Source organism: Falco cherrug, chromosome 7 (genome assembly GCF_023634085.1).
Source record: "Falco cherrug isolate bFalChe1 chromosome 7, bFalChe1.pri, whole genome shotgun sequence".
NCBI classification, from domain to species: domain Eukaryota; kingdom Metazoa; phylum Chordata; class Aves; order Falconiformes; family Falconidae; genus Falco; species Falco cherrug.
The window spans coordinates 27,657,726-27,946,083 of NC_073703.1; the positions used below are offsets into that span (position 1 = coordinate 27,657,726).

Here is a 288,358-nt window from a genome sequence, read left to right on the forward strand (position 1 = left end):
CATAGGAAAGCTAGGAAGGAAGCACAGGAAATATCCTTTACTGCTGGTAGCAGCTGCTCTGTCCTGGGACGGATCATTCGGAGACATGAGGAGACACCTCTGGGACCTCTGTGCCTGTAACTGTTTTGCCACATTTAGCTATACCAGCATTAATGTAACTGAGGCAGTTAAGGTAATGCTATGAGCTGACATAATTGTAATGGCAAACCATCTGCTGCTGTGCCATTCTCCCAATGCCATTTAGTGGCAGCATGTGCCATGTCACCCAACGTGTCTGAGCTGTAGAGAGCTATTGAAGTCCCAGTGGCTTAGGCTGTAAGCCTGGTGGCTTAGCTCTTTCGTTTGGGTCCTTTCAATCATGACTTTTGGGTCATTGGTGTTGACAAAACAGAGGCTATCATCATTGCAAAGGTAAGTTCAAGCACCATAGCTGAAGATTTTTCTGCTGCTTTCACCATCCCTGTAGCTGTGAATTTGACTTCTGAGTGGTTGTGAGTCTGGGGTGGGTATGTGCAGTCTTGTGGAAACTGGCGTTGTTCCTGACTCTGTACTGGAAACTGAGCAAGATCTATTAAGGAGGTGAAAATAATGGTGGGGTTAATGTGGGGCCATAAGAGCAGTCATGTTTCCAGAGGAGCTGGGAGCTCTTGCTGTTCATGCAGTAGAGAAATGCAGGATTGGTGGTGAGTGGATGGGGCATCTTGCTGCAGGATCAGTGTGGTGAGGTGCAGCCCTAGGAAGGCAGCCAGCCAATGCGTTTATTCTGCTGTACTAAGATCACGCTTCCTGGTGGGTTTGATGAAAGAGGTGAGTTGAAATGAAGGCAAGAAGGGGATAGGTACCCTGATAGGGGAAGGAGAAGGATTACGATCAATGGGTTAGGAAAAGGGCAGAAAAGAGAGTGCCTTGGGTATTCATTTACTTTGTGGTCTTTTTCAATGAAGTTTGACTCTTTATCTCTCTTCCAGTGGGGCATCTGCCTCTCTGTGGGAATGCTACTTTTTTTTTTTGGCCTTTTCTTAGCCTTCCCTCACCCTTTCTGTTTCCCTCTCTTTTCCCTCTTGTCTCCTTTCATGTTCATGTATCCTCTTCCTGACTGCCTTTCCAAAGCCCTGTTTCACTCTGACCTCTTCGTCTAGTCCCACCTGCCAGAAGGACCATCAGAGGAGAAGGTAACCTTTGTTGCTTAAAGCTGCTGGTGGTTTTTCCAGGTAAGTCCCTCCTAAGGTTTCGTTAGCAGAATCAGTGAACCAGGGAGGTTGCCTCTCCCAGTGACTGCTTTAGTCTTCTGAAGAAGATGTTTCTGAATTCTTTCCTCCCTCACTGGAAACAAACTTTTCCTTTGTTTGAACGATCAATTTGCATCTGGTATGCGATGGACTGTTTTGGCTTGATGTGTTCAGCAGAGCTGGCTGAAGGCTTTTCAGCTATGCAGACAACGCAGCCAAAATCTGATATATAAATAAGGGCATGGGCCAGGTGTCTTCTGCAATTAGAAGGAGAAGTACTGGAGGAGAGATTCTGGTTTAGTGTCCCTGCTGTTGGGGGGCAGATGTGCCTGTGTGAGAGAGTCAAAGAGGTCTTCCCGTTTTCCACAGCAGGGTCTGTAGCTTCCAGCCTGGCTTTCTAAAGCTCTGGCAGTGGGAATAGAGGCACTGGAGCTCATGGTCCTTTTGCCTGTGTCTGGCTGCCTGCTGGTCTGACAGCTGCTTCCTTTGCCGGTAGCTGGAGTGGGTCCTGCTCTTCAGTTCCTCCATGTCTGTTGCCTGCTGGCTCAGGGTGGCCCAGAGATATGAATGCAAGAACACGGGTAAGCCCACAGGAGCCTTGTGTACCAGTAAACTATTTGTAGCTTGAGAATGTTGAATCTGAGTGGGTACAAAGGGAGTGCTTTTCCAGTTTAGTAAACCATTTGTAGTTTTAAAGTGCCATATTATGCAAGAACCTGTCATCACTCTGTGTCATAGGCGCTCCAGCAATGTTTTCCATGTGCAAGACTGATGCTCTCACACCCCCTTCCCACCTTGTTTCACAGAAAACTGCATTAATTCTCCTTTGCCTTCTCAGGCTGTCATTGCCTGACACTGGTTCAGGCCTTCATCCTTTCTGTCCTAGAGCAGAAAATAAGCAATATACAGCCAAACTTCAGCATGGAAGTTGAATAAGGTTTTCAGAAGACAGCGACCAGTTGACGGCCAGTAGGTCTAGCCACTTGATTTTAAAACTTCTTTCATAAAGCACACTCACTCAGAGCGGGGAGGGGGGGGTGGAAAGGAAAGGAAGGACCCTGGGTGATCGCTGATTCATTTGTGCGCTGCGACACGTGTTTCACTGGGACTCCTTCCCCGAGCTCCACTGTGCGCAGGGCTCCCTCCGCGCTGCCCTGCGGGGCTCGGGGAGGCTCCCGGCGGGCGGCGCCGCCTGCCGGCGGCGCGGGGCAGCACAGGCGGCCGCGCCGGCCGCGGCTCGGGCGCTCTGCGGGCGCGGCGGCCCGGGGGGCTGGCAGATGCTCGTTTTGTGTTTGCTGGAGGTTTGGGGCTCGGGCTCCGGGGGGCGGTGTTCGGGGTTACCGGTATTTTTCAATTAAAAAGTTCCCACCTGTTGCTGCGATTGAAATCTGCCGCTCAGCTGCTGAAAAATAATCACCTGCCCTGCTCTTTGCCTCTTAGGGATGAAGCTGCCCCATGTCAGCTGAGGCACACAAGTTTTCTCTTTCTAATCAAATGTATCTAAAAATTGAATTGAGAAGATGGAGTCTTCCTGCTTGCTGAAAGGATTAATAAGGCACTCGGCTTTGGCTGGGGCACTCAAGATCCAATGTGGTGAAGGAAAGAAACCAGCGGCTTCTGCAGTAAGACAAGGCATTGGATGAGCTGAGGGGAGGTACAAGAAGAGGCCGCGCTGAGCTCTCTGGAGCACGTTTTCTGATTTTGGTCCTTACAATCTACATTCTGTAGGGGGGACGAGGGAGGGGAGCAGGCTGTATTTCCAGGGCTGTGCTTGGCATGCTTTCAAGTCACGAAAGCTGTCAACGCTTCTGCTGTGTGTGGCCAGCAAAGCTGATTCTTTCTGCTGCAACTTCTTGGGTATTTTCCTATTTGTTGTGATGCTACTTTACCTTTGGTAAAGATATGGTTGTGTAGAAGGTGATGTTTGCTTTTTAAACGAGTCCTTTGTCACAAAGCAGAGTGTCCCTCGGAACCCCTCCATGTGCACCATACTGGGGAGACAGGGTAGCTATCTGATGAAGGCTAGAAGCCAGGTTTTGTTCCCTCTTTCCTTGCCCCACCCCCCGCACCCCTCCAATCCCCCGCAGTGTCCCCTAGGTCCCGTTTGCTGCCCAGGGTGCTCGCAGCCCTACAAGGAGGTTTCCCTGCCAACTGGAGTCAGTCCGCTAACATGAGGAGGAGGAAGAGGAGGACACTTGGTTAATCTCAGTTTGCGCCCTTGCAGCAGAGTGAAGATTGGGACCGTGGCAGCGATGAGCAGCGCGGGACTGCTGCCTTGGTTAAGGCACGGGAGATTTTTATTGCTCCTCACGCTGTTTGCGTGGGCTCGGTAACAAACCTTTCACGGGAGAGAGCACAGCAGTGCACAACGTCCGTCACCGCCCTTCCCTTGCAGCTCGTGGGGTCCCTCTGCTAAAGCCACAAGGAGACTAAAACACAGCCCCCCAGCTGCTGCCAGAAGGCTGGTTGTTTTTTTTTTTTTTTGTAACATCTGTGCCACGGGCCCGCTGAGGCAGGCTGGCCCTGCACCCCCCGAGCCCCCTTCCCCGGCCGAGGCAGCGGCCGCTGGGCGGGGGGAGGCGCCGGGCGCGGGGCCGCTGTCCAGGGTGCTGAACCACTCGCCCCGCCGCCTGCCCCGGCACCGCCGGGTCCCGGGTCCCGGCAGCACGGGAAGGTGACCGGGCTCTGTGTCGTCCCCCGGCTCTGCACAGCCGTCCGAGGGGCCTGGCTGCGTGTCCACGCACCGAGGGAAAAGACGGTTCTAAGCAAGCGGGAAGAGCTCGGGAAAAGTAACCCTCACTCCTGGCATTCCCTTGAAAAAGCACCCAGCCAAACATTAAGAAGGAGGCAGGTTTGTTTTGGTTTTGGTTTGTTTTGGGGTTTTTTTTGCCGCTCTTCCCACAGACTGTTCCTGCTCAAATGCATCCGGGCAGACATCACTGAAATAGTATTATAACTGCAGATCTAGAGTGCAAGCAGGACACTAATGTGTCTGGATAGGCTGTTTCACAGAGGGGATGACAGCTAGGGCTGAGCGCAAGAAGCACCTAGGCAAGCGAGTGAGGGTTAAACTGGCATGATTAGGGTGACAAGAAATTAAACAGGAGAGCATGGACTGCATACTGTCTCTCTTTATGACTTGCAAATTAGAATGGAAATTAAAAAGCTTGAACACAGAGATCCCCACGCCTCCCAGACACGGACAACTGAGCAAAAGATTGTCTGCAACTGTCTTTCATTAGGTGGTGTCAGGCTTTCCTTCCCCTGACCTTCACCAGTTGTTTACAGGAGGGCTTTCACTCTCCCCTTGGAAGGCCAGGTCACGAAGAGGCAAGGGACCGAGCCAGAGCAGACCTGACATCAGCTCCGAGCTGCCAAGCCTGGGCAGTGATAGGAGAACCCTTGCATCAAGTTGATTTACCCAGCCCTCCCCTACAAGGCAGGTCATGACCTGGGGCTTGCTTAAGCCTCTGCTTTGCTCCAGACTAGTGAGACCCACTCTGTGGCCTGAATTGACCCAAGTGCAGGTGGGGGATGGTCTTGGCATGGCAGGGAGCCCTGTTACTGTACTGGGAGTTAAAATCTGTCCTGTGGGCCGGGTTGGATCCCCCATGACCATAGAGGTGGCAAGGAGGCACCAGTGAAGTGAGCAGAGGGCAGAGCCACGGTGTTGCAGGAACAAGGCACCCAAGTGCAGAGCTGGAGGGAGAGCTGCCCGGAGGCAGGATGGAGTTGGCCAGCCTGGCTCACCTCGGGGACAGAGGAAATCTGCCCCGGGGGGTGAATCTGGCCACTCTTCTCCATGTGTCCTTTCCAGCCCTTCTGGTGCAGATGCATCCTGGCCACAGAGCCACCGTGGAGCCAGCCTCTTCCCTCTGGTAACCTGCAGACAGCAGCTGGCAACTGGGAGAGGGCAGGGGGCTTTTCTGGGTGCCCCCCCGGACCCCGGGGGTGTCCCTGGTGGCTGGTCCAGCCCTGCAGCTTGCCCCGACACCCTTGGGTCTGCAGGGTGGCCACATCCCCATCTGCATGTGAACACACTCGGGGGAGGGGTGGGGGGTGGGTTGGGGGGGACTGGGGGAGGCTGTGTTTGCTTTTCACGTCGGGTTTCACCGATACGATCGTTATTTTCTCCACAGTCTGCAAGGGCTGAAGTTTCCCTTGATGGTCCCAACTGCCCGCCCCGCAAATCAATTAAACCCAGCGCCGGCAACCGGGCCTGATCAAAATAAAGGAGAGGCCACACAGCAAACAAACAAACCAAGCCCAAACAAACAGGCGCCCCCGCGGCTCCCAGGGCCCCCCCGCAGCCCGGGGTGGGGAGCGCCCGGGAACGCCCCGAAACCTGCAGCTCCCCGCGGGGACACCAGCTCCCCTGCCCCCCGCCGCAGGGAGCCGGTCCGGACCCCCGCCCCCCGCGCCCCCCGGGCTTCCTGCTGCCGCTGCCCCACCGCCCCCCGGGGCGGGACGAGGGTCGGGGAAGCCGCCCCTGGGGGGTGTCCGCGGGGTCCCGCCGAGCCTCGCCCGCGGGGGTCTCCCGCCCAGGTCGCCCTGGGGGCCGGCTTTGAAAGGGGCCGTGCCCGCCCCCCCGGCCCGCTCCGCCAGCTATCTCTTTAAAGAACCACTAATTTATCGTGTTTTCCTAATTATGTTTTATTTAGCTATTCATGAGCTATTTGGTGTTCCAGTGTCTAGGGCTATTCCTGCTCTGCTTTCCTTTCTCTCCCTCCCCCTCTTCCCTCGCTTTGATGTCCTTTTGTTTATTATACAAACAAGATCAAAAGCTACTTTTACCACCTCCGCCCACTTCACCCAATATTTGTTACAGGAGAAAGTGTGCTTCGGGTCGAAACGCTGCCTTGTTAGAGAGAGATGCTGCCTAGCTGAAACCAGGGCGGGGGGGACAGAGGACGGACGGACGGGACAGGGAGGGGGGATGGGGGACAGGGAGGGGGGACACGACACCAAGTACATGAACTTTGAAGTGTGCCCTATTACCACGTTATTTAAAGGTCTGATCGTGTCAGGTATAATACTGAAGAAAAATGTTATGTCCGACAAAATGCTTATATTTTCCTGCGGTATTAATGAGAAGCTTGCCCTGGGCTATTTCCCCATCTCAGAGGGCAGCAGATGCGGAAAGTCCTTGGGGAGTAGATCTTTGAAATTTCATCAGCATTCATGGGTGACCTAGCCTTTTCAAGCACAATGATAGACATGATAAATCATCTTTACAACGAATTCTAATTATCCTTTATATGGCCGGGTTGCCTCTTGAAAAGCAGAAATCTAATACTTTTCCATATTGCTTCCAGATTTCCGTGAGGGCGTCGGAAAGTCTTGTGCTGTCCTTCTTCCCCACTGCGGACCACATTGCATGACATTAGCCCTAAACCCATGAGTGTGCAGGAGTCAAACTACTCTATTAAGTTACACGCTTGCCTGTATTGAACTAAATTTAATTCCTTTCCTCTCTTACCCAATGAAATTATGTGGTGCGGTGTAAGATAGGATTAGAAGTATATCATTATAGCAATTAATACTATAATGCCTCCATGATTAGTGTGCTACATTGAATTTCATGGATTTTTGCTCACTGTTGCCTAGATTTCCCTTGGGTCCTCTAGCCCAAACCATTGTATTCTTAGTAAATTAAATGTGAAATCACAGCAATATACTTAATAAATCCGCTATCACCTGTATGGTGTATTAATAAAGGAGTCCAGTGCAACCTGTACAGCACCACCTTGAAGCCTGGGTTGTGCACACTGGGAAGGCCTTTTCCCTCAAGGAGATGGCAGCTACTTGCTGTGTCCCTGTTCCCCTGCCCAACTTTCTCTCTGCTGGCAGAGCTGGCTCCGGAGAGCAGAGCTGTGGGAGCCCAGCACTGCTCACCCCAACGCAGGGCACAGCGGGGGTGGATTTAAGCTTTTGGCTCGTGGAGAGAACACCTTGCTCCATGGTTGCTAATGGAAGGGAATGCATTGCAATGCAGTCCTCCCCTAACCTGCCTGGAGACTTGGATGAAATCCTCTCCCCCTTGCCAGTTCCCCCCTACCCAGGGAGGTTCAAGCCTTCCCACACCTCTCCTCGGGGAGGAGGGGGGGTGTCTTTAAAGAGGAGCCTGTTTGAAGTGGCCCTGATGGAAATGGGGTTATTTCAGAGGTACAGTAATGGCTGTCTGGTTATCTGCAGCCAGGGCTCTGTGGCAGGGAGATAAGATATTTATTAAGAGACCCATTTTAATGCTTGGGGATCGCTTTCAGAGGGCCCAAGAAAAATGGACTTTATCTAGTCTATTATTATGTACAGTCACCCCGCTGATGTTTTACTTTAGTTTAGACACCGTGAATAAAAGCTAATAACTTTCCCTTCATCTTGTTTATCGGCAAGACACCTGAGGGCAGTGGGGTGGGGAGATATTTGCTTTAATAGGGGTGATTGAAGCGAGACTCTCCAGAATTAGGGGTGAGGCTGGAGTTGCACAGGGACCCTCGCTGCCTGACATTCAGGGCCTATTTTAGACCCAGCCCTTCCTAGGGTCCTTGCCAAGAGCTGGGGAAGAGGGGCAAACTGTGGTGGGGAAGGGAAATCTGGTGGGCTGGAGGTGGCCTGGGGACAGGGAAAAGCTAAGCTTTCCTTGGGGCCAGACCAGCACGGTGTGAGTGCTTAAACTTGGATTGGGCTGAAGATGTGGGGGATGGGGACAGATGCCTCAGGCCTTCCCCAAAGTGGGCAACAAGACTCCCTGGCCTGGCCATATCTGTCTCTGCCCTTGAATGCTTCCAAGCCTCTTTCTTCAGTGCATGGGAAATGACATTTGACGTTTTGCACTCTGGTGATGGGCACTGTTCTACCTCATGCTGAGCACCTGGGCTTTGGGGCTGTGTGGGGCACCCTTTACCTGGACAGTTGATGTCCATACCACCGTTTTGCTTGAATTGCTTTTCCTTGTGCCCACCCTTTCACACTCTTCTTCCCACCCCTTTGGTAGTGTGGCATCTTCCAAGCATGGGAATCTTCTGGGGCAGGGAAATGTCCCACCTGTGCAGGGGAGGGTGGTGGAAGACTTTGTATGTACAGTGGTGCACAGCGAGGTAGGGTGTTGAGGGGTGAGTGTGTGTGTGAGAGAGAGAGAGGATGAGTCTGTGCAAGGTGGCACAGGGGCTGGGTCCCTGCAGACTCCCTTCCCAGGTGGGTTCAGGGACCAGCTGACCATTGGCACATCTCTAGTTGAGATGTCTACATCAAGAAGGGATGCAATAAGGAGCCAAACAAATCCTTGAACTTTTGCTTTAAGCATCATACCCTTCCCATCCTCCTCTCCTTCCTCACAGCAACCCTCCTGTGCCTGCTTCTGACACCTGTATTCCACCTCCATCATATAGAGCCACCCATTAACGCATGTCCCTCATCTAACACAGAGGCTCATCATTAGCTGGAAGCCCAGAACAGAAGACTTCGTAAAATCAGAATAAAGATAAGCTGTTGTGTCCTTTTGCAGCCATAGAGACAAGACCCTTCCCTTCCCTTCCCTTCCCTTCCCTTCCCTTCCCTTCCCTTCCCTTCCCTTCCCTTCCCTTCCCTTCCCTTCCCTTCCCTTCCCTTCCCTTCCCTTCCCTTCCCTTCCCTTCCCTTCCCTTCCCTTCCCTTCCCTTCCCTTCCCTTCCCTTCCCTTCCCTTCCCTTCCCTCATCCCTCTTTTCCCACACCCCTCCCCGCTCCCATTCTCCCCCCGCCCCCGACATGCGCCCCCCGGCCGAGGCTAGGCTGCAGGCAGGACCCCAGCCCAGCCCTGCCCGGCGCGGTGCGGGCGGGGGGAGCGGGGCCGCCCCTGCGGTGCCCGCTATCCGGGGGGGGGGGGGGGGGTGCGGCCGGTTGCTGAACCGTCACTGCGGGCGCTGCGGGGCGGGATCGTGCTTTGCTGGGCGGGTGAATTGGTTGTTCCGCGGGACAGTGCGCGGGAAGGGAATAGTGCTCTGCCCAGAGCCCCCCCGGCTTTGCCGGGGAGCCCGATCCATCCCGCCCCGACGGGACGGGCCGCGCCTCGGCGGAGCCCCCCGATCCAAGAGCTGTGTCCCGGGCCAGGACACGCGTGGGGACACGCGTCCGTGGGGGCGGCGGTGTGGCGCGGAGCGGGGCGGCCGCGGAGGCGGCCTGCAGGGAGGGCTGCCCCCTCCCCGGGGCGCCCGTCGGGGACCTGTTCTCGGCCCCTCGATGGGGAGGAGCTCGCTCCCTCCCCGCCGTCCTCACCCACGGTGAACAGAATTCAGCAGGGGGAAAAAACCCGAGGGGGAAGCTTTTCAGGGGAGTGAAAGGCCGGACCCCTTCCGGAAAGTGCTTCACTTCTGCTCCTTCAGGCTTTCCCTTTCTTTTTTCCTCCCTTCCCTTTTTTTCTGTTTCCCTTTCTTTTTTTTTTTTTTTGTGTGTGTGTCTTTTTCCCCTCCTAAACCCACTTCACTGGCAGCTTTTCCCTCCTTGCATTCACCCCAGAGGAGGAGGAGAAGGAGGAGGGAAAAAAACCCACCAACCCAGCCGCTAAACCCACCCAGCAGTGGATGGGGGGAGGCAGGAGGCTCGCAGTGCGGGCTCCTGGCCAGCGGGCGGTGGGAGCCCCCTCGCTCGGCGAGCTGATGGCCGGCGGCGGGGGAGCTGGGCGCTGCCGGCCCCGCGCACCCAGCGCAGCGGCGGCCCCGGCTGCGGCGCCGGCGGGGCGCTGAGCGGGGCCCGCACCCGCACCCGCTCGCCAGGCGAAGTGCGCTGTGGGGGTACAGCGGGGGGAGAGCGGCGGAGAGCGGCAGAGACAGGCAGGGAGCTGGTGGCTCTGCCCGGCTGCTGGCTACCTCACCCCGGCAGCGCGCATCCTGCCAGATGACGGAGTAACTCACCCGCGTCTGGCTTTTTTTCCCCTTTTTTTTTTTTTATTTCCCCCCTTTCTTTTTTAACGGGTGGGAGGTGTTTGCTATTTTATCCTCTTTATTTTTTTTTTTTTTCCCTGTGCGCGCGCGTGTGTGTGTATACAAATACATCGCCTCCGCTTAGGGAGCCGGATATTTCCAAACCCAAACTATGGCTTTTCAAAAATCGCCCGATGCCTCCAACGCCACGAGGAAAAACCCCAGCCTCCTGGAGATCGGAGCCTTGTGCTTGGACTCGGAGATCATCTTCGGCTTCACCAGCCACCTCCTGCGGAGGAAAGCCAAGGTAAGGGGACCTTGCCCCGCTCCCGGGGTCTTGGGGGCCGGGGGAGGTGGTCGGGGGGTGTGTGTTGGTGCCCGGGTCCCACGGGAAGGGGGTGGCAAACTTGGCGGGGCCAACTCGGCGGCGCCGCGCCGGGCGGTTTCAGCACCACGAACAGTCCTGGAGGCCCCGCGGAGCGGCGCGGAGGGGCGCGGGGGGACCGCGCTGCCCGGCCCGCTGCCCTCCGCCCCCCCCTCCCCCCCCCTTGTGTGCCCCCGGCTTCAAACGGGGAGCGGGGTGCGGAGCCCCGGTGTTTCCAGGAGGGTTTTTTTTTACTTAATAAGAAGATAAGAAGAGGAGGTGGTTCAGCCCAGCAGCCCCAGCGCCGGGCGGGGAGCAGACCCTGCACCCCCCCGCCCCCCGCCCCGTCCAGCCTGGGAGCTGGAGCACGGTGGGGTTTCGCAGCCGTTATTCAGTACCAGGAAATTTCGGAGCAAATTCCTGGAGACCCGCAGAGCCCAGAGCAGGCGAGAGCGGGGAGCCGGGGCGCAGCGCCCGGGTGCGTGCCCCTGTGCCAGCCCCGCTTCCCCGCCCGCCCCCGAGAGGGGCACCAGGCCGCCCCCAGCCCCCAGCCCGCGCTGCCCCCCGGCTCCCCAACATCCCCACCCCAACTTTTCTGGGGCCCCCGGTGGGCGGCCCGAGCGGGCGGGTGGCAGCGGCCGCCGCGCACCCAGGGGCCCTGCCCGCGGTGCGGGGGCGCCCGTGGCCCCCGCGCTCGCCCGGGACACGCACCCATTTGAGGGGCGCCCCAGACACGTGCTCGGAAGAGCCAGGAAAGTTTAAGCGGCCCGGGGAAGGCGCCTCTTGGGGGTGCACCCCCCCTCCAATGTGTTTTTTCCAACTCTTTGTGCTCGGCTGCTCACATCCCCGCAGACCCCACCCAGGTTCAGTGCCACGAGCGTCCACCCGCGCGGTGGCGGGGAAAGAGTCAAGGAGCCGCGTTCGGCACCGCCGGGGGGAACCCACCGCCGCCGCCCCCCGGCGCGGACCCCTTCTCCCCCCGCGGGGTGCCGACTCCGGCTCCGTCTCCGTCCCGGGTGGGACCGGGGGTCCCGCCTGCAGCCCCGCACCGGCGCCGGCAGGTGGCGCTCTGGTCACAGGGACGGCGGCGGCGGCCGGGCTGCTCCCCGCGGGGCTCGGGCACGTCCCGCCCCGGCCCCTGCCCACTGCCGCCCGCTGCGGGGGCAACGGGGCCGGGCAGCCGGGGGGTGATGATGGGCAGTGGCGTATATTCCTCTCTCTCGGGGGGGGACACGATTGGGCTGGACCCCCAACCAACTAAAAAGAAAAGTGCTAAATATACGAGCCGGAGCGGCAGCCAAGTAGACAATTAGCCGTGAACGTTAATTTCTCCATCTGTCAGGTCAATTTTCACATGTAGGAAACATCCCATTGCGCCCGCCGGGGCTGGGGATTCGGCCCCGGGGGTGGGGTAGGGGGGGCTGTGCCCCGCGGCACCGCGCATCTGCCCGCGGAGGTGGAGGGGGGCATCGTACCCAGCCCCGCGCAGGACAGTGCCAGCCGCGGGGACGGGGCGGCGGTAGCGGGTCCCTGCCGAGCCCCCGGGCCCCGTTTGCAGCTGCTCCGCGCCCAGAGCGCCCGCTCCGCGCAAGCGGCAGCAGCTGCCGCCTGCGCGGCTTTCCCGCCCCCGCGCTGCGCAGCCCGCCCGGCACCCCCGGCCCGGCCCTTTCTTGGATCTTGGGAGTGTGAAGGAGGCAGCCGCGGGAGCCTCCGCGCTGTAGCCACGCCGCTTTGGGACTGTCCTGCGGGGTCACTACGAAATAGCATCTGTCACCCCCCCGCAACCCCAAACCTAAACCCAAACCCCAGCCCGCCCCGGCCGCGGCTCCCCCGCCCCGCTCACCCCACCCCCCCGCCCCCGCCCAGTCCCTCCTCCCCTGCCCTCCGAGCACTTTTCCAGCTTTTTTTGCCGACGTGCTCCCGTGCTCCGGGTCCTTCCCCGTGCCGCCGTGGGGAGCTCACTCCGCCTCCCTCTCCCAACCCAAACTTCACTCCCTCCTCAGCATGGGAGGCAGCATCACCTAGCGCGGCAGCCCGGGCGGCGGGGACCGGCGAGATCACTGCGGGCACCCCCGACCCCCGCCCCGCCATGGGCACCGCGGGCCGGCAGCGCCGCCGGGCTCCGCTGCGGCCGCACTAGCGGAGCGGGGCGCGGGGCAGGGGCGCGTCCCCCGCTGTCATGATCGCGGCCGCCGGCAGGAGGGGGCTGGGAGCGGAGCCCCGGGCGCCGGGGGTAAGTTGTCCCGCACTCCATCCCCCCACCCCCCCTTTTTTTTTTTTTTAACTAGTTGCCCCCGCGGGGGTGGGAGCGGTGTTGCCCGCTGAGCTCTGCTCTCTCCGCAGGTGGCGGAGGGGAGCGCGGCGCGGGAGCTCTCCCCGCGGAGGAGGCCGCCGCCCGCCGCCCAGGAGGAGCGCTGCGCCAGCCGCCCGCCGCCCGAGGGAGCGGGGGCCGCCGCGGGGGCCGAGCCGCGGCCGCTGGAGCGGGCGGCGGCCGGGGGCTGGTGCCGGAGCTGCCAGGCCCAGCTGGCCGAGCTGAGGAGGCAGGCGGCACGGCTAGCCGGCGGCTGCCCGCCCAACGCCCCGCCGGTAAGTGCGCCCGCACCGCGCCGGGCCCGCCAGGCGGGGAGGGGGCGCGGGGCCGGGGCGCGTCCCCGCGGTCTGGGACGGGGGCGTGACGGCGAACCGGCGCTTCCAGCCCGGAGGGTTCTGCCGAACTTCAAGGGTTTCCCCTCCCGGGCTTTATCAAAAAGCGAAACTGCGCGGCTGGACGCGCACCCTCCGCTGCAGCCACCGGCTGCCAGAAACGTTTAACGCAAAATAATCGCGAGTTTCCAGGAGGAGCGGGCGAGAGCGGCGCGGCTCCGTGCTGGACGGCCCCCGGCCGAGCCCCAGCCGCCCCCAGCGCCGGCCGAGCCCCCGCGCCGCCCCCCGGGGCCGCCCCCGGCCGTCCCGCTCCGGGGCTGCGGGCGCGGGGCTGCTGCGGGGCTTTGCCCTCGCCCTTCCTGCGGGAATCTGCCGGGGCAGCGGCTCTGCTTCTCCTCCCGAGGAGCCCGTGAAACGCCGCTGAAAGTCACCCGCTCGTGTTTGCGGCGCCGGAGGAGGCTGCGCCCCCCCGGGTGCTGGGCTGCGCCCCCCCGGTGCCTTCCTGGCCACGGTGGCCCTCGGGCAAGCCGGGGCCGTGCCATTTTCCTCCAGCTGGGACTTCACGGTGGCCCTTCATCTCTGGGAGTGAATGGAGGAAGAGCGTGGGGACGCCAGAGGTTTTCTTTAACACGTGTGCAGCTTTATTTGCATGTACTGTAGTTGTATGCACAGTTTTTCCTTCCCGTGTGTGTCTCCTTGTATCTTAGATGTCTTTATTCCTCTTGTCCCTTTTCTTTTAGTCAAAGCGCATGAAACAAAACTTTTGAAAGGTGGTATGGGTGGAAAAAAATACAGTCTTGATGCAGAGGCTTGCCTAGACACCTGAAGAGATCCCGAGGATTAGCTGACAGGACAAAATATAACAGAAGACCCTGAGATTGTGTTTCAGGGCACACAAAACGTGTGTTGGGTCTTTGATAACATTTGGAAGTAACATATTGTTTTCTAAACAATGCTTATCGGGATGTTTGCAAGAATGGGGGGGAGGGTCTGAAGAGGAAGCCAAACCCTACTGACCTTCATTTTCATTCAAAGAGTTCCTGTATGATCTACAGAATTCCCATTGAATCTAAATATAGTTTTGTTTGGAAGTGCATTGTGGAGCAGTGTCCGAATGTGTGGCAAGGTTTGCATTTTCAGGCCAGATCCAAAGGCCTTTGAAATCCACAGGAGTCTCTCTGTTGACTTGCTGGGTTTGGTGTGGGCTCTGATTTCTGCGGTGTAAAAGGTCACGTATCTGTATCTTATCTCATTGAATTCGGGGCTGCAGGACCTTTTGTTTCTGGATTGCTGCAAACGGTGGGAAGAAGTTTGGTTTCCCCTGGTGAGGCGCGTGCGATTGCTGGAGCGAGGAGCACATGAACCCCTGTTCCCACTGCTGGGGTGCGCCTCTGCCCCAAAGAATAGTGTCCGATCCGGGAGCGGATCACTGTCATGGGAAAAGCAAGCTGCCAGCGCAGGAGAGTCGGGGGCCTTGGCCAGGTGTTCAGGTGAGGAGACCTGTGAGCAAAGGCCTGTTTGTGTGGTCTCCTTCCTGCAAGTCCCTGGGGACATCCTTGATAAGCACTCGATGATGGGTAAATTAATCCCCCTTTTCTGCGGGGTTTCAAAGCATGCCTAGGAACGTAATAAAATAGTAGTCATCACAGTGTCAGAACCTCAACAGACCTGATTGCAGAGTAACAGGTACCTGGAGTTTACTTACTGAGTAGCATGTGGTAGTGTTAGATTTTAATTATTTTTTTTTTAAACATTTGCTAATGCTTAAGAGAACTCTAGCCTAATTGCAGGGTCAGACCCCCAGTAATCCTGGTGTAGTGAGCAGCTCCTCAGGAAGGAAGATGCAATGAACAGCCCTACTTACTGACTTCTGAGCGTGAAGTAGGTTAGCGGGAGATAACAGGCAGGGGTTCAGCTACTCAGCTGCTGTGAATTGGCCTTGCAGTGGGAATCTGATGCAATAAGCTGGCAGGTTGAGCACTGTGTAATGTTACGTTTGTGCCAGAAAGGCAGCTTGCTGCTTCCCCCCCTTCTTTCTTGTTTAATCATATAACAAGACATCTGGAAAAGCAGCTCCTCTCTGTAAGAGTTTCATGCCCATGCAACAAAAGTCCAAAGAGTTTCTTACAAGCTTTTCTAATGCACTGTCAAACTAAGCAAGTACTGGGTGAGTAAACACCAGAAGGCTACTGCTTGGAGCATGCTGCTCTCAAAGGATTTACCTCCTTTGCCATAATAATTAAGGGATCTTTCAGCGCAGATTCAGAAAGATTTCCACACCTGGTTGAAAACCCTTTGGAAAGGTGGGTGGGTGCCTCTGAGATGAAAGAAGGGCTAGTTTCCTGCTGTTGATATCTTTCCTGATGAAAGAGAGGAGGTGTGTTCTCATGCGTGGGACAGCTGACAGGGGATTGAATTCACATTAGAATAAAAAGCCAAGGTACTGTTTGGAGTCTGTGGGGATAACAAATCTAATTGCTTGAGAGGGCTATGATTCATACAGTTTATGTGTTGCTGTCCTTTCAATTAGACATATTTAAAATATATAATAAATTTAAAGTTTCGGTGCTCAGATGATGTGCATTGATTACAGAATACTGTTAGTTGTTTGTGTCTCTTTAAAGCCCTCCAAATCTCTGTGGACAGCTGATAAAAAGATACACCTCTTTGCTTATGTTAAAACTCTTTTAACAGTTCTCCCAAGTATTTACTGCACCCTACGCTGTCAATTCCCTTCTTTTTACTGCTGCTGCCTTTACAGCTTGCCACCACGGTGAGGCCTGTGTGTGAATCAAAATGCGATTTCCATCAAGCATGGATGGAAACGAGCAAAAGCTTAATCTGAAATTATTCCAGATTAGCATTTTGGTATTGCAGTATCAGCATCAGCGGCTGGGTCATGTACCGAACTAGTGCAGGAAGGAAAAAAAGAAAGGTGCCTTGGTTTATCCCTAATTAAAAGTTTTGTATGTGCCTTGCAGGCTGGGTCCCTGGGGAGCCGGTAATGAGATACAGGATCTCCAGCCACCGGGGTTCTGGCTGGAGTGGAGAGCAGGTTGTTGTGCCTGGAAGTTGTTGCTGTTGGCAGCTGTGGGGCAATCCACGGGAAATGAGTTGGTGGTCTGTGTCTCACTCCCAGCTGGCAAATAGCCTTGTCACAAAACCACCACAACAATTACTGCTAATTGGCATCACTGTTGGCAGTTTCACAGGAGAGGCTGAGGACTGAATGGGGATGTAGATCGAATTAGTAATAATAATACTTAGCACCTAAAATCTTCACAGTGCTTCACAAATGCTAATTAATTAATTTGTGTGATGCCCCTGTTTGATAAACCCAAACGTGCTGTCATTTAAAGAGGTGTATGTCTCCAAAAGGAAGGAAAGGGACAGGCAGGGACTGTCCAACGTGAGAGACATGCTCCTGCAGCTGCTTCGCCGCAAGTGAACTCTGCGCTCCCTCCAGTGCAGGCAGGCATTTTACGGCTACTGTAAAATGGTTTTAGCTAATCCCCTGTGAGCAGAGGAAGAAAGCTGTCTTGCTATGAGAAACGTGCACACTGGTACAGCTACATCCAAACTAGGGTTTTATACTGGTATAAATATTTTGGTTATAGAAAAGTGAGAATTGTACCCACTTACACTGGAATAAAAGGATCTTTTTTATCAGTACTGAATGGAGGCCAAGGCCAGAGGAAGTTCACTTTGGAAGTGGTTGGTTTTGAGGATTGTGTCTCTCCCAGCCCAGTGATTCAGACGCCCCATTTCTCTTGCCCCCATCTCCCTCATCCCTGCCCCCCCAATCTGAGCAGTTTGTATTGTACCTGCTGCAAGTGTGGGTGGCTGTCAGAGGCAGCGTTAAGTGGGGCAGGAACACGCGTATTGTACTGTAGCTTGAGTTCAGCCAAGTTCTGGCTGTCCGAGTGTTTAAGAGCTTCTTTTCATCCCCATTTCCACATATCCCCCTCCCCCCCTTGTTGCATTACTTGCACTGTGTTACATGAGGCACACCGCTGAACAGCTCCCAGGGAGCCTGAAGGACAAGGGAGCGCATGTGGGCTCTTTATTGCTGGTGGGGTGGATGATGCTTTTCCTCTGGTACCTAAAAAAACTGTATTCCCAGTTGAGTGGGTGAGCTGTGGTTGGGTGTAAAGAGGCACACTGGCAGCCCTGGTCTGCAAGGAGTCTTGGTGACCAGGACAGGTCTTGCCTTTGGTTGCTAATGAGCCATGAATCATTTGAGGGAACTAAGCAAGTCCTAGCCCGCTGTGTCCTTGGCAGGACTTTGTGTTACACCAGCTAGAGTTGGAGGAAGCCCAGCTTCTCCAGAAAAAAGGGGAGGATAGCAGTGGCTTTAGATACAGTTTGCGCTGACACGTCTCAGCTGTGCAACGCTGCTGGACTGACCTCCCACCACACCCGCTTCTGATCCAAGCGATGGTCTCTTGGTACACCCGTACATGCTGCTGATTGCATCACCTGAAGGGGAGGTGAAGAACAAAGTTTTGGGGAGGGCATGCTCTTTCCTGTGGGTTTGTACTGTGTGCTGAATACCCACCACGTGTTCCCATGAGGAGCAGAACTAAGGAAGATGGTTTGGTAGCATGGATGCTTTGATCACCTCCTTTGCTGTCTCCATCCCTCTGCATTAGTCCCAGCTGTTCCCGGTGTGTCCCTGGTGACTCAGTAAGAGGCAGCACCTCTGCAGCTGCACACTTACTCTTTGGCTGACAGTAAGCTGGTGCTTTAGGTATCTGGCTTCTGCTGAACAGGAACGGGTGGGTCCTAGCCAGCTTCTCTCACAGCCAGTCTGTGGAAGCTGCAGGAACTTGCTCTGAGCTTTCTACCTCAGCTTCAGATCATTTGGCAGGTTCAAAAGCTGATAAGGAGTGCTGGCAGCAAGGAGGATGGAAAGAAGGTCAGTGCAGGACTTCTTACTGCTTTGGAAATCCAGGCCAACAGGGCAAGCGTGGGATTGAGGACTGTGGTCTGGTTGCATGAGGGCCAACGGATGCTTTGTTAGTCCCACCTTGGCTACTCTGATGGCATGGTATCAGGAGGACTATCAGCAAGGCGAGCTTGCGTGATCCCTGGCTGCCAGTACCTGTCTCCACACTACTGGGTGTTCAGGAGCCTGGAAAAGGGCTGTGTGTCCCCAGCACTGGCCTGCAGTATCATGCTTCCTTGAAAGAGCTGGGGTTCAGAGAACATGGGGGGCTTCTTTCAGCATTTGGGATGCGTGTGGGATAGGTCTAAGCTTTTAGAAGCAAGCCCTGACTTTGTGGAATTTTTCTTCCCCTTCCCATGCCCATAGTTTTCTCCTCGTGTGTCAGCCTCTTCTACTGAGTGGCATGGTCACCTGGAATTTGAGAGTCCTGGTGATAAGGCTGCTGTGTCTTGGGTAAGTTTGGGATCCTCTGCTCCTGAGGGGCTGTTTTTCTTTTCATGGGAGGCCTTTCTGCAACTGGGTTGATGTGGATAAGGCAAATGGAGTGGGAAAACTGTCTTTTACAGATTGCTCTCTAGAGGAATCCAGTTTTCAGGGCTCTTCACAAGCCCTTAATGCGCCTGAAAATGTTTTATATTTCACATTTCAAAAACGCCTAAGTGGAAAAGTCATGTCTTAGTTAATAAATACAAAACTACGGGGCATTTTTTTGAGATGCACATTTAATATTTAATTTTGTGAGAGAGACTCTTGCAGAGACTTGGCTGTGGAGTGCTCCAGGCTATGAGCTCAGATGTGGATTTCAGGTACGTGTGCAGTCTAATAACGGGGTTAGTGACAACAACGTGTCAAATGTGTTGACATGAGCAGTTCCCTTGTTTCAGTCAGCGCGGTAGTCCCCATGCTATATGATACGCAGCAGAAACTAATTGTAATGAGTTTGCTTTAGAAATTTAGGATTTTCAAGCATGCCCTTTTAAAATACAGGTGAGTGGGATTATCTTGCAGTTCAGATGCCGGAGGCAAGAGACCTTCTAACTGGGGGATCTGAAGTGGGGGGAGCAGGGATTGCACAATTAGCTGAAGGTACTGCGGTCTCCTGGGTAGCTGAGGATAATTAGTATTGCTCTGGCTCTTTCTCCAGCTAATTCCTTCAGCACCCTGCCCTATTAGGGAAAAGGGAGGAAACACATAAACCATTTCAAAGTCCCAGGGGGTGGAAAAGAGCATCTGCTCCTAACATCTGAGGTTACTTTGAACCTGTTGAAATATGTAGTAGCTGCTTTATTGTTTTTGCCAAGAGTTTCCACCTACAGTGATCACAACCTCTGACTTCTTAACAGTGAGGTTGTAGGAGGCAGCAGTCATCCTCCTCTTCCCCAGCCCACAGTAGCAGATAGTGGCTGCTTCTGTGGACCCAGCACTGCAGGGTGTTGGAGCAGGGATGGCTGAAACCACCTTTTTTTTGTATTGAAAGAAAAAGAGATTTTTCTTTCCCAGGAGCAAGATCACCCACCATGTACACGGTTGCTGCATGGGTCTCCTGCTGCTGGGGTACTCCACTGTGACTGTACTCTGTGGGTCTGAATCCTTCCCACAGTGAGGACGCCAAAGCAGCGAACAGCCAGTTAGTCCCTGGGTTTTCAGCTGACAGATAAGCATTTTGTTGTGAAAAGTGAGCGGAGATTTTGCCTCACCCTGGCTAGAGGAGGAGGCTCTATCTGGAAATATGTGCTCATCTGATAGAAGATTTTTCTGTGACAGTGCTGTTGCCTTTCTCAAAATGGAATTACCTTCAGGAACTAGATCTATTTGGATGTTGTTCACACTGGGTATGGCAGGCAGCTGCCCATCTCGGAGTATTGTATGGCCTTTTCTTTCTTTTTTTTTTTTATTTTTTTTATTTTTTTTTTTTATTTACTGGAAATATATGGACTGTAATTTGCCTGGATTTGTTTCTCTCTTCTCTGACTTCAGACCCGCAGCACTGGAATAGATTTTGTATTTATGTCCAGTATATCCCCAAATGGAAAGTATCTTTAGGAAGGAGGAAGTCTTGTCTGTTTCTGGTTGTGTTTGTGATCAGGAACAGGCTGACTTCTTTTGCAAGTGTCTACTAATTTTGTATAATCCTTCAGATGAGTGCCTTATGGGGGGAAACTTGCGCCTTCCTTTCAGGAGAACCATGCCTCCTGCTGCCTTTATTAACAGGAGGAATTGCATCCCACTGCAGGAATGTAAGACGTGAATTAAATCCCTAGATCTGTCGCTGACTTTGTGAATTTGGGCAAACTGCATCATATCAGTGTGTTTAATTTCTCCTTTGTCCAGCAGAGACAAAATGCTTCCATCTTCTGTCCCTTTTTACTAAAAACTTCATTTTTTTACATTTTTTTGTGTGGTGGGGACCATCTCTATGACATCGAGCATCACTGTCTCTTCTTAGTAGACCTATCTGCTCCTGTATAATAACATGCATAATAAGGAAGAATATATAACACAGGGACACAGAAAACAGCTGACTCTGTGACCTGCAACTGAACTTTTAGGTTGGGTGTCGGGGAGGAGGTTCTGCCACTGGGGTCTCTGCAACAGCAAAGCAGCAAGCAAAGCCAAGGACTTAGATTAATGGTGAAGATAGTAACAGATAGTCCTAAAAATCTGCCAGTTCACCAGGAGGGGAGTGGCGAAGCTGTGGAAGGGGACTGAAAAGTGCTGTGGTGTATGTCCAGGTGAAGGGGAGCTTGATTAAGTAGCAGGTATCGGATCTGCTCGGGTAGCATGGACTAGTGCTGTGCCGATGCTATCTGAAAGGGGTTTATCTGCACCACGTCTCCCTGTGATAAAACTTGAAAGCTGCCTTGTGGAAATATGGTGTGGCCTTGTGAATCGGGAGCTCTTCAGTGGCTTCAGTCCCTCATACTGCTGTAGAAGTTTGTGCCAAGGTGTGTTACTTATTGGTTTTTCATGTTTTATTCTTAAATGGAAAAAAAGGAAAATTTTGTAGAGGAACCCAAGAGTAAAGCTTCAAACAGCTACTCCAAGCAAGAGGCGTGGTGGGTATGTGACACTTTGCAGGAGTAACGTATTCTTCTCTAGGGTAAGTTAAAGTGACTGTAAACTTTTGGTGTATAGTTCTTCGGACTGACTTCTTTGCCTTGAAGCTGTGTGAGGTTTTAAGGTGTAGCTGGAAGATGTTTTTGTATTAGAGAAAGAACATTTAATTGGTATGAATCTATCTCCCTGTTTTAGGCAGCATAATGCCACTGTTGCATGTTTGTTTTATCACCAGGAGTCTGACTGTTGTATGCATCACCCTAAGGTACAGTGAATCAGCGAAATCTCGGCACTTGCTCACAAAAAAAGGCTTACGTGCGTACAGTTACCCTTCTTTTGAGTCAGGCTTTAAAATCAGTCTTTGATCAGCTTTCCTGGAGTTTGGCAGGCGGCTCTGAGTTTCGGCTGGGGCCGGGCCAGCATTACCATACGTCAATACCTGTGCAGAATTGATTGGAATGCCAGACGGCTGTGGAAAAATGATCAATTTTCATTTAGCTTTTAGCAAATCTTCCCCTAACGTTGCTGAGGGATTTTACACTGCTCGGTGGATGGGGTGGGAAGCCTTCTGTCCAGAGCTGAAATGTGATACTTCTGGCTCGGCTGGGCATTGACCGGCTTTCAGATTTAGCTGTGAAAGGGAAGCGTTAGTCCTAGTTCTCACAGCATTCAAAAGATTACATGAAAATGTGTTTCCTGTTTCACCACAACATGCAATTTGTTACAGCATGGTTTGTGTCGCTGTCTGTGTGTATATATTGATCAGTGCTGGTTATACTGTAAACGGGCAGCGTTTTGTTTTGTGTTTTAAGCCGTTTGGGAAGTTAGATGTACTCAGTTAGTTCTGTACTCTTTCTGGTGCCTTGTGTTGTTCTACTGTGTTGTATGTTGTAGCATGTATTTACTCCTGGCATTGCCGCTGTTCTCGTGGATCGGAGTACAGTGGTTTCCTACACCTTGCATGTAGCTCTCCTGCAGTGGTTGCCTGCTGCTTTTTGCATCTCACGTGGCTCCTGGTAGTTCAGAAGTGGCAGCTATGCCCAGGGTCCATCATGTGGCCCTTGGCAGAGTGGTGCTGCTGAGTGTTTTGGAGGGGGTGAGCCTGCTGAGGTGGCTGAGATCAGTGGCACTAAGCTGGGCTGGTGGCACACATCGAATCCTCATCCCGAATTAGGGCAGCAGGAACTGTTGCCTTCCCCAGACCGCAGGGTGCCTCTGGGAACTCTCTGGGATGTGGCAGTCTTAACAGCTGTCAGAAATACGATGATGAGCAAGTGGCTTGTACAAATCTGTCCATCCCTGTTTCAGTTACTTTACTACTTTTTGAGTCATCTGTAGAGGATCTCCATACTGTTTGGTGTGGAGTGGTGGAAGCCTTCAGCTCTTCCCTTGGTAGCTGTTGGGTCCTCTTTGAGTGCCCCTGGACAAAACATGCCAGTGTTGTGACAGACCCTCTCTTTAATGCCAGTTTGTCTGCTATGGAGTGTAAAAGCAACTGCTTGTATCTACTGCCCAGCTGCAGCCAGGATGAGGTGACCAATGGCACAGTTCTCAGGAGGGTCAAATGGCCAGGAGGCAAACCTTATAAATGTGCCCTGTGCTTCAGTTGCATGCTTGGTAGATGTGGGTGTGGAAGTGGCTCCAGAAGCCAAGGTTGCTGCCAGGCCTGGATGACCAGTCACCAGCCCAGACTGGGAGCATCCCACATGGCCTATTTCATACAAGTAAGGGATTTTCAGCTGCAGTAAATAGCAAAAGTTGGACAGATCTGGCCTCTGTTCAGCAGGTGAAGCTTCTGCAGTAAATAGCAAAAGTTGGACGGATCTGGCCTCTGTTCAGCAGGTGAAGCTTGATGTCTAAATGATGGAAGGAAGGGTAGGGAGAGAGCTGCATGAGCCAGTCCCTGGCAGCTCCACTTGTGAGAACGAGTGCTCCAGCACCAGAGGGGAATGGAGCTGAATCTCGGGTAATCCCCCCGTGCTGCCCTGGTGCTGGGTGCGCATGAGCAGGAGGGGTGTTCCCGTCCCGCTGCCTGGCACTGGGCCCACTGGCCCCAAGGAAACGGTCATTAGTGAAGAGAAACAAATTTGCTTTACAAAATTTGGCCTTTGAAGGTTGGAGGTGAGGCACAAGTGACTTTGCCACCGTCATTTCTGGGCGATGCTGGTGCTGCTGCTCTGGCTGGTGAGCACAGGGTGGAAGGGAGGGTTTGCCTCCGAGATACCCCTTTGAGGAGAGGTGCCGTAGCCTTAATATGAACCACAGGTGCTGCCGATCTTTTGTGAGCTAAGCTGTCTTAAAAACTATGCCGTGGGTGAAACACGGGCCAGGATTTGGCCTGTAACTATTTTGCCTGTAGCTTGTAATTAAATATAAAGTTAAACCCAGAATATCCAGTTAAAATGTTCAGGTGTTAGTGTAGCTTGTGTAACTGTGAACACAGAAGTGAGATATTTTGCTGTCTCCCTCTGAAGATTTTGTTGCAAAGAAAGGCAAATACATTTGACATTCCTCCAACAAGCTCTCACAAGGGTAATTTTGTGTGGAAGATTGAGTGGCAGGGAAACACTGTAACATACTGTCCTTTTGTGGGTTTTGTAAAGAGGAGATACAGTTGAAGTAATTTATAATATGCACAGAGTCTCAGCAGTCTGCTGAGAGAACGTCTTCAGCAATTACCTGTAAGAATAAAGTAAAAATAATTTATTATTGATATTTGCATTCCACATATTAAGAAATATTTCTTCTGATATTGTTAATTTTTTATTTGTAGGCTCCAAAGGAGTGTAGAGTAAGACAAATGTGGTTGAGAAAGAAAAATATATGAGTTAATGTATTAAGTTTACATATTTTTCATTTGATGGATTTATGGTTTTTAATTACACGTTCATGTCTTGCATTGGGATCCCTGGGGGCCCTTTCTGAATTTCATACTTACACTCTTATAAATGTGAGATGCTTTAACCTGCCACCTTGTGCAGTCTTACTGCTGCTTGACTGACCTCTGGTGATGTTACTTTTTATTCAAGTTTAAAATCTGAGACCTCCACAAAGAGCTACATGATTAAAAAATACCCGTGTGATGGAGAGAGTTTCTCAGCCTGGCAGGTTGTACTTGTGAAACGCAGACCGTGAATGAGTTCCTCTGATGTTTGCATGGAAGGGTGGATGTTGTGGTCAGCATTTGCCCGTTGATCACGAGTAGCAATGCCCTGGCCTCAGCTCATGGCTGTACTGAGTCCCTGGGAGCTGTTTGGCAGTGGAAAGTAGTGATGGCTTTGGCAGCAGCCTTTTGGGGAGCGGTGGCAGGGTTTGGAGAAGAGTGTTTGCAGTCAGCCTGAACCTGGCTGTACGTGTCTCTGCTTCTGTCTCCAGTTACATATGGCGCTGGATTTTCATTTCATAACAGTTTGCGTCGTGGTTCTTTTATTGACAGTGGAATTGAAAACCTGTGTTAACAGGTGGAAAATGAAGCCTGTTGGCGCTGTGTAGTTTTGGTTGATTTACACTGGTGAAATGAAGAGGAAGCCAGGCTGCAGAACTGAGTCCATGTCTGTGTTCCAAATCTGTCTCTCTGTGTAGGTATCAATAGTTCTGTCTGCTTTTTTTTTCTAGCACATCCTCTTCATTCTTCTGTTCAGTGGAAACATAATTACCTGTGTGTGTGTGTAAACAGTGCCAGGATCTGTTTGGTATAACTAAGACATAGCTTATCCAGGAGGCAAACAACCCAGGCTGATAATATTCAGACTTTCCAAAATAAATTTGCCTTGGGACTGAAACTGAGCGCAAATATTCAGCCCTCACTTGAGCCCCTTTTCTCACATTTGTGCTGTATATCCTTTTATTATTCTGGTCATGGCTGCCCCTAAGCACAGACAGCTCAAGAGCAAAATAACTCCGATCTGTGCTGCAAGAATTTGGTTGGGGTTCAGCTTCTTATTGCCAAGCTGTTTGATGACATGAAAGATATGTTATATGCAGGGCTGGCTTTTCTGACCCACCCCCGGGTTCTTCACTGAGCGTTTCATTGCTGTGGGAGGGCTTGACTCTCGTTGGATTGGGTGCGACGAGGAGTGTGAAGCGGGTAGTTAAAGAGCTGCAATGCAGAATAGACACTTGACCCTGGGAAGTGAACACAAGGGACAACGCAAAGGCGTTGTTCTCTGACAGCAATGCATTGGAAGGTGTCTACTTTTCTGTGTTTTTCTCTTTGTAGTTTCCATTCAAATTCCTCTTGCTAGTCTGGGTTCAGTCTGATTTTTCTTTCTTCTTGCCACTGGAGCAACAACCTCATTTGCCAATGTTGGAAAGTAGTTCAGGGCATCCCCTCCTTTCTAAAGGCTGTACCTCTGCTTTCTGTGGAAGCAGTGGAAGGTCTGGTACAGAAGGTTGTCTTACTGAGCATAATGGTACAGAAGCGGTTCACCTGCTTCTAAAGGAGTAAGCTGAAAAATGTCTGTGATTATTCATGCAGTGGATCTACATTTTTTTTCTTGTTGAACAATCTGCTGCTTTTTGTGCTTCAACAGGATTCTTTAGGTCTGTGCAAGAGCAGAGTTAAGGTAATCCTGATCTTGCAGAGGAGTTAGTTAACCCAGGAGTCTTCTAGCTCAGCTGAGTACAATACAAGACTGACATCAGCAAGAGATTAGAATAAGCTTCGTTATCTTCAAAGACTGTTTATTTAATGGCTGGGGAATCGCTCTGTAGGTAGAGAGGTAGGAAATGCCCTCAGGCAGGCAGGAGCTGATAGCATCACACAGAGTGGTAGTGTTTCTCCTCAAGCATCCTTAGATTGCTTGTGTGCTTCTCCCAGCCTGCTGGCTGCCTCTGTGTATACCACCAGTAGGGAGGTCTTTAAGAGATTGCCAAGGTAATTTTGGATGCTAAGAAGTGAACCCAAACAAAATCCTTGTAGCTTTTGGGTTATTTCTTCCGTGTCCTACCAACTTTCGCCCTGTATAGGGTAATTGTATGGGCAGTCCATAGCTTCTGGCTTGTTTTTTATTTTTATTGTTTGCCTATTTTTTTTCCCTAAATTCCAGTTAATTTTCAGGGGAGATGTGCTTACAGGGTAGCTTCTTCTGAAAGCATACCCAGAGTTAGTGTGTCTGTCTGTGGTGTGGTGGGGAGGGAAGGGAGAAAGGGAAGGGTGTGCTGCTGTTCAGCGCTGGGCTCTCAGTGCCTGCCCTGTGGGGCGATGCGATGGGTATGGGGCACGTGTTGCTGTGCAGTGTTGGCTCTGCTGGGAAGCACAGTCTGTCAGGAGAATAAGTCTTTCTGATAAACGTCCCTATTCAACACCCAAACGGTGTAATAACTTGAAGAATCAACTTTGACAAATCCTAGGGCAGTATTGCTTCTATTTGTCTTACTTATGTACATCCATAAGTTTTCTTCAAAATATTGGTTGGATGTATTTTAAAAGTCTCAGAGCAGAGCAGTGTTATCTACCCTTGGATATTTCAGCTATCAGTCGTAATCACATGAAAGATGATATGTCGTTGGTTTGGGTTTCCAGAGGGTTCTTGTGCAGGACTTGGGTCTTTTCTGCAGAGTTCCTTTTGATAGCAGTGAGGTTACCTCTGATCTCCAGTAAAAAGGACAACTTGATTTGCAGATTGCTGGGTAGAAGCTGCTATAAACTTAATTTGGAACCCACTGGGATACATGTCCCACATGCAGGTGTTCAGCTTTTCCATCTTTCTTACAAAAACATTCCTGTAAAAGTGATCTTTAAAGCCAGTTTGTGCCTCATTGGCACAATTTTTTTTTTCAATACAAAGCGGAGATGCAGTGTTCCAGGCAGATATATTTTCGCTCCCAGCTGTTTTGAATGCTCATTTGATCTTAAGTCTTTGTTCAATCCAGTCCTGTGTCATTAATGACTCTGGAGTAAGTAGGTACGCAGAGCTGGAGGAAATCCTGCTTTATACGTTCCTATTCTAAGGGAGCCTCAGCAAGACTAACAATAATGCTGCTCGGTGAGGTAATGGGTAAACATAGTAAGAAATAAAAACGTGCTTAGTCCTTACTGAAGCAGAAAAATAGCTTATGAAGCATAATGTTGTCTTTGATACGTGTAGATAATCGGACCTGCTTCAGTCTGTGGATTAAGGCATTAACTGGGGCAGCCAAAACAGCTTCTCATAAAGAACCTGTCCCTCTGGTTGTAAAGGAGTTGTCAGCAAATGCTAATGAGAATTAAAAAGAAGTAGGAGGCCAGTCATAACCTGGTGAAGTCACTCGAAAGGCTTGCCTTGACTTCAGCGGGCAGTTAGTTCCCACCTGAGGTGGAGGGTTGCGTTGTGCAGCTTTGAGTTATCTCGAGTCTGATGTGGGTGCTGGTTCCAGTCAAGGGGGTGGGTGGTGCACAGCAAAGCTCCAGTGAAGCCTTGGGTTTGTACCTGTCCCCTTCACGGTCCTTTCTAAACATTGTGGGAAAGAGAAAATGGGGGCATCCCCCTGCTTTTCCTTACCTGTGCTGAATTAACAAAGTTAGTAGAAGAGAAGTATTTGTTTTCAAGAAGAACCAGCGTTCTTGTGGGTCAAACTTCTTCATCAAGTTCTTGAGGAAGTCGAGGCTAGATTTAAAGGTTTTCGTCTCGGTCAATAGATGGACAGCAGGCAGAAAACCAGGATGAAACATTGGTAGCAGTTTTAGGAACCTGTTGCCTGCTTTTTTGAGAAGAAAATGTGAAATTGTATAATTTTTTCCATCAGCCAGCTTCCCTAGCAGCACGTGTGAATACCGTGAAACATCTCAGCTCCAGCTTACTCACGCTGCCTGTGCTACAGGCTTCCCCAGGGACCTAGGGCAAGTCAGCTAGCATTAGGTTTTTAGATATACTTACCCCATTTAGCATATGCATTTTGCTCAGCATGCGATTACTGACTAGTGAGTTGCAAGCATATATACCAGAGCCCTCTTGCTGGTGTTCCTTATATATGCACCAGTTTTTATGTGCATTAGTTTGGTGTGTATGCTTCAACTATATGTTCTAATCTCTCTCTCCCTTCATGTTTTTGACCATTAAACAGCAGTGATTCCTTTTCTTTGAGTAAGTAGACAGTTGTACTTGTGACATATTTTAAGACCATATTTTAGAAATCATAGACTTAAGTGCTTGTGATTTGTCTTGTTGTACTTTGAGTCCTTAAATATCAGACACTCTGAATAGTTCCTAGGATTTTCCTCTTTTATTTGGGCAGTGTCAGCTGATGAGAAGGCAGCTGGTGTGCTGAAAGCATCATTCCCTTAAGAATTTGATGTGTGATGTGTTTAGCTTGGGAGAAAGCCTAGTGACAATTGCCCTTCTGTGTTGTTTTTTTGTTTTGTTTTTGTTTTGTTTTTTTTTTCTTTTCCCCCTAAAAGTTGCTTTCTTGACGTGTTGGTTTAATGGTGAAAGAATGCTGCAACGCGCTTCGTTGTGCAATGCCTTTCAGGTGGTGAGAGATGCCTGAGGAATGAGGGAGATCCCGGCTGGCACTTGGGTGACCTGAGCTGATGGCTCTGTCCATAGCCCTGATTCCTGCCTGCCTAAAGAGCATCCGATACAGGCAGCTGCCGGCTGTGTGACCCCTCCTGGCGCGTGGCCCCGTGCCCTCCTGCCCGTTTGTGGGTCTGCCTGCTGGCAGTGCTTTCTGCTCTCCTGCTGTGCTTTTGGAGACGACAGCTCCACCAGGAGTCCTAGGTGGAGGGAGCTGTTGGACCCCTGATAGCAGGAGGGAGCTGGGGTACCTGTGTGTCTTCTGTAGAGCAGCGGATGATTGTGGCTCCCTTATGGGAACGGCGCTGCTTGGTGGGATGTTTAGGATAGGGGAGCCAAGGGGTGGATGTGCATTGGGCATCACAAGCTTGTAACTGCCTGGTGGAAGGTGCAAATGGGAAGTTGCCTGGAGCATCTCCTTCTTCCAGACCCCAATAACTGTGTTATTGGCTCCAGGCTATAGGAGGGAGGGAAACTATCCATTAACAGCTGCTTTCCAGAAACACTTGAGATTGAAGTCTAATGAGTATGTATCACCTCTAGTGTATCTTGCTTGTTTCAGGTTATGTTGTGATGGCAGTCCTGATCATTATCTCGTATTAATTTTCTAGACCGTGGTGTATGTGGATACACCTACTGTGCTGAGAGATTTCACTGCAAGATTAGAGACATGTGTAGGAAATTAGTAATGAGAGAAAAACGCGTAATTAAAAATGATATCAGTTTGGAAGCTCATCCATCTTCAGCCAGCTTGCTGGAAGAGAAAGGAGTCTTACACAATGCTTAGTGGTGGGAAAAACGCTTTTGGCTTTCTAAATTTTAAACAGGAAGGAACTATTTAAATGACAGACTTACAATAGTAATCAGGGCATTTACTTGGGAATGTTGGATCACATCTTGTAGCTGCATAATGTCAAGGTAACTCAGACCATATGAAGTTAAGGCAGACCTCAATATATTTGTTTTCTTTTAATGATACCTTCAGACAAATGTTGGTGGTTTTTTTTACTTATTTGGACCCTTTATAAAGCAATTGGGTCCTTGTACTGAAAATGGCATTTGTATTTTGAGGTAGTCAGATTTACATATGCTGAATATTGGCTGTAACATTATGAGGTTGCACACTTCACAATTTATTTGCTTCCTGAGATATGTAATTTTATGTGAAATGTCTTAAATTCAGAGTCTGCCACAGAATTTTAGCTCTTCATCCCCAATGACCATTATAAAATTGCCATATGCCTAAAAAGTGCTCAGCACAACTGCGATTGTTTAGACTGTGAATTTCCTTTCATTTTATGATGGGATCCTTAGTTCAGAATAAAATTATTCTTCGGCAATAGGAGAAACACCATTTGGTTGTATATGGTTCATTATAAAATGCAGTAACTTTTAAGCATTTCAAACAGTACACATGCTTTGAGTTTTTGTGCCATTTTTCACGAACAGTTAACAGTACCTTATTGTCATTTTTTTCATGATATGTCCATCAACTCAATTATCTTCCTCTTTGGTCCAACTTACAGACACACAGAAAACCTAAGCAGGTGTCAGAGCAATAACCAGGTGTACATTGTAGTACTTTGCAAAGTTTTAATTGCTGCAGGGATGTTTTCTAGTTAATGGATCTGTTTATTAAATGCTTCTATCTGTTGTGTCTGTTCAGGAGTGTACCTTACACATGGTAGTTTCAGTCTGAGTCTGGCTATTTTATCTAGCAACAGCCTCAGAGTAACTTTGCAGAGGGATGTCCTTTTTCAGTTATGGCATCCATAGCATAGCTAGCAGAACTGCTGAATTGCTTGTTGTATAAAGTCCTGTGTCATTTGTGATTTTTGGTGAATTCATTACATGCTTTAGAGTTGCAAGTTTGAGACAGGGGGTCCTAGACCCAGCTGGACACATGGATGTGACCATTGTGTAAATTGTTGCCTCTGTAAGCACGCTGGGGTAAGGCTTGAATTGGCTGTGGAAAATGGTCAGAGGGCTGGAGCACTTTTCCAGTACAGGCTGGGAGGGTTGGGGTGGTTTGGCTTGGAAAGGAGAAGGCTCTGGGGCAATCTTACTGTGGCCCTTCGATACTTAAGGGAGTTTATGAGAAAGACAGAGAGAGACTTTTTACCGAGGTCTGTAGTGACAGGACAAGGGGTAATGGTTTTAAACAAAGAGGATAGATTTAGATTGGATACAAAGAAGACATTTTTTATTGTGAGGGTATTGAGGCACTGGCCCAGGCTGCCCAGAGAAGCTGTGGATGCTCCATCCCTGGAAGTGCTCAAGGCCAGGCTGGATGGGGTTTTGAGCAACCTGGTCAGTGGAAGGTGTCCCTGCCCATGGTAGGGGAGTGGAACCAGGTGATCTTTAAAGGTCCCTTCCAAACCACTCTATGATCTTTGGGTGGCTGCTGCTGGTGGTTGTTGTGTGTCCACCTGTGAGAGATGATGGCTGTTGTCATTTGGGAAGAGGGACAATGGGTGGGAAGGGTATGGCCCAAATGACTCACCAAAGACCAGCAGTTCTCAGTGGTGCTTGGAGCTGGGAGTTACTAGGTTGGTAGCCAAGGGACTACTTGTGTCTGGGAGCTAGAGGTTAGCAGCTGTGATGGAGAGCATGGGCAGCTCCCTGGTGCTCCCCGTTATGCTCACCCATGGAGAACCAGCCTTCCTAGAGAGGTGTGATGGGAGGCAGAGTCTCTCTTAGCAGCCACTTCAGAGTCTGTGCTGTTGTGCGTGGAACAGGGATATGTGGATGCTGTCTGAGGATGTCTCCAGTTGCCCCGTGCCTACTGCCCAGAAGCAACTGCATGGTGGGAAAAGGAGACCCTTGGTTCATGGCCTTGTGCAGTGCTGCAGATTTGTACCCAGATCATGCCATGGAGCCAGGACTGGGTCTTTTATGAGCAAATGCATTTAGGTATTGATGGTACAGTGAGAGAAAATGTCTTTTCCCAGGAATTAAATAATTGCTTCCTTGACGAAAGGACCCAAAATCTGGCTCTTGTGTTTCATACATTTTGTCATGTAGATGTAACTGTTTGCTTTGTTCCTGGCAGTAATATTAACTTATTAGTGTATGAAGCTGTTTCCAGGTCAGTGGAAAACTGCATATAAATCTTTATTACATGTACTTGATTGTCTTTAACTCTTTATAAGATATAATTATTGTCCAGTAATCATACTGTGGCGCTGTTTCTGTGATTATGCTGGTGGTTAGTGTGCAGTGCAATTCTGGTTTTATAGACTGGAGCTAAAGTTAGCTTGATTAAAATAAAGGACAAACACCATCCTTTGTTGTTGGCCAGTTAATTTTCTCACCTTTTTGCTGCCCAGTTTCATTGCCTCCTGCAGTTCTGGGGTGTGAGCGCATGCCACCAAGTGCCTTCTGATTAAAAAGCCGTGATTTTTAATGTGTGGTGCTTCAAGCTGAAGTGGAGCCACTTTCAGTAACGGTGTCTGCAGTGGGAGGGAAGAAGTGGATTGCAGCAAGGTCTTCAAGGACAGTGACTTGGCGAGGCACTAGTGCCTAGAAATGTTTTGATCCTATTGTAATGAATAGCTGCTAGTTCCTGTTGTTGTTTCTGTTTTGACTGAGTGCCCAGCTGGTGCGTGGTGGAGATAGGATGTTGGGGCAGGGAAAGGAAGTAACTGTCAAAAGTGCATCTCCCTTAGGAAAGCAAGAATGTGGAGGCACGGTAGAATTTTGGTTTAAATAGCACTTATTTTCCCTTGGTTTTCATAGTGCACTGACTGTGTGCAGTTTTCCACATGCTGGGTAATGGAAAGTTGGCCCCAGAGGAAGTAATTTTGTAAGTCAAGTTTGGGATTATAAAATCAGTCACTGTTGGGTCACTAATTGGTGTGGAAGATAGGAATTTCCTATACAGTATGGTAAATTCACTGGTTTTCTGGCAGTGTGTGCACAGTGAGCTGTTTAGCCAACGATATTCTTTCCTGGTTCTGTTGTTAACTCAGGAAAGGCATCAGGTCATTTATCGCTACACCCAAATCGCTGGTTTGTTTCTGAGTAGTAAGGGGAGGGCGGGGAGAGTCTGATGTCATGTAGAATCTACATGTGTTTTCTGAAGTTTGTTTTCATCTCTTTGTGGCATAATAGTGAAGCTTGGCAGCCACAGGGGAATCATGAAGATTGATTGCTCTTGGTGTTAAGCATCTCACATCTGAGTTTATATCAACACAAGCCTTCTTCCAGCAGCAGCATCTGGCTCATTGGCAAGATCTGTGGACAGTTGTTCTGATGGCTCTGGAGATGCCTCTGGCTGTCATGTGGCTGCTGCCTTGGCTGTGCCGCTTTGTTATTCTAGCTGGCCCCATTTTCATTTATTTCTTTTTTGGCTTACCTTTGATTCTGATGAATTGCTCCTGAGATTGTGGTCTTGAATAAATCTTGCCTAACTTCCTCACGCAGGGACTTCCATGAGATGCTGATGTTAAGTTATTTCAGTGACTATTTCCTGATTGGAGCCGGAGCAATAACATTGTAGTCTGTGCCTTCTGTGCGGGTTTTCCCTGCGAATTACAGCAGCGGCCTTGTGAAGTAAAACACTCATCTTTGAGTCTATCCTGCCTAATGGGTTTCTCTGAGACTAGAGCTGTAAGCGTAAATCAAATATTACCAGTACACAGTGTCCTGAGAGTCTTGGAATCAACCACTTGGATTTCTCAAGTTGACCATTGGGAGTGGAGTTTCTGGCTCAGATGATATAAACTGGCACAGGAGCAAAGAATAGCGTGTGTCATCTCTGGATTTACATCACAAGTGCTGTCCTGTTCTGTTTGATTTTATGTTTTTTATTCATATACCTTGTACTTTACAAACATGATTCTTTCAGAAGTACTATGGCTTCAGAAGACATGTGGGCTCAAAACCCCCTGAGTGTTTCTTAAAATACTAAAGCATCTATATTCATTGAATAAGCCTATCGGGGTCACTACTTCTTCTGGTTGAAATTAGCAGAGCTGTGATGTGCAGGAGGCCAGACAAGAGGGTTATCTTCACTGGCCTTTAACTGTAATGATCTGTAGAACTGCTTTGCCACTGTCCACAATGGGAGCTATTTGATGAGCTGTCAGACTTTATGAGGGTGTAACCAAGTCATGATTACCCAGAGTTTTCTGGGTTTAAATGTCTAATTACAGCTGTAAAAATAATAATAAGGCAACTTGGGTGGCGTGTATAGTTTTTTAGTGATTGACTGCAAATTTGACACATTTTCTACTGCCAAAAAAATTTGTTTTAAAATGAAAGGGGAAATTTGCACACTAAGATGTAACTTAACTCCCAGAAACTACAAACATGCACTTCTTGGGCATTTTATGAAATGGGGAGGCAGGTTAGTGAAAGCTCATTGCTGATTTGAAGTTAGGAATGGGGATGGGGGAAAGAGAGGGGAGACACTTAGAGAGGGAAATACCAACTTTGCATGTGGAGTGAATGTCGCTATGGATTTCTTTAGGGCCCAGGTCTCACTCTGGGGCTGTAATTTCTCTTCTTAAAATAACTCTTTCCTCCTCTGTACTTGGCTTTTTCCAGCAGGTGATGAGGCAGCTTCTTTTCCAAGGTCTCAATACACAAATTAAAATAAAAGCATCCTTTTATGTAGTACCTTCCATTGAATGGAAACATAAATGTATCCTGTGATGCTGGGCATTGTCTACGTTTGTGGAATTTCTATAGAAGCAATGTTAGATACAGTAAATGTTTAAAAACCCTGAAAGTGTGACTGGTAGGATGAGCTAGAGCCTTTCATCTCTTAGTTGCTGGTTTTAATAGGATCTGGCTTGAAGGGTTTTGGAAGTTGTTGCCAGGTATTTGATTACTTCTGTGTCTCAGGAGATAAGGTGCTTTTTTTTTTGTGTGTGTGTGAGGAGCCTGGAAGAGTTTACAGAGGTATTTTCACCAGCCATCTGTGGGCATGTCTACGTGTATGTGTGTTATAAGCAGATACAAGCTCGCTTTGCCCATGTGTTTAATATGTTTATATCCCGTGTTGTAGCAGAGTTTATAAACCCTATTAACATGGCTTTCAAGATGCTCTGAGCATGGGTGGAGTGGGGTTTTGTCTGCTTGAGGGCATAGCCACGTTGATTTATGTTTGTAGAAGAGAGACCTTAGGCAAAGGGAGTTTCTTCTCTTTGATTACACCAGCCCTGTGGATGGGGAGACGTTGCACGGCTTGCAGGTTTCACAGGATCGCTGCAGGGCTTCCCACTATAAGGATTACAGGTGGATATTAATCATAGGACTCTTGTCCTGCTCACAAGAGTGCGATTTGCTGGGCTGACAAAGGCAATTCTTGTTATTTAGGTTGTGTAGAAGATGTACAGTGCCTTTTGGTGCCCACTCAGGTATTTTAAGGGTTCAAGGCTGGATACATACTTTATTGTTGACAATGCAATATAGTCATTGAAAGGCTTGTTACAAGACTGTGTGATCAAAGGATAGCAGCCAGCTTGCGAAAAGTGGTGTTCTTAGGGGAAGCCAAAGTACTCTCATGCAAAGGAATTGATTGGTGTGACACAGGACTATTAGAAATAAGTTGTTTTGTAGGTAAGGATTGTCTAATACTGTTCAGTTAGTGGCTGTTAAAGACCAACAGGATCAAGAAAAGCAGCAACAAGAGTATCTTACTACTACTACTGCTAATCTTGTTCTTGCTGTGTTTCTACATAGTACAACACTGCTACTAGTTTGTGGTCCATGATGATGTGGTGCTAGGTGCTGAACTTTTCATCTAAAGAAACTGTTGAAATAGGAGCAGTCTGTAACTAAATTATAGCCGTAGAACACACTGGCACTTAGGGACATAGTTTAGTGGTGGACTTGGCAGTTCTAGGTTAACGGTTGGACTCAATGATCCTAAGATTTTTTCCAACCTAAATGATTCTATGATTTCAAGTTTTCAGGAGCTCTTTAATTAAATAGTCTTTATTGTTCTCTCTTCAGTGTGTATATTTAGGTTTTGATATCTCTGTCCATCTGTAATTTGTGTGGCTATCTGGGGGAAACCTTACCTTTTTTTTGTGATTATTTTTTACTCCTGAAAACCCTGATAGATCTGAAGACCTTGATAGAAATGTCTCAGGGTCAGAAGAGCAACAGGTTTACTGAGAAAATTTTCTTGTATATGCTGTGAAATATGTTGAGGGCAGAGTCTCTAGAAGTATCTGGACAGATAAGCCTGCCGATGGCTATGGATTAAGCTTTCTCATGCCATTCTGTTACAGATATTTCCAATGTACCATCAGCAGCCCTGAGATGTCTTCCATTTGTAATCTGGAGTGGCTAGTTTGCATTCCTTCACAGCTCTTCTTAATGGGCTTTGCAATGAGGTTTTTTGAACCTTTGCAAGGAGCTAGTTACTGTAATGCAGCTAGTACTCTCTGGTGGTGTTTTTTGGAGGGTGTGTGTGCTGCTTTTTTCAATTCTTGTTTGAGGGCTTAATTAATCTTGATTATTATGTTTATTTCCAGAATGCTGTGTACAGGTAGGAGTGGTTGGACTTCCACCATCTAATTTGGGCATCTCATTTGGATTTCTAAAATTATCCCCTGAACCCATAAGAAATGAAATGTAACAATTCTGTACTTTTTATGTGTAAGGGTAGATTGAAAGTGGGAGAGAGAGAGAGAGAAGTTAATGATAAAGAATGTTCTGGGTATCGTGGTGATGGGCTGTGACTAACTGGCAAAAGAAGAATTATTCAAGGTGATACAGAGGGTCACAACTAGTACAAGAGTCCTGGAATTAATAGAATGATGCAAGTTGGAAAACTTGCTGTGAGCAAGATAGTGTAGGTTACTGAATAGTCATCTAAGGAGAATAATATTGTGAAGTCTACGTTCATTGTGTGTGGCACTTGAACCCAAACACAAAGTCTGTCTACATATGCGCTACTCATCTTTCCAAAACTAGGATCATAAGAACATAGGGCTGGAAAAGTATCTTCAGATCTTTAAAAAGTAGTAAGCTTCCTCCACTGAAATGGCATCGCCTATCTCTGGACAAGCTCCCATGGATGTTTCTTACTTGCTCTTCAGAACCTGTCATGAAGGAATGAGTTTTCTCAACATCATTCTGTAGCATTTTCCAGTATTCATTCAGCTTTGACAATTTTTCTTAAGGTGTCTTTGCTGAGAAGTAGCATAATTTGCTTTCCTTTCCCAGGTGGATATGGAAAGTAATTGGTCACCAGTCTCTTTGTAATTACTTTTTGTATACTGGAGGACTTTGTTCAGTTTTCTTTCTGTAAACTAAATAAACCACACTGTTGAAATTCCTACAACATTCTTGTTTTGTAATCTGCTTTTTGTTCTATAGACGCTCCTCAAATGGTCTGTCTCCATCTGCTGTTTATATGGCTGAGATCATACTTCACTCTAAAGAGGTTCCATAGGAGGATCATTTGATTCTTTGGGCAGTGTCCCCCACCTGCAGACGTCCCTTACGACCTGTGTATTTATCTTTTCTTTCTAATGCAAGATGAGGCCAGCACAATGAGGTGAATTACTTCTGTGCTCCAGCATCTTAACTGAATCCAAGAGACAGCCACAGACCTTACTTCCATCCAAGCCCAGAGATACTGGAAGCACCAGGACCCCACTTTCCAACGGGTAGCTGACAGAAAATTTGTGAATATACTTGCTGAAGTTCATCTGCTGAAAAGTGGTATTCAAAAAAGCCACCCAATAATCTGTTTTAAAGGGCTGCTATGGGATGAACAGATTGGAGAGGGAGGTAGCATCACACGTGTGCCACCTAGTAAGCAAAGGAACTACAGCAGAGTTTGTAGGCAGTGTGTGGCCTGGTTGTGGTTGAGGAGTTAGAAATACGCTTCATCATGCCTTTTCTATTCACCCCTGCTTAGAGGGGATTTTTTTCCTTCCTATTTTTTTTTATTTTCTTGATTAAGTCCAAGCAAGGAGAAAAAGAAGAAACTCTAACCCTCTGTAGTACCATTTGAACTCAGATGTAAACCCAAAATTTTTCAGCCAAGCTGGTTTTTGGTGAAGCAGTTAAACTGAGGCATTATTAAGATGAGGAATAAGGGTAATCCACTTTGTTTCTGGAGACAAGCTGCCTGGTGCGCTAACTGTGCACTGTATGCAGCAATTTGCAGCTTGCAAGAGGAGTGCACAACGGGCAGCCCTTCAGTTGTGAAAGCTAAATCGTTTCTGTACCTCCTCAAGTATTCATTTAGCAAACAAATAATTGATAAAATGAGCAAGTGAAAGAGACACTAAGAGGGTGTGATCCAATGCCAAGCACTGGTTTTCACAGTTGATTTTAAATCTACATTATGCTAATGATGTTCATTTGGAAAATGTGTCCACTCCCTAACTTCTGCTGCTGAGTGTTCTTTTAATTGGCTTCAGATGGTTGGACTGAAACAGTTGTAGGGTTTGTATACAGATGTCCTGAGCACGCCAAGCACTTTATTTCCTATCCAGTTTTTCAAAGCCAGAGTCACTTTTGCTGCGGCTGGTGTCCAGACGTTCTTGAACTCTCTCATTAAAGGTCTGTCTGATACAAATGGGCACAGTTCTACTGGGACATACACAGTTATGATCACTTCAACATGCTGAAGGTCTCATGCTGGGCATGACTCCTAGTCCATCGGGCTGCCTGGGCTGGGTTGCTGGGCTCCTGCCAGAGTTTGTCTGTGAAGGAGTCCATCTCACAAGGCTACCATTGCAATTTGTCATTCTGAAAACATGGGCTGCTGCCTAAATAATTGTAGTAGTGGAAACAGCCTTTTGTTTCCCCTAAAATGGTATGAACATTTGATGTTTCTGAGGCGTTTTGACAAGGCAGCGTGTTTTCTGTGTAGTGATGCTGTGCTCTGATTTTTTGTCCCTGTGATGAAATGCAGAGCTACCTTATTATCTGAGCAGCCTGATTGAACTCATGTTGTATGTGGAGTAGGTAGCATTCAGTGTGATGAGGGTATTGGAGAGCACTGGTCTCCTGAGTAGTTGTTCTGACACTTTTCATAAGCACTCATAAGCTTTTAAGAGGAAAGAGTTGTGACTTTTTATGCAGCCTAATAGGTGGAGTTTCTATAGTCTGATTTCCCATGCTCATAGGCTAACCAAAATTTACTCTCTGGTTTCAAGGAAGAAGTAATTACAGATGGAAAGCTATTTATCTTTTAAATAAAAGTGTCTAATTTCTATCAAAAGTTTTTGTCTGAACTTCTAAAAGACAACTTTGTCTAAGTGGCTGTTTCTGAAAGTAATAGTCAAAGAAAGGCTTCTCAGACATTAAATTATTGTGTGATGATGTGTATGCAGCTATTTCCCCAAACACTTGCTGCTGTTCAAAATGATGATACTTTGATGAAGGTTTAAAAAAAAAAAAAAGAAAAAAAAGGCACAATGGGTGTTGGAGGACGGTGCTTTCATATGAATAAAATCAGTACTGAATTTGCATTGTGAAGTTACAGTAAGCCACAGACCCAAGAGGCAAAATTAAAGGATTACTTAAAACCAACAATAAACATGCAAATTAAAAGTCATAATTTTTAAATGAAGTCATACACTATTAAAAATAAGCACAAAATTACATACTAGTTTGGATGTGTAGTTTATAGAATACACCAAATGTTAAAATTGAATGAAATTAAGAAAAACATTTTCCAAATGCAAGTAAAATATCTGTTTAATTAGGTCGTAAAGAAGGGAGATTAAAAGTAATATTTTGCCATACAGTAATTACTGTTTTTCAGAAGTAGTCAGGTTCCTGTGTGTTGATCTAAATATAACTGTGATAGCAGATCTCTTTGGGGTCTTTTGTTTTGTTTGTGTCTTTAATTATATTAAATTGCAGCCACTACCTTTGTTTTGTTTTCTTTGCACTGAACGTGCTGCACGGCTGTTTGCGCCGATACCCTGCCAGCTCATGAACACCAATCTGGGAGATCAGCCTGTACCCTCTGGTTCTGCGAGGTTAAAAGCCAAGTCGTTGCAGGGGATATACAGCAAGATAACAGGAAAGGCGGCTGAAACCACTGGGAGGTGGGCTGAGGTGCTGATGGGAGCCCGAGATGTAAATAAACCAGATTGCTCTCATTTCCTCTTTCCACTGTATTATGCATTCCAATAGCACTATTCATCTTTATGACAGACACCTATTGCTTTAACTTTACTGCGGGCCACTGAAGTACATTAAAGTGGGCAGGAAATGGAAATAAATAGAGTTCGGTGGAGGCTGCAGAATAACTAAACATGCTGCTGTCATTTATAGTCTGGGGTCGTGCGTTTTTTAGCAGATTTATTGTAGCGCTTGACTTTTGTTAGAAGGATGGGCACTGTTTAAAAGAGATGGGGTATACTTATAAAATAAGTAAGAAAAAGTGTTCTGATATTTTTTTTTCTCAAACTCTTTGGGATGCCAAAGATGAAAAGAAATCGGGTTGAGTGTCAGCTGGGTAGTCAGTGGGATATGGCTGTGTGCACTACCTCAGGTTGTGGTTAGAAAGAGAATAATGGGATTGAAGATTTGAAGAAACCCAGCTAGGGGACAGCATGGGAGGAGGACCATGGTCCCTTGTCTTAGATTAACCTTCTGCCTAAAGCTACTGAGACATTCACATAGAGAGGCTGGGTGGGGTTTAGCCTTAAAAATGTATCTGTTTGTTTTCTAATGCATGCACATTTTGCTCACTTTGGAAATGTGGATTGCTGTCCTGCTTATTCAGAGGGCTGTTTTCAAGGACAGCAAAGTTACACTGCGAGTTCCAGATACCCTTAACCCTGAGGAGATGGGACTTCTGATGAATTCTCTCTTTGGGAAAGCTTTGTGTGTTTGTTTTTTCTTGATTGTTTATATTCTGATAAGATTAGGTCGGTAACTGAATGAATTCACAACATGGGTTACTTGAAGACTTACAGTTCAGATTTTCACTCCCTTGAGATAGTCAGCTACTCGGAAACTTCTCTCTTTAAAAAAAAAAAAAAAAAAAAGAATAGTTAACCATTAGCACTGTTTTTTCCCTCATTACTTTGAGCAGTCTCTGGTGTGGCTGAGTATAGTGTGTTCTTTTTCTTCTCTTTTTCTGACAATGACTTCTATGTAGTTGAAAGCAAGCATCAGCCTTCAAAGTATTTGCCAATATAGAAGATATTAGTGGGTATTTCACAATGTCATGTAAGATAAAAACTCATTTGTAAGCATCACGGCAGAAATCTGGAAAGACAATTAAGACAAAAAATCATTAGCATTGATTCTTTTGCACTGGGAAAGTACATTCCTTTCTCCCAAAGCATCCTTTAAAAATGTTGTTTACCTAGGTCTATATTCAAGTATATATTTCGGTGTGACATTCAGGGATGATTCTTCTTTCTTTTTAATTATCTTTGTATCAGGAATTTAATTGAATTCAGAATACTGCTCCAGATACACTCACGTTTCAGAAACTAGTGCCAGGCAGAACTGCAGGTAATTACTGAGGATGCTTGTTGGCAATTTGACTTTTCATCATTTGTTCGTCATCGTTTGTTCGCACACTGTGGATAGTTCCTTGCTGAAAGGATTAGGTTACAGATGGGTGGGTATTACTTTGGGGACTTAAGTGGGAATCCAGATGCTTTTCTTCATCCTCTCCTCTTGCTTAGTTTGGGACTTGGAAGTCAGTAGCTGCAGGTAAGATTTAATGCTTCTATCTTTGTTTCTCTTTTGCAATGGAAAAACTCTCTTATGACTCCCTGTTAAACAAAAGCTCTAACTGCAAGCTTGAAATACTTGGGAAATCACAGACTGAGCTAAAATTTCAAATGAATCTGATTTTTTAAGTGCAATATTGCTGAGAATCTGCTTTAGGTTTTCAAAGGAGTTCAGCTCCAGCAAGACAATCTGGTGTTGTATGCTTTGAAAACCTGGCTATGGTTTTGGTGCGTAAGCTGTAGCAAGGCTTTTCAGAGATGTTTGCCTTTGGCCACATCCCAGTTGCTTTGAGTGTGTCTGTAGTTTCAGGGGCAACGGTCTCAGGCCGTAGTATTTTACAGTTGTGAGATGTGGGTTTTGTTTGTGTGCCCCACACGCAGTACATTGGTGTTACCCAAATAGCTGATACTTGGCTTGGTCCTCGCTTGATTTCATGGGGAGGCAGCAGCAGCTGAGGTTTACATCAGAGGGGGAAGCAGGAATTCATGACTCTCTCTTTCATTCTGTAATATATTGTTGGATGTTTTCAAATCTGAGCTGCTTCTCCCTACTCCTGGTTTTAGAGATAAAGCCTGAAGGCAAACTCCAGGCTAAATGCAGCTGGTGTTGAACTTAATGGGTCTTTTGCTGTGTGTTCTAGTGGGAGCACAAAATCCTGGCTTTCCAACTTTGCCGTCCTGCTCGGTTTGGCTCAGGAGGACTTGCACGCCATGTCCGTGTGCTCTTCTGTCTGTGAGCAGTTTGCACGCGTGTGTTTCACCTCGCAGCAGCACTTGGCAAGCTTGCTTCTGTAAGAACCGCTTGCTGAAAAACAGTGGTAAATTCAGGCGTTTCAAAAAATTCTTCCTCATATAAGTACAAATAATTATCCAGTGCCTTGACCTCGCTGGGGAAGGCTGAGCTCTCTGGTGCAGTTGTCCCTAGTGGGACCATTTATTTTACCTTTCTAACAGTCTGTGATGTTTGAATACTTAAAATCTGTATGCAAAAGAAAATAAGCTGAGACTGAAATTAGGGTTTTGGTTTCTGTAGTGAGAGGGGAAGCTGTGACTGTTACAGCATCACAGTATTTTGTTTATCCTGCTTGCTCAGAAGGTAAGAACAGCATTTGGAAAGTAAGTGTGACAAAGACAGCATGGTTTGTTTATGCTGTGGGGGACTAAAGGAGTCATCTTTGTAGCACAGCAGACTAAAGTGGTTTTGGAGCATTGTTTGGAATAGAGGCTTGTATGTTGTATGTTTAATTTTTGTGCCAGTCCCCCTGGCGACTTGCACACCCCCTTCATCTGGCTTGCGTGCCAGTGGAGCTGTAACAAGGATGGCTTTAACTGCTTCCCCCACTGCTGTGTGTGTGCCTAACACATTTGGTCACTGAAGTTTTATTTCTTCCCTCTGTAAAACACGAGAGTGTAACTTCCACCCCAGCCTTGTTAGGGTGCGAGCTGCTGAAGCGGGGGCTCCCTGGGACCGGGCATTGTCACTGGGTAGTAAAACCTCTTTAATGGGGCTGGCTTAACTTGTAAGTTACGGTTAACATTTTTAACGGTGACTTGTTTCCTCTGCCCTTCACGCCCAACCATTAGCCAGGTGTTTTGGTTGCACAGAGTGGAAAAATAAAAGGAATCTAACTGTACAGCTGGGCCCTCAGTGAGGTGCTGGAGGAGGGTGGCCACAGATGCAAACTGGGGATTGCAGAGGCTGGATGAGTAGGTTAAAATGCTCCTTGTAAGTGCCTGGCAAAATACAAGCACTGGAAATGAGATGGCTTCCCCCCCCCCCCCCCCCCCCCCAAATATTTGAAAAGGTTTAAATTTGGCATACCATCTGCTTATATGGTTTGCTCTCTGTAATTTTCTAAATAAATAAAAAATTACTTTTTTTTCCCCCACTCCTTTAATATGGTATCCACTTGATTTCCTTGTAACTGCAAGAAGGGCCTGACTCTGATCTGCCTTACACTGTAAACTGTGTTTATGGAGCTAGAATTGGGGTCATTAATTTTCTTCACATCAAAAGAAGTCATCTCTCTTAAATGAGAAGCCTGTTTCACCTAGTAATTCACTTTAATTGCTTATTTGAAACTTTTGACATTTGATAGCAATTTAAACGCTGCCAGATGAGGCTCATGCAGTTGGGACCTGCAGGTGCTTCCTTGTGTGCCCAACTTGGATCAAAGGAATGAACCCAGTGATGTGCCTGGCCGCAGACGGGGCACCCGGAGCTGGAAGGTGCTGGTTTTTGGGGCTGTTTGAATCGATGCTGTGTGTCAGCCTGGGCAAGAACTCACTCAGAGGGCTCTCTCCCTTGGAAAAGTTTCTGCAGAGCTGGTGCTGTTTGTTTTTCTTGGGAGGCAGCCTGCGTGACCTTTGTTTTGCCTCAAGCTTAACAGTGCTTGCAGCGCTCAGGGTTTATGTTTAAGTCTAACCAATAGTATTTTCTGCTGAAGGGTTAGAAAAAAGTTTCTAAAATATTAATTACTACCCCCCCCCCCCTTCCCCGACTAATATCTGTTAATTTAGTGTTATCGTCTTCTGGGGGGTTTGGAGGGAAGGAATTTTCTTGCCTGTAAGGGTAAGCAAATGGTGCAACTTCAAAGGTGTTTTTACCGGATTCTAAACCTCAATAAAGAGAAGAAACAAAAATGGAACGGTGTCTTTCACTTGATTTTGTAAACGGGTTCACTTATGTGAATGCCATTTATTGTTTAGTCAGCAGCAGGGGTAGCTTAGCATGAGAAGTTGTGTTGCCTTTTTTTTTTAAGTCAGTAAACAATAATTTAGATTATTGTGGAAAGAGCAACTTTTGTTAATGGCCTTTGGCTGCAGAATGACGTGATGCTAGATATACTCACAGTGGTTTCTGTCAACACTGTCCTGTGTCTTGTGAGATAGATTAAAGACTGTTGCAATAGTCCAGCAGCTGGAAACGAGATAAATTCTGTGCTGCATGCTGCAGAAGTTAGGCAGCGCGTTAGGACTTTCTGAATTCAGAGCAAAGGGAAATAGCAGCATTGAAAGAGAATGAGCAAAGCCAAGTACCAGTGCCAAGACTTCTTAAAAGAGTTTTATTGATGTGTGTGGTAATTAAAACCAGAATTAGTTAGTTTTCTAATAGGACATTCATCTCTGAGAGAGCAATTGCATCTTGGCATGAAGTAATACATTTTTAAAAATGAGTACTGATCTTGGGATACCCCCGGCATATGCTGGATGGCTGACTTACTGGCTTTGTGTGCCCTCATTATTAACAAGCAAATTAAATATTTTCACTTAAAATAATTATACAAATAAACCTTTGGCTGCAGTGTGATTTCATTAAAACCTTAATTGTTTATAGAGAGCTCAGTGAGAGCGTGTGAAGTTGGGTCAGTTTTACTGCACGACATTAGTCTTGATAGCAGATTTACAACAGGGCTGGATTTAATCTCTTGACTAATCTTTACAGTAGCAGGTTTGGGATGGGAGGGCGTTTGAGTGTTTCAGGAGATAGGTAACTCTATCTCTGACCTGGAAACACGTAGCTGGGTTTTAAAACGTCTGAGCAGCCTTAAAATGAACTAGCAGGGGGGGCGGGGGAGGGGCAGGGAAATTACCTTGTGGAAACAATATAGGCGTTGCTTTTAAATCGGCTTCTTAGCCTGCACATTGTCACACCTTCGCACATGCCTGTAGGCTCAAATCTATTTCTCATCAAAGCAACTGTAGCGTAAGGGAATACTGTGACCATCTGGGTTGCAAAGATCAGAAGTAACGGTCCCTGCTAGCAGAGGAGCCAGCTGTGGGCAGCACCATGTAAACTGGTTTTTATGCCACTTGATTAATCATTTCTGGGGGTGACGACAACAAAATGTTTACCAGGTCACGCACTAATTTTTCTGGGTTTAAGGTGGTGGTATGCCTTTGAAACACGTTATGGTATTTGCAGGTTCAGCATCTCAACTAACATTGTTTCCGAGCATGGGAAACACAGGCATGTTAGATGTCTCCAAAGGAGAGTTAATTAGAATGAATAGTTATCAAGTACACCACAGCTCCACTGTTTAATTCTGATGATAATTTTCATGCTGGGTCTAGTACAAATGAATTCACTTATGGTTTCTTAGTCTGCTGTGACCTGCGAGTCTCAGGGTATTTATTTGAAGGGAAAAAAAGGCTGAGGAGAGTTAGCAGAATAGATTTAAAGTATTTCCATGAGTAGAGAGCAAATCACAAAGAACTTCTGTCTTTTCCTTTCTTGGTGGGTTTTTTTTTTTTTTTGCATTTTTTTAACTCTATGGTTTTTCTGCCTTTCTCCACTTCTTTAGGACCCACGATTATCAGCTTTAATTTTTGACAAGCTTCAAGTGCCTGACTATTTACAGAAAAACAGGAATGAAGGAGAGAGCAGATGCGAAACTTGTGCCACTCACTTGAATCAGCTGAAGCAGGAAGCCATTCAGATGATGCACACCCTCAATCAAACCAGCTACCCAGAAACGCCTGACCTCCCACCTGGTGCCGGGGCAGTGACCAGCGTGGTACCCAGGATGGTCACCGTCTCTTCCCAGAGAGACCTGCCACTCATTGCTGGGCAGGTGGCCAGGCAGCCTGGAAAGTCACCGAGTCTCTTTTCTGGGGCAGAGAGAAAGAAGGGACTTGGATGGTCCCAAGGCACGGGCAGCTTTCCGAACTCCAGCGTTCAAGTTACGGTGGCCCCCAGCGGTCTCAGCGGTGCCCTGAGCTCGGTCACCATCCAAGCTCAGCAGTACCTCGAGGGCATGTGGAGTATCTCCAGGGTGAACAGCTTCCTGCCTCAGGCTTGTCTAGTAAGTAGCGATAATTCATACGCTTGAGTTTTGTTTACATGTGTGTGGATATACAGACAGATAAAGATAAAATTTGAGATGTATACATATCTATCTCAGAGGGGATCAGCTAATGGTATTCTGAACCATGTTTCAAGACCTGAAGAGCTGAAGAAGAGCTTTGAACGATGTTCTGTCAGGTATCACAAGGAATTTGCTTTTTCTCAGATGGTGAGAGCCTTTCCTCAGATGTTTCCACACTTATTTTAGCTTTGTGTATTCAGGTGATGTTATTTGGCTGTCACATACCTGGTGACCCCTTTAGAAAAACATAAAAGGCCAAGTTTGTCACATGTGAAACTCTGGGAGCTTCATGGGATTATATCAAAGATGAACTTGACCCTTAAGTCTAGCGCTGAACTTCTAAGGCTGTGTTCAGTTGAGCAGATGCAGTGGATAGACTGTGATGGCGAGCATTAATCTGCAGGTTAGATGTGCTGCAAAACAGTTTGCTGAGAAGGAGGGTGTTCAAAAGGTTGCTTCAGAGCCACATGCCTGTAAATGTCATTGCACTTGGAGTTTTAGCATTGATGTTGATTTCCTGTATTCTGTGTGTACTTGAAGAACTCTTGTGGGAAATGAAAAAGCTTTATAGAGGTGCACACTACCTTTAAAAGCAAGTTCATTACAGATTTGTGGCTATCTGTGGAACTCTGCTAAGAAGGATATAGTGACTGGTTTTGACTAAGATTTATTCCTAAGCTGTTTTCACATGGTAGTGAGCAGGGAAGTGTAAGTGATGATGAAATCTGTACAGATAGAAGTCATGGTTTTCACTTAAAGACACTGTAGCAGATCTTGCATCTGGTATATTGGTGCTAGATGGGTTTAAATTTAACATTATGCCTTATGTGCTGTTGTATGTAAACACTACCTAATACTGCTTGGTAGCATCAGCTGGTTCAGCGCCAAGATCATCAGAAATAATTTAAGAGTGCTGCTGTGTAACGTTACTTTTACAGGGTGGCTGTTGTGTTTCCTTCCAGAAAAGGCTTGGACACTTGATTCCTCCCTCCCATACAGAAATTTGTGAAGGCCCATACATCTCACCTTTGAGGGGGCCCCATTTAAATCCAGTGAAACTCCACTGATGATTTTACATTGAGAAAAGAGGAAAAAACCTGTTCCATTTCAGCTCTTTGTGGTTTATGAGGAACTACTGCTATAAGTTCTTTCCTCTGAAATGCAGCTCCGTTGCGTTAGGGATCAATTTGGCCAATGTACCTTTTAATTATCTTTTAAACTCTGCATACTCTACAGAAATGTAGAAAAAAAATGGGAAAGCTATTGGGTTAAGAAGCCTTCACTCTCTGAAAGCAAAAATATTTCCATTTCTCTGTTCATTCCTTGCCTACCTTTATTCTTGTCCTAAATAATTCACTAACAGGCAGCTCCAGATTTCTTCCTGCTTAACCGTGCTGACTGATAGATGCGGTTTTCCCTAACCACTGCATTATTCTAAGATAAAACTGAGTTGCCTCATTTAACCCCTGTGAAGGAAAAATGTGTATAATGCAACAGAGTTTAAGTGTGATCTAGAAATGTGCAAAGAAAATCAGTAGCCTGGAAAACAGTGACCTTTAATGAAAGGACAAACAGTGTTAGACTGTGAGTGTTGGGGGCTGCTGGGATGTGATGCAGTCATTTGCAAGGACCGTTTAGATTTAAAAGCAGTTCTGGGAGAGAAGCTAGGCTTCAGTTGTGGGTTTGTTTTTTTGGTTTGTGGTGTGGTGTTTTGTTTTTTTTTTCTTCTTTTTCTTTTAATTCATTTAAGCCCAAATGTAGTTACTGAAGACTGTTGTGCATCTCTTCCTAAATTGTGCTTTCTGTGTCTGTCTGAGTCCTCCTACTGCCTTCTGTATCATTAAGAGCTTTATGTCTGATGAAGCTGTTTGGGTGGGTGAGGCAGAAATGCTTCCCCTACACGTTTCCCCCCAAGGAACCACAGGTGTCGAAGGAAATAGGATTGCCGGGATTTCAGGAATCAACTAGTATAGCCCTTGCCTAGGATAGCATCCACTGCAGGACATTCTTGTCCAATACTCATCTCACCTCATCTTTCAATTTTGAAAAGGCTGGGATTCCCTGACTACTATTGATTGTCGAGTGTGAATTTCCTTTCCTATTAGAAAAGCTTGCTTACTTTATTTATTTTAAAACCCTGTTAGAGAGATGATTTTGGCTATTCTTTCCTGAAGTTGGAGGCAGGGTTTAGGTTTAAGGTTAAGCCAGGAGAGAGCTGGGGATATACATACTTTTAGAGACGTCTGTCTTTAGTAACCTTTCCCGTCTTCTTGTGGGGCAAAGCTGGTCTGGCTAGAGGAATTCTGGAGCAAGAACTGCCACAGAAAGGACAGCACTGGATATACTATTTATTATGTGTACTGTCACCACATCTTGGAGTCTTCAGCCTCCACCTAGGCAAGATACTGCACAAATGCAGAAGAAAAAGATGGCCCCTTTCCTGGGGAGTTTACAATCTCGGTTGTGATCTGAGTTATTTTGTCCACTCTGTAAATACCCCTGCTTCACTGGGAATCCGTACTTCTGCCTTGTTTCCTTAGCAAAGGAGGGTTCTTGAAACAAGTGCTGAACTCCCTGGCAGGAAGCTGTTACCCCAGCACCTTACCCGAGCGGTTTAACCCGTGATGCATACGAAGTGAGTATGGTTAATTTTCTAAAGATGGACACAGATAAAGGCTGGGGTTCATCTTCACTATTTTTAGCTGCCAAAAAGACAGGTCTTTATTCTAAGCTAATTACTGCGGCTTCCTTTGTAGTTGTGGGAGAGCAGCAAGCACCTCTGAGAGGTGCTTTGTCCTTCTCGTCTTGGATGTCTGTCTTGGCTCGCCTTTGTCCGCTGAAGGTGCCTGTGGTTTTCTGCTGGTGCTGACAGAGCCCAAATGGGTGATGTGGAGCAAACGCTTGCATGGGCGGTCAGCGTGGAGTGCTGTGTGCCCAGTGCTTTGTGGGCATGAAAATACACCCCAGCATATGACTGCCAAACCTCAGGAGACCTTGTACCTACAAACGGTTCTCCAGGATCCATGTTTTTTTATTTATGGTTAGTTTTAATAGTGGCAGTAGTAGAATTGTCTGTGGAGGAAAAAAAAAATTATTACTTGAATTCTGCTCTTCTGGTCTCCCTCCTCAAACTTGCCTATATTACCTTGTAATGTCACTTATCGTTGTGAAAACGCTTCTGGGCTGAATGTCGGGGGTCAGAAGTGCAGGACGTCATAAATCTTTAATATATCTTTGGAGTTCAAGTGTGAAAATCCATTATATAGATTATAAATTTTTTTGAACAGGAATGTGTCTTCGAAGCATAGTGTGGGTGCTGCTCAAGCCAAAATAATAACCATGGGCTTCAGGAGCCATGAAGAGGAACAGTAATTAAGGATCTGGAGGAAGGCCCAGGGAGGGGAAGACTAGGATTGCAACCAAGGTGCAAAAGGTGAAGATGTAATCAGCTGCTTTACCCAAGTGGCCTGTTGTGAAAAATTACAAAAAATAATCACCAGCAGCAGCAGTGATAAGTAGTCTGACCAGACAGCAAGCATTGTGGAGGGGAGGGAGCTGGTATAACTCTGGGTAAGGCAGCTGGTTTGTAGGGGACAACTGACAACTTTAATTAATAAATAGTTTTATATTGATGTTTTTAATTTGTGACCTGAGAAGTGAATATAAGGTTACTACTCAAATGAAAAAACATGTTAGCAGTGCTCAGCATTGCTGCTCAGTTTAACACAGAAACAAAGGAGCGAGGAGAGTTTAGGCTTCGTAGATGTCTTGGAGTCTGGCTGAAAGGTAGTACATTTAAACCACTGAAAATACCTTGTACACTTGTTAAAAGTATCTGCATGTATTGTGGAAAAAGAGGTCTTACTGTATGCTTTCAATTGACTGTGTCATTAGTATGCAGTGTTACGTACTGCATAAAAGTGGTAAAGTAGCCATGCCATGTGCTATAAAGACATCACAGTGAAATAGAGCTTGTTTTGCAAATTGTTTTTTCTTTCATCTTATGCAAAATGAAATCCTTGCCACACTGTATTTATAATTTGAATATATACGATTGGTACTGGTTAGAAGGCAAAATATTGTGGCTCCTTGAATCTCTACCAGTTTCTAAGTTGCTTTAAAAATATATTTAAAAGTGTACCATTAGGAAATTGGAAAAGTTGGAACACTGGAAAATTGGAAGTGACTTAAGTGAAGCTCTTAAAACGTGTATATATATATAATTGTAAATTTATCAAAAGTGCAATGTATGTCCCTGAGAGTATTCACAAATTTAAAGTTATGTAGAAGTTTATGGCCTGGTTCAGGGAGGTTCAAAGAGGGAGGGTTCACCTGCAGTATGTGTAAATGAGTTCAAATACTCTAAAGTTAAAGGAGTTGTGTTTGTTTTATGTAAAAATTCTCTTGAGTTGTTTTAGTCACAATTCAAGCTTTCCTGTAGTTCCTAGGAATAAGTCTTCTGCTTGCCATAATGTAAACCAGACGGATTCATCTGAGGGTAGTTCAGCCTCTGCTGACTTTCCTTAAATCCTCTTTGTTTATAGCAAGGATGACATATTTTGCTTGGAAGATGCAATAAAAAGCTGACTGTGGAAAACAGAATGACAAGATTTACTTTGATAAATGTAATAACAAATGCATTTAAAAAAGAATTTTTAAAATCCTTCTTGATAGCTTTCTCAGTGACCTTTTATTAATAAAATGCGTGTAATAAAATAATTGAAGTATAGTGCTTTGACCATAAATCTTGTCTGTGGGACATCTGGATGACTTTGAGCTTTGGGATGTTTCTCAGATTCCAAGTTATAACATCTTGATTCTGCAGAACTCCATAGCAAACCCCAGACAGGTGGTGGGGCCAGGGCTGCATGGTGGCTTTTCTGTTTCTCTTTAGCTTTAGCGGTGTTGGTGTTACTGCTCTTGTAGAGGAAGTATGTAAAGGAAAGAGGGTGGCAAAAAACCCCCAAACCTTCAAAGTTAGCATTGGTCACTCTCCATAACCAGTCTGAACAGCTGAAGGAAATCTTTTGATCCAAGTTACTAAATGCCATCTCATACTAACCCACAGAAAGGATGTTTCCTGACACTGTTGCATCTGGGCTGGGCAGTGATGCCTTGCATTGCCTTAGCAAATGCAGGGGGAGAGCTGTGATGTGGGAGGATGACGCTGCTGCCAGTGCCATGTGTACGGAGTCAGCGAGACCCTGCCCCAGCAGCAAGGTAGCAGACCAGCTCAGAAAGTGTGAGCTGGGAATTCAGCCTTAGGCATGCAGATAAAAAGGTAGCCCTCCATTCTGTGTAGCTGTGAAGGTCTTTGCACTCTCTTTTTCTAGATTGCCGCCCGTGTAGGATGCTGAAGGTGAAAATAAGGTTACTTTTTAATGCATTCCCAGGTATCAGAGTGATTTAGGAAAAAATGTTAAGAGTTGACAGAAAGGGTATTGGCTACAAGACAGAAATTAAGCTTTTCTTAGGTGAGGGTATGGATTGCATCTCTATATGTTGTGCACTTAACACTTCTGCCATGGTATTGGTTTCACAGTTATGGGACAAGGTAACTATTTGCAGGACTCAGACCCTCTTGTGGCTCAAATTACCACCTGAAAACAGTTCTTTTGATCCTTCACCCCTCTAGGCTAAGCAGTTGTTACTACAGCTCTCACAGGGAAACAAGTCCATACTCGCCTTTGTTGACAATTGAAGTCAACAAGCAGTAACAAAGAATGTTGGCCCAGACTTCACCTGTACTCATCGGTGTTAGATTTAAGACAAGCAGACTTTAGAGATTATGTGCAAATGATAATCTGCTGGATTTACCTTTGGCACACAGGTCATTCTGTTATCCAGCAAGTGTATCATAAGCTACACTAAGATAAGAAATCCCCCTCCTTTTTTACCCCAAATATTTAAATTTTCTACTCTTGCCTTTGAACTAGTTTCTTAGGGCTGGCCTTTTCTGTTCACTTAGTTCCCTTCAGCTTCTTTTGCTTCTCACTGGTCCATTTATACTGTACATAGGCTCCATGCTGAGTTCTCCAGTGAACTGATTGTTAATCAATGCATCCCGCGCCACCCCAACATTAGAAGTCACCTTACAAGGAAGGTGTAAAGGTTCTTCTTACAAAGAAGACACCTTACAAGGTGGCTGGAGCTCAGAAGTGTCTGTCATCCAACATTTGGGAGAGACTCTATATCTGGTGTAGAAGTGCTTTTACGAGGCTACCATTGCTCTGCACTGGCTACATGGTTGTTAAGAGTGGGCTGCAGCTGAATAACACCCTTTGGTTTCAGAGGTTCATGTAGCAGGGAAACCAGGCAAATTCAGGCTGAGCTCAGACCTTAGTCACGTGCAGGCTGGTGGAAAGTCTTCTGCAGGGGTCTCTGTATACTATATCGCATGGAAGGAACTGAATTGTGCAGCTGGATGCAGGTGTGGATTGCCCAGTCGTCCTGCTTGTGTAAAATAGGATTGAACATTGTACATTTTTTGGAAAGCACTTTGAATTTAACATTTGCTCCATGGGCTGTATACTAGAATGATGGCATGTTAAGGTCATGGGCCTCCAGGTAGTCAAGCTGTGCACAGTGTGAGTATCGCTGAAAGCATCTCCTGTTGTTTTGTGACATGAGTGGCTGAGCATTGTGGCAAATATTGATGCTTTTGTTACTTGCAACTAGAATCGCTGAAATGCCCTGGGTGGTAGCTTCTGAAAGGAGGTTTAAAAATCGTCGATGGAAAATGTATCTACTTTTTTGTTTCAGCACTTGGGAGAGAATTTATGATGTATATATAGAGTTCATAGATGTCTCAAGCATTTCATATGTGTGTGTTTAATGGAATGGATTGCCACTTTACTGAACATAGCATCAAATCAGCTCTGTTAATTGAAAAAGATTTTTCACATTATTGCTAATGATGTGACACAGTTTTGTTAGAGATGGTGCATAAAATAGCGCTACTTGAAATGATGTTAATGTATGCATTTAAATTCCTTTTTTCCCATTTACGTGCATTATTGATTTTATTTCATTGTTGAGGAGATAATGGATTTATAATTAGAATACAGTCACCCTAATCAATGATGAGATTATTAGACTTATAAATAGAACTTTAAAACTACGATGAGGTAATTTCCCAATGTAACAAAGGATCAATAATTAGAGGTTTGCTTTGCATCTGAAAGTAGTACTTCTAAGATTCAAGTGTGAAACACTTCTAGGGAAGGGAGTCCATATAAATTATTATACAACTTAATGCCGTGGTTAGACATTTTCCAGAGCTGACCTATTATTATAATTTTGTTTCACGCCCAAATGCTTCTAAGTTAATTCCTCTGAGTTTGCATAGCTGCCACTATCTCAAAACTGGATGAGTTTTTTCTTTTCTGACAATTTAGGTGAAGGAAGTGTGTTAAAGGTGCCGCAGGCAGGAATCCATTGCTATGTTTTTGGTGTTTTTGGGCAAAGATAATGGATCTGCCATTCAGAACCACCCCCTTCTGCTTCTGAAGAGTGGCGCTGGTAAAGCTGGGCAAGGCAGTCAGCTGTTGTAGTGGGGGAGATGGCAGTGGAAGGATGAAGGGGAGAGCGGCCCTTGTGGTGCCTGGCTTGGGAGGAAGGTCTGGGTTTAGCTGGTTGATGCTGTGTAGACATCCCTTTTAGTCTCACCAACCTCTCCTGATGACTCTGAAGTACTCATGGGGACCTAGGGAATAGTGCAACCTCCTGTTAAGCTAAGAAAGACTCTAGTGAGAAGATTTTATGGCAATGATAAGAACTTTAGAAATATGCTACTGGGTCTCAACTGTAGTCCATCTAGTGCAGGGGTATCTCCAGCGGCAGAGCTGGAAATGGTGGTTTGGGAGAGCTGGGGAGCCTGACTACTTTCTGCGGTCTGCTCATGCTCCCCAGCATGCACAGCTGGGGACAGGGACACATCCCTGTCTGTTCCCTTTAGTATCTCTATATGGACCTGCTGTCCAGGAATTTATCTAATCCCTCTTTGACCCTGCTGACACTGTCTGCCTCCAGAGCCTTCTGTGTCAGCAGGTTCCACAAATTCACTACCCCAGTGCAAAGAACTACTCACTCTCTTTCAGCTTATCCACCACCTCCATGACTTTGTAAACCTCAGTCAGGCCCTCCTCAGCCTTCTCCTCTTCAAACAAGAGTCCCAGCCTCTTTCATCTCTGCTTCTGAGGCAGCTGCTCTATCTTCTTGACCATTTACTTGGTTGTCTCTGTCATTTCCCTTACTCCCCCACCCCTGTCTTAAGATGCAGGACTAGGGCTGCACCTGGCAGTCAGTCTGTGGATGCTCTCCTTGTTCTTTGTGCCCTGCCTTGTCATGTCCCGAACTTGGTAACTTTTTTGGCTGCTGCTACATCTTGATTTCAGAGGAACTGTCAATGACCTTTAGATCTTCCAAGCTGTAAATGTAAGTTTTGAGTTCAGCATTGTTTAGGTATCATCTAGGTTATTTTTCCCTAAATGTGTGGTCTGTGTCAAATCTCACCTGACACTTCTTTGCCCACGTGCATCTGGGAAGCTCTTGAGTTCCTCATTACTCTCATGGCGTTTGGCTACTTGAAAGAGCTTTGGGAAATCTGCAGGCTTGCAGATTTAACTCTAGTTGCGGTGAATCATGACTGACTGGGCATCTGGGTTGCACAGTTCCCATACGGGGACTAAACAGCAGGTCAGCAGGGAACAACCACAAGAAAAAGGTAGCAGCATCTGCACAGCTCTGCCCCTAATTTAGGACCTCAGTGTCCTTCAACAATGCTTACATAGAGCTGTCCCTGTGTTTGTGAACTTAATGCTGCTTCATGAGCTTGCCTGTAATTGAATCTTGTTCTCTAGATCTGGGTGTACTAAAGACCCAGTTTTCCCTTCAGATAATGAGGGCTTGTACCTCTTCAAGCAAGATGCTAGTCAATGGGTGCCTTGCATGTGGTAGCTGTCAGGCAAATTGATCCCAAGGGATGTTCTCTTTAGAGTAGTTACATCTAATATATAAGCAGTTCAAGCATGATTGAAATAGCAATTAGGTATGACAGTCTCTGTCCACCTTTGCCTTTATTTGCTGACATTATATGTCAATCATTATAACAATATAATGATTATCCTAAAATTACAAGGCCTGAAATTCTTGGGAATATGGTTATTCCATTTTGCTGAATAGAGATTAAAACAAGGCATTGTGAGATTTCAGCTGAGTTGTCTAAAGTCATTAGGGAATTTTGTTGTGGAGTCAGGAAGGTGACACAAGTTTTCCTGATTCAAAGCTCTGTATGTGTCCTGTGTTTCATTGCTGTTGGAGACAGATCTGGCCTGTGGAAGTCAGTCCTAATGGAAGAGCATTTGTCTTGTAGGAAACCCAATCCTAAGCTGACAGAAATTTGCATTATTATGAGCTTGTTAATGAAATCCTTTGCTTGCTCGTTATCAGCCTCTGACAAAAAGCAGGGATTCAACTGTGTATTTGCCCACTTGAATAAACACCCAGAGCAGTACACAGCTATATATTTGGGCTTTGGAGGCTGTAACTATTGTAATACATGTCAGTGGGGAGGGCTCTGGGCAACGCTTTCTGATGTTTGCCTGGAGGCACTGGAAGAAACAATTCCTCCTAGCCTGGCTGTTTTAAATCCACTGCATGTGAAAAGTCCCAATTTGAGAGTGTTTATGTGCAGCATGATCTATGTCCTTCTTGACAGCCCTTTTTCATGTCCTCTTGACTTCCCAGGTGGTGGGTTTGCATGTGCAGGTAAGAGGGTGAAGTCTCTGTGATGGTCAGATAGCCATGAAGGAACAATAAAAGAGCGTGCGTTGCTATCTCTTGATACCGATGCCCTGAGTGGCTGAAATGTGAAGTAAATGGTCCATCGCTAGCTGATGGCAGATTTATGCTACCAGAGCCCTGGCTGCAGAGACCTTCCAGCCTGAGAACATGGGCAGGCTGAAGATAGGAATGGGCATTTTGTAGATGAAGGAAGCCTACCCAAGACCTGTCTAGAACCTTAGTAAATTTCTCAGAGACCAAGGAGTGTGGTTTAGGAGAGATCTGGGTCAGATTGAGATCAAGAGCCTCTGGTCAGAGGGGAACAAGCTGCTGCATCTCCATCCTTGTACTGCCAAGGACATCAGAACTGGATGTGGCTGGATGCGTTTGCCCTGCAGATGAAGGATGAGGTCCTTTCTGTGCTTGAAGCACAGACTGCTAATAATTTTTGGTGGTGAAGATCCAAACCTTTAACCTGTGTTAGTAATTCAGATAGTAATCCAAAAAGCAAGGGCCCCAAGGTAGTCTTTGGATCTCCCATATTACTTTCCAATCTATGACAGCAGATGGGCTCTCCTATTTCTATTTAATTCTACAGGTCTGTCATTTTTCTCCTGCTGCTTCATCTTTAGAGATCAGTGGTAAGCCAGGCATTAGCAACTCTTGTAGCCCAAAACCTATTTTGGGGGAAGGGATATTATGCTCTGTATTTGATTTACATTGAACAAGAGATGCATGTAAAAGTCTGAAACTACAGGTTTCGGCATTCTTGTTACCACATCGCAGCTGCAGGTTATAAAATGACTACAGTAGTGTACTGTAGTTATAAAATGCCCTAGTTATTTTATAATGAGCCCTGGCAGAAACATTGTCAAATGGCTGTAAAAAGTTTATCCAGAACATGTTTCGCTTCAGCCTAGATACTGCGCTGTTAACTTTACGTAATGCTAGACAGTCCAGAGGAGACGTTTCACATAGGAGACGTATGTGGGACTTATCCACACCTATGGGAAAGAAGGGTTTACAGTACCAGCATTATCCAGATAGAGATTTACGTCACGTTTGTTCCAGTTAGTGGTAGTAAGTCATAAAAGTTTTAGCATGAATCATTTAGGGGGAAAAATTATTGTTTTATCATATATAAACAGTAGATTTAATGTATCGCAAGATCATTAGATCAAGCAGTTTTTACAATGTAATTGGCTGTAATGTACTAGCCTGAAAGGAGAAAATAGTAAGTTAAAGCAAATGCTCAAAATTCTGTGTGTCTGCCTGCTAGTCAGAAAGGGGTAAAAAAACTTAGGGGGGAGGGGGGAAAGCCCCATTACAGCCTCAGGCTTGATCTTGCTAGAGTTTCACCTGCAATTCTTTGTTGAAGGCCTATTGAATGCTTTCATTATGGGACCAATTTTTTGAAATAAAATAAATTGTATTGAGTCCTGTCTCTGATTATACAAGTGTGTCAGACCCATTGATGTTTGTGTAATTTTCTCTGTTCCCTCTTCTGTGAATCTGTTCTTGATACTTACATTTAGATACTGTATCTGATTACTTTCTTCTGCAGCTCTATCTAACCTTCTGATTTTCTTTTACCATGACAGTACTATCCTGGGATTGATCTGTTTTTCTCTAGACTTTTATATTCTTATGTTTTTCTTGCCTGTCACCAGTCATATATTTTGCATGTGTTAACAGAGACAAAGTGGCAGCACCTAGTTTGGCTTTTTTTGATCCCTGTACAAAGGTCGATGTCCAGAGAATAGAAATATTCAGGAAACTAGAAACATTATGGCTTAGTTTTCAGCTTTGCACTTCAGACTTGCAAAGAGCTTGTTAGGGATGTAATTGTCCTTCCGATGGTAATGGCCTGACAGAGTACTGTGTGCCTGGAAATTTGGTACACTGGAAGTCTATGGCCAGCTTCTCTACAGTGTAATTTTGGACTAGTCTGACTTGTTTAAACCTGGGCAGAAGTTTCCTGCCATCTGGTCATGGCAGGGAACCTCTGTGCTGGGAACTGAGGATGAGGCAGGGGGTGCCCCTACTCTGCCCGGCACACCTCCAGAACCTGAGGATGTCAGGTCACCTCTGTCTCTTCCTGCCCTCTCCCACAGCCTTTGGCCATCTTAACTGGGAACAACTCATGCTGCCATTGCTTGTTGTGGCCCTGCCAAACTTAGCTGCATGTGTGGATACTACCAGCCAAAATGCATGTCTAGCTCTGCTCCCATGTCCTCAGGACAGGTGCTGGGACCCAGTACTGAAACGTTCCTGTCCGTGATGCAGGCACCGATGTGAAGAATGGAGACGTAGGTCATTCCTGCAAGTGCAAAACACCTGGTGTGACATTTTCAAGTGTTGTCCTTGCTGTGCTCTTACTGGCCCCAGATTTCATGTGGCTTTGGAGACAGTAAAGGAAAGGGGTCTTATAAAGCAGTTTTGGAAATCCTTCCTTTGAGGATTAGCTGGTTTCAGAGGGTTAACGGCTTTTGTCTGGCAAACCTTTTCTAAGAGAATTGAAACAAACATTAATCTCTGGATGCAGAGGCCTATGACACTTTAAATATGCAGTGCAGTCAGTAACACTTTATAGTGACAAGGATGTGATTTCTGTGTTTGATCATGAGTGATTTATGAAAATTTAGTAAATGGTGAAGCACAGCTCCCTCTCAGCTGCAGACTGGAGTCTTCTCTCTGTGCAGACTTTGTGTGCTTAAAAAAGTTATACAAAGTTGGTCCCGTTCCTCTAGAGAATTATAATTTCTACATGCTGTCCCCAGAAGAGCATGGGTTGAGAGAGGGATGTGCACGAAGTAATTCCTGCATTTAGTTTAAAAACTAATCCCCTCTATCTTCTTACTCATACCCCTTCAGCAGCTGTAAGCAACACAAGCTGAAACCATGGTGTGACAAACCAGGGTGCCCAGGAGGGTCCCATTACTTGTCTTTTTCCTGCCTCAGGGCAAATGATTTGGACCTGACAAAATTCCTCATACCTGAGTCCTCCTCATCAGCTGAGAGATGTAACTGTCTCAGGGAGAGCTGAACACAGCTCTGCTGGAAAATCCTGTCACTTTGGGTCATGCAAGCAGCCCTTGAATCCTAAACTTGGAAGGATTTATTTTGTGCTTTTTCAGCTTCTCACCGTGCAGCAAACCTCTGTGTTTAAGAATACTAATTGGGTTATTGAAGGCTTAATAAAAAAGATATGGGTTGCCTTCTGCACTAGTCTTCTGATGATTGTATCTTGCATGCCTTACTTCATCTTTTCCCCCTTTACAAGAATCAATGCCTTCTCCTTGGCTTCCCCTCATCCGCCTTTCATGCATGCACAGAATTGAGAGTAAAACTTCCAGATATACTCAGAAATTAAAAGCTAAGTTTTCAAAAGTGTCTAATGTAGGAATGGGAATTTACAGACATCCAACTTGGATATGTTGGTTTGGAAAGTATATTAACCACCTGGTATCTGAAATACCAGGTTTGATTTGGATATTTCAGGTTAGATGCCTGGTATGTCCAACATCATCTGTCTCATAGAAATGTAGGCTTCTAAGTTCTCATAGGAATAAAAAAAGTGGTGAAAAACTAATGTATGTCATACATTGCTCATGTTTTTAAGTGTGAGTAGCTTTTACAGGAATTGATCTGTTAACAGTTTCCAGTCAGTTCTTACAAATCTCTTATGCTGCTGTAAAATCCACTGAAGATTCATGCTAACTCTACAGATTTCCTATTTAGCTTTCAGGTTTGCCACCATATACATTATGCGTTAGTTTAAGCATGATTGGTTAGAAAACCAAGAATGTTGCTGCTTCTACCTTCTTTCTTCAAAATTATGCTTAAATGTGATTTTCTTTATTTCAAAGTCCTGTTGTCTAGTGTAGCCTCTGTTGAAAGTGAATGGAAAAATATGCCTTGGGAATTAATTTGAACTCTCTAATTTTTAATCTGAGTCAACAGCACATGTGGCAAGGGGTTACGGTTGTTTTCCTGACAGAATGTAGGGGAGTATTCCAACATTAATGTTAGCCTGCCAGTAGTTGCTGGTTGGGTTTCCTTCTCTTGCTGGCCATCATGCCACCCACCATTGTGCATGGCAGCCCCTCGATGTGCCAATTTGTAAGCCCCACATACTGACTCCAGAGCTTCTGGTGTAGATTTCTTAGCCTGTAAACTACTAAATTCATAGTAAGCTCCACTTATTTTTAGTGCTTTATGTCAGTTTATGTAACTCAGAAGTTCGAATGTTACATTGGATTTTTCCCAGTCTGGATGTTTTTCCCTATGCCATATACTTTCTTTGGCTGGTATAGGTCAAGGCCACACATTTGTTGCTTCAATTCATTAATTATCAAGTACCTGCTTTATTGACCACCTCAAGGTCCTCATTGCTCTATCCCTGGCTTTTAAACAATGAACCACATGAGTGGATCTGATCCTTTTCTAAGCATCTTTGTTCCTGGCTGTCATTGTCAGTAGATTGTGGATGGGATAGACAGACTCCCTTTTTTAAGCATATGTTCCTGCCTTACCTTTTCTTTGTGTCAGTCTTGATGTCTAGCAGAGCTTGGTCTCTGCCTTTCTGCCTATATTGCTGAGAAATCCAATCTCACGGGACTTCTGTATTGCAAAGTGAGAGGTTTTGCAGAGGGTTATTCAAAGTTTCCAGTTTGGCTTCCAGCATGAGTAGCTTTGCTTGGATTAAGTTAATCTGCATGAATATACTTCTGTGTCTCAGCCTCAGATCTCTTAGGTGAGCTCTACAAAAGTACTTTTTTTTTTTTTGTGTAGCAGTCTATAGTAAAGCATTAGGCAGCCACTCCATAATACTGATAATAGTATTAATCTTTGAAGACCAGACCTTCAGAAGAAGTTGGCTTTGCTGGGAACTGGGAATTCAGCACGCAGCCTATGGGAATGAGTCCAGATGAAACTTCAGACAGCCTCTCATGCACCAGTTGAGCACTAGTCTGTTGGCAGGGTTTTCTTTTACTTGGTACCTAATAACTGGGTTGCCTCAGTTCTCATGAGAAAAACTTTGTTTGGGTTGTCAGTGTATGAGAAAATTGAGGGTGTGTATGTAGCTGAGAAGGCACTATTACCATGCCTGCATATCTGTAGTTGTAAAACATGATCTATGACAGCACAAAATTTGAAATTTGGTGGCATCCCAGGAAGTACTTAATTGTGTTTGTGCTTCATTACAAGGCTGTCTCCTTTTCTGGAATTTATTTTAGCTAATTATTTGGAAATGTCAAAGTAGTATTTCAAACGACAGAAACATCATATATTATCATACACAAAGCAATTAAATCTTCTGACAAATATTTATTGTGGTGTCATCTTTAATTAAATCTTCAGTACTCCTAGACACAGAGCAGGTTCTTCCAAAAAAGAGGCCTTCCTAGCACTGTCAGTGAGCGTTTGACTGATGGGGCTTAGTTGAACTCGGTACTGAAAGAGTTGGTGGCCTAAACATGAAGATATCGACAGGACACAATTTCACAATACGGATGTCTGATATTTTGGCAAAATCCCAGAGCAATCACCCCCCTTTAAAGTCTGTCTCAGATACTGCAGATGGATTATGCTGGAGAAGACGCATCTCTGGTTGCTCCTGTTTTTCCACTGGAAGGGTTTGCAGGAGAAAAAACAAGGCCGCGCACTTGTGCTGTGAAGATAATGCTGAAAAGCAGGGCTGTGTATATGTTTTTTAAAAATAATGTTTTATGTCTTTAGTTCTTGGGGTATTCATGTGGAAACATGTTACAAATGTGACTGTTTGGCTAGTTCCTCTTAAACAGATCAGTTTTGTAGATGATGTGCCACAGAGAAATAATTCCTGACAGTTACAACTGAACCAGATAAGCAGTTCTGCCAGCTCCCAAATAACACTGTGAAACAAAAAGGTTCTGCTTATTGTTTTTCATTTCTTTGTGCCTGTCAAACTATTTAACTGTGCGTTACCCATCACAAGGGGTCTCTGTGGGTTTCTGCACCTCTGCTGCAGCCCTGCTTTTTACCTTCTTGTTGCAGGACCTGCTACTGCTCGTCCAGCCCTTCAGCTGCTGCTGATCTTCCCCTTCCACCTTGCCAAGGTGCTCTTTGGAGATGCTGCATGAGATTTCTCCCTGTCATGGCCATTCAGCAAGTGTGTTAACCTGTACATGTGTTTTTCTTTTTTGTTTCCAGGCAGAAACGGCACCAGAGAGTGGCCGAGATGGTCCCAGTGTTCAGATCAGCTCAGGGCAGAACAGCTCCGACCCCGCAGGAGCAGGTGGCTCGGGAGCCTCCCAGAGCATGGTCGCTCCAGCTGGGGTCTCAGCAGGTACCTCAGCTGCGGCTTCGTTCTTCATAAGGTAGTATTTCACCTTTCTGGTTTCTGTTAACTGCTCGTGGGTCTTCAAAGATTGTGAAATTCTGTTGAGTCCTTGCCTTGGGTAGAAGGTGTATGTAGCGTGTGGTGCTTCTTGCTGAGAGGTGGAGTTGGTCACCTGGTTGTGACTGTGGTTTTCCACTGCCACTGGGGTGGAGAGATGCAATGTTTTTTTTTGTGATGGTGATGGCCCCATTTCTCTCTTTGGAGACCTGAGCAGGAACCTCTATTGACCAAAACCCAAGAAAATGTGTATTGGTCTTTCTCTAGTCCTTAACGTCCATTTCCACCTGTAGAAAGTCTGTTATTCTGTGGCTTTCCTTGAAGCAGAAGCTGAAGTAACAAGACTTTTTCACTCGGATCTAAATAAAAAAAAGCTAGGTATTATTCAGTACCATGTCTACTGTGTGCAAATAAAACTTTTCCATAGTTGGCAGCAGCAGCTGAAGCAGTTTAAGACATTCTTTTTTTAGCACTAGCCCAGAACAATATTGTTTTTTTCCATTCATGGGTCTTACAAAAAACCCGATATGTTAGTTTTGTTTGTGAGATGTTTGTTATAATTAGAATGTTGATTAAATGCAATATGCTGTCAAGCAGATGGCACTTAAAAAAACAAAATTCAGGGCATTGTACTTGCATTCCAAACTCCTTTTTTAATTCAGAACTGAACATGTTTTGAGACAATATTGAAAAATGTAAGCGTGTCTGTGAATGGCATAGAAGTCAAATGCACTGAGTGAGGATTCTTCTTGTGATGTAATAATGATGGCAATTGTATTGTTTTCTTTTCCTTGATCTTTAAAATGTGTTGCACCAATAGCATCCTGGCTTGTATCCGTAATAGCATGGCCAGCAGGACTAGGGCAGTGATTGTCCCCCTGTACTCAGCGCTGGTGAGGCCGCAGCTAAATAACTGTGTTCAGCTTTGGGCTCCTCACTACAGGAGGGATGTGGAGGTGCTGGAGTGTGATCAGAGGCAGGTAATGGAGCTGGGGAAGGGTCTGGAGCACAAATCTTACGAGGAGCCACTGAGGAGACTGGGGGTGTTTAGCCTGGAGAAGAGGAGACTCAGGGGGGACCTTACCGCTCTTTACAACTACCTTACAGGAGGTTGTAGTGAGGTGGGGGTCGGTCTCTTCTCCCAAGTAACAAGTGAGACAACAAGAGGAAACAGCCCTAAATTGTTCCAGAGGAGGTTTAGATTGGATACTGGGAAGAATTTCTTCACTAAAAAGCTTGTGAAGCACCGGCACAGGCTGCCCAAGGATGTGGTGGAGTCACCATCCCTGGAAGTGTTTAAAAAATGCGTAGATGTGGTGCTTAGGGACAGTGTTTAGTGGTGGCCTTGGCAGTGCTGGGTTAATGGCTGGCCTCGTTGATCTTAAAGGTCTTTTCTGACCTATACGATTCTATGATTAAATGAATGACGTTTACTATGAGTTACAATCTGACCTCAGAAAGGAGCTCAACTTCCCAAGCCCTGTTTTTTGAAGAGTGTAGTACAACAAATGTTAATCGTTACATGCCTGCATATTACAGTCTGTCTGTACACAAGAGGCTGGGAAATGGCTGCCCCAAGAGTGGTGTGTGTGAGTTAATGTTTGTCTCTGTGCTAAAGTGCCGCAGGTTTAAAGTCAACACAGAAATGGTTGCCTGCAGAGGATGATTTGTTTCATTTTAAGATAGGTGTCTAAAATCAGTGGGCGAGGAGAAGAAAGGAAAGGTAAGGGGAAAAGTTCAGACATCACTTTTCTTCTTTAGTTGCCTAAATAAGGACAGATGAATCCTCTCCAAAGTGCCTAGACTGGGCAGCAGCGCAGCTTTCATTACTGTATTTCACTTTGTGGGTGTGAACAGTGTGATTTAGCTTAATCTACTTTGGGTTTATTTCAACGTGAATCTGTATGTCATAAGCAAGTGTAAAGACTGTTGCTTTCACTGGGGAATCCAGAAAAAAAAAACCAAACCCTCCTTGGAACTGAGAGAAAGAAGTCAGTGCCTAATAATCTGAGATAAGACCCAACATCTTTTCTTCCAGTGATGTTTCTGTCACTGGTCAGCAAAACTCAGTTCTGGTTTTACTGTAAAGCGACAGATCCTTACTAATGATTGTTGTTGGCTTGATTCAAAGATTCTTGAAGTCAACAGCAAGGCTGAAAATGACATCATTGTATGTTGGATCAGGCCCTAATTGCTTCTCATGAATCTGTCTTTGCCTTGAGTGAATCAGAGTTTTATAGCTTTAGCAGCTATGTGCTAGCTAAAACATTTTAAAACCCATTAGTACTTTGCTTATTCCCAACCCATGTTTCCTCTGTTCAAAATTGATTCTCTTCAATTTTTTTAGCTGAAGAACAGGGTTAGTTGAATTTTTTTTGCACTGAGGACTTTTGTTTCGGTTTTTGTGGTTGTTGTAGAGAGAGTTAAGTGAGAAATAAAATTTTCCTGAATTAGTTTTGTAGCATTTTCATAATATTTCATCACACTCCTCATAAATGTATTTCGGCATTCCAGAGCCTGTCTAAGAATCTTGAGTTCCCTAAAAGCAGGCATTCAAGAAACAAGTTCAGTTATGACTGTGATTAAAAACACAAATTGAAACACAGAAAATCTCACAACGGCTGGGGGAGGCAGATCCATTATTGATCCCTGGCAGTCATAAATGTATTGAGTAGGTGCTGGGGTAGGTACCATTTTATAGTCCTGGCCAGACTGCTCCACCACCATTGGCATTTACCCCAGGAGAGGCTCCCTCTCCCACTGCTCCTCCTTCTTTTCCGACTCTTCCTGACATTGGGACCTTACAGATCAAAGTTTCCATGCTGATCCTTCCTCCCACCCTTGATCCGTGCAGCCCTCAGCAGAGGGGAGAGGAAGAGGGGGATTCTTTAAGGATGAGACACAGACAGATACTGGCAGAAACTGGGGTGGAAGCAGCTTACCCAGGGACAAGAAGCATTGGGATAGCAACAGTTTTGGCTGATCTTGTTCAGTACTGACGGGATATCAGGCTGCTTTGCTCCAGCCTTTCCGGTCCTGTCTCCTCTTTCCCTTTGCACCATCCAACCTCAAGGATGCTGAGGAAGGAGGTCATCCCTGCCCTGAATCCTTTGCAGCAGCATCCACTTCTCTGCCCTTTGTCTGTCTGTTCAGCTAATCCTCTCTCAGCAAGCACCTAGAGATGAAAGAGGAGGGATGGCACTAGTGTTACGCTATAGTCCCTATTCATTGTGTTTGCTGGTTCTTTCCCTACCGTGTTTCTCTTCTGAGCCACTGAAATTCTGAACTTCATAGCAGGCCCGGTGTGTTACTCACGTTATGCAGAGCCTGGCACATTTTGTTCCTTGTTCTTTACTGGAATAAATGCAATTAATATATTGATAATCACACAGATATTTTTTTTTCAAATCATTGCCTTCTGCTTGACCAAATGTACTGAGTACCTCCATGTTTTTACAAGACCCTTTTTGTAAAAGGAGCTGTGGCTGGGACTTTAGCTTGAGAAAAGGGTTGTTTTGTCATAGATGCATATTTTTGCTTAGCTATTATTATTTCTATGTTAACACTGAGTGTGTTGGAGTGCAGTGTTAGTTAGTCTGGAAGACAAAGCCTTCATAGGGTGTTTGTGGAAACTGCATCTGTGATTTCCTTAGCAGCAACACTAGTTATTTTTCACATGAATAAAGGATTCCAGTCTTGTTCTTCATGAAATAGTATTGACTGTTTGTACAGGTCCTAGCACAACTAGCTTTTGGGCTGTGGCATGGTTTCCTGGCAGCAAACAAATGTCTTTTTCACATTAAAACTGGAGTCTCTATTTGGTGAAATAACATTTGACTCTTGCTTGTGGGCAGTCTTGTGCCTGGGAAGGGAAGAGGTCTGTGCAGGTTTTTTTGTTTGTTTGGTTTTTTTACTCCAGTTTGTTCGTTGGTGAGAGTCATAGTTTTGTATTTGTAAGGTCACAAACACAAAAGACTGTATAGAGAGTTCATGTCCTCACCTGGAAGATAATAACTAAGAGCTGCAGCAAGACATTTACCTGGTGATAAGAAGCACCCATGGTTAAAATGAGTACCTTAAAGGTAGTCTTTGCAGTGAATGCATTGATTTTGTTAAGCACATGTGGAGCCCAAATCTACATACTCATCCAAAGCTGTTTCTCAATTGAATGTCGTATTTAATTTCTTTAAGCTTAATTATGTTCTGCTTTTTTTAAAAAAAGTATTTTATTCATTACCTAGAAATGTAGAGTGTCTAGCATGAAAGTGCTAAATATTAAAAATCAAAGGCAAATGTTAGAGACAGCAGACAGAAGCGTATTAAGAAATTAAATCAGTTTTAAGCTTTTTTCCTCACTCTGATCTGTCATAGAAGGAGGAAAGCTTTGATTAACATCTGACTGTGTCACACAAGCAAATTGCCAGACATTACTCAATGATCATGTTACTGAAGGACCAGAGGATTTAGTAGAAAATGCAGCTTCTCAGTAGGTCACTGACAGAGTAAGAAAGCCAGAGCAAAAAGTGCAGGTCATGGGCATGGACGGCTGTGAAGAGGCTCTTGGTTTACCCTTACAATGCAGGGGGAGAAGTTTAATCTTGCGTTCTTCAGATTTAAGAAGAATGCAGGTGGGCTTTGTCCCTTAGTGTGGCATGAGCCGTGCCTTGCTCGGCACTCCCACTTTACACCTATTTCCAGTTGTGGGTTTTTTTTTGTATAAAGAACCTGAACAAACTTTATATTACTAAGTGAAAATATGTGAGATAGTTGTAGGACCCTTCTGTGGGCTATGCTTGCAACTAAGTAAATATTGGCATATTGTGGTATAAAGCTGTAATAAGCTGTTGGGTTTTTTGTCACCCAGACACCTGGAGAAGAGAGGAAATCGTGTTTCCAAGAACAGGCAGGAGAAGGGCAGCGAGGAGGTGGAGGAGAATGGGCATGCACTTGGGAAGAGGTTAATGGGCTGTCTGCCAGAAAAGAAAATACCAGTCCCCTGGGAGGACAATCGAGGCCCCTGAGAAATCAAAGCCATCACCATTAACGTGCCATTTCTGCCTGTTGGTGACAGTGGTGGCAGCACCGCCTGTGCTGCTGGGTGGGGGTACGGTGTTTCCGTAAGAGAGCACTGGTGTCTGCCTTGGTGCACAGGGACAAGCTGAAAGGAAGGTTTGAGCAGTGACAGGGCAGCTAGGAGGAGTAAAAGCTGTTCAGAAGAAAATATGTATGAAAGCAAGCAACCCAGAGCAATGTTGAGCAGAAGACAAACTGTAGTAAGTCCATCTTATTAAATTTTAATTTTCTTTTACTTTGGGTTTTCACGTCTTTTCAAACGGGTTTGGTCACAGCACTTGCTGCTGTGGGACTGCTGCCTTTGAAGCAGGGAAAGAGCTGTATAGTTGTGGCTACTTTACCTTGCATCCCCCTGCTTTTGTTTATATGATTTAGTCTTCCAAGCACAGCACTCCCTATGCACTCACTAGTTTTCAGGTTTCTAAATTATTTGCGGTGTTGCTGGGCTTTGCCAGATTAAAACCATTTAAGTTAATGCATCTGTAGAATCACGGTGGTGAATCACACCCGTTATCTTTCCACTCTCATCATATCCCTGCATGTTTGGGAAAGCTGTGTCAATTTAGACATGATATAAAACATTACACGTGATATGCTTTTTACAAGCAGCTTTTCTTAACAAGAGATAACATACAGTCTCTGAGTAATGTAATTGGACATCTTAAGAGTTAAAATAAGCATAGATTCAGGATATTCCATCATATTTTAATGCCTGCGAGTTTTGGATTAAAGAATCTAATTATTCACTAATGAGCAGTAATGGTACATATAAACTAAGGGTCACTATCCTATTACAGGCACCTGATGGTTCACTGATAAGCGTTTGGTCATTAGATTGACCATAAAATATAGTCAATAATTGAGGTTACTCATAGAGCAGACACCTTATCAGCTTTAGGCATGGTGGGACAGCTTGTCAGTACTCTGTGTACTGATTGTGCTGTGACTGAGCATATGATTAGGGTATTGAAGCAGTCTGTATCTAATGAAACTGCAGGAAAGGCATAGTAATATTAGCACAACCACTAAATGACTAATGTGTTTTTGTTCCAAGCCTCAGACACTTCAATTAGTTCTAATAAACTCTGATCTAGTGTAGCGGTAGGCAGAGAATTCAGATATTTTGTGTACAAGCTTTCATTATGCTAGTCAAAATTTGTAACATTTTTGGGACAGATGAAATCTGTGTGGCTTTGAATGAAAAATGATGGCAATAATAAAGGCTGTCATTATAATTTTTTACTTCATTTTTTTCAGTTTTATTTTTGCATTTTTTAGATTTAGAATACTTTCCGAGACAATGCCTAGTGCCTGATTTAAAAGATGAAGCTGACAGCAGCAAATTAGATGTCTGCATATTCTGCTATAAGGTCCATTCATGCAGTTCATGTTGGCTTGTGCATATAGATCTAAACTTAGGATGTGTTCCTTAGCATTTTGTACCATATGGAACATTAGTCAAATAGTCTAGTTCTTGAAGGCTTTTGTAGAGATACTGATTTTACTGTGCTTCAAACTATTGCTGAGAAAATAACCTGAGAACCTATTCTTTTATGATTAATTTTTTTTCCATGAGGATGCCTTAACTTTCATAAATTATTTAATATGGGGAAGGATGCAAAATGCCTTTTGTCTTTTTGAACTGCTGTTCAGGCTTCTGTGATGCGACCTTGGAAAGTAACCATAGAAACATGTTAAAAGCATCAACTGAAAATCAGTAGTTTGGTTTGACAGTGATGCAAATTCTGTGAAAGAAGATTATGATGTATTAGGAACACTTGAGGCATATATTACTGCTAACCTGTTAAACCTGATTATTCCATGACTATCAGTACTTTCAGAATTTAATGCAGGGGAAAAAAGCACAAACCCCCTGAAACATACATTTTCTTAAAGTTGCCATGTTTAAGATGTTCCTAGCCAAATCACTTCAACCTGTCTGTCATTCTGTATCCTGTTAAAAGCAAGAATTATATTTCTGCTAAGCTCATAATGTAGTTCACCAGTTCTCTGTATTTAATAGCTGTAAACTTTTGCCCTGTACCCTGCTGGGTTGCACTGGTATCCTGGCTTTGTGCAGAGCTGGCAAATTTAAATCTCTTTGACACATAAAGTGGATAAATGGGTTATGAATAAGTAGTAGTTCATCAAAAGGTGAAGAAAATGTGTGACTCACTGGATCCTGAGTTAGACCTTTTTGTGCTGACCTGTGGTAGTTAAGCTAGTTTGTGAGCTTGAAACAGAAGTGCTTGCTATAGTTACAGGTAACCATAGTAAATTCTTGGTGAATGATAGGTCAAAGGCGAAGAAGTGGAGTCACTTCTTAGAGCTTCCTTATTAAGCATAACCCGTGCCCAAGAAATTCTGTGTTGAGGTGATGCAGGAGAAGTAAATTTGAATTAATTACGTAGGAAAGTGGGGTACCAGCTCTTCCCAACCACGACTGCCTTGCTGGCAGACATATCCAAAACTCATGCATGGTTTGTCCCCACTTTGCAGTGTCATAGCAGTATCACAGAAGCTGTGGGGCTCTTCAAGGACGTGGTGGCTCAGGGGCATTAATGCAACTCAGCAGCCACTCGGTGCATTAACCCTTCTTCACTAAGTGCCCCGCAATGCCCCACTTTCTCTTGCTACTATTTGGTCACTGTTGGAGACTGGTCAGGAAGGGTGGCTGAGCAGCTGGGAGGAGAGCTACATATATGCAGATGAAGTGGAGCATCCAGCTGTTTCAGGGAGAGCCAAATGTATAATTAGCCTTTTCCCTATAATGAATCCCTCCTCTGAATCTAGTGGGCTGGAGCAGCCTCGTGCCTGCAGTGCTCTCACCACTGCATGGTGCTGGAGAGGGGGATGCCTTCCCAGCCCCCTTTTCTTCTCTGCATGAAGCCAGGGAGAGTGAGAAAGCCCTCATGCAGATGTGCAAATGGAGACGGAGTGGGTGACACCAAAGGGCTTGCCTTGTCTTGCTGGTGCCATGCCACTGCTGCTGGAATGTGGTTGCTTAGCTGTCCCCGGAGAGCCAATGTGACCTGCGCATAGCACGGTGCTGTGCAGGGACAGGAGATGGGGCAGGGTGCGCAGCATTGTGCAGTATCTTGTATCAGCTGAGGGCAGCTTAAGCTTTCCTAGTTGCTGTGGCAGCATAATACTGCCTATAATTAAGGACAAACACAACAGTGTATGATTTAGGTATATCCCGTTTCGTGTTAGCCTGTAAGGAAGATAAATTAGAAGATAAGCCTGAATTTAGTAGGCTTTGTTCTTGGAAACAGAAAGGACTCTCAGGACAGCATGTTTAAGAGCAGAACATCATTAGTAGTATCATTGCTAATACTGCATCATACATTTACACAGTGCTTTATCAGCATACGGTAAGCCAGGCTCCCTGCTATGAAGAGCTCATCTGTGATGACTGTGAGACTGATGGGGCAAACAGAGATGACACAGAGAGCTGTAGCTCAGCAAAGGGAGAAGGTAAATAAATTGGAGAGGCTGAGAGGAGAGGGAAGGTAGAGTTTTGGACACCAAGCACTGCTGAAAGAATGAAAAAAGGACAATACATTTGTTATCAGGATATGGGTATTAATTAGACAAGGGAGACACTGGATGGTCAGCCAAGGTGGAGAGCCCTTGGTGAGGATTTGAGAGCTCCTCAAAGGGAATTGGCTGAGAGAGGGTGGTGGTGACCAAATGAAGCAGCACTGGGCATCTAGGAGTCATTGCCTTGGAAGATGAAACTCCCCTGTATAGAGAGGGTTAGGGATCATGGTATGAACCAAGGAGAGATTATGCAAGACATCAGTGTCAGGGAGATGATTGGAAGGAGAAGTCTTACCTGGATAGTACAGGTCACAGGGGGTTGCGTGGTAGCAGGTTGGGCTATGCTGCAGGTAGCAAAATGAGGAAAGGAGAGAGCCTGATGCCAAACAGATTGGCAGGAAGCATGGAGAGGAGGAGATGGTGAAAGAGGGGAAAAAACAGATCTAGTGATGTGAGGACCTTAGGGTGAGGTCAAGTTTTTAGGGAGGATGTTTTAGGTCTTTACTCCAGCTTTATAGCAAAAGCAGAATTGGAGCACAAAAGAACACTTGCAGTGTTTCCTGCTGACCAGATGCCTTTATTATGTGAAGCCACCTCTGGGGAGGGCTGATTTTTTATTTTTTTTTTTTTTTTTTTGTAAGCTCTGAGTGCCTTGATGGACAATAATAGAGGAGGTTCTGGAGCACCAGAGGCAGCCCCTGCAAGGAAACATGGTGACTTTTTGAGCTGCTTTAGGTGGTTTGGTGCAGACTGCTGTTGCAGTAGTTGGGTCTTGGATTAGCTCTGTATTTCAAGACATTCATGATGCCCAGGAGGAAAAGCAAAGCAGAATAATTTAAAACAGATGTGCTTACAGGTATGTTGGAGGGAAGACTCTGTGCCTTCAGAGCCACCCAAGTCTGAATTTATTTGTGGGGATAAATGGTGGTCAGTGGAAGGGATTTTAAACTAGGGAAAAGTCTGAAGTATTTATGAATAATCTTGACTGGACTTGTGCAGATCTTTCTTCTTACTTTGTTCTCTCTCCGATCTTCTGCTTTCCTGAACTTAATATTTTCTCCCTTAAGGACTTTTCATGAGACCCATTCTTTATTTTCTGTTTTCAATAAATATATGGAATCTCACTGTTTTCTAGCTACCAGAGTTTCTTTTTCCTTTTGGTTTCTTCCCTTCTTTCTGCCCTTCCTAGCCTGTGAAGAGGAGCACTTCTCCCACCTCCCCCCCTACCCCAGCCCTCCCAGTCTGCCTGCTTTTTTGGCTCCTGGACTCATGAACACCAGTGCTTACTCTGACTCCGTTATTTGGGGCTCCTCAGCTCGATGGCAGTGGCAGCTGCGCTGGTGGTTTTGCTGCAGTGGGAACGGAGCATTCCATAGGTAAAGTGATAATGGTGACTTTCCTGTGGGATGTAATTTGACAGTTTGCACCTGTTTTGCAACTTTATTAGTGACTTTCACGCTGTCCCAATAATGTACTTAACTATTTTAGTACTTTGTTAAGACAGACAGACTGACTTAGAAGGCAGAATAGTAAAATGAGACTGGTAGCTAATTGAATATTTAGTTCCCATGGCTGACTTGCAGTCACTTGAACACTCAGTTTACAGTGTGCAGGATGTGGTTTGCAGGGCAGATGGACTTTCAGTGAGCTAGACCGCTTTGCTTGCTTGTGCTTATGGCAAAATAAGACATCCCACATTCTCATTTGTAACAAAAATGAAATGTCAAGCTGAAATAATGCACCAGTACTAAAGCTGCAGTGCTTGATCAACTGCAGGATTACTCTGAAGGTACTTTTAAATTCTTTGTGAAATAGCAGTGAATTTTGGCTTTCTAAAATGTCCCTCATCCTTCCTGGTGAAGGATAGAAGATGTTTCTTTTGGCAGGACATTTCAAAGAGCTTAGCCAGTACCTCATTCAGCATCAGTTAGTGCTGCTTTGCTGGTCATCACAGAGTGATGTTCTTGGGGTTGCTTTCTGCTTTGTTGGCCTTTTTGTGTCCTCAGTGGTGGAGCTCACTTATTAAGAAGCAGTGCCCTGTGGAGCCTTTACTGGAAGGAAATGACTCAGGGGAAGTTAATAACCATAAAATTAACCTAATCTAAATGTTATTAGTGAAGTTTGTTGGAGTTCAGGGCAAGGTTCAGAATATTCTTTGATAATGTGTCTCAAGCATATCTTCAGGAATTGCTTATTTCTGCTGAAATTTGAAGTTACCTTCTTTGGGTCAGAAATACTCAAGTCTCTACCTGCTATGATGGAAGAACATGCATCTTGCCTTTTCCTGCTAAGTGCTATTTTAAATGGTGCTGCAATTTCAGCCTGTTATACCTCTGAGAAGTGTCATTTCCGAACCAAAGTCAGTTAAGTAAATCAGAGGAATGCTGGGCTTTAAGAAGCCCATGTGTCTCTCCTCTGTTTAAAAATACTTATTGTGTGGGATACAGCTTCTGTGCTTGGGTGATTCCCACTACATCATTTAATGCTGTCAGTGACCATTTAACTTGCTAACAGTAGGAATAAGTAAATGCCCCCCTGAGAAGTTATTTGCCTGGCAGTATAGATGTCAAGCCTTTGACTAAGCATCTGAAATAAAACCCAGCTGAAGCAGGAATGGATCCTCTGTGGATTTTCTAGATGTGCACTGAAATGTGGAACTGAAGGAGCTGGAGGTGATGAGAAAGGTACGTCTGTGGGGTTGGTGTCTTGAGGCAAATGAAGTTAACCTGAAAACCTAACCCACCCCAGAGCTTTTATGGTAAAGGAGGCTTTACCATATGTGCTATATGTGATCAGGAACATGAAAATACCTCATTTCCCCCTTGTTCAGTCCCCCTCTTTCCTGCCTGATATTTGCCTGAATTCTAGTGCTTCAGATGAACCCTTGTTAGCCATGTCCTTTATTTTATCTCTCATCCTTTCCACTCCCAAACGTGCCCATTTCTTCCCTGGAGCAGCCTAAATGAGCAGAATGCTTTTGTTTTCATAGCAGATTGTTTTTGATGAATAACACAGAGTGTGATATCCTTTGTAACAAAACCAATTTATTGCCTGGTAAATCATTTTGATGCTGGCTTCTTTATGTGTACCGGGAGCTGATATCAGAGGGCAAATTTTAAAGTGATCTATTTAAGTAATTAATTTAATAATGAAGGGCTAGTTAGCACCATTGTTTCTATTTCATTACTTTGTAGTTTTAAAAATGCCTTTATTACTTTTTTGTGATAGAATACAAACGAAGCTAGAATTCTATTTTGCTCAGCCTGACTGTTTAATGAGTTTATGTCTCGCTGGCAAGTAAGTCCAACTTTTTTGTCTAAGGAGTATGCTTAGATTCATGTGGTTGTGCCTGCCTTAGCTCAGTTAGCTCATGAAACAGAGCAGGAAAATATTTCTGGCGTTCAGGTAGCTGTATTTTCAATACGCAGCTATCTATACAGCGTGCAGCCCGGGAACCAACATATTTCTATATTAGGTGTTGACATTCTTGCTTACATAAAGATTAACCTACACAGGTTTTCGGCAGTTTGTCATATGGTACAATTGTAAACAGCGAGTATGGAAGTACAGCAATATGTTCATCTGCTCTTGCTTTGTTTAACATCATTAGTGAATGGAGCTGGAAATGGTATGTGGCAAGCTGCAGTGACTAGCTGTTATTCTGAGATATATATATATATATGTAAAAGTCAGTTCCTGAACACTGGTCCTGACTGCTGAAGCAATGTTCTTTGGCCAGAAAAGTGTCTGAAATCTGCAAGCTGAAGAGAATAAGGAGCTGATGTCACTCATAATAATTTTGTAGCAACAACCTCAGAAAACTGCTGGTATGGGAGAGCAGAAACAATGGTTGGAGTGTAACAGTCAGCGCTCTTGAAGATCTGCCCTTTGGTGTTTCTTAAATCTGGAGAAGAGCTGTGAAAATTCCTTCTGGGATTCCTGTATGGAAATTGCTTGAATCCTTGAAGATGCGCTGGTTGGTTGCTTCTGAGAGAAGGATCAGCTCTTGGGACTGTACAGCATGAGGAAGCTCTTCTGATGTCAGGGGTACCCTGCAGGTTGGTTTTGTCATCTTCCAGAGGTCTTTTTGAGTTTATCCCAGAGTGGCTTTGCCTGGTCTTTCTGCATGCTGCCTGAATTCAGGTGAGTCTTGATCATTGCTCACTGATGAACAAAGCCTTGATTCCGTACTTTATGAAGATCTAAATAGAGGTGGGGGAGAGCAACAAGGATTGTCAGAAACTTGACCTGTGAGGAAAAGTTGGAAGGATCGGGACTTTTTAATTTGTAAAAGAGAAGATTGGGGTTGTAGTGGTCTTCATACAGGTAACTCATGTCTGCTGAGGAGGTGAGGGGAAAATAAACAACATGAATTCCAGAAAGTCAGGTTTATGAGAGACATAAGATGTGAATTTTCTAATGGTAGGACTAGTTAAAAACTGGAATTGATTGCCTTGGGAGGCTGTGGACTTGCTTTCACTGGAGATTTCTAAGAACAAGTTAGACAAATATATGTTGGAATGTATTAGGTGGAGTCCATCCTACTATGGGAAAGTGTAGATAACCCCTTAAAATCCCTTCTGGATCTGTCTTCTTTGGTCAGCTGTGAGCATATGATGTTCTTAATATGTCAACACAGCTGATTTTTTTTATTTCTGCCTTGCTGATTTTAATAAGGGATAGTGAGAGAAAATTAAGAGGTCACTCAAGTGAGAGGCTGGAGTCCAGTCCTGAATTGCAGGATTATGCTGTGTAAGAGGCAAGGCATGAACATAATCTCGTATTGGAGATACTTTCTCTCGTAATGTTGGCTTGGTAATATCCCCACAATATTAGATGTGATTTGACATTTTGGAATGTTTCAGAATAATGGTTTTCTATTGAAACTTTATTACCATCACACATTATAAAAATTGTATTGTTTGAGGCTGTGCATTGTGATCCAGACGAACTAATAATTTATTGAGGAAGCTGAACCACTAAAATAAGGAACATTAATTGTTTGCTCTTCCTGGCAGTGCTTCTCAGCTGAATTGCTGGGACAGCTAAGCAAACAAAGGTTTGGTGCTGTAGCTGTGCGATGATACTAATGTGACAAAAGGGTTTATATCCTCATGAAGCTATATATGCATCACAGGAACCTAGTAAGCTTGTTCTAGGGGGAAGAACAGACTGTAACCGCAAAACTTAACATATGCTTTATAAGTGATTCCTTTGACAAAATTTATCTTGTAGAAATACGCATAATGCCTGTCCTTTCCAAACCTTCATGACAGATTTAGGCATTCCCAGTTTTTTCTTTAAAAATGTCTCTTTCTGAACCAGGTTTTATTTTCCAAATGGAATGCTGTTAGTGGAAAGAGATACCTTGTTTGTTTTTAAGTTTGCTTGGGATTTTTTTGTAGCAATTGCACTGTTTCATTGTGCTACCTCTCTAATTTTAGAACCATGAATCAAATAGTAATAGCAATAATAAAAGTAATAATGCCAACCAAGTTTATGCTGTGAGTTGCGGAAGGCTCTGGACAGAGTACCGGAGGGTGTATTGTAGGACATCCGTCTATTTGTTGTCTGTATTGACAAGTAATTAAGGAAACAATAACTGGAACTACAGATACAATGGCAGACTGACTTTCCCACTGCTTCCTTTGGAGCTGGGTTGCAGTGGGAAAGGCTTGGAATATTGGTTACGTGGCAGAGGAGTGATGCTTTGTTGGGCTGGGACCTGGGATAGTTTGGAAAAGTCTTGCTTTAGAGTAGAGTGATCGGCAGTGTAAACCTGTGTCCAGAAGTCTGCAAGCTTTGCAGAGGGTTCAGACTCAGGATAAAAATTGCTCCTGTGTTGTCTGTCAAGGTGAAACCAAAACTCTTGAGTAAGTGTCCTCTTGGGTAAACTCCAAAGTTCAGGATGTTTAAGGCTTGGGCTGTACACTTCTTTGGCCTTGACCCTTTCAGTGAAGCCGTTAAGCTTTCTCACAATATGAATAATGGCAATGATATCTGAAAGATAAGGCTGGCTAATAACACTGAAACTGTTAATATGTAATGAATCATAGTGAAATGAATGGGCAGAAGTTTTCTTTTATTATTTTTGTCATTGGAGCTTAATAATAGGAAGCAGGACTTCTCCCTGCTCTATTTCTGACTTGTGGTGGTTTGTCCGTAAACCCACTGTGTCAAATCCTCTGTATCTACCTCAGTTGCTCAATTTCTAGTATGTGTCCCAGTGTATATTTCACAGCAGTCTTTCTTCTGAAACTGAATAAATTCCACAAAATGTTAAGCAAAAATTTTATAATTTTGCATAGTTATGAAAGTTTCAAATGTACTTTTCTTTTTCATGAAGAAATTATGCCTGGAAAGGAACACTGTTCTTTAGGCATTTAAATTGTGCTGCTTACTTTCACAGCTATAAGGTGCAGAATGTGTGCAGCGAGTGTAAGCTAGAAGCAGCCTGCTGTACATCAGAGTATCTGAAATGTCATGTTAACTACATAGGCAGAATTTAAAATAAAAAAATTATATGGTTCTTTCAGTGGGCAGGGTTTGTAGCTACTGTTGTTGTGCAGTCTTACTCCCTAGATGCTGAGCATTATGTAATTGATCTGGCCATGGTTTTCCTCACTGGTCTCATCCATGCGTGGCAGAAAACCTAGTAATCTGTAAATTGTGTGTGGGAAAGAGCAGGTTAGAGACTGTCCCTTGTCATTTGATATTTGAGTGCTCCTGCATGTGCCATATATTAGTTTTATTTTCTACCACGACACCTAGCCATGAGAAAAGAACTCTCCAGAGCATCTTAAAAGACATCTTCTATTAAAGTTGGAAAGAGTTAAGCAAAATGCAGACAGTAGATCTCACAGCTGGAGGTAAAACCAATACACGCAAGTGTCTCTCATGTGTTTGAAGAAAAGGCATAAGAGAAGAGAGAGGCTTTAGAAGAGAGGCATAAGTACATGGAGCCTAGTTTCCCTTGCAAGAATGTTTTTTAGAAGGATGCCTTGTGGAGGTTGAATGGGGAAAGCAAAGGTAGGTAGAAAGCATACATCTGTGTCAAAGCTGTGACAAAATGCTTGGAAAATGCCCAGAAAAAGAAAAGACTGTAATACTTAATTTTTGCATAGTATTCCCTACAGGTCATCATTTTTCCCTGTAAGGAGAAAGAAGTTGATACTGGAGAAGGTCAGACAGCCCACTGTGGTGCTGAAGATAGAGGGCCTCCTGTGCAAGATTAAATTTGAGAAAAAGAAGCAAATCAGGAAATAGGCATGGCACCCAATTAGGCTCCTGCAGAAAGTGATCTGATTAATATAAGCCTGACTTCTGTCTTTCAGATGCTAGGCAAAAAGGGTCCAGCTTATGAGAGCTTTTCCTCCCCTGTCTTTGCGGGACAAATTCCCCCCTGAGAAAAGGAATTCTGCAGAAAAAAAGAACTGGAAACTTAGGTGTGAATTCCGTAATGGGTTATTAGATAAGGACTGCAGAAAATCCAGCACTCGAGTGTCTCAGAAATGTCTCCCTGTAAATACGTACTCTCCCAAGTTTTACTGAAGTAATGAGTTTTGTGAAGTTGGATTTTGTTGAATTGAGTTAGGCCCATGTCCCAGCCAGCTTGGCCTATATTTTGTCCCAGTGAGTACTGGGCTGGGATGCCACAAGGTACATTGTTGGTGCTGCAAGAAATGCGTAAGGACTGATGAACCCTTCTGTGGTGTTCTTTGCCTGGACCAGTACAGGAGCCCAAGCAAAGCATATGAAGGCTGCTGCCCAGCTGGCTTTTGTAGTAGTTAAAGAACTGACTGTGCTTTTTGTAGGAGCTGAGGATGACAACTACTTGAATTCATATTCAGAGTCTACAGTTTGAGAGTGCTGTTTTCCTTTGCCTAAATTGCCCTATTCTTTGCATTCGATCCTTAACTTTTCCCTTTCAGAAAAAAACCCCAAACAACAAACAAAACCCAACAAGCTGTTTGATGGTACAAGATGTCTGTGATGTTTCAGCTCCAGAAACACCCTAATTTTAATGTCAGACAAAGTAATTCTTGCATTCAAACACAGAGAGGTTGTAATTAAGCTTTGTGCACTGCTACCTGAGAAGAGATGCTTTTTAGGTGTGAACCACATACATCATTATTAGTGCTGTTGGCCTGTTGCCCATCAAAGCACTGATTATTTTCTACAACACCTACTCCAGTTCCTCTGCTTTTTCAGTTTCCTGTTATCTTGCATGGACATCAGCAGTCCCTTTGCCAAATTTCTTAGTAAAATCATGGCACTCCAGACACATAGGAAAAGGATTTATCAGCACAATAGCAGTTAATTGCTTTAGCTAGCATCCTTTGAGCAGTGGAGATGCAGAAAGTGTGTGAATACTGTTGGAAGTGAATAACTTTGAAGGTTGTTTGGCCTTGGTGGGAAAGTTAAGACAACTAGTAATGACTTTGCTATCTTAGATCTGCTTTTTGAAATAGTCCAAAGCTGTGTTACTGAGCTATTTTGTGAGATGCTCTACTTTAAAAAGGCTGAATTCTCTGTTTATTTGTTTGTATACTTTGCTTAGCTTGGCCTTTTTGGGTGCATTTACTCATTGAGTGTTAGTGCTTAATTAGACATTTGAATGTGCGATTCCTGAGTAAATTTGTCCTTTGTATCTCATTCTCTTTCACGTATGTTTCCCAGAGGAGCTCCTTCAGCCAGATCTGTTGAAGGAATAATTATTTCATCAGGATTTAATGTATATCTTGATTGCACTTTGAAGACATTCTCTTGAGGAGTTTTCATCATTTCAACAAGGGTTCATAGCATGTATGCAAGGAAATAAACATTATCTTTCGTATTAATCAACAAGATGATTAAATAATAACCACAATTGTTAATTGGTACTTAGAGACAGAGGGTAATGACTGTCTTGAGTTCCACAATGAGAGTACCAACAGGTAGAGACTCTCTTCTGCACAATAAAGCTGCGTATAGTTTAGGAGGCATTATGGTTTAATGTGCAGCTGCAATCATAGTGAAGTTGTGCAACTGTTTGCCTGGTGTCCTGTTTCAGGTATATGTTTTCATATTGAATGAGGTATTAGCAAGGGGATTTGAGATTTAGGCACTTAAATCAGTTCTCATTGCCACCAGACCCCTGAGGTTCTCTCTGAACCCAAACTTGCAGTGTTTTGTTTTGCTGTGGGATGCAGTTCCTGCTGGTTTCAGGATGCAGCAGGAGTCAAAAGCCGTTTCTTTCCTGAGAGGCAAAAGTCCAACTTGTCCCTCGCAAGACGGTGAGTGGCTTCTGGCTCCCTCTGAGTTTGGAACTGAAGCCTCATTTTTTCGTCACACAGGTCTTTGTCTTTTTGTAAATACTTCAGTGTTTGTCGAGGGAGAAGGAAGCATGCGGTAGGTCTGCATCTCTAGAAGTTGATAAAATAAAAAGGTCCAGGAGTTTAACACACAAGGTTGGGAATACAGAGCATAGGACTGGGAACTCTGGAGATCTGTATTGAGTGTCCTGCCCCTTTACTGACTAGCTGTCTAATCTGGACCCAAGTTTTACTCCTCAGAAGCAACCAGTTCTTTGGACTGTAACCTGTTTGAAGCCAATAGTGCTGCTGGAAGAAACTGTGCAGCCCTCCTGCTCTCAGCATTCAGGTTTGCTTCTCACCTTCCATAGATACAAGCAAAGAAAGAGTTCCCTGTTCTGACCGGCTTACTAAACTGACTCAGCCTGAGGCTACCTGATGACTAGATTTGTGGCAACTCATTAGGGGTCTAGATTTAACCTGAATTTGATATGACAGCAAAGCGCTGCCTTAGTTTCTCTATATGCATGTTGCTTATAGTACTTCACAGATGCTAGTGCCTGTCTGAGCTCACTGAAAAGTACTTGGAGACTCTGGGCTGAAAAGCACAGTGAAAATACAAAGTAGCCATTGCATAAAGAGACTTTTTGTTGTCACATATTTGTAAACTGATTTGTCCAAAGTGACAAGCCTTTATATTGCAAGCATGGACCAGAATATTGATTTGTCCCCAGAAGACCTGTTGGCATTGGCAGCATGGTCTCAGGTTGCCCGTAGATGCTGGTAGTGTAACACTGCGTTTTTGCTGGCTTAACAGTCATTCAAAGTACTGTTAAAAGATAGCATGTTGGATACTTTTATAATACATATCTCAGGGTGGGCTATCTACTGACAGTCTCAGGGTCAGATCCCACATTCAGGTGGCAAAGCTTTTCTTGGCTTTGAAAGAGCTGAGATTTCACCCTCATTGCAACCCCCAGCTGTCCAGTATGTGCTCTCTAACACATGTATTTGTTCTACGTAACTCTGCAGGGTGACTTTTTTCCTGTATGGGTTTTGATATAGAGACGAGTTTCTGTTTTTGTTTCTTGCTATACTTTTTGGTGTTGCTGATGGGGAACAGCAGAAAACCTGATTATGTTCCTATTCTTATTCACAAGGAAGAATGTTAAAATTTTAATTGTATGTTTTAATTTTTCCTTTTTCTTCATCTTTTATGTTTTGAAATTCTGCATTTCAAAAGAGGATCATTATCATGCAGAACATTAAAGCATGTCTTTTTAATAGCTTTCCCTTTTAATGTGAAAGAATGGAATTGAGGAGGAAAACCCAATCTGTCTTGAAGGAAACTCTCTGTTAGATAAGGATTTTCAGTGCAGCCACCAAGACAGGATCTTGAGCTCAGCTGACTTGAAGTGTTATCCTCTGCCTTGAGTAACTTGTAGAGTACAAAGAACCACTTTCATAATGTTATCACCAGCAAAGTCCATCTGGTCCTGCCAGTGACAAGATTATTTCAGGTTTTTCTTACATCACTGAGATTTTAGCATTTCAGGATTCAGCTGTCAAGCTGTTGGGGGGTAAGAGGGGAAGTTAGATGATAATTGAAACTCTGTTGGGGGAGAATTAACTGAATATTCTGCCAGTAATTTTTCTACCCATATTTCCTTCTATTACTCTCCTGATGGTCTGTCCTTATGAAATCAGATTAGAATGCAATGACTTGATTTGTTAAGCAGGCAGTGATGACAATGAGCATCTGTTTGTCTGGTCCAGGTTCCCATTAACACCTAGTAACATTGTCCTTTCTTGCTATTACTTTTATACAGAGCAGCACAGAAGCTTAACCTGTCTTCGAAGAGAAAGAAATACCATCCGCCCCTGCCACACACACACGACTTCTCTATTTATGCTACTAACTTTAGTGGCATCCTGCAGCTCTGTCCTCCCCCAGCACCACCATGCCTTCTGAGAGCTGTGTCCAAAATCAAGGACAACCCTGGCATTGGAAAGGTAACTTCAGATTTTGATTTTTTAAAATAGTTTTCTAGATGAATTTTAGCAGGGCTGGAAGTTGTCAGCCTAGAGCAGGGTTGAAAAGGCTCAAGAGAAGGGTCTTGGGATACAGAGAGTGCCACATCCAGTTAAATGTGCCTGAGAGCTGGTATCTCCTGTTGAATTTGGAAAGAGTTGGTGTGCTCAGAGCAGATTCGGTGCTAGAGTGTTGGCTTCCTTTAAACCAGTTAACAACAGTGGCAACAACATTGGAAAAGGTTGTTTTGTCCTCTGTTCTATTAAGGAGACAAAATTTCCTTTGATATCACTGGTCCAAAACCAGTGCGCATACAGACTTTGCCTCTGGCAGAAGTAGTCTCTGTATTGCCAGCAAGGCTCCATGTCATGGTTTAACCTCAGCCAGTGACTAAGTACCACACAGCCGCTTGCTCACTCCTTGCCATCCCACTGAAACCAGAACACTAAGCCACTGGTGCTGGTGCTGTCTGTCTGCTGAGCTTAAGGAGATACGTTGAGGGGGCTTTGTTTCCCTCTGCTTCACACGTCATTGCAAATCAGGAGTATGGAAATGAACTAGTAGGAGAGGAATAGATGTCTCTCCAACTTAGGAAATCCAGCACCTTTCCAATTGTAAAATTTGTGCTAATTTTATTTAAAGTTAATTAAAATACAGCCCAATTATTTAGAGCTTTATTCATATTTATAACATTATTTATAACTGTTTAATCACTCACACAGTGGAGTCTCAATACTTATTTACTTAGGTTACAAGAGATGAGCGTTTGAAGATAGAATTGAAGTATGTAATGTGCACAGGAGAGCTAAAATGTACACCTTGAGTAACCATACAAATCAGCATTAACATAAAGAGATTGTCAGCCTAAATACCTACAGCTGACACCATTGCTCACAGACAAATACTCTGTATTTCTTAAGTCAGTGAGTTTGTGCTAAATGGAAAGCAAAGGAGTAATTTGGCTTATTTTCAGCAGGTAGAAACTCACAGATGAAAATGTGGTTTCTTCTGTTTTTCCAGTATGTTAAAAAAGAGGTTGTAGTATTAAATGGGGGAATACAGCAAACCTGACACAGTAATTTAGAGATCCCCAGGTGGAGGAGGGTTTGCTAAAGAATACCCTTTCTATGCGTGTGTTTTAGCAGAGCCCATTTGTTGTGTCTGCCTCTCCTCCGTGAGGCTTAGCGCTTGGCCATGGCACCAGGAGTAACAGGGAGTGTGGCATTTCTGAGGTGCTTTGCCTTAGGAAGACCTTGAAAGCGTGCTTGTATCTCCTTGTACTTAAACCAGCTTAATCAAACTTGCTTTGTACCTCATTGCACTTGTGTGCTTGCAGCTATGTCTAATCAAGAGAATTCAGCCTTTTCCCTATGCTTTGAGGGTGGCCAGTGGAGCTCACAGCATGACTTGGGCCTCGTGGAAAGCTATGGTTTATCTGGTGTCTTCAAACAGATCAACAAAGTCTAATTAAAGATCAAGTGCATGATCCCAGGTGGCAGGAGATTATATGACTTGGGTCATGTGGTCTACCTACTTTCTTCATTAGTGAGCACAGTAGAGGGCTTTCAAGGGGAAGAGCTTGACCAGAATGCCAAGGGGCATGGCAGGACCCTGAGCATCTCTGCTGCTCAGCTGTGCGAGCTTCTCCTCCATCATGGGCTATGGATGTAGTGTGCTGGCAATGTGGGGTGGTATTTCTCTCCTGCCTGTCACACTACACCAAGAATTTCTAGACTTTATGGGTCAACATGCTGCTGCCGCCTCATATATCTCTGTTGTTCAGCTGTCAGTGGAAAACATTATTGCAGATGCTGTTTGTTTGGGCCCAGGGTTCCAGTGTCCTTCTCACCATGTGCTTGACCATAGCTAGGAAGAATCCTGTGCTGTGCTGGTGAGGATAAGAGCTCTCTGCTAATTAAGTCAGCGTTTTAGTTTTTAGACAAGACCTGGACCATCCAAATGGTGATCGTGTGTGCTAGTTACTAGTTTTAGTGCTGTTCAAAAAGAAAGTCACTAGGTATCTTCTCTGATCCACAGTTTAAAATATTCAATACCTATTAAACATCTCAATGCGTTCCCTTTTTGCAACTTTTTAAGTTACAGTGTTTGCGCCCCCCCCCCCCCAAACCTCCAGCAATATAGCTTTCTGTAAAACTTATGAGTCAGCACAAATGAGATGACATGTATCCTAATTCTTAGGACTTGTGGTCAGAGAAAAAGTGTCAGTCCTATATAGGTGTCCTTAGTTTCAGCTTCTCTGAGCAACAAAAGTAGCTTTTGGTAGCATGTAGCCCACTGTACAGTAACATTCTCCACTATAATTTCCTCTTCATCAGCTTCTGCTGATCAAGATTTAGTCAGCTAGTATCTCATTATGAAGATAATGGGAATAAAGTAATTACCTTTCTTCCTCACTGCTTTAAGTAGCATAGCAGTTGAGAGAACAATTGGCAAACACTGGCAGATGTGCTGTGGTCCTTTAACTTGTCCCTCCTATCAGATTTTTTACTTTACAGTCCTGGTTATCTTTTTCCTTGGCTCCTTCTTGCAGCCTGTGCAGTAAGAGGTACAAGGTACATGTAACGGACAGAATCAGTGATGGATTCTGGAGTCACTTTTTCCTACTGCAGCATCTGTAGCTGTGGCTGGTGCTACCCTTGGTCTGTGTGGCTGTTCCCAGGTCAGCAGTGTCCCTCACCCACCCTGTTGTTACTGTGTGGTTATAGCGGGTTAAGCAGCTGGTGGGGCAGCATTTTCCTTCCTCACCTCCTGGCTTGCTGCTGTTTTGTCTTTCATAGCTAGTTATGATGCGGAGGACTGGTTCCTTGCTGGGTTCTGCTGTACTGGAAAGAATGCAGCAGTGCTGATGGGGCTGCCCGGTTCCCACCCAACTTCACCTTACTACGCCGAGAAGGACCCACTGAGCACCAGCCCTTGCTCTCCTCAAGAGGAGGTGTTTTCTCTGAGCACAGGTGGCTTGACAAGTTTTAACTCCCATCTTGTCAAATGGTTTCTTTCAGAGCAGGACACGATTCCATAGAGAAATGTGCCTTTTATTGCTGTGAAGGCACTGAAGAGATAAAATTTAAAAAGAGTATAAGTTGTGTGGGAATGAAAAATAGAGTAACAAGCTGGAAACCCCTGAAGTGTCCGAGATACTTCAATGGGGGCGATGTGGCTCCCTTTATGAAAAGCTGAAGAGGTGACTGATATGTCAGCTGTGCAGAAATGCTATTTATCGAGTAAGGCCTGAATACTGCAACAACTAATTACCTGTAATGGCACGTCCTAGGTAGTCCTATTTCTTTTGTGAACCTGCTAAAAGCTTAGAGCGAAGTACATGCTGAAACATTTACAATGACCAATATGTGACTTCCTGTGTTTCCCCTGTGATAGTAATTCTTGACTTTTTTCCCTCCACTGATGCTTAAGGTTGTCTTTTAGCTGGTATTCAATACGTTGTAAGAGACGCAGGAACAGAATGTGGAAAATGCAATGTCACTTTGGGGCCAAAATGGAAAAAAGGCTCCAGAGGGTATCTAGTAGTATAGTGCTGAAAAGCTGATTATCAGACCAGGCAACCAGGCAAAGTAGTTGAAACAATAATAAAGATAGAAATTAGCAGGCAGGGTTTAATGCGGTATAGTAGGGATCAGCTGATGCAGCTTTTACAGGTGGAACATATATATTAGCATTCTGTGCAAGAGTCAGCAGGCATTTGAATAGGGTTGGTCTGGTTGATAGATTGTATTTGGATTTTGGAAAAGCTTTTAAGAAGTGTCCTGACCTAGGTTTTTTACAAAACCCCTAAGCAGTCATGTATTCTCTAGTGGTTTAATAACTGGTAGGAAATAAGAGAGCAGATTTCACACTGGAGCAAAGTTAGTGGTGTTATATGGATAATGGTTGGACCTGATGATCCTAAAGATCCTTCCCAGCCTACATGTTTCTATGATTCTGTGGAGATCCGTGCTCTTTGGTATCTTCCTAAATGGTTTGGGTGAGGTGGTAAGCTGCATATTCAGAGCAGCCAAAGGTAAAACTGACTGTGAAGATGTGGAAAAAGATGTCATGACACTGAAGTTACTGGGCGGATAAAGAGGCAGATGAACTTTCATACTGCTTAACACAAGGTAATGTACATAAGAAAAAGAGCTCTAACTGTGCATGCACAAACGATAAGCTGTAAGGAAATCGGGCATGACCGTAACCCATTTTACCAGTCATTGTGGAAGCTACAGCATTAGGTTTGTTATCATGAGCCTGAGCTTCTAATTATAAATGCTTTGTTGACTGTTCAGGAGGCAAGAGATTAAGTACCTTTAGTTTTAGGGGGTCTCTAACAGTATGTGATATAAACAATGCTTCTCTTCAGGCTCGTAGTGCTTATGTAAGTCACTAACTGATGTTTTTTTCTTTACTGTCCCTTCTTCCTTGAGGTAATATATTTAAGTTTAATAGAGGATGCTAACAACTCAAGAAATGTAAAGCCTCCCCCTCGTATTTATTTCTAAATAAATAAATAACCAATCTCTAAATAATAAAGTGAGGGAAGGGCTGGATCCTAAGACCCCAGCATGGAGAAGCAGCAGCAGCAGTGTCTGTTTTGCTGCTTGTGCAGACCTGGACCTCAGTAAGCCTAAACCTTTGGAAAAAACCCAAAAACCTCACCAAACAAATTAACATCTGTATGTACTTGGAATTTGACTTTCCTTATTTGAGATGCGTTTTCAAAGCTGCCCTACCGTGACTATTGGCTTAACCCACCAAAGAAACTCCCTTTGGCCAAAGCACCAATTCAGTGAAGAGCTTCCCCATGCATTGAGTCCTTTTCGTTGGTTTCATAGTTAAACACATGAATGAGTTACTCTGAACTGGGTGAAGGGACAGCTGAATCTGAGAACTGATTGAATTGAGCATAGGCAGCATCAGGACTGTCTTCAGTGTTTCTGTGGTGTCTAGAATTGGACAGGTCCTATCACTGGTTGTGGGACCTTGTCTTGAACTTGTGAGCTCGGTGGACGTTCAGGGAAGGGAAAAGGTTTGCTCTTCATAAGCTGGATGATTATAGCAAAGGCAGTAACTGTGCATTGTGAGAACTGCTGGAGGAGGCAGCAATGTGAAAAGATCATGGTGGCCAGTTCTTGCAGATGAACTCAGTTATTGATTATTTGAGCCCAAGATCTAAATTTTTCCGTGATCATCTCCATGCATATCATACAGTTCTGCCGTGGTGAAATTACTATATGGCTTTTATAGTTGAATACATTTGCTGTTAGAGACTTACTACAGCAGGAAGCCTGTATGTATCTTTTGCAATTTCTATTTATAATTCCACATTATTTTAAGTACTTTTTTGGAAGATGGGAAATAAATGTCTACTAATTTCTTTTACATTTCACAAAGACCAATTTTTCCCCTTACAGTAATTTCAGTAGGACTATGTGGACTTGTCCTATGACATAAGTCTTCGAATTAAACTTTTTGCTTAATTTTCTTGACTGAGAATGTAAACTGTTATACATTCTCACAGGTGCTTGCAGGATTTGTCAATATTAGAAATACCAAGCAGGGGAAAGTTTGGGGTTTTTTTTAAAAAGAAAGAATAAAAAATTAGAACTGTAGGTCCATCTGGGACCGGTGTTTCATGTAACCAACAATAATTGAAAGCTTATGCGCAAAGGAAAATCCCACTACCAATGCAAACTGGATACTGAAAGGAATTTTGCTCACTACTGATAAATGTTACGCAGAAAATTTCATACCTTTCTCTTGAATGTGCCAAAAACATCAAAGTCCAAATAATTTAGCTGAATTCTACTTAAAAGGAAATGATCCAGTATAGTATGATTCTTGTAACTGAATCATTTTTGTGGTCTCGCTGGGTGTTATTAAATTTAATGTCAGAATAGTAGGAAAGACGTCTGAAAGCCATTTAATATTGTCACTGGAAAGAAGTTAGATTATGCTCAATTTCTGACATTAATGTGCTACTTAAGATAATTTATCATATTGTGGTATTAAAAAAGACATCCTTTTTACAGTGGCTGCTGTGTAGCATTCTAATTTCCTATTTTTCTTTGGCATAGTAGGAAGCCTTTTTCATGCAAAATGTTTTTTTTTTTTTTCTGGGTTTCTATTCAGCTCATTCTTTATAATACGGCATCACTTAAAGTTGCAGTTGTAAGTGCTTGTCTCTTCCAAGGAACCTGTCAATTTTTTATGTTCGAATGACAGAATCCTCCTATGTGAGACAATTGAAGTGGAGCATTTAAAGAGAACCTGAATTGTCAGACATGTTTCTTGGACAGGTATATACATACTGGTCTCCATTTATGTGTTTTAGACATTTACTTTCATTTATGTTTTACCAAGCCATAGCTAAGGTACTACTAATATGATTTACTGATTGTCCAGGGTTTTAAGTGTGCTGTGTCCCCCATTCACTAGTTCTTACGATGGTTTGATGACGGATAACAAATAGGTACTTAATTTTGTCATGTTTATTGCTGCTTGTTTCCTAATGACTAGAGTGTTATTTCTGATATAAATCATGTATCACACGAAGTACTCTTCTATTGATGAATGTAGTCCTGTATCATTCAAGGTACATACATTCCTGCTGAGATGCCTTGAACTGCTCAAACAAAAATGTGGCAAAATTAGATAAAGTACATAAATTCTTCTACTTTGTTTTCACCTTGAAAAATGAAATAGTTTTCTTCATGTCTTCTGGGAGTAGAGAATCAATTCTTCTTTAATAGAGTACAATACAGAGTGATTTTTTTTTTTTAATTTTTTTTTTTTTAGGTTCTCCCAGGGGAGCTAGATGGTCTATGCTAGCATAGCAATTTTGCATATAAATTTGCCATCCATTGGTAGTGGCAGTATATGAAAGGCTTGTAAGAACTACCCACAGTAAACCAATTTAGCAAGGGTTATATATCTGTCAGTTACAATTAAATCCATGAAAAATATTGGCTCTGAACTAGGACTTTTGTAATTTGATTTACACTGTAGTTGGAAAACAAGTGATTTCATTGGAAAATGGTCTTTATTCAACTGAATGTAAATTCTTTGTAATTTCTTGCTGAGAAATCTTAATTCAGAATGGTGGATGTCTAAACATAGTTATTTAATTAACCTGCTGTAATACACCATTTTGTGAACATTGGACAAAATTAACGTCCTGGCTGCACGATGCCTGTCAAGGATGTGTGTTTCCAGGGAATATTTAGTGTCTGTTCAGATTTGATATAATGACATTTACTGCTAAAGACCAAATTGCTGGTTCATTTAGGGATTATGATACTGCTGTAACACAGAATATAACCAGCATTTTTAGAATGGATTCCAGCATAGTGCCAGCACTTTCCCAAAATACAGACAGATAAAGTCAGAGTTTATTTTAGTAAAAAAGGTTTGAGCACATGTATTTTAAAATTTTACATGCTTTTTAATTAATTTCTTCTATTTTTTTCCTTCTCATACTGTCTAATTTAAAACATGACAACTATATAAGCATCAAATGCTAACAAAGCATCACTATGAACACAAACATTCATTTATTTCAAAGGAGGTACCATATGTTACAGTTATGCCTGCGCTAACATATTTGGCTGGGTCAGGGTCTTAATTTCCTCAGCAGCCAGGGAGTCTAGTTGCTGCTTAGTGAATTAGCGGAGTCTTCTCTGTCTACATGTCTGCCTCAAATTAAACCCTATAGAGTATTTGGCACCCTTTGCTCCTCTGAAAGATGAATGACCGACTTTCTGAGGTGTGTATATATATATAGAGAGAGAGAGAGAATTTTTTTGTATTCATTGTCTAAAACATGTAGTAGAAGTTCGTGATAGTCTTAGGAACAGAATTCAAATCATCTGGTTCTTTAAGTGTGAGATGGTCCTTCCCCTTTCCCTGGTCTCAGAGTTGATAGCCCTTCCATCTCTTTTGATTATGGGGTAATAATCAATGTGAACCTAACTGTCTCAGTCTCATGGCTGTTTCTGTCTAAAATGGTGTAGGATTGTGTCATTCTCTCTGTTATCACTGGCTCTTTTCTCTACAAATTCAGCCTTGGATGTGATTTCTTCTGGGACAATGCATGCCTCAATGGTCTTGGAGGAGTTTTGTGTTTACTGGTGCATGGCTTTGCCATGGCTCCATTTGATTCAGCATAGCCAATATACATGGCTGTATAGACAAAACTGTAGCTGGCCTCTAGCCATCAGTCTCACATTCATGTCCTGCTGTCAGAGTTGCTTTGAAATTTGAGTTTCACGGCTTTTTGGTCTCTTGATTTTTCCAAGTCTGCTTTCTGGCACTAACATATGCTTGATATTCTCCACCATCATGATCAGTCCTCAAGCCAGCCCATTATTTTGGTTGCTGTGACTCCTCTGTCCTGTTCTTCTCAACTCCAACTGGTTCAGTATGTGGAGGGAGGCATGGAAATGATGAGTCCGCACAAAGGGGACACGTGGGGCTGGCACTACTGGAAATGGTCACAGCATGGGAACAGTGACTATCACATGGCACTGGGGCAGAAGGTCTCTCCTTGTGACCCTTAGGTGTGAAACAGTGCCTACAGTAGTGATGGAGGAGGAGGGCTGCCAAAAGAGGAATGGCTGGTACCAGCCAGGATGTACACTTCTCAGTTTCTGAGATATTTCAGTGTTTAGGTCAGAATTGTTAAATATGCATCTAAATTTGACTTTCATAAGGGTCAAAGACTTGAAGGTCTAGAATTTTAGCTCAGTACTCCAACAAATTACTGATATTTGAGTGTACTATATGGTTCTCTAGTGGTCTCATCAGATGTTTAGCCCCAGAGTCCTCCACATAGAAGATTTTTTTTTTCCTTTCCTTTTTTTCAGATATTTGCCCTTTGTGAGTTTGTCTCCCTTAAAATTCTTTATGCATGCATAAAACTGTGGTATGATCTTTGTTTTTATGCTTCAGCGTCCACCCACGTACACAGCTGAAGCAAATGAATTCTAGCTTGCAGATATTTACTTCTCTAGGCTTTCTTTTCTGTGATTTCCACTGTAGGCTGATAGACAAAGTTTTTTGAAAAATACATATATAAAAAAAAAATCCTTGATTGCTATGAATCTCTCTCCTAGCCTTGCTAGTGAAGGTTAAAATTACACTCATTGTTGTGCTGGGTGGGTGGGCCTCTGACCTTATGCCACCCATTTCTAGGGTTTTTCCAAATTATGTGCTTGTTTGTTTAGTTTGAAAATTCTTTATCTTTTAATGGCATATTCAGGATGTATTTGCCATCTTCTTTTCCTAAACACTTTTGTTTTCAGTAGGATTTCCTTCAGCAATTCTGCTGACCTCCTGGTTCCCACAGAAACATGAATTTGGAAAGCTCAGCAGTAGAATGTTAAACCCCAGTGTACAAAACCCACCAGATTAAAGTCAGTTAATTAATGAGATACTGCATGATTTAGGCTGTCTTCAGGCACTGTGAAATATGTTAATAATGTTCAAGTATTGTGATGTTTGTGTTTCTTTTACTTCTATTTGCAGAGCTTGAACTAAAGTATAAACCTATCCTCTTTTTCTATCAACAGCCTCATTAAAATGGAGCCTCTATCTAATATTCAATGTCCGTATGAATAGCTATGTACAAATCCTTGTATCCTTGATAATGATAAACTTCCACTGGTAACGCTTTTTCTTACTGCACATCTTTCTGTGACATTGAAGAAGAAATACACAAGAGGGGAAAAAAAGGAGTTACTAAAAATCCCCCATTCTAGCAGGAAGGGTCACCCCCATCACACGATGGATGTGACAACCTAGTTCTCCTTAAGTACATTTCCAGTTATTTTAGGCAGAAGAAAAACTATCTAGGGAATGACTCTGTGCAGAATTGCCCTGAGCCTGAGATGACTTTTCTGGAATTGCCATATTTGTATTGTCTTTCCTTTTTTTTGTAGTCTTTCTCTTTCTTCCCCTTTCCCCCTGCCCCCATTGCCAATCCTTTTAGTTCTGTTCCCACCCTGCCCCACCCCGACCTGTTCTTATTCTTTCAGACCTATCTTATTTTTTCATTTCTTCATTCATTCTCCTCAGCATTCCTTATCATGTGTTTCTTTGCTTTGTACAATTGTTACCAGTCAAGCTGGTACCACTGCAGTTGGAACTGGCCACCAGAAAGCTGGCTGTATTGTTGAATAACTGCCCACAGGAGGTGTGATCCTTAATGGGCCTGAAATTAACGCTATTGCACTTAATTCTATTAATTTTTTTCTATAAGTGAACACCTGGACAGCCTAGAGAGTTGGGCAGGGAGAAACCTACTGAAGTTCAACAAAGTGTAGGGTCCTGCACTTGGGGAGGAGCAACCCCAGGCACCAGTACAGGCTGGGGCTGAGCAGCTGGAAGGCAGCTCTGCGGAGAAGGACCTCAGTGTCCTGGTGGGCAGCAAGTTGCCCATGAACCAGCAGTGTGCCAGGGTGGCCAAGAAGGCCAATGGGATCCTGGAGGAGGAGTGTGGCCAGCAGTCTGAGGAAGGTGATCGTCCCCCTCCACTCTGCCCTGGTGAGGCCACCTGGAGTGCTGCGTGCAGTGCTGGGCTCCCCAGTTCAAGAGAAACAGGCTGCTACTGGAGGGGATCCAGTGGAGGCTACACAGATGATGAGGGGACTGGAGCATCTCCCTTGTGAGGAAAGGCTGGGGGAGCTGGGGCTGTTTAGCCTGGAGAAGACTGAGAGGGGACCTTATCAATGCATACAAGTATCTTAAGGGCGGGTGCCAAGAGGATGGGGCCGGGCTCTTTTCTCTGGTGCCAAGTCACAGGACAAGGGGCAACAGGCACAGACTGAAACCCAGGCAGTTCCACCTAAATATGCGGAGGAACTTCTTTACTTTGAGAGTGACAGAGCACTGGGACAGGCTGTGGGGTCTCCTTCTCTGGAGACATTCAGAACCTGCCTGGACGTGACCCTGTGCAACCCGCTGCAGGTGACCCTGGTTTAGCAGGGGGTTGGACTAGATGGTGTCCAGAGGTCCCTTCCCACCCCGACCATTCTGTGATTCTGTGAAAAGCATTAGACTGCAGTGCAGGTATTGCTGCTTTGCTACCTAGTTACAGGCCAAAGTTTAAGATTTATGGGTTCCTGGGTTTTCTTGAATCCTCCCCTCACTTGTACTCACTTGTACTCCCCTTGTACCTGGATGATTTCCTGCACTGCGTGTTGCTGTCTCTACAGATGAACATGTCTTTTATCTGAGTACTAGATAAAGAGACCCAGGAGAAGGTGCAGTTCAGTTGATCCTTAAGGCAGGAACCACGCTGGCTCTATAGCATGCTGCTTATTCTGCAGTACTCATCCCAGAAGAGTACTGGGATGAACTTCAGAGCTGAGAATATGAACCTGTCACTTAAGATTGGTTCTGAAACACAGAAGGGCAAGAAATGTAAAAAGAATAAATAGTATTACAACAAACGTTTCTTTTATGTGCTTAGAAGTTTGTCCATTCACTTGGGATCTGCCTGCACTTAGGTTTTGCTGTTGCGAAGGCGTATGCTTGAGTAATCTTTGTGCTTGTTGGTACTTCCGTGAGCATTTCTGCTTCATTTCTGGGTAAAGTCAGAGTCTGGCTCAGCATCATGAATGAACGGGACACGTTATAACCCTACAGTTTCTGGTGGGCATCACTTAGAGCTAGATTCAGTGGGCAGAGAAACAAAATTTGAAATCAGTGTTTTTCTACTCCACAAATCAGCTTTTATGCACAAAATACTAAAAGAGGAACTCCCTCAAGCTGCTTTTCTCCTCCTCCTCCCACTTGTCTTGAAAGCTCACTTCCACTGTTAAAATGAAGATGATCCTTGAGGCCCGTTAAGTTTGGGATCTGATCCATTATGGGAAGCTATTTTAGTATCTTTCGGCTTCGGAGACGTGGTCTCAAAAAGCTGATTTGACACACAAGGTTTTTCTGGGGGTGAAGCCATCTTTGTGTTAGGGGGAGCAATGCTCTGATGGAGGTAACTTGCTTTAGGTCAGGAGCAAACCAATTTTCCTCTTATCCAGGCTCTGGCTGCTATAATCTAATAATAGGTGGAAGAGAGAACAGAAGGGACTGTTTAGAGAAGTGCTTTGAAAACAGCATATATTTTAAAATTCATTTTAATCAAGCAACCCTGAAGTGGGCATTTGTACTTAATATATTTATTTAGATTTTTTTTTTTCCTGAGGGAGGTTATTTTTCTGAGCACCTTGGTAGCATGTCAAGGTTGAGCTAGCAGGCTAATGCACAAAGCTGGCTTCATGGAGCTTTTATGGGCAAACAGCCTTGAGTGTATCACCTCTGATGCACTTTGCTTTTGAAGCAGCTGTTTCATTTATTCTAGGTTTCGCTTATTTTATGGGACTGCATTTTCATATTCATATCAGTATGAAAGGGGAAAGAAAGGAAAATGTTGAAATCAGGGGACTTGCTTGAGTCAATAGGTGGAAGAATTTGCCGCTACCTTTGGTGGAGCCTCATACAGTGTTTACTGGAGGGGTCAGTTGTTTCTTAACCTCTTTGTTTGGAAAAATTGTTGTGAAAAAGCTTTTATAGCCATTTTGTGCAAAATGTTTTCTGTGAGGATGCTTGCATGATTAATTGTGCAGGGATGCCTGTGTGCAGCTTAGCCCCCATAGAAAGGAAGAGCTGGAAAAATGAAACAGTTGAGGACCTAAATGAGATCTTCAGATTACCCACCCTCCCCCGTTGACAAAGGCAGGGACAGTTCAGCATGGTGCTTACTGCTGCACCCACCTATCTGCTGTGGATCATCTTGGCTTGGGCACTATATTTTGTTGCACCCACTGGGTGCAGGTGTGTATGCCATCACCTTTTCATCTTCTCTGGTATGAAGGGTAGTCCTAGAGAGTGGCTCAGCCTGCTCTGGCCTCTGTTCATTGTCTGCATTTCCCATGTTGTGCTTTGCTGAAGTAGTTTTTCAGCTTTGGTTCTTCCTTTGCCATTACTCCTCTGGATACAGGAGTGATGGGGGTCTTGACTGCAAAGCGCTTTTTTTTTTTTTTTTTTTTTTTTCTGTAAAGACACAAAGAATGTGTCAGCATAGTAAATGCATGCTATTTTAATGACAGAATGTTCTTGGAACATAGTAAGTAGGAGTAAAATTTTTTTCTGGCAGATTTAAGGTTAAATTTAGCAACACAAAGTTACTGAAAAGGGGAATCATTCTGTATCAGAGCTGCATGCTTTCCAACCCATCTTCCCCATGCAATATCTCGCTCAGGGCTAGAGGTGGTCCTGAGTCATAGTATAGAATTTTTTAGGTTGGAAAGGACCTTAAATCATCAAGTCCAACTGTTAACCCAGCACTGCCAGGTCTAACACTAAACCATGTCCCTAAGCACTGCATTTTCACAGCTTTTCAATACCTCCAGGGATGGTGATTTTACCACTTCCCTGGGCAGCCTGTGCTTGACAATCCTTTTGGTGGAGAAATTTTTCCTAATATCCAATCTAAACCTCCCCTGGCGCAGCTTCAGGCTGTTTCCTCTTGTTGTCTCGCTTGTTACTTGGGAGAAGAGACTGACCCCCACCTCACTACAACCTCCTGTCAAGTAGTTGTAGGGAGCGATAAGGTCCCCCCCCTAGCCCCCTTTTCTCCAGGCTAAACCCCCCCAGTTCCCTCAGCCACTCCTCATAAGGCTTGTGCTCCAGACCCTCCCCCAGCTCTGCTGCCCATCTCTGGACACGCTCCAGCCCCTCAATGTCTATCTTGTAGTGAGGGGCCCAGAGGATTTGGGGTGCAGCTCCACCAGTGCCAAGTGCTGATGACTCAGCAGGTGACTGCATGCTCTGTGTTTGGAGGGTTTCCCTGGTGGATTTGCAGCAGAGGGGTTGCTATCTGTCACTTCCCTTCCAAATCAGGTGCAAGTGCTGTAAAAGGTGTAGTAGTTTTGTGGTTTAGTAGTTGCATTCCAGAAGATGAAGCTCCTGATGGGTGCTCTGGGGAGTATGGGTGTAAATTGTTCCAGCAGTGCTGGCTGTGATATATTACAGCCATGGAGACTTTTCACCCAGTGAAACTAGGTGGTTAACACTGGTGCTGTGAAATTTGCCTGGTAGTTGGATAAGGAGATAATACTGTTGTTCAGCTTGTTATTGAACTATTTCATCCTGGCCGTGGAAAGTCGCTCTGGCTGAGCATTGCTTTTTCTCTTAGGTTTGATCTGCTGGGCAGTGCAGAGTTGAAGTTGCACCTGTAATAGTCATTTACTTCAGTGCGAGGTGTATAAAACCTGGTTCTGACCTGGGAGCATTTCATAAGGATAAATGGTCGTAAGTGGGTGTGAGGCTGTATTTCAACAGTTTTTCAAAGTCAGACTATGATTTGCAGGAAGCTTGAAAGACCAGGTGTGCAGCCTTTGCTGAACCTTTGTGAGACCCGGTGACTTGGCTCCCATAAGCTGCTTTGGAAATCACAGCCAACACATCCGAGCTTTCTAAAAATGCTGCCTTAAAATGCCATGTGTAGGAAATCAGCATTTGCAATGCTGCTACAGGAAGGTACTTCATGAGCGGTTTCTTTTCATGCTTTTCTCCCTTTCTTTCTCATTAAATCTGCAACTAACCACCGAAGAGCCTAGCAATGACAGCATAAAGGCGCCTGCCTGGGAAAGCTGTAAGAGAAGCACCTTTCTATTAGAAGAATGTGAACAAGGAATTGAAAGTTTCTAGATTTAGTTCAGTTTGAATGTACTAGCTGTCTGAGCCTTGCATTACTCAGAGTGATTTTCACAGTGGGTCGGCTTGTGCTTTCAGTCACATTGAGAATTGAAAGGTAGAAGACTAGAATTTCTTTCTCTTTAGGTGGGGTTTTACACCTACAGCAGATTATACCTGCAGATCAGACATTTATAAATTGAGATGATAAAACTGGAACACAGTCAACTGAAGGGACGAAGTGCACCTTTAAAAGCTGATTCAGTGAAGACCCCAGGGTGGAAATCAGGCTGGAAAATCTGGCTCTGGTTTTGTCCCACGGTTGTTCTGACACACCTAAAAATTACAAATGAACATGTCATGGGAAGGGGAGTGTGTTTGGGAGGAATTCTTTGCATGCATTTATCTGTAGCTGGGAACTCGAGTTGTCACTTTCTTCTGAATTCTTGCAGGTGAAAGTGATGGTAAGGATTTGTCCCTCTCAAGGAGCACATGAAACATCTGAATCCATGTCCTTCCTAAAGGTGGACCCGCGAAAAAAGCAAATCACATTTTACGATCCAGTGGCAAGTGGGCCGTCCAATGCAGGTCACAGAAGAGGTGTTGTTGCTGTCCCAAAGATGTTTGCCTTCGATGCGGTTTTCCCCCAGGATGCTTCGCAGGTACTGGAGTCACTTGCATAAATCTCCTGAGTCTTCTCATGGCCAATGCATTTGGTTGCCTGAAGAGTTATTTCTGTTTCTGGGGAATTTTATTTGAATGAGTTGCCTTAATGCCTGGAAAAAAAACATGGTAATGAATAGACAAGTGGGCAAATTCTTACATTTTCAGTTTGGTTGAGATGTAAAATTAAGGAATAGCTGGGGAGATGGATTTGCAGACTCAATTATCTTCCTGCATTTTCTCTTGTTAGAGAAAGACACACAGCCAATTTGAATTTCACTTTTCCATCCGGTTAGTTTTTAACCCATTTGATGTCACTGAAATAAGGGCCTTCCCCACTGATTTAAATGGGAAATGAACATGTGCTTAATGTTATACTAAATGCTGTTGTTAGGAGAAGAGATACAGCTAACCCTGTGGGATTGCTGAACTGAAACTGCAAGGGAACTTTTTTATTTTCCTCACCTTTTCCAGTTTGTTTATGCTGTGTGTTTGACTGATTATTTTATCTTGATGGTTGTGCTGATGATGGTGCATGCCTTTCTTTTCGCCTGAAAAAGGGTGTATTTGTACAGCAGTAGCCCCAGACATGAAATCTCATACAGAAACGAGGTGTCTGGTATCTGAAAGGACTGTGGGCTGCGGTATATTCAGTGAGTTTGTACTCATGGATAATCCTTCTGGGAAGAATCTTTGGTTTAGAAAAAAATAATCCTAGACCAGCTTTAAAAAGAACAAATTCAGCAGCATATGAAGAACTACTTTGAGTTTGAACTGCTGAAAGAAATTAGGGTGAGAAGTACACCACAAAACATCCAAGGTGAAAATGGTATATTAATGCTGAGAAAACATGACAAGATCTAATTCAGAAAAACACCCTCAGATCTTCTCCTAGGATTTTGTTTAATATTTTGGGTCCCAAACTAGAGATGCAAAAATATCTATTAGGTCCAAGTTCTAGCCAAGCACTACAAATGGAGAATAGTCTCCCCCATACGTCAGTATCTAAAGCAACGGTGACCACATCAGGAGGCTGTTTTCAGGATCCTGCACAAGCTTAAATGGCATCTTTGTGCAGAAACGTGCAACGGTGAGCTCAGCATTTGGTCAGAACTGGAAATGGCTTTTTCTTACTTGTGTTGCCAGCCCTGCTGCAAGGTGGCCGTGCACAGTCTGCTTCTCTGCTGCCGTTGGCACCAGTCCTCCAAGTTGTTGACCCCTGGTTTGGGCTAAGCTCTTTCAGGTCCTTGTGGTGGGCCTGTTGGGTGGCCTGTTTGTGGTGGCTCTGGGTGACTGTTGGCCAACGCAGCCACTTCTGCACAGGCGTTGTTGCTGGAGGAAAGCTTGCTGCCATGCAGCTGCAAACAGAGCCTTAGCATTTTGCTCTAGTTACATATTTACAGCAACCCTCTCCCCTGCCCCCACCTGCCGTACTTAATAGATCATCTTATTGTACATTTGAAACCTTCACTGACATGGATAAACTGGTTTTCGTACACTTAAATATTTTAGCAAGTTCTCTTCATTGATGATGATGTTTCCCCTGGAAGAACGAAATGGGATACTATGAAGTCTTATTCAGGGATCTTAATGCATTTTCTCCAGTATGAATGTCTTTTTAATTCCTGTGAGCACTCCTGAGTAGCTTAATTTCTGTGGAGTTGCTACTATTGCTGAATAGCCTTGGCTAAGCTATTATACCAGCAGGAAGCCTGGTTGGATAGCATTCAGTTTGCTACATTAGTCATAGGATCAATATTCCAAGAGAATTGGTTTAATAGAACTGAAAACTATTTTAGGCTGTAGTAGAATATTTTATTGTTTTTTAAGATAGCATAGTTACTAAAATAATAGGAATGATGCCATAAAAATGGGGAGAATATTGTGCCTCAAAAATATTGAGTCATTCATTTGATTACAGAAGAATAGTAAAAACTGAAGCAGTATATGCTCTTTTACTCATTTGTCTCCAACCTTTCTTTCAGGCTGAGGTATGCTCTGGAACAGTAGCAGAAGTAATCCAGTCTGTTGTGAATGGTGCAGATGGTTGCATATTTTGCTTTGGTCATGTCAAGCTTGGTGAGCTCCCAAATTTGTTACAGTTAATTACTATGTCAGTCTGGTAATTACATGCTGTCAGCTCCTGGAACAATAAACCTAGAGTATATGAATAGATTAGAATTTCTTTTTAATTAGCTTTGCAAACTTATCATGGTTTATTTCTACACTGTGATTGTAAGTTTTAATTTGAAAAGGTAAAACGTAACATCAGATTAGCTTATTCAAGAGCAAGTTTATATAGGTGCATTGTGATGAAAATCAGAAGATCAGAGATGTTTTTAACATTAATTTGCTGTGGGTCTGAGTTACAAAAATTGCAAAAATAATTGAATAAATCGTAATGGATTAATAATGAAATACTTTGCATTTTTGCATATGTTCTTTCCCATTATCTGTGCAGCACGTGGCATTGCATGTAACGTACAGTGGTGATATGAAGAGACTGTCTTGTACAAGAAAATTAAATTAAGTTCATGTTTGTCTTTTCATTCTAGGAAAATCTTTTACTATGATTGGGAAAGATAATTCCACGCAAAGCCTTGGTATCATCCCCTGTGCAATTTCTTGGCTCTTCAAATTAATCAATGAACGTAAAGAAAAAACTGGGACTCGTTTCTCTATTAGAGTATCTGCTGTGGAGATCAGTGGCAAAGATGAAAACCTTAAGGATTTGTTAGCTGAAGTAGCCACTGGCAGCCTTCAGGATGGCCAGTCTCCTGGGGTATATCTGAGAGAAGATCCAATATGTGGAACCCAGGTATAATGGATATCACAACATAGATTTTTCTGAGCCTGACTTTCTTCTGCTTTTTATTTCCTTTTATCTGACAACAATTACGACAACTTTTAAGACAGTAAAAAAACCTATTACTTTTAATTTATAAGCCCTTCTCCCATGGTGTACATATTTGTTTCTTTTAGTGCCCTAGAGATTTAGCCAGTTCAGAAAAAATAATAATAAAAAAAATTGCCCCTGTGCTAATTAGTAATTTTCTTGCTTGTATTCAAGCTTCAAAACCAAAGTGAGCTAAGGGCCCCAACAGCAGAGAAAGCTGCCTTTTTCCTTGATGCTGCAATTGCTGCCAGAAGTACCAGCAAACCTGAATGTGAGGAAGAAGACAGGAGGAATTCACATATGCTCTTTACTCTTCACATATACCAGTATCGCATGGAGAAGAGTGGCAAAGGAGGAAGTATGAATCTTCTTACCATATTGTTTATTTTTAAATGACATGGGTTTGGTTTAGTTTCAACAATACTTTTCAATAAACTTTAAAAGAAAAAATGAAGTGAACCCTCAAGCCAGTCGAGTCACCTTTAACTTTGGTTGCTGTGGCTAATATCTGCTTTCCTTACCATTAATATTTAATTTAGTCATTATCCCATGCTGTATTCATTATTTTCCTCATTTGAATACATTTTGAATACCAAATTTGGCTTGAGTCCATGCAAGAACGTGATGTACAACTGTTTTCCCTCTTTTTGTTTTAGTGTCTGGAGGACGCAGCCGTTTGCATCTCATTGATCTAGGGAGCTGTGAAAAAGTGCTGAGCAAGAGCCGAGATGGAGGAGGCTCTCTATGTCTGTCTCTCTCTGCCCTGGGCAATGTAATTTTGGCCTTAATTAATGGTGCTAAGCATGTGCCATATAAGTAAGTGAATTATTGTCTGCACTGTCTTAAATTTGTGGCTGGTGTTACCTTAGCAATGAATTACATGAACAATTTACTCTTTACTTAAGATGAAGTTAAAGGAAGTTCTGTCAGAGGGGATCTGTCTTCTTTTAAGGTCACTTCTGCGTTACAAATTCATCTACATGTCTGTATGTATCTATACATACAGACAACTTTTAAAATGTCACGTAGTAACATGAAATTCTTAATTATATGGCCAAAAGTTATATGCGTATTGGTATATACTTGTGGGGTGAAATGCTGGGGAGAGTTTGATTGTTGAAAAAAGCAGAGGAAAATGGCCAAAATGTTTTCTTTCCCTCTGTCTCCTCTTTTAAACTGATCTCAGCCAGCTGGACATTAGTAAACAATTTCATCAAAATTTCAAAGGATTTTCTCTCCTTTTCCAAATTTAAAAGTTGTATTGAAATTTTGGAAAATACTGCAGGGTTTATCAAGTATGGTCATCTAAGCTTGTTATTTCTGTATGCCTTTTGGAATGACACACCTTTTAAATTAAAAAAAGAAGACCCCCATGTTGCACACTTGTTTAGAAGAAGCAAACATTTAGTGTGTCCCTTGGTGGAGTGTACTTGACAATAATATTATGTCAAACACACCTGTGGGGAGCCCAGCTTAAAGACAACAGCCACGTTGTAAACACCCTTTACCTGAACTTGGCCTTCAGTCCTTAAATTTAATTGCTGCTTGTCTTCCTGCATTATGACTTTGTGCTGTTGTTATCAATCATGTCATTTCACATATTTATCTAGCACTGCATCTCAAACAGGTGTTCTTTCTTTCTGTATTAGGCAGAAAGATAATTTCCTCAGGCTAGTTGCTAGGTTTGTGGGTAGAGTAGAGGATGGATGGGTTAAAACAGGGAAAGGCATATGCTCAACCTTGTTGCCAACCATAGCTTAGTGAGTAGACAATGATGGCAGTTCCCACGTTGGGCCAGCTCAGGGGGGTGATAGGAAGCAGCCTCCAAGGAGTCCTAGAGAAAGATTTCTTGGAGACCAGTGGAGAACAAAATGTCACCTGTCTTGTCAGCTTTGCTGCTCATGGCACAGGATGCACATCACCAGGGAAGCCTTCAGAGAGCAATTCTGCTTCCCATTTGCTATGTCAGAGCAGAGCACAGCAGGCAGAATGGAAACTAGGTTAGTGGCAGTGGCATTGGTAATATAGTTCTGCTATCTAACATTGTTATATTTGTTTAGCGATTTCTTACCTTTTCTGTTGACTTATTTTTTTGTTATTATCAAAACTGTTTGCACAGAGCTCACAGAGCTTAGCTATCCGGGTACTAAGTCTGCTCAGCTAAAAATACAGCACTCATGAGCTTTTTGGATAATAAGAGCTAAACACGAGATAACTAAACTAGTTATCAATCAATTGTTTTACAATTGTCTAAGTAGCAAATAAAATTACTTATACTGCAAATACACAGGCAGGTAAATAATTAAAATATTGCTATCTTTGTATGTGTACATTTAGACACATTTTAAGTGTGGTCAAATAATAGAAGCATATTTCTTATCTGCATGTACTGCACATGCATATATCCTAGGAGTGTGAAAGCATGGCTTGTGGTGTAAAAATCTTAAAAAAAGATTGTGATTTCTTTAAACCATCCTAGTGTTTTTATTTGTTACACAGGGACAACAAGTTGACAATGTTGTTGAGGGAATCACTTGGGAACATCAACTGCAGAACTACTATGATTGCACATATTTCTGACTCCCCAGCCAATTATGCAGAAACCCTCACCACCGTTCAGCTTGCATCGCGAATCCACCGAATGAGAAAGAAGAAATCCAAGGTTAGTTCACAAACAAGCAGAAATTAATTCATTTGAAAATGAGTTTTCCTAACCTCTCAGTGGGGGAACATGGGATTTCTCGGCAGTAAGAAGTAATAGAAAATGCATAAAAGCTCAGGAGAGGAACTGACAAATGGCTTGGCACTGAGCCATCATCCCGCCCCCAATCCTTAATCCTGAAATTCCCTTCTTTTTGTTCCAAATGCGTATTCTTTCTTCGCTTATATGTGGAACTATCTCAAAAGCTCCTATTTGTATTAATTAAAAACCAATAAATAAGGGACAGAAAACTGTTGAGGAGAAAGACAGTACATAATATTTAATGGAAATTATCTGAAAAGCTGTGGTTGTTATATTACTCATAATACAGTAAAATCTATGTAGCATGACCTTGTTATTTTAATTCATGCTTTTAACGTTTTTCCACTAGATGTAGTTGTGATAGTGCACACAAAGCGCAGAGCATATAGCGAACCTCACCTTTTAGTCAATTATACGTGCATATATATATATATATATCTAAATTAATAATAACAAGAAATTTTCCCTTATTGATCATTTGCAGTATGCATCCAGCTCGTCTGGAGGAGAGAGTTCATGTGAAGAAGGACATGTCCGAAGGCCACCCCACTTGCGACCATTCCACCCACGAACTGTTGCCCTTGACCCTGACCTTCCTGTCCTGAGTATATCTAGTGATCCTGATTATTCCTCCAGCAGTGAACAGTCTTGTGATACTGTCATCTATGTTGGTCCCAATGGTGCAGCTTTGTCTGACAGGGAATTGACAGATAATGAAGGTCCTCCAGAGTTTGTTCCCATAATCCCATCCCTAAACAAGAAGAGAAGTAAAGACAATTCTGCTATTGGTAGGAGTTCTGACAAGGACCATTTTAAATGCAACACTTTTGCTGAATTGCAAGAAAGGTTAGAGTGCATTGATGGAAGTGAGGAACCCATCAAATTTGCTTGTGGAGAAATATCTGTCGTGTCCAATTGTAGTCCAGTCCCTGGAGGTACAGAAAATGCACAGTGTAAGCTGATAAAGGAAAAAATATCTTCTCCTTCTGGAGGATTTAAGAAACCACAAGAAACTGCATCTCCCAAAAAAGGACATAACCTTCCCTTCCAGGCTGTTGCCCCAAGGGGTGGCAATGGCAGTTGTCATGAAAAGAGCACACCTCACTTGAAAACAGAGCTTTCCAAGCCGCAGAGCAGAGCTGACAACAGGATAATAGACTCAGCACTGGAGGGAGAGATAGAGACAATCACTGATTCCCTGCAGTCCTCAAGGTGTAGCCCTTCAAGGAATCCAGAGCAGAATAAGGCCACAGCTGAATGTTTCATTAAGGAAAAGTCCTTGTACGTCAAGAAACCTTTGCCAAGCCCAGCACCTCCACCTCCACAGCAGAAAGAGCACGTGCCAAGCTCCAAAGCTGAGAATTTGGAGCTGGACAATAGCCATGCAAATAGCAATGCAGTTCGGACTCCTCCTGTGGGAATGAGCAAACAGATGGGAAACAAAGCTGAGCAAAACCCTGTAGGAAGCACATTCTTGGTTGGTAGTAATGCCCAGAATCAGTCAGGTGCGATAGAGGTACACAGCTTCAGGTCAGCGTTTAGAGGGAAATGCTTTGATCGGGACATACTAACCACCACGGTGACTTTGCAGCAGCCTGTTGAGCTGAATGGAGAGGATGAACTTGTTTTCACTGTGGTGGAAGAACTATCCATTAGTGGGATTATGGATAACGGAAGGCCTTCCAGTATCATTAGCTTTAACAGCGACTGCTCCCTTCAGGCCCTTGCATCGGGTTCGAGGCCAGTCAGTATTATCAGCAGCATAAATGATGAGTTTGATGCTTATACCTCACAGGAGACTTCTGCTGGTGTAAATATTGATATTGTTGTGCCCTTTGTTAAGGATCCCTTTACCAGCAGCAGACGTTCCTCCATCAGTTCATGGCTTAGTGAAGTCAGCATCTGTACAATTGAAAGTGATGGAGCCCGGTCTAGTGACAGTTTTGTCGCACAGTCATCTTACAGCTGTAATAAGTCTGAGGAACCCTTCAACTTGGATTCATCTCATTTATCTGTCCCCCTGAAAAGCGCTCTGAATGACAGTGGGTTTTGCTTCTCTGAACTGGAGAGTGAGAGCTTGAGTTCCAGCAAGCTGTCCTCAGGCATCATCAAAAGCCCTCAAACCTCTGAAACTACCAAAGCGTCTCAGATAAAAAGTGCTTTTTGTGTCACTGATCAGCCCGTAAAAATAAAATTTAGTAATTCTCGTGATATGCCTGTGATAGAAACAATACATTCTAGTCTTCCTAGGAAAACAAAAACTACCTCGTCTCCAATCAACAATAATACTGTCCTCAGCTATAAAGAGCTGCAGAATCCACATGGTATATTTGAAGATCCCTGGCTGTTGCGCACCGATTATCAGGTAGAAGCAAAACCTGCAGACTCACTGCTGTCTCCAAAATCTCATGCGTTTGGTACTGAGAAGCAGTCAGGAAAATCTGCCCAGTGTTTTGGCACAGCATCCAGGCCAACGAAGTCGCAGACTATGCTTGCCTGTTCACAGAGAATTGTGGATGGTTGTGAAATGGCCTGCAAATCCTCTAGTGGAGCTGCAAAGAAGTCAGAAGTTACGATGAAGATGCCACAGCTGAAGAGAGGAGCCACCACTCTGGGAGTGATGCCAGTGTCGCATGCTAGCAGTACTTTATTGGAGTCTGTGACCCGAGGGAATTCAGATGTTCCCTTAGCCACTGGCAGCTTGAAATCATCACTGGGAAAGAAGACTACACCACAGAAGTCAGCCATGCTGCCCAGGCCAGGCGGGCCAACACCTCCAACACCTCCCGTACGCAAATCGAGCCTGGAGCAGAAACCTGTTGGTCTGGGTAATGGTGGGGGAAAAGCCTCTGGCCTGGACTTTGCCAGAGCTGCCACACCAAAGGCTGAAGACGAAGCAGATTTGCGGTTGAAAGCTGGGTCTTACTTCAGCGAAAGTGCCAGCAGCAAAATGAACTTGAAGGGCGACCACTCTTTGCCCAAGATGACGTCCAGCTTGAAGGTGAAAGCATCAAAGAGCGAAGCTGTGCACCGTTATGGGAGCCACATGTCCCTGGAGAGGTGCGACAGCCTGACATCGGTTGGATCCAAAGCTAGCATGGCAAGGGAGAACGGGAGCACCAGCAACAGCCGGGCAGGGCGCTCTGTCCCCAGGCTGGGGGTCCCTCCTGTTGTCTCCAGTGTGGGTTTACCACCACCCTTCACTGCCCCTGCGCCTGTTAAAAACAGCCAGGCAAAACCTACAGCTAACCAGAAGGTGCAAGCAAATGGGAATAAAACCCGGGGCCTCTCCACCAGTGGGTCAAAGTCTCTTAGTTCCTCTGTGAAGTCCCTGGCACAGCCTGTGGGGAAGGGCTCTGGTGTGGCCCCTGGTGGGAAGGTGGCCCCCCGCTCCGTGCAGCCCGTCAGCGGCAAGCCCGGCCGAGGGACCATCATGGGAACCAAGCAGGCCATGAGGGCAGCCAACAGCCGCGTGAATGAGCTGGTGTCAGGGGGCTCTGCCAAGGTGGGCAACTTCCGAGGCTCCACCGACTCTGACAGCGGCAACGACAGTGGCATTAACCTCAGTGATGAGAAGTCACAGATCCCAGTGCTGCCGTCTCCATACAGCAAGATAACGGCACCCCGGCGGCCTCAGCGGTACAGCAGCGGGCATGGCAGCGACAACAGCAGTGTCCTAAGTGGGGAGCTGCCACCAGCCATGGGGAGAACGGCTCTGTTTTACCACAGTGGTGGCAGCAGCGGCTATGAGAGCATGATTCGGGACAGCGAGGCCACTGGCAGTGCCTCTTCGGCACATGACTCCATGAGCGAAAGCGGGATGTCGTCTCCGGGCCGGATGAGGAGCCTCAAGTCCCCCAAGAAACGATCAACAGGTAAGAAATGAAGGGGAAGGTGGCCAGGTGGTCACTGGTGCTCCACTGTGTCCCTGAGGATGGGGGTTTTCACGGCGTCTGTGACAGAGGGAGGGGAGGTTTTGGGGAGGCTCAAACCATGGAGGTCGACTGGGGGCATGCACTTGTGTGTGCACACGTATTGCTGCGACAGCAGCTACTTGTTATTTATTTTACTTCAAAGGTGCAGGTGTGACACAGATGCTGCAGCAGAGAGGGCAGGAGAGGCGCTGGGTGCCCTGGGGCACCAACAGCCTCCCTGTGAAGGAGGAGATGGTGGATGGCCACCGGCAGGTGGGAGCTGTTCCATCCTCCCTCAGCAGGGTCAGCAGTGGGCGCAGCACCAGTGTGGCCCAAAGTAGGTGTTACGGGTGGGTTGGGAAGAGTGAGAGTCCAGGGTGGGCACTGATGAGTTTTTGTGAGGATCAAGTGAGTGTCAGGGAAGATGAGTGAGAGAAGGGCAGTGAGGAAAGGAGAAGCTCTGCTGCCAGGCAGCTATGAGGGAATTTCAGTGAGATGGGCTGGGACTGTAGTTTGGAAACAAGGGAATGGGCCTGGAAGGTAGAAGAGTATTTGTGAAGTAACGAGGATTGCTGGATGTGTGTTATATTACCCAAAAATAAGGCTTAGGGGCAGAGCAGCAGGATGTGTACATAAGATACAGTGACTCCTATGTTAATGCTGCCAGCTAATTGTAAAATTATTGTATTGCACTGTAATGGTGCTGTTATAAAGACATCTTGGTGTGTACATGTGGCTACTATAAGCAGTAGGAGACTGACTGTGGGAGCTGCTCAGAAGAGGCGGCTCTGGCTCACATACTGCGCCAGGGCAGGCATGTCTGACCACGCTCTGTAGAGATGGGCGTACGGGAGCCAGGTCCCCTTCCCTGCTCTCTGATGCCTTTCCTTATTGCTTTTGCAGGCGGTGCTCATGTAAGTGCTGCTAGTTGTAGCCACCTTCAAAGTCAGGCTCATATGACTGCTGTTACCGTATTCATTTTTACTGATCTAGGTGCAGTCCTGTAGTATCATAAAGCATCAGTGGCAATCAGTGTCACGTAGCTAATGACCAGCAGCCTCATTCAGCAACCTAAGCATATTGACGAGAACATGGTAGGAACTAATATCAGCAATGCGCTGAATCCGAGCTTTTGGTTAGAAAGCAGTAATTACTGCAGTCCCTATAGACACTTGTGATGCTCAATTCTGGCAGTAAAACAAAATGAGTGAAACTGGTGATCTCGTGGTGCTTTCTGGTCAAAGCAACTGAGTTTCTTCAGCTGGTGATAAATCATTTTGGAAACTTAGTGCAGCATTTGCTGCACTTCTTTCTATAGCATTATCAACCTCTTAAACCTTTCCTACAAATCAATATTAACGGCTGTTTAAGTTGCACACATGTTGAGAAGGCATTACCCACTGATGGATTTGTATTTGTTTTTACCCCAGGAAATGCTTATAAAGTCTTTAAAAATGACGAACTATTTCTTTTTCCAATTTAAATTGCAGTATATCAGTAAATTATGTATTACTTTTTTGGAGTGCTGTAGACTTCAAGACAGTGTGTGTTATACATGAAATGAGGTTTCTTAGGAAGTTCATGAAATATTTCATAGAATCATAGAACGGTTTGGGTTGGAAGGGACCTTGAAGATCACCTAGTTCCAACCCCCTTCCATGGGCAGGGACGCTTTCCACTAGACCAGGTTGCTCAAAGCCCCATCCAGCCTGGCCTTGAGCACTGCCAGGGATGGGGCATCCACAAGTTCTCTGGTTAACCTGTTCCAGTGTCTCAAAGTAAAAAAATTCTTCCTAATATCTAATGTAAATTGACTTTCTTTCATCTTAAAGCCATTCCTACTCGTCCTATCACATGCCCTTGTAAAAAGTCCCTCTCCAGCTTTCTTGTAGGCCCTCTTTAGGTACTGGAAGGCTGCTGTGAGGTCTCCTCAGAGCTTTCACTTCTCCAGGCTGAACAACCCCAATTATCTCAACCTGTCTTCATAGGAGAGGTGCTTCAGCCCTCTGACCATCCTCATGGCCCTTCTCTGGACTTGCTTCAACAGGTCCATGTCCTTCTCATGCTGGGGGCCCCAGAGCCGAATGCAGTACTCAAGTGGGCTCTTCTAAGAGTGGAGTACAGGGAGATAATCACTTCCCTTGAGCTTGGCACACCTTTTTTGATGCAGCCTAGGATGTGGTTGGCTTTCTGGGCTGCAAGAACGTATTGCTGGGTCATGTTGAGCTGCTTGACCACCAACACCCCCAAGTCTTTCTCCTCCAGGCCACTCTCAATCCATTCTTTTCCCAGCCTGTATTTGTTCTTGGGATTGCCCTGACTTGGGTGCAGGACCTTGCACTTGGTCTTGTTGAACCTCATGAGATTCACACAGGCCCACCTCTCGAGCCTGTCAAGGTCCCTCTGGATGGCATCCCTTCCCTCCAGAGTGTCAATGGCACCACACAGCTGGTGTCATCAGCAAACTTGCTGAGGGTGCACTCAATCCCACTGTCCATGTTGCCAACAAAGATGTTAAACAGCACTGGTCCCATTACAGACCCCTGAGGAGGAACACCACTCATCACTGGTCTCCACTTGGACATCGAGCCATTGACTGCAACTCTTTGTGTGACCACCTAGCTAATTCCTTATCCACTGAGTGGTCCATCTGTCAGACCCATGTCTCTCCAGATTAGAGGCAAGGATGTCATGTGGGACAGTGTCAAATGTCAAAACTTCTTAAAAGAAATGTGTAGTGCAGACCTATTATTGGTTTAAAATATATTGTAATCTTTGCATAAGTGTTAGAAATTCTTGGAGTAGCTTATGTTGCTTCAAACTATGTTGGAATCGTGCAGTCCCTGGATTTATGACAGATTCTACTCCTGTATATGTCACTGGAAAACTTGTTCCCTTATCCTTTAAATTTATCTTTGGAGAAATGTTGATCCTGGCTGCTACACTGGAAGGGTATGAAGTTTGTGTGCTTAGTATATGTGTTTGACTGCATCTGTTTGTTGTCCTCTTGGGAGGGATTCTGTTCATCGATGTGGTTACAGGATCAGTTGCAGCAGGTGATTTCAGCAAGCAAGACTATAGTGGTGATTCAGGCTAAATGAGCTGGGATTGTGAGAATGATGAACAAGTATTGTAGAAGTAGAATCAAGTCTTCCTCTTTCCAAAACATTCCATTGTGATTGTTCTTGTTACTTAGAAATTAGCAAGGATGCATTTAGGAATTAGGGAAGTTTTTTTTTGCAGAATGTGTAAAGCATATAACTCTTCAGGTATTTATAGAGGTGTGTTGCTTTGGGGGGTACCTGCTGGGAATTTGTCTCCATTTCATTTTGAAGTTTGGGACAGGGCTTACCTGACAGCCTTAACTTGCACTTAACTTTTCTGTACAGGTTTCATCCCAGAAGTTATTTTGGCAGCCCTGTCTCGTCTGTTTGTTAGATGTGCTCCCTTTTGTAAGAAGACCAGAAGAAGTAAGACTCTGTACTTCAGAGTTGGTTTTCAGAGGAGGAAATCAGGCACTACGTTTATTGTCACCAGTCACCCAAAAGCTGCTTATACTTGCTGCTACTATGTGACATTTCAGCTTGTTTCTGGTGGCCTTTAGCCCTCCTATTTACTTAGGAATTAGACTGCAGCCTTATTAACATTGCCTGACTAGCTCCGTGCATGTATTCATCCTTGACACATGTAGTGTAAAGGTCAGCCTTTTGGAGAATGAAGAGAGGCTTATAATTGCAAAAAAATGCTGGACACCAAAGTGCCAACTCTTGGGTACACAAGTACCAGCATTTTTGAAGGACGTAAGTCAGTCTCTGCTTCATGAAACTTGAGTCCTAGGAGATGCATTGAGGTGGCAGTATGGTGTGTATTTGTAAATGTGGGAGCCCTCCTGTTGAGGAATTGGTGAGTTTTGTCATGCTCTGAGCTTCTGAGTGCTGGTGCAAATGGGTGGGTGATAGACCTCGACATTAGAGGTGGCTCAAGTTGCAGCTTGGTTGGTTGCTGCCTTCTGAACACCTCCCAGTCCCACTGTCATTGAAAACTGCTGGTATTTAGCATCTTAAAGCATTGCTAGAGGTTCTGGAGGGAACTGTTTGCTCTTCGAAAAGAGGTAATACAATGGGAGGGATCTTAGCCTTGTTTGGCTTTAACTGGAGGAGCAGATTTCCAGATTCGTATGCCATTATCGGTATTGGTTTGAAATTACTTACTATCTCATTGGCATTGCAAAATAATGAATACCGTTATGGCCCACTAAAGAAAAATTAATCCAGGCAAAATATTTTTCCAAGGAGAGAATAAAGAACTGATGCTCAGACATCTGCTTTAGGAGAGGACCTGCTGTTACTTCCATCCATGAACCAAGTGAAACATACATTGCCAAGGCAGTAACTCAATTAGCAGCCTGAGGGTATTTTACTAAAAGGAAAAGATCAAGGAAAGCATTTCTTCCTAAGTATCCTGATAACCTGTATCTTTAATTCACTGCAGTACGTTCTGCAGTTTGTTAGTCTCTTAGAGTTCAAGGAACACTTGTCTTCTATATCTTAGGTCTTCAGCGTCGCAGACTGATTCCTGCTCCATTGCCAGATGCTGCCTCCCTAGGAAGAAAACCCAGTGTCACTGGCCAGTGGGTTGATCTGCCACCTTTGCCAGGCACTTTAAAAGAGCCATTTGAAATTAAAGTTTATGAGATTGATGATGTGGAACGATTACAGCGACACAGACAAGAGGAAACTGAGGTCAGCACATATTTTACAACAACTGTAGACAACTTAAATTACAGTATACAGTCAGAGTCCTTGCTTGAATGCCGAAATGGTGTTCAGGAAATTGATTGCAATTAAAACACTATAATTATTAATTTTACAATTCATATGTTGGGGTACCCTTAACACAGAAAATGAAAATGATTACTGTCTAAAATTAATTGTGTCTAACATGACTGATGGTGTAAATGGAAGTTACCAATGAATACATTATGAGAAGACTTTATAATCTTAGCCTGGCTGAGGAAGCCTTACAGGCTCCCACAACCATAGAGTCATTAACTCTTTATGTAAATGACTAGATTCTATTAAATCAGGGATACACTGAGTTTAATTTACTTGTAATTGGAAAACACTTCAGCTAATTCTATTTTGGAGACCAGAATTCTATGTTCTTCTGATGCCTTTTTCCCATTTCTTTCATAATAGCCTTTCCAGGATGTTGAAAAGGTAGGAATGCTTTTTAGAAAATAAGAATTCATATGGTTTTGGATTAAATATGATTCTAATGTTATTATTGGGCTGTGTTCGTCATTTGTACTGCTGGAAAAAAAGTTCCTCTACAAACAGTAGTAACTTCAGAATGTATTAAGAGATGTTTGCTAATTCAGAGAAGTGCAACAAATGCTCAAGTGATGTAGCATGCTGTTTCTCTAGATTTAGAATCCATTAATGTAAACTTCAATTTTAAAAAAACCCAAACCCTACAAAACCTCAAACCCCCCAAAACCACCAACCCAGTAACCAAACAAAACAACCCACCTTCTAACTCTGAGCAATGAGCTGGGAGCAATGTGTGTCAAACTGTTGGAGGTCATCTCATAACAGGCAAATTCCTGAAATGGTCATTCTGTGTCTTAAAAGGGTCTGATGTATTTCCATACCAAGCTGAAGATACTAGAAAGGCGCCAGCAGCGAATCAGAGAAGTAAAGGCAAAGCATGAGTTTTTGAAGGAAGAGTTGGAAGAGACAAAGTGCAGGCTGATGATGGATCCAAATAAGTGGAAAGAAGACTGTAAGTATTTTGTAAAAGCAGCAGTGTGATCAGCACGTAACCAATTTTCAGCGCGTGAGCCGTCCTACTGGAAAAGTTAAGCACTTGCTAAGATATTGTGCTGAACTGAGCCCTAAAATACTCTATGACTCCATTCATATTTCTGTGATATGGGATTTGCTCAGTGCTGAGTAGTGTGGGAAGTGAACAAAAAAAGGCCTCCAAACCAACCAGAAGAGAACATCAAAACAGTGCAAAGACTTGCTGTGATACTTGTTAATGTTAAATATTTATATAACTTTTTATTATCCTTCTTTCCAAAGAAGGAAAAAAAATGTTTCGTAAGAATTGTTACAGCTGGGAAACTGAGGCATGAGGCTTGTTCACAGACTGAGTGCTTGTGCTTAACTGGAGCCTCAGGGTAGAGTTTTGCATCTACTGAACAAAGTGAAAAAATTTTCTTAGTTTAAGAGAAATGGAATTGTACTCTACGTTATTGGCTCCCTTGTGATAGAATAATGTTTTGCTACAAGCTGTTTCTCTTATTCACTAATTTTTTTTGTCTGACAGTTGAAGTGGATCCTGATCTCGATAAGGAGTCACAGGAGTACCTGGAGGCACTGGAACAAGTGACAGAGGAACTGGAGCAGTGTGTTAATCTGTGCAAGTCACATATCATGATAGTGACGTGTTTTGATATTGGAATAACAGATGCGCAAGATGGAGTAAGGGAAGTGGAGGTCTGAAGGGAGGTTTTCCAAGGGACTGAAGGAAGTGAAGCTGGATCGTCTGACATGAAGCGAAGAGATAAAGTAGCTGGGAAGTGAAGGAGGAAAGGTGAAGACTAAAAAGCAACAGTGAATGTTGTAAGAGAAAGAAACAGCTGAGGGATGGGAATGTTCATAAATCATGTGGTGCCTCAACGTGACCTGAACTGTACAAAGATAAAAGTAGGATCAAGTATTGCTTCTACCAGAGGGAAGCAAAGAAATGTACTACAAACCAAGATGTTAATTAACAAACAAACATACAATGGAAGTGCCTTTAAAGTTCATTTGATTTTCATTTTTGTATTTGGTGCTAGAATTAAAGCCAGCAAACCTAAGCAGACCACAAAATGTATTCCTACGAAATATTTTATACTGTATAGTGTATTTATGACTATATGTAAAAAAACAAACAACATTGTAGCAAAAGCAATAAGTAAATTATGTTTTCATACCTGAACTTGCCTTCTTGTTTCACAGAAAAGCTGTTTTATGTAGCAGAATTAAAATTGTATTATAATTGTTTTCTTGGTTAGGGTTCAAGATATTTTTATGAACATTTATCTATTGAAAAGGTGCATTATGGCATTTTGAGATGATTGTTTTACCTTCAGGTTTTGTATTATTACTTTTTCAGATCAAAATAAATGTTTGTTTTCCATTTTATATATACTTATATAGATATATATTAACTGCTTACCTACTTCCTTGGTTACTAACCTCACTTATCACGGACCTGGTCTTTTTGGAGTCGTAGACTTAATGTGAGGAATTCTACAAAGGGCACTGTGGTTTGTTTTGGTTTTCTTTTTTCTTCTCTGACTGCAGGAATTGAGAATTATGTTTATTACCAAAACCATAAAACAAAAAAAAGGAACAAAAAGTTTTTGTAAATGTTAAGTTAGGTCCATATTTTTATATAGTTTTAACTATAAATATAGCATTTGCATTTTGAACTTTTAAGACAAATAGTATATCTTTTTACAGTTTTTCTAAGGAAGGCAAACCCTCAGGATCAAGTTTATACATGCTGCATGAGATTTGTGCTTTTTTGAAGGAGGCCACTTAAGTGTGGAAACTATTGATAAACTGTTGCCAAACAAATACTTTTGAAAAGGTTTAATAGTGTATGTAATACCACATTTCATAACGAATCATATTTTCTAATCATCTTCCTTTTTATGGTTTTTTCAAATCCTTTGTACAAATATGTATTATAACAGCTTGCTTCAGTTTTTATCTGTGAATAAAAGATACATCTATTGTTATGATTGCTTCTTGCTATGTATGCGACTTTAATGTTTGGAAGAGAGAAGACGCCTATGGTACACTGTATTAAATGTCATATTATATTATCTCTTTGCCCAAGAGATATAACTGGGAACAGAGTTTTGATATTAGTCATTATAAACTAATCGGGAAAGAGAGACAAAATACCAAAGGGTAAAATAAATAGCAATGATAATACTTATATTCTCTTGGCACTTCATAGTTTACAGAACAAAGACCTGCGGCTCACATCTTTGTCTCATCAGGGAGAACAAGTCAATTAAAAATGGGTCTAAAACCACAAGAAAACTTCAGGAACTAAAGCCCTGGTCCCTGTAGGTCCATCATAGCAAATGACTACATTTGTCTGACGCTGGTGAGTTTGCTCTCGGGACAGACAGCAGCGGTGCCTAGTCCTCATCTCCCACCGATCCTGGCTGGAGTAACTCCAGGCACGTTGAATGTAAAGCTGGTGCTTCTGATGATACATCTTGAATATTTTCCAGCTATTTGGCCAAATGACCTGTAATATGTAACATTTTCCCCTCCCTCTTTTTCTCTCCTTACGTAGACCTAACAGCATAGCAACTAAGCACCAAGCTCCAACCCTCAGGAGCAGCCTGTGAGAGTGGTGTAAATTCTTTCCTCCTGCTTTTACCTACCTCTCTGTGATTTATGCCTGGAAAAGGGTGCAGTGTGTTTGCTTACTGACATTTGGCACTGTGTTAGGTTGTATGCAGGGGAATGTGGCATCTAGAATTGCTAGAGGATCCCCTTGCTGATATCCTGGAATACCAGATGTGTTTATTAAGTTGTAAATTCCTGCTATATTTACTTTCTGTGTGTGTGCAGAAAGTCACAGTTCTTCCAAAGATGAAATCAAAACCATGTAGCAATTCAATACATTGTGGGTTTTTTTCAGACCAAGGAACAGATAAATACAACCAAAATAAAAAGGCAGCAGCATGCTGAGGACAAGTATTTCTTAGCTAAGGGAAAAGCCTCCAAATGAGAGGCCAGAGGAGAATATAGCCATGGGGAGCCCTGCACTGTGGTTTTAGGTTTTGTGCTGGTGCCATTACACTGTCCTCTGGAGATGCACATCTTGATGGTGCTGCTGCAAGACGCGTTGACCTGTGGTAGTCTCTGAGCCCTGGACATGGCAGGGCTGGGCTCACAGTCTTTTCAAGGTAGCCTGTAACCCCCTCTTCAATGGACACAAGAAGTTTTGTTTCCTGTATTTGTTAGCCACTTCATCCGTTCCTCAGAGGTCTTCATTGTTTCTCCCCTGCTTTGGCAGAATTATAATAGTCTGAAATAATGATCAAGCCGCCAAGGATCCATCCCAATTTTTATAAACTTGAAAATTTGTTTAAATACGCATGTTGTACAGTGTTTGCTGATCAGGACTGCATCCTTTGATACTTTCTCCTTAATTTCTACCTGTGGTAACGTTTGCCACAAAGTAGCAAAAGAGACATTTCAGGGATGCTTAGTTCCGTGTCAACATGGCAATAGCACGCATATGGAATGCATTTAGCCTCTGGCTTGGTGACACAAAACAAACCTGAGATGCAAAATAAGATGGATGAAATAGCAGATTTTTCCCTACGCAAATGCTGTTCTTCATTGGTGGTTGTGGATAGTAAATTATCTTTCATATATCAAGGCATCAGAGCCTGTAATAGTTCTTTTTCTTTGTTACTTTTGCAGTTCTGTCCAGTGAAAATTTATACAAATACATGCTTAGTTTATGACTCAAGCCTATTTTGAAAAAGGCTTAATTACATAAGGTTAGAAATTATAATTGCAAATTCAAGCTGGATGCTTTGTTTCATTAGTTTTCTGTTGAGATTTAATGGTTTAAAATAGCCATTAAATGGCACACTTAAAGACGCGATCTTATTGGGTTTGTTATGGTATCAAATAAAACTTTAGAAACCCACTTGTGCTGGAGAACTGCCTGAGTTACTTTTGGCAGGACTAATTCACACTAGAATTCTTTCTCCCTTGGTTGCAGATCTTCCCATGAAATCCCTCAGCTCTTCCTTGCTGCGACAACCCTTTCTGGGTCCCTTGATGGCCCAGTTTACCAAGCAGCTCACATCGTGCTTATTTCCCAGCAACAGGAAAAAATGAATTGACAGCTGGTGTTTTCTTAAAGCAATGCAATGGTGATTCCGCATAAAGCCTAAAGATTAAATTTTGGGAAGCAGGACATAAATTCCCTTTTCCTCAAGCCCTACCTCTCACCAGGTTTTACTAACCAGGAGGCCAGAGGTGAGCTTGCCTGCGTGTGACGGGCAGGGAGAGGTCCCCACTGCCTCAGTCACATGGGCAGGCATCTTTCAGGAGACATGAAGTATGGACTGGAACAGAAATCCAGCGAGAAAGTGGGACTTTGGTGACCAGGGGCTCAGGAAAGTGAGGAGAACCTTGCCTGCTGGGCTTACTTTTGCATTTTGCCATCCAATGGTCATCGTCAAATATATGAAACTATTCCTGGGAGATGGGATTTCAAGTCACTTGTCAGACTTTGCAAGTTGGACGGGTGAGCTAGAAGAGTCAGTAGCCACGCCTGTAAGCTGTGGTGTTGCTACCCATGTACCAAGCAGTGTACATCTATGGGGACATTGCTACATTGCCAGGAGTGTTTGGAAATGCAGTTATTACAAACATAGATTCCCTATAGAGACATCAGATTGTGTGTAGGCAAAAACTCATTTAATGTATGTGTAAAACCTTTTTCCTTACAGTGCTGCTGGTCTAACCAGTTCCAGCTAAGGCATTTCTAGGACACTGTTAACTGCAGTATTGAAACAATAGTACTAAAAAAGAATGCAATAGCAATGTGAGATTATTTGTTCTTTTCTCAGCATGCAGAAAGTGTTTCATTTATTTCTATTTCAAGGTACCCATGTATTCTGTTTCTAGTTATAAACCCATGTTTTCCAGTCACTTGCATTTTATTTTTAAAGTTCTGTGTGGAACATAACTCCACAGGCAGCTGTTCTATATTGTGGCTATAGGCAGGGTTTAAGGCAAAAATGTTAGCTATAAGATGACCTCTGTATCAGATGTCAAAGCTGGCAGAAGTGGACACAAATAAAATATGGTGCTGTATTTGGGCCCCAATTCACTAGAGCACTTAGGCACCTGTTTAAGCAAGCAAGTAAATCTGGTTTGTATCCAGCAAAACACTCCAATTTTGGCTTATATCCCATTGACTTGGATTTTTTTTGCTCCAGGGCTTCAGATGGTGTAAATTGCTTTAGCAGTGGTTCCATGGAGCTATGCTGACTTTCACCAGATGAAGATCCTGCTGAAAATGTTTTACTTATCAGTGGTATTTGGGAGAAAGGAAAGAATAATTCTGTCAATGTGCAATGATATCACAAGTGCAAATTAGAAAGCAGAAACTGCCTCCCAGGCTGCTCCTGTATGTAGCATCTCATGGCTTCATGCAGAATCTGACTTGCAGAAATCTGTTTGTGGTACACATGGAATAAGACATAAGTCTTGGCAGTGTAGATGTTCAGAGAGGTTTATTATCAGACCTACAGGGGAACTGCCTGGTGATGGTGTGAGTTTGGCACGACAGTAACCATACAACAGCTTATATAGGAGGCCATTACTCCACTTGGGAAGGTTTTCCTTCCCAAGACTCTCCCAAGCTGAGGGGGGACAGCTGGAGCATGGTGGCAAAAGGAGGGCAATGTTTCAGAGCAAGCCACACACTGGGACTGCAGGTGATGATGCATGCTTCCTCAGTGGCCTGGTTTTACCTTTTTTATATGGCTTTTGCTTCTGACTATTGCATTCAGCTTGAGACAGGTCATTCCTGGATATTCCTGTGGCTTCCGAACTAGGGGGAAGGGCAGCTGTCACTTGGCTACATTTCACTGGGGGATGGACAGTAAAGAGATGCTCTTACAGCAAGTACAAATAACATTTCTGCCTTCTCTCCACTGCATCATCACAATCCGTAGCATAATTCACTTGCTGTACTTCTATATTAATATATTCTATAGTGATTCAGACCTTATTCAAATCCTGGTGGTAAGGAGGTCTCTCTGAGACAGCTTTTGTTTGGCTGATTTATCTTCCAAGTGGACAGCCCAGGTCATGGTGTGAGCCAGTAGAGCTTCATTTTGCAAAGGTTTTGCTTCATTTGTTTCTTTAATGTAAACATTTCTGTGGGAGCTTCTTACCAGGTCTGGCAAAGAAAGGCAGCATTGCACGCTGTGCTGCCTGCTCTCGCTGGAGCGGCTGAAAGAGCTTGTCCCGACTTTTGAAAGACTTGTTCGTGGAGCTTTGCTGTTGATTCAGTAGGAGAAGAACCAGGTCATTAGTTAACTCCTGGCATTGCTGGTATTACAGCAATATTAAGTGGCCAGAAGGAGAAAAGCCTTCAGTCCCAGGGTAGTGAAAAAGCAGATTCATGCCTCCTTGTTATCTGGCTCTCCTACCCGAGGTCAGTGGATTGCTTTAGATCTGCCCTTCAGAGTGTCAGGGATCTAATCAGGGCTGCGGAGCTCCTGACACAGCTCACGTGAATGTATTTAAAGCACATTTTAATTGATCTGACCTTGTATGGGAAATACCTCTGAAGTCTTTCTGTGCTGCTCTCTGGGAGGCCTGCACAGCGCTCCAGGGCACAGGCCATAGAGAAATAAGCAGACGCTTCAGAGTTTGGCCTTTGACTGGAAAAACTGACTTTTAAATACTGGCTTGCAGAGACCTTTCCCTGTGCCTGTAACAATGACCCTCCATTTGTCAGCACCTGGCACAGACAGACTTACAGATGCTGCTTGTTTTGAAGGATGCCGCTCATTTTGTTGTACATTACCATTTAAAGGAGTTGCATTTGTACCTAAATGCTTCAGTCTCATGGGGTTAAGTGCTGTACAGACAGGATTTTTTAGCCTAAACAGACAGGGTAGGAAGGGGAAGGACAAAGTGGACTACTGTGCTTCCCTCCAAATCGAGCTCTTTCTTAAAAATTCGCTCTTGCAATGTCCTTTGCTGAGTATGGAGCAAAACCTTCAGCTGCAGCAGCTGAAACACTGCAGACAGGCTCCAGTGGGATGCCAATTTCAAACTACTCAGTTTTCAAAGTGAAAACATGTTATTTACTTGTATGACAGGAAATAAGGGAAAGCAAAACTTTCCCTTCAGCTTTTGGGCAGAGAAACAGAAGGAGGAAAATGTAATAATGTATACAAATACATCCATAACTGAAGAAAGTGCTAGTGCCTAGCCCACGCACTTCTTTGCAAAAGCTGTGCATTCTGGACAGGCACAAAGAGGTGGAGAAATCAGAAGCAGGTGTGTGCTTCTGCCCGCCCCTGTAGAGGAGTTACAGAGGACTGTATGAAAAAAAGGTTGTAATGACTGTTAAAAACATAAAAAAGAAAAAAAAAAAGGGGAAGTGTAGTAGAATGAAGCTGTGTTAATTATCATTGACAATATACAGTTGTGAGCTGGCTTCAGGGGCGGTGGGTTGGCCGATGTAGATAAGGTGCAGATGTGGCTGGTTAAGTGAAGTGGTTGAGAGCCAATGAAGAGAGAGCAGCTGAGGAAGGAGTGGAGGGAGCAGGTAGCAAGAGGTGAGAAAGCACGCCCTGGATGAGGTGAGGGCAGCAGAGGGATGGTATGAAAAGTGTGCTGGTATGAGGCGGTGACCTTGTTGCAGATTGATAGTCTGGAGAGCGCTGTGACACATCCTTCCCCCTGCTTTATATCTTTGGTGTTGTTTTTGCTCAGTCTCTCACAAGCAAATAATCTGCAAAACCCCTATGTATAGCTTTGATGTAGAAATTTTCTGGAACACTTTTGCAAATGCATGGGTTTCTCCTTTTCCCAGTGTTCTGTAGGGCATTGCCTATTCTTCTTGCTGTTGTCTCTTTGGATTCCTTGCTTGGTCTCAGATAGCAAAGAGCAAGTCAAAAGTATCCCCACCTTTTCTTCTAGCTCTTCTTACTATCAGATATCAAAATATTTACATATTTTGTAAATACAGTTTGCCCTTGGGTCTTGTGCAATGGAGAGCTGGTCCCTGCTAGGAGAGGAGGCAGCACAGGAGAAGGGTTGGTAAAGAAAAGCTGCCTGGTAGAAAAACTGGGAATGGAGTTCCCATCTAGGACTCAAACACTCAGCTGTGTTGGGGCCAGGGAGGTTGTGTTTAGAAGTGGACCAGCAGTACCGATATGCGCAGCAGAGACATTTGTTAGTCTGCTTCATATATACCGGGTCAGAATTTCTCCTGCCTGCAGTTCATTGAGCTATGCCTGTAATTGAAATTAAACTGCTCAGTTTTGTGGAATACTTGCATTACACTGTTGGGTATAGATATTAAGCTATGATGATTACTAAATCCAAGTTCAAAAGATAGACCTTCACACTGCTAGGATTTTTTAAGATTGCTTTTTAGGCAACTGCGGGAATAATGCATATGCACCACATATCCATACTCCAAAGACCTCCAGCAAGAGGGCAACCATTTGCATGGTTTTTCTCTATAAAATAACCAGTAGGCTGCTAAGGTAATGTTGAATGTGGAAACCAACTATTTTTCTTGGTTTACATGTTCAGAGCTTATTGTGTTGCCTTATTAATCTACTGTTTGGAAAAAACCAAAATGCAGTGGATCAGCAAGCTAAGGTCTGGTATATTCTTGGGGTGCCCTGGAGGTCTCTTCAAAGCTCATGTGACTTTGGAAGATTTCTCTTCTCCAGGCTGGATGTTGAAGTTACCTGATGGGATTGTCCTTGATAGACAGCTGACGCAAGACAAACCAAGCTCTGAAATAGCACTTGAAGCATTAAACTTCAATAACACATCTCATTTCCTTTTTCTTTAAAATCAGAAACTAGGGAAGCTATTCTGATTAACTCTGTCAGGAAGGACTTCCAGCCATACCGACAGCACACTGACTGGTTTGCCATAGGGACTGAAGATCCCTTTTCAGGTGTGTAAATTGTAAATGCAGGTTTGAAAGCTTCATAAAAGCTTCATACTTCCACAGTGTTCCTGGTATGGGTGTGATAGTTGAGTCATTGATGTTATAAGATCAGTTAATATAATAGATAGGTCTAGATGTGTTGGGAATATGGCCAGGAATTTTGGCTCCATGTGCACCAGGCATGCAGCTGTGCAGTCCGTGGTCTCCAAGGCTTTTCCCCATTAGCAGTGTTAATGATCGGGTTGGAAGCAAGCAAAGCAGTCTGACAGCACCATATGCAAACTAACTGGGAACCTTTGGAAATGCTAGTGCCCTGTCTTCCCTTCTCTGGCAAAAGCCTCTCTCTGCCCCTTGCATATATGCAGCTAGTTTTCCAGCTGATGGTAACTGAGAAGATGTAGGGCCGCTCCCAGCACTCCAGGATCCATGCAAGTTGTTGCATGCATTTCCAAGTGGCTTCCACTGTGTTGCTATTTACACAGAGCTCCTGATACTTTGCTAGGGGTGATTTAACTGTAATCTCCTACAGCAACAGGCTGCACAGGCAGTACTTCTGCTATTTCTATAGAAGTTTAAAATGTGGCAATACTTCAACAAAGCCAGCACGGCTGTGTTTTTACAAATGTGTTGCATCAGCCTTGCCTTTGTGGTGCTATCATCTTATCAGAGAGAGTGACTGATGTGTTTTGCCAGCCTGCAGCACATTGGCACATACTCTGCTAAGGGCCCTGTGGCTGCTGTTTCTGGAGTGCGATCGTGTGGGCTGGGGAGAAGGTCAGGGCATGACTGAGCAGCTCCACTGGGTGACAGAAGTATCTGTGGCAATCCGACTATAATTCAAGTTCTCATGCTAGTTCTCAGTCTTTGAAAAGTCCCAGTTTTAGCAATGCCACAGATATCAGGGCTCTGTGGGCCACCTGGAACCTGTCCAGTTCCTGCTCTTATTGCACTGCACTTACCTTCTTTTAAACCACTTAATGTCAAAACGGGAGTTTTGTTAGCATTTACATACATCAGGTGGCAGCCACTCCCATTGTCCAGAGGGATGTAAGACTGATGAAGAAATAACAGATTTCACTGTGCATTTAGGACAAGGAGGGAGCAGGCTGTAGTCTTTTGCAACTTTTCTGTGCATGGAGGGGAGTGATGACCATGTGGAAGGACTCAGCTTTGTACTGCGGCAAGCTTAAGAGTGATGACTTGACAGCCCTGGTAGTGTGTTGGTGACTCACCACACCTGGTAATCCAACAAGAGCTGGAGTTTTTCTCTGGATAAAGAGAAATTTCTCTCTTTATTTGCTTTATGGTGATTTTTGCCTTTTCTAAGATGCATGATGAACCAAGGACAGTAGTAAGGTGTTTCATACCTTAGCAAAAATTTTTTTCCTCATTTTGTCCAAACTTGAACGAGTCCAGAGGCCTTTGAATAGAACCACAGTTTGCTTTTTATATTGGGTGTTTCAGACATGTTCTGACTGCATCATAAAACAACACCAGGATAACTGCAGAACTACTACAACAGAAAAGAATCTGTAGCTAGTTGTAACTATCCCTGAGTTTATTGTTCTCCCTTAGACCAGTACCATTCCCACACACACCAGTAACAGACTATACTAATACAAAAGAGCTTTGCCCCATGGTTTGCACTTCAGGCTGTGCATGGTACCTGGCAGGAGAAACAGAGAAGCGTGGGTTACTATGGACTTGGATATGAACACCACCCCTCCATCCCCTCACGCTAAAGTTGAGCCTGTGACGATCCCAGCAGACAAAAGGCAGCATGTGCTGTGGCTAGTGCAGAGCAATTTGCATGCCTGCTGCCTGGCCAGTTGCTGCCACAGGGACTGCACGATGACTGAATTCTGTCCGCCCTTCCCTTGGCGGAGGAGTTAATTTCCTCCTCTATCTCGCTGCCAGTTTTCATGAAACCCTATGGGAATGTAATTATCACGGAGATTTCTGCCCTTGGTCAGATTTGTTTGATGTTGGCCAACCCTCCTCCCAGTTACTGGGAAAAAGGGGGAGAGTGGTGAGATGCACAGTGCTATTGAATAAAAACGGCTCAGCAGTTAGAGGAGTGCAGAGTGAATCTAAGTAATTTGCTTTCAAAACTGAGCATGGTATTAAAACAGAAAAATAAAAATACACGATGAAGCTATGCACTCCTGAGTGATTCAGTGAATTCTAGTCCTAAACCCGAGGTCATCTCTCATAATGAGATACATCTGAAATAGGTTTGGGTTCTCAGTAAATAACGCCTTTCTCTGCTTCAGGGAATGAATTGTAAGTAGTTGAGAAAAGAGGATATCAGTGCAGCCAGCTGATCTGTGTTCAGCAGGGTTAGAAAAGCTGAAAATAACTGTCCTGGAATTTGCTTACAAGGATTTTTTTACACCTTCAGATTCTGATTAAAGATTACATCAGAGCAGCTCTACCTGGGATTCACTTGGGTAAATTTAATTTGTTTGCACTTACATCAGTGTTGGTGAAAAGAAGATCTGGCCCTTGGCCTTTGCCTAGGACAGCACCTGTGTTTAGAAAGGATGCTCACACACGGGCACAGCTTGCTGCCCTGCTTTGGAAGGCACTTTTCTAATTTACGGGCTTCGTGTGCATTATTGAATGGTAGCGAATTAACTGGAGGTGAAAACAATTCTAGCACATTTTTTCAGCTGCTGGCAATACATGTAACTCCATTGTCTTTAATAACAAGTGCTAATTTTACACCTGTTAAGGACTTGATAAAGAGCAGTGTTGGCAGTGCTGTGCCTTCTGGGGTAGATAATGAGCCATTTTGTGTGCCTGAGTCCTGGCTTTCTCGCTTGCTTTTGCTGGCTAGAGCATTATGAGCGTAAAATGTGGATTTTATTTGCCTCCAAGCCTCCTATATTATTATTCTTCCTCTCCCATCCTGCTAGTAGCCATATGGGTGGCTCTTTTGGGAACATGCAAGCTCTGTATTTTGACTTGCACCCCTGTGTAAATGGTTTGAATGGCTTTCTTGACCTGTGTGAACAGTCCTAACATGAGGAGAGAACATTTGAAAATAGTCTTGGCTTGCACGCACCTTTGTGTCTAGAAGTGAGGGCAGTCATGTCTCAGCTTTGGAGGAGTTCTAGTGAGAATTTTTTGAAGTCACTAATTGTACAGGCCATCTGCTGGTGGGGGGAGGGCTGAAAAATGCTAAGTATTGTCTTAAGTGTGTGTAATCCAATTTTTTTTGTGAATGCAGCCTTTAATCACCAGTCTTGCGAAGTGAGGCATCTGTTTCTGAATTTAAGTAGCTGAGACTAATCAGACTAATTCAAATCTTTCTGCAATAGGCCTAATTGATCAACTTAATATCTTTGCCAAAAAAAAAAAAAGACACAATAATTGTTTATTTATGTTACTTTTTACAGTAAGGAAGATGATGAGTCTTTTAATCTCTTTACATGGTAATCTTGAAAGTTGATGTAGGAATTTGTTTACAAAATACACCTGTTCTCATTTGTTGCTACTTCAAAGCCTGCACTGCCCTTAAAGGGAGAAGAAAGTGCTGATGTGTGTATTTCCCAGCAGAGTTCTCTTATTCTCGCAGTAGTGCAAAAAGCTACGTTAGGTTGAAATAGAATTTAGCCTGAAGTGAATGTGAATTCTTCTAATGTAAATAGTCAGTCTGAACTGAAACATTTAGTCTGAGAAGATGTTTTCAGTTAAGCCTTTTCTCATGTTCATATGGCATGCCAAAATACTTTGTTTTCAGACTTGAGCACTCTTCTGCGAAGAGAAGTCGTTAGTGTATGTATTTAGGTGCACAGTGCCTAGCACTCAATATATTTTGCAAACACTGAAGCAAGCTATTATTAGAATTGTGCTATGGAGGGTAAAGTGAGGAAGAGCAAAGGCACACAAGTCAGTGAGGGTAGTAGGCTTGGCTCCTTGCTCCTCACTCTGGCTGTTGGAAAATAGACCACATCCCAGAGCTACCAGTCTAGTATTGCCTGGACCTGCCCAAACACCTTGAATAAAACGCAGAAATGCTATTTGCAGGACAAAAATGTGCTTCTGAGAAAAGGATGCTCATCACTGCAAAACTAGCAAATTTGAATTCTGCTAAACTTGCCTCAGGTAGGAATTTGCTGACATTTTTACACTTGGATATTGTCACATTCCTGGGGAAAGCTGATGTGGACTAAATGATTCATTTTATTATACGCACAGGCACTTATTCAGGCAGAAAACTGTGGTAGTAACAACATTGTATTGCTTTGTGAACTTTTTAAAATAAGGTGTTTTATTTGTTGGTGTTGAAAGCTAGAAGTCTTCTATACATCTGCAGGTAAACCCTGACATTTCACACAGGCCTCAACCCTGGGCAGATTATTAACCCTTAAGCGAAATTACCCTTGACTTCAGTCTAATAAGTAGTGAAAGTTACTCATATGCCTAAGCCTTTATCTTAATTATAATTTGCCTGCTGTATTAGGGAACAGTTTAATGTGCCAGGGGCAAAAATACCCTTTTACATTTCTATTCAGCAAGTACCTATGGGGCTAGACCTTTCTCTTACAAGGTATAGAGAATAGCCCTCCTTCTACTGTTCTTGTGATGGTAACACGAGAGGAAACGACAGTATTGAACATAGTGAGGAAATAAGGCCTTTTGTTTCATAGGCTGTAGTGGAAAATAACCAAAAGAAATGGCAAGACTAAGCCAGTGAAAGTTAATTTACAAAAATTAGGCATTACACAAAGTCAAACACATAGCAACTTCCAACTCACTTATTTCACTTAGTTAATATTTTGCAGAGTGTTTACATGTGTAGTGCTGATCAGTACTAAGATCTAGTCCACCTAAGGCTTTTACCAGGTAAATAAAACAATATCCTCCAAATAACATTTAAGCATAGATAGTAATCTTGACTTAATCTGTCATGAATATTTGTTATAAATGTTCTCATCCTTTCCCCTCTTATCTTTTACTAAGGCAGCACCATAAGGTTTATAGGATGTACTCAGGATGTTTCTTAACTCTTAGAAAATATTGTAGCATAAATAATTCTATGAAATGATCTTACTTGAACACTTTGTACTTGTTCTTTCCTGGTCATGTAACCAGGATAGCACCTTGCTATTGATGCAGTGGTGGAATGAGATATCTTGGTATTGCAGATGCTACCACAGCCCAAGAAAAATTTCATCACTTAGAAAAGTTAAATACTGGGACAGTCTTGGACATAGACACGGTGCTTCCATGTGGTTTGCTGTTATTTTGTTGATGGTGTTGTTAGAAGTCTATTATAATGTAATACTGGGTATTATAATGTCATACTGGGAGGAATTGTGGCTATCAAGTGTCTGATCTACAAGCAAGTAGTGATCCAGTTCCGTTTAATAACTTTGTCAATGATCTAGATGAGGGCATTGAAAGCAACCACATTAAGTTGGCAGATGACACCAAGTTGGGCAGGAGTGTTGATCTGCTTGAGGGCAGGAAGGCTCTGCAGGGGGATCTGGACAGGCTGGGTCGATGGGCCAAGGCCAGTGGTGTGAGTTTCAACACGGCTCAGTGCTGGGCCCTGCACTGGGGTCACAACCACCCCATGCAACGCTTTGGGCCTGGGGAAGAGTGGCTGGAAAGCTGCCTGGCAGAAAAAGACCTGGGGGTGTTGATTGACAGCCAGCTGAGTATGAGCCTGCAGTGTGCCCAGGTGGCCAAGAAGGCCAGTAGCATCCTGGCTTGCATTCAAAATAGTGTGGCCAGCAGGGCCAGGGCTGCGACCGTCCCCCGGTGCTCGGCACTGGTGAGGCTGCGTTTTGCACCCTGTGTGCAGCTCTGGGCCCCTCACTACAAGAAAGACATTGAGGGGCTGGAGCGTGTCCAGAGATGGGCAGCAGAGCTGGGGGAGGGTCTGGAGCACAAGCCTTATGAGGAGTGGCTGAGGGAACTGGGGGGGTTTAGCCTGGAGAAAAGGAGGCTAGGGGGGGACCTTATCGCTCCCTACAACTACTTGACAGAAGGTTGTAGGGAGGTGGGGGTCGGTCTCTTCTCCCAAGTAACAAGTGAGACAACAAGAGGAAACAGCCTGAAGCTGCGCCAGGGGAGGTTTAGATTGGATATTAGGAAAAATTTCTCCACCAAAAGGATTGTCAAGCACTGGAACAGGCTGTCCGGGGAAGTGGTTGAGGCACCATCCCTGGAGGTATTGAAAAACTGTGAAAATGCAGTGCTTAGGGACATGGTTTAGCGGTGGGCTTGGCAGTGCTGGGTTAATGGTTGGACTTGATGATTAAAGGTATACTCCAATCTAAACAATTTTATGATCTAGTAAAATTTCTCAAATGAAATGTCTGTAATATTCTGTTACCAGAGATGAAATAGCAGGGGGTTTCCTGGTCACTGGGCTGTTTGCTGAGTTCAAGCAGGGGCTCCTTATGAACTGAGGGTCTCAGAGGAGCTTTTCTGAAAAACACAGGGCCTGGGCAACTGGTTAGTTGTTGGCTTGCTTTTGCATATGTAGTAGCAGAAACATAAGGAAGCTGTTGTGAAGATGGAGGAAACAGAAGGAGCACTTGGGGAGGCAAAGTGAGAAAGGCAGATGTGTATTTTGTAGCAAAGTAAATGCCTGCTGCTGTTTGCTCCTCTGGTGCTTTGGCAGCCAGACATTGTGTGTGTCTTCTGTAACTAAGCAGGACTGTACCAAAGATGTTCCTTGACAAGTAGTGGGCTTGCACTGATAGCAACTAACAGGAGCACTATCTGTTTTGGTATTTTGTTGCAGTGTCTACCACGATTGATTTTTGCTGGAGTATGGCCATGAACAGGACTTAAATATGCAGGAAGACCCTTTCTACCCTTAAATTGTCTGATACTACTGTCCTTCCTGCAGAGGAGACAAGATCACGGTATTCTTCTCCACTCAGCAGTCTACAGGAACATGGGGTAAGAAACTTTTCTCACTCCAGGTTACGAAGTGTGTTTTGAAAGTCAGCTCTAACTGAACTTGCTATTTCCTACCTGCCTTCTGGTGTGCAGCCACTTGCTGCAAAGTAACAGCTTCTGTGACACAGAAAGCAGGGGACTGTCTTGCCAGAGCATGTGATGTGGTCCTTATTCTACTTTAATACTTGTATAATAGCCTCTCAAGGCCCAGTGCGATCTCTGACCCGGAGCTGCCAAGATTGGAATAATCCTGGTGTTTGAGAATAGAAGCAGCTTTATACTTAAAGTTCTTGTCCTGCTGGGATTTTTGCAGTCTCCCTTAAAGTGACTTAGGGTTGCTATGTATGTCTAGAAGAGGTGAGCTTAAATTTAAAATAAAGTTAAGCTTTTATTTTGGTAAAAAATAAAGCCTTTGGTGAAAAATTAGGCTTGCATGGTTGATTCAGCCTTTTTAATCTCCAAACACCTGTCATGATGTAACTTAATTTATACAGCAAGGATACTGCGTTTACTCTGTATCCTGTATTGTGGAGGGCTGTGATTTACTTAAGAGTCTTTCTCTCCTTACTCCCCACTCCAAGTTCAGGTCTTCTATCTGAATCAGGCATAACAGATTTGGAAGTAACATTTCACACCCTGCTCTACCAAATTTCTTTTTGAGGAAGCTCTAATCTGGTACTGCTTCATAAATCCGGTACTTTCTGTAAGAGCTAAGGTTCTTGAGATTTTTCTTCATATACTTTTGCTCTCATGTCATAAATTTAAATCCCAGCATTTAGTTAGGGTGTTGCAAAACATGCATGGTTGTTTAAAACATGCTGCATAATGCATGGACTTTTGCCCACATCTTACTATTTCCCTTGCTGGTTAAAGCTGTGCTCTGTGCTACAAGTTCAAGTCTATAAAGGTTATGGATGTTTACTTAACGCCTAGATTGCTTCTTTTGCATTCTATCCAGGTTAATCCATTTCACCTGACTCTGTTAGCCCAGGCATTTGGGATCCTTCCCATATACAGCCTCAGTACATTCTGCAAACATCTTTTCGTAGGGATGCTGACAGATCAGTATCTGGCTAAGGGCTAAATGAAAATGAAGATGTCCTTAAGACAGTTTCAGGCACTCCTTATGTTGGAATAGTTCTGGTGCTGAAAATGTTTGAGAGTGGCTAGACCAGCTGGGGAAGAATTTGGAGCTGGGGACACCCAGTTACATCTCCTTCCCTGAACACAGACACCTCTTCAGATTTCCCTTTATAGGAGAAATGTAGATACTTAGGCTGTACCCTTAGTGGAGCTAAAGCAGCATGACTTTACTGAAGTCAGACTGACGCTGCCTCTACAGGATCTGTCTTTAAGCTTTAAGTCTTTCATTGCTTTGCAGAGCAAAACAGGTGTGCTTTCCTCTAAAAGGCATTGTGTTCTCTGTGGAGCGTCAGTGATGAGCAAAGAGAAATCTTTCAATTTAAATAACTACAACTTATATTGATGATAATATGCTGAATTCTATAACCATTTCCCTCTCTCAGAAGGATCTTAATACATCCTTGAGTTTTGGGACACTGTTTCATCTGGATATAGTAGATGGATGTAGATGTCATGGGGTCTTTAATTTTCACTCCTTAGATTCATTCCCCTTCTTTCTGATTAATTTCTCTATGGGGTGTCTGCCTTTTACATCATGGCAAATGGAGTGCTGAGGGGAGGGAGATGTAATGTTTTATTAGCAGCCTCTGTTTAATGTAACTGTGCTAGTCCTGTGAACTAAATATGCTATCAAGTTTAATTCCCCTGAGATGAACAGGCTTACTGATACTGGGAGAGCTGTAGAAGAACATATACAGGATGCAGAGGAAAGCTTGAAAATCTTTTCTGTACCTTTTTTTCTAAACTTGACCCAGGCGTCTTTTCTGTTTATCTTAAATTTTGCTTTCTTGTAGAGAAGGAAAGATATTTCAATGTATACCAAGTATTTGACATTTGAATGAAAAGGTTGAAGCTAATGGGTGATATGAGTTGTACTATGGTGGCCCTGGGAACATATCAAAGAAAGGCTGAAGCTGACGTAGTATATTAGGAGCCCATATGCACAAGGGGTGCTCTTACTAAGCAAGCTTTAGAACAGATCTATTGAAGCACTGAACGACTGGATCCTGTTTACAGTGCCATGGGACAACCTTTGGCACAACTTTGGACAGAAGTCTGCAATCATACTTTTTAATTGTGTACTTTGCATATACCACCTCCTGACATCCTGGCCAGGGAGGGCTTGTTCCACATGAGAATGTCGACCCAGTTTGGGGGAATTTTATCCTTAGTTCTTCCACATCCATCCTTGAAGCCACAAGCTAGCAGACCACTTTATTTCCCTGTTCTGATAGTGTAAGAGACACAGGCCACCAGGTTTAAGGAGCGGGGGCTTGCAGTTGTGACTTGAGTAGGCTATGAACAGTCCTGTACCGGTTACCACTGCTGCCAGCCAGCTCTGACGCAGCTGGAAAAAATAGTGGCAACCCATCATGGGCCACAACCTCAGCCAGTTAGAGCACATGGTACTCTGTTCAAACATATTGACATAAAAAATATTCTTTAACAAAGAAACTGCTTGTGCCGCCTAGACCTCCTGTGCTGCCTATGACCTCACTGGGGTAATTCTGACTAAGTGCAACTCACTGAAAATAAGGCAAGTTGAGACTGGGGAATGGATACAATAAATGTTCTATGTAAAAAAAAAAACAAACCAACCAAACCAAAAACCCAAACCAAAACCTTCCCCCCCCAACAACCCCAAAAACCCACAGACACCCCCTCTTATGTTTGTGTATGTGTCCTGCTTCTCAATGCCCAAAATTAGTGATCAGAAATGTGTGTTATTTAGTAATAAATGAAGTAAAATTCCCTGACTTGAGAGAGTTTTTCTGATGACAAACAGAAAGGTTAAAGCTGATAAACTTATTTTAAAAGCATGCTCCCAGATCACAAGCCTCTGAAAATGAGTGTTGGGTGCTTAGAGAAGCTTTACGAGCATGTTTTTGTTAAATAGCTCCTCTGATCTTGCTTATTCAGTCTTTAAATTAATGTGTAAAAGATGCCCATAAGCAACCAGCAGCTGAATTGACTGTGATTAGATGGATTATTACTATTACTCAGTCCAACAAGTTGCTATATGTTTTGTGTACTCAAGCAAATTTTGCTGTGCTGTGCAGGCAAGCGGAATGATATGCACATGGACTAGCATAAAATCTCTCAAAATATCCCAGGATTAGACAAACAGACTTAAGGAGCTGAAATAGAAATGAATTGCCTGTGTTTCTAAATTAGAGGCTTTCTGTCATTTACATATAGAAATAGCTTCTATCTCAAAATACTTTGTTTCAAACAAGCATTGAGTCAGTTGCTCCTTTTCTCCCCATGCTAGGAAATAGGAGTCAATTTATCAGAGCATCAAACTGATTAAAAGATTATCTGCTGTAGGGGCTCAGTTAAAGGAGGTCTGGGGATTCCACCAGGTTGCTGTCTTCAGCTGAATTCATTTCACACAGCAAAAATCCAATCTCTTGGCTTTAAAATTCTTTAACTCTTTCTCTTGGGAGGAAATAACTAGGAAGTTCTTAAAGTTTTAAAGCCGTGCAAATTGCAGAAGGTTGCAAGGGTCCTGGGTGATAGAGTAACACTTGAGAGTCTGCATCCTATGGCAAAGAAAAGGCTTCACAACGTGGACCACCAGCCTGGTCCCAGTCCCATAACCCAGCACTGCTTCCTGCTGTTGGTTGATCTGGGCTCTGAGCTCAGCTCCCCTTAGGAAGGATCGAGCCTGTTGCTGGTGGACTGGGTTGGACCATGCTCGTTCCTGCCCTTGCTTTAAGCAGTCACCTGAAGGATGGCAGCTGGGGTAGGGTGGCAAGCCTTTCTTACTTCAGTAGTTTCTGGTGAGCTCTGGAGCTCACGTTGAGGTAGGAGTTGAAGGCTTTGAGGATGGCTGGTAAACCTGGCTTTGAAAAAGGGTCTAGACCTGTGGATTTGTCAGCTGAGATACAGCAATTGCATTACTACCCAGGGAATAAGAGGAGTAAGAGTAGGAATATACTGGGACTGAGAGTGGAACTAGGAGGCCCTGTGGTCTGCTCTGTTCCCTCAGAGCCCCTGATGACTTGAGGTCCTTTCCAGACCTGGGGTTAGGATGACAGTTCTAGATCTTATTCTGCTCTGCAGAATGTGTTTTCATAGCTGACTCGGTTTTTTTAGATAACAATTTATCCTTCATTGTCTAGAAGGAAACAGATAATTGATGCCCTTACTGCAAGACTGGAAATGGCCATAAAGACAGATCCTTATTTCATAATTTCCAGGTGTTCTTTGGGGAAACTATAACAGGAAATTCAAGCCGTGAGTCAAATAGTTACAACACAAACAGTATTATTTCAATCAAGGGACCTTCTTCTGAAATAAACTATAAAAATACAAGAGAATACTTTATTTCCTCTTTAAGCTGTTGTTCAGGAAAGCACTTAATCATTTTAAGGCTCACTGACTGCAATGTGACTTACACATATGTTTAAGTGTTTTATTGGCTAGAAGTATATTCCCAGGGAAAGGCAAGGACTCATTGACTATGTGCCTTGCCCCACATGTCTCCTATCTGGTTCAGATTTGTATTTTCTTTTACAATACAGTAACTTTTCATATTTTTTGATAGGTGTTGTGTTGGAGCCAGGTGTGCTGCTGCTCTGACTGCTAGGTTTGGGCAAGAGAAGGAAACTATTCTAACCGATGCAGCAGCACTATCCCTAATGTCCCTGAGTCTGGGAGAATGCATTTGCTTATGGCAGCTCCTGGTATATGTGACAGCTGGGGATCAAGAAGGCATAAATTATGTGAAAGCATGATAGCAATACACTGAAATGCTGTAATGTTTTTCATACAGCATTCTGGCGAGGCTGGATTGCTGTTATTAAGGTGGCATCTGCTGAACAGGTAAGGGAGGGCACCAGTGTAATGCTGATTTTTGTTCCTTTCGCAGTGATTTCTGAACAACAGCTTACAGAGGAAATAAAGTATTCTCCTGTATTTTTATAGTCCTGTAAATCCCCTCCAGAGTTGCTTGTTTTCACATTATGCTCTGCTTGGGAAGCCCCTTGCGGCTGATGCCTTCCTGGGCTATTGTGAGCAGCCCCAACTAAATGTTTATAATCAAAACAGAGCAGGCAGAGCAATGGTGGGAGATGAAAGACTTATGGAATGACATATCCAGGGTGACAAATGATCTCTACCTTTTCTTCCAGCCATGGGCTCAGACCTCCCTGCACACACTCGTGTGCCTCCTGCACAAGCTCTTTCCTGTGTATTTCAAGTGCACTTTCCACTGCATGCTGCCTGAGTGTGAAACCAAATTCTAGGCAAAAGCTTCAGACTTCTTGGCCCTGGAGAGAGTGTAGCAAGTTGAAAGTGGGACCTTCTTGCTGTAATTTTTTTCCTTTAGCACCCTTTTGTGGTTTGCCAAGTCGATAAAGCTATGAAGCCAAAATAACGACAGCAAATGGCACTTATGCAACCCACTCAGTGGGTAAAACATAGCTAAGGGAGTCTAACGTCAAAGTTAATCTTCAATCATCTGTATCAAGCTAGCCGATCAATGTATTTTAATCATATTGCATGCTATCAGTCAAATGTAAAAACAAACTTGCTTTTTAAAAGACTAATTTACTTCATTTGCAAAAAAAGTATACTTAATGTACAAGAATTTTGGTATTTTTTTCCTGAGAGCTCTTTGAATGTTTGTTGGGCTAAGATTTCCATTTACATTATATTAGAGTTGACAAAGGGGGAAAATGAATAGTCAACTGCTAATCAGTTTATTTCTCATAATGAAAACAAATCTGCAATTTCCCTAATCTGAAGGGCGTAGAGCACTAACTTTGTGGGCATCCAGATACTTGCTGTCCAGGGAGTCTGCTTTTGCTTTGCAGAAAATAACTGTGGAAGACCTTGACTGTGAAATGCTGCTGCTAAACTTGCCATGACTCTGTTCTGCCTGAAGTCAGAAGTTGCTCTTAGTAGATGCTGCAATGTGAAGGCCTATAAAATTAATATGGTTGGATGCATAACCCATACCCCAAGCCTACTCCCATTGAAAAGCCATACACTTGTTAGTGAACCTAATCCAATAAACCCTGCTGAGAAGTAGCGTACAACACACTTGAGGGGTGTGGTGATGTGAATGTAGAGTTTCTGGAGCTGTGGGCAGGCTCCAAAAGCCTCGGTTTCTAGGTCTAAGAAAGAGTGTAGGCTAGTTCCATCTTCCACTGCAACTTGTCTCATGCTGCAGAAAGTATGTGCTATAGACTAGAAGCTGTGCCTGTCATGCTAGATGATGTCTGAGGAGCATGAGAGTAAGCTCTTGCAAATCCTCCTTTATTTAAAAAGCAATGTGATGCGGAGGTTGTTTTTCCCTGAACGTAGTGGCCTGTAGCATGTTAGTAGCAAAACCAGGAATAGTTTTGCTTCAAAATTAAGGCTGTGATATGAACTGGAGAAGAATCTTGATCTGAAGAGACAGCATGTGTCAGTGATGGATTGTATGCAAATACTTTCTCTGCACAGGCACAAAACAAAATCTGTGTTCTCTTAGCTGTCTCTCAACCTCATGGTAGAACAGCTCACATACCTAAAAACTTGTCTGTATGAAGGTGCTAGTAAGTGAGATGAAAATATATGCATTGAAAGTAATCCTTACTGATGTCTAACTTGGCTAATGAAGCTGGTGTTGAAAGATGTCAGTGTTAGCATTAGACAAATAAAAAATGTCACATTTAAGGTACTTGTGGGCTGTGTTAGACTGGCCAGCATCCTGATGCAAGGAAAATTTCTAATCTGAAAGCACTGGTGTGAGGGGAAGAAAAAAAAGGGAAAAAAGTTTTCCTTGCCAACACGTTGGTAGAGGAAATAATTTTCCTTGCCAGCATCCTGGAACAAGGAATTTTTTTCTGTCTGTGCTAACCCTTGCAAAAACTATCTCAGCATGTAAAATGTGCATGCTGAACACTGACAGTCATGACCTTTTTTATTGCTGTTGCTGTTCTCCTCAGGCAGAATCAAGTGCAGAAGCTGGCAAGCTATTCTCAGATGAATCAGTCCATGAACTGTGGCTTAGATCCTGAAGAGCAGCTGTAAAACTTAGTCTATATGGAACCGGTGCTCATGCAATCTGTGTTGGTCCAGGGTTGACTTCCAAGCTTCACACAGGCTCGAGCAGATGGAATGGAATGGGGGCCCAGTAGCCCACCGAGAGCTTGGAGAGGGGAGGACTGTGGCAGCTGGGAGGGAGGTAAGATGAGGCGACTCTTCCCATCAAGTTTTGGGTGCAAAAGTTATTTACTTCTGTTGAATTGTATGTTGTTTTGCTTGCTGCTTTTGACTCTGCCATGGGTATAAATAAGCAATTCCAGTTTTCTGCCAGTTTAACATGATGATGACAGTGATTGTCCCAACAAATAAATGCCTAGGTGATGAAGTAGGTTTTGCTTAGTAGAGGAGGAAAAAATAAAACCATTACAAGCAGACTGGTGCTCTGTTTTTGTTTTTGTTTTTTTTTTTCCACCCTGCTGACCTGGCAGAAAGCAGGTCTGTGGAGCAGGGGCAGTAACTCATGTCAGAGTTGGTAGCTCAGCGCATCAAGCCTGTGTGAGCTTTGTAGCGTCAGTTGGACTGGGTCTGCTGTGAGGCTGTGGATGAGACTTACCTTTTGGAAAAAATGGAGAAAATATCTGTCTAATTGAAATAGAAATACAGAAGCTCATTTCTGTGTTGAAAGCTTTTGGAGAGCTGCAGCTTTGACATGCCTCCTTTGCTGTTTTCCCTAGTTTTTGGGCTGTGGAGATGTTTCCTACATGGGAATCTGCAGTGAGGAAGCAAGGACACACATTTCTCACCATGAGCACAGAGGTGCTCACAGGCACTTGTTAAGGAAAATTTGTACTTAAGCGTAAAGCTGTGGGCTTGGGAGAATAATTTGGCAAGCTATGGCTTTTGAGTAATGAGCATCAAAAAAAGTGCTGAGTCCACAGAAAGATCTGGTATTTATTAGAGACCTTGTTAGAAAGATGGTAGCATATTTTCATATGTGATGTCTCCATGTTGATATGGAGATTACGTGGACTGATCAACAGTAGGACATGACCTTAAAATCACAGAGCATTTATGTGGATATGGGGCTGTCCAGATGGTTTGAAGTAACTTCTCAGATTCTTCAACTCCTCTAGAAAAAAAAATTAAATCTTGGTTAGTAGTAAACATCAGCTGCTTTGTATTTGGAAGGGTGTAGATGACTATTTGAAAGTTAATGTGGCTCATCCTCTTAAACATGCCAGGGTTTGTTCCGCCTCTCGCGTCAGTGTATTTTTATATGTACCCTCTACTTTAAGTACTATATAAACAGAAAAATGAACGTTGTGTCAGTTCATACAGGAACAAAACTGGCTAGGACATCCTCAGCTAAAATAATGTGATGTAATGTGGCTTAGTGCTTTGGCCTGTCTGGACTGGAACACTTTCCATTCTTTCTCCTTTGAAACCTGATTTAAAGACCTCTCTCATGGCTGCCCTTGGTGTAACAATGCAGCTCTTCTCACGATCCCTTTTAACTTCCCAGTGGTTTCTCTCCCTTTCCTGTATTTTATAAGGGAGCTGATGGAGGAACCATCATAGAAAAGAGTTTCCCTGTGAAATATTTATTTGGAGTGAAGCTAAATCAGATTGTCTCCAAATAGCTCTGAATTTTACAGATAAATCTTTTAAAGAACCTGAAATGCATGGCTGTATTCTCTTGCTCTCAGTGAATGAACCAAGTGCTACCTTCACGTGCAGTCTACGTTTGCCTGCAGCTTTTGAACTGCTCAGCTGGTGCCTGTCGCTGATTCTCCTATTTTCCTATATCTAAAATCTACTGATGTTCATGTAGCTGTATTTCAGCACGAAGCTCACGGGTAAGGACACAGACGGGGGTGCAGTAAACCTTTCCATAGAGGAACAGACCAGCAATTACTGGCTGAGAAGCGACCCATGTAGACATAGACAGGAATTCCAAGTTCTGCATGCAATTCTGGCTCTAACACATACTCCGTGTACATGTGCTCAGTGATTATGTTTTAAGGTTTCTTTTGGCCTAGTTTTATCAACAGTGTTTAAAATAAGCTGGTAGGTGAAGTTTTGGAGGTCTTTGAATGGCAGCTCTGAGAGATTTCATTTCCACACCAATTAATACCTTCAGCTAGTAAAAAAGAACCTCATAAGGAAAGGAGTGCATCAGTTTAATGTTCATATGGTAATTACGTATTTTGGGGTGACATTTAATAGACTGAAGTTCACTGCTGTTCATTTTATCCTTTTGTGTGTGGATTGCTGGAGAAGAACGTGTACTTAACATTTTGGGATGTGACAAAGGAGGAGAAAATTATACCCCTTGGCTATGCTCTTTTGCTCTTGTATTTTTACCAAGGTGAAAATGTAGTAGATGTTAGATGTTAGCTGCAAAGTACATCTAGACTATTTTTGTTTTGGACTTGCAGAAAACTTGGTCATTCAGATTGCAGAAGCATTTCTTTCATGGAGGAGATTTTTAATTTTTTTTGGCACCTATCTGTCCTTTCTGTGAACATTTGTAGTTATTTGGACCATGCAGTTAATTTGCAGCAGCCAGTAACTCAGCTGAGTTTGGTGACATTCGAAGTAGAGCAGAGATATTCAGCCTGGGTTAAATCCCATTATACCTGGATTTCAATTCAATCTGTAGACAAATTAAGGATTTGTGACTTGTTTTTACTGTTTGATATGAAAGCAATATCAACACAGCTACGATTTTAAAATAGGAATAGTTAAGATGTGTCCAAAGAATTACAAAGGGGGTAAAAGCTTCAGTTTTGACCTAGTAAAAACTAAGACCAGTGGGATTTACCTGTGTTTTTTTATCTCTCTTCATTTTAGCATTTTAGAGTGGACAGGGAGTGAGCGTTAACGAAATCTAAGGTTTCTGGCAACTTGGGAGGATACGGTGTGTGCGAGACACAGACTAAACATACCTCTCAAGGTTTTGTGGGGAGCTAGCAGTTGGGGAGGGGAATTACATCCAGCCTTACTCCCACATCGTGAATCTGTCTATTGTAAAATGAAGATGCTGATACAGAGAAAAGTGAACCCATTGTGTCTTAAGTTACACTAACATATGTAAAACTTGAGATGACCTTTCTCAGAATTTTTTTTTTCTACCTCTGAAAATCTTCTCATGAGGCAGGTAGGTCTCCATTTTCAAAGAGCAAGAAATTTATGCCTGAGGAAATAAAAATAGCAAAAGGCAAGGGGAAAATGGGCCAAGATCACACTTGGATGCTGATAACAACAGAGCCTGAGAGGCATGGTTAACAGCAATTCCTCTTCTTTTCAGATACCCTGCAGAAGAGCAGGAAGCTCTTCAGGGAGGCTTTCTTGTGTTGCTGTGAGAAATGAAGGACTTTTTCCTTTGAAAAAGGCCTTTTCTCGTATAGTCTTGTGAGAAGCAAAGCTTTACTGTTACTCCTCCAATATATTGCCCATAAAGTTACCCAAATAATTTTGAAGAGTCTCTTAAAAATTAGGCTCTTAAAATGTGTCACAGGTCAAGGTTTGCATGGAAGAAAAGAGGAAAGAATAAGATTATTGGACCAAATTATTAGCTGATCCAAATTGATGGGGGTGTGGTGTCTCCCAAAACCACTAGCTGTGCTGCTAGTTATGGGTCCGGCCCATTTGTCACTGCTTATGTTTGAGTCTCTAGTACACAACAAGGACCATTGCTGATGAAAATGAACTGGATTAGTATACTTGGAAGAACTACACCAGATAATTATAGCGGTAGTTTTTTAAACCAGTGTTGTATATCTTTTACAGAATGTATTTTCTGGACTAATCATAACAGCAATGCCTGCTGCTGCAATAAAGCACCAGAATCTCAGTCTAGCATAAATCTACCAGCCACAGAAGTTCCTTTAGTTTATAACAGCTTGAGGATCTGTTTCAGTTTTTATTATTCTGATAGGGAGGTTTAATATGAAAAGAACAGAGGCCAGTAAGAGTGGCTGCAGGTTGAAGCAGAGTCTGCAAGCAACTCTTCATGAGAAGCTGTATTAAGTGGACTGATTTTGCTTTTGAAAACCATCAGATCTACTGGAAATCCAGCCAAATTAACTAGAACTGTCACAAAATTGGATCGTATTCAGTGACTTCATCTAGCTGAGAATTTTTTACATGTAAAGATTTTCTGATTTGTCTAAAATTGGAGTTCTCAATTTAAAAATTTACAAAAATAACAAAGAAAAGCTTAACAGGGTTAGATACAAATTAAACTAGAAGAGTTTGTTTTGAAATTGGACCATAACTGACTTTTTAACTTCTTCTTCCTCTAATACTATGGGATAGTTTGAGTCAATTTGGGTTTTTGTCACGATTTTTTTTCATTATGAAAATGAGAATCAGATGCTTACTACATTTAACACATCTGTCACACTAACATTCAGGAAGAACTTTCAGACTCAGAAGACACCCCTAGTAACTAAAGAGCAATAGCGTAATATGAAATACCCAATACCCATTTCAAGTGAAAGTGACACTAATTGTTTGTTGAATATGTGCCACATTCTCATCTCTAAACTAACTACTGTACCAGAAGGAGAAGATCAGACTTTTCTCCCTCCCTCAGATGAGGAATTTTCTTATTAAAACATTTCTTCAGAGTGCCTTGCAGTGTCAGAAATCAAATGTCGTAAAGGTAGAAGGCAGGGTTTGTTTATTTCTACCCTGCTGCTCTAATTAAAGGGTCAGAAGCAATTGGAGGGTCCCAGTTCTGTTTGATTCTCAGTAAGTGTCTGCAGTTTATTCTAGGAGGGGTGGAGAGAAGGGAGGATAAAATAGCCATGTCCTTCTGACTGCTGCTCTGTTAAAGTCTTTGATCACTCTCTGCTTGATTTTTATTTGCTTTGCAAGAGGAAGGAGCAGTGCACACCTAATTAAATAAGTGCATTTAAATAACCATGCATCTGCTTTAAAGAGGACAGGAAGGAGTGCTGGTGATGTGAGCTGCAGAAAGAACCAAGTAGCAGTCTTAGCTCATGATTTCCTGCCTGCCGTTCCTTCAATGTTTAGGTTGTTTTTAACGTTTTTGGTAAAATGTTAGAAAACATGTATGCTTTTAAATGTCTTTGTTCTTTTTTTCTTTTTTTTTTTCTTTTTTTTTTCTATTTAAAAAATGTATTGAAGAAATATAAACTCATCAGATGTTTGAGTCAGTGAATATAATTGCAACTGCCCTCTGGGCTCTGCAGGGAAGTGGTTGAATCTCAGGAGACAAAGGGAGCGTTTACGGAGAGGAGGGTGGTATGTGCTTTGTGCCAGTGCATCTGGCCTAGGAAGCCATGGTCTTTGGGTGTCATTTCAGGATGAGGTGCTACAGGAATCTTGGGACTGTTCTAATGTGCTACAGCATCACAGCTATCCTTTCACTTCGCTGAGTTCTCAGCAATTTGTGGCTTATGATGGAGGCTGTGTTTCTGTGTATATATGCATATATTTATTTACACATAAGCGAGATTAACTATATGTGGTAGGTAATTGATTTACCTCACTCCTGTCTTTAATTTGCAGAACTCATTGCCATAAGCACTGAGGCTAAGGGCTTAGAGATTCCTGCAACAATTATACTGTCATGGTTAAATCTCAATTGCGTATGGGTTGAGGTTAGCGAAAGAGCAAGCCTTTGCTCACTTGGTTAATGGTGATGGTCCACTTGCGGGCTGCCAGATTTGGTATTTTGTACCTTGTTTTGTTGCTTGCATACTTGCTGTATGCACCTGGGTGAATTGCCTGAAATGAGGGGTAGAGTGGGAGTTCATATTTGAAGATTTGCCTCCTAATCACACCTTCAGAGCATCAGGTGAAAGCATGTTATTTGTTGACTGCCAAAATGGTAACGTGGGTTATGTTTTCAGTGGAGCCAGCTCTCTTGCTCTTACAAGGAAGCACTGGTGTTTCCAGCTTTTCTTCTTTCATCTTGAATCTTAATATTTAATGTTAATCTTAAAGCCCTGTTGCCTTATTTCAAGCTAGTACCTGAGATTCTTGGTTTAGCTTTTTGGTAAGAAGTTTGAAAAAAATGGTTCAACTGTTCAAACATCTCCAAACACCCATGAACAATGATGGCATTTCTAATGGCTTCCCAGCTGTTGGAAACATGACTCACAGGGTCTGTTGGTTTGAAAGTGGATGACACTATACCACTAAAATAATGCCACCTGCAGAAGACCTGGCTTGCAGCCTTTGGTTAATTTGTGAAGATTGTCTTATCTTGATTAAAAAAATAAAAAATAAATAAAAGATTTAAAATATTTAGTTATTTCATGTGATCTGTGTGCTTCCATTATTTATATTAATGTTGCTTTTTAATAGTGTGAGCACAAAATTATACCTTAACATTAAGGTCAAACCTGAAAAACCATTATTTGGAAAAAAAGTAAAGGAAAAGTGTATTAAATATGAGCTAAAGGGAACATTTTAATGATGGACTGAAGGCCTGAAAACAGGCTTATTCAATGAAGACCATTGCAGTAGGAAATGATGATAAATTATGTTATAGAATGCACAACAAATATTTACAGCCAGACTGGTGGCTAGCAACAGCCTCGCTAAAACAGGATGAAATTTACATTTTATTCTGCTCTAGAGGAACCATTTTAGATGAAACTGCTCAGAGGCGGTGACTGCAGCACCATGGAAGCAAATGGAGTGCTATCAGTCCACGGCTAGGTAACTGAGGCAGGCATTGTATCATCTTGGCCGTTTTTTTAATTTGTGTGGAACTTACAAAATACACTGGGAGCCCCTAGTAGTGCTGACAAACACGAGATTCACATGTGGTGTGGGGGAATGTATGTTGTCGTAAGTGGCATATTGCAGAAGGGTAAATGGAAGTTCTTTCATAAGCAGTTTTTCTAAACCTTGTTAAATACTGATGTTCTGTCCTTTTAATTAAAACAAGGTGGCATTTGTGGCTGTGTGTAATCAAGAAATAGAAGATTTTATAACACCTTCTGATCCCCTGACATGTGGTGAGGGAAAATATCAGTCTGTTTTTATCCATGCACATCATCTGTCAGACGGCAGAGTTTGTCCAGTTTTCCTATGCACGTAACTTTTCATCGCTTGAGTAGTTTCTGTGGACATCCACATCACCCTTCTGTATCTGCTTCTGAAGTGAAACCAAATCATACGTTGTTAGGTGATGAGTACTAATCTACTGGCCTGTGTGTAATAAAACAACTGTGCATGCATCGTAATGGCATATTTAACTGAGTGGTCTTGCTTGTTTTGTGTGCTTCTGCTGTTGCTGGCAGTTTCAGGATGCTATTACAATATACGTTAGCCAGTACGTGAATCACGCCTGTTCCCAGGCACCCATCTCAACTGCCAGCCTTTCTGTTGGGTTGGGGTGACAAGCTGTAGTGCTTTATTCATGATTAGTTACTCTAAACATTCCTACTGAGCTTCTGTTCTATAATTGTCTTTCCTCAACGTGTTGCTGCACCTTAGCTGTACACCTTACTCCCTGCCTTTTCTCCCCTCCTATGTTTTATGTGCACATTTATGATCTTTGCAAATGAGCAGCTATAGCTCCCCTAAAATGCTAGAGACTTGGTGCTATTTGTGCTCAAGGATTTGCAAGCTGGAAAATGGAATTGTGCTGCTTGATCTTTGGGCCCATAGAGATTTTAAATGCCACAGAGGTGACCTGTTCAGTCTCTAGGGATAAAGTTGGCCCACTACTGATTGTACATACCTAGGGCTAGTTATGAATGAACTGTTAACAGGTCTGCTTTTTGACTAAAATGAGAATCAAGTGTAAATGGGATGAAAAAGGAAACAAGTTAAAAGCATTACATGTAAAATGTGATCTTAGTGACTTCTAGAGTAGATTTTAACCTGTATACTTAGCTGTGCAGTCCATGAGACTTGTGTTCCTTATGGGTTAAGGATAAAGCTGATGGTGCTGGGATTCAAAGCAGAAGGTTTAATTTTAATTTTGCAGAACTTCATGCTGATGCATTACTAAAAGTGCATTGCTACTTGCTTTTCACATAAGTGAACAAATGTCTATAAATCTTTATTTGATTCTAAACTCAGGTTTTATTTTAATAATTTTTTGGGAATATATCAAAAAGGTAGATACCTAGACCTCCAGTATCATCCCACTTTTATCTTTACCAGATTGACTGAAGAGCTATTTGATTTCCTTTTGGGGCTGGGACTGGCAGATGTAGATGCCTGCTTGAAATTTCATTAGTTCCTGTTGCACAAGAACTTCCCATGCTTATTGTAGTCAAAAGCTGTTAAAAATACATGTTTCTGCACGATAATGGGGACCTAGAAAAGCATTAAAATACCAATAACCCCCCCCAAGGGTGCTGTTCCCCAAATTTTTTTCAAAACAAAACCAACCTATGGATCCTGTAGGGATATATCCCCTAAATTTACAGTAATTCTTTTCAGAGATGCAGGTGAGGAAGTTCAGCTACTTGCCTTGTGTAATGTTTCCCTTCTGAACCCCTAATGGCAAGTAAGGAAAAGCTAATTCCGTGGCCTAATGTCTCCTCTTTTTATTCCTTGGTGAGTTCCAAAATGAAGCTGCTACTTGGAGATAATGCCAAATTGTATATCTAAGGAAGTATCCTCAACAAGCAGTGTACTAGGTAGAGGTGAAATTACATTTATTTTACTCTTGATGTAGATCAGAGTTTAAAATATTTCGTAGCACCCTGGGCAATTAACTTAGAAATTTTCTTTGGTAATTGTCAGAAAACAACCCCTTGTAAACAATATATTAGAAAACAAACTTGCCAGTTAGGTGTGTTGACTGGGATTTCTGATATATACTGGAAAAAGATTTTCCCTTTGGGGGAAACTGCAGTATTAGTCTTACCTAGTTGCTATTCCTTCCCCATATTTAGGCTAACATGGAATTCTAGGTGCACTAGAAGGTTAATTGTATCTGTTCTCATAATTGTAAGAATATGCTATTAAACCAATTGATTAAATTTTTGTTTGCTGAAGCAGCTTTCTTCCTGCTTTACATAGATCTTAATTGCTTCAATTTCTCTGAAATCTACTTCATGTTGTTCTAGAAAAAGTTTGATTTTTTTTTTATTTTTATTTTTTTTACCTTACTACTTCACTGTTCTCATTTAGGAATTCTGTATGGCTTATGTGTCAGGCTCCATTTGCTTTGTATATGTAGGGGAAGACTGATACTGCAGAAAGCAGTTTGTTTGGGATGCTCACTTTTTCTTTGGAAATATTTAATTTTTGTCTCTGTATAAGACTAATGCTTGGGAATGGTTTTCTCTTTGAGGGACTACTGTTTGGTCCTATGCAAAATGCCGATAAGGGCTGCAGTGCAATTTAAGTCCTTAGATAAATTCCTACTGAGTTTAGTGAATTTGGGCTCTTATCCTTTTTATCAAGATCTTTCAGCTTCTACTTCTTCTGGACACATGTTAGCTATAGACAAGTTATAACTGGACTTCCCATATGACAGAAACTCCACCCAGTGTATCTCTTAGTGGAGCAGCTGTGTCCAGATGCAAATCTGTTCAGAGCATGCCCAGGTTTAAGGCGTCCAGGAAGCCATAAAATTTTGGGGTGAGGTGGTCTTTCAATGCAGATCTCTAGGCTTTAGTCTTACTATGAATTCAGATAAGATGGACTCAAACAGGCTTAATGCCTTCTTTTCCCCTCGGCATGACAGTTATGTTCAGGAACAGTGTTAGAAGAAGACTGCCAGTCATTGCTAGGGCTGCAAGGCTTGTAAAGGAGCCACATTTCTGTGAAGCAGCACACCGTTCTCAGATAATAGGAATGAACTGTTAGGATTTGTAGCTAATCTGTATAAGATGGTTTGGTTGCTTGTAGAGGCATCAACTGAAGGAATCCAAGAGTTGTGACTGCTGTTTACACAGGGTTGTAAGTCAATACACCATGTGAACGCTTTTGACTAGCTTTAGATATAAGGAAATCTTCTTGCTGGGTGTTGAAGCCCTTCTACTGAGATCTGTAGACTTCCACACTGGGAAAAATCATCTCTCTTTTGTCAAGGCTTTTTAAATTAGAGGTTTCTGATTTCAGTGCACATGCTTCTATTTGGCTTTGGAATTACACAACGGTATTTTGCTTTCTTTAGGTTTGAATTCTTGCCCGTTTATTCTTGCACAAAAACCAAGAGAATGCAGTATTAAAATACAGTCACTTCCTCAGCTGGTGTAAATCTGACTGCCCTAATTTAAATCCAAATTTGATCAAATAATTTCAAATTGCGTTGCAGAATGAATGAAGTGTGTGTGTGTATGTATATATATATATAAAATATAAATAAATCCTTAGGTGCCTAAACCCCAAGTCCAATTTTCCAATACAAGGGCATCAGCTGCTACCTTGTGCGTTGCTTATGGCTCAGTAACAGATGCTGGCTGTGAAGCAGACTCACGGCTGCTCCTTTGGCCAGCGGAGAAGAAATGTTGGCTCCTGGCTCTCGTGAAAGAGCAGAGCTATAAAATGAGGAAATAATAAAACATGATGATTAGGTTAGGGTCACAAAATATCGTAAATAGGAGCATATTGGCCTTTCTGCTGTTTTTAAAGCTCTTTGTATGTTGGCGAGCCAGCTTCCTGGATTTCTGTGTTGCCTTAACCGTTTGGCATTCTAAAGGTGATGTATAAGGGGGGTGGGAAATAAACTGTTGGTGACCTTTTCTGGATATAAAGACCTGAAACCACTGTTTTCTTGAAAATGTTTCTTTTCAGACCTTTATCTTATTTTAGCAATGAAGTCTCCTCTGTCCAGCTCTCCCCAGAAGTCTTGGTAACATGCAGGGTAGTACAGGAGACCTGCAGTGACCAGTACTTGTATTAACATCTTTAGACTGGGATTTTTAACCCATCTATTTGTGTGTGCTTTCTGGTTCCTCAGAATTATGGGTGCCTCAGAAAAATGAATATCAAATAATAGTGTACCTTGTTAGAAGATGCCATGCCAGCAAATGTGAGCAGTTGCCAGGAGTGATTCGCAGCCACAGCTTGGTGTTTGCATGTGAGCTTTTTGCTTCACAGGGGTAAGCTGGCTTGGCTTCTTTGAAGCCCTGACCGGTCTAAAGACATGGGCTTCAGCAGGAGTTCTGTTACTTGTGACTTTGAATAGAAGATCATGTATAAGCACTGGGGCATACTGGGTGTCCCAGGCTGAGGGTGGGGGGCAAGCAAGAGTAAGTGTAAAATTGCAAGTTTGGCCCATTGCACTGTATCTGTCCTGTGTATATGGGTTCAAAGGAAGGTTGAATCAGCTTGTAGTCTTTAATGCTGAGTCTTATATGAATTACTTTGTGCTATGTGAAAGATTTGATTTCAAGCAAAAGCTTGGAAGTGTTTTGTACTGCTGTCCTCTCTGCCTCAAAGCTCAATATCATGGATTCCACGTTCATTCTTGTAGACTGTTTCTGAGCTTTTACAAGCTGTCTTTTGTATTTTTTTTTGGAGGGAGGGGGATCTATTTTTTTCTTTCCCTTTTGCTGCTGTATGTAAACCCCAGGATAATTATGGGAGGGTATAGACACTGGTGACACATCCAGAAATATTTGGTACATTTGGCCAGGAAGACCAAGCTGCTTTTGAGCTTGGCCAGTCAGTACCTATCCAGGCAAGGTGAGGAGAGATGGGTAAAAATCTGTATCCACAGAAAGACTGAAGGAACATGCTGTGTGAAACCTCATTAGCCTGTTACTGGGACACAATAGCTTTACAAGCTGTGAGATGCTCTTTTGCTGCTTCCTACCTAGGAATGTCCACCTGTATGCAATTCCACCAGGTCTGTGGCCTAACAGATGGTCCTAACTAATGAAAAGAGTCCTTTTAATTAGTCCATCTAAAGACATTTATTCACACTGGTGGCCGCGCCCAATAAAGTTTCAGTGACTAGGATCTGTGTTGCTGGCTTCCAGCAGTCACCATCTGTTTGGTGGCAGCAACTGGCCATGGTATCACTGCATGCATTTCCCACTCCAGTGGGCTGGAAACAGGTTTAAAGCACGGGGAAGGAGGGGGGAAAGGTCTCCTGGTTACTGACTACAGCAGTTTGAAAGATGTGGTATCCCTGCTTCCAGACCTAGGATTACAACAGCTTACCCTGCTATCTGTAGCAGCAGTTTCAAAAGCAGCTTTAGAAATCAGGCTCATTTCCTCTGGCAGCAGTTTTTTAATATTTGAGAATACCTTCAGTGTATTTGCTAAGGCTCTTTCTTAGGCTGATGGCCTATTTATTAATTGAATATTGAAAATCCCTCTATTTTTAATGACTGTTAGAAAATAATTTAAAATTAGAATTAGGAATGTCATGTCAGTAATGCTTATTCAGGGACTACAGGACTTTGCATGCTAAAGAAACCTCACTGGCTGTATATTAGAGGGAACCACTTAATGGCAACCAACATTCAATTAAAAATTAGAAGGGATGATAGGGAGCTGGAGCAGTACAATAGAATATTTGCAAGGCTTTATCACCCATGACTAGTTTTATTTGTGTCCTCTGCATACTGACAAACTAGTTCAGTTAATGGGATAATTAAACCAGGGGGAAATTACAAAATTTCCTGGAGAGGAAACACTGGCTAATGATGAGACAGGAATTGTGGGAATTCAGCATCCTTCAGGATAGTTCTGACTATAAGTGTTGTTTAAATATTCAACCTACTTACAGCCCTTCCCTGGACTCCTCCCAGATCCTCCCCATTCCCAAACCCTACCCAAACTCTATTTTTCCTCAAACTTTAATTTTCAAGCCTGTTCTTAATGAAAGTTGTTTTTTCCAGGAAAAGGACAGTGGAACAATCAGATCTTGTAGTTTTAATAAAAGCTTCCTGATAAGATTTGATCTGACAAGATCAGAAGTTTGAACTCTTGAGAGACCTTACAAATCATTGTGCCTACCTTCCTCCTCCAAGGAAATAATAGTATATACCGTTTATGTTTCTGTGTTTTCATTTTTATGTTCCTAAGCTTTTACTGAAATGCTTTTCTGTGTAAAAACTAAGGCACTGATGCCAATAACATTTCTCTAGGAGGTATTAAAAAACAATCCCCAAAATAATGAAACATACTATAATGACAAGATTTGCCAACGTTGTCATAATAGTCAAAGGCAAAGATCTGGTAGAAGCAGTGGTGCCCATTTTAGATCAATACATTTATTTTGATACACCCCTGTCCCATGTTAACGTGGTCAGATTTTCACGGTTAAATTACATGCCATTCTCAAACGGCCTGAAGGGCAGGCTTGAGGTCATAGTCACTCCAGTTGTCAATATTACCTGTGGCACTCCTTCAAACTCTGTTCACCTGTTGTGTGGATAGTTGCCGTTTTCTTGACACTGGAAGACTGGCTTTCAGCAGATAAATGTGCCTGAGCTTTCCTTGGAAGGACCCAGATTTTCCTTCCTCAAAGGCAAATTGGTTTAAGAGGCAGGCTCATGACAGGATGTATGCAAACCACTTTAGAAATGATGGTTCCCACTCCCAATGTCCTACCGCTTGGCTAACCACAGAGATGATGATTGTGCTGAAACCTTTATTGACACTGTGCCTAGTGGTAATTTTTTGTTGCCATACTGCCTAGTCATGCGCCAGGATCCTGCTGTTTTGAGTGCTACGCAAACATGGATCAATCAGGGTGTCCTTGCCCCTGCAAGTCTATGTGAAGTACAAGATGGCAACAGACAGTGGCAAACAAAATGATGATGCAGCTCTAGGCAGACCCAGCTGTAGCTGCAGGCTGTTGTCAAGGACCACACACAGGCATGGTCACAAAAATTAAAGGAAATGTGTGTTAGCCATGAAGAGTTTCATGAGGGAAAACATAAAGATGTGTATTTGACAGCTTGGTGATTGGTTGATTGGCTCGTGCACTGATTGCAAGTAAAAGTCAGGTGAAGATAACATGCAAGAGCTTCAAAATGATGTTTAGATAAGTTAATGGAAAATATCTATTAAAAACTGCTAAGCCAGAAGAGAAACCTCTGGTTTAGGAAACAGTACAGTAAAACTGAAGAATTTTGACTATAGATTTACTCAGTTTTAATGCTTTTCCCATGGCATCTACTGCTAGCCATCACCTGAGATAATTTACTTGGTTTGGTATACTTTGATCTGTTTCAGAGCAATCTTAATTATTTTTTTTTAAAGATATATATGTGTATGTATAAATCTGCTGTTTAAGATATTACACTGGACCAAGGGCTGGTGTCAGATATAAGCCTGTCTCCATTTGCTCATGCCCAGAAGATGGGGACAGACAGTTTGAGTTGACAACATCTTAAATGGCTAAAAGCAAGGTTTCTCAGAAGGGGCTAAGTCCTTGAAGAAATTTCTGGCAATCACGCAAAGTCCACCAAAGCCAGTCCTGTGGTTCCCACAGTGCAGATCTCCCAGAGAGGTGCGATTAGGAAAGAGAAAGCAAGCATAGTATAGACACAATCGAAGATGCCTTGTGAGGAGTAAATTCAAGGTGGAGGTGTTAGGCCTGACAGCTGTGTTCAGGCAAGCTTTACTTAGGAGGAATTACTGGAGACCTCTTGGAGTGGAGAGGAGCTGTAGGGGAGAAATCCAGTTTAAAGCAGATAGATGTGTTTTAGCAGAGTTTTCTGTTGAAACCATAACTATTTATGAGGCCATATTCATCCAAATGAAGTATTTAATCTGGAAGGTTTTTCCCAGCTCAAGATCAAATTTGGGGAGAAAGGAAGTGGTCCTGGGTTCCTATTATAGCCCTTAGCACAATATGAAAAGCATTAATCTGGGTGATGTTTTAAGAAATTCTCCTGTTAATTAGGTAGACTGAGATTTTCCCACATGAGTACCTTTGCAAAACTTACTGTCTAGTCTGAGATAGACATCTCTGTCTCTGGTTTTAATAAAAAAATCAGACAATCTCAGTTTTATCTCATTGTGAAACAGCAAAAGAAAAAAAAAAAAGAAAAGGCAATTAAAGCTCAGGATCTTTCATGGCATGGGAAAACTGATTCACATCCAGTTTTACTTCAGGCTGACTAGACAGCACAGTTAATGTTTTAAGGTTTTAAAAAAAACAGGGAAAGAGCTGGTATCTGGATAGTGAACTGAAGTGAAGGGTGGATTTTGTAAAGACTAAGAGCTTAAAATACTTGTAATATAGGGGAAAGAAACAGAGGGAGAGACATTCATAAGAGGAGAAAAAAATGAGGTGAAAATGGGCATGGGGGAGATTGGAGTTTACTGAAGAAGCAGTGGGCCGAAAATCAGGAATCAAGAAAGATCTGTGTGACAAGAGAAGGCATGGAAGGTGAGCTGCAGGTGAGGACTGGTTTCAACAAGATCCTATGAGAAGGGAGGTGTGATGGCAGGAGGAGACGAAGCTTGTTCTAGGTACTAATGATGTACAGCAGACACAATAACTCATGTTTGTAGAGCTGGCAGTCCAAAGGCTTGATCCAAAGGTCATGATAGTGGGAGTTTTTAGATAGGCTTTGTCTCGAGCCTTTAAGCTTCTAGAGCTTCATTTAAAATAGATTTTTTTTTTGGTGAAAAGTAATAAAGTTAGAAGACTTGTTATCTGTTACTTTTAATGGTATTGAAGTGGTTAATATCCTTGCTGTTGTTGCTACATTGTTGTATTTGTTGGACCTTCCTGGGGTATCTAGCTTGTGTGAGCATCCTTGGCTTTTCTCAATTACCTGTGCGGCCTCAAATGCACAGACTATGAGTTGAAGTTGGCGCTTTCTTTCCTGAGCAAGTTTATGCTCCAGATTAAGTGAAAATGGGGTATGGTTTGGATGGTTTGGGCTGGTCTTTCAAACTTGAAGCTCTCTTTGCAAAATTCCCCACTGAGAAGAGAGTTTGTTTCTAAGCCACATAAAAGGCAAATCCCATGTTGTTAAAGCAGAGTATCATTTCAGTGCTGATAGCAACTGACAACCCAGGAGGATTCTGTTTATCCAAAGGACAGGTGTAGCAACAACCCTGAGCTTCACTCATGCTCCATCTGATATGTTGGAATAAGTTTGTAGGCTTTTCTCCTAGAGTAAATTGCTTTCATTACCTCCGGCCATGGAGCCAGTTTCTACATAAAATATGCCTGGAAAACCTGAGTTAATGCTCACATTGCATATGCTCAGATTTTCTCTGTTGCTATCACAAGTTGAGCTCTGAAGATTATAGTGGCTTGGGGAGTTTTAGTTGAAAATCCCTAAGGCTGGGGAAGATCTGAAGATAAAAGGAGCATGCAGCCTTCTCAACAGATCTTTAGGAGAGGTGTAGCAGTCCACATTTGTTCAGGTTCATGGAATATCAGGCACGGATTCAACTCTGTTCGTTTAATTGCTTCAAATAGTAGAAGATATAATCTCTGATGCTCTTACCATAAACATAAATACCTACAACTTGTGAAGCTATCTGAGCAGTTACTCTTAGTAATGAAGGTTTCTGGATTTTCTTCTGAGATTCACCAAAGTTCTGTCATGCTCAAGTACCCAAGTCTCTGCTTTTCAACACTCTGATTCTGGGTCAGAAGATAGAAATGTATCTTGTCAGAGAACAAATTCTGACGTTTGAAATACCATTTTGCTTTACAGCAAAGCAAAATGTATCTTGTGTGAACTGAAGCTGGATTGAAGTGTCCGTTTCCAGGAAAAGCCTCCGTCGCACTCTGTTTCTCTGAAAATGTCATCACGGGCCCCACCAAATATACCATCAAAAATGTCATTAAAATCAGTAACTTTCTGTGGAACAACATCTTCTGAGTCAGAACTTTGCTGAGCAGAGCCATTATTATTCCAGCCTGTGTATTTAATTTTTTAGAGTTTTTGCGGTTTAAGCTTTTCCAAATGATGAAGTTCCTCTGTGAAGGAGCATAAATCAGCAACATACGGACAAAAAGAGGAGGAGAGAGAATGTGGAAATGGGTTGCTGAGAGCAATAGAAAAAAAAATCATAATTACAATTCAAATTGAAAAGGAATGCAAGGATGTATTTTCCTCTTTCTTTAGCTGTCTTCGTCCAGGGCTACCTTTCCCTTTTCTTTCATGTGTGTCTAAATTTTAGTTATAAAGCATGCACAAGAGAAGTTAATTTTAGCTTTTGTGAGTTATGGTTGTGCCTTTCATTTTCCTGCAGATGTTCTGCACAGCAAGACGGGCTTGTTGGGTCTGTTGCATTCTGCCCACAGAACATTACTAACATTCAGCTGTACAGAAACATCTGGATAGCTTGACTGGAAAGCATTTTGAACATGTGTATGTGAATTTCTTTCTCTAGCTGCGTAGGCATGATGGGTAGCGTGTTCCATAGACCACTGCTTCTCTGGCGTGAGCAGCACTTTCATGTATGTTCTGTTTCTGTCTTACTTTTTTTCCCTCTGCTGCAATTTTGGTATTTGGTTGGGTTTTTTTTAGTACTTCTAGCCTCTTCCAGTAGGGCTGGAGCACACATGAGCTTTTATTTCTGGGATGGTGGAGTGGGGGGACAAATGGGAAGCTGCTTGTTTTGGGTTCAGGCATTGGGTGCCTGCTGGCCAGCACATACAGGCTCACACGACAGATGGTGTACTGAAATGATACGCTGGAGTTAAATTCATCCAGCTTATTACAGAAACATCATGCACCTTCCTTGTTTTTTACACTGTCACCTTCTTTAAATAGCCCTTTCTCGCCCTCAGGTCTTCCCTAGCTTCCCCCAATCTGATCTTTTCTCAGTCTTAGTATTGCTTCAGTCTTTCCAGGCTTTTGAAGCTTTTAGGCTTTTTGATATTCCAGTCAGTTCAGTACTGTGGCTCCTATGGTATGTTCAACAGAAACGGCAGTGGATCTGTATGCTTGAGCCCTGTTAGGTGGAGTTGATTTGGATGCTGTACCCAGAATTTTGGGGACTGATATAACGTTTTTGGCTGGTTGCTTGGAGCACTTGGTGAAAACCATCCTTTATGAGTGTATCTACACTGATCATCATCTTTTCTTTGAGGGGCTTCTTGGCTTAGGTTAGACACAGCTATGTTTCTTCAGGATCTGACAGAAGATATGCCAGCAACATTTTTTTTTCTACTCTGGTGAAAAGCAATTTGACTCTTTCTGATAAACTTGACTAGACATCTTCTAAACAGATTGTGAATATTGTCTTTTTCTGATTGGATTTGATCCAGCTGCTACTGAGCTTGAGGGAAAGTTTCCTGCTGATCAGGGAGAGCTGTGCCTCTTGTGCTGGAGCGGGCTTTTTGGTTGTTTTGTGGGTTTTGTTTTTTTTTTTTCAGTTGCCCACTGAATTCTACTTTAATGCTATACTATTGTATAACTACTCATTTCCAGTTTTTTTGAGGTGGTTGTGGCTAATAGGAATCCTGAGGTTAGATTCCTGGCCATATTTCAATGTGGTATAACATCTTCTGCTTATTCTGTCTTCTCTTTTCTCATCTGTTTCCAGGTCTTTAATAATGTCCTAATTATACAGCTTACAGTTATGCTGTCTTATGTGTTGGTAGGGAAATCTGGTGACTGAAAATTGGAAATTTAACCTTTAAAGGTTTCCAATTTAAACACCTTCGAAAGTTTCTGGTTTTCATTGGTGCTGTATGGGTGCAAAGCCAGACGTGACTAAAGCCACCAGTTTCCTGTTTAATTGCATCCTGAGCCCCAAAATGGCTAATAAGCTGATTAGGCAGGCCAAGAAGGAGCTGTCTTTAGCAAGGTTTACTGGTACACCTATGCAGCAGAGCAGACGACAATATGCTTACTCTGCTAGTGGTTTTATTTGGCCAGATGTGAGCCAGATGCAAACAAATATAGCTGTCTTAGTAAGATGTTGAGCTAGTAAGCCTTTTCTCTCAACTAATGCCAGTTTATTTTGGCTAGACAGAGGCTGGAGACTAAGGGAGCAGAAGATGTGCACACTTACCTAACTGAACTCAATAGCAGGAGCTTTCCTGCTGATGGAGAGACCAAGTTAGTTTGGTCAAGGGATGATACGTAACATTCAACGTGCCATGACTAGCTACAGGGAGGGCTCTATGTGAAGGTCAATCCTGGGTTTCTCTGCTGCTTTGCTTATTAACGATCAGTTTCCATTGTTTTCCATATGTGTTTTTAGCAGTAATTTCTCTTTCCAATGGGTTTCAAGACCTGGGGACTGTACCAAAGTCTGTAAGAGAGATTTATTATTTATTATTGCTACTCTTTATGGATACATTCACTGGCTCGATCTGCCTCCCAAGTTCTCAGCCATTGCTGTCCACTGGACAAGAACACTGAGGAAGTTACGTGAACTGGACAACTTCTTACTTCACTCTTCCTGTTGCTTCCTTTTGATTTTTTGTGTGCACTGAACAATACAGTAAATGTCACCCTTGAAATGCATAGAAAGACACTATTAGTCCAGAATGCTGAATAGTTCAAATGTTAGAAATGCAGCTTCAAAAGCCAGTTCAGTCTTACCTTGAATGATCAACTTTGATGATGATCAAGTAATTGGAAAGAAAATATTTAATTTCTAAAATTCAGACCTGTCCTTGGCAGTTTGATGTTTGCTGCCCACTAATATCACCATAAATTTACCAACTCACCACATTGTGCTCATGTGGTGATTGTCATCGTAAGCCAGAAGCATCATAGAAAGGAAAAAACCTTGTTCATTTCCTTTTGACTTGTAGCTTAGTTTTATCTAAAAGAAGTATACTGAATTGGTGGCTGCTCAGATTTTCATCTGATGAGGAAAAGCATAAGCAAGACAGATACTTATTTCCTTTGTTTACTATAAGGACCAGGAAATTTAAGAAAGCTGAGTGGGTGTTTTGTTATTTCTCTAAAGAAAATACTTTTCTTGCAATTACAATCTTTTTTTCATACTGACAAAATGAAGTGCTGTCAGTCCAACTTTTATGAAATAGATTTTAAACTCTAGGACAAATTTTAAAATAAATATGCTTTTAACATATTTTTTTTTTTTTAAAGTAAGGCTGATGCTCCATCGCTAGCTTGGCTGAATCTCAGAATGATCGGAACAATAGTTTGTTATGGAATTTTATTTAATCACTGTCTTATGTGTTCAATTTGAATACTCGTGTCTTAGTTTCCAACCTTTTTTTTTTTTTTTTTTTTTTTTGTGGGAAGCCTGCTGAATACTAAGTAATGTAAGCAGGTATTAGGGTAGGTCATCGTTTACAATACAGTCGGTAAAAACGCTTTTTAGATTGAGGTCTTACCAGCATCTGGGTAAGATGCTGAATTGGATTCTGGCCTTTGGGGTTGGGCTAAAGTCTGCCTGTTGTTAAATGTTCTCAGTTGCAAAAGGAGTGTCTTGTAGGATCTTCCCATGACAGCTGTAAAACTAGAGAAAACTTTGCAAATTCAGTAGTTCCTGAAGCTGCTCTAGTTAATATCAAAGCGAAGGCATAAATTTTTTCCCTTGGGTTTCCAGCTTGGACCTATAACTGAATCCCAGAGAGCTGTGTTTTGGATCCAGAGATTGGAATCAACACTCAGTCCTCTTGTCTTGGAGGGGAGGCTTGATGTTAGTATGCTGTTGTAGTTCATGACTAGTGTCATGCATATTGTTCTTTGGCAGTTGGTTATCAGTGACAGTGAAAGTTTATGTACATGGACAGGCCCTGGAGAGGCAGTTCTGTGTTAGTGAGATTATTGTCTTGCAAATGTTCAGATTAAGATGAGCTTTATCTGTTTAAAGCAATTTGATTGTTGGCGGTCCAATCGATACAAATTATTTCCTTGAGCTTCTGTTGCAGGACAAAACGCTGTTACCTGCTGTGGGCTCCTGTGCCTTTTTTTGTGAAGGTACTTTTAAAAAGTCTGAGAACAGTGTCTTTCTGTTTTATTAATGGAGCATGGTTTAAATCCTGCTTGACCTGTGAAAATCTGAAGAAGTCTTACACGTGTTAGTAACATCCAGATTGGATTAGTGTAATTCTTTGTTTGTAGTTCTGCCAGCATCATCATTCAGAAATTACTGCTTCAAACCCCAGTAACGAGAATGATCTCTGGCGCTGCAGAAACAAGCAAGCTAAACAATCCAGACGTCTCTCTTCAGAGGCTTCCAGCTTGAGCAAAATTGGCTGGAACATCTGTTTTCTGTCTTAAACTCTTTAATGATTAGGTTCCTAATTGTTTGGGTGTCTGTGTAAGCACAGATCCAGGCATTTTTGAGTTAATGGTGGACTTCTGGCACTAAAAAGCAATAGTGAATAGATAAAATACAATCAATTTATATGAAGTGATTTTTTAATAATGCCTTCTTTGCTGTGAATTTTCTGTGTGAGTTTTTGTTCAATTGGTTTCTTGTTGGTTGCAACTAGTATAGCTCCCCAGCTAATGGTATGTTGCAGATTCTGGGATTACTGTTTTAAAGGGTGGCAGTCCTGCCTTGGGATACCTTAGAGGTATTTGATGGATACATACTCAGTAGTCATAGCGGGCATGGTCTGGTGCTCCTTCCTAAGAGAGAACACATACGAAGGCTACAGAGTGTGTCTATTTCCGTTCTGTTCATTGCTTTGTAGTTCGGGAAAGAACAAAAGAAAATGCTTAACTTTAACCACATGCTTCCCTAGAACATAAGAAAATGTTCAAATGCTTCCGTGTGTACTTTCTGGAATTAGGTTGTATCAAAGCTTTTATGCTCTTCCAAGCTAAATGGGATTTCTGCATATTGTTTTGTGCAGCCCCCTCCTCATGGGAGCTTGGTCCTGAGGAATGTTTTTTGGGCTTTCTTACAGCTATTGCATCTTTGCAGGTGAAGACCGAGTCTAGAAAGTTCCTTTTCTGAATGTAAAATGTGGAAAAATCACCCACGAAGGAGAATATAATAGCGTGTACTTCTATTTTCTGTGTCAGTTCCACCCACACAAACTGACACTCTCTCTGTGACTGTGTTTTTTAAACAACTGATGCCAGAGGGTAGATCAAGAGTGAGCTTATGGAAAACCCCATTTAGTTTCAATAGTACCCTCTCTGGTTTTGTTATCAATATAATTCTGCATCTGTGTCCCATGATTAGATGGGTCAGCAAAGGGTTTTAACCTTCCCAGATTTAAAATCATAGGTCTTTGTTGCTAGCAGTGATAACATGCCCTGTTTGCTCTTAGTTAAGAGGCAACAGAGGTGCATGATGTGGGGAGTTTCCAACAGGTTATTTATTCCCTCTCATTCAGGGTTTATCAGGCCACTGGTATGGTGGCAGTTACTAGTATAAATACACTCCTACTTTCCTATTTCCAAAACAGCAGTGAAGCTGGAGGAGTGTGAGGCTGCCTGTGTGCTGCTGCTTTTAGTGTTGCTTCTGTAAGATTCTTTTTTTGAAGATAGAACTACAAAATACTCCTCCTTTGTACATCAGTCTTCCTACTGCCCAATTTGATCTCATTCATAGATTAGTACTTCAGTATTTTCTGCAACTTTTCTGTGTGGGTCAGATAAGCATTTTTCATTAAATATATTTTTAAAAATAATTCTGGTGTTCTAATAATGCATAAGGGGTTTGAACAGAAAGGCAAGTAATAGATTGTTGGAAATTTGAGTACAGAAGACAAAAGGATATTTCATCAACAAAATACGCTTTGCCAACACCGTTCTTGCAGTATCATCATGCTTTTAATTCAGTGTGCTAGATTTCTGCATAGAAAACTAAGGATTTCTGTAAGATGTTTCTCCTTAATTTGTATTTACAGAACAAATGTTTTAAAGTGCTTAAAGTATTTTGTCTTTAGGTGTGTTTGGAAATTTTAAGTGAAGTATTCTAGGATTGGAAAGTGTGAATTCACCAAAATATTCTGTGAACTTCTTTGCAGAATGGACCACTTTCAGCGAAACTTTCCTTGGTTTAGTTTTTATGAGAACTAGAGAGAGTGTGACCCACCCCAAAATGTCCTGGCATCTGGGAGAATCAAATTTAGGAGTACAGTAATTTCAGGGAAGGGACTAGAGCACTATCATCCTTATAAATTGTGATGGAGTAACAGATACCTCACCTAATTTACAGTAGTTCCTACATGTGTACAGCAGATCTGAGATGATCTGAATTTGCTCAGCCCTAAGGCTGAAATAGTAGATATTTCTAACAAGCTAATAGTTGGCTGTTTATGTGTTTTGGGGGAGACTGAGGACACAGACACAAGCAGATCACTGAGCATACACCAGGCCACATTAATTGCTTGTAACACATGCTGCAGGTCTGAGGTGAGCATGGACAAATTTAATCAAAGCAAGTGCTGCTGGACCAAATTCTGCTTTCCACAAGAGGTTCCTCCAAAGCACTATTTCCAGAAGGAAACTCTACACTTGACATCTGGTCTCATACCCAGTCTAGGTGCCTGCATTGCATGGACAGGTTGCTGGTGTTTATGCGACAGTGAAAAGTGCAAGACGCATCTCTGTTGTCAATGTTGGAACGTACTGAGTTGATGAGATGCAAGAAATAAAGACGTAGGACAATCTTGCAAGATCTTCTCTGAAACGGGGACTTGCTGAAGCACAAAAGTGTGATAGATTTCCCATGGTGGTACAACATCATTCTGTCTCCAGCACAGTGCAGCACGATGAATAAGCAACCACAAAATGGCAGAAAAGAGGTTAGCAAAAAATCCTAGTTGCTGTGCATGGATGCAGCTTCCTTACACATTTTAAGCCCTTTATTTTGCAGCTGATTTTCTTTAAACATGTGATACGTGGTGCCAGCCTTTACTTAAAATACTATTCCCCTAAATGATGTTAAAATGCTGCAACAATTCAGCTGGGAAATGTACAGTACAATTTCTTTCCTTTTAAGGGTTGAGAGGTCCTTATCTAATGTTTCTAACAGTTCATCTGTTAGGTTCTCGCTACCTCAGACTGTGCCTTTTATTTCACGAGAAATTGCAACAGATTTAATGAAGGGAACATTTTGAAACCAATTTTCAGTATTCTTTTCCTAAAGGGATTAAACTGCTAATGTAAATGTTCACAATAAAGCAATACTCACACGTATGATGAAATTTGAGATCCAATCATTCTCTGGCATTCACATACTTGGAAAGAGTTGATTGAAATTAGTGTACCTTTCATGTGCCCCTGCCTTTTCTCTCGATTTGTCACACTATCGAGAGCATCGAATATAAATTCCGTTGGATTTTAACCGATTTAACCCCTGCAGCAGACAGTTTATAATGAAACTCAATTTGGTGGATGCGGTGGGGGTCATACTGTAGGCCAGTATCAAGGTACAGATTTGAATGACAGTATGTATTTTGAAGGTATTGTGTTCTACAAAGATGTTAAAAGAAGGATTTCTGCAAGTGAGGGAGGAAAGGGGATGGGATTTTTCTCTTTTATTATGGGGTATAGAGACCTTAGATTTTTCTTCCCATCAGAAGTTTGAATTTATCGAAGTAAGGAAAAAGAAAAACCGTACTCCTAGCTTGAGTCAGACTACACACCTTTCTAGTGGGGAAAAAGCATTTTCTTTTTCAGAACTAAAATGTTCTGACTAAAATATTTAACTTAGCACTGGATTTAGTTTCTTGCTTTTGATGTTTAAAGGGAGTTCAATCCCACACAAACCACATGGGTGTCTGACAGGAACTGCTAAGGAGGCTTGTTAGACTTCAGTAGCCTATCGTTTTGGAATGAATAAACATTTTAAGGGGTGTAATATCTAGCCAACCAACCAGGAAAGGTCTAGGGTTTTGTGATTTGGAATACAAAACTGACTCTGATGGCAAGTATCAGTCCTGAAGGATGGCAAAGAATTTCTCAAGAGATGTGTATTGTGTACCCATATACCAGAGATGGTATGGAAAGAAGTCGATGAAAAAGCTGGTTGTTGTTATAGACCCTGAGGGTGGTTCACGAAAATTACTTGTGAAATGTTTGTACCAATAAGAAAAGCACCTAAAAGAAACCTTGGAGATTGATCATGAGGGATTTGAATCACTCCAGTATTGATTGGAATAATAACCATGCAAAAGCGAAGGAAAGCAGGCTTTTAGAGCTACTCTAGTGTAGCGCTTGCTTTCATAATGCAATTTGTTGAATGGTCAATATAGCCAGAGGATATTTTGGACCTAATCCTTGGAAATGAATCAAGTGCTTTATGATTTAATAAGGCTGGAAAATGGGTACTACTCGTATCTGAGTAAAACCTTCTAGTGCTATCAGCCAATTTAAAATACTTGTTAAGAGACTAGATGAAGCAACACGAAAGTGACTTTGAGAGACTATAAAATGCCCTGAGGTATTTTGATTAGAATTCATCAGTTTACAGCACGAGGCTGGGATGGCAGTCAGAGGCATTGCAGCTGACGTTCATCCCAACTGCACCAAATAAGTGTGTGGGCAAAAAGGCAGCAGATACCACTGTGGGAAAACGGCTCAAGGCAGGATGCAAGCAACAAGTGTGCAGCTTTCAACGTACAGCTGGCTGTATAAACAAATACATTTTAAAGATAAATGAGGGTAAATACAAATACTGAACATGGAGAGCCATGCGATACATTCTAACCTGAGGTCAAGGGTTTTCCAAATATACTGACAGTGGTGTGTAGATATGCAGAGAACTGGTTCCCCGGGGAGCTGGGGACAGAGCTGAAGATGGAGAATGAAGGAACAGCTGGCACTTGTTTTATTTGAAAAAGCAAAATAAAACTTGCTTGTTTGGGTTGGGTGTTTTTGTCTTTAGAGATAAAGAAGAGAAGAAATGTGGCTCTGTTAAGGACATGGGTGAATTTGCTAAGATTTGAAGTGGCAAGCTAAGACAAGTAAACAGAGTAAGTAGCAGGGGACATGCTCATCAAAAATTAGATACTGTTCAGAGCTGGGGAGAGGGGAGAAAAAACCTCACAGTATTAAAAGAAGAAAAGGCAACAGATGAAGCCTTTGTCTGAGGCAGGTTAGTATGTTTGTATTTTCTGAAATTTGAGAAGCAACAATAAACATTGAACTTAAATGTTGTAGAAGAACTGATTTTTGTCCCAAAGGAGGAGAGGGCATACCTTTTGAGGAAAGAATTTAATATTTTTTATATTGGAAAGCTCCTGAGCCTTTGTCCATACTGGCTAAAGAACATGTTTGTACCTCTGTGTTTGTAGGGATAAAGCTTTGTCCAGTCTTGTTGCTTTTCTCTTACGTGATTCAGGAAAGAACAGTGTGTGATGCTGCTTATTCTCATACGTGCAGACCCATGGCTCAAGTAGCCTGATCGTGGTTTAAGAGTATTTGTAATCCTTTCTGTGAGTGTAAAGCAAGCAGCAATCACAAGAGATCACCTTGTTTAAAATGTATTATGTAACAAGTGAAAGAAATAACCATGTGCTGCGGTGAGAAGGAAGGACCACCCTGTAATGCGGAGTCATGGGTAGTCTGAAACCCAGTTTAGGTATATCTATATTTTGTTTAGACCTTAACAAACCGCAAGTTTCATGGATGTTATGGTTTAGTCTATGAAAACTAATCTGATTATAACATCTTTGAAGAAGTGATGTTTTCTTTCTAATGCCTGTCAAGCTTGCCTCACTCCTTTGGCATGATTAAAATAGACAGGATTTCTGGTCAGGCGAAATCTGGCCTTTGTTAGCTGTCAATAGAGTAAAACAAAACAACCCCAGAACAGTTGTTTGACGTGCTCAGTACCAAAGTGTTTCGATAGCAATGGGAGATAACTGATTGGTTCCATGAGTAATAGCCTCCCTGATGGCATCCGTCACCCACCCACACTTCTGTACTCGGCAGACATTGGTACAGAAGAAAAAAACCCCAACCAACCACTTGGAAATTTCAAAATTAAAGTGTTTTTGTTTCACATGGAAAGAAAATGTTTCCCCTACTCACCCTGCAATTTCTGAAATTCTTAAAAGTTTTTCCATTTCAGTGTCCCTTGGAAACTCTTTAATCTGCTTGTACTAACCCTTTATATTTTGTGTACATGTTACAGAGGTGGTATCTTTTATTTCTTGAAATAAAAGGCTGGTTACATCAAGTATATTTTTCCATCAGATCTCATGACTGCTAACCAATTTTCATCTCAGGCTAGTGGAAAAATGTGGTTTCTGGGGTAATGGAGCAAACTAGGGAGTATGTATTGAAGGGAACAGTCATGCTATACTGACCAGGAATAGTATTTGGTGGGCCAGCTACAGAAATCTCCCTGAAGGCATCAGCCTAGTTTATGACTGTAGTTAAAAATAAAATGACAGGCAAACTGGATACTTACATCAATTTGCGGAGGCCCAGAACGTGGCTAAAGATGTGATCACTTCTGTACCAAGTACAATTCCTCTATGGTTTTATGTGTTATCTTCAGATTGAGTCACGTTTTGCTGTGGAAAAATGCAATGATTTTTGAAAGGATGATAAAGTAATAAACAGCATGATACTTAGTCTTGACTGTCTTTTGAAGGTAGATCAGACTACATCTGTCTGTTTTTCATTTCTCATTGCATAACATTCGCAGTTTACATGACAGCTACCACAGATAACTAATTCTTACTTGTTTCAGTAAGGTAACTAATTAGCTTGATTTAAGCACCCTTTTCCTATGCCACTGTGTTAACCAGGAATGAAAACTGCATTTGGCATTACTCAGGAAAGTCTCTATTTGCAGTTGCAAAAAATCAAGCAGTACTGATCAGTTAATCAAAAAGATGCTGCAATGACCTCAGGAAACTGAAGCATGTAGAAACCTCATGTGTGTCTCAATAATGAAAAGTCATGGAGTGTTAAAGAAAAGCTCTGGTCCTGCACGTATTATTATTTTGACAGCACCCGATACTTATGCCAAGCCTGTCAGCTAGAGCTGTAGGAGTGCAACAGTTCTGCAATGTGCTTATAAAACCAGAGTGCATGTAAGCGGAGGATAATAGATATGTCAGGCTAGAATGGACTTTGAGAAACAGCTGCATCCAGTGCTCTGCAGTGACACTGTATGGATCTCGTCTCCAGCTGCTAAAAACCTTCAGACACCTGTAGGGACAGTACAGCAGATTATATGACCTCTCTTGGCAGCCTTATCCTAGTGTGTCACCAGTTTAGTGGTAGAAATTTTCTCCTAGACTTCAGACTGAATTTCTTAAATGCAATCAAGCTGATTCTTCTTGTTTACCTTAGCAAAAGTAGGAAGATATTTGAATAATTGACCCTTTTTAATTTATTTATTTATTTTTAATTTGTGTGTTCCTGGAAGACTGGGGGAAAAGTTTGAGTCTGGTTAGAGGGCACAGATGGAATATGTCATAGAGAAAAGCAGTGAAAGTAACTTAGTGACTGGAATTATTTTTCATTCCATATTTGAAAATGGATGTTTTGTCATGGCATTGTTAATGCTAGCAGTCCATTTCCCTAATGGAGCAAAGTGAGGTGGTCAGGTTGCACACAATTTTGTAATTAGATATGGGAACATTATGTTGACAAACAAGAACTTATTGCTCCACCAGTGTTTTGAAGTACCATCTACCCTTCACAATGAAGCATTTATAAAACAGACTGTTATTTCCAGAGCATTTCATTTTTGCATGACTAATTGCATGTTATAGGTTACAATGGCAATTTGTTTCTCTTGAAAGGTGCTGCCCACATTTCTCACTCCATATATCGATTTGTCTGGAGACAGTTAATGAAAGGAGACCATTTGAGACACAGTTTTGTTCCAAAGATCATCTGCAGGCATGGTGATAAGAATATAAACTGCAAGACAGTTGTTTGTTTTTTAAATAAAAGGCAAACAAAACCCATTTTGTCAAAAGGTGATCTGATAAAGACACTTCCAACTCTGGCTTCTTCCAGGGCAGCTCTTTGCAGACAAATGTTTTTGCCAATAAAATTATGTTGATTCTTTTGGGGGTCTTAGGAGTAAAAACAGTGGTTCCCAGCACCTGGGAAAAATGTTCCATGAAAAGGACCATCTGTAGTTGCCTTATTCCATATACTGTCTCCCTAAATATCTGCCAGGGAGACAATACATACATGGAGATTTGGCCTGTCCCAGCATTGCATCTACAAGCCCTTTTAGTCCTCATAGCATAAACTAATTATGCCCAAACTTCCCTAACTGCCAGATATTCATTAGATGGGATTCATGGGTATCAAGAGTCACATAATTTTCTTGCCATTGAATGACTGGAAAACATTAAACTGAACTCATGATGGATAGTATATAATCAAAAATGTATTTCTGGAGTTTTCAGGGAAATAATCTAGCCTACTAAAATTAATCAGCTCTTCAGAGTTTCAAGACTGTTTTTCTTAATAGTAATTGGCCACTTGAACCCTCAGAAATGTCTTGGTAATAGAGTATCACAGAATAGCAGTAGCTGTTTTATAACTGCATGCACTCCCTTCTGAATGATTTCTCTACCTCTTCTCAATTTTTTCTTCTTCTGTTAGGTTCTGACCTTTGCATTTGGTGTACTTTCCCTGTTATAAGAATGAAACCCTTTTTTTCATTTGATTTGCAGCAGTAATATGTGATTGACTGGACATGGTGCTTTATTATTGTGGAGGTGACTAGCCCTCTCGCAAACATATACAAGGATATACAAGCCAAGAAGCAATATTTTCATGCAAATAAAGGCAACCTGAAAATCTGATTAAGAGTTTCATTCCTGTAACAGTGTCCTATGGGTTAGTGTTAGTTTTGTTGTCTGTTTAATCATGATTGAAAAAGGATTTGCACATCAGTTCTCAAGAACTCCAACTGACAGTCCAAGTCTGATGTATTTTTCTTGGATGGGATGGTTTCTAAGTGATATACTGAAGGAGAACATACTGTGTTAAGATGTGATTTAGCAGAAAGTGTGGAATATCCCTTTTGAGACTGTGTTTTAAGAAAGGTGACAAAACAGGAGATGAGAAGAGTTCATAAGAATCAACACAGAGGGTAAGAAAACAGCTGATGAAGGAAAACTGAATAATTTTCTTTTATTTCTCTAAGGATGAGACCAAGATGAACTTTCACGTGCTATGGTGCACTTTCTTAGATGCTTTAGCATCACCATTTAGGTGGGTGAAGTAAAATCATGTAATAAATACTGTGACAAATACATATTGTGTAGAAGATGCCCAAGAAAAAGAAGTTGGCCTCTTTCCTGATGTGAATCAGTATAAGCCATCAAAGTAGTTTGTTTTTGACTGGGCTGAGACTTTGTTTCTGAGTTTGGGCTGAAAAAATGTCCTTTACCTCTTTGGTGTTTTGTCCTGTAACATCATTTTGAGCTCCTACTGGAGGTCAGAGCTGGGATAAAGCCATTGTGCTGGTCGTTGTATCTGTGTCGTGAAACACATATCCCAGAGGTGATCCCAAAGGCATAAGAAATTGATGTCAGACAAGAAAACCATGAATGATGTATCAGGTCAGTAAGAGAAGGAAGATAAATCTGGGTTTGCTCATTTTGGTCTTTTGGAGATCATAGCAATTTTTAAACCAAATGTTAATTTGGCACACAAATGCATGTGTTGTATGTCGGGGGATCAAGAGTGCTGCTGTCTTGGGTGTGTGTTTGGTGTGAAGAGAGCACTGAGCACAGAGGGTCTGCTCCTGGTGATGATGGCGTAGGCTTCAGTCACAGTTGAACTTAATCCATTTCAAGAACAGTTTGTAAATAATTTTCTTTCTGACTTTACCTTGACAGTGCAGAGTGTTAATTTATTTCTTTAGCTTGCTGTTCAGTTTTTATAAACTATAAACCAACATGAAAATCACAAGCTGCGAGTTGGATTCATGCACCGAAATAGGAACCCTTGATCTTGGTCTTTAACGGAAGCGTTAAATGTGAAAGAGAAATGAGGTGATGCCTTAGAAACGAGCGTGTTGGAAAAGACTGGAAAAAGCAGCCATTTAAAGAGCTTTCCCTGAGCATTAGGGAATATGGTGATTCTCACAGGAGCCGATAGTAAGAAAGAACCAAAGATATGCCTGGAGCCATATTATGGTTATCCAGCCTTGTAAGGATTTGCATTTATTTTGCGAGGAGACCACGGGTCTTTTTTATTGAGTTCTAACAGAAATCTCTGAAGAGGTTCAGTGTTAAATATTTTAGGATGATTGTCGGAAATTAGAGCTTTGTTTTCAGAGCTAACGTGTGCTGCTCCGTTGAAGATGAATTGCTTTGGTTTTGAACTCTGAGTTGTGTGTCTTGCTCTTGAAATCAGGATTTTTTACCATGCTGGTTTTAACTATTGAAAAGACCAATCTGAACCTCATAGGCTTGAGTGAGTATTTGATTCTTTTCTGAGTAACAAGTTATCTAAAAGCTGAGTTACTTATGAAATAAATTAATTCCGGGGAAACAAAGCACAATCTTGTGGAATGGAGGAGGAGGAAGGGAGAATTGTGTGCTCTTCAGTGACCTTCAGTACATCAAATTGAAATGTTTCCAACACTGTTTATAATTCTACATTGACATATGTTTAGAGGGAAAGGAACATATAGGAATTGCTGTACTGGATTAGATTAATTGCCCATTTAGTCCAATATCCTGTTTTCAATATTGGACAGTACCAGATGGATTGAAAATACATGAGAAATCTCACAATGCAATGTGACTAGCTCCTGCCTGCTAATAGGTTAAGCCTCAGAACACGAAGCTTTGTATTTATTATCAGTCTTTTAAAATAAAAATAAAAGTCAAAATCATGCTTAATGTGAATGTTTTCTCCAGACTCTTGTCTCAAAGAAGGAAGCAGACTGCAGTAATAGATTTATTCCTTTCAGACCAGGAGGCTGTTTTTGTGCTGAGACAGAGTGGCTCCCAGCTCCCCCGTGGGAATGCAGAACGCTGCTCCTGCCTTGGTGCACTGTCACAGCAGTGCGGAGAGCTGCTGCTGATCGTCTCAGTCCTGTAGCTGGCATTTAGTTAAGTCCTATAAATAATGACACACACAAATCCAAGGCAGATAGAGAGGATATGTTATTAGTCATATTTGTACATTGGTTGAAACTTGGAATTTTGAGTAACTTATTTGATGAATAGCGCTGCTGGAGTTTCTGATGAAAAGCCAAACAAAACTACAAAAATGTGCGTGTGTGTGTGTCGCATGTAACTATGTATTGAACAAAGGAAGACAACTGAGTCTCCACTTGCATGGTGCTGAGTACCCAAAATTGGCACAAGTGTTGAGGACCGAAGAACCTTTAGTGGGTGGCCTCAGAGTTTTTTTTGCCCCATGTACGTTAGCTGAATGCTGAGCTCTGCTTCTCACCACCTCCAGTTAAACTGGGTGTGTTAGCCACCCATCACATCCACCCTTGGTGTACAAAGTTCACTTCCACATTTGCTTTACAGCAGAGTTGGACACATTTACCTCAGTACAGTCATCTTTTCAAGGCCAATATAACTACAGTGAGCTTCTAAGGGACAGGAGAATTGTTCAGCAGAGAAAAAACCAAAAAAGTCCAATAGAAAACCTTTTCTTATTATACAGAAGTGGTAGGAGAAAAAGGTAACTTTAATTTACCTTTTGTTTTTTCAAGGTCTCTTAGCTCTTCACTTAAATTCAGATATAATACACTGGATTTTTATGTTAGTATTATTTGTAGTTCAAATCATTAACATCCCTAGGGCAGACATAGCTCCTAATTAAGGCTGTGCAATGTCTTCCTTGGGGCTAGCCTGACCAGAAATTCCAGCAAAGTTCACTTTTGCCTTGGCAGGAGCAGAAGGGCAGGACTTTGCTGGTCTCATAGTTTGTAGGGCAATTCATTACTATGTCCTTTGATAATTTCTTAGTCCTTCTGTAGGAGCCACTAAGGCCTTCTCAGATGAGGGTTGATAGAACTTTTTCACTCCTCATGGATGCTCCTGAGAGGAACTCAGTTTTCTGTGATCTAGAAAACCCTAGTGAAGAGCCATGTGCCTTAGTTCTGGCATCTTTACCATGCTGTGGAAGGAAACCCTGTGTGCTGTTGTCAGTAGGATTAGTTATGGAGAGCTTTGTGCAAGTAGACATGGGAAGAGCCAGCTCATATAGAGGTGCTAAATAAGTGGCAGTAATTCCAAAATGTAAGAAGTATGTGTCATCCAAAATGGAAAACAGTAGCTACAAGCTAGTTATAAAGGAGAAATAGTCAGTGAGTTAAATTTCTGTTAAAAATCTGCTATTGTAATATTAACAAAGGCAACACAAATGCACAAAAGATATAAAAAAAGGAGGAAAAAAAAAAGCAGATGAGTTGAGATTCAAACAGATTAAAAGAATCAATTTGTTCCATGGGATTAACTACACATGTTCAAGAATGAGTATGTCTTAAGGTGAGATTCAATTGAATAACAGCACTTACTTATTTTGTGTAGCATCAGGACCGTGCTTACAGTGTGGAGCTGGAAAGCTCTTTTGGATAGACCCAGAATACAAGCAACTGCAATCAATGCTAAAAAGTTGGGGATTCCTACTGCAGAGTCAAAGACAGCGATCCCCATAGTCAAGTTTTCCTGAGATACGCTGTCAGGAAAGACTGCTCTTCCTTTTTCTTTTGGACAAGTGATAACAACTTTGAAATGCAGCAGAGGAAAAACCCTTTAGCTGGAGAAGCTGCTTGCCCTTCTTGCAGGAGCTGTTGCTGAGGTTTGGCTAGAAACTGTTGTGTGTATAAAACTCCAGCGCTGTTTCTCCCCTGTGTACTCAGGAGAATGATGGTGACATTGCAGACCATCCTGCAGAGCATCCTTTCCCCTACACGGTGTAGTGGGAGATGCCAAGGTGGCTGTATTCCAGGAAGCTGTTGAGACAGGTAAATTGACCTGGCCTGTCTTTTTCCACCTTCATAGCCTGGCATCTAACCTCTGCTGTCCAGCCACCTTGTTAGCTATGCCATAGTGACATCGTTGAATCTGTTAGGTGGCAGCCCAGGTAATTTTCCTATCAAGATTACATCTCACCCTGGCGATTAATGTGACTTGTGCTGTGATTCAAGCAAAAGAAGTTTCTGCTAGTGCATGTATGGCAAATGCCTTACAGCTGGAGGAGTGTCATTACAATATTTTTTTAAAGGAAATGGCTAAAAAGCAAGTCTATAATGTGATTGTGATATGCTGCTTTAAGGCATGGAGGCACTTGCTAAATAGAATAACCCAAGTCTGTAATAACATTACCGGTTCTTTGGTGATTGCTGACAGAGATATTATCTACCTTGTTCTGATGGGGGCCAAAGCCTATTTTTTGCAATGCTTGCAGGACTGTCTGTGGCTGTTCCAGGCATGGAAGTATCAACAGGTTATTAGTTTAGCTGGTTGGTACACAACAGTACAAGAAAAAATGAGCAACAGCTGAAGGCAAAAAATTTACGGGACCTTTTTAAATCTTGCTTTGTGATAAAATTCAGTCTGAAAGGGAGTGTTCTTGTGGCTTTGCTTAGTAAGGTTTGTAAGATGATATTTATCTGTCTGATCATGTAGTACATACTATACTCTTTGGAAGGTCTGCCAAGAAAGGTTTACAGTAATATATTGGTGGCATGATACAAGCATATGGAGCAACGCCTCTGAAGCATTATCCGGAATGATTGGCTGTTCCTCGGGTGTGAGCTGAGTAGTTTTAATAGCTGCTTTCATACGTTGTTATTCTGAAGCTGAATATGAATTCAGTTATTATTGATTGTAGAATTCCCCAATTGCTGATTTGACTTCTCTGCTGTGTCACCCATTGCTAATGGAACCTACTCGTACTGGGATAACTGAGCCATAACTAAGAAATACGTACAGGTGTCACAAGCCTTAAATTAAACCCACTCTTGCAGAACACAGAAGACTATTCCAAATGTTGTCTTGAAATACATGAGCTAGAGAGCAAAGGCATTAAGCTAGATTAGATAGCGATGGCCAGATAAATTTAAGTGATCTCTAGCAGTTAAAAATGAAATGTGATCACTGAAACTTCTGAAAATATATTCCTATGTTCTTATATTCTGTACCCATGGCTTGAACAATGAATCCAACACAATTATTCAAAATGCTGAGTTGCTAATTCCTTTTTTTATTTTTTTTCTGTCTGTAAGGAGTTATGTGTTAATTGATTGAACTTTACTTTTCTGTTCATGAACAAGTGCCGCAGGAGCCATAATTACTCAAGTATGACTTGACAGTACGTTTGTGTAAAACTTGCATCTTTTTCTTCTGGAGTGTACTGCGTTAGTCCTTCTTTGGGTAGCAGAAAATGGATTCTTTTGATTAGGCAGATCAAATGTCTGCTGAGACCATATGAACATAACGCTGACTGCAGGCAGGATTTACCTGGGGAGCTAAGAGGATGAAACATCCCTACTACTACTACTTGGCACAGGCTGCCCACTCTGGGCTATACAAAATGATATTCACCACATGGTTCTGTAGTCCTTGCCCTTCAGACTGGAGCTGTTTCCAGCCTTGTGTGTGGAAGCTCTTTGGGCAATTGTGTGCATTTATAATTCTTGTTCTACGACTACCTGTGCTTTAGAGAACAGCCTTGCCAGTCAAGGTTGTAGAGGCAGAACACTCTAAGAAAGTAGACAAAGAAGGGCTATGAGAATGGTCAAAGCAAAATTAACAGAGAAAAACTAAAATCTCTTTAGAAGTTATTGGAGTTTGAAAGGCAGTATGGAATATGCATAGAAAAACCTCTCTGAATGCTGGTTTTTCTGTATCTTCAGTCTGCTGCTTCAGCATCAGGATAGCTAGTGACAGGGATTGCTTTCATATCAATCACCACAGCTTTCTCACAGTGGGGATAGTATGTGTCACTATAGCTATAAGAAATTATTTCTACCAGGACAGAAGTAATGGTTTACGGTACATCACTTTGGTTTCAGGATCACGCAAGACACAGTTTACATGAGCTCTCATGACAAATAGAAAATGAATCGTAGGTGCTGCTGCAGTCATAGAAGCTGAGACCAGACTGGAATATTTTTTTCAGCGTGGAAAGACTCTGTTAGAGGTTGTTAAATATAACTGTTTTATGATTTCTGGGGTTTCTTTGCAGTTTAGGACTGGCATTATTAACTTTCAAGAAGCATTTTATAACTGGCTCATTTGATTGATAAAAAAGGTGTCTTAGATACGCCTGTAAATATTTAATCTTTGGCTAACTCTGAGGGCAATTAGGGTACATAGTAAGTTAGAAAGTTCTTAGGCTGCCCCAGCACCTCAGCTACCATGCACAGAGATGCATTGCAATGAGATATGTGTACAAGTGTGAACTGACATTTTTTTTCTCTTTCAGTAGAAGCTATGGATGTGTTTGAGAAGTTTCCAAGCTAATGCTAGTTTTTGACTGAAAGTTATTACAAATTAACCTAGCCATGAAAAAGGATGGCAGTGAGGGACAAAGTTTTTTTTATGAAAAAATTCTTCATCAGAAGGGTTTGTATATTCCAGGGTTACATGTGTTCCAAAGCCCTGGACCATAAAGACAGAATTGTAGCTGCACACCACAGGCTTTAATAAAAGCCTGTTGGAGTTTTTATAAAAATTCAGCTGCTTTTGACTAGAGATCTAGAGTCACAGTATACTGTGTTTTGGGGGCTTCCTTCTGAAAATGGTGTAGAGAAAATGGGTTCAAAGAGTGCACAAGCAAAGGTTCTGGGGTAGTCACTTTAGGAGAGAAGATCTGAAGCCCCCGTGTATTGATATCTGATGAGCGGGTGTGATAAATGGTGCAAGGATGATGTGGGGGAGCATGTGCCTGTGTATGGGGACTTGAGTGTTTTCAGGAGAAAGAGCCTTTCACCGTAACAGGAAATTTCCTGTAACTTGGAGTCATAGAAGAAAAAGAAAAGTGGAGCAAGTAGCAAGAAAAAGGCTTCACAGTGGGAGAGATCAGAAACTGTCCCACAGTGTTTCAGGAGAAACACCCATATCTTTATCCTAGAGGATGTTTAAAACCCAAAAGCTGTTGGAATCCACGCTGGAGAAGGTTGATGTTCTGACACAGATTAAGGAGCTGAATAAATCCCTTTTATTTATCCTACTTGGAAAAAATAAGCTGGATTTCTGCATCTCAAACTGATGGCACAAAGCCAGCAGACCTGGGAAAACACTGTCAGTGAACAAATTTGATTGGCACTTTGTGCGATTTGCTCGGTGTGAAAACTAATGCTATCACATTTTAAAAGGTAATGTTTTAGAAAGGAACTGTTCCCATAGAAAAGCTTTTTAGATAAATATATGGATCTGCTTCAGTTTGGATGAATGTTTCCAAGACTGACAACTTGGACGTGTCTTGTGGCTCTGAGAGAAATTTTATCTGTTGTTGGAGTACAGCAGCACTGGACACAAGGTCACAGCAAAATCAGATTCAGTCTTAACACTGTCACTTATTATAAACCTCAGCAGCAGATGAGATTCAAATGTGATTTCAGTGAACCTAGAGCTATGGTTTCCAGTAAACTTATTATTTGAAGGCTATTAGCAGTTCAATGAGAGCAGAAGTGTAGCACAAAATGTGATATTTGAAAAGCTTATTAAAGAACCCGTTTTGTAATTCATGGTGAGAAATGCATTTGTTCGAAAAGCGAGGACCTATTTTTAGCACCTACACAAAATTCGAAAGGAAGAGATTGATACAGTGTGTGCAATTAAACAGTCAAATCTAGTGCATAATTAAATTGTTCAGTTATAAGATGCCACACTTCCTAAAATCTGAGAAATAATTATTGATCATCAAATCCTCTGCCACTTCTGGGTTTGTCATCAGCTGAAACTGGTGAATTATTCATTGGTTTCAATTTAATACAGTAAATGCTCTGTCTGGTGATGAGTATCTGTGTCAAATGTCTGAATGTAAGTTATTTTATTTCTTGTTGTCTCAGTACAAGCCCTGGCTTGCTCACACTGCATGCTTGTCACTCCAGAGTAGGACAAGTCCTGCAGTCTTTTCCCAGACAAAATACACAATAACTTCTCTGGAAGGTGGCACATGAGAAAAGATTGTTTTAGGGTGCAGAAATTATGGGATAAATTGTGGTATTTTTACTTTAATAAGCTAAACACGAGAAGGGAAAAATCCTTCACAATCAAGTTTCCTTGGAAGAGAAAAGCCAACAACTGCTTTAATTTACCACAACATTTGCATATTTTGTGTTATGGCTGTGCAAACAGGAGATATTTAATCCTGCCTGTAAGCATATCTTCATAAATGCATTATAAAACCTTCCAGAAAAAATAAAATCAGCTAAAAATATACAGCCTTTGGTAGGCATATTAAATTTATTACTCCTACTCCATTCAGTGAATATTTATTACCAGCACATATTTGCACTTCTTGATAAGAGCATTTTAGCAAACTTTACATGTAAAGACCTTTTTTCTTCCTCATGTCAGTTAGGACTTTTTTGTCTGAGCCAACACAGGTGAGTATATTTATGTCTATATATCTGTGAAGAATGAACTGTTAGTCAGAGAATGAAACAAAGAGCAGGTTGTTGGGTGCAAACCTAACATTACCAATTATTTTCAAAATTTACTCGGAGGAGTTGTCTTGCAGTGATTGGAATAAATGTTAAGGTGGGACCTGCTCACATGCAATGACTGCAACGATAGTTTCTGTGGTGATGTAAAGCACAGGTTATTGTAGCTCTGTGGTATTACTCCTTGTATTACAAGTGACAAAGCAACTATGCTGAGACGGAGAAGGGGCCTTTTTGCTTTTTGCCTTTACACTGTTTTCTCTGGTGCTGCAATACCTCTGTGGATGATGTAACTCCTATAAAACTAAACTGCAGGGATAATGTTCCTGTTAAGTAAGCCCTTTGATTTCTGGGAAGACAGATGAGGGGTTTGGCACATTATGCAGCCTGCAGATACTTTATGTGGATGTTGAATTTGTGAAATTCCATCCACCTAGGGACTGTAATTATATCTTCGTTAGAAGCTCTCTCTCTTCTCCTTGTGAGGTTTGAATGGGTTCAGGTGTAGGTGGGGTACATAAACCATTCTAAAACTTGATTTTGAAGTGGAAGAGGGCTGTCAGGAAAACATTAAAGATGTTGCTGTCTTTCCTGACTCCTCTGGGTCTGTATCAACTATTACAGAACTGAAGTAAGGAGATTAAATGTAGGCATGAGGCACACAGCTAGGACTCCAAACCCAAGAATTAGGGTCTGGGCTGAGTGACAGGGTGTTGCTTTATTTCAGTCAGGGAGATTTATGAAGAGGTTTCTTTCTCCTTCGGTCATATGTTAAGTTTCCATAGTTGCTCCCCAGTGGGTTCTTCAAATAGTTGCCTGCCTGTTGTGTAGCCAGCTGGTGTATCTCTTGTCAGTCAAAAGGTTGGACAGAAGATCTGTGAGGGATCAGGTCAAAACCACCACTACTGAGAAACACCTTATTTTTGTCCATATCTCTCCATGGCAATATGGCAATATTGCTCTTCGCACGATGGAGCCGCTGATACTGCTGTCACAGACCGCCTGCAGCTGCTGGGGTGGGATGCAGGTGGCTTTCTTCACCGCAGCCTCCAATGAAATTTCACTTGTTTGGCCTGCTGCATCCGTGCTTTCTAGACACACCACATCTATGAGGGGTGAGGAGATGGCAAGCTCACAACACTGTTGTGTGAGGAGGCTGGAGCAGAAGGTAGCAAAGCCAACACTTGCTGCAACACCATTAATGTGGAGCATAAAATATGGCTTTGGGAGATCACAAGCCTGTCACTATATCCTGGAATTTTTGCAATATACTGACAAAGCAAGGTTTCTATGCATTTAACCTTCCTGCTGCTCTACCCCTTAATTGCTATCAAGTTCTTATGCAATTTTACATTTTAAATAATGAGTGATACAGCTTAACTATTGTCAAAATAAAAAAGTAAAAAAAAAAAAAAAAAAAATAATCCAGATGCTTTTTGCTTTGTTTGAAAACCCTTGTTTTCTTTCTACAAATGGGAAGTGTGTTCATCATGAGAGAGTGTGTCTAGGCCAAGTTACAGCATCTGACTTCAAAGTATCATTCCAAAACAGACAGCCACTTACATGTCTGCCTGTAAACAGATAGGCAGAAAAACAAGATTTCTCTAAGAAAATCATCATGAAGGAGAAATGGCGTAGACATTGCAGTAATCCAGGATGGTTTGTCTGCTCTTCCTGTGGAGAACTTTATAGCTTGTTTACTACGCTGAAATCTGTCTCTCACTTTACCAACTGCTTCCCAAGATGCTGACTTTGTCTAACCATGTCCCTTTCATTCTTCACTGTTTCATTTCTTTTCCTGCCAGGATTCCAGAGTTGTTTGCACATTTGCAATATGCCTCCTTTGTAACTTTTTTTCCAACACAGTTTTCTATTTTTGTCTTCTAGGCTAAGCGGTCATTGCCAAAGATGGTAGGCTATGCAGAAATTTTACCTCACCATCATAGATATGGAGACCCATAATTACACCCAGATATTGGTTCAGTGGAGAGAGGAGATAGTCAAGTGGCCTCTTTGTTGTAGTGTTTCAAGTATTTGAGGCCCAATAGACAACTTAGAGTTGGTGGATCCACAACAGCCATGAGCGTTGTAACCAGTGGAGTCATGAGATAGACTTATAAACATGCTATACCTGAAAGCCACAAAATAACGTATGTTAGGTTTGTACGCTAGCAACAAACCTCTGGCAATATCAGCAATGGCTTTTGCTGGCTCCCAGTCATTGTTTCACAATTGTTTGTGGTGATGTTGGCCTGTACAGAAAGAAGGCTATTCTTATCTTAAATGTATTGCTAGTGAATGCGTCCATGTGAAAACAGACTTTGAGCAGATCTGTGTTGCTTCTAAACCCATCTGCCCTGAGTTAGTGAAAGCTGTAGAGAGAATGAAGCTGTGTTGGTTTTCAAAGGGGCCCCGGTTTTATGAACTGCAGTGTTACGTTTACTGTTACTCAGGAAAATTTACAAACCCCTCATATTCACTCTTTTATACCAAGGTATACTACTTTAAATTCTTGTGAATATTAAACACCAAAATAATTTTATTTTGAAATTACTGTTTGCACAATTATTATAGTGAATTTCACTAACCTATTTAAGAATGTAGTCAGATTGAGGTCTCAGTGTTGTTGGCTCATCTTTACATACAAACACAGACTGTAGCAGGGGCTGATGCACTAGTTGCTGTTTTCTGGAAATGCAGGCATACTTCCATGTGATGAGTGTTGTACTGTTGGTTAAGGAATGAAGACTGCTGATGACTACATAAACTACAGATAACACGTTTAAAAGATACTAAATACTTGTGGTTCAATGTGAGCAATATATATCCTGTCTCTTGTGAATATAGCCAAGAGTGTTTTATTTCAGGGGATCAAGATTTGAAAAGTGCATGACCTCACTGCTAACAGCAGAACCAGTCAGAGTTCAAGGGAGTATTTGAAATAAATGTATACAACTGTAAACTGCAGATCTGTGAGCTCAGATATGTAAGAGGTTTTGTTTCTAAAGTCCTTTTTTCAGAGCAAATGTCATCTACAGACTAGAAAATGGGCTTGTTTCTACAAGAAATTAGATTCCCTAGTGCTTTTTCATGCAACCCCCCCAGATATTCCAGAAAACTTGCTAACATGACAAAAATAGTTAGGGAGTATGAAATTATCTAAAACAAAATGAGGCAAAAAGCTCTGAGTTCAGTTACAGGCAAACTCAAGCCAATGTCTGTCCCATTGAGATAGCATGGCCAAACCACGTGGCAGCTGCTGGCCCACATTTGGCTTCTGTTCTCCTGCCTGTTAATGCAGGTTCTCCTTTACAGCTGCTTCCATGAGAGCTTTCCTCCGGCATGAATCCAGAATGAAATGTAAATATGCACCTTCAGCTTTTCAATGAGATGCCTCAAGAGTTCTGGCCCTGGAATACAAAAAGTGCTATTGTGACTTTAGCCCAGTGACGGCTTCAGCTTTACTGTCATTGCCTCGGTATGTCTGGGCTTGGGAATCAACTGCCGTCACTTCCTCTTCACACCTCAGCCTCCTCAGCCACCCAGGGATGTGTGTTATGAACATGGCAATAATGAAGTTATATTTGCGGCACTCCGTTCCAAGACTAGTACATGAGGAAATGGTGGGAGACAGACTGCCCGTTACCCGACGCTGTGCATGGGAGCAGAGCTGGATGAACCCTCCAGCAGTCCCTGCTGTTCTATTACGGACAGGATCTGCTTCCTTTCCTGGGAAAGTGGAGCTTCAGAGGTACTGTGTGCAGCACCCTGTTTTCTTGGTTTACCTTCAAGCATGACACAAGTGAGTGTCGAGACAGGGATGTAAGCAGTGCTCAGTCCTTAGCAATAGCCTTAAAAAGCAGTGGTGCCAACCCTACCTCTTGAATTCTTCCTCCTTCTGGATACTTTTACTGGTTTAAACACTGCTATGTCTAACTGTTACTATGTGTTTTTACCTTTCCTCCCAAAACAGCAAATCAAAGCAAAACCAAACCACTTTTCAGCAGGAATACTGTAAGATTGAAAGAAGAAAGCTTTTGAATTTTCCCAGGTGAAGTCAGAGCGAAAAGAAATCTGTTTCATGTTGGGTTTGGTAGAATTAAGATAATTTGTTGTAGCTGGCCCTGTCGGAATGTGTCATGTCAGTTTACTGTGCATTTGCATCCACTCAGCTGCCACAGTCCCATGTAGGAGTCTGGGTTTTTTGCATCTAATTTTGCTGTTCTTTCCTGGGGTCCTTTCCGTAGCTGGATTGTATCTCCTGTAGTGTGGCATGAAGAACTTCTGCCACCTGTGACTTTGTAGAAATCCTATGATTGCTGCACAAGGTTGGAGGTGGAGATGGGGTGGGTGCTATCTTATCAGGAGGATCAAAGCCTGAGGCTCTGGCATCACAATTCCCAGAAGGCACTTAGGTGGATACGGCTCACCATTGAGATAGGCATCCAACAAATAAATACGTAGACATTTAATTTATTTTGGGAGTGGAGGGAGCGTGTTATTTTCATTCTACAAACTATTTCATGTTTTGTCTTTTTTGTCCCATCTTAGGGAGTTCACAAAATAAAAAAAAAATATTTTTTAATCTGCTATCTACTAGTAATTTTAGTTAGAGTGTAAAAATCCAGGATCATTACTTCAGGTCACAAACTTCGTTGTAATTAGCATTCCACTTATTAAAATATTTTTTCTAAGGTGTATCTTTCCATTTAGGTATACTGCAAGGAATGAGGGAGGGAATTCTCAAAGCACTGATTAGCAGGTAATAACAAATCATAATTCTGGCATGACTTACTAAAACTTCAGTCAGGGGTCTGTTTGGATATTCCCTGTGCTTTTTCCCCATTTATTTCCTGGTGGTAAAACTTGGCATGTATAGTTGCAGCTTGGGAGCAATGATGTACCAAATATTGTTTAGATATTTTTTTTTTGTGATCCTTTGCAGTTATATGACTAAATAGCATGACTGCTGCTGCCTTTGTGCTTTTATATGCTTTCTGGCAGTTCTACGGCAAAATATTTGTGGGTGAGTAATAGTTACTGTTTGTTTTTTTAAATCAGAGTACAGGATACTGGTGCTCCAACCTTGGTAAAGCCCCTGCTGCTGGGTTCAGACCACATTGCTGCCTCCCGGCTCCACATACTCAACAATCCCAGGCTTCCTGAGATGAAGGCAACTGCATCTCACCTTCACGGCTGCCATCCCAAGGTGCAGGTCCTCTATTTAGGACTTTCTCCTATGGGATTCTTACGTGTCTTCCACAGCCTGGGTTAGTCTTACTTTCTCTAGACTCTCCAGTGGAGTAAGCACATTTTCCAGGGGACTGTTTGGGTGGCAGCTAGGACAATAGATATTGAAACAAGTCACCTACAGCTTTACAAAGGCTCTGGTATCAGTCCTTTTGCACAGCATAGGAAATAGCCTGACTATTTTGGATACCCAAACTGGCTCTTGCTGTATTTACTCCCAGAAACATGTAAGCAATGTGCTGGAGATAGTTGAGCTGGCTGCCCTGCAGGGCCAGACTGGGCTGAGATGGTAAATCTACACTTTAGTGTAATGGGATATGTGGACTTCAGGTTGGTTACTGGCTTTCAGAGGTCTTCAGCCATTATGCAGTACAGATGCGCTCGCAGAGGTCAGAGAAACAAGTCAAGTATATTTTCCTGCCTCAGCTTTTGTGTTTGTTACTCTTCAGTGTTTTGGGGTTTATGTCACAGTCTCTGGAACAGTTTGGTTTTGACAAGGTTTCTTCAAATTTGGGAGTCTGTCCCTGAACTGTGAATCTAAATCTACCAGCAGGCTTCCCTGTAGCATGTTCCTTTTCCCTTTCTGGGGTTATATGATGACGCTGGTAAGTCACTGAAGATTCCCAGCAGACCTATACAGTTGCCTCTCCATGGAGCACAGTCTGACAGCCTGGTTTGCACTGGATGGCAACTGCCTTTTTTCCCTGTAAGGTTTCCAACTGAGCTCACCACCATCACCAGCTAACAGACCTTCTTTGTTAGCCTTGCCTCAGATGCAAGAGTCTTGCTAGTTATCTCCTGGGGGTTTTATCTCAATATGGAGGCACAAAATAGATTTGAAATAGAAAAAGATGTTTCCAAAGCAGTTGGTAGTCTAACACAAGGAACTGAAGGGGGAGGGGGGAGAGAGAGAGAGACAATCCCCACGAACAGCCGTAAGGCTTAGACATACAGTCAGACATAGACAGATTTACCACATTGGCACTAATACTTTCAATCTTTTTAAAAAGAAAGTATTGCCAAGATGCTAATGTATACACATGGTAGCAATATGTTCATGAGGAAGTGTAGTTAAGTTAATTACTGAGCTGGGCTGTATGGACTGTATGTTACACAGATGGACTGTACAATATGCAGGCACTTTTTAAGTATGCAGAGTCCTACTGAAGTGGCACAGTTTAATGATTCACTTGGATTAAAGCTGCTACAACCTATTGTCCCAATAATCCAGGATTTAAGCATGCTCTAATTGTATGTTTCATGCATGAAAGAGCAATTTGTAGCTGTGGAAAGTTTAACACTGCTCCTAGCTACTTGGCTTTCAGTTTTCTTTATGCCCAAGAGCCAAAGTTTGAGTGTCAGCTGTATTTGTTGCACACAAAGGCTGATTCCTTCCCTTACTCTTGTTATTGCAAACTAGAAGTAACTCTGCCATAGTATGTGAAAGGGGAGCCAGCTTGGGTCTCTTCAGCCATAAGATACTGCTTGTCAGTGGGGTCTGCTTAGTGTCTTGCACTGCAGGTTGCCACACATGAGCCTTGCTTGTTTTTATTCTGTCATAGAATGATTTAGGATAATAGGCAGACCCCATCTGTTCCCATTTTAGGATGCTTTGCTTTCTTTTTCAAAATCTGCCTGTAAATAAACACACAGAGAAAAATACTGGGCTGTGAAGCACGCACCATGGGGTTAGCACAGAAGGTCCTGCTTCATGTCTACCAGCACTGACATGTTCAGCTATTGCAGCATATATTGTACCTGACGTCCAACATCACCTATGCAGGTCCTTCGGCCTAAATTTGAATGTTACTGGAAAGGGCTGGGTGAATGGAGAATAAACTTTCTCTGGGAACTGCTTCCTTCCCCACGGGTTAAGTCAGGGCATCTTCATAGCTCCATGGTTTTGCTGTGCCAGGTTCATACTTGTGAGTCTGTGTGGGTCGTGCACAGATTGTAGAGGTGATGTGTGGGGTGAAAGAGTGTTATGTATCTTCTGGTGCACACATGGCTGGGAAACCAGAATTGCTTTCACAGCACTTGAGGGAAGACACTGCTTCATCCTCATTTTTGGCTGTGCTAGGGTGGGGAAGGGACTTTTGGGGGTAAGGGAACAGTCCTCTACAGTGCAGCTGTCATTGAAAGGGTTTTATCAAGGCAGGGGACAAGGCACAACTCAGGAGAAGGTGTCTTCAGCTGCCTGCATACCTGTAGCATTTCCTTTACTCCACTGTGAAGTCTGCCCTGTGGCATTTTAGGGTTTTCCTTTTTCTGAGGTGCAACTGATTATTGCAAAGAAGCTGCCTGACACCATTTCTGTCACAGCCAGCCTTCTTGTATCAGATTAGCATTCCCTGTAAGCACCGTGGAATGGGAGGCTGTGAACCCAGCCCAGTGTGAGTGATTGTACATTGGTATTACCTAATTCTTATAGTATTAAGGTAATTAGGAAACATGAGACTTCACAAAAATAGACAGCTCGTTGTACAGAGAGTATCAAAGACGTTTCTTCTCCCATGTCAATTTGAATGGTGCTCTTGGCTACTACATTACAGTAATCAGCTTAGCTAAATTTGTTTTGCCTGTCTGATGTTAATGAATGACTGGTTGTTATTCTTTAAGGTTGAAATCCACTGCATCTGCATAAACCAGGAAAGTCAGCAGTCAGGCTCCAGAAATTGCAAGAGGGGCAGGGCAAGGAGTTGAAATCCACACTCACAAGTGTGGGGCTGCAGGAGAGCCACCCGAGTGTGTGTCGCTTCAGGCTAGTGCAGCAGCTGCGTGTCATAGAATCATAGAATATCTCAAGTTGGAAGGGACTCATAAGGATCATCTAGTCCAACTCCCTGCCCACAGGACTACCTAAAACTAAAGTCATATGACTAAAAGTGTTATTCAGACACTCCTGGAACTCTGACAGGCTTGGTGCTGTGGCCATCGTGTCCAGGCATGGAGAGCTTTTGGATCTGCACAAACATGGATTTATGGCCCCATTAAACCTTTCAAATTGTTCCTTTCTGGTTGCAGCAATCATTGGAGATGTAATACGTGAGCATGCTGCTCATTTCTCTTCCCTTTCCCTCTGCTCCAGGGTGGATCTTATGGTATGTGGAGCTTCTGCTGTCATCACTTATGGGCATTTTACAAATGTGGTGAAATGAAGAAATGATGGAAAAGTGAAGTCTTTGGTTAGAAACACACTTCAGCTGGATTGAGACAGTTCACACAAGATGGAATCATAGGCAAGCTTTTTTTCAGATGCTTTTCTAGTTTATCCAATTTATAATCTGTCCCTGCAAACATGCCATTTCTAATGGGTTCCATATGCCTCTAAGCCTTCCTGTTATTTCCTACTCTAAGGATTGCTCTGTTCTGCAAGAAGTCTGCCACTCTGCAGCTTGTCTAAGGGTTGCTTTTTAAAAAAAAAACAAACCCAAACAAGAACTGGAAGAGGGCCTAGGATTGGATGTCACTTTTACAGTCATTCCTCACAGCTAACCTCAACCTCCATTCTGATGCTGTGGACGACAACACAAAGAGTCAGTTTAAAACACATATGCTAATGTAAACAGGGCAGGTTAAGGTGTTTTGGCAGGCAGAAGTGGCCATGGTGACAGAGACTGTATGAGGAGCTCAAGGTGTCTACTTGTTGGTGCTACTATAGTACTTAACGTTTTCCTCATCCATAATTAATTTTTTTACACTGAGTCTCTAAACTGCTGTCATGCTGAATTATTTCATCCTGGTTCCAGAGAATGGTTCTGTAAAATACTCCTCTTGGCCACTTTTTATGATCTGTGAGTATGGAGGGGTTTTGAAAGCTCATTGCTACTTTACTGCCCACACATTTCCCCATCTATTCCCTATTTTGCTGCTGTCTCCCCCTCCCTACATTAATAGTCCATTAGCATAGTAAGGAACTGATAAAGGATGCCAAGGTCACTCCTGTGCCAGGAAGCTTTTGCAGCTATGGGCAGTCATGTCTTAATGCTGAGCATGTCAGTTTGGGTTTTCCTTAGAGGAAATTACCAGGAAAAACTGCCAGCTGAGCTCCTGAATCCCTGTAATTTTCCTACTGAAATGAGGGAATTCTGCAAAGCCAAACACCCTGGCCAAGACTAAAGCCTTTCTGTGCCATTTTTAGTGTCTAACTGAAAAAGGTTCCCTGTTTAATAATTTACTAAGTTCCAAATTAATGCAATTAGTTTTTGAGGTAGCTTGACAAAATGGAAGAAGCAGGGAGCTGAACTGCTTCTGGTAATGTCTTCCCACCTCATGTGATCTCTCGTACTCAGTTCTCTCATCTAATTCCATTTAAAATAAACACCTCCACTTAAGGCATCTGTGTAGGGAAAATCATCTATAATAGGGAAAAATCAGTTAGTATGTTGACATATGAATTGCTGTTTTTAATTTGTATTAGACTAGCTGCTACAGCTTGTAAAGTGCCATGGTAGGCATTTTACAAACAAATTATGAGAGGGAGTCCCCGCCAACATAAAGTTTATGAACCAGGTAGACAAGATAGACCAAACGTGAGAGAAGGCGAATGACACCTTTATCGTGTGTCTGCAGAAACTGAAGCCCTGAGAGTTGGTTTCCTCAAGGTCGTAGGCAGCCTTAGCGAGAGATGCATGGACAGAATCCCCATGCCCAAGTCCTGGGACAATACCTTATTTATCAGACAAACATGTCTCCTGAAATACTCTGTACATTCCTCAAAATAAATTCCCCACTGAAAGTAGAAGTTTGAATAGGAGTTGGCTTTTACAAGTTACGTGCAAACTCGGAGCAAGACACTTCATAAAGAGCCATTATAAATATCAAGTTAGTCTCCTGAGAAGGATAGTGTTTAATTAACATAGAACAATCTTGATTGGATTCAGTCGGCCCAATTTCTTTCTGTATTTGCAGTTTGTATATTCTAAAATAACCAAGTTGCACAAGCTTATTGCTATCTAGAGCTAGGTGGGCCTGCTCTCTGAAAATTCTGTGCCTGGCAGCTGGGACATTAATGAGAAAAGGAAGAAATGTAATTTTACCCTTTTAAAAAAAGAATCCTCTCCCTTGCAAACCTGAAAATACTAGCATGAGGTTTGGTTTGGCGGAAACATAACAAAGGGGAATCTAAGCTCCCATGAGCTACCTGTGAAAGTGCTGATCCCCAGGCTTGGTCTTGAGTCACTTCAACAGATTTGTATTCAGAGGGGACCAAAAAGGAACTTAATTGTGTATTTTGCCACATTAACAGCAGTTATCTTGTTCACACTATAGGACTATCCAGCTGTTGTGAAGTAAATGATTCTTATAAAAGGTCCCCAGAGATTCATATTTATAAATTCCCTCTAATAGCTATTTAATATCAACAAAAATATGTCACTATCAACAAGTGACAAATCAGTACTGGACTATAATGTGTTAAATCTTGCACAGCCATCACTGACTAATGAGGACCAACCTTTGCAGCAATATATACAGTCAGTTTATTAAAGCAGGGACAGAGCAATCTCTAGGCCTTTGGTCAATCTAGGTTGCTCGGGGCTGAGGAATTTCCATTTAAAATATCTCTTCAGGTGATAAAGACTGATTCAATAGAGATCGGCTAATAAAGAAAGTGCTGGGAGCTACTATTTAATTCTAGCTTCTGTCAGCTTAACAGCAAAAACTTTTAATGAGGAAACCATTAAAGTTGACCTAATGAATCAGAAATGCTTTTCCTTGATGGCTAATTATAGAGTGCCTAGAATATCTTTCAACATATGTAATTTAGAAAATACGGTCCTATTGAGTCCCCCTGCTTTCGAAGGAAACCTGTTGCATAGCAGAAAACTGGAAAATGCTCTCCTGGGAGGATGCAGGGTTTGACCTGGATTCACTGAGGAATCTCTGTGGTCAGATGGGCTGGGTGTAGAGGACAAGCAAACAGGTGAAATTAGTGCTTGATATGTATAAATACTGCTTTGTGTAAAGTGCTGTGGTTGTGGAGGAACACGGTAGGACACATGATGGTTAAGAATGGTTGCTGCACGCATCTCATCTGGAAAAGAGCCTTATGATAATGTCCTAGTCAGTAAAGTAGAAAATATATCAATGTTTATCCTGTTTACAATTACAATGTGAGGTGAGCCATCAAAGGATGTCACTGAGATGATCTTTGCTGTTTGCTTAAAGTTTTTCTTCTATTAGCAATATATTCCGGCAGTGACATTTGCCTTTTCTGTGACCTAGGGAAAGTTCATTGATACTACAATAACATCCAGAAATCTGAGCCTTGATCAGACTGGGTGCTTAAGAACCCAGCTAAGGAATAGTTTCCAGTGGTGTCATCACTTCTCAGTTTCCTTTCCACAAAATCTTAATTTCTAAGTAGGTGGGATAGGTAAAAGAAGGGAACTATTCATGTTTGGCAGATGTGAAGCACAGAGAAAGGAAATAATTTATCAAAAGCTGCAATGGAAATTTGCACTGGAGCTAGGAACATAACTTGGATTTCAGAAGTCTTAATTTGAAAATTGAACTGCAGCCCCAGTCTGCATGTGGGTGATGATTTATGATTATTGTAATCTGTTTCTATTGTCATATGAAACTTCCTGCATTACTAGGTCCAGCCTGGGTTTTTCCCTTCAATTCCTAGTCTGTAGATCTCTAACATATATAAAACATATTTCCAGGATATTCAAGGTCTTAAAGAACCCTGACAAACAACTATAAGGTGTTTTGGTTTTTTATGTGTGTCAAAGTGTGGTTCACAGTAAAAATCACAATCCAGTTTATGGAAGTTGGTGGTGTAAGAGAAAACCCAGATGTGCAACATACTATAAAAAAAGACCCCTGCGTCTGTGACTTGCACAACTCTAAACTCCTTCCCTCTGTGATTAAGAAACAAATCCTTAAGTTAAAAAGTGAAAGGTGCACAAGATTGGGATACAAACCAAGTGAGATGAGATGGAAAGGGCACTACAGTTTTAAACTGCAGCAAAATACAAGCAACTGTTTGGAACAAAAGCCTCTTGTTTTCAATGGGGTGCTATACTCAGATTTGAAGATTTTAAAACCTTTATTTATATAGGGGTTTTTGTATATATATATATATCTGTATTATAAAATATAAAGTACTTTCTTGCTTGGTTTCTGGTTGATTACCTGCTGAGAACCAGGTTCGCTGCAGAGCCTGGACTTGTGTGGCAGGCTGCGGCCATGGACAGTGCTGTAGGTGGAAGCAGCTTTTGCATAGGTCTGAAGTCGAATGGTTCTGCTGTAGGCTGGTTTGGTCATACTGTACCGACCGCATTTGTCTGCTGTGGGCTGTTAATGCCTAGCGCTGGCTGCAGCACAACTGATCTTGCAGCCTTATTGACACAGGAGCACGTGTCCTGTCCTCTGCCCTGTCATGACAGAACGGTTGTCTGTGGTAGCTTCCCTGGGGGCCAGCCTGATTTTCAGGCAGTATTTGTCCATCTTTAGCCAGGTCTTGGTTTTCTTGGCAGGGCTGGCATTTGTAAATCAGGTACTCCTTCATATGGCCAGCCTGAAGATGCTTGGACTTACTGCTATTGATGCTAAACTGTAGCTAGGGAGCTGCTGAGCCTCATTAGGGCCAGACCTTTCTAAAAGATATGCTTAATGCCTGCAGCACTGCAGCTTCTCTCCTGCTCCAGCAGATGCCTAGCTCCTAGGATCTCCAGCTGATGTTGTTGATATCTGTGGCTACCAGACTAGGGGGACAGGCTGCTCTTCTGTGCTGGGCATGCATGAAATATGGCCCTAGCTGTGGGAGGGATGGGCCACAGAGCTGACTGCGTCTGTCTTGCATCCCGTGCACGAGACTTGACAGGCCAAGCTCTGTGCCAGCCTTCTGGAGACCCCTTTGGCAAGCACAGTTGAAGGGAGCCTTGATGGAGGGCAAAGAGGCTCCATCTTTATTTACATCTAAGGTAGGAACCAGTGCCCAGTGACTAAGGTGGCAGTCCTTAGTCTTTTACTCAAAAGACTTACTGTTACAGTGGTAAAGATCCAGCTGTACTTAATTTCTTAATATTTTCTTCATGCTTGCAAATGCCACATACAAACAATTTTCTTTTATCCTCCTCTCCTAAGAATTTGAGTGATTTAAACTTGGGACACTCTTCCTTTGTTCTCTGCATTTTGAGCTTTGAAGATAATGTGTGTCCTGAGCTTCTTTGTCAGGAACTTTCTTTCCTAATTGCATAATTCTCTATTATTAGCTCTAAATGTCACAAGTATTCACAATAGTATTCCAGATTTTTTCACGTGGGGTTCAACTCTGAGGCAAATCTGCAGTGTGCTATTTTAGAAGCAACTTCTGTCTAGTCTTTCTGTGTGTTATTTGAATTTCAAGTGAATACATAATTGCACATAGAACTATTAAGAAGATTTATGATTCTGTGTATTTCCTGTGTGTTTAACATCCCAGAATTTTGCACTGGGCCTTCTGGTACTGTTTATTTACTTAGGGTTGGTTTTAGGCTATAGGCATTAATAATTTTATGACTGAGTGTTCCTAACAGATGGCTTTATGGGCTGTAACAGCCACCAAAGAGCAGTGCCAGGGAGCAAAATGAAACCATATATAATGCAAACAGTTGTGTGCAGCCTTGCTGTAGGTCACAGAAATACCTCATTTATTGAATATCCTTCTGTAAAGGAGGGTTAGAAACACCAGCTAAGAACCGAACCAAAGGGACTCCCTCTGGATGATATTAACGGTATATTATTGTGACTTGGAGAAGTGTGTAATTGGTACCAGTCAAAGAGGCCCTCCTTCTCCCTTCTCCCTTTTTGAGTGTCTCACTAGAAAAGGCCTATAGATTCATGGCTTGTTATAAGTTGGCGTGTGTGTTTGCGGACAGTATGTGGTCTGTTAGCCCTGAAAATAGAGTAGCTTGTTGACTTTTGGGGGACTGTGCAAAGAGGAACGGAGCACGTGTGATAGAAAGTGGTCTGACCTATTTGTTGTGAGAGTCAATAGGGAGAGTGATACTAGACTGTTCTTGTGTGCCCTGTAAATCCGCAGGCAGTACATTGTAATACCTGTTAGGCAGTTTTTTTTCTTGCATCTGTTCTGTGTTAATGTTCTTCTAGATCTTGGGGAAGAATCCTAGCCTGTAAGCCAGTGAAAGCTGTGTGAGGCACAGATTCACCAGCCTCTTTCGATAATTATTTTAAAAGAAAGCTTATGCATATTGACATGAAAGCAGTTTATGTATAGCGGCATGAAAGGAGCACATTATAGGCTTGTAATCTAGAAACCCTTCTGGGTGTGTGCCCAACTCTTCTGGTGGAACTCAAAGGTCTTGCGACTCATTGGCAGCCTTTGATACTCCAAATCAGGGACTTATCATTGATCCCATAGAAGTAGTGCCAAGGCTTACCTTATCTTGACAAGACTGTATTACATTCAGCTGCATCTCAGTAACTTACAGAAATTACGGCTAGCTCCTGCATAAATGGAGATGTAACGACTTGTAGCATGATTAGGGGATCTGAGACTGTTGTGCACAATTTTAATGACTGCAGAGACCACAGGAGGCAGGAAAAAAGAAACCACTGTGTCTCCTAGATAACTTGACTGGCTTAGTAATCTTGGTAGGAATTTACTATCTGTGCTTTTCAAGTACGACAAGCAAAGAGAGAGGAAGAGAAAGAAAGGAAAGAAATAAAGTGCTATGTGATTTCTTGAGGCTTAACTTTGCTGAGTTGGTCTATAAGCAATGCAATGAGGATGACTTGTAGTAAAGATGATGTGCAACATGATTAGGGGAAAAAAAAAAGAGGTCTGTTATGCCAAACTTTTAGGAAAAAGAGTTCTTATAACCAGTGGTAATATTTAAAGTTCTCAATGTATACAGCCTTTGAAAAATGCATGGTTCTTGTTTAATCATTTGGGAACACCTTGGGCCAAAGGAGCATCAATTCACAGTAGTTCTTATGGACAACAGTATCTAGGTAAATTCAGTGTAAGGGAGCAGGACACTAACCTCATCTTCTTTCATATATATGACATGATGAGGGGTATAGGGAAGCCTGATGGTGTAGTTCAAAATGTTAAACATTTGAAATAGCTTGAATTGTGCTTATGCTGTATGAAAAAAAATATTTGAAGAATAAAGGCAAATTTATTTCCTTTTTTATTTGAGTAAAATAAATCTGAGCACTGAGATTAAGCCTTAGTAGTAGATGTCAGTATGTATAGGAGTGCACAAGTAAGAAACTGCTTAATAATCTGCCATCGATGCAGGGCCTAAATTTAGCTTTTCGTATTTCACTGTAAGCCAAACCATCACCAGGCTCTGGTAGTTCCTCCTTTATCTGATGTCTTGACCTATTCTGAACCATGAAAAAAGAGATCTTTTCTCTGCAGTAGCCTGGTTTAATAATGCCACTTATTCTGAATCAGGTTCCAAAAAGATTCCTGGATGGTGGGTCTTCAGTGCTGTCTCTGAAACTTTAAGTGATGGTTTCTTCAGAAGACTGGAAACTGATTTCTATGCAGATGTCAACAGAAGCCCAATCATAGCCTTACAGTAATGTTTAAAGACTAGTGCACTTTACATGATATGCTTTTACGCTTGCTCAGGACCAGAAGAATTATGAGCAGTTTCATTTTGTCTCTAATGAAGTCACACTGTGCCCAAATGTCCTCCTAGAAAAATAAATCCTCAATATACTTGTCTAGAGAAAAGGAATACAGGAACTGTAAGGAAACCCTGGTGATGACAGGTAGGTGCACACAAACTTGCAATGTGTAGAGTCATTCTGTGGTGGTGAACACCTGGAGGTGGGAGTGTTGCTGATGTCTCTAACTGGCAAGGAAAGCTGGCTGGCTAGTGGTGATGCTATGAAGCAGTTTCTTCTAAAAAAACATTTTCTGATTGTCCTGGTAAACACGACATGGTCTTTGTGCAAAGAGGGGTACTGCACAATCAGGTAGTAGATGATTTACTTCATGAAGTAGACAATTCTCTGTCCTTCCTTTAATATCAAAGTTGCTCCTGGGAGGACAAAAAATTCAGGGTTTTTTTTGCTGCTGCTGGGAGCGCTTGCTAAGTCTTTCTACCTGGTGCCTCCCAGTACTTTGGAGTGTCTTAAAGGTGGCCAGCTATTTCGTGAGAGGTTTCAGCTTGCCCTGAAAGCAAGCCATAGAAGTTTTAAGCTTTTGGCTGTTTTCCTTAGAAGTTTTCAGTGCCCATCAGAAGGGAAAATATCCAGCATTTATAAATTAGCTACCTGCTAATTTATAGATGCTAATTTATAGTTGAACTCTACTTGCTTTTGAATTATCTCTTTTCTTTTGATAGCAAGTGGTAAGAGAGTTGTCAAATAAAGAACATTAACAGTCCTGATGTGTTAGCTCTTGCAGGTGTTTCTGTCAAATAATGCTGTGATCATTTGGGATAAAAGCTAATAGGACTACTTTCTCTGGGGGTCATTTCCACGTTGCATATTAGTTTCTGCAGATTCTGGTGGACTCTTCTGAAGTATCTGGATGTGTATGTTATTTAACTCCCTCACTGTCCCCCGCTCCCTGATGTCTTATCTGCATCTAGCAAGAGCCTTTTCCAGCAGTTGTTAGTAGTAGGTAACTTGCTGTGTGCTGTGGTTGCTGGATTATAAGGTCCTGTTCACCTCCTCCCTGGGTTGGACATCCAGAAGCCACTTTTACCTTGCCCCCCTGCCCCCAACCTGCTGCTGTGTGGTCCTTTTGAATAACCTTATGTCTGGATTAAAAAGAGAGAGGGAGGAAGTGGGGATACTTACAAGAAGGAAAAGTTTTGCTGACGTCTGCAGGGTAACAGTAAACATGAATAGCAGTGCTATCTGTATGCCTTTCTAGTACAAACAGCCTAACTTGCAGTATGACAGTTAGCATAAATATAAAATATTCATACCCTGTTCAAATATGCAATGATGAGCTCAAAGAACATCACCCTTTCACGAGCTTGTCGGTGTATTATTCATGCTCTGTACAGTTCGTATCTTTAGACAGTATTTTTAATGTGCACATTATACACTCAGAAATATGTCTTATTTACACTTAATTTTTGTGAGACTTGCATCAGAAATGGTGTTGATCCTCACCTTGCATGCCATGTGTGAGAATTAAAAAGTCTAGTCTTTTTTGGGATACTTGTGTCTTGATTTAGCTTAAGCTTTTTTTTTTTTTTTTAAGCTTATTTCTGCTAAAGTGTTTTTGAGTGACCTTAGTGCAGACTCTTAATGAGGTCGCAACATTGTTCTGCTATGGACATCACTAGTACTGTTTATTGCTCTTGTTTCCCTTTTCACAAAACTACCTGGACTTTTCCTCAGGACCAGAACCTGAGCTAGGGTAAGGCTGCACAGTTCCAGTGGCTTGGTATTGCTCTAACAGCTTCTGTTTGGTCACTTGGGGCAAATAAAGCAATTTTTATCCAGTTTAATCTGAAATCACCCTGTGAATATAAATACGTATTCCTCAATTTATCCTAGAAATGTTTGAACCTGTTGCACAATTTCAACAACATACGGTAGGATAACAGGAAGCTGCAAAATACTGCGTTCTTCTGAAAATCATGTACAAATTTTCACCTCCAAAAACATTAGTTCAGCCTGCCACCAGCTAAGAGATGGTAAATCACTTGCTCTGTCCAGTCCCTAATTGTTGGTGTGGGGCTGACCGTGGGAGCACACGGTGCTTCGGCTCCTGGTCAGCGAGTGTGCGTGTAGCTTGGGGCAGACTGCAATTCCAACCATCTTTTGGCCAAGGGGGAATTGAAATAAAAATTAGCTTCTGGTGGTAAAATGGAAGTCATAGGGTCTCAGACTGTTACCCTAGTTAAATTAATTTTAAAAGAATCAGTCAGCCATGAGGAACAAATGAATTGAAAATAAAGCATTGTTAATTTAAGTGCTCGTGGGACTGGTATTACCACCCTTTTTGCATTTTCCACGTCCTGGCTTTACCTTGCAACGACTTCTTTACATTGTGGTCAGGAATAAGTGTAATCGTAAAAAGCCTGATCCAGATCAAATCAAACGCAGACCTCACACCTATTTCTAAAATGCTGCGATTCAGTCACTTGTCTTTCAGTGTGTTTGCACATAGCTTCACTCAATGGGGCTCTGATTTTTGACTTAGGCTTGTGCATACATGATTAATGCACATGATTTTTCACTACTGTCATATGGAAAAGAATTTCAAAGAGGAGGATTTAAAGTTAGTTGCCTCTGCCTAAATAGACATAATTAAAAAGAACAGCTTCACTTTCAGAGATGATGAGTACCCTCATGTTCTAGTGGTGTCAGCTATAAAAACAGAACACTTCTTAGGGGCTGAAATACAGATTTTTTGCTGAGCTGAGATTCCTTCAAGATGGGAGTAAAGTTTTACCCGTGATTTTTCCTCCAAATACTTACTATTTTCATGCCCAGCTGAGTTTGCACAATAACCAGACAGAAATCAATGTCTAACTTTCACTATTTTCCAAGGTGCATTTTTAGGTATATTCATTATTTAATAATCTTTATTCAATGTTATATATTCTTCACAGTTTGGATCCAAAATGAGCAATATTTATTAAGAATCTTTCACATATGAACTGGAATAGGATGTTGCTGTGATAAATACATCGTAATGTGTAACAGTGCAATCTAAACTGCTCTCTTGCAAGACTACAGATCAAACTTCTAAGAGAAGTTTATTTGAAAATAATGATTAGTACAAAAGAAAAATTGATTCCTTTGCTTTGGCTGTTAGGCAAAAACACTATGTGAAAAACTGGATGCCAAAGCACCCTTATGCCCACAATAAACTCTTGATATATCAAATAGCTCTGCAACTAGGTTAGTCATCCGCTAGCAACATGTCACAACTTTACGCTTGGACTCCTTAATATTACAGAAGTACAAGTTCTAGTTCTCAAGGCATCTGGGTAATGAGAAAGGAAGCTATCTCCAACTTCTGACTCACAGAGGACACTAAGTGGAAGTAGAGGGTTATTCCATCAAGAGAAGATTGGGAGCCATCTAAAATAAAAGGAAAGGCAGAAGGCATCTATGCAGTGAGAATGATAGAAAAGATTTAGAGATGGCCCTGGAACTGAATGTATACTTGGCATCATTATTTCAGGAAAGACGACAGTACTGACCATGGACCCAAAAGCAAGTGATCAAGGAAGTGGATATAATATCTACGTTGAAGACAGTTGCAGGGTTTAATATGGTCAAGTCTGAGGACCCAGACAATGTCCACCCCAGCCTTTGGGAGAGTGCTTTATAAATCGGAAACTTTGACAGCAAGAATTTCTGCTGAAGCCATCTAAGGGTGAGAAGAGAAATACCAAAGCTGATACACATATTGAAGAAATGGTGGCAGATTATACTATAATACAAGTTGAAGGCAAAAATATTTGCATACCTGAAGGTAAACAGGAAATAGCGTAAGGTATATAACTGGTTTATCAAAGACAGATTTCTAGCAGACTAACATCACTGTGTTCCTTGGCTAAAGAGACAATTTCTACAGAAAGACATTGCAATTCTGTTCACTGTAACATTCAGTACAACTCCACGTGGGGACTGCTAGTTAGACTGGAGAAGACAACATTAAGAAGAAAAACTAGGGCAAAGGAGATGAACTCAGTCTGGAAGAGCTGCCAGGAGGGACCACTAGGTTATTCAAGGGGGAGGAAGCTTTTATTTTACTGAAGGAGTGTTGCTTAGCCTACCAACAGGAATCTAGTTAGTAGGTCTTTGCTATCTATGATAACACTGGACACAGCACCTGGAAGAGATAACACTTGAGAGTGGAAAGGAGGTATCTAGCAATCAAAATAGTGTGGATCTGGATCACTGGTTGGAAGGGCAGCCTTTTATCCTTTTAAAATGGAGGGTTAAAATGAGATTATTCCTGTACTGTTACCTATTTTCTCTCAGTGAAGTTGTACTCTCCTGCTTGTGCTTAGGAAGAGACTGAGGGTATGTTTCAGGGCTCTTGCTCAGTAAGGTAAGCAGCTTCATAAAGCATTTTTTCTGAACTGTGGGAGAACTTGTCAGGTCCTGAGAAGAACCTGAGATCTGCATGAGCCCTGGGTGGATGTTTGATGGTCGTTATCTTCTTTTGGCAAGTGACAATATGGCATCATGCCTTGTTTCTGCAAAACTTTCATTGGGATAGTTTATTGGGTCTAGATTGTCACTTAGGTCAAACAGAAATGGAAAAATCTTGCAGGTGAATGATGGGCATGAGGGTTTTTCATGACTTAAGTGCCTATCTTGGTCTTGGGCGGGTGGTTCTACATTTCTTTTTCTCTCATGGCATTGCGATATATTTTAAATAATAAAGCAACAGTAGTTTAATCATTGTTTCTCACTGCATGAGGCTACACTTGCAAATATCAACACTTTTGTGGGTTTTTTTAACCCTTTATAAATACCTAAATTTTAAATGGTGTTATGTTTAGCTTAGAACTTTTACACTTTCATTAGTACAGTGTTATATACCATGGTGAATGATACTTCATAAGTTTATTCTCTTGTTGGCACTTTTATTGACTGATTCTATGAGATTTTTTCTTTTTTTTTCTTTTTGTCTTGTGTTTTAAGAACTGTCTATTCCAGTGAAATTTTCAGTTAGTGCTTTTCTTTATGATCCAGAAAGAAATTCAAAAAAAGTTGGCCAAACTATCATGAAACTATATGACATATATGACATAGATGATAGCAACTGAATCAACTTTATTTACTCACCTGCTTATGTCACTGAAAATGATAAAATGGATCACATCTACGTAGACTACCATTTAAGTAGGCTTGGATGGTGGTAGAAACTTCAGTATTAGCTTTATTTCACCTTAAAGACCAATCGTGCTCATCACCATTCAGCACTTTCCTGGGGTTTATGTGAACTTCTTACTTTAGTATCCAATATTTTGCTACATTTCAAAAAATAATTCTGCACTAAAGCGAAGTTGAGTTGGTTTACAATACAGATCTTTGTCCATGTCTGGTAGGATGTATGACAGGTCTGATGTATTCTGCATCTGAACCTGTTTACCAATAATTAAAATATGAGAGTATATATGTTATTGATGCCATAGTTTATATGATTTACTCTATTTAATTTACTTAAAAAGCAGGAAATCTGATTTTTCCTCATAGGCTATGATACATGTCTACAAATGTGATCTTTGACATACACTGAAATTTGTGGCATACCCTCAATCGTATGGGAACGTTAGAATTATGATAAATCTGTGAGGCATTATTATAATTTTGATTTCTGGCTTATGTTACCTGTGAAAGCCGGTAGCAGAATAGAAAAATGAACAGGCAATCCTAAATGAGATCAAAATCTGATTTCAAGTGATTTCCTTTGTTTTATTTCCATAGACTAATTTCTCCATCCCCTAGTCCTTTTGTCCTTGTGCGTCAGTGTGCTAGCACCGGTGTCCCTTAGGTACTGCCCTTCTGTTTCTGGTTATTTCTCCTGTGTTGTGCTGCTTCACCCACTGAAGAAGGTCATTCCTACTTGCCCCACAAGGGCTGAGTTAGGAACAGGGAAAACAGGTTTTGTCATTTGCTGCCAAATTTGCTTTTATGATACCAAGTTTCCCTGCATCAGGTTATAAACCACATGTGCCAGCCTTCTGAGAGTTTCTTGTAATCCATTTCACAGTGATTTTGCACCTTGTGTCAACCCTGCTTCCCTTTCCCCTTCCTTAAGAATGTTTCTTGCATTCCTCTCTATTTCTGAGGCCTCAGGGAATTGCACAAGTGGTGTGCATACGGCATAGACTTGCCGGCGGTGTTTCAGTTCTGTGGTGCATCTGATGGAGGGGTTCTCCTCCTGTCTATACGGCAACAGTGCAGCCTACCACCATCTGGGAGCATGCACGCCACGGGAGGTTGATGAGGTCTTCTCCCAGTAAATCTACACATGGATGTTGTGCGTCATTAGAGCTCCTCACAACAGATTCAGCAGGAGAACAGTTGGACTGAAGTAGCTTCAGCAGGTAGTAGATCCACAGAACCTCACTGGGTGTATCTTTTGTTTCCCTGGCTGTTACACATCTCCTTACTTTGTGCTCTGTCACTAAACCAAGTTCTGGGATCACAAATTTTAGTCTAAAGGGCTAAAACCATTAAAGCTAGCCTTGAAGAGAGAGGGGCACAGAAAATAACTTGTTTTCTTTTTCCTTCTGTTAGTGATAAGGATTTAAAAAATGTTAATTTTTTTTTTCATCAGTAATATTAGTTCTGCCATTGGCAAGCTACTGAGAGGAGTGAATGCTGAATCCATGTAAAGGAATTCTGACTAAACACCTTGGGGCTTCATCATTAATCCTGAAAGTGGGAAAAGCAGGAACACTTCCTTCCTTGGCCTGCCTTTCACTAGAGGAAGGCTTCTCATGATAACCTCAGTTGTCTTTGTGAGGCTACTTTTAACTTTGTGTCACCGGCTCTTGTGGCACCCTGGGCAAGACATGTGAAAATAGTCAGAATTTGTTGCCTAGTATGACCTAAGGATGGCATGTTTCTCTAGATGTTACTGGAGTTGTGTCCTGATGTGACATGTTCCAATCTTGGCAAGATGGAGCTCTCGTTCCGTATTCAGCAGGTCTTTTGGGTAACATCAAACATCATGTTTAGATAAAATCCAATAACTCCTTGGGTTTTGTTTTATTAAAACCTCTAAACAGATTTTCTATCAATCAAAAGGGTGTATAGCCACAACTTATGTAGCTTCTTAATATCATCTTTGCAAAGAATGTTTCTTCCATTAAATCTTTATTGTCTCGAACTAAGTCAAGTAGCTTTGGTCATCCTTGAAATATACTCTGGGTTTCAGGAATAAATTCAGGTTTTTTGGGGGGAAGATTTGAATATCAGAGGCAATGCAAAGAACCCATGATTTGCATTTGATTACTCAGCAATAATTTTCTTATTTGGACACAACATCTGTGCAGGAGCTGAGGCTTGGTGCTGCACTCCAGCTCAGCCCAAGAATGGAGCAAAGAAAAGGTGCAGGAGGACTGCTGAATCTCCTGAGAGCCCCGTACAGATGCTAGCCTGCATTGCATCCCCCGCCCCGTACAGATGCTAGCCTGCATTGCATCCCCCACCTCGTTGCTGCACGGTAAAGCTGTTCAGCTGATGGTGGAAGTTTTGGTGGGGCTGGGGTGAAGTCTGAGAAGTAGAGGCACAAGATCCCATGTTCTTCATTTCTGTGTCTAAGACTGTTGCACAGTGAAATGCTTTGTATTCAGAGGCAAAAAGCACATTTCCTATGGCCAGAACACATAATGCTTTCTCTGTATTATGCTATTAAAACAATTCTTAATGCTGTTGCTTAAGAAGCAAATCTCCCTTGTATGCATGAAATCCAGATCACTCAGGGAGATATGGCAGCCCTAAATCCCACAGAGATGGACAGACAGACCTTTCTGAAGTGCTCTCTCAAAGTGAAATAAATAAGGACAATACAGCATTGAAAACCTCCTATGGTTTCAGAAAATAGATACCCGTATTCTATTTGGTAAAATACTGCAGATAAGCATTACAAAGTATAGCAAAGCCAACCTAATTGTATTACCTTCCAATTCCAGTCTGATCTATTTCACCAATATTGATTTCACTTTGTATCCCATTTGAACTTACAATGGCAACTGAATTAAGCCAATGTACTTAATTTTGATGTCTATCTGTGTGGAGAAAGAAGAATATATGCCTGGTGGAGATCATTACAGGTAACGAATCCTCCTGTAGATTTTTCTTGTGCTATGGTGCAACATTAGTCAACCAATGCATGTGTCTATGCAATTTAGGAAAAGAAAAATCAGAGATGATTCACAATATTAAAAAATATGTATATATCTCAAAACAGACTATTGAAGAGCTCATTAATTTTACAGCAACATCCATATATTGATTTCACACTCTGTAGGTAGAGTTTTGATAAAAAAAAGCATTTTGAAATTGGTCAGAAATTACACTCTGTTTCATAGCATTATCTATTACTATTATTATTTTTTTAAACACCACCATCTACATGGGTATAATCCATAAGCATCTACTGTAATTTGTTTAACAATCTTGTCTCCTGGCAGCAGTGCTCACTGTGTTCTAAGTAGAACAGAATAATGAGAAGTTGTTCTGGTAGACAGACAGAAAAATGTATGTTTATTAGGCAGCGGGGACTTTAAAATGGAGCTGATTTTGCTGAAACAGCAAAAATATAGTTTATACTTATCACATGAACATGGAAGATTAAATATTATGGAATCAAGAATATTTTAGGGTTAGAGATAGGCAAAAAAAACTTTGAAGAGTAAATCACTGAGAACAGTTTGGCAGCTTAAACTTGGGCCAAATTAAAACAAATTGCTTCAGCTACGAGGCAAAAGGTGGCGAATAAAAATACATTGTTTCATATCTTTTAAAAGGAAACATTTTGGTTCTGTTTTGAAGGTGTGCTTACATAGATTTCTTCAGGGCTGAGAAGTCAAATATAGGGTTATGTAAAAGTTTTGGAAATAAACGAGGAGGAAAAAAATAAAGGCTTAAGGTCACCTTGGAGCATAGTTTTTTTTTTTCCCTTAAGTTCTTGTGCTGAAAAAAATTCCATTATTCACAGGGTGGCAGCCAGACTTCCAACTGATTGGATATTTATGGGTAACAAGAACATCAAGTGTTTTAACCCTCGGGCTCCAGGACACCTTCTGTAACTTCTAGCCATGGAGCCTTTAAAGGTAGTTACTCCTGGGAGTGCGGTACGTGGTTTCTGACTCCGAAGCTTTGAATCATGGTCTAAAGGTAGAGACTAGATTTTCTATGACAAAGCAGCTCAGTCACGCAATTCTGCTTTTCACAGAGATGTTAGACTCTGGTCTAGAGCCCTAGACTTGACTTTGCTGCAGGTAAACTGTGAAAGATGGTAATGAAGGCAGGATGCTGACAGGCACTAACTGCACCCCCTTGCAGCCAGATCACTGCTCTATAGGCATTATTTGTCATTTGAAAATACAGAGGCATTGCACCTTTTACTTATGCAGATCCAGGTCTATTAGTGCAGTGCTGAACTGAAAGGAAAGTCAAAGAATCCACTGCAATGTTTAGAATTTACATATTCATGAGACTTAATTAACTGGTCACAGAGCAACTGGAGAATAGGTACGCACAGCTTTTGCACAGGCTTTTTTTTTTGTTTGAAGAGAATGAACGGCAGCACTCCAAGGCTTCATATTTCACACTCGCCTTTTTATAAAGTAATAAAATTTTGCGCATTGTAATACAGGTGGGTGACTAATTGATATGAATGTCTGAGAGGCGGGCTGCCAACCTAAAGACCACCCAGAGTTGTTTGAGTTTGCCCCTACTGCTGACAGCCATAGCTATGACTAATTAGGGTTACTGTCAAATGCTCAGCTTTTGTAGCATAGGTGGAGCCATGAACATCTGTATTCATACAGTATACATGTTGCAACCTCAGTTCTATAGCTTTAATCCTAGCTTGGTTTTTTTTTTTTGTTTTGTTTTGTTGTTTTTTTTTGTTTTGGTTTTTTTTTTTTTTTTTTAAGACAGATGAGGAACACTTTGGATGCCATTGTCCTCATCAGGATTTGAGTTTGACCTTCGATCTTGATGGATTTTATTCTCTACCTTATATCTCACAGGCTGTGCATACACAACTGTTTTGATAGAGACCTTATCCTTTCATGTTAATTTGATATCGGACATTCAGGAAATGACCCTACTGTAAAAAAGATGATGATTGCTTTTTACCAATTAAAATATACCCTGACATGGAGTATTGGGCCAGCTATTTATGTTAGCATTCTATAAGTATCTGTCAGTCAATGCAAATTGTATGACTAGAAAAGGCAGGAGTTGAATAAGCTGGTATGTGAATTCACGCAATTAATTTTCATTTTTTCAGAGAGAAAATAGGCAGGGAGTCTTTGATCTTTGTTGTTTTCCAAGAGGGAGACTCCAAGCAGCATGCACTCATTTATTTTATGGTATCCTTAGCCTCTGAAAGTATTAACTTGTGGAAATTAAACAATTCATCTGGATTTCCTGAAAAATCTCTACATTAAAGTGTTTTCTTCCCCTGCTCATCGAGTTCCTTAATTTCCTAATTTCACACTGCTTGTCCTTCTCTGAAAGTCCTCCTCCTCATGCAACAACTGCCCTGGGTTCCTTGCTGCTCATGAGCGGCAGGCTCCTACGTGCGCTGCTGGTCCTTCTGCGCAGTTGTCGCTTGGGATGTTGAACAATACCTCGGGTGATGAATATGTAAGATGAGACACACAGCCTCGCTGTCTGGAGCTGTCAGCTTTCTCCCTGACAGGTTTCCTATGTGGTGGTCTCGAGCTAATTTAGGCCAGTTGAGGATTACCATTTCTGTTCACCCCAACAAGTGATTTGAAGCTGTTATTTAGGAATTTCTAGGCACGGTGATTATATTTGGAGAGGAGCAAGTGCCTTTGACATTCTTGCCCTTTCTTATCATTACCATGACAGATAAAGACAGACACACACAATATGTTGTCCTCGAATTCATGCTGTTCCAAAGTCTTTCATGTCACTTTGAAACCCAAATCCTTCACATGACATCTGGTATATAATAAACACTTCAAAATCGTTGAGAGATGGCAGTGACAAAAACACATTTATTGTAATTTTTATAGGTTTACTGAAGAGGGCAAAGCTTGATATCTAAGTCTTCATGTGAACTAGTGCTCCTAGTTTCATGTTCTCGAACGCCTTACCACAGTCAGTAAAACAGAACTTTTAGCTGGAAGCACTGGGGCAGCCTCTATTCTTTTTTTGCGGTTTGTTTTTAAATGCTTCATCAGAGGAGAAAGATGCAAACACAGAAGGCCCAGCTTTGCCTTCTGGCTCGGTGTCACCCACCAGCACATTTTCTTTTTGGAGAGAACATGCATGAGTCTACATGTTAGCTGAGCTTCCATGAATCACAGCCTCCTCTTCTTCCCATTGTTGGATTTCAGAATATTCCTCCTTTGTGCACAGACACAGCACTCCGTGGGCTTGCTGCCAGAACTAGCTTTGCGTCTTTTTTACATATATTTGTCTGTTCAATAAGGCATAAACTTTTGTAGTAACTTTCTACCGTGTTATTTTATCCTGTGGCTTCTAGGCATAGGATGAATTTCAAATGTTTGTTTTCCAGTGTTTCTTTTAATACTGTATTTCATGAAAAAGGAATATTTTTAGGATAGTGCTGTAAGTAAACACAGACAGTGCAGTGGATTTAATGTAATACAAAGCCAGACCAGAATGTGTGATTAGCAGGTAATATAGTCAAAGGATTTTAAGTGATGGTGTGTTTATCCAGGATGGCAATGTTGGTTTGCGGTGCTGCATTGTAATACATGTTTTAAAACTGACAATCTGTTTCCTTTGGACCGCTTTCACTGCAAGTGCTTCTTGAACCAACCTGTGAGAGTCTTGGCTCAGCCCATTCACAAAGAGAATTTGCTGCAGATTTCAGTGTTAGGTGGTAAAGACCTGGGAAAATACACATAGGTTTTTGTGTACCATCATATAAATGCAAAGAAGATAAATATAAACAATACTGAGTTAATGGCCTGCCAAACAGTGCCATCAACATGAGAGAATTTGTGCAAGGAGAGAAAAATATGTAGCACTTCACTGGCTGAATGCCAGATACACGTAACTAAATGGTGTTTTGCAGGGAAATGCACACACACTACAGAGTTCCCAAAGCAGGTGTGGAGACTTGACTCCTTGTTAGCATTACAGGATTTTAGTCTTTTAAAAAAAGAAGACCTGGTAGGCTAGGCAGTCAGCTCTACCATCATTATTACAGAAATCTAACCACTAGGGTGCTGTCCTTTGGGAGGGAAGGAGAGGGGAAGGACCTTGCTCCTTGAATTTATTCACTCTGTATAACTTGGTTTAAGAGGGAGATTTCCTTACATTTATATACAAAATACAATACAAAACCAGCAATTGCTTAAATGGGAGATATGCATATTCCAATGCATTCATTATATGGTCACTATTTTAAAAAGAAGTTTATGTCTGTTTTATGCTTAAAACTTTGTTGCCATTCCAGGCATTGTAGCTTTCTTACTTCTCTGCACAAGCCTCCTTGTGCTTATAGCCTGCAGAACTCCCTTCCAAAGAGAAAACAATCATGAAAATATCTCTGGGAGAATAATTCCATGGTAAGTTGTAATCTTTTATCAATTTCTTCAAGAAAGTATAAAGAACAAATACAAAAGCAGAGTCAGAACAGGAACTTACCCACTTATTAGATTAATCTTTTGCTGATCGAAGTTTTTTTTTGGATCAGTTTATGTGTTCTTCCACCAACAAAGTCCTGACTTGTTTTTTTGATAAATGGCAGGGATATTGCTGGAATAATTTTTCTTTATCACCATTTCATGAGGTGATAATTTTTCTAGCCTTGATGATTAATAGTAGATGATTTATCATATTTATATGGGTGGCAGAGGAGAACAGACACCCTAATAAAATTTTGTCCTTGTTACAGTCGCTACTGTAGAATTATGCAGTGAGACCCTCCCCCTGCCCCAGCTTGAAATCTGAGTAGATGAGTCAGACAAAGGGTATGACAAAAATATCATTAACCTCTTTTTACATTCAGGGAGCTGAGTCAAAGAGGAAAGAAATGATTTCTCTAAGGTCTGTGGCAGAACTGCAAACTGAAACCAAAGTTCCAAAGCCCTCAACTCAGTTTTTCACTTATTTGTACTACAACAAATAGGCACATCTCTAAAAGACCAAGGACTTTCTCTGCTTGATGAATCATATGATTTCGCAGTAAGAATTTTACCAGATTCTGTCCGGAGACCCTGTAGTTCAAGTATAGAAAAATGTCTCCACCACAAGGGTGCTTCCTTTCTTTAATTTGACTCTCTCATCAGGCCTGCCTTGGGAGATGCTGCCACTGCAGTTTTATAATAAGGATGTGTGAACTCTCCTAATCACATTTTTATTTTTTTGTGTTAAAGAAAATAATACAATATGGTCTCCTTTAGTGTACAGAAAACTTGCATTCACAAATAAATGGTTTATATATATAAAGGAAGGCATCTGCTTCTTTCTGATGGCAAAAGAAAAGGTATGTCCTGAAAAGAGAGTAAGCCAGAGTTTTCTGGGAATTAACTTTTCTTTTGAACACCACATATTCCACTGTAAAAGAGAGGAACTGGGAATATATTCAACATTCAGCGATAGCATTGCCTAAGAGTCACTAGCTTGGGAATCACCTTTCTATTTACCAACGGTAATGTGCTTCCGTACAGAGGTATGCAAATTTGAAAAAGTTGTGAGATGGCTATTCTATAATTCATTTTCTTCCTCAGGCAACTAGGTAATTTCCCTGATACTTATATAGCACTTTTTGTTCATTATGTTGGCTTTAAAGAGAATGGCCTCCCTAGGATTGGCCATTGGTCAGATAGACCCAATGAACATTCAAGGTCAAGAGTATATTACATTAAGAAGAGTCCTGGTTAGATAGAAACATGCGTTCCTCATTAAGGTAGCCATCGTAGCAAATGAAATTATAGTCCTATAAATCTGATTGTGTCTGTGCTAGAGTGAGGTAGTGTCTCACTGTTCCATTTCCCAATGTACAAACTGCCATACGCTACAGGAATTCAGGAACTTTTTCTGCAGCAAAGAGAAAGGAAGAGCCTAGGGCAGTAGACGTGACACTGAATGAGAAAACTGTGAATATGTTGAAGGATGACAGAGGAATTTCTTTTGGCGACAAATCTACTTTTCTAGCCCATTTCTTTAAAAGAAATTGAGCAGGGAGTGTCTGCCACCTTTTGCTGTCTATCAGCCTGAGTGTTACATTAATTTAGCAGAAGTCATCTCAGGAGCAGGTTTGGCTAGGAGAGGAAATGAAAGACTAGATCATCGGAAAAATACCTCTTTATCTGCCCATGGTATCTGAGCAGTTAAAGAATTTCAGTGATGTTTCATCATCTCTCCCTTCATTAATGCATTTTCCAGAAAGACAACAAGAAGGATAGTTTAGAAAGATAAATACAATTGATGATGTAATGAAAAAAATCAGGAAACAATTATAAAACCTTTTTTATGAAATGCTTTATGAGACTGTATTTGCATCTGGGGAATATTAGAGTAAATATTGTGCAGGGAAATTAGTTTTAATTTGATGCTAACGGAAAAATCAATTCAGTTCTAATTGGGTTATGATTTTTAAAATACAATCAGGCAGTCATTTCAGTGTTTTGATTAGATTGTCCTATCGTTTGTTTGGGTTTTGACAAATACTACTTCAGAAAATGCTTTTCAACACAAAAGCCTATGCAGCAAAACAGGCCTGATTTCAGAGAGTTATTCTAAAAGCAGTAGCATAGAAATCCTTTAAGTGGGTCATTGGCTGCAAGAAATTTGAATGTAGTGAGTAGTGCTATAGTGCTTTAGTCTGTGTTAGGATGTAATGCAGGTGTGGAGGGGATGAGTGAGAATTGTTGTTGCTTCTCTAATTTCTATCTGTTTGATAACGTCTTGCAACTTTTCTGGCAGAAACAACAGCAAAAATCCCTTTATTAATTAATACTTGTACAAAAATGTGCTGAGGGCATTATTGCTTCCTGCACTTGCATACTTAAGTGTTTCTTGACCTTGCAACATGCGAGCTGGTAAGGCTTTCCACAACTTTTTTGTATAAAATATACCCTGAGCAGACCAGAAAATAAATCACAGCAGCACATTAAGACTGTGATCTTCAAGCTGCCTTTAAAAATCTCAGCCAAGACCATTATGTGAAACTATCTCAAAGCATAACATTGACAAATATGTGAACAGTGTGTGAGTGTGTGCGTGTATACAGTCCATGCTACATAAACTACAGTCTGCACACTGTGAAATGTACTTAATAGGACATTGCAGCCTGTTTAAACTGCCATTAATTAAAAAACAAGTCTTAAGGAAAAAGAGCTGGGTACCATTGTCACCACTATCTTCCTGCATAATTCTCTTCTTGTGTCTTTGGTTTTTATTTGAACAAATAGACATTGCTCTCTGAATGGCACTGTATCTGTTTTGCCAGCTCAGTTCCACAGCTTGGCTTCTGTGGTGATCCATACTGGGAGATGAAATGTTGGTACTTCCTTTTCACTTCTCTGTATCCTTGATATGCCTACTCCATCTTTTTTGTGTGTTTTTCTGTCCTTTTGAGTGACAAGTACCTTTACTGAACAGTATATTATAATCAAAATGTCTTGTGCAAGAGCTACAACTGCAAATACTGGCATTAAAAATTAATATGGTTGTCAATCAGATGTCCACTTTTGCATGTGGTATTGCTTGAGGTAAGGTATGGCATTACTCTTAAGACATCCATGATTTAGATTATTTCCTGGGAATAAGCCCAGACTTTTTTCTATGTTAGTTGCAAGGAATGTTATATGGAGTTGGTAAAAGAAAAAAAGAAAAAAGGGGAAGTGAAAAAAAAAAAAAAGGCAATGTACTCATATCACCAATAAGGAATACAAATCCATTTAAAAAATCACTGTAAAGAAAAAGAGAAATGGAGAAGGCGTGAGGTGATGCCATTTCCTCAGAAAAAATCCTGGTAAGAAATCTATGCAAAGTTTGATATACACTGACTAAGGATTGATATTTAGTAGAAAAACATCAGTCATCTGCAGAAGTTTTACTTGTACAATAAAAAAACCTCTTGAGGCTTTTTCAGAGGGATATTTTTTTTTTTCCTGGATATTTGATTTTTTTAAAGCTGGTTATGATGTATTTTTCATGTTATAAGATTTATACTATGACCAAGTGATGGGAATGGGTGTTTGAATAATACATTTGGGTTGTATCATATGCTCAGAATTTTTAATTTTACTTCCTGCAACTTCTGGATTAATGGGCATAAATTCATCAGGGGTTATTAATAAGATTATTAAAATCATAGCAGTTAAATCCTTCTGAGACTTGAAGTTTGCAGACTTAGGCAGATCAGAATTTGTAGCCCCATTTCAAATTGCTTGGAAGGCTTCCAAACGGGGTGTTAAGTTAATTAATAATAGCACACCAAGCCAATGCACTAAAAATGTGTGTTGGACAACAGGTTGAGAAAAATTTTGGACATATTTCTAAATCTATATGGGCGCTAATGGGAATTTCAAAAGTCCTGACTCTGTGGCATTGGTAATGTATTCATAAAACATAATGCTGTGCGCTAGAACTTTCTGTCTTATGCTCCCTTCTACAGTCAACAGAGAGAAAAAAAGTGCTTCTTGGTGACATTTCCAAGAAGAAACTGAATCACAGCCTCCAAGAGTCTTCCCTGGTTTAAATTAGTGTTTTTGAATACCTGCCCTGAGGTCTAATTTTTCTGATAACAAAAGGGGAACAGAAGTATGAATTACGAACAACTTTAGCTCTTCAGTCTCCTGAAAGGTTGCAATGGGTATGGTGGAGCACACCTTCCAAGAGGGAAGCCTAAGGTGAAGACCTGCTTGTGAAGCTGCTTTATCCTACGTGACCTCCTGTTAAAACGCTGTGTTTCATGATCAGTACAGTAGTCAGGCAACTAGATACAGGACAGTGTGATTCTTTGACTCCATTGCAGGAAAATCCATCTTTTGTGCTAACTGTGACTGTGTGGTCCTTGTCGCATCTCAATTGTTAAGAAAAAGGTGACCTGAACAAACATTTTGTTTTCTAGCCCTATTCTCAAAATGAAAATAATTTAGTCTTTTCACTTTTTAGAAAGTAATGGTTTGTAATATATTTTTCATTAGCTAAGAATATATTTGTGTGATTGACACAGAGAGATGTCTAACATCCTCAGAATGAGGGAGAGAATGAAAGTGCAAGAGCAACGAGAGGTGTTTAATGTCGTAAGGAGGTTTTTCAACTGCTGTTCAAGCTCCACTCATTTCTCTAACAATAAATTCAGGCTCGAACTTGTTCACAGCTTTCAGACTTGCACCATGCTGGTACAAAACCTTGAGAAGCAATCCTTTTTTTCCAAGTCTGACTAACTCTTTGGGCTTTACAAGCCAGTCCAAGGCAGCACATTCAGTGGTTGGATGCTCTGTTCTGGCTGACTGGGGCTGGTGGTATGTTAAATAGCCCTCAGATGTCCCAGATCCGAAAATGGCCCTGCTATGAGTTAGGGTTTACTCCAGGTGGTTGTTTTAGAGCCTATACCTGAATTTTGCAGTGCTGTATCACTTTGTGTTTAATCTCTGGAAGAGTCACCTCAAGTCCTGATGAGAAAGCACATCACTCTGTGGGCTTGTTTACCCTTCTGCTGACGGCTGCAGTTAATGCTGGGTATTTCAGGCAGCCTGAACACTTCTAGGACAGAGTGATGGCTGAATTTCATGCTTTAAACACAGTGTATCCTTCTCTCCACTTGTGCTACTCAGAGGTGAAGCGTTACAAGTCTGTGGGGTCACTCGTCTGGTGCAGGGCTTCTGGCTGTTATTTAGGCCACTGAAAGCCTGCAAAAGTTTGGGACTTGGAGGAAAACTGGTCAAGAAAGGCTTACTTCCCGCTTTGTTACAATGGGCTTACAACAGGCGTTACTGTCTTTAAAGGTCAGAATGTTACAGAGGGTGTAAAATCATGAAGGAGCAAGGAAGCTCCTAGATAGGTTTTTGCAGGCCATTCTGTACGACTGATTTCCTCAATGTTTTTGGCAAGAAAAAAAAGCAGAAGTGTGGTATGAGTCAAGGCACACGTGTACTCCTGCTTCCCCACAGACTCAGAGCTGCAGAAGGAAAGCCCCAGCGTGCCAGGCTGCAGGGCACTAGAAAGGACAGCAGGTGAGAGGGCAGGTGGAAGACCCCCTAAGCTTGCTGAGCTTTGGCCTTTCCAAAATAAGCATAAAACCCAGAATATTTTAAATTCCAAAACATACTCCTTCCCTCCACACATTCAGGATTATTCTGTGTTGTTTAGATGATGCTACCAGCTTCAGATAAGATCGAGAATAAACTTTGTGGTGTCCTAGCTGATGTACAGTAACTGAGTTCCAGAGCTAAATCTGGCAAACGTTAATGTGTCTTTAACCCACCCCTTCTTTTTTGTTCAGTGCCACTAAAAAGAAATGAACATATTTCTAGGAAAGTTGGCTTTGAACCTAGCCTGAATCAATAGAAGTATAAACTCAGGGATTAATTTTAACTTCAGTTTTCTATCACCTCAGATTTGTCACTTCTTGATGCAACTCTACGGTGAGTAACAGAGGTGTGAATTGATTTTCATGGAGTGGCTTGGAGCGTAATCTCATGTAAATGAGTGCATGCTTTGGCTGATAAAATTACCTTGCCTGGAGTCTGCACCTTTCCTCAACCAGTGGCCTGTAGAGCTCTGCTTACAGGGTAAGAAAATATTCAGCACAAGAAAAAGCTGCTTTAAATGGAGTGATGGTACTGGCAGCCAGGTGGATGCTGGGAATAAACAAAGGAAATTAGGTGAGGAGATAATATAGGGTTTACCAGAGTCGTTATCTGTGTCATATCGCCTGCACAGAAAGACCTGTGCTTAATTGATACTTCTAAACATTTTGGTACCTGCATTAATCCCATATTGGATCTTGCTACAAATGGCAAGGAAGTTTGAGCTGGGAAATGAATGTTAAAAGGGATCACATGTTAAAAGTAAATGTTAAAAGCAGATGATATCCATAAGGCTCGGAGCACGGAACAGAAGATTCACAAGCTTTGCAGGAAGTTGCTTCATTATTCTAACCTATATTCCCTGCTGTGAGGAACGCTTCCTTTCAAGCTCACGTATGGGATGTTTCTCTGTGATAAGAGGAAACTTTAACAGGTTGGCTGTAAACATTTCCAAAGTACATTAAATAGCAGAGTCTTATATAAATTCTGCTGCAAAGAAAGCAGTATGCCTCCCAACCTCATTTCTAGAGTGTAGGGTTTCCATCTTTTATTATCTCTCAGTCTCTTATGTTCCATAATCTGTTGCACAAATTGATGTTAATATGGCATTTTGAAAACTGCAGTCAGCGTTTTCAGCCTGAACCAAAGATTAAATGGAAAAAAAATCGGTGACCTGTTGAATCCTTAGGTCAAGCAAATTGTTACTTTGCTGAAATGCTATTGAAAGACATCAGTTTTCTTTGTGACAGTCTCTAGCCTTGGATCCAATGGAAGGTGCAATGAGTCTAATGAATATCAATGGTGTGTGACCCATGAAATTACATGTGCATGTATGATCTGTCAAGTAGTGTTGTCTGCTATAGATAAAATAATAATAATAAAAAAAAAGAAGCAAAACAGCAAGCTCTGCGTAATTCAGTAAACCAACCACTTTAAGTTGGAATTTAAGTTTGTGTGAATCCGGTGCTTCCTTCTTAGAGGTCTTCTTTCCACTAGCTGTTAGTCTTGTATTGTTTTTCTTCACTGTTTCATGAGTCTACACATCACTTGCGGTACCACCTGAGAGGCTCTAACCACTTCAGGTAAAGGCTGGGTGTTCAGTTTCTGCCCTGTGCCTCTGTCTCTATAAAAAAAAGAAATTGAAGAGACTTGCACTGCTCATAGGGTCTAATTAGGCATTTTTCCTCTTTATGATGGTCCATGTATATTTGCTTGCCGTGATGAGCCATTTTATTCATGTGAGCTGGTGGAGGATGGTGGAAGAGAATCCATGTAGGCACGTAAGTGCTGTGCAGCATCAGTGGGAGAAGAGGTTTCCCAATATACTGGGGAGAAGGGGGACAAGATGTGACCCCAGGCTATCTTTTCTTGGATGCTCCAGTGACAAAAAGCAGTCATTAGAAAAGTCTGAGATGGTTTTTAAGTTTCTGGTTGAGGGGGAAAATATTTTAGACAGCAGGTTTAGAGATATACACTACATTCACACCAACTCAATCAAGATTTTTTTTAAAAAACACAAATAGATAATTTGGCTAGTGTTTCACAGTAAGATTGCTCTTTAAATAGATTTTATGTGTTGCTTTTATAGCACAGCTCTGACAGCTGCAAGACCATGTACAAGGCTGTGTAAAGATTTAATTTATAATTATTTTTTTCCATTAAATCATAGAATCATAGATGGGTTGGGAGGGACCTTAAAGATCATCTTGTTCCAACCCCCTGCTATCGGCAGGGACACCTTCCAGCAGCCCAGGCTGCTCCAAGCCCCATCCAGCCTGGCTTGATCACTTTTTTTTTTTTTTTTTTTTATTCATTCTTTCTTTAGGCATCATAGCTATTGATGGCAAAGTGGAAAATATTCTTCTAGTGTAAAGAGAAAGCGAAAAATGAGAAATGTGTTTCACTCAGAAAATTAAGGTATTTGTATTTTTTAGCCTTCTGTTGCCTGTAAAAACCTTTTATTAAATATATTGCAAGACTCCTTTAAGCATCATCTGTCTATTTAAAAAAAAGAATTTAAAAAAACAAATACTCATTACTAAATTATCTTTTATGAGAACAGAAGGATCTCTGGATAATAGGCATTTGTTCCAAAACAAAACAGTTATTTGTTCAGGGTATGGAAGTTATTAATTATTTACACCTATTCCTACCTCAGTTCTACCTCTAGTTAAAATTCATGGCCTAGACACTCATCAAATATTGATTTTTACCAAAGTTGATGCTTTCCCTTTAACATTATTATAATGAGGGATAAAAATCAAATTGCCTTCACTGAAACTCAATCATTCTCACAAGCCATCTGCATTGATCTTTTTTCTAGGTTTTACCATAAATTATTCTATTCAATTAAGTAAACCCCACACATAATGACATTTTGTGAACTAAATAATTTATTGACTATTTTCAGCTAAACTTATCAGGCTCTGATGCACAGTTATTTTCATAACATTAATAGTAATATATATAACCCCCCTGCAACTGAATGTGTGTCAGATTCTTTGTTTAGAAAGACGAATCACCTGGGAGGTAGAAATCTTCTCATTTAGAAAAGAAACAAATTCTGTAGTTGTCATATATGGAGTGACTCAGCGCCTTCTCATTAGCAAAACAAGGGGGCTTGCATGCAATGCTTTCTGGTGATAAAATAATTGCAAAATAATTTTCAGCTGAAAATGGTGCTATTAGCAACAGGGATTGTAATTAAATTGGTAACAATTGCTCTGTTTTACAGTTGACTGGTAAGGTCTGATGAATATAGCAGCTCCTTGGTGGGGTTCAGAGAGTTTTCCTCTCTGCAGTGCTACGGTTGTGCTTCGGTCTGTGTGACACACGTTCTTGTCACCTCCTGACAGTTCCTCTGGAAAGCTGCCCATTTCCTAAATGAGTTTTGTTTCACATTTGAAAAGTCATTCAGCTCCTGTAGACTGAGATTTTCAAGTGGCAAGGACAGTTTGTAACTGAACTCTACTCCTTCAAACAAGGAGAAGGATTGCTTCCCCCCCGTGATACGTCTGTGTTTCGTGTGTGGTTGTTTTGGGCAGAAACTGGGATGTAAAATTTAGATACTGATCACAAAACATGTTTTTGAAATGCATGGATTTTAGGAGAACCTTGTCATAGCTGTGAAGGCATAGCTGTGTTACATTTAATCATAAATGGAAAGTTTCCATTGGGTGGATCTAGGGAACACCTGCTGTGTGGTGCCCTTAGCACACAGCCTGGATGCAACCAAATTGTCTTTTGAAAACAGAAGAACAAAACACATCTAGGCACTGTACAGTATCTATAGATCCACATCATCACTGAAGACTCCGCTGGATACAGAAACGCTTGTAAATAAGTAGTGCCAAGACCGTGGCCTAGGGAGAGTTTGGAATATGTGTTGTCATTTTGATCTTAGCATGAGTTGTACGCTATGAGTCTTTGTTTCCTTTGCAAATCGTGGTCATAATTTTGAGAAGTAAGGTTCTAACCAGTATGTTCTGCTAAACTGAGAGAAATTCAATATATAGTAATAGTATATCTCAAACACTAGGGAAAAAAATTTAAAAAAAAAAAGCTGTACATAATAGCACGGAGTTGTAAACTCACCTTAGAGAGCTTAGTGAGTGTATTTTGTTTTGTTTTATTTATTTTATTAGGGGAAGATCAGTGGTTCCAAAACACAAATGAGACTGTGGAGCAGGAGTAAGCACCTGGAAAATGGTGGTGTTTTTAAGTATTGCAATGCCAGCATCAGAAAGGGTAATTGTTCTTCATTCCTTCTTTTAACACAGTCCCTTTTATATGATGGAACAAGGAGTCAAGAGTTTAATTCCACCTGGGAAGAGAGTTCCTGTTTATTTCTTTCACTGTTTTTCAACCTCTTAAAAACTAACTGCTTTGGTGTCATCATTTTGGAGGGTTGCTACTGCTGCTTGTGCTGTCTTGTGAAGTCTGAGTAAATAATGGGTCTGTAGGTAATAGTAGACTTAAAAGTTTAAATAAAAGCTAGTATTGATTTAATTCCCCATTAAATCAGGTCATTTTGTGGTTCAGTACCCATGCATTAAAACACGTAGCCCAAACACAAAATATCACTTTGCCTTGCGCAGTGCTTAGAGTTACTCTTAGAAGCAAATAGAGCTCACTGTTGCTCTGCCCAAGTGCACTTATCTGTGCTATTGTCTTTGTGTTTGGATACTGCTTAGGAATATAAAGCATCCCAGTCTGTTGCCCTGACTACTTGCAAATTCAGGTCTTTCCTGCTGTGTTTTGCTGGTGAGCTGGTTGGTGTTCATGAAATCAGACCCTGATTGTCCTACTGTGTTGAGATTGCTGAAGGAGAATCCTGCTTTTAGTGTCCCGTGTTACTCTGTATTGTGCTTGTTGACAGTAATGTCACACCTTTCACAATGAAAAAGATGAACACAGTGCAGGATAGGTTCTCCCTCCCACCTCTCACCCTGTGCTTTTGCCCATGAGAGGCAAGAGCCAAAGGTGTTGCTGGAATCCTTTGTCTTTCGTAGCATGGTGTGCTCTTTGTAGAGATCTGAGCTAAGGGGAATTAACCTCAGCATGAACTGATATGTGAAATCAACATCTAAGATTCTGCTGATGTCCAGTCCTTACCTACCCATTAATTAAGCAAATGTCCAGTTGGATGGCTGTGAATGGGAACCTATAGCAACTAGATTAAGCCCATGTTAATTTAACTTTTTTCACTCCGTGGTGGTGGTTGGCCATATAGGTAATGCAGGGTTTTCTGCCTTGTGTTTTGGTTTTATTAGCACTCGTGGGATTTTAGGCTTTTTATTTTTCATTCCACTTATGATTCTTTCCTCTGAATTAATGGATATTTTGAATAAATCATTGTGAGGTGGGGCAATGCATGCTGTAGGAAAAAAAATAATTGTACTAGCATAAGTGAACAGGTTTCATGTGTATTACTCAAGTACCTTGCAAGGCCATTACACATGTAACTGAATGAGGATTTTTCTTCTTTGAACCACAGAAGGCACGTGTGCCTGACTCGCATGCCCAAATGCTGTATGAAGAGAAATCAACTCAGACACGCTAAGTTTTTCTTTATAGATATATAATTAGCCATAAGGCACATAATACTTGTGCTGCCAGTGTTGCACTGAGATGCTCTGTGTGGACCAATGTCCTCTTGCATTGGGAAAAATTATCAGCAAAGAAACTGATGTCATTGCTGCCTGTGTTCTAGCTAATATGAAGTATGTTATACTTAACACTGAACAAAATGAATTCATGCTGGGACATATTGTGAAATGTTAATTATAAGAAAAAACATGGTTGGGTTGGCTCCCACTGCTCCTATTTCATGATAAGGAAATTCCTAGAGGGAAAAGAACAAAACTATCAACTGTGTTCTTCCTTTATGTTTTTCTGGGGAATCACTGCAAAGGTAACACTGTGTTTGATTCTTCTATATCCTGATATGCACTTACTCATCTCACTAGCTGACAAGATGAAGGCATCACCAGAGAATGTGTTATTCCCACCATCTCATGGGGAAGCATTTCCCAAGTCCTGAGGCACCTCAGCCACATCTTGACCCACGCTGGGGTAGGACCTGAACAAACATTAGCCCTTTCCTGGTTCCACCTAAGGGATGGCAAATACATGTACCTGGTAGGGGCCTTTGTGTGCTATGAGCAGACACAGATCTGAGTGGATAAAGAGGTGAGGAATGAGTGTGCAAGAAATCAAACCTTTACATTTATTTCAGATGAAGATGTAGAGATGAATCCCTACAAGAATAGACTCTTATCTCTTACAGAGGCAACTGCCTGTCAGGTGATTAAATTGGAACAGGTGAGCTCCTTCCTTCCAGGTGAATCAAATAATCACAGAATACTCAAGGTTGGAAGGAACCTCCGGAGATCATCTAGTCTGACCCCTCTGCTAAAGCAGGCTCTCCTAGAGCAGGTTTCATGGAGTCACACCAAGTGTGTTTTGAATGTCTCCAGAAGAGACCCCACAGCCTCTCTGGGCAGTCTATTCCAGTGCCCTGTCACCCTCAAAGTAAAGAAGTTCTTCCTCACATTCAGGTGGAACTTCTTGTGTTGCAGTTTGTGCCCGTTGACCCTTGTCCTGTCATTGGGCATGACTGAAAAGAGCCAGGCCCCATCCTCTTGGCACCTGCCCTTAAGATATTTAGATGCATTAATAAGGTCCCCTCTCAGCCTTCTCAAGGCTAAACATGCCCAGATCCCCCAGCCTTTCCTCACAAGGGAGAGCTCCAGTCCCCTCGACATCTGTGTAGCTTCTGCTGACCCCTTTCCAGCAGTTCCCTGTCTCTCTGGAACCGGGGAGCCCAGCACTGGACACTGCACTCCAGATGTGGCCTCACCAGGGCAGAGCAGAGGGGGATGATCACCTCCCTTGACCTGCTGGCCACGTTCCTCCTCGTGTACCCCAGGATCTCATTGGCCCTCTTGGCCACCCTGGCACACTGCTGGCCCATGGGCAACTTGCTGTTCACCAGAACTCCCAGGTCCTTCTCCACAGAGCTGCCTTCCAGCTGCTCAGCCCCAGCCTGTACTGGTGTGAGGGGCTGTTCCTCCCCAGGCGCAGGACCTTACACTTGCCTGTGTTGAAATTCATTAGGTTCCTCCCCACCCAACCTTCACTCTGTCCAGGTCTCACTGAATGACACCGCAGCCTTCTTGTCCGTCAGTCACTCCTCCCAGTTTTGTGCCATCAGCAAACTTGTTGAGGGCACGCTCTGTCCCTTCATCCAGGTCATTGAAGAACAAATTGAACAGGACTGGACCCAGTACTGACCCCTGGGGAACACCACTAGCTACAGGCCTCCAGCTAGACTCTGTGCCACTGATCACAACGCTCTGAGCCCTGCCATTCAGCCAGTTCTCAATCCACCTTGTTGTCTACCCATCTAACCCACACTGCCTGAGCTTACCTATGAGGATGTTATGGGAGACAGTGTCAAAAATCTTTCTGAGTTCAAAGTAGACCACATCCACTACTCTTTTCTCATCTACCCTGCCAGTCATCCCATCATAGAAGGCTATCACATTGGCCACGCACGATTTCCCTTTGGTGAGTCCATGCTGACTACTCCTGATAACCTTCTTTTCCTCCATACGTTTAGACATGACCTCCAGGATGAGCTGTTCCATCACTTCTCCAGGGATGGAGGTAAGGCTGACTGGTCTGTAGTTTCCTGGGTCCTCCTGGTTGTCCTTTTTGAAGATTGGAGTGACAATGGCTTTCCTCCAGTCCTCAGGCACCTCTCCTGTCTTCCATGACCTTTCAGAGATGGCGGAGACTGGCTCAGCAATAGCATCTGCCAGCTCCCTCAGCACATCCCTTCGGGCCCCATGGATTTATGGGTGTCAGGTTTGCCTAAAGGACCTTTAACGTGATCTTTCTTAATAGGAGACAGTCTTTCTCCAGACTTTCTTTCCTGATTCCAGGGTCTGGGAAACAGGGGGGCTATCCTTGGTAGTAAAGGCTGAAGCAAAAAAAGCATTCAGTAACTCTACCTTCTCTGCATCCTTTGTCAACAGGATGTCAACCCACCTCATTCAGCAGCAGGCCCACGTTTTCCCTAGTCTTCATTTTGCTGCTGATGTACTTGAAGAAGTCCTTCTTCTTGTCTTTGACATCCCTTGCGAGTTTTAATTCCAAACAGACCTTACCGCCTTCATCGCATCCCTGCATGTTCTGACAACATTCCGATGTTCCTCCCAGGTGGCCTGTCCTTTTTTTCACATCCTGTGAACTTCCTTCTTCTGCTGGAGTTTTGCCAGAAGCCCCTTGCTCATCCACGCAGGGCTCCTGCCCCCTTTCTTGATTTCTTATTCATAGGAATGCACCAATCTTGAGCTTGGAGGAAGTGGTGCTTGAATAGTTCTCTTGGACCCCTCTATCTTCCAGAGCCCTAATGCACGGGATTCCTGCAAGCAGGTCCTTGAAGAGGCTGAAGTTAGCTCTCCTGAAGTCCAGGGTTGCAATCCTACTTATTGTCCTGCTCCTTCCACACAGGACCGTGAACTCCACCATCTCATGGTCCCTGCAGCCAAGGCTGTCCCAGCCTTCACATCCTCAACCAGTCCTTCTTTGTGTGTGAGTACAAGGTCCAGGAGGACACCTCGCCTCTGGCTCCTCCACTGCCTGTGTCAAAAAGTTACCACCAGTGCTCTGCAGGAACCTCCTGGACTGTGTGTGCCCGGCTGTGCTGGCTTCCCAGCAGGTATCAGAGAGGTTGAAGTCCCCCATGAGAACTGGGGCCTGTGACCATGAGGTGCCTCCAGCTGCATGTAGAAGGCCTCACTGACTCCCTCTTCCTGATCAGGTGGCCTGTAGCAAACACCCACAGCAGTGTCCCCCATGCTGGCCTGCCCCTTAGCTCTTACCCATAAGCTTCTGGCCCGTTCTGTACCCACCCCAGGCAGAGCTCGGTGCATTCCAGTTGCTCCCTCACATAAAGAGCAACTCCACCACCTCGCCTCGCTGGCCTGTCTTTCCTGAAGGCCCATAGCCAGCCATGACAATGTTCCAGTCGCCTTGCTGGCCTGTCTTTCGTGAAGGCCCATAGCCAGCCATGACAATGTTCCAGTCGCCTTGCTGGCCTGTCTTTCCTGAAGGCCCATAGCCAGCCATGACGGCGTTCCAGTCACGCGAGCTGTCCCACCGTGTCTGTAACTTCAATGAGATCTGGCCCTGTGACCGCACACGGCTCTCTCGTTCTCCCTGTTTGTTCCCCACGCTGCATGCGTTGGTATACAGGCGTTTCAGAGAGGTCATGGAGATGCAGGTTTCCCAGGAGGGGTGCAAGAGGATCCACCACAGCCACACACACCCTGGAGGTGGCTGGCCTTCTGGTTCCCATGTTGTGAGGCAGCTGAGGAACATATATCACTGCTGTAGTTGGCCTGGCTTTATTCCTCAGTGGGACATGATGACATGAGCATCTTGTTTTGTAGTGAGCAGTGACTGAAGAGAGGACATGAAAAGGATTGTAATGAGCCCTGTGATGAGGATGAGTGTAGCTCTGCCCTTTCTTACATCAAGCTATGGGGAGCTGCTGGACAGGATTTTCCTTTTGGCTCACTGAGGTACACTGTTGTGGCCATGGCAAGTCAATTCAAGTGCCTCTGGCACTGTCCTCTTTCCAGCCTAACTCTGGGATTACTTGCAATCAGCCTGGGAAGAGGGAGAGAAGAGGAACACTGCCCAGATGTGAACAGCAGTGATGTGGAAAGACTTCAGCTGTGCTAATTATGCAGGTTTGAATTTGCATAAGTGTTGACACACCAAAGCCTACATGGCTGGGTCATTTTTATGTTCCCACATATCATGTACCAATATGATTGATGTCCTGCAAGCCACATGCTCTGATTTCACCAACCAGTGTTTAGACTCTCAGCTGATGCTGTTATCATAAAGAATAGAACTGAGTGGGAAACAGGCCCTGTGAACTTGCAGGCACTGGAAACACAGTTTATTATTACAGAACAGCAGCTAATTCTGTAAATAACAAGGTTTACCTGATTTTGATTTGTTCCATCTTTAGTCACTATTTTTAGTAAGTAGTGGGGTAAAGACTAAATCCATAGGCTTGTTGGCACTGACCCTAGTAAGTTAGTGGTGCACATTCCCTGAAAAAGACAAGCTATGATACAATTCATTGTCTTGATTTTCAAGTGGGAAGAGTCGGATGAAAGTCTAGTCATCAGCTGAGAAGTCCTACCTACTAAATTGCATGTTGGGCTTTAGTAGCCTAAGAAATGGCTTGTTGGTTAGGTTTTGATTTTAGAAGTCATACCCATCTTCTGCTTGGATTTACTTTTACTGTGTACACTGGAATTTATTGCTTCCTTTTCTAAGAATGGCATGGATTGTTTCTGGTTTAAAAACAAAAAAAGGAGGGAATTGCCTATTGCCTCTCTATTTAAAAAATAAAATGTCTACTGTGTACTCTAACCATTCTTTAGATGTCCTCAAGCAGACAGCTGAGCTAAAACTAAACTATTTAAATGGAAGACATATGTCAGGGAGTTAGTGAGAACAGTCTGGAGTAAGGCTAGGCTCATTACTTTCTGATGTTTGTAGCAATTCTACAAGCAGTAAACTTTCATTTCCAGCAAATTGCCGGTGGTAACGAGACTTGTTCGGAAAGACAGAACTTGACCAATGTGCCCTACTCCTCTCTTCTTAATTTCCAGAGAAATCTTCTAATTTTTCATGAGTGGGAAGGAATGTGCAAGGGTTCAAATACCAAGGTTGCCTCTGTCCCATGGGGAGAAGGAAGGGAAACTACCTGCAGCTCCAAGTAGAAAACTGAAACTCCCGTATGTGTGTGGAAGGGACAGTTTTTATTAAAAAAGAGACTTACTCTTTGATTACACTGCTGCCCCTTAAATTCTTTGCAGAAAAGGAAAGCAGAACACTTGGTGTATGCAACTCTTATTTTACACTAGGTTTTGGACTCAGAAATGTCTTGCCTTGACCAAATGCTTAGTGATAAAAGTGAAAAGAGTTTTGACTGATAAAAAGGTGACCTGCTTGCTGCTAGTAGCTAAAGATTTAGTACTTGAGTCACACCATTCACATCAAAGCAACCATTTTGCATTTACAGCCCTAAGATCTCAAAAAGTTATGTTTACGGGCAGTTACATACTTTCATAGAGAGATAACAGTACTACACATACATGCTCATATACATTGCACCAAGACAGGTTACATTACGTGACATTACTATTCCAGAGCTGTCAAAGAGTCAAATTCTGCTGTCCTTTATCATTTTGTTTACATCTGAGTGTCTACAGCTGACTGGAGTTGTCATTCCACTGAAAATCAGACAGCTGAGCCAGGAATAAAACATTATTCCTCAAGAACAAGATTGCTGTAACCTTCTAGACAGGGGCACAGAATTGTCTTTGAAAGCCACCTTGCTGCAGGTTAACCTGTTGATTGCTACGCTTCAGGTGGCTCTCACATGCTGCTACGTGGGGCTGGCAGTCACACAGCAAAAAAAAAAAAGTTCTGTCAAACTATTGACCGCAGTGAGCACTATGGCTGTGTCGCTTCATGCTGATGCTGATAGCATCCTTTATTTCCCCGCCCCCCGCCCCCCCCCCCCCCCCCAGCTGTAATGTTATGTGCTATAGATGTCACAGGAAATGCTAAAATTGCATCTTTTCATCTGGGCCTTTCTTCAATCCTTCCTCTATAAAAAGCCATATGTCTCTGTCTGCAGAAGCATTAGATTTCACCCTGCTGATCCAATTTATTTGGTCTGAACATTTGGCCTGATGCTTTTATACAGATACATTTTCTCTGCCCAGATTCTTATTTGTGTCAAGGTCTGTTCCTGTTAAAGATGAATGAAGACTTGTCAACAAATAATCTATCCAATAAATTAGAATCTGATCCAAAACCTCATTGACGTCAACAGAAAGACTCCTAGTGACTTCAGTGGTCCTCCAGTGTCCTTTTCATGCTCTTTTAATGCCTGTAAATATCTCCACTTTAGAATGAAAATATTTTTCCCCACAGTATATAATTTTTTTAAGTCAGTGTAGTGGTGGGGAAATATTGAACAAATGGAATTGGAATTGAGCAGTTCACATGTAATTTAGCAGGTGGGTGCTGTCCTGGAAAAGCAACTTTGTGCCTGTTATTGTGAAAACCTACGGCTTCAACTTTAAATTTCCTGAAATCCGACCAGTGGCACTTGGAAAACTCCCTGGCTTTTCCTGCATGGTTGTGCCAGGGAGGCTCCAGTGCTATACTGGGTGCCTGGAGCCACGTGTGGTGGAGCTGGGCTCCTTGCCTGTGGGCAGGCAGGTCCACCCAGGATCCCTGCTGGGAAAGCCAGAGCTGGAGAACTGGAGGAGGGTAAAGGTGGGGGTGAATGTCTGAAAAGAGATGAGTCATTTTTTCTTTCCCAGAACATAGCTATCTCTGGTGGCTCTTGTGGATCTGTGTTAACAAAGTGATGTTTATAGTACTTCCTCAAGGGAAAGTTTAGTCTTTCAGAATATTAATAGTAAAGGGGGGGGGAAAATGGTTCAGCAGAATAAGCAAGCAGGTGCATTCTGGCATGTCATTTCAGGATGTAGTTTGATCATACCCAAACAAATTAAAAATAAGTGCTCTGCCTTGAAATGGAAAGAAAGGATTGAACAATGAGCGCTCAGGTGATTTCTAATAGGGGAAATATTTGACTCAAAGCAGAATCTATGCAAACCAAGCAATGGGGAGCAGGAGCAGCACTGTCTCTCCTCTCCTCAGTGCGAGTGTAAAATTAATGTTCTGGGAGGGGATGGCTGCCACAGAAAGAGCTAAGGAAATCTTGCTGCCAGAACTGCACAGATGGTGAGGGGAAAACAAATCTTTTTGGGGAGGGCAGAAAGAGAATTTTAAAAATCTACACAAACCTAATGAGCCTGGAACTGTTTAGGCTGATGCTCAGTGTCTTTCCTGTATTTTCATGTGGTAAAAGGGAGAAAGGATGAATGAACATCCCTCTCTCCTCAGATGAGGTATTGCACTCAAAGTTTTGTACTTCTTTTTAGAAAGATTCAAGCAGTATGGAGAAACCTTATGACCTGAAAGCCTGATATTAGTTAATAAAGGACGGAAGGAGCTTACCATAACAATTTGAGGCTGTAGGATTTCAAAACCCAGTACAAAGCGATTTATTCACTGCTCCAGAACTCTTACATGTCAACCTCCTTTCTGAATGACCATTGCACATTATTGTCTCACAGGATGAGACTCAATGTAAATATCATGTCTGGGATAGATCTTTGTCTTCTGTAGGGAGAGAATGGCTCTTTAGATCTGCATGGATCCAGTTACAACAGGTAGGGATGAGGCCATGCACTTATTTTTCTGTACATGCATATGTTACAAAAAATTAATAGAAATAAGAGCTATGATTCTTCTAAGCTTTCGGTTTCCTGTTTTTGTTTTGGTTTGGTTTGCTTTGGTTTGTTTTTTTTAGTGCATAACTGCTTCCTCAGCCTGGGCTGAATGCTGAAACCTTTCCTCATACACTGCTTGCTGTATTTTTAAAAGGTGAAGGGTTTTTGTTAATGGGTAGGCAGACACCCTGCTATGAGACAATGACTTTAAATTAGGAACACTGGGAAACGAATGTGAGGAAAAGCTCAATGAAGGGTCAAAAAAACAAAAAAAAAGAAAGAAGTAATGATCAAATTACACTTTCCCTCTGACAGGGAAAGCAATAGATCCATCCCATCAAGCAAATGACAGTCAGCAAATAATGAGACTGATATTTGCTTTTCCTACCAGTGTTTTAAATGTCACTGTTCTTTTTTTTTTTTTTCTCTCATATTAACCCAGAAATGCTGATGCATCAGCATGTCTCATTATGACAATGAAAGATATTTCTCTTGGCTGAAGTGAATTCAGAAGAAAACGAATCCTGAGGGCAGTAGCTGTAGAGAAAAGCACAGGCTGAGGTGGCTGCTGGAGGCTGCCCGTGGCAATTTGTGGGTTTTGGGGCAGACAGGCAGAGCTGATGAGAGCACCTGAGTTGCTGGTAGGAACTGGCAGTGACAGCTAAATCTGGTTATTCTCAGGGAAGAAAAGAGAAGAAATTAAGGGAGTGAAAATACAAGGAAGCACACTTACTATTTAAAACAAATACCCTGCAGCCACAGCATGAAGCATGTGGCTGCTGACCAGTATATTAATGCAAAATAATCGTGACTGAGACTGAGGGTAGAAGTAAACCAGTCAAAGTGCAACAGTAAATACAAGGTTCAGAAAACTCAGATTTCGTCATTTAGCAAAGGTGGCTTTCCTGCCCTTCCCTGCTTGGAAGAGGGTGGATCAATTCCTTTCATGCAGGATAAACTTATTTCCCTGGCACCCTAAAATTCCTCTTGTTGGCCTCAAGTGATAAAACAGGTTTCATTGTAGGTTTAAAACATGCATTGCATGTCTACTGTATAATACCATTCACTCAGGTGAATTCATACTCCAGCTTATTAATATAATCCAGTGAAAATATTGGGAGAAGGGAGAGAAATGCTGGTAAAAAGAGGCTGGCTAATACTGTCACATTTCTGACGCTTCTGTTGGGTCTGCTCTTTCTCTAACAGAAGGCAAGATGAACTGGCTAGAAAGACATCTCTAAAACAAAATGAAAATCACCCCTGGAAAATTTCTGAGCTAATGAACAGGTAGGAATGAAATCAGCTTGAGGCCCCAGAATACCTTCTTTTACAGAGAAGATGTAGATGTGGCTGCAGCAGCAGTGGTGATGTTACCACACACTCCTTGACGAGGAATTTAATGTGTTCCACACAGCCTCAGTAATTGTCCCAGTGTGGAGCAGGGCCACAAAGGCAGCAGTCGAGAATGAGCAGGAACAGAGCCTGAAATCTCACAGTGCAAAGGGAATTTATTGGCACTGCCAAAACTGAAAACTCAAAACAAGCTCCTGTCAGGTTGATTGAAGAGTTGAAAGGAAAACAAGTCACAGCCCCCCCAAGGTGTCAGGCACTTTGCAAGCCTCCATTGCACAGGTGTCAGCTCCAGGGTGGCGTTTGCCCATCACCCACCTGTGATTTTGCAAGCCACTGAGGGCTCTGCAGCACTCAAAGGGTCGCTCAAGCATACCGAGGGCTGCAAATCCACCTGCACAGAGATGGTGCCTCTTGCTTGAGCTGGCACAAGGGGCAGGTGGCTTGGAAATTAAGCATCACACAGAGAAGTGAGCACTGGAGGTGATCACTTCACAACTTAGTGTATCTGCTTTTGGTAGCCCTGGGATGTTCTTGATTACAATAATTTATAATGTTGCAGCACATAGCTTCACACCTTGGAATGCAGCTCTGTTTTGCCATGTGGGTAAATGCAAGGCAAGGAGAGATTGCTATCCCAAAATGGTCTGAACCCTGAAAGCTTTCTTACTCCAACAACATCTTTAGGATACTGAGGAGCGGTGAGGTATAAGAATGTCATGGGCTGGCTTGGTTATGCATTTTAGACAATGGGCTCAGCTTTGGTGGAGTATCAAAGACAGATGTGGAAACTCTTAGTAGGAGACTTTTTTTGGTATGCACAGAGAGAGTTCATTCTGCTTACAAATGGACAGCCTTACTCAGGTCAAAGATGTCCAGCTGGTGCTGCAGGGGCTGGATCTAGCTGCAGAATATTTGTGTCTGGTCCCAAAGTACTGTGATGGTTGTTTAGAGTCTACGTGCATGTGGAGCAGTCCAGCTTCACATCTGGTTGTCAAGGCACCACCATACCCAAAGGGCTCTAGATGATGCCCAGGAAACACATGCATATGTCCTGCTTGACTGATAGGGAGTTATGTTTGCATCATGACCGTGACACCAGGAATTTTTCCTCACCTGTGTTCTGGGTTGCATTGAAATACAACAAAAAATGAGTTAATGTATAGGTGCTAGTGATGCAGAACATTTTATTGCTTCTGCTTGAAATGTAAAGGTACGTGGTGATTGGTTTTAAAGCACTGATATTTTACTAGGATTTTTTAATTAAGAAAAATGTTGTTTCTGATAGAGCCTTTGATTAATATTTATAATTAATTTCCAGAGTTTAGAAGCTGGATTTTTAAATATGGACCTTGAAAACTTTCCACGTGATTGTTGCTTGGCCACCACCTACATGTGAAAAACTGGTTTCTTCACTCAGAAGATGGGATCTGGGGAAGGGAGCAAGGTTTGAGTGTACTGTGTACTGAATTTGCATCATCAATTGAAGTCAATATAATTCCTAGTTTGAGAATAGGTGACAGGTTGTTTGCCCTTCCAGAGAGGTAAATAACAGGTGAACAGAGAAGGAATCCTAATTCTACAGCTGGTATTAGAGAGACAGTCAACAGTCCTTAGCATTTGGATGGTTATAGCTCACCTCAGGAAGTATAATTTGAGGAGCTCTCTTTGATGTGAGGTAGTTAGCCTACAGAAAGCCTTAAGGATAAGTCAATTTTCCTCACTGTGAGCCAAAAAAAAAAAAAAAAAGGGGGTGGGTGTGTGTGTAAACACAAGAGGTGGGAGAGCCTATACTCAGTAAGCTTTTGATGCTTGACATTGCAGAATCTGCAGTTGATAGAGGGAAGTGGCTGGGACTTTCGTAAGTAATAAAACCCTGTAATCCCATGAGGTCATCATAAAAATATGCATAAGAATCATAGAAATAATATAATGGGTCATAAACTCAGTAGATTCTAGAGCTGATAACAAACAGTGAGCTTGATAAAAACATGTCACAGACAGAGCTTCAGTCAGAGATATCTTCTAAATTATATTATACAAAATTATTACTTTGGGAAAAGCAGAAACGTTATTACAAAAAGCCCAGAATAAGAACATGTGGGGAACTGTAATCCAGAAAAGGACGAAATCAACGTCATTCAGCCTTTTTAATTTAGAAAAGGCCAGGGCCTCCAAAATTTGTCTCACATGGAAACATTCTTGTAGACTAAAGATTGTTATTGATGTTCTTCAGGCAACAGTTACTAGGCTTAGTTATTATTTCCCCTTAAAAAAAGTTAGATTTGAGTTATAAAAAACCTGATAGATGCAACACCTGGAGGCAAACACTGAAAGTATGAAGATCCATAATAACACCTGGCTTGCCAGAAAAATAAGATGATGGATTATTTTGAGTACTCCATTGGTCTAAAGAAGCATCATCAATAATATAAAGATCATTTGCACGCATGATACAGACTAAAGGAAAATGGGTTGACATACACCTGCAGGGATATATATGGTATCTGAATGCCAAAACCTAATATGAAGCTTGATTGAAATGTACCACATAAGCTGTAAACTGGAAATATCATATAGAGCGTGACAATTTCTTTCCAATTATTTTCGGTAAAAGGAGAAATTGAGGTCTTTAAAAGAACAGAAGTATCTCCTCTGTCAGAAAGCTGCTTTGAGAAAGAGAGAAGTTAATGACGCTGTTGATAGCTAGAAGTAACATGTGTATAAGCAGCTTCATAGACTCAGAAAAATGCTTCTTCCATTTAAGGCTTATAGACATTCCCACTGGAAGTTATGGGGCTGTTGATGATGGATCAGGAATCTAGTGCATAACAGGCTTGAATGAAAGCCACCTGGTTACTAAGGGAAATCTGAGACACCATCTGACAGCTCAACATAATGTGTGGGGGTCCAAACAGCATCTTATAATAAGATAGGGATCTCCAATACAGAGGGATTGGTACAAATATGGTTCTACTACTACATCAGGGTGCAAAAGCTTGGTTTTGGAGAAGGACCTTATGGTGCCAGGCTTGATTTCTGGTTTTATATCAGCTGAGCTTTAGATAGGCTGGCTGGGATGGCTGAGCAGTCCAGCTGCCCTGGCCTGGAGCTCCCAATGTGTTAATGGAGCTGCAGTTGAGAAGCACCCCTAAGCTTTGGCTAGAAGGCTGCTCGCCTTCTGGTCAGGTGTATGTGCTTTGTCCTGGAGCTTAGCATGTGAATCACCTGGCTTCAAAGCACAGGTGAGCTCCTGGTCCTCTGTCAGACAAATGTTACAGAACAGCAAGAAAAACAACACGTTGCAAAGGGATGACCTCCCTTCAGTCTTGCCTCTGAGAAGTTTTTGGTTGAATCCCTGCCTCTTTGGGATCCCTGCTGAAATCAAGGTGGTTTTACCACTTCTTGGCTGCTTTTCCTGTGGGATTGAAGGCCACTTCAAAGGTGAGATGAAACTGTGTGGTGGAAGGAAGGAGGTCTAACAGTTACATCTTTGTGTAGAGTGCCTAGATAGTTTTGATAATTTGGTCTTTTAAAACAAATTATAGAGAACAAATAAGCAGCAAAATACACTTGGTTAACTGCAGTTTCCACCAGTGTGCTATGTAGCGGTTTTCAGCAATAACCCCTAGGCAACATGGTACAAATCGGTGAGTGTATATTGTTTTTTCTTGTCTATTAGCATTGCAGCAAATTCTGTGTCTCTCCTGCCCCCAGTTTCAAGAGCTACTTTCCTGGCTACTCCAGCCATTTGCTCTGTCTCCAGTACCTTGAGTTCTGTTGTTCAGCAAAGAGGGCTTGAGATGAACGGAGACTATTGCTGGAGAAAACAAAACTGCTGTGGCTGCAGGCTGGGAAAAAGAGGATGTCAGATGGGAAACAAGCATTGGGGGTGGGGAGGGGAGACCGGAAAAAAGGGCGATTTCTGCTTGTATTGGCACGTGGCAGGCAGCTTGCATGCCTGTGTGATATTAACATCCTTCTCGTTACAGCGTGGAAGCCTCTGGCATCCTGACCCTCACACACACAAACAGACGTCCCCAGCCAGCCCCAGCCCTCTGCTGCTCCCTGTAGCAGCAACATCCTATGCACACAGGATTCTTTATCACAAATAGCTTTTTTATCATTTTTGTATGTCAATTATCTTAAATGCTTTTCCCCCAAACCAACTCAGTCTCAGAGGAAGGGAGAGAATGGATTTCATGCATTTACCAGTTGCGCTTGGTGCTACAGATAACCACCTAAAGGCCAAGTTTTGCAGATTTTGTTTACAGCTTTGAAGTAGTTGGAGCGATATGCCAAAGCACTGGGCATCCAGCATCTGCCCTGGAAATGAATGGTAGCTGGTCTAGTGCTTTTGGCTTTTGGAAAGCAAAGCACTTATGCAGGTAGTCACACATGGATTTAGGAAGTGTAACTGTTGGCTCCAGTTTCTGAAATGGTTGGCCGAAATTCCCCAAACCAGTACAAGCATGACAGTGTACAACCATACTAACAGCAATGAGGAAAAATAGTCAATTATAGCATCAGTAGCAAAAAGGGAATTTAAAAGCCCTAAGCTATTTAGAAGACTTAGTCAAAAATGAAACTGGAATTTTAGTGCCTAAATGAAATAGGAAACTCATAAGAATCAGGCTCTTTTGAAAATGTTACCCAGTAATCTCAGTGTTAATAAAAAGTCTTACCGCTCTTCCACCACTGCATGTCAAGAAGAATATCAAAATGCTTGTCAAGCTCCTTCAACAAATAGTTTTCTAATTTACAGATGGATGTGACTGATGGCTACCAGCTCTAACTTGGAAAGCAGGAGCCAAGTCACAGAGAGTTTCTTCTGGCAAGTGGCAGAGTCACCTGAAAACATTGTTTGAGAATCCCAAAAGATGATCTAAATTTGGCTCAAATGCACAAATCCCTGTAGCTGTTAGAAAATATCCTTGTTTTTCTAGAAAAGTCTTTTTTTTTTGTGTCAGAGAACCATAAATAAATGAAATACACAGATGTCTCTCTGTTTTAACCTCTCATCAAGAGAAAGAGAGAGAGAGAGTAATGAGAAACTGAGTTCCCTTATGAGGTCTCTCGAGGACTGTGAGACTACGCTTCTTCAGGTTCCAGGAATGATCTTTGGAAGCTGCAATGGTCTGAAAACAAGACATTCCTGTTTCCAAGTATTTGAAGGGAAAGGAGCAGGTGCTGACTGAAGGGGAAATGGGAGAGGTGGTAATCCTGTTGAGCAATCCAGCTCTACACCCTTTCCTCACAGTTCCTTCCTACTTGGGTGAGATAAGTAACATTGGGAGTTAGTGGCTAAACCCAACAAAATAGGGTGGTGTCTTTATCTGAGAGGTGGGTGTCCCCATCTTGAGATTAACTAATCTTTAATCTGTTTGGAATGTTCGTATGTTTTGTCTCAGCATGTTCCCAAGGATGTTCGTGGACTTTTTGGAGTTTAGAAACAAAGTCATTTCCATAGCCAGTCAGCTGGCAGCAGGTGTCAGCCTCCTTACTGGGAGAGGAGCAGACAGACGGGCACTCGTGGCATTTGCATGGGTCTTTTTCTAGTGAGCAGAGAACCGGAGATATTTTTTTAAAGTGCCTTCCTAACCAGTGATGTACATCTTTGGAAGTCCTTGTTTTCTATGTGGTGTAGTAGCTTGCTTGTTCTGGCAGCCGAGGCTTCACCTGCACAGATTTTAAACACAATTATGCTGTTTGATGCCTGTTTTTTAATACATGCAAAAATCAAAATTTTACTGTTGATGATATCGCAGTATTTCTGCTTCTTTCACTTTGGTGGTTAGGTACGAGGAGATAGGGATACTATTCCAGCCTGACTGTGCATCTTTATGCTACAGGAAGGTGAAAGTGCCCTTTTTCCCCCAATAATCTATTACTCTGCAGTGTTTGCTGAGTTGATGTAATCAGGCCTTGATCATTTACTCTCTTCTATATGGAAGAATATATGACCTAGTGGATAATCTAAAAATCTCCATGTAGTGCTAGATTTTGCTATGCTGTGTTGTGTTGAGTAATACTTTTAAGCAAATTTTTTTTCCCAACTGATTTTGATTTGTGGGTACTAACTTTCTTCCAGGGAAGGTTTAATATTTTTCCTGTACATGGATTACTCCAGCAGAGGCTTGAACTCGCTTCCTCTGGGCTCCTTTCACAAGACTTCTTAGAAATGGCCCACAGGCTAGTTCCCAAAGGCCCACAGAGGAGAGGTAGGAAATCACTTTATTAACAGTGCCTCATTTTGCATGGAGCACAAAGTAAGTGCAGAGAGAAAGGGCTGGCCATTAATATACATTAGTATCCAAGAAAACTAGTATTTTATAGGTTCCGTACACTGGAAAAGACTTAATTCAGCCTGTATTGCTTATATAATTAGAATGAATAGAATAGAGGGACCACTCAGGAATAAGAAAAGCTGGTTTTAGTCAAGTCAAGGTTAATCAGTGTACTTATTTATGGAACTGGATGGATTTTCACTCTTCTATTAAACAGCTTTCAAAAATTAACATTTAACTTGTTGCAGGCTGCAAGGAGGTGACATTAATAATGATAGAAAATAGCAGACTTTTAATCTTTCCTTTAGCATTTTTCAATAGAAGAAAATTTTGTGCTATACATAGGTAATTTTCCTCAAAACTGCCTGTCAGTCCTGATAAACAGAGATACTCACAGAAAAGTTGTTTTATTATACATGCTATTAACTCTTGCAAGAGTCATTAAGAACATTATCATTAATACAGCTTGTTCTGCTTTTGCTTCAAGAAAACTGTGGTTAGAGCTGACTGGAAACCAGGAAAAGTGGATCTCTTTCATATTACAATAATATTCACAGAAAATGTTTTCCTTTTTTGGCCTAGGTTTGGGAAATTCCCTAGGGACTGTAATGAAATTTGTGAGTCCATCAGTGTGTGTAGTGCATCAGTGGTGAATGCAGTGGGGTGAATAATAAACGGTCAGTTTTCCATCATCTGCTAGATCTTTGCAAGACCAGATTTATTCAGTCACAGTGATTATGTTGTGATTGTACGTGTCATGAAACCCCACTTTGGACTGTGAAATTTCATAAGAACTAAGCCACCGTTGAGTCTGGCCCCTTGTTGTGGAACGGCTGTTTCACAATTGCCCTCTCCCAAGCACTTTTTGAACCTCAACTGATAATGCGGTTGCTGGTTAATGTCGCATACCTCCATAAGCAGATGGACTGAAAGAATTTTAATAACTCTCTGGTTCTAAATGATCATTCCTTCCACATTCTTTGCGGCTTCATAGTGTTTATGATAATTCTTGCTCGGGATCCAATCTATACACTTTATCCAGCTGTGCCTTTGATGTCTGTACTGTGGTCTCAAGGGAGAGAAGTCATGAATGAGCAGTTAGTGAGCGACACCCAAGGGGTTATGACATCTTTAACATAAACTCATCAGCATAAGGTTTTTCTCTGAAATGGATTAAGTAATTTATTTAGCTATAAAACCCAGAAAACTAGTTAAGTGAATTTTACTGGGGAATCAATAAAGTAATAATTGTGTGGTAATATAACTGGGACTGAGGTAACCAGCTTTCGTCTTCTTTTCTTTGTTAATCTGTTCCCACTATCCTTTTTATCCCAGTATTTTTTGAATAGCCATAAGTTATTCTGATGAAAGAATTGAAAAAGCATATTGAGAAATCTTTGAGCACATTAACTTCTGTACTGTGAAATCTTTCCTTCTTGCCTTTGCAATAGATGCAAAAAAGAACCCATCCAGAATTCATTAACTAAAATTTTATCTCAAACTCATATTTTTGTATTCTGTTAAATTTTCTCCATTTATATTTCATAGAATGGCTTCCTAATCCTATCTGAGACATGCCTGTAAGCTAAAGATAAATATGTAAAACTTACCTTTGAATTGAATGGTGTCTAACTATTGCTGCTTTTAAAAAAATAATAGCAACCCCCTTGACATTATTCTCAGTAGTGCTTCAGAATTTGTGCTTAGGCTGCATTAATTACAACTACATAGGAAGTTTTTCCTTCTGATAATTAGAAATAAATCAATTTAAAAGAAACTTCATTTGTTAGGCTGTTATATATATTAAGAGATTATAAATTGTTAGAAAAAACCAGACCTTTATACACCAGTTATTTCATGCTCACATTTTAGAGTAGATTAGTTAGATTTAGCAATGTGCACATTTAAGAGCTTAAATGGTTTTCAAAGGTCTTTTTCACTAAGAAATTATGAAAAAAACACTTAATCAGTTATATGCTATGACTTATTTCTCAATAAGAAAGAAGTAAATTAATAACTAAGAATAAGTGTCTTCTTTTTGCAGCATTAAAAAATGCCATACCATATGTAATATCAATATATTTACATTTTAGGAGTTTTGTTCATGTGTGTGAACACAACACACACATCTGAACTACAGGAAAGTTAAAAAGGGTGGGACTGAAGGTCTTTTCAAAGATAAATTTCCTTCCTTTTTCTGCAGTCTTAATTGTCGCCAGGAATCAATTCTGTAGTCATCAGGGATGAGACAGATACTGTGTGTTGAATAATAAAGATGACATACAGTAGTAAGATGAATTGGAGTGACTCCATGCTCTTTGTGAAAAGTAAGATAGCTGGCAATGTCCAGAAGGACCGAGTAGATGTGGCAAACATGAATACTGGGCTAGTATTTCCGAGTGGATCTGTTTATTTTGAGAGTGGTCTGTGCTTGACACCTAGGTAGTTCTGGGTCATAGAAATTTAGTAAGGGGAAAACAAAAAGCAATGTACATCCTGAAGAACTGGTCATATGGGGGAAATTAGAGCTGGTTCAAGAAAGTGGGTGTGTTTTTCCATCAAAAGCATCAATGGTAGTGAAATATAATTTTAACTTTTTCTATGGAGAATTTCAAATTACTGTCAGAATGTTTAAAAAACAACCACCCAACAAGAAAAAAACCAACCCCATACCCAAGCACAACCACCCTCAAACCTCTGAATAAATTTTATGAAACTGAAATATTTCAGCTAAACCAGAATATCTGTATTCAGAGAAGTAAAATTTGTTTTACTGTTTTCTGGTGGCTGTAGATTTCAGTTCCTTGTACTTTTCTCCATTACTGGTGTTTGTGGACTACATCTGAGTGGCTTTTGGGAGCTGAAGGAGGCAGTTGCTTGGCAGGACCATTTCAGAATCTCAGGAGTCCCTACCAGAGCTTGCTTAGCTCTTGGCTGAAGATGGGCTGGTACTTGCAGAATCCCAAAGCAGTGGGGTCCTGGACTGAATTAACTTATTAGAAACGATCAGGAAACATGCAGTTCTGCAACGTTATTTTGATATGTATTAGGAGATACATTTTCCAGCACTCAGATAAGTCTTTGCCCCTCGAAGCTTGCATTGCATCTTTCTGTGTTAGTTAAGACAGGGGCTTTGGATAAAACCACCTTGTCTATTTAGCTTTCTGGATGTGAGAGAAAACTTGTTTTACAGGCCCAAACAGCAGCATAATAACCTGTATGCCAGCTAAAGTAGCAGAAGATAAACCTGGCTCTTGTATTTCTTTCTTGCCTAGAAGTGTAAGACACTGCCTAGGGTCCAATCTCCATTTATTCATTTATTTATTTGTTTACAATTCCTTGTTTTCCTTTGAAGAAATGCAGAGAGGAGGCAGAAGCAGTTTTGCATGTCTCAAAGCAAGGAAGTGAACCCCGGACCCAGCAAAGTATAGCAACAGTGTTAGCAAGGTGTCAGCTGGAACCTTTCAATGGAGCGTGCTCCGAGGGAAATGCTGCCCACCTAATGTGCCAAGAGTCCCTGTGTATTTAAATACTTCTGCATGTGTTTATCCTTGAAAAGGGGAGCACCTTGTGCACAGCTTTGTCAGTGCTGAAAGTCCTGACTGGAGTCAAGGGGCTAATGTGTCTGTTGCTCAGATACCCTAAAAGGACTTGATTTCCCTCTAGGTGGAAGCTTTCTGTCCTGTGTGTCAGTACTGTGTAGAAGTGCCACTGCAGACAAGTGACCCGTTATATCAGTGCAAGACACTCCACATCCTTGTTGGAATAAAAAAATGCAGAGGAGCCTCCTCAGAGGTGTGGTCCCTCGGGAGGTGACTGCCTAGCTTGGACATCTGAATGTAAAATACCACACTCGGGGATGTCACGTGTATTTCGTGCTCTTCTCTGTGCAATTCCAGGTCTATAAAACAATGAATGGACTATAAAGTGCTCATCCATATATGTAGCTTTTGATTCTGACAGGTGTGATATTGATAATATCCTCCATTCAGTAAGTCCTCCAAGTATAATTTAGTGCCAGAATACTAATCTCTGTTTGATTTAACTGTTTCTAGGTGAAAGTCTGGCAGTAGAGCACAGTGGAGAGGAAGTCCATACTCATGGATCAGGCACAAAGCTGGGAGTTAGAAGGCTGGGTCTCTATATAGCTCTGGTGTAGACTCTGGGCCTAATTCTTCCCAAAGTCCTTTCATTTGAGTGTAAATCTGCTAGTTGTCATTTCCTGACTGATTCCTTGCATTTCTTATGTGGCTGGTTAGCTCAAAACCCTCACATCCCATTCTCCCACAGTGATACTGCATGGATTTTGTGCTGTTTTCTGAGTCTGAAAAATGATGAGCTCAAAGGCAGCTTGAACTCTCTGTACGTAACTGTGGATGATTTGTCTGAACCTCTCATTTCTCTTGTATATGGTGCAAGTCGTGCTTTCCCACTGCTTTGAAGGTTCATTGGTCTGAGAAGCCCATCCTAGATTGCACTTGTGCAGCAAAGCTGTACACAGATGGAAAAAATAATGCTGTGAGGATGCTTAACATGAACAGTCTCAGGCACAGCCTTGTGACTAAGGGAAATATGTGTGGCCCTGACGTGATTGACCATGGGGGAAAGATGGTTGTGCAGTGAGGAGAGAGGCCTGTGACCCTCAGCAGACAAGAGTCCCATCGCTCACCCACTAGTACGCTTGTTGTTGATGCTTAGTATGTAATAACCGAAGATATGGTAGAAAAATAGAGGAGAAAGCTGGATTTGCAAATGCCTGTGTCTGTTTCAAAGTTACTCCTCACATAACTTAAGAGCAGGTAAACAGTAGCCCAAGGAGGGGGGAGTCGAAACCGATGAGAGGAAGTTACTGCTCCATGGGCGTTTGCTGGTACAATTTCACTGGTGTCAGCAGAAAGGTGCGAGCGGAGCATCTGTGCTATGCCAGTTGAGGATCTGGCATAAGGTGTCCTGATGAACTCATTCACAGGGGCACTCTTTCATACAGCTGCTCTAGCAGTTGATAGCAAACTGCCTGAGAAATTTTAGATTATCCTGCTTTGCCTTATTTCCATAAAAATTGCTCTGTGTCAAAACCAGGGTTGTAATATGAGTCTGTATTGATTGAAGCTGTATAAGAAGCCTGAATGGAAACAACATCACCCAAACTATTTATTTTGCCATTTTTCCTTTGTTATCCTTGTCATTTACAATTTTTAAAAATCTCTTAGTAAATTTCAATATTTTAAAAGTGCCTGAAACTTTAAGTCGTGTATCTATAAATTATGGACCTCATTTGGGGATGGAGAACGGGTGAGAAGTGCTCATTCCTTTATTGGCTGGAGGATTCTCAAATGAGATGTCAGCAGAATCGAGACTGTCAAAACAATAAAAAGAAGTGTTAACACTGATAATTACATTATTCAAACAATTCGACATCCTTGGAGGGTGCATTTTTAATGATGCATTGTAAAACAAATTGTGTTTCATAGCTTGAGAGGGTCGTAAAACAATAAACTAATTAAGATACCTTTTGTCTGTCTGCTCCTATCTGCCTAGATGTGTGGTCAGGGGAGTTTTGTGTGTGTTAACGAGGTATGCTTACATCCTTTTTTTAGTAATTGTTGCCACTACTAGTGTGCTTTAAAGACTGAATATTCCCAATCCAATTAAAAAATAAAAAATAAAAATTAATATGAACCACAGGGTAGTTGTGCTGCTGCTCCAACAGTTTGGTAGACTACTTCAGGCTTGCCCCAAAATGAGTCTGCAGCACCACCTGAAACTGGGCTGCAGCTGGATTTGAGACTTCTGGTGAGGAAGAGTCCCAGCCAGTGTAAACTGGCTTGAAGTTTGGATGCATTTTATCTCTGTGCATAGAAAGTAATTGAAAACAAGAACTGCAGGTGGTAACTAGTTTGGTGATTGACTCTTCTAGTTGCCTACTAAGTATGGCTCAGTTAAAAAATTAGACTGGGCTACTAAGGGGTGATTACTTTTTGCAGAGGAAACATTAACAGTCCGTGCCTCTTTACAGGGAGGCTCTTGAACTAGTTCTGAGATGTTTTGCTTTGCCAAAACGTGAATTTGATTTTGGTGGTTCTCTGAATTTTTATGCCAAATAAAGTTTTGGTTTTGAGTGCTGGACTCTGTTCTCTTTGCCACTGCAGGTTTTTCCCTCTCCTTGCTGTGCTTCTGTTTCTGTCAGTGGGATTGCTTCTACGTAAGCACAGTGTAAAACTGAGCTCTGTGTTTAACTTCCCAGTCCTGCAAGGAAGAAGGCATCTGCATTTTTAGAATTCCTAGAAACAGCACAAGTGGATAACATCAGAGAATAAATCCTGGCAACCATCCTCATGTACAGCAGATCTGTTTAAGAGAATACAGAGCGAGTAGAATATAGTCCCAAATTGTAGCAGTATGTGGCTGCTGATATCAAAAGCATCATTTCAGCCTTCAGACAAATCCCATTTTCTGAAATTAACCTTACAGCTACTCTTTGAGCCAAATAACCTCTATCTTCTTCCCACTGGAAAAGTGGGAAAGAGGTCATTTTCCTACTACGTTACTGCGTTTGTCTGCAGTCTGTCTGGGTCTTATCAATTAAAGCTTCTTTAAAAAGATGGGGACTTTCACTTTTTATGAGCACCTGTGTACCCACTAGGGACAGAACTGTATGGATTAGGGTTATGGGAATCTCTAGGAACATATCTTTGTTCTGGGATCAACCAGTAATAAGGTTTTATGTAGAAGGAATAACAAAATTCCTAGGGGATTCATTCTAATTATATCCCCAATTAGGACAAAAGAGTTTTAGTTTAGTTTGATAGGGTTTCTGCATCCTTAGCAGTTACCAACATTTGTTCCTTTATATGGCAGTGTTAATTAACATTGTTAAAATTTACTAGAGGCTCTAACATTCCCAGACAAAGAAAGAGCAGTCATTAGCCACTTGCAGTTAACAAAGGGGAAAAAGTATTTTTCCAAAGTTATTTGAGTTTTTTAAAAACCAGTCTTAATATTGGAACTGCATAGGAAATGCAGGTTGATTCCTAACTATTCACTTTTTACAAAAATAGTTATAATTTACAGAGATTCATTTTTAGTTTACATTAAATATTGTGTGTCCCTTCTGTCTTTATTTTGAGCTAAAACACACTGCTGAGTTAGCTATGGAGGTTTTTTATCGGCTGTTATTAACTCTTCACTGAAGACAAGCCTGATGTTGCCGCCCAGAGCTAAGAAATTCTCTCATAAACCTCAACATCTTTTGTCATCACTGTTCAAAATAATACGATGCTCTGTTACCCTTGTAACTCTGACAGATGATTAATTATAAACTTGAGGTACTGTGGTTCAGAATGAAACCTAATTGGGTATTTGTGAACCAAATGTGAAAGTGTTGGACACAGGTCCACGCTTCGGTGCCACTTTGATATCTCTTTTCAGAGGTTAAATCCTCTGTTTTGAAATATATGAATACACACCGTCTGTTTCTCTTTAGCGGATGTGTATATTTCCAGGCAAAAACATAATTCAGCTTTGCATGAGGTGGTAAAGTTTTATCAGTAACTGCGGGGTAAAGAATATTTTAAAGAACATATGCATTCTCTTCCAAAAAGCTGTATAAGAAAAATCCTGGATTCTTAGGGAAGACTTTCTTAAACTTTAAAAATTACCAAAATTCACAAGTAAATACCCTAAACAATGGCAGCTCTGCTTCCGTGTTGCTATGAATAACGCATTGATAGTACAGAGGGTGTCTGAGGCACTTTGGTGTTGATACATGCACTGTGGATTTTGCAGCCTGGTACCAGCTCTCTGGTTGCAGATTGCACAAGCTAGCCTCTGGTCCTCATTTCATTCTGCCAGAATGTATGGATTAATTTGGTAGCTTTATTAATTTGATTTTATTTGTACGGTTTGTCCTCAGACCAAATATTAAGCATGTGCTTAAAGGTTTTGTTAAGGCAGACCCTGGCTTGTGAAGCTGTAGAGGTGTTCCTGTAAATCTCGCCGTGGGTTCTGATACTGAATTGTTCACTTCAAACCATGTCTTGGTGCGAGTGAGTGCTGTGAAAGATGAAAGCTGAAATTCCTACTGAGATGGGATTGAAACCAAAGTGATATTAAATCTATCATCCAAGAGAAACACAGTGCTGAAAATGATTCCAAGTAGAGGAAATACAGAACTTCATTTTTAGATGAAGAATAGTAGGATATTGAAAGCCAAGAAATTATGGGACTTTTAAAGGATGAGATCAAATAATTAAGCTATTTTCCTGCTTTTCTTGCTATCTGCAGGTTTGTGTAAAGCACATCCCTGACTCAAGGTCTGATGAGAGTGGCTGGTCTGTGCACTGAGATGGGTATTTCATGTAAGATCCCTCTACATCTGACTGAGGACCAAGTCTGTGGAAACTATTTCATGCCAGTGACTTCAGTAAAATGTGGGGCTTTGTGCTTCCCCACAGAGATTGGGATAATCTGATCCCCATTGGTTAGTCGCTGCCTCAGTCATACCTTTCCCCTTTTCTTTCTTTGTACATAGCTCAGGGGATCATGAATGACAAGAGGGGCAATGAACATGGATCTCTACCGCAGTCATATTTATTTCTATCATTTCATCCTCATGCCTGAAGTCCATCTTCCCCTTGCTTTTGGTGGCAGTGAAAGTCTCAGGAGTCAGTTGTCTCTGTCCTTAAAGGAGTATCATGGCCTAAAGAATAATATGGAAAACATACTGTTGTGTTCAGTTCATTATATTTTATATATATAAAAATATATTACTGTTCCTGCATTTAGAGGATGGTGGGGTGAAGTTTGCTGTGACTTCACATATACACTGTCAATTGATGTCCCATGGTTCACTCGCTAAAGAAAACTAGCCAGGACCCAAACTCTACAGAAGTTGCATCTCTGTTTTGTTCATTAGTTGTTCTTGATTTATTTCTTTCCCCTGAGGGAAAACAATAAAAGGGCTGTTACGGTTATGCAGGGTTATTCTGCAAATCTGTTTCCAGTTTTCCAGCTCTCCTTTGTATTGAAATCCTTATTTAGATATTCAAAGAAGGAGAAAAAGAAAGTGCAGCTCTGAGACATAATTTGTTCAGAGATCTTCCACCATGTCAGTATTTCGCTTGCATTTTTTTGAAGTCCCATTGTAGGGAGAGACTATCGGAGCCAAACCTGAGGCAAGCTACCTTCAGCCATCGATGCCTCTGAGCACGTCAGTCATGCACTGAAGCTGCTGGCACAGCTGGTACTCTGTACACAACAGGGAGTATTTTTAACGCTAAAAATATGAGTGTGACAGGTGCACATTTTATTAGAACTTTTTTTTTTTATTGTGCATTAGCGGAGACAAGAGAGCTAGCAGCACTTTCTTAAAGAAGTCTTCAAGTAAGTAGGAAAACAAATTAAGGTCTATGGTACATATTGACGTTGGTTAGCCAAGTATGGGTAGTTCACAGCAGCCTATTCTTTTCTCTGACTCAAAAAAAAGCCTAGATGAATTTTGAGCAGCTTGCACAGCCAGAACCACTCATTCTTTTTTATGGGCTTCATTTGCATTTATACTCTTCCCTGCTGTTGTTGAGTACGCCCCTTTCACTTGTCCTAAATCTACAACTGCACTGGGTGCACTTAAGTAGCTGTTTCCTACTGATATATTGATTATCACACTAATTACATCCGGGGTCTGTATATGGGCTAACAGAACCAATTTATTTTAATTTTTTATAGGGGGAAAACTCTCTGCAGCTAATTAATTCTACAGGAATGAGTCTAACTCTTCACTTTTCTTTTTTCTTCCTCCACTAAAGTTTTTGATAGTTTTTGATAGCACAAAACTTGTGCTAAACCCACAAAATGTGTGGGGACAAAATGCATGATGGTATGGTCCAGTAAATTTTCATGTCCTTCTCTTCTGATAGGATTTTTTTTTTTTTTTTAAATCTGCTTTCTGCCTTACAGGATGCTTCTCTTTTTCTGATGTGGAGTCAAACAGTGGGCCCTGGTTCTGCAATCAGCCCCATCTGTGCAGCCTGCTGCACCTATTGAGGTCAGAGAGGTTGGCTACTTACCTGTAGCACCCTGCAGAAATGGGCCATGGATATTTACTTATCAGTTTGGAGCTGGAGCAAGAATCTTTGTTTACAGCGTCCTCTGCAGGATTATATGCCTGTGTTTCATTCAATTTGACCTAGAATTGGACACCTTCGATAATTTTAAGTATATAACACAGCTGAACCTTTCAATGGGACTTTCTTCAAATTGTGAAGAGTTCCAGATGCCTGACTAACTTTATCTGAAATTATCTAATCTCAAATCACAGGCATCTGTATGACACAACTCCTTTGACAGGTACTTCACAGACTTTTTGCAGTGGATTAAAAGATGTTTTAAAATGGCAATGAAATGGAGGCTTGAGTACAAGCTATTATGGGAAACTGGATAGTGCCTGGTGATAGATTTGCAGCGTAATGAGACTTTTAACCTTTTACATCCAGACCTCTTTGAATCCAGGGTGTGGAGAGTTTGAAAGCTATTACCACTCGTTGGTGACTCTTGTGGTTTCTCTAAATTGATCTATTGGTCTAAGTTCTTGTGAAAATGTCCACTGCCGATGGATTTTGATAACATCTGCAACGATCACTGTAGCACAGAAGTCAAAGGACTGCATATTACCATCACAGCCTTAATGAGGACCATACCTCTCACACTATGATAGGTCCTAGGAGAAACATTGATCTGGGTAATGTCCATTTTCTGTTTCTGGTGGTTTTAATAGTGTGGCTATGCCAGGATGCTATCTTTCCCATTTGTCAAGACTATTGCTTCCATGAACACAGAATTTGACTTAAAAAAAAAATAGTCAAGTGAAACTCATTGACACTGAATTATTTTTTTTTTCAGTGGTGTTTTGGAAGAAGCAAATTTGCTTGACAAAGCGTTTAAGAGGACAGGGCAAGCCCAGAACCTTTCTTGTCCTAGAAACCAAATTTGTCAGGAAAATGAAAGTTATAAAGATGTTTAAATATCAGAAACAGAATTTAAAAATGGACACAAACCCAAAGGCAATTTAATGAGTGCAACATGAGCAAAACTGTCCAGTGAGCTTGAGCCAAGCCCAGTGAGAGATTTTGCAGCAACTTTCTGGACAATGTGATCCACCATTTAGACTTGGCCATTTTAGAAAGAATTATGTCAGTTTAGACTGGAAGGCATTAGAGTACAAATCAGACAGTCTCCATCTCAGAGAAGCTTGAACAATTCCAAAGGTTAGGTAGAAGATACAAAACTGTTCCAATATGTTTGTTATGGGCCTTCAGAGAAACTGGTGAAGGAAGCAGGGTAGCGAGGTTACTTCAATATTGGGAGAAAAGATCCCACGCAGTCTGGGTGCAACGCTGGGGGCTGGGCAGCATGGGTGAGGGGATCCCAAAAGCATTTGGAAACTTGTCCTGAGATCAGTTTTAAAGCTCTCAGTTCAGTATATACCTATTGCTGATGGAGAGAACAAAGACAGATGTCTGCAGGAATTTTGAAAAACTACGTAAAGGCAAAAGCTTGTGAAACTTATTTTAACTGTGCTCTGGGTGGTTGGCTGCAGTGCCAGGAGAGGACAAACTTGGTGGCTTTTGGCTTTTGTAAGGGTAAATCCAGTAAGAGTAGCACAGACAGATCGGGAAGGCTGCTTTTCTGAAAGTGCTGCAGATGTGAGTCTTGACTCTTTCCCACGGGGAGGGAGAATTCACAAAACTGGAATTTAATATCCAGCCTTGCTGTATAATTCCTGTGTAATGTTGAGCAAGGCATTCAGTCTTTGATTTTCAAAGGCAGCTAGTGAAGGGAGGAGTTCCTGTGGACTCCTTTGAAAATCCCGCCTTTAAACTCTTTATACCTCACTTCTCACAGGCTGAATGACAGAATATATTTGTCTCCTGGTCCTGTCCATCTGCTGGCTGTGAGATCCTCAGAGCAGGACCCACCTCACTTCATGGATGTGGACAGTACATTGTATAGGGGTCCAGGAACAAGCTCGAGCCAGTGACAAATGTGGTGATGATTAGTTAACAGTTGCCACTGATAAGGGCTCCTTTGATTTTCAGTGATGACATCTGACAGTGCTACCACATCCCTGTCTATCCAGAATACGCACTGCTCCATTTACACTTGAAGGAAATTGGAGGCATCTAGAATTATGGAGTAGTGTGTATTCTAGATGGATGGGGTGTGGTTGCAAAAGTTCCATGGAGGTCATGGGAATGTTCAAATCTTGAGTTGTCATCACTGAACATGAATCAATCCATGCAGGCTCCTCCTTTAGGGACAGATTCTGCCATCTCACAATAAATTAAGGTTTAACAGATTTACAGCAGCCACCTGCATCTTACTTTGAACTCATTATAGTTGCTCTTTTTACTCCTCCAAGCTACTTTTTTTTTGTTTTTCAGTTTAGAAGCACTGACAGTTCTTCACAAATATCTCTCCCACCGCTAGTTCCATTTCACTCCTGGGGTTGAAATAGGGTTTTTGAAAACATTTATCTCCTTTTGGAGTAAGAAATTACACTCTAAGGAGCAATCCTATGAGGAAGGAGAGAAGCAGGAATAGTCAGCAAATACATGGTCAGAAAAGTCAAAGCTGGAGCGTGTGTATGGTGTGATTTCTGATATTAGCAAAGTAGAGCTGGAGAAAGAAAAAAGCCAAAAAGATGTTAAAGTAGAGACAAAAAAGAGAATGTGGGATAGATGGAGGGACAAAGTAAAGGAAGAAGCTATAAAATGTATTTTTAAAAAATAAAGAGGGTGAAAATTGTTTATTCTTTTGTATTTAGAACACGATTCCTTTGGTTCCTTGACAGTAGTTTGAGGACTTTGTTATCTTGAGCATCCAGTACAAATAAGATCAGTGTTGGCTGATGGACCTTGCAATTGGGAATTATACTCCTAAATCTTGAATTACCTTTCTCTAGTTAAAGGAACTGCCATGACCACAGATAACTTCAGAATGGGAACTTCCTTTGCAGTGGACTTCAAAACAGTGAAACCTGCTTTTGTGTTTAATTGTAGTGAAGACTGAGAACCAAAATTAATCAACATTTTCCACAGAAGAATATTCAGGAGGAAAAAATGGCACTCTCCGATTTAGATAGATAGCTAACTTTCCTTTCATATGGGTGATAATTAATTCAATTTTTACTACATACAAAAACATGATTTTAAAAGTGTAAATGATAATATATAATGCATCTTCCATAGGCAATGATATGAAAACGTTTAATGTGTCTTTCCAATACATTGTGTCTTGTCTTTTATCTGGGTCACAATCTTTTTCTGTCCTTCTTTCAAAGTAAAATTCTAGTATTTCATTTTTGCTGGAGTTGCACAGTCTGAGTAAGACTTAGTACTCTGACCAGCTCCCTCTGGGATGATGTGATCACCGTAGTTCATAGAGTATGGAATAACAAGAGCTTCCCTCATAAAGTCAGAGGGACAGAGAAAAAGCATTGATGATTTATGTTGGCTGAGATTTCGACCCAGAAGCTTTGAACATGCAGTAGCTGTTATTTACTATATGCCACCATCAATCCCAGACATGAAAGACTACTAAAAGCTTTCTCTTTGCAGGGCTGGCATTCTTTCACACAGTTCTTACCGCCCCGTCTTTGCTCCCTGCCTCAGCTGCTTTAAGCAGAAATGCTGTCCTGTGCTAGAATGGATGTCCTGTGTGGCAGGGCTTTCTAAATTATCTTGAGTGCATAGGCAACCTGTGTAATTTCTATTTTATGGGTTAGGTCCTACTGCAGTTTTACGACAAGATGAGTTAAATAGTAAAATATTCTTTGGATCATCTTTACACATCACTGTTTTTTACTGTAATGGCTTAGCAGGTTTCTGGTATATATTGCTTTTTGTACAGACTGAGAAACTGGTATTTGGTAGCTGCTTGCATGGGCTGCTCTGTGAGACAGGCTTCTCTGACAACCTCCAAGCTCAGGGAGTCATGTTGGCATCTGAGTTTTGAGGGAAGGAATGACTAAAGCAAAACTTGGTTTGGATGGCTTTGTGGGCTGCTCCAGTGCAAAGTGTGCTGGTCTTGCTTTGTGTTACACGTTTGCACCAGGAGAGTGACTGGTGGCTGCTGTAGGAGGTGAGGGCTTTTTCTGTGGGCAAGGGTGGGTACATGCAGTTGCCTGAAAGGGGTCCCGGAGGTGGTCTGATGTCCAGAAATCCCAGGCCGTTGTGCTATAGTGAGTGGATGGAGCCAGATGGAGTGTTAAAGCTTTCTTGCCTACCACCCTCTCCTAAGAAATGCCGGCTTGGTGCCATCAGGTGTCACCAGGGAATGAGGCGGGGTAGGAGGTGAGATCTGGACAGCAAGGCAGCATGAGGCACAGCTGGTTTTTGAAGGTTCGATGTGATTTGTGCATTTTATGGTGAAGCCTCAGGCTTTCACACCTTGACATTTGCTGAAAGGGAGTGGCTCCAGCCCAGCCAAAGAGAACAGAAGCTGCTTGTTATCCCAGTGAAATTCTTCCCTGTTAAATTTGGCAGGTTAAGGAAATAAACCCTTTTCAGTTTAAGGAAACACTCTTGGCATTTGGTTTTATGGTGATTCAGGGTCCCTTCTGGAGAGCAAATTGTTTTTTGAAACATTTGTTACAATAAAAAATGAATAATGCTTCAACTAACAAAGATAGAAATCTTATGAAAGGAATATTCCCAGATTACAGCAAAGAAACAAACACAAGATTTCTATTTATGATATATTTTGATTATAATTTCTGGTAGTTCTTGAAGGAATTTTATGTTTAAACAGGGACCTTCTCCCTCAGACTACCTCTCCTGTTATTGTAGGCGAGTGAATCAGAGTTCAGGGGGCATTAGCACTGAAATCAAGGGCTGAGCTTTGCTCTTCAGTTAAGAGAAAGAAAAAATCCTTCTCCTCTTGCAAATGACAGTAAAAATGAGGAACACTTAGGTTTACTGCACCGACCACTTTTTTTAATTTTGGCAACACAAGTGCTATCTCTGAAGGCTACTGAAAGACAAAGACATCTGCCTTCTCTTAAAACCTAAGTACAGCTGTTGCTGTAAAATTAGTACTGTAACTCCTTAGGGATTCACTGAACTCTGGAGATTCCTTTCCTGATCAGAGAGAAAGAAGATCCAGGGTGGCATTATTAGCTCTTGAACTATCATTTGCCATCAAAGTCTTTTTGATTTCATAAAAAGGATTTGCTGCCTGCAGAGGTCATCCAATAAAGGTACGACTTAGGTAGAAAGAGATCAACTGTGGTTTGGTACCAAGGGATTGCTGAAGAATTAGCAATGAACTAAAAGTGGGAATAGATTTTACCACCTTAAGTGTATGAGGCTTTTTTTTTTTAAATCTTGGATGCCTAAGTCAGTAGCAACTTCAGATCTGTCAGGAAAAAAAAGGAGAATTAGTGTCATTTACAGTTGAACAGAGGGCCCCAAAGCAGAGTGAACGGGCAAACCTCTCTTTCTGCTTATTCACCAGCAGAAAAACTGCTTGTTTTGACTCTGCTCTTGATAGTCACTGAAATTTTTACTCCCTATCTCCCTATCATCTCAGTGGTGGACTTCTAGGGAAAGACAGCTCCAAAGGACCTGCTTGTCCTTGTCAGTTCTCCCATCCAGTCCTACGTAGGAGCGATGTTACTTGTCCTTAATATGCAATCTGCCAGAAACCATTGTCTACTTCAATGGCCTTTCAAACAATGTATCACAGCTCAGAGACCAATACTGATTTTTCACTGTTTTCCAGTAACATATAAATACAGTACAGTTTAGCTGAGGAAAAAAATGGGAGATGCATGAGACTGCACACAGGAAATAACACGATTCCAGTATTTTAGGCTTCCTTCTATGGAGAGCAGATGAATGGGTCTGGAGGTCCAGGGGAGACTACAGTTACACAGACTTCCAGAGAGGCTTCCTGGGCTGAGCCTTTCTGAAACACAGAATCCATCCCTTTTGCAAAGATAATTTTTGCTTTGTTATTTGTTGTATACTGCCTGGGAATTGAAAACTATGTTTTTGCATAGTAGCTCAGTGGTGTGTATTTTTTGATGCACTATCCCAGCTTTATGGTGAGCTTGAAGGGGTCCATGGTTTTGTTACAGTATTTGAGGCAAATTCATTTGCTGCTATAATCCTTGTGTAAACCATAGGCCAAGAGCCAAGACCATTTGGCACTGTACATAAAAAGACAATGGAAATAGTATTTATCATTATAACACATATGCTCACTGTGATGATAAATCTTTTGCAAAACTGCAAATGTTAAGTAAAAGTACGAAATTATATTTCATGCCTTTTTCTGAAGGATTTAAACCTTGAAAATCTGGTCATGAAATTACTGAGTTCTTCTTGGGACATGTTTAAGAGATTACTGAGGAGCCAGGTTAAAACAAATTCTTCTGGAGTCACGTTTCTATTAACTACAGTTCAGAGATGATCGGATTCCTGTCTCTGTAACTCGAGGCAAATGCGTATCTGCTTCTATGTATTTGGAAATAAATATTTGTACAACTGTACACAGATTAATGGAAGCTTTGCAACTGACTTCAGTGGATTAAACCTGGTTTTGAGACATATCTTTCTGCTTTGATAATCTTTCAGGCCTTAGTTAGCAGCTTGGGTATAGATAGTCAAACTTTTCTGCAAGTTCCTCGTTGTTGTTGACGCTTTTTATCAACATTTCAAACTTGTGCAAATGGAATGAGTAACGTGGACAAACCATGAAACCCATGAAATATTTCCTACTTGTTTTGGTGGCTGGTGATGAAAGCCCTGGGTTGAGATGCAGGAGATTGCACTGTTTGCTTTGCTACCTGGATCTAATTTGGTTGCAGTTCAGAGGACCAGAGGTAGGAGCTTATGGCTGTGGTTAAATATTAGACAGCAATGCTGTGTAAGCTGCTTTTATGCGGTCTCTGCCCAGTGCCTCTCCACTTCATTGTGCCAGCACAGCATTTGTGTGGCCGTGCAGTGAAATGCGCCAGGGCACTGATTCAGTTGAAAGATAATTCTGCAAAAAATAAAAGGAAAAATGATGAAAGAATAGGTTATGTTTCAGCTAGATCGGTTCCTGATGCGGTTCATGGTATTACCTGGTAGGAAGCTGAGCTGGCACAATTGAGAGAGCAGCCTAGGGGCAGGAGGTAGCTGGTACTACAAACGGGAGAAATCTGTGTGTGCTAAGTCTCAGTGTAGTGTCTGGGAGAAGAGGTGTGTCTGGAGAGCGCCAGCCAGTGCACCTAAGTGAGGGGTCTGTTGGAATACCCCTGCTCCCCTGAAAGTGCTAAGCCAGGCATATGTACAAGTCTCTGCAGAACAAGTAGCACAATTTCTCTCTGTTCTTGAGCTAAAATACTGTAAGTATTTTATCACATACTGTAAGTGTGTGATCTGCCACAAAGGGCAGGAGGATGTATGCCTCCTTTGGTGAGATTTCCAGCCTATTTTTACAGATTCACCTTCTTTAGATGGTTTTGACGAGATGCTGTAAAACTTTTGAAGTTTTCAGTGCTTCTGACTTAAGCGAATCTGAGCCCTTTCTGTCTGTGTGGGGAAGAAAGAAAATAATTTGGGGTGGGAAGAAGGCTGTGGTGGGAAGCCGGTGTGGTGTGGGGAAAATAAAACATTTTTGACATGTCTTTTAGTACGTGAGAATCTGTACATGCTCTCTGCTTGTTTAGGTTTCTGGAATTAAATTTGAATGTTATTAAACATTGACAAATATTCAATGTAAATTTGAGGTGTAATGAGAAACTTAAGAACAGACCTTTGAAAAGCAGAAGCGTCATGTATTATTTTCCTAGTCTGAGCTGAATGGCTTCAGTGATTTTATGTTGGGTTTCCTATTGTGGAGAAATTTATTGTCCCAAACGATGATGGTACTTCCGCCCCTCATGGGGGCATCTTGGGGAGAAATGTGTTTATGCTGTGAGGCTCTAAAATGCTGCAGTAATGGGTACCGTGGAAGTACAATAGACAGACAGAGCTTGGTCCTTGCACACATCCGTCTCCTGCTGCCTCCTTCAGAGAGGGGAATGTTTGCTCTCATTAAGACATGCCTGTCTCGGAGGAAGGGCTGCTTTGTGTTTGCAGCAGTCTCAGCGGCTCCCATCCTTGGAGCGGTTTGGGTTTCGCGGGGACAGACCTCAGTAAGTTTCCAGGTTCGTTATGCACCAGGGCCCTGGTGACTGGCCGTGTGAATGGTGTCTTTACAGACTCCTTTATAGCAGGAGCTTCCTGGGTGGATGGCGGTCAGGCTGCAAGTTTCTCAGAGTTCAGGCTTCTGTATGGCTTAGATCTGGTCATTAAATCACAGATGGTTCTTTGAAAAAGCTGAGCATGCACGAAGTCACTCCTTTCAACACAGCATGTCTAACGACTTGTAGAAAGCATAGACTGAATGGAACGGCTATTTGATTTAGGTATGTGTTTGGTCATTTAATACACAAAAAGACCTGGCATGTGGCTGTGTTCCTGAAGACAAAGAGAATGACGCATAGTGTTTGTAGATATTTATGTAAATATTTTTTAATTTGCATCTCTACCTTTAATAAAAAAAATGCTAATTCCACAATGTTCTTAATAATAAAAGTGTGCTGGGCTCACTAGTGAGTATAGATCTGAACATCAAAACAATTAAAAGTGCTGAATTTATAAACATGCCATGTGTGTGTCTTTGTATGTACAACTGTGTGTACATAACGAACATTATATTGTGAAAATGGACACACAGTGAGATCTGCCCAATCTCACATTTTGGGGATAGGAGTGAACAATCTGCTCTCAATCAAAATAAAATGCTTTCTGTACAAGCAATGTAAATGGGGGATTTGGAGGATTTGTTTTTATACATACAGGAAGATTTTTTTATACATACACCACCACCACCATCACCCCATTTTAAGCACTTGAATGCCTAATTTCTAGGTGTTTTGCAGCTAGCTGAGGGAGGGTGAGAAACTGTATTCATCGTGGCTAAAGATAGGAACTAAACCAATTTCTCTGTCACCAAAAATACAAAAAATTGCTCTTCAGGTAAAGTCTTCACCAAAGCAATGTGAACTTTTCCTTGCTTCCTTCCTGTGCTATTGCAGTGAAAACTAAACTGCCCTCTTGTGTAGGTTATCATTTCCAGACCTCTACAATGCTTATCTAGCAAAGCAGCCAGAAAAATAACTCAGCCCTCAGCAGGATGAGGCACTGTATTTTAATATGGTGAAGGCAACCATTCGAAAGAAAAGCAAAGTCAAATAATTTAAAACCATAGAAACAGCTTGTGGATCACTGAAAAGCAACACATTTGGAACACAGATGGCTGGTTTTTCTCCCCAAAAATAACAAATGAAGAAAAAATTCTCCCTTTGTTACTTTTGGGTTTTTATGCTGTATTTATACTGACTAGCTATTCAGAGCTCCTTATGGACAAACACAAATGAGGTCTTTTCACTGATGAGCATCAAGTCTTAATTATTTTAACAGAATGAGAGATGATGGTCAGGAAACTTTTGGAAAGGAGTTTTGTTTTTATTTCCTCTACCCTGATGAAATTTCTTCTTGTTAACGAAGATACTTCACTTAAATTTTGAAATATGAAAAATGGTGTGCGGCCCAGTTAGGGACCCTCTGGTATCAGCTAATGCTGAAAGCAATAGGCTGCATTCCTAATTAAGTCAGTGACCAGCCAGAGGAACAGGCCAAGGATTTGCAACCACACATGCTTGGATAAGAGCAATCACTTCTTCAAGACATATCTCAGCCATTGACTACGTCAGGTCTGTCCCATTCCTGAAGCCTGGTGTCAATAGCAAGCTCAGGGCTTGATAGAACTCTCAACGTACTGTTAACACATAACACCTCTGCTTTTCACGTCATGAAAACATGTCAGGGAGCGGATTACAGGACAACCGTGGGTGTTTGTGTGGGATCGTGTCTTGGGCAGAGGCCATAGCATGAGACCATGACTATGGAATGAGACCTCCTTGGATTTGGGGCACTGTTAGGAATCATACACTCATTTAGGAATGATTTAATGCAGCATAGTAGTTTCTACCTTCCTAGGACTTCCTAGGCATGAAGTCATGTCACTGCCCGGCAAATGGCCCTTGTCTTGGGCTTGGTGTGCAGGACTGGCAGGGTTGGATTGAGGATGACTGTGGGCTAGCGGTTGCATGCTGGCCTTATGCACGCTGCAGGAGGTCAAATAAGAATTTCACCAGTCTTCTCCTGCTGTATATGACAGCCTACAATGAACTACTGATATTTTCCTCTTCTAAACCACCAAATAGTAATCCTTGTTAGATGCAGGGTGTCTGAGATAACTAACATTGGAGAGTCTCTGGGAAACAAGTTATTTCAGAAATGTGGAAATAATTAAGCCTGTGTAGGATTGTCTGCCCCCAAATCAATAAGGGTGTAAAACTTCCGCCTCCACCCCAGCCCATCCCAAACAGTAACAACAAAAATATCGACGGTGTCTGCTTTGGCTGCTGGGTTTGTTTTACAGTGCGTCATTGCCTCTGACAGCATCGTGTGCACTACATGGCATGGAAGCACAGCACCGGGGGAGATGCTGTTAGCAGTCATCGCTCCAGCAGAAGCTGGAAAAAAAGAATGAACTTTTTTGCTCTCCCTTTTCTCTACACCACAGTGACTGCTTTAAAGAGTATTTAAACAAGGAATAAAAAAAGGAAGGGTAAAGACGTTTAGAAAATAAGTTGTTCTTGGCTTTTTTATGTTCCAGCATATTTTGTATTACGCTGTAATGAAGGATTTTCTTTTTCCTAATAGCATTTTGGGAGCCATACACCTAATCAGTATGTGCTCCGCAGTCTTCCCGTCTTGTACCTAGTGAAAAGGTCATACTGTGTCTGATAGCAAACAGCATTTGTTCAGCAGTGGCTTTTTTCCTCTGATGCTGCCTGCAATTCATGTAGCCTTGATTGCTGAACCCCACCGGTGTGCATACCTATTTCACTGGCAGTTATGCTATTGTGCATCCATGGCTCAACATGGAATCTGCAACTGTGCCCTTTTTTTTTTTTCAGAACAAAAACCTGCTTTGAGAAGGCCTGTGGCTGGGCAGCTCAGGGTGAGTTGAAAAAGTAAAGGCTGATGTACCATTCATGAAAAGTCCAATCAGTCTCCACCAGACTGGACTGTCCACCTTCCTGTGCTGTCTTGTTCCTGCAGTGCGTGGGATGCTCGATGCCTATTCTCATTTACAAGTTCTCCGATGCAGAAACTGAGAGGATCTGAAAGGGGAATGGGTCAATTTGCAATTAGAACCACGCAAATAGATGCTTTATGTTCAGCAATGCGATGTAAAATGAAGGTGAGGAGAATGTCAAATAGAAAAGTATTAATAGCACAGGGCTAAGTTGTGGGAACATGTTTCCAGGTAAAGAGGCCAGAAGCAGGATGTGCAGCACTCTTGTAAAATAGTTACGTGTGATAATGTGAAGCAGCCATGTCTTAGAAGGATGTGTAAAGTAGGTTTTCTGAGATTGCTCAATCAGATAAAAAACCTATGAAGAGAGACATAACACCATGGCTTCCAGCTTCTTTTAGAAGCAGCCTTTAATTATGTTTTATGTATATTTAAGTTTATGTGAAGCTATTATGAGTAAGACAAGTATTTCTTTCTTTCTTTGCTTTTAACTTTTTATATTAGCAGTTGTCAAGACAGTCCCAAGCCAAACCCCTGCATCTGACAACTTTGATCTTTAGAAAAGTTCATACTAGTTTTAACTTTTGTCTTATCCTTCATCAGTTTGATGGGTCTAGAACTCCCGGTTTTATAGTATTAAATGAAAAGAAAATATTAAGACTGGGTGAATTTATTCAGATAAAATAAGAGCCTGCGGAAGTCTTGAATAAAATCTGAGCAGTTTTGCAGGTTGCAAAATGTTTTGATGAACTCACTACAAGAAAAAAAAAAGCCCATCATGTTTGCCAACAGCTTGGCACTTTCTCGCTTCAGGTGGAGCTGGAAACAGAGACACTGGAATACTGTGAAGAATGATGATTTTTATGTCCTTCAAGACATTGTAAAATGAACAACAACAATAACAAAAAATCTCTTCAAAAGAAATAATTGGATATCTCAGGTTCTGGTAGTGTTTCTGGTTGGATGACTAATTTTGCAGTTTCTTATTACTTCTTAAAGTTATTTTCTTGATAAACAGTGGATAGGTCATTTTTTTCTGAAGGATCTGTGGGAGCCTGGAGGTGACCACTGAGGGCAATAATGCTTAAGATCCAAATAGGCAAGGTTAAAGTGCTGATTTTTCCAGTCCCACTTCAATCAGTGAAGTGACTAGCACTGCTGTAATGATGAGTAGATGCTCCCAAAGATAGGCGAATATTAAAGGTTGAAAATCCTCAGGGAATCGCATGTCCTTCTTGTGAACTGCTGGAAATATGCTTCATCATCAGCTGCATTCTGTGGGTGGATGCCAATTATATGAAAGCCCGTCTCTCTAGATCTGTTAGTGTTATTTCAGTGCTTGGGGGCTGGAGCTTAATACAATATGCTCTTTTCTTCTCTGACTGGTAAAGCAGCATAAAATAGAATTATTAGTATAAATACACGTTGCCTACAAAATGTAAATCCAGCAATTAGACTTTTCCCTGGTGGTGCGCTCTAATGAGTGTTACCATATTCTTTGTGTTGCTGTAGGGAAGCAGTGGGTGTAGCGGTGGGGCTTGGCTAATTTATGGGGGAATCCTCAGGATACAAAATTTTTCCTTGATAAGAGGAGAAACAGCTTGTATTCCAAGTAACATTTATCTCAGGCAGGCTTGCCTCCCAAAAGTAAGCACTGGGAGCATCATCATTTAGAGCTTATGGAATGATTTCTGAGGCCTGACATGTGCGAGCTGGTGAAAGCCTTTATGGAAGGAGTTACTTAATCATCTTTAATGCTGAGAAACACTGTGTAGGTGTAGGGAGACCTCTGACAAACAAGGTGGCTGGGGAGGGTTATTGGAGCCTTTGCAAAGTTTGCTGTTCCCCTTTTGGGAAACTTGCCATTTCTCCTTTGTGCACGGAGCTGTGTGTGTAAGACTGTTCATATTGTATGCCTTCATACTCGTAATTCCTGGCCCTGGTTGTGTGCCCTGGTTTATATGTGGTGTCTGTAACTATAGATGGTGAAACTTTTGGTGAAGCTGCAGTGGAAAATGCTTCTAATCTCAAAGGAAAATGCTGGGATTGTCTCGTCAAGACAGCATCTTACACCATTGCGTGACCTCTCTAGAAAAAACCTGACCCATGGTAATCTAATTATTGTCTGTTGTGATGGGCAGATAACAAAGTAAATATTGGAGTGGACTGATTGCCATCTCCACTTTAGGAGAAGGATCTTGACAGCGTTATTTCACTGACCTCAGCTGCTACGACTTTTTTTTTTTTTTTTTTTCTTCTTGTGTGATGAGTTAGTACTTTGTGCTGTTGGAGAAACTCTAGAGCAGCTGGTAGTAACCCTGAATCAGATCTTGGGAGTGCTGAGTGATAACTGTTCCCTGGCTGCTTGAGGGGTTTTTCACTCTCAAAGTTCCCTCTGTTGGTGGGATACCCTGGCATAAAAAATCTAATGGGGAATGTGGATGCTTAGTGCCCCTGAAAATCAGGCTTGATACCGACCATTTGAGATGAGGGTTCACAAATGTAAGCAACCTCAAATAGGAACATTTATTAATAAATAAATACATATGGTAGTTATGTAAGGACAGAAGATGTAAATGACATCAGGGTAAATATATGTGCTAAAAGAACCTGAATGCTTTCTTCATTATCAAATGTCTCTGTAGTTTTCATTACATATTCCTGAGGGTACATCTAAGGAGTTTCCTGTGGGCAGGCAGAAACTCATTTTTCTTCTACTTTAAGCCAAACAACTGTTGTGTGACCATGTTAGATCTAAACCCAGGTTTACAGAGGCACACCCCCTTAGTGTTGACATGACGTACCCTGGTGATTAAACCTGTCAGAGTGGGACATTTTCTTCATGTGTCATGAGACAGCCCTGTAATACAAAGTACGGTTGCTGAGGTAGATCCATTCATTATGCTAATGTTATAAAATCCAGCTCATCTTTCGGAAAAGTGCAATGGGGAACCTGAGCTTTAAGTGAGGCTACATCAAGTTTTGAAGCAGGTCAAGCAGAGGTATTAAGTGAAAAACTTTTGTCACCCTAGATGAAATGCTTGGCAAACATGAGTCTAGGCTGAAGTGAAGTCAGGAGGTCTCAAAAGCAGGAAGTCTGGGTAGTTTTTTCCATGGTAATTTTGGATTCTTTCAGAATTCATGCAGTAAAGGAGTCTGTGATAAGGTCTAGTCATGCCCCGATGAAGTCAGGGTAACTGACTAACAGTCTGAATATCAGAGGAGGGGAGATGACTGGCTTTCAGGGCTTGTAGATGATGGAGCAGATGATAATTTCTTCAGAGAATTGCGTTTCTGATATGCAAAGCCAAGGGTGCACTAAAATGGGACATTTTCCTAACTGGAAAAAGTTTTCCCCCCAATATATTTGTTCATTTGATAAAATGTTAGCACATTTTCAGCATTAAAAAAACCCTCAAACCCAACATTTCCTTGCTTAAAAAACATTTTATTGTTAAATATAAGCTATTTATACACAACTGAAAAACAGGTCAAAATAAAGATTAAACACTACAACATTAACAGAAGAATATGTTGTAACTGACCCAAACTGATTTTTTTTCATCAGGACTTTTATTTATGAATATGACTTTGCTTTTGACATTTTAAATTCATTTAAACAAAAAATATGTTATCTCAGAAAATTTGCAAGTTGCAAAGCCATTTTCTGCTCGTTTCAGCTTTAGGTCTGGCATCTTATCTGAACTGCCAGCTGAAAATGTGCTTCATGAGCCAATTTTAATCAGTGACTCCAAACAGTCTTAATTTTAGTGATACTTAAGAGTGCAGACTGATTTTGGTATCTATGCTGATTCCTGAATTCCCTTTGAGATCTGAACCCCATGGTGAACTTTAGTCCATTACAAAACTAAGAAGAGGTTAAGGTATCTTGTTCCAGAACATTAATCTAGATTTTTATTTGGGCATCTCTGAGACCAAACCTAAAAGATTTACATCACTTCTTTTAAAACCTCTCAGCATTCTCCTGAATACTTTTATTTTACAATTTTTTCTCTCTAAAGCTCCTATAAATACTCAGGTAACAGCAATGATCCCCCACATCTTTTGGTGGCTAAGTGTCCAAGAACTGTAGATGCACAGGAGTGTTAACAACATTCAAAGATTTAATTTGCAGGAGATACAGGGGAAGGAAGAAGAAGACGAAGAAGAAATGAATAGCAAACATTAATGAGGTAGGGCAGGCTACAGTCGAGATGGCACCACTGCTCTGCTTTTTTGGGCCCTGATTTTGAACTTATGGATGTCTGAACTTTGCTGGACGGCAGGCAAATGCTGGAGATGATACAATTCCCAACTAAAAATTGCATTGTGCTGTCGAGCTGTAAAGAGCAAAAACCCAGGAGAGTTTGGACCCTTTCTCTATCTTTCCACCCTATCTCTTGATTTCTGGAGCCCTGCAAGGAGCAGGAATGTAGCAGGCAAATTAGTTAGTGTTTTGCTTTTAGGGAAAGGTACCCTGGTGGGAACAGAAGCTGCTCAGTTATCTTGGGCTGTCTCCCACAGTAGCTGCAGGCTTTTGCCTACCTTGTGGCAACTACCCACGCTGATGAAACTTCTAATCAGTAAAAATAAAATGGAGTTGATCTGCATTTGCCTTGTAGTGAATACCTACTGGGTGAGGAGACTGGGAGAGACATGAGAGGGATAGCATTCATTATTTATAGCCATTCCTATAGTGCTTATCACCACAGTGTCTATAAGTGAGCACCATTGACAGGGCTCTAAATGTGAGATAAAATTTAATAATGCATTAATAATAACATGCACTTGTCTTTGGTAGCAGCAGTTGTGACTGAGATGACTTTAAATGGGCAGAAGAGAGAACTGCCACAGCTCAGTGAAGGTGGAAATCTGCTGCTGGGGAGGAGGGGGGGCTGGGAGAGCCAGCGGGCTGGGCAAGGGGAGATGCCAGCCCAGAGGTGGGGTCTACCCAGGCATCAGGGCAACAAAAGACATGAGCAGGGGTTCAGCAACTTTGCAAAAATGAATGTGTTCAAACAGCATATTCAGGAGTAAACAGGAATGTACTTGAACTTAATTATTAAAGGCTTCCCATGCTGCTCTGCCATATACACATGAACGCATGCAGAGGCCTGCATGGCTCCTTCTCTGAGGTAATGACAGAAGATGACCAGCTTGGAGTTTGCCTTGTTAAAAGGCTACAGTTCAAAGCCGGCACCCTGGCTCACAAGAACTCCCTCCCTTGACTTGTTTTGTTATGCTGTCCTTCTCTCTTGCTCAGCTCTGTTCCCTTTTCCTGCAGTAACCTGGAAAAAGGCAGTTCGTGCCCCTCTCCTAAGCCGTGGGGCGAAGCGCTGGGGGAAGCAGCCCCAATGGCCTGCTGGTGAGGCAGCGTGGGGGAAGGAGGACACTCGCAAGCAAAGCCAGAAGCAGCTGCACCAGAAGCAATGCTGTTCTCAGCCAGACCTGCATCCAGATTAATTAATTTCTCATTCATCACTTCAGGAAGAGAGGAATGCTTTCCATTGCTACTAGCTGCCCACAGCTTATCGTTTGGTTGCATGACCTCCTATTGAAAAACCCTGCTACAGCAGGCTCAGCTTTGGCAACAGAGGTTGGAAGGAATGAAAGGAGTTGAGAAACAAGGGAGCAGTATCCTCAGATACAGGTCAAGAAGTCTTTTTTTCAGAGGCAAACCTGCAGTGTGTAGAACTGGATGGTATTCCTGTGGCAGAGCAGGCGGTGTGTTACTGACCACAGTGCTCCAGTCATCTCTCTCCCTACCTGCAGAAAGAGTTGATTAGGTGTTCTGCTTAAAGAATCTATGTTTAAACCCATTTTCTAGCTGGAGTACCTACTTCATAAGCACCTTCAGCAGCTGCAGTTCAAATATTCATGCAAATGTTCAAATGTTCATTTGTCGTAATAACCACATAAGAAATGCTTCTACAGAGACTTGGCTTCTGTTCTTTTTCTAGTGCTTTTCTGTCACCCTTAGACAACATCTGCTTCCTAAAACCCTCTGCTTAACCTCCTCACCAGGTCCTCCTCTACATGTTTATTTACCCTGAAGACACCAGAACACTTACCAACCCTATCAGTTAAAAAAGATCCTGAAGTCAATGACGTGCATTTACTGAGGGTGTTTAAGAGGAACAATGGAAACACTCAGTTGTCCCATCCAGAGGAAAACACTGCTAGACCTGTAAATAAAGATGACATGCCTGAGTAAACTCAAAAAAAGAACAGGAACTGAGAATCACATCTGCTAAGTAGCCTATTTCTCTTCTGTGCCAATTGATGTTACTCCAGTTGTATCAAGTCACTGGAAAGGTCCATGGTTGGGAGGATCTGGCATCTTCTTAGAACAGTTGATAATCTTTACAGAGGAGTTGTGAGACATTAAGCGTCTTGCTATTCAGATATTGCATATTTGTCACCTCCTCACTTCTGGACAGGTATTATAGGACTCCATTTCACCGAAGGAGTCCAGGATGTGACAAATCAGCAGCACAAAAATCCTAGGGTGTTGAAAGCAAAATTTATTGTGATGAATTCACACTCAAACTACTGTAGGTTTTACAAATAGACAGTCAATAAATCCCCAAGCTTTAAGGGACCAGATAAACTGGTGCAATACATCCATAGTAGCTTTAGAGTGACAGATAGTGCGGTGGTCAGAGCAGACAAGGTTTAGTCAGTGTGACGGTGTGGTGCAGCTACAGACGCTTTCTGAATCTATTAAGGCTGGAGTTTTCTTTCCATAGTTAAAGCTATCAGGATCTGAAAGTCTACAGGATGAATATATTTGTTTATGGTGGAGATTATTGAATTATGTTCTATTGCCCCAACTTCTGGTATTTTAACCTAAAAAACCAAATGAAAATAGCGCTGCCCATAATTGTAAGAATGACCATCTCAGTGGCTTCATGTGAGCATGTGTGTTTTTATTTCTTTGTTTGGCTCAGGAAGCACAGGGAGTCTAGCATCTGGCTGTAAGGAACTAGCAATGAATTCCTCTAGAGTACGTGGTGCTCAGTTGGGATAGAGCCATCTATGCCAGCTTTTGTGCCAGCCATCCCATGTTGGCCTAGGCTTTATGGGGAAGGATGGTGTGGAAAGAAGAGATCAACAGTTACATATGCTCATGAATCTGCTGAGTTTCAAGTGGAGGTTTGGGTTTTGTTTGGGGTTTTTTGTTTGTTTCAAGTCTAGGTACACTTGCATGAAGTTATATCTTCCCTGTGAATATGAAGTTTCATGCAAAATTCTGCAGGGTCAGACCCAGATGTGAACACACAGGCAGGAATGTATGAACCTTTCCTTCATGTTCAACTTCCTTTTTAATCCTGCTCTAAGCAATCCTTGTAGCATGCTGATGTGGCAGAAAACCTTTTTTTCAAGAGTTCTTGCTTCCATTGCCATCGATTATTGGCTGGTGACCATGCACAGAGAAGAAGATGTGTTGCACTGAGAGAAGCACAAGAATTCCAAGGCTGCCCCTTGGGAAAACAAAAAAAGAGTAAGAATGAGTAAGAAAGAGCTACAGTAAGAGGCAGGGCAATGTCCACCGTGCACTTTGGTAGCTGGTATGGGAGGAAAGTGCACAATTTATTGTTCCAAGCAACTGACTCACTTTTTAGGTATTTTATAAGATGAGCTCAGTAGGATGATGCAAGTATTGGCAGCAGAAGATAATGTTTCATTTCTGTTGGCTCCATCCTATTGTCTGATTTTGCTAATTGCAATAGCTTTGGCCATCAGAGACAATTTACAAAGACTATCCGCAAATGCTGGTGAGGGAGCTGGAATATTTTTTCACACACAAATGCTTTAAAAGTGGAATGTCATAAATAAAATCTTACTTCTGTGTACATACTGAGAAGGACATAAAGATCAGATGTCTGCATTTTGAATTAAATTCCAAAAGGCATTAAGCTTTAGAATTGAGACCATTAGAGGTGTTTGTTGAACAGTGTCTATATGACCCAATAGATAGTAAAAGTCAGAGATGGGCAGAAAGGCTACATGGCTTTGGTTTGAGCCCTTGTGTGATTTAGCAAGGAAGAGAAATGCCAATACCGGCAGCAGAAATTTTTGGCAGCTTCTCTTTTATCATAGCTGCCCCTACCCTTTCAAAAGAAAAAAAAAAAAAAGGTTCTGGGTAGCTTGGTAGCAAAAACAGCATTAAGCACCTGTGTTCCAAACAGGCATGTGTGTGTGCATGCGTGTGTGTGTGCATGCATGTGCCTCTGCTGATCCACCCGTGCAACATGGCAAATGCCAGTGGGGGCATGTACAGTGGGTATGCAAAGCACGTGGCACATGCCCAGTCACAAAAAGCTTGAGCAAACAGTGCTACATGCCATGAAGTGACAAGAGGAGATCCAAGAGCTGGCTTTTATTCTCTCAGGTTTTCCAAGAGCAAACACCAATGAGAAGCGTATGCCTGACCTAGGACAACTCCCTCCTTCTCCCAAGTGCTACAACTGCTTATCCAGGCCCTTCTCTTCTCCAGCTGGAGTCAAGCACAGCAGGGAAGGACCTATGATTCCCTTGGTTTAAAATACAGTTGGTACTTTATGAACTATGAAGAGAGGAGCTCTCCTAAGCTAACACTGTGCAGGAAGATGGGAAAATATGTTAGAGAATCATTGGAAGATGATGGTAAAAGAAAGTGGGAACGCATCTGAAACAAGCATGACATAGTAGTAAATTCCCTTTTGATGTCAGATATCAAATACAAAGGGGCAGCAGAGATAAGATGGGACAATGAATTGGAGTTGCCAGGAACAAGGCCATTTTAAGGGGTCATAGACCAAACTTAGTTGTCACTTGGCTGTTACCTCAACATTAGTTCATCTGTTAGTGCAGGTTAACAGGGTCTCCGAAATGGCTTGCAGTAATCAACTAATGTTCTGCTTAGACACCCACAAACCAGTATGTTCATGACATTGTGTGGTGTTGCAGAGCTGATCGAATAGTTTTCGTTGCAGTTCCCTTGTGCTTAGGGGAAGGATTGGCAGGGTGCAGGTCTTCCAGGTTGCCTCCCACCTTCAGACCTGAGGGCTCTCCCACATGCATCTGATGTGCAAAGGGTATGGGTGGCAACTTTCCCTATCCAAGAGATGCAGAAGACTAAGCACAGCACCCTGGTTACACCTAAGGAAGGCAGTATGTGCTTATCCATTGAAGGATAAGCCATCCACTCCATGTCTGGGATTTTGGAAAGGTTTGAGTTTTGTTTGCCATGTGAAAAAACATCATCTAGTTTGAGACAGGAGTCTGTTATTCTGGTAGCTCTACTCAAGTGATTAGGTTAATAGGCATTCAGGGACATGGATTCACTTTTCTTCTTTTTCACAGATCACTAGCATGTGACTCAGCCTCTCCAGACTCAAGTACTCATCTGGCCAGGACTGGTCCTGGGTAAGTTGAAAGGATAAATAAATTGAAAGATGAGATGTTCAGATTTATACTGAGGAAGTCCGTGGTGGTGTAATATAGCTAGATACTCCTTAAGTGCAGTTTTAAGTAGGGTGCGCTACAGAATGTGCATTAATAATATATGAGATGGTAAAAGTCTATTTTCACTGATCCTGGGTGGTTTTCTTTCCTGGAATCCCTTTGAAATAGCAAGAATGCAGTCATTTTAGCCTCTTCATTAAGTGTATTATTTAATCCCACACACTGTAGTTCCTTAAGCGTAGAAACAATCTACTTTACACTCAGTGGGAACAATGAGATGCCCCAGAGCATATTTAAAACAGAACTCCCAGACACAATTACTTGGCTTAAAAGAGTCTGAGCTACATTTATTGTTATGGAAAAGCTCAGCAAAATATGCAAACAAATCCTAGTCATTTCTGTTCAATTTCCCTTCCTTAGAACCTGAATAATATGACTAAACACTAGAAAAACTTGAATTCTTCTTATGATGACTAAAATCTGTCTCTCTTCCTCATGTATAACAAGTCAGCTCTAAGCTGCTTTTTTTCTCTTAACTTTTTCTCCCCTATTTTTCCTAAGTATCTAGTCAGTAGTGTTTGCTGACTGGATTTGACATTTTCTCAACATTGTTATTTGAAATTATGTACATTATATTTAGAACCAGAATGACATTACACATGCATGTGAATATACAGTATATAATGTGTATAGTCTGCCTGTGGATACCATGCACAGACACAAATACATGTATCTTATGAGCCCACATTTGCAGATAGGTGAAAGCTGTTTATATTGCATATATATTGTATGTACACCATTTAAAATATTACAATTTTAAAGAAAAATTATTGTAGGGAGCAACAGTTTCAGTAATGTTTGCTGAGTGGAAAGCTGTAGACACTGTTAAAATGTAAAAGACTTGCAAATGAAATGCTGTCTCACTGCATTTATCTTTTCTAAAATCTCTGTGTCTGGACTGAAAATGTATTTTTCATGCCTGGATTTAAAGGGAGACCTCTCAGGAGAGTTAAATAGAAACCAAATAAAACCACAGCATCTTTGTTTGAAAAAGTCTCTGGGAAAGATTATGCAGTGCTTAAATCCTGCTCTGCTTGTAGCAGGTTTTGTGGATGTCAGGTTGATGTGTTTAAATATTTTCTTAAAATGACTCAACAGCGAAATATTATTTTACTTGTAATAAAGCACAAAAATTTTAAGTAAGAAAGATAATTCTGCTACGTGGTTTGTTTTTGTTTTTTTTTTTTTTCTCAGTGCCTGTTGTTAAAGTGATGCCTTAAAACATATGAAACTAATACAGTTAGAAAGGTTTGAAATCTGCTCTGTGTAGGGAGAAGGTGCAAGGGCTGGCAGATCAGCTTGAGAAACCCTGAGAAGAGGTAGGATACAGCTGTGATATCCACAAGGACCTGTCACCATGGAGGTGTGGTCATGGTGGAGGGGCAGGAGCAAGAGAAAAGTTGCCTTTTATAGTCTTTTGGCAAGTCTATGGATTTTCAGCATAGAAGGACAACTTCTTGTCTTCTGAGCCATCTAGTTTTAAAAACTATTTTGGGAGATGTCCTGTAATTTAACACTGTCAGGAAGTTATCTTTAGGGGAAAAAGGGATGAAGAGCTGAGTGTGGGGAAAGCTTTCTGGTAGCAACATGCCTGGGGTCACATGGTGGGAGAGTGGCTCTCACCCCTCATCACACCCGTGACTGTGCTCAGCCTTCCCTCCTGCTGTTTAACCCAAATTTCCCTGTTCTTAACATCACGCTGTCGCTACTAATGATACCTCTGAGCTATGTACTAAATTATTCTTTCTCTGACTTTCAGTTCTTCTTTTCAAATACATGAGTTTTTAGCAATGCTTTTAGCATAGATGGGCGGACTTACAACCAATTACACTATTTAACTGAATCCCAAATGATCTAAAATCTGAGACAACTTCACAACTTCGCAGGGCTAGCTAAAGGAAAGTGTTTAAAATTAGTTTTATCAATAATTTCAATGCTTTTCCTCATTTTAACAGTTGTATCCTATTGTAATTTGGAGAAAAAGAAAGCCTTATTTTTTGTTAGAAGTTTTTGATAATAAGCTCACAAAGAAAACCTGTACTGAGGAAAAAAATAAAGACCAGGAGAATACAGAAAAAGAGAATGACAACATGATTTCTCCTAGTAAAAGCTAAATAAGATATTTTGGGAAAGAAAGGTTGTAACCAGAAATTGCACAAATAACATACCTTCTCACTGAAAAAGACCACCCCTGCTGGGCAAGAAGTCTGTTTGCATTAAAAAAATAAGGAAAAGAAAAACATTGGCCAGTTGTACCAAACACAATGATTGTTCACATGTCTGTAAGGAATCTGGTCAATAAGCTCAGCACCAGCTGAGAGCACTGCACTATCCTTGCTCAAGGCAGTGAGGATGACTGAGGTCTCTGAGGAAGAAGCTGCCACTGGAATCTCTTGCAGGAGGGTCCTATCCCATGCAGACAGGGCTACCTCAGAAACTCACTTTTCTGCCCCTGGATGAAGGGTGGAGCTATGCTGAGGCTCAGTGACTCCCAGTATTGATGAGTAAATGTGATTATCCACCGTGATTGTAATTTTTGTCTAAAAATACATCAGCAAGCAGGGGTGGCTATATGTTTCCTCCACTAACCAGCAGTATTGTGGTTTTCCTGCTACTTGAACGAACTGTAAAGTAAAAAAAAATCTAGGTCTGTAATATATACTATTGCATTCATTCTAGTAAGAATAGTCTCATAATTGTTTCATTACTTTGTAAGGGACAGAACTTGGATTTGGGGATATTTCAGTATCTCTGAGTGTTACAGATTCACCCCTCCAACACTGTATGGGGGGTGGAGAACCACCAGTGTTTGTACCAGCTAGGGGCTGGTCCCTGCCTGACTCTCCCTTTGGGCTGAGACTTTAATACGTAGTGCCTTCCCTTGTGCTTTTGTGGATACATCATCTCAGACATCCATGACTTTTCACAAATAAATTCAGCAACTGAGTCCTTTATCTCCTTCTGGTCTAGCAGATTTCTGTGTCAGCTATTCAGTTTGTGCCTTAAAGCTTCCCTTATTCACCTTGATCCTTTCTACTAGCAGTAACCGGTCGACTTGTCCCTGGGAGTTTTAGCAGCGTGCACACAGTTCTGCTTGACTATCTAATGCTTTTCTAATTTAGGTTTTCTTTTCCCTTCCAGTCCTTAAGCAGCAGAAGCCATGTTCCTTTTGCTTGCTTGCACAAGTATTCCAGTCCTAAAGATAATAGCATCTTATAGGATTCTTATTTCTTCTAAATTGATTGGTTTCATTGTGCCTCATTTCATACGCTAAATTATGGTCCTCAAGTGACTCCTTCCAGAGATGTAAGGGGGTGTTTAACACCAACATGCTGAGGTATTTAGTTTTTTCTTTCCAAGCAAGTGAAGGGAGGTTGTAAGTTTGAGAAGAAACACATTTCACTTCCATGGTGTTCACTGAATCCTGGTGCATTGGATGGCAGCCCGGTTCCTCACTGCCATGGTATGATCAGGGGAGGGGTCTGGGGAGGGGAGGAGGGTTGTGGGCAAGCTGCAGAGAGTGTATGCAGCTGAGTAACCTATTCCTGCATGCACTACTTTCTTCCTCCTGCTTCTGCCACGGTAACATCATAGCCAGTTGGGTTTTACTGTCAGTGGATGCTTCAATGAACCAAGCACTGGTCGAAATGGAAAAAAGGACTGACAGCTGGGAAAAGGAATAACTGCTCTGGGATGTGCCCTGTTCCTTGGGTGTATGGATGAAAAGAAAATGCTGCTTTGCAAAATGGATCATTGATATATGTACCCTTCCTCTTTCAGTGACGGTAAGCAGTTTTGCACAAGTAAAATGTAGGTGTGTGAGCATGTGAACGCACAGGCATACACACAGCTTCTAAGTCAGAGCCAGAGGGTGCACACCGACTGCTGAAAGTATAGTGCTGTGTGTACATTATTACTGACCAAGCTCATTCATGTTTCCTTTGGGACTGCGTTATTCTTTCTTCCTTGTGGTGGTCTATAGTTGCGAGCACTGCTAGATACAAAACAAACGGCCCTTTCCTCTCAAATGCAGGCACATTCCCCTTATAACATTTTTAAAAAGTCACAAAAGTTTCTTGTTAGTACTGAATAATATAAAATAATTTTTTTTTGATGGGAAAGACTGTGCGTGGATGTTAGCTCTTTTGCAAATTTAAGCTCTGAATATCCTTTCAAATAAGTCTGAAGGTAAATTTTGCTACCTCATCTTATTAGGATGAATCTGCTGCTTTTAAGATTCATGTTTTGGTTCTATTGTCACCTTCTCTGTTCTGTTCTTCCAGATCTGGAAGTCCCTGAACTGAAATAGCTGAAGGTGGGAGAGTTTTAGGAAGAAGTGTCCCATTTACTTGCCTTGTTCTTATTCTTACTTGGGCATCTGCTTATGCCTACTGCTGGAGATTGGCATGCCTTTGGTGTGACCCAGTGTAGCCACTCTCATGCTCATATCTCATTTGACAGTGGTTGAATTTACAGGAAATAATCCCATAGTCATTTCCTCTTTTCAGCAACAGACATATTTGGCAACAGCTTAAAGTGTTATAAGCTTGTAAGTCCTTCAATACTCATTTCCTATGAGCTTTCCTAATGATGGGAAGGAAAAATTTGGAGTGATTTATCCAAAATGTACTCATAGGCTGCTCACATGGCTTGAGTTCACAAAGTACAGAGATGCTTTGTGGACTCGGATGGTTAAGGCAGTAAGAGAGCAAGGCTCCGTTTCTGGGAAGGAAAACCAAGAAAGGAGCATATGCCTAAGCAGTCTGTGGAAGTAGTGCTGCAGCTCCTGAAAGCTGGAGACCACTGAGCTGTGTGGGCAAAGTGGATGGGCACTGGAGGGACCAGGCACAGCAGCTCTGTGGGCATTCACGTGTGAGCTGCTCTGCCCGGTACTCTACAGGGTACTGAGCTGGAAGGCAAGAGACTTGATACTCAGCATGCTTGATATGTCACTATTTTGGTGCTATTTTTTATTTTTCCTTTACCTTTGGTGAGCATCCCACGGTAGGGAGCATCACCTGACCATAAGAAGTCCTCATCGTTGCTGCTTGTGGGGGAGGAGCTGAAATGACTTGTCAGTGGTGTGCTGAGTAACACAGGAGACCAGTAGTGAAATTAGACAAGAAACTTCAATATCTTCAGTATCAGGGCACATCTCTACAGCCAGCTATGGAAATTAAGGGTCTGTTGCCTTTTCTCCTCCCCTCCCACTAGCTGAGGGTGAGCCAGCTCTGACTGTGGAGCCCTGCAGCTATTGCTAAGCCCAGACTAATGGGCAAGTCTGGGAAAAAGGGATATTTTAGCATGGGAATTGAAGTGCCTGCATAGCTTCAGGACCTGATCTGGGTTATGCCCTAGTGGTCAAGCAGAGCTGGGTATGCCTGGGTCAGTGTGCCCTCAGCCCAGTGTGATATTCAGGGCATCACTGAGCCTCTTGAATCCCTAAACTCTGCTAAATCCCCTGGGCACTACTGTAATACAGATAACAACTGGGCAATTTGTTCACATGGAGAAGGATCCATTGGCTCAGTGACTGTGTTTATGCTCAAATAAAGTATTACATTGCACTGGAAAGGCCTTTTGCAGGTTTTCAGTTCCTGAGATAGGCACCGCAGTGTGCAATGACCTACTGACCACAGGACTGAGTCAAATTTTGATACAGGACTTCTAATCTGATTGGGTTTTTTACTTTTTTTTTTTTTAATCTTCCATTTCCACCCCTATCTTTTAATGGCTTGAAGTCAGTGATGAGGATGAAGTTAGTTAAGTGGTTACCTCGTGGCTGTTTCCAGCACACTCATGTGGCTGGTTGGTAAGGACAAGTCTGTGTGAGGTCTGCAAGCGTCTGCTACCCTGTGAGGAATGTAGTGCTTGTGTAGGCACCGAGAAAGCAAGAAAATGTTTCCTGGAGTCTTGTGGTGACATCTCCCCTGTCAACTAATCAGCTCCATTATGTGTCAGCTGATTCTTTTGAACTCCTGTTTGGTATTTATTGTTGCATTTGACAAAATCACATGGAAGTATTCCTCTTTTCCAGGACTGGGTAAGAAGTCCAAGATTTGTGACTAGGAATGAGGAACCCAACAACTTCTGAAACGACACTCATTTAAACCTTGTCTAATTATTTCCATTAGCTTCAACAACTGAAAAAATTTCACCTTCCAAGAGGTAAGCTCTGAACAAAATTCCCTTTTCCACCAGCTGAGCTCTGTCCCTCCAACCACTCTTATTCAATCCATAGCTCACTAAACTCACCGTGAGTCTTTCACAAACTCCTCTTTAAGTGACTGGCACAAACAAAAACCAAAGTATGTTCCTCCTTGGGTTTTGTGCACATCTATATTACACCTGAAAGATGAGATTAAGGGATCTAGAATTGTGATAGAGGCATGAATTTGTATAATTCATTTTAAAGATGTGACATCTTTCAAACCTCATTCCATGGCACGTGCTGGTGCTGGAAGCAGCTCTGGGTTTGTTTTGAGTGATGTTATGAGGGTCCAAACCTTTGACCTTTGTTTTCTTTTCTGCGTGTAGAAAGTCCTGGAAAATTCCCTAATGGCACAAATTATAGGAGGTGCCAGACTTGACTCTGGGAACTCTTGCACCCGCTCCCTCTCTCCCTTTGCGTTTTTCCCCTACTACACTTGTCAGATTGTGAGAAGAAGATAATCTTCATTTTACACAGGGGAAATTGGATGCAGTGGAAATGTATCACAGCAGTAAAAAAAGAATCGACAAATAACCTCCCTCAACATGGTGTTCAGATGGAAAGATTTGTTATTCCCTCCCCTCCCAGTCCTTGCTGTTCTTGTTTCTGAATGATGACGAGAGGAATGACACTACCTCTTCTATCTCAGAGCAGGAATTCAGCAAGTATAATACATGCATATGCATAAAATTCAGCAACAGGAGCTATTGCCAATTTAAACCATTGTTCTCCTAATTTGGAGAAAAAAGGTTGTCTTACTGTCTTTATAGTAAAAGCCTCAAACAGATTAGGTCAAGTCTCTGCAGACAAAGTAATTCTGTGGTGCTTAAAATGATAGGAACTAATCTCCATGAAAGCTGAGTCCAGGGGTATAGGCTATTAAAGATATCTATATGCTATAGGCAGAGGAGAAGATAAGAGGTCCCGCTCATAATGAGAAACGATAACTCTACACACTTTGTTTACAGTTTACCCCAAAGACCACAGATTAACAGAAATCTCAGAGCATCTTTATTATGGCACTGCATTGGAGAGGGGGCTGCCAACAGAGGATGGAATTGCTAAGTAGGCTGGGACCATCTGTCCTCTCAGGGAGGTGAAAATGTGCATGATTGAGTGACACCTGCTTGTCAAGTATGGCCTGCTGGGAAATTTTCTCTTGGATCACTGAACTCAGAGTACATTACCTGCATTAAAATCAGACAAACAATCTCATCAGCATTATGCATTTAAACAACTCTTGGCAATATCAAAATAAAACATACATTCAAGATCTCTAGATCTTGCAAGATTAGGAGCTCATGTTTTGTTTTCCATATTGGCAAGCTTAGTTGCTGGTGGAAATTGAACATTTAAAAAAGACATTTTCTGTTATTCTGAGGCTCACTGGAGATAAACCAACAGGCAATACAAGATGGCTTTTTCCCTTCCCCCCCCTCCCCCCTTTTTTTTTTTTTCTTTAAGAGCACTGAGTTCTCACTATAAAACAAGTCTTTGTGGACTTTGTATGGATAAAAGCATTCTCCCCATGAAATGGAATCATTTTGATTGCACTCCGCCTTTTGATTGCACTCTGCCTAATGCAAGGAATTGCGCCTTTTTAAATATTTAACCACCTTCGAACATATTTAAGCAAAGTTTAATAAAACTGTGTAAGGAAGGACAGGAAAATATGGGATGACAATTCTGTCTGAACTCATGCTGTTGGGAAGAAAGCTACTCCTTCCCCTCCCTTTCAAAAAACACCACAGCATGAGTTAAGGTCAGAGTGTCAGCTTGAATTTCCAGCATAGATTCTGATTTTCCTCTCTTGTGTCGTTATCAGCTTGATCATTAGACCTAAATCTGGATGCCACTGAAAATCATGGGTGGTTTTATCAGTGGCTGTAATAAAAGGGATGTTTGTGTCAGGATTTGACCTTTAATGTGATTTTTATTTTTTTTTCAAGTTAAGGCTCATCTACTTTTTATTAAATAGAAAATATTCTTATTAAAATCTCAGTATCTGACTCTAATTAGTAGTTTCACTTGTTGAATTCCAGTTATAGACACACACACACACAAAAATGGTTGAAAACAAATATAAAAACAACAGAAGAGGAGGAAGAGAGAAAAAGAAAGTGCTTAGCAGTATATGTGTATCCTGAGTAAACAGCACTACCAGTCCTATTGCAAAATAGCTTGTAGTTCTGTTACTGATTTAATAAAGAAGTAATTCTATGAACCTGGATTATTAAAGCTTATTAAAGAGAACAAAAAAAAACCCCCAAAACTTCAGTGGATATTAAATCAGGTTCTTGCAGTATTAAGAGGGCTGGTATGCTTCACTTTTCCATTTTCCAGTCAATAAATAATATATGTTTCTTCTGGACAGTACAATGAAGACTGCGTATGCCACTTGCACTGCTGCAAGTGCTGGGACAGCCCCCCAGCACTGCGGCACAAGTGCTAGGTACAGATGCATTTCTCTCTGACAAAGGGTAGAGCAGAAATCCCAATAAGAACAGTAGGATCCATCATTTTCCTGCAGCCCTTGAGTCCTTCTCCTGCTGGTGTCCATGAGAGTTGTGACTGCCTATAAACAGATCACGTTTAGCTTGGAGAGCTCTGGGATCACATCTTGCTGCTCCTGGAATGTCCCACCTGAATTGGTTCCTCTGTCCTACAAAGATCTAGTTCACCGTGCCGCTGGTCCTGCTGGCTGTGGGGTGGGAGGGTACGAGGCAGGAGGCTGCCCTGGGAGCAGCGGGAGCTTCCCTGGCACTGCAGAGGTGCCTGGCAGGGCTGCAGCAGCATCTTCTAGTGGGTCCTGGAGACCAAGGCAGGCAGGAGGCAACCTATGTTTGTGACTATGGGTGGTATAATCAGGGATATAGGTAATAACTGATGCTGAACTGGAGCCGTTAGATGTCAAGGATGAGATCAGCTAGATGCTCCTTCCTCTTGGCAGCTGCGGTTGGGAAAGGTGAGAGAGCCTTCTTTCTCCTGGATGCACACTTCTTTAATCCCCGGTAATGATGGTATAGATTTTGTTGGATCTTGGCACCAGTGGGCTCCTGCCCATCTTCAGAAATTTCCTTCAGACAACACCAGAAAAATCAGCTGAGCTACATCAGTGCAAGACAAGCAGAAAGGAAAAGAAGAGCAAGCTTCCTTGCTCTTAAACAAATGCCTTGCCTCTCCAGTGTGTGGCCTTGCTGGCAAGACATGCTGTATTTCAGAGGGATGAAATGATTACATTAACCTCAAAGTTTCTTCAGTGACCTCACTCTGGCTGTCGCCATGCTTACCTGCAAATACAAAACCAAACAGAATGGCTGGTGCTCAGCAGGAATCAAGAAAAGTCTCTTTGCAGGGGGGAATGTTCGCACAGTAACTTTTTTTTTCTTTCTTTTTTAGATTGGAGTGCTGAAAAAACAACTGTGGAACATCTTCTACTTTTGAGGGTCTAATGCACGTCATCTCAGATCCTGCGCTGTGGTTTCTGACATCCTCGTTGGTAAGCCCAATGCAGTCTGCAGATACAGGGTGACAGCGGTCATACTCCTTTTTGGCTGCTAGGGTGGGATGAGATAGTGTTTGATCTGGAAGCGCGGGTCTGCTACTGAAAGTGACGCTGGCTATGTTCTGCTCTGTTCCCAAGAGCTTTAACTGTGGGCTTTAGGTAATTTTTCAAAGCAGCTTGCAGGTGTGTTGTTACTGCTCTTCTTTGAGCAACATTTTGTCATTCCTGAACATATCTTTAGTTTTTTCTTTCCAAATGACTGACTTCAGAATATTAACTTACAATTAATTGATGAAAGAACGACCAATAATTGTATTAAAAAAAATAGGGATACATGCTAGAGGGTTTTCTTGTGTGAAGAACACAGTTGAAAACAAGTAATTTTATTCTGTATCAATTCTTCTGCCATCTCATCTCCAGCACACCTGGTGCTTGTATATTAAGTGATGTGATTAATATCTGTCAGATATGGTTTGTTTTCTCACTAATTCTCTAGCAGTGTGGGAATCCTGTGAACAAAATGCCTTTTCAGTAGTGTTTCTTTCTGTTTTCAGGTGTATCCAACACCGTGTGTTTGCTGGAGATAGCTGTGTTTTCTTGAGGGAAGTGGATTTTGGGCTCAATTCAGTGTTTTCCAACAGAATCCTTTCCTTGCAGAAAATTCCTGTTTGTTGAATCCAAAATAATCTATGGAGATCAAAGAGCACAGGAAGAGTTTTGATGACTTTTATTTTCCTGCTAGCTTGTCTGCCCAGCAGGTGCCAAGGAGACTGTAGGAGCCAGCTCTCCAGTATTTAACTGGTGGCAGGTCATGTCTGACTCAGAGACAGGCTCCTGAAGGATTTGGGAACCTGAAAGCCCAGACCACTAGCTACTGATCCTGTAGCTTCTGGTGAAGCTGGGCTTCCAGCTTCTTAACTTTCTGGTTAAGAAATCATCAAAGCTCCAGGAATCTCCCAAGTTCATGGGTCTTACCAGCAAATTTTTTAGACAGATTGCTGTCAGTTGCATTTCCTAGGATTCACACAGCTCCCAGTTTTGAATTGGCTTCCCTGAGAGACCATCTTGGAGCAGAGCGTCCCAGTGGCTGCAGGACGCCTATGCTGGTGCGGGGCTGCCAGCCACACGGATAGTCTGGGTCCACTGGGGCTGTGGCTCTGGCATAGCCAGGGAAGTGCCCCCATCACTGCTGGAGTGGGTAGCAGCTGGTGGGACTGCCTGACTTGGATTACATATTCAAAGCTTATCTACTTTGTAGAAGGTTTGAAGTTTTTGTTCCAAACTAGGATGAAATCCCTTTTTCAATGGAGTCACTTCTGCCCAAACAGATATAGAAGTGAAGTTGGAATGCTCCTTAATTCCTATAGAGCCTGTTGCATGATGTATGACCATCACCTGATAAACCTAAATACCCTGTAAAGCTAAACTACAAACTGGAAGATTGCCTGGAAGATTTTATTTAAAACCATCTGGGTTTACAAATTGGCCTTTACTATTAGTATGGTCATTGCATTCTGCTTTTGGAACTTAAGGTCTGATGAAGGAGAATACTTCATGCCACTCCCACTGTTCAGTGGTCATTCAGTAGATGTAAATATAGTTTTCTCCTACCTTGAAGTCTGTTTGCATCACCAGAAATGCTTACAGTGGCCTTTGTTTACATGGGTATCAGGATTTTGAACTGTAAATACTTTATAGTATGGTATAGAAACACAAAGGTACCTTGGACTTATTCTGGGTTCATTTGAGGAGCTTTGTTCTCAGTCTACAGAAGTGTAACCAAGAGGTCCTTTGTCTGTGTTTTCAGTTCCGATGCAGCCAACAGAGAAAAAAAAATTATTTCCTTGGTCACATTTAACAGCTTCCTTCTATTGTCTCCCACTTGCATTTAGCTTTTGTTCTTGTTTTCATATGTTTTCATTTCTTTGAATAAATGGTCTTTTTTTAAAAAAAAAAAAAGAGCAGTGTTCAAGCATATGACTTGTTTGAAACACAGAAAATGAATAGGGCCATGCAACTAAACAGGCTGTAACATGCTTTCAAAGCTGATTGTCTGAAATGCTGGGGCTCTACTCCACCCCCTCTGTTCTGCAGTTGTGGGCTTGAAAGCACCTCAGGCAAGAGACTGTTGGAGCAGTGAGAGCTCTGAAATTTTTGTTTGCATAAATTCATAATTAAATACTCTGGTGTGAAAGAAATGGGGGAAAAAATGTTTTCCCTGCTGCTTAGCAATTTTAAATTGGTTGGTTCTTTCTGTTGGTGGGGGCAGCGAAATACTGTCAAAACTAAAAATGCTTCTGTTTAACTGGGAGTGCAGCGATGCTTTTGCTCTTGGTTTACATGTACAGAATATACATTCAGAGAAGCACTGAGGGAGTGTATCATTCAGAGAATGGAAACCATAGAGCAATTAATAATTCAGGTCTGTTGTACCCTGACATACAGAATAGTATGGCATCAATCTTGAAATTGTACACAGGGAAGTATAGCCCATCAATCACTTTGTTCTTCCATCCAGTTTTGAATAATTTTTTATTTCTATTTTTCTGATTTGCTCTCAAAACCCAACTTTTTCAAGCTCTCAGTGGGGTATTTTCCCTTGAGAAAGCATAGCTCAAGTAAAATCTTTTCTCCCAATATTATCTGCTGTGGAATGATACAAAATCTCAGAATATATTCAGTGTATGAATTAGAATATCTTTAGTAACGGCTACTCGATTTTTCCTAACAGTGCTGGAATGTAACTTTCTTGGAACAGCATACTTGAGACTTTATAGTTAAGATTTTCTATATCAAAATCTTTAGAAGGTTTAAACAAAAGTATGATGGCATTGAAGCTTTTGTTTTCATGTTGTAAATTGTCAAGAGAGTTGGTAGTGTTTGTAAAGTTGTGTTTGCATGTGGCAGGAGTACTGAGCAGATCCAGGATTAGCCCCTGGACCAAGCTACAGACAAGTTTTAAATTGCAGATTACTCTTAAACTGATACAGTAGGGACCTGAACTTGGGCATGACAGATCTAAGATTTTATCTGGCCATCCCACTTAGGTGCATCATCTTCGGGTGCTGTTCCCTCTCTGATATTTTGCTGACAGTGTTCATCCACCTCCATTTGTTGCTGCCTGCTTGTGTTGGAAATACCTGCCATAGGACATACCTTTCTGTGACAAAACCAATTAGAAACATTAATGAAATAGACTGTTGCTTTAAGAACTGCAGGCCAGGGTGGCATCCCCTGTTGCAGGCACCTGTATAACTGCCTGTGGGGCCACTGGTGGCCCAGGGACCACAGCAGCAGACTGGAACCCATGAGATTTGGGTTGTGCTTGCAGTCTGGCAGCCACTGATCGGTTGTAATTTGCAGCAAGTCTTCCTACTTATCCATGCCTTTGCTTGCTTTGTCATTCTGTTCCTGTGTTGTCTGCTGCAAGTTATGATGGGGAAAGAAGAGAAAGGCAAAGAAGCCATAGCCCTGTTTCTCCCTGTCTCCTGGGAACTGCTCAGGGTGGTACATGGTTGGACTGTGTGGTAACAGAGACACCTGAGGTCTCTCCTTGTGACCGAACAGTCACTCTCACATTCGGATCACTTTGTATCTGCTCCATTCACCTAAGAACAGTAAGCTTTTTGGAGCAAAGATGCAGCTAAATATGGTTCTGTGCAGCTCCTAACACAGTACCTAGACAGGATCATCCAAATCCTAAGGAAATTTAAATAATTATGCTGAGTGTGTGAATCTTATCCTTTGTCTGCTTTGGGAACGGAGGCTCTGTTTGAAATTGGTGCCAGTCTGGAATGACAGTCATTGCAGCCTGGACACTGCGTTGGCAAATCCTTGTGACCTGCCTCTCGCTGTTTCCTAGACAAGATGCAGACACTCCAGGAATCTGTTGAATAGGGGCCTGGTTGCAGAGGGAGACTTCTGGCAGCCACAGCATTTCTGTCTGCATTTAGGCTGGATGGAGATGCAGAAGCAACATCCCACAGATGAACCAGGTGTGACGGATTTGTGGTTTCAAACAGATGGTCAGTGTGGGGGCAACAGTGCTCTGGTCCAGCTCCTTTGGGTTTATTGTGGCTCACCACCCTGCGGCATCAAAGAGCACCCAAAAATTTGGGGAAGACACAGAAAAGAAAGAAAGAAGCCCAGCATGTGCATGTGAAGAAATTTCCACCACGAGCATGAAGGTACAGAAAGACAGCTAAAAGCTGTCACATGTCAATCACAAAAGGGTAGGAAGCATATGCAATGCAGTTAATGCTCTGAGCAAAGGGGAAAGAGAAAACAATTGCTGTCTGCGTATTAATTGTATACTGAGCTGCTAATAAGTTGGAGACAGTGTAAACATCAACTTCTGGTATATACCAGCCTTGGAAAACAAATAACAATGAAGGACAAGACAATTTAGAGCAGTATAACATTAACCAGGGTAGTCCAGGTAAAGTTAGTAAGGAGTGCTGGCACTGCACCTGTACAAATACTCCTGCCCTTTCCAGGGCACTTGCTGGCAGTGATGCACAATAAAGGTGCATTGATCTCTTTTATCTTCAAACCAGTGGTAAGGTCTGAAATACTGAGTGAACCAAAAGATCTCATTAACTTCAGCTATCAACAACAGCCTAATGTATAAAAAAAAAAAAAGTTTAAAATCCCAAGCATCATCTCAAACAGTCCCTCTCTCATTATCTCAGCCCTTCCTGGAGAAGATCAATAAACAATTTGCATATTTTTTATCAATATTTAATGTAATGCAGCAGGATGCTTTTGATGGCTCAGGTCCTTCTGTGCACTCTTTTAACATGACAGAGACTAAGAGCCCAGCAGGTGCTCAGGTGCTGGGGTCAGTTCCTAGTTAAAAACATTAGGGATTGGTCTGGCTAAATAATCTACAGCTGCCCGTCCAAGGGCAGGAGTGAGAGCTCACAGAGCATGGTGATGAATTTTAACGATCTGGGAAGACAAATGAGCCTGAGCTGCCATGCAATTAGTGGGCTGTGGAAAGATGTGTTGGATCTAAATGAGGGACATGATCTGCTCTTGACTCTCAGTGTGGTAGGAGCCCTCCCTCTGAAGGCTGTAATGAGGAAGGTAGATGAGATCCCAAACAGGTTGACAGAACAATTAAGGGGGAAATGGGAGTTGATTCAAAATGAAGCATCACCACTGATGGCACAGAAACATACAGATCTTCCTCCTCGTGATGCGTCGCTCTTCAGAGGTGGGTATGCGCTCAGGGAATAATTCCTTTCACTCCCTGTGTACTTAAAAATATGTATTTTAAAAAAAAATTACCCCTGGATCAGTCTTTACTTAAGTATGAAAATAGCTTGGGAAAAAAGGCCTGGTGCTGATCTCACTGAGGTGTGAATTGGGAGTAGCTCCTCCAAGCTGTCTGCAATGAGAATGAATTCCAGACGGTGTGTCTTATAAAGATCTGTGTTTTGTACAATAGAAAAAAGGCATTTTCCATCCAGTGATTGGGCTGTTGTTCAGTCTGCTTGATTGAGGCTTTAAAGGTCTTTGATGAATGTGGGCACTCAGAAGAGCTGAGGGAGCAGTTGCTGTGGTCTGTCTGGAGAAAACTCTTGAGTTATTCCTCTGCCCCTGAAGAAATAAGACCAGGAATAGTCTTAAAATGTGTCATAAGAATAGAATACAGATGTTAAAAATAGTTACATTTCAGAGGAATCAAATTATGATTACTAGCTAGATGCCAGAAGACAGCAGACAAGTTGAGGATTTGCCTATTTAATTAGAAAAAAGGTAGCACTCAGGTGCTATAAATAATGCACCAGGCAGGAATAACATGTTCAATAAATCTAGTCTCACTTTTCTACCTCAAAAATATCAAAAAGAAGGAAGCAATTTCTTTGAACAATGCTCATTATTTGAACATATTCACTTAGGCTGTCGATAGAAAATGAATGTAGACATGATGTCAGACCTGCATCAAGCAGATCTGACTTTGTTGGTAGGACGGATATGGTGCTTCTACTTCATTAGAGAGATGACTGGTCACATGGATCACATAGTGTTGTTGCCTTTGTTGGACTGGACAATGTCACAACCAGTGTGGATACTTGCATGTGTGGAAATTGAAAATAAGTTTCTACAAATAGCATTGCATGTTGTGTTATCTTATTCCATTCATAGCCACTACTGAGCTGATGAATGATGGCATCAAGTCAGCTTGGTTTTCATGAGTTTGTAAAACAGCTGTAATGTTTGTGGAGGTAAACACAAAATAATAAAATTAACAAGGCCGGGGAGAATTCATGTTCAGAGTCGAGGAAGAAGATGCAGGTTTTCACTGTGTCTTCCCCAGATTACTGAGAAGCTGTGAAGATCAAGGAGGGTAAATATTTTTGAAGTAGACAGACAGAGCAGTAGGGCCCAGCCTAGTTCTTGGGCTAAAACACAGTCAAGAGGTGCTTATGCTAAAGTTCAAGTAGATTGGGAAAATCTAGACATAAAGTGGGGATTGTTCTCCTCCCTGTACTGTCCAGAGAACGGGCTGAAGGTCAATGGCATGGCTACACAGCCTCTCATAGCCACCTGGTGCAGCAAGCAGAAGGGAAGCCCAAGGTAATGGTGCCTTCTGAGAAACGCGGTATTTTCACTGTTCTGTTTCCTTCCATCATTGGCTTTGTTAGCCACTGCTTCTTCCAGAGGACTGAACTATCTGTAAGCTGTATTTCAACCCACAAGAGCCGTTCAGGCTTTGAGCCGTGAGTTTGTATTGTGAACTACTACTCTGTTATACTCAGAGATTTACAGCAGACGAGGATAAAAGTATTGCGTTAGATTTGCAATGCTTGGTGAAGAAAAAACCTAAACCTGGGAAAACAGAAATGTTTCATATTTCTATACCACTGTGATGAAAATATAATTTCAACTGCAGATCAATTTTCTAATTGATTAATTTGCTACAGCTTTTTGTTTAAAAAGTACCTGATTTTGTTTTGCAATAAGAAGTTCACCATAATAAACATATTTTCTAGCCATCTTTGTTTAGGCCAGCTGATTCACATAGTACTCTTGAACATAATAGTCTTATGCATACATGCAGACCCATCTTTTAGAAATTTTCCATTTCTGAACTTTATATTCATGCAGAGTATTTGAAAATGCTGACAATACTCTGGATATTTGGGTATCTGCTTTCATCTGGAAGGGGAAAAAAGGAAGCACCACAAAACATAAAATTAATGTGTCAGCTTAATTTCATGCAATCCTCAGCTCAGACCGATTAGTGCAATGTAAATTTTGTGTTAATTGACCAAAGCAGTTAGTGTTACACAGAAATCCATGATTTCTGTTTATCCTAGTTATCCACGCAATTATTTACTTTTTGCTCAGTGTGTGAACATGAGAAGGCATTTTTAGCTAGGACAGGAACAGATGACCATTGACTAAGAATAATTTCTTTTCTGCTAGAGCTCTGCTGGGAGGCTGGTTTAACGAACTGATCTGCTTGCTGTCCCCTGCCGCCCCACCCCCCCCCCCACCAGTTTCCCTTCATATTTCTGCCTTTTTGACTGAATCTCTAAATATTGAACCAAATCTCAGGTAATGGAAAATTTGGCCATTTATTATCCGTAAAGTTTGCTGCAGAGCAGAGAACAGTGCTGGGAAGATATGTTATGGATAAGCCCAGAGATGTGCACAGCTGAGGCTGGTGACAAGCTCTCTAACTGTTCGAAATGCCAGGTGATGCTAGAGACCTCTGATAATTGGGATGTCCTCTGTATGTTAAAGGGACTATTGACCCTTTCTGCCAAACTTAGTGAATATTACAGTTTTTCCTGGGTCAAAGCAAGGCTGTTCAACAAAAGTACAAACTCCAAAGTTAATGAATCCTTTGGAAGTATGATCCAGTTCAGGTGGATGAACCCTTAGATAAAGGATCTGGCCTTCTCCTTTAGAATAGTCTTGAAGATACTGAACGTATCTTTGTACACCATTAGAATGACAACAGTAAGAGATTAAAAGGTCTATTGACTTTAATATTAAAGTTATTCTGCTGTTGATATACTTGGCCTTATTTTGATACTCATTGAGCTGTTCCATATTCCATTGACATCCAGATTACGTTGCAATCTATAACATTTCTAGTGCTTGGTCAATGGGTGGCTATTTAACACCCTCCAGATGCTAGATAGAATAGATCCCCTGCTAGTTAACTGAACTGAAGCTGGGAGACCAACAGTAAAGGTACTTCCCATTGATCATGGTAGATTTTGAATGAGGAACTGTCATGCTAATAAGTGCTTTTATAATATGTTTTGAGCTCTGCTGATGAAAATTTCTGTATGAAATGGGATAACAATGAGGATTGCTAGCACTGAATATAGAGGAGATTAGAAAAAGAAATCTAGTGTAGTCAGTAAAATTTCTGAAATTACTTGAACTATGAATTATTCTGCTTCTCCAAGATTACTTTTATTAAAGTGACCAAAGTATGTTCCAGCTGGCTTTTCTTTGATCCTTTCCATGCTACCTTTTTACTATCTTTAAAATGACAATGAAAAGGACGGGTTTACTAATTCTTTGGGATTTTCCATATGCTACATCACCCATTGTATTTTTGCCTTTAACTAATAGGAGCCAAGGTGTGACTGTTTTGCTGCTGTGAACAGTCAGATGCTCACCAGAACAGATCCACTGACTATGCTGAAATGTCTACTGTGGGTGCACAGAGTTCGTCATCTGGTCCTTAAAAATAAAAGTGAGCTTGTGATATTCACAGAGACACAGCTGCAGACCAGGACACTGCTTGTAATATATAAGGGTTGTGTTCAGATTCTGCTGTGGATACTGAGTAGTATTTTAGCCAGCAAGACCTTTGGAAACCAACAGGAATAATTTTGAATAAGCAATGTGGTTTGTAGAATCTTGATCCTTGGAGATATTAAAAAATTAACTGTATGGTCTCTTGAGCAACCTGATCCAAATTGGTCCTGCTTTGGTTGGGTCAGATAACCTCTAAAGGTCCCTTGTCAAATTAGTCTGTGATTCTAGGGTGAATAAAGGCAGCAGGATCAGGCCCTGCAGTACTTATGGTCAGAAATTTTAAATACTCAGAGACTCCATGAGGGTTGCACAGCCTCTGTGCATTTCATTGCAGAACAATTTTAAAATGTAATAAAACTTCAATGAAATAAAACATGTTCATATTTTCCATGCATGCATTCTTAGGGGGACATGAACATGTGCTAACAGATCCTGACTGAGAGCTTTGAAGTTGTGCTGGCCCATTAATGTTGTTTTGTTTCTTGAAAATGAGTAATATTTAACATACAATATTTAGCATATGACAGATGAGGCTTGGGAGTTACCAGTGACATTAGAGCCATATGCTTGAGTGTTGCGGCTTCTCCCTGAACCCAGCATAAGATTTTGCCTCTTGTTCACTTCCCTCTCCATCAGTTGTGTAACCGCTTTCGTTGCTAAAGCTCGTAAGGGGAAGTGTACTGCAGAGCTCCTAGACCAACTCCCAAAAGCTGGCACTTTTACACAGCTCAAAGGATGACCATGCAGCTGTCTCAGGAAGGAGCATGGCTGTGTTGGTGTAGTGGTTCTCCAACATGCTAAGCTTTACCTTTCAGATGAGCTGTTGGGGCTGGCTTTAAATCTAGCTTGCTGCGAGTTGCTCTTTGACCTGTGTAAAAGGCAGGCAAGCTGAGCAAGAGAAGCGGGCCTGAAAAACACTCACTTCTTCCCTAACTTTCTGTAAGAGCAATAATATGGTGCAGCTTCCCCTGCTATGAAAGGGAATTCAGTTGTTTTGTTTGTCACCTGGAGATGTGCTTCGCTGGCCTTAGCTTGAGTATTTTGTTCAGCTTTGTGCTCTGTGCTACAAGCAAGAAGAGGGTAAACTGGAAGGAGTCCAGAGAGCAGCAATTAGCAATTTAGAGGGTATGATGAAGAATTAAATGAAGGGGGATTGTTTAGTCTACAGAAGAAAAGTCTAATGGGAATAGGCTAATAGTCTTCAAATACATAAACCTCCTTCTGCTTGGGGGAGGGAGGAAATGATCTTTTCTCCCTGTCTGATAGCAGTCAACAAGAACTGATACTCTTGAACTGAAATAAGGAAGATTCAGACTACACATCAGAAAGAACTTTTCAACAGTAATGCTGAGTATTGTGATAAGCTTATGTGGAGGATGTACAAAAACATTGTGACCCTTCTGTCATCCCTTCCTTTCCTATAATTCTCAGTTTCCACAAGAACTCTGATTCTGAACGTGTATCTGAGAAGGAGGAAAATTCTGTGAGAAAGTGACAAATGTAAAAGGAGCTAAATCCCAGCTTCTTTGCAAACTTCATGTGTCATTTATGGCAAAACCAAAGACATTCTAGAGTTCCTGTTTTCAGAATGAAAGTAAAATTTAATTTCCTTTCTCCTTCTACTTTGTCTAACTGGATGACAAGCTGCTGGGATAGGATCGTGGTCTCTGTACAGTTCTGAAAGGTAGAACTCTGTTCTTGGTCAGAGTTCACAAACAATAATATTGTAGGTATGATTATACTATTAATAAATTCACAAAGCTCCATTCTGATTTCTACTCCTGTGTGTTCCTTTAACTGTACTTCATTCGGGGAAGTTTCCAAGGTCTTCAGCTCTCTTCTATTTTTCTCTGTCTAATAATGATTATTTTTCTTGTCATGTGTCAAAGAAGGCATCACCTTCACCTGGAATTAATCTGGCATATTTATCTGCATTGCACTTTTTAGTTCCTTTGGTTCTCTCTATTTTTGGAATAGTTTTAAGTGACATTTATTTCATATAAATTGAGGCTTTAGATGTAGATAAAAATAAGTAACTGATTATTAGCACTGTAGTGGACAGAACTTCATAGTTGTTAACTGATTCAGGCCTCGATGGAGTCATTGCAAAGTCTTCTGCTGACCTCACTGTGTTATTCGAGCTTCTCATATTTGTGCTCATCAATCATGTTCTTTCAGTGTAGCCCCAAATCTATTTTGTCCTCTATAATTTTGACATAAAGTGTTGGCACTGCCTCTCCAATCAGGACTCAGCAAAAGTCCATGTAGGTCTCTCAATCTCTTTCAAATCCCCCTGTGTCCCAGTCTACAACCTTTCCACCGTACATTAACACTGGAAAACCTGGGGAATTAGCTGTGGATCTTGCTTTGGCACTATACCTGTGAGCTGAAGCATTTGGCTGTTAATTCAGATTTATTATCCCTAGTAGCCATAGCTGGTGCACCTTATGACTGACAGGTTTATTGCAGCTCCTGTGAGGGGGCTTAGCTAACTCTGGCTTTGCCTTGATTACACACCATCATGGATGCAGAAGCATCCATGCATCATTACTTGAAGTAAATGCTCCTTTTTGGAGAAACAAATCAGATTTGATTAAAGGATAGTGAATTGACTGGTGCCAGCCACCTGTCTTTGGGCTTTGGACCAGCCTGTGTCATGCCTACTTGCAGAAATCAAATTGTGGTGTTCAAGGGACGGTCACCATAACCATTCCAGTGGAAAATTACTAGACAGACAGACTCCTCTCTGACCTCCCTTTCCCTGGGAAGAAATTTTGGAGCTAGTTTTAGGCATTTGACACTCCTTGCACTCTCAGTAAAGAGAAACAACCTTTGCAGGCAGCTGGGTGTTTAATGCAGCTACTCAGAAGTGCAGTTAGTTTGCCAGCATGAAAAGGGACTCATCTCCACGGGGAGGGCTCTCTTTGCTGCTTTATAGGCCTGGCTGTGAGGTGGCCAACCTCTGCCTGTCGTTTTGAAGCTGTGCAGTAAAGAGTTCAAGAGAGTCCGTTTCTGTAGGCAGGTTTTGAGTGTGTTTCGGAAAGACAGTGCAGGAAAAGAAGTCATGTTTTCCAGCCACAGCACCTGAGCCTGCTCGCACATTTTGGATGGAAAGTCTCCTGAGAAAAAAAGAAAAAACTTAATCTGTGTTTCGATGCAGTGCTTTGTATTGACAATAGCACTGTTGATGTTTGCTAAGATTGGTCTAAGTGTGCCCGATGGATTGGTACCTTCCTAGATTTTATCTACTCACTTCCCCACTTTATCTCTGCACTGTGATGCTGATTAGCCTAAACTAGAGCATCTAGCTGGCTGGATCTAGTTTTCACCCCAAGTGCATGAAAACACCTGTTTTTGGATATGCAGGGAAATCTGTAGTCTGGAATTCAGATGCTTACAGATGCAGGCAGTTAGAGATGTTAGCTCCTAATTTACACTGAAGTCCAAGGTTTAAGGAACTTCTGGTGGCCCAAATCTCACACTGTACCCTACTTCTTTGTGCTATAGAGCATAGAAACAACAGCTTTCTCTGTGATGGTGATAATGGATTTCCACTTTCATTTCGTAATTTCATACAGATTGTTACAGTCCATGGGTTTTGAAGAAAGCAAGAAGTGGTGCCAGGTTCCCTTGGCACACAGCATTGCTGTACCAGGCATCCCAAACCCCCAAAAATATTGAATACAGATGGAGCCCTAACGCAGTATCTTCTGACTCTCTTGGAGCTGGAAACAAGTGGCATCCATTAAAAATCTGCACTTGGTTATAATCCCATCACCCTACCTCAAACCAGTCCCAGCTGCAGTTTGCCCACTGTAGGAAAGAGAAGATCCCAGCCATACTGCAAGTAGAGCTGGAAGAGTAACCAGTTATTAAAGAGGACTAGTTTTGGGTTGGGTTTCTTCCTATTAGTATATCTACTCTTACTGATAGCCTTGTAAAACATTACAGATCTCTTAAATGTGTGTATATCTGAGAGGCTCCAGAAAACTGATGCTTTGAATCAGTGATTTCAGATTCTGCTTTTGTGGAGAGCAGTAAGATATTTCTGTCTGTCTCAGCAAAATATCCTTCCAAATTAGAATACCTTAAAACCTGCTTCTCAGAGACGAGAGGGACTCTCCTTGCTCTCATTTTGCTTTCCGGGGCTGTGCCAAGTCAGCTCCTGACCCCTTGCTGGAGTCACACAGCCCAGTCCTGACAGAGTAACAGGGCAGGTGCAGCAATGGAGGAAGGCCTGCTGAACTGTCTCTGTCACGCAATGACAGCCTTCCTTTAGACCATTTAAATCAGTAATTTCAATGTTTCTTACAATTAGCAAAGCTTTGGGGAAATATTTCCACTGCACATAAGGAGGGACATGCATCTGTGACTTTAAAGGATGAGGCAGACTCAAAATATTGCTGTGTGGTTTGCAAGTTAAAGACTGCAACTTCTCCCTAGTGTGCTTGTGTTCACCAGATTCATCAAATCTGAAATAAATTATAATTTCCCAGGCTATTGTGTTTAACAAAGCTTTGGAGACATCAGTTGTCTTATTAACATTTATATGCCATTTTTTTGACTAATATTATCTCAGAGAAATTAAGGAAAGCTTATTAGTATTTGAAATGGTGGAAAGAATGTTTTTGTCATCTTAGTGCTTAATGAGTTCTGTGATGTAGCTGAAGATTTGTATGTGTAATGAAATCACATATTTCCTCGTGTTTAAAAAAAATTAAATTGGAAGGGCGGGAGAGAGAGTGCAGTCTTGGTACTTGGAGAGAACTTTTTTTCTTTTATTCTAATGAAATATTGTTAAATGTCCAAGGAATTGGAAGGTGTGTGGGGTACCTGGATTATCTCTATTAACCTTCATCTATAGAGTGACATCCACTGACAGATTAACTGTCAAGATTTATCCAATGTACAAGTAAATGCATCTGCCTGAAAAAGTGGAATAGCAAAAGTAATTTCCTTTCTTATCATATGGTCTGTACACATCTTTACTTCTCTTCAGGATTGTCTATCTGTTACAAAAGATAATTGATTATTGTGAATCATCACAGTGTCAAGTACTGCGTAAGGGTGAGCAGACTGAACAACACCCACTCTTTTCTTAGCTCCCTCAGTCCACAGAACTTCCTATTTATTGTTTTAAATATCTTTGGTTTTTCACTTTGTTGACTTTTTTCTTTCTACAAGCTGAGTTTTCTCATTTCTGCAGCTTCTGTGGTACAGAGAGAAAGGTGTGGACATGCAAACAGAGCAATTAGCATGTTTTTCTTGTGATTAAACCATGCTTTTAAGAAGCTATAAAGACACTCTTGGCCATTTATCACAAGAATATTCTGAATATTCAGTAATATAAACATGTAGTGCCTGTAAGACTTCACAAAAGAACTCTTATTCCTAGAATTACAGCCTGTAATAAAACCATGTTGAATCCCTAAGTGCATCCTAACTATGTAGAGCGCTATCAGACATAAGCCTCAGTGGGAACTTTATGTGCCTGAGAATCATAGAAAGGAGCTGTTGTACCATAAATTCCTTCATGCAGGGATCATTCTGTCTCTCCTTGGTGATGCTCAAGAACAAATAATTATATTAACTAAATGTAATGCATATCACATATCATGCAGTGGTAATTGTTTCCAGTGGAGTTGCTATATCCCATAGGTTTTTAACATAATACTCTAGATTTCATGGTAAATGAACAAATAAATCATGTTGCCGCCATAAAATTTCCCTCTGACCCTATCTCTGATGCATGATTCTGTATGGTGCATGTATGAATTGCGGAAACATAAAAGACAAGTGCACTGCTCTTGCTGTAGACTGACTGGGTCACGTTGCTGAATATTGCTCTGTTGCATTTGAGATTAATGTGATAAACATTCTTTCCCTGAGCCTAACTTGTGTATAGATCACATGGCGTAATCGAAACTCAGCCACAGTGATGTTTACGCTGTGGTTTGTTTGTTTTTTAAATGTAAACAAAGCAGAATATTTGTATTCAGCTTGTAGTATTCCCATCTGATTGTGCATCTGCAAATTTGTACTTTTTGCTGCCTTTCCCAGAAGATATGTTGGGATGAACTGCAGCTATTTATACATGGTACAGAAACGTAATCATATTGTTTCGCTTTGCAAGAGGCATATGAGGCCTCTTGAGCCTTTTGCAATTGCAACTCCATTCGTACCCACCTGTACCTCTGTGTTACCCTGCAAGAGACTGGACCATTAGTAGTTTCTCATTAGCTGGATCCTGCCCTGTCAGCTCTGCTATCTCCCCTTACAATGGCACAAACCAGCATCTGTGTGCTGCTTTGCTCAGTGCTATGTTCAGGAGAAGCTCCTCTTTTGAAATCCCCTGCTGCTAAACCAGAAAGAAACTGATGCTCCGAGGCATCCAGATTTTGGACTTTTTCTGGATGTTTTCTGAAAGTTAGCAATAGCATCACCACGTTTTCTCAAAAAAAGCAGCCTAGTGTTTATCCTGAGTCTTACAATGAGATTAAGGATTTCTTGAGAGGAAGGTTAATCCTGGAGCTTTCAGATATTTTTGCTCACTTGACAGAAAATGGATGGGTTCAAAGTTAAGATTTTCCCCTTTTGCCTGGAAGTCATTTCTTTATCAGATGCAGTTGAGAAAATCCTTAAGAAAACTAAGGAAAACCTCATCTGTGAGAGAAAAGTATGAAGTAGCATATAATCCTGTATTAGAATTTCTTAGCAAAGACTTTCCAAGTCCTTTTGTGCAGAAAGTCCAAATCTCCATTTAAATGGAACCATTCTGGAAGTATGTTCTGCACAGGCGTGCATGGTCAGTTCCCTTTGTAAGGACAATAGAGAAGACAAAGTGTTATCACACAGGATGGTTGATACAGAGTAAATTAGACATTCAAACGGAGACAGATCATATGGTGAAAGACAGCATATAAATCACTGACTACCCCAATATTCTGCAGGATATGGCTGGTATCTTTGCATGCTAAAATTAAGGTTACTGAACATCTAGGGCTGGTTCCAGGTTTCAGTCAGTCAAATGCGCCTATATGGGAAGACTGAGGTATTCTTCCAGCCCAGTGGCTGTGAAGTCAGCCTGTTCCTCAAGCAGCTTGTAAAAGTGTTTGGCTTGGCATTCCCTCACCTAATGTGCAACCGGCATTGAAAGCTCCCCTAAAGCAATACAGTTAATTGCGTGCTCTACCAGAAAGAAAAAGAAGGCTAATTGGTCCCAGATTTATCCTATCAATAAAGAAAAACTATTTCTTTTTTTTTTTTTCTGATCTAAATACAAAGAGAGATTTCTAGACAAACCCAAATCTTTGTTGGAAGAGAATACATCTTGTGCTAGTTATGCAAATCTTAAGTGCTTATACCAAACAATGGCTCTTAATAAGCTTAATCTGTTTTTCACAAGAAAATCTTAGTTAAATATTTTGCATGTTATATTCTAGTATGATTAAGTTTGCTTTTTCCATTATTGCCTTATCTTATTTATTATAATTTATTGTCAGGAGGAGCACTAAATTTATCTGTAGCATTGTTCATTACAGTTTTAGCAAACAACAACAAGATTCTTTAAATTGTGCTATGTTGTTAATTGACAGGGTGGAGTTTTATTCTCATGGTTCAGTCTTCTAAAGAAAAAAAAAAGCAACAAACAAAAATGAACAAACAAAACCAGCAAGAAAGCTGGGCCCCTTTTCCTTCCTGTTTCATTTAAAGACCTATAGCAGCATGAATGAAACATCACCAAACAATTGCACCCACCCAGTCCCCGGGGAGCTAACGTATTTTATCAGCATTTACAATGAAAAGAACAAATATCAAAATCTCAGTATTACTGTGGCTTCAGTTCTCCCCACCCCCCGCATTATTTTATTTTTTCTAACTCATTTTAGAGAGATGCAGGTTGCAATTCCCAGCTCTGTGCAGGAGAAGCCCTAATAATGGGTCAGAATTCACATGCACACCCACCCCACATACACGTACACTTTTTTTTTTTTCTTTGATGCTACAGCAAAAGATATTATCTTGGTAATTCTCTATTCACTGTGTTACACCTCTTCCCACTAATCCAATGCAGAACCAGATTACCAACCCAGCCTTTTGAAGCCTTGATGTTATTTTGCTTGATAAATTGGGCACAAGACTAAAATTGAAAAGAAATCCTGTTTTTATTATTGGAGACAAATCTAGCAAGCAGGAAGCATATGTTGTGCTTTGGACCACATGCTGGGGAGAGGGAGCTAGAGGGCTCTCACACCAATCAGTTACTTCAAACAATGCCCGGTGTCCACCTGGGACGGAGCCGGTGCCATTAGTCTTGACTGAAGCAGCCCTCTAATGCCACCAGGCAGCCCCAAGGAGCAGAGAAACCCACCTGACAAAATGTCACAAGGAAAAAAGAAAGAAAGGAAAAAAATCAATACATTACATATTAATTTGCATTTTTTTTTTTCTTACAATTGGATATAGGAATATGTTGATCAAATGGGATGGGGGGAGCAAGAGGCACGTTTCAGAAGCTAGCAAAAGGCTTACGTGAAAGCTTTAATGTTAGTGAGCTAATGCAAGGATCACAATAAATGCACAGACCAGCAAGCGCTGTGTTTTTCAAAGGGCAGTGTTGAGTATTGATCTGTATTAGAAATGATAATGAGGTTATTTTGTGCCTTGGTGAAATACCTTAACTGTTTCAGTGCTTCTAATGCATCAGAGTTAAAGTGCTGGAGCCTATGAATTTTTAATGCCTCCAACTCCAGTTCCTAAATTTTTTCTGTCTTTCCAATAGCTATTTCAGTTTTATATTCCTGGGTTATTGCAGCTTCTTCTTTAGACAGTTTCAGCTTCCCATTTCAATGTAACTGCTCATGAAATAGTAGTTACTTAAATCCACCCCCACAGAAAGGAGCTTTTTTTTGCTAACAACTCCAAAACTCTTTCAAGTTTAAAGTATTTTAAGTAAACTGAAGTGATGAACCTTTCAATTTGTCTGAATAGAGGTGACGATCAGTGCTTAAGGAGAATGCAGCACATTCACAGCAATTTATTCTGGAATTACCTTGGCTTGCTTTGTTTTGATCAATAGAAAACATTTCCTAATTCTGCATGACCCTTCTGTAGATGTGTGTATATTAGTTAGTGAAGCAATGTGAATAAATTATTAATGTGAAGGCCAGATTCTTATTTAGTACAGCAGCCCAGCATTTGTAATTGGACTAACTGGGGCTAGCAGCAGCAGCAACATACAGCATGACATGGAAAGGAAAGCTTTGCTATTACAACTTTCTGCTGAAAGCTTAAAAAAAGAATATTATTGTACAATTCCCAGAACCTCTATTTTCTGGTGAATATCTTGTGGTTTTGAATCTAACTTATTTCCAACAGTTGGTTAGAAAGCAAGGTACAAAATAGGAAAGTCAATTAAAGTTGATTTCACCTTTGGTGCTGTACATTAAAAGATTTTGCATAGAACAACTTTTTTTCTTTTTGTACTGATATTGTTTAAGTATCATAAGCCTCTATAAACAGCTAAAAATCCCTGGCTACCATTCCAGAATTCAAAATA

At 42.1% G+C, this 288,358-nt stretch overlaps 1 protein-coding gene across 1 annotated transcript; it reads left to right on the plus strand.

Moving 5' to 3' along the window:
- Positions 1-12,402: 12,402 nt before the first annotated feature.
- KIF26A (kinesin family member 26A) lies at positions 12,403-115,004 on the plus strand. The gene is made up of 15 exons (XM_055716740.1): positions 12,403-12,722; positions 12,833-13,075; positions 45,615-46,115; positions 62,157-62,323; positions 82,082-82,265; positions 97,443-97,652; positions 99,639-99,732; positions 100,209-100,471; positions 100,724-100,907; positions 101,206-101,365; positions 103,049-103,211; positions 103,777-107,167; positions 111,758-111,948; positions 112,840-112,990; positions 113,540-115,004. Exons 1-15 carry the CDS (start codon positions 12,669-12,671, stop codon positions 113,713-113,715), a joined length of 6,132 nt encoding a protein of 2,043 aa, XP_055572715.1. The 5' UTR covers positions 12,403-12,668; the 3' UTR covers positions 113,716-115,004.
- Positions 115,005-288,358: the final 173,354 nt, after the last annotated feature.

What these genes read in the sequence shown, in the direction of transcription:
- KIF26A (XM_055716740.1), top strand. Translation starts at nt 12,669, where the DNA reads ATGATCGCGGCCGCCGGCAGGAGGGGGCTGGGAGCGGAGCCCCGGGCG. An exon ending in TCCCCCAGGATGCTTCGCAG is followed by an intron (nt 97,653 to 99,638) that starts GTACTGGAGTCA and finishes CCTTTCTTTCAG; the next exon opens with GCTGAGGTATGCTCTGGAAC. An exon ending in CTTTGGTCATGTCAAGCTTG is followed by an intron (nt 99,733 to 100,208) that starts GTGAGCTCCCAA and finishes TTTTCATTCTAG; the next exon opens with GAAAATCTTTTACTATGATT.